The sequence below is a fragment of the Bos mutus genome, chromosome 9 (genome assembly GCF_027580195.1).
Source record: "Bos mutus isolate GX-2022 chromosome 9, NWIPB_WYAK_1.1, whole genome shotgun sequence".
NCBI lineage: Eukaryota > Metazoa > Chordata > Mammalia > Artiodactyla > Bovidae > Bos > Bos mutus.
The window spans coordinates 70776591-71064948 of NC_091625.1; the positions used below are offsets into that span (position 1 = coordinate 70776591).

At 39.2% G+C, this 288358-nt stretch overlaps 6 protein-coding genes, 1 long non-coding RNA gene, 3 other non-coding genes and 1 pseudogene across 19 annotated transcripts; 5 read left to right on the forward strand and 6 right to left on the reverse strand.

Annotated features, from left to right (window-relative positions):
* Positions 1 to 17026: 17026 nt before the first annotated feature.
* On the reverse strand, positions 17027 to 24344 carry TAAR1 (trace amine associated receptor 1). Its single transcript, XM_070377146.1, has one exon. The coding sequence runs from the start codon at positions 19910 to 19912 to the stop codon at positions 18902 to 18904; it is 1011 nt and encodes a 336-aa protein (XP_070233247.1). The 5' UTR covers positions 19913 to 24344; the 3' UTR covers positions 17027 to 18901.
* Positions 24345 to 46370: 22026 nt separating this feature from the next.
* On the reverse strand, positions 46371 to 67574 carry VNN1 (vanin 1). Of its 3 annotated transcripts, XM_070376682.1 has the most exons (9): positions 67404 to 67574; positions 65752 to 65908; positions 64360 to 64490; positions 57741 to 57933; positions 56481 to 56772; positions 55702 to 56063; positions 50642 to 50812; positions 49302 to 49436; positions 46371 to 47589 (listed from the first exon to the last, which is right to left on the reverse strand). In XM_070376682.1, exons 1-9 carry the CDS (start codon positions 67439 to 67441, stop codon positions 47554 to 47556), a joined length of 1515 nt encoding a protein of 504 aa, XP_070232783.1. In that variant the 5' UTR covers positions 67442 to 67574; the 3' UTR covers positions 46371 to 47553. The 3 variants fall into 3 exon arrangements, with proteins under 3 accessions (XP_070232783.1, XP_005887798.1, XP_070232782.1); XM_005887736.3 differs by lacking the exon at positions 67404 to 67574 and having other exon boundaries at positions 46373 to 47589; positions 65752 to 67378; XM_070376681.1 differs by lacking the exons at positions 46371 to 47589; positions 67404 to 67574 and having other exon boundaries at positions 49038 to 49436; positions 65752 to 67380.
* LOC138989288 (U6 spliceosomal RNA) lies at positions 58689 to 58786 on the reverse strand (annotated as a pseudogene).
* Positions 67575 to 68076: 502 nt separating the features above from the next.
* LOC102269690 (pantetheine hydrolase VNN2-like) lies at positions 68077 to 92662 on the reverse strand. Of its 2 annotated transcripts, XM_070376683.1 has the most exons (5): positions 92151 to 92662; positions 77632 to 77802; positions 69519 to 69571; positions 68560 to 68634; positions 68077 to 68274 (listed from the first exon to the last, which is right to left on the reverse strand). In XM_070376683.1, the coding sequence occupies exons 1-5, from the start codon at positions 92250 to 92252 to the stop codon at positions 68229 to 68231; spliced, it is 447 nt and encodes a 148-aa protein (XP_070232784.1). In that variant the 5' UTR covers positions 92253 to 92662; the 3' UTR covers positions 68077 to 68228. The 2 variants fall into 2 exon arrangements, with proteins under 2 accessions (XP_070232784.1, XP_070232786.1); XM_070376685.1 differs by lacking the exons at positions 68077 to 68274; positions 68560 to 68634 and adding an exon at positions 68684 to 68741 and having other exon boundaries at positions 92151 to 92661.
* Positions 92663 to 100444: 7782 nt separating this feature from the next.
* LOC102269960 (pantetheine hydrolase VNN2) lies at positions 100445 to 129583 on the reverse strand. 3 transcript variants are annotated; one of them, XM_070376686.1, is made up of 7 exons: positions 129361 to 129583; positions 129110 to 129240; positions 114672 to 114864; positions 110744 to 111032; positions 108641 to 109047; positions 106991 to 107161; positions 100445 to 101061 (listed from the first exon to the last, which is right to left on the reverse strand). In XM_070376686.1, the coding sequence occupies exons 1-7, from the start codon at positions 129571 to 129573 to the stop codon at positions 100870 to 100872; spliced, it is 1596 nt and encodes a 531-aa protein (XP_070232787.1). In that variant the 5' UTR covers positions 129574 to 129583; the 3' UTR covers positions 100445 to 100869. The 3 variants fall into 3 exon arrangements, with proteins under 3 accessions (XP_070232787.1, XP_014334386.2, XP_005887799.3); XM_005887737.3 differs by having other exon boundaries at positions 100446 to 101061; positions 108674 to 109047; XM_014478900.2 differs by lacking the exons at positions 108641 to 109047; positions 110744 to 111032.
* An 8458-nt stretch (positions 129584 to 138041) lies between these two features.
* LOC138989174 (uncharacterized) lies at positions 138042 to 143482 on the forward strand. Its single transcript, XR_011465386.1, has 3 exons — positions 138042 to 138456; positions 139299 to 139489; positions 141154 to 143482. It is a non-coding gene; the product is annotated as an uncharacterized lncRNA (long non-coding RNA).
* Positions 143186 to 190311, reverse strand: SLC18B1 (solute carrier family 18 member B1). 4 transcript variants are annotated; one of them, XM_070376688.1, is made up of 16 exons: positions 189766 to 190203; positions 178825 to 179163; positions 177645 to 177987; positions 177107 to 177246; positions 165764 to 165859; positions 165375 to 165448; positions 164495 to 164642; positions 162055 to 162211; positions 155338 to 155474; positions 151220 to 151321; positions 149820 to 149911; positions 148248 to 148343; positions 146098 to 146172; positions 143927 to 144020; positions 143779 to 143831; positions 143186 to 143556 (listed from the first exon to the last, which is right to left on the reverse strand). In XM_070376688.1, exons 3-16 carry the CDS (start codon positions 177703 to 177705, stop codon positions 143490 to 143492), a joined length of 1392 nt encoding a protein of 463 aa, XP_070232789.1. In that variant the 5' UTR covers positions 177706 to 177987; positions 178825 to 179163; positions 189766 to 190203; the 3' UTR covers positions 143186 to 143489. The 4 variants fall into 4 exon arrangements, with proteins under 4 accessions (XP_070232789.1, XP_014334404.2, XP_070232788.1 ...); XM_014478918.2 differs by lacking the exon at positions 177645 to 177987 and having other exon boundaries at positions 189766 to 190311; XM_070376687.1 differs by having other exon boundaries at positions 177645 to 179163.
* A 32-nt stretch (positions 190312 to 190343) lies between these two features.
* RPS12 (ribosomal protein S12) lies at positions 190344 to 193876 on the forward strand. 2 transcript variants are annotated; one of them, XM_005887738.3, is made up of 6 exons: positions 190344 to 190411; positions 190533 to 190583; positions 190768 to 190884; positions 192117 to 192219; positions 192663 to 192764; positions 193787 to 193876. In XM_005887738.3, exons 2-6 carry the CDS (start codon positions 190570 to 190572, stop codon positions 193847 to 193849), a joined length of 399 nt encoding a protein of 132 aa, XP_005887800.1. In that variant the 5' UTR covers positions 190344 to 190411; positions 190533 to 190569; the 3' UTR covers positions 193850 to 193876. The 2 variants fall into 2 exon arrangements, with proteins under 2 accessions (XP_005887800.1, XP_014334395.1); XM_014478909.2 differs by having other exon boundaries at positions 190391 to 190425.
* LOC138989255 (small nucleolar RNA SNORD101) lies at positions 191105 to 191177 on the forward strand. The gene has a single exon (XR_011465499.1). It is a non-coding gene; the product is annotated as a small nucleolar RNA SNORD101 (small nucleolar RNA).
* Positions 192500 to 192581, forward strand: LOC138989263 (small nucleolar RNA SNORD100). The gene has a single exon (XR_011465507.1). It is a non-coding gene; the product is annotated as a small nucleolar RNA SNORD100 (small nucleolar RNA).
* LOC138989262 (small nucleolar RNA SNORA33) lies at positions 193534 to 193663 on the forward strand. Its single transcript, XR_011465506.1, has one exon. It is a non-coding gene; the product is annotated as a small nucleolar RNA SNORA33 (small nucleolar RNA).
* Positions 193877 to 288358: the final 94482 nt, after the last annotated feature.

The window sequence follows — 288358 nt, forward strand, 5'->3', positions numbered from 1 at the left end:
GTCTCCCAAGAAAGCAAAAGAATGGGACTGTATGTAAAAACCCAGGTAACAGCCTTAACCCTCTGCCTCACACAGGTGAACACTTACGGTAAATGATTTTCTCAGCAGCTTATAAACAAATAACCCTTTCCCTAATTCTAAATCTTCTTCCTAGGAAACATGCTGCCCGGCCGAAAGGCAGCACATTTTCCTGTTAGCATATTTAAAAACCTCTGCCTTTTATTACAAATTTATATTAAGTCCTGCATCTATAATCTTCTGCATTCCTACCTGTCTCTTTGTACTGGACCAAAATGCATAAAAAAAAAAAAAGAATCAATCTACCGGTAATACCACTGTATTACTAGAGTAACAGTTTGCTTCCTGAGAAAACCCAAGGAAAAGAAAGTGCAGATCCATCCTTCTCAATCTCCTCTCCACATACCTGTTGTACTGCAGAAGATGACATTGCTAATTAAACTCCTTACTAGAGGAACTGTTCTTCTTTGTTTCTCTTCCATCTAAGTGAATGCTTTTATGGAGCTGAACAACCTGAACTATGTACATTACGCTGTTCTGCAACTTAACAACTAGTCTCAAGGGAATTGGGTCTGAAAATCAAAAAAAAAAAAAAAAAGCAAAGCGAAACCTTGCCTTTCTAAAGTTTAACAGCTAAATGAGCCTAAACCATTCCTTCATCCTCTCAGGACTCTGCTTTCCGAAGTTTTCATCACCTCCAGCACTGACAGCTTTAAATCCACTATTATACAACAACTGTAAAAGTAACTCTAAACCCTCCAGTTACGGGTGACCCTAAGGACCCTGATTCGATTACGCATGAATGAGATTGGTAGTTCGAGAGAAGAATGGCATTATGTCCTCCATCTCTTTAGGAAAATCTGTCACAGTCCATGTGTGTCTCACATTTCAGTCACTAAGGGCTCTTAGCTCCTAACCATTTTTGTCTTTTTCCTTTGTTTAAATGTGACTAAAAGAGCAAGTCTCATCAACCCTCTTAGATCTGGAGGAATGGAGCATAATTATTACCTCTTTAAGGAACTCAAGTAATGATGCCAAAATCTCAGATGTTACCAGCTTAAATCTATTCACACGTTGAAGAACTTACCTTTTTGTTTTGTTCTTGTAAAATGTGAAAACTCCTTTTGCATTGTTGGGGACAACTTTGGGAGGCAACACACTTCAGATGTAGAGAAACTATAATACTGGTCACTAAAAAGCATCAGGGTCTGTCAACAAGGACTTACTGTCCTTGTTGGAAGTCTGCTCAATGTTATGTGGCAGCCTGGATGAGAGCGGAGTTTGAGGGAGAATGGATACATATATTAATGTATGTATGGCTGAGTCCCTTTACTGTTCACCTGAAACTATCATGATATTGTTAATTGGCTATACCTCAATACAAAATAAAAACTTCAAAAGAAAACACACACAAAAAATCAGGGTCTGCTTGCCTGAATTAAAATTATAGATATTCAGAAAATGAAGATCATGGCATCCGGTCCCACCACTTCATGGGAAATAGATGGGGAAACAGTGGAAACAGTGTCAGACTTTATTTTTCTGGGCTCCAAAATCACTACAGATGGTGACTGCAGCCATGAAATTAGAAGACGCTTACTCCTTGGAAGGAAAGTTATGACCAACCTACATAGCATATTCAAAAGCAGAGACATTACTTTGCCAACAAAGGTTCATCTAGTCAAGGCTATGGTTTTTCCTGTGGTCATGTATGGATGTGAGAGTTGGACTGTGAAGAAGGCTGAGTGCTGAAGAACTGATGCTTTTGAACTGTGGTGTTGGAGAAGACTCTTGAGAGTCCCTTGGACTGCAAGGAGATCCAACCAGTCCATTCTGAAGGAGACCAGCCCTGGGATTTCTTTGGAAGGAATGATGCTAAAGCTGAAACTCCAGTACTTTGGCCACCTCATGCGAAGAGTTGACTCATTGGAAAAAGACTCTGATGCTGGGAGGGATTGGGGGCAGGAGGAGAAGGGGACGACAGAGGATGAGATGGCTGGATGGCATCACTGACTTGATGGACGTGAGTCTCAGTGAACTCCGGGAGTTGGTGATGGACAGGGAGGCCTGGCATGCTGCGATTCATGGGGTCGCAAAGAGTCAGACACGACTGAGCGACTGATCTGATCTGATCTGATCTGTGATTTGTCAGCTTGGCATACGGCTGTTGCTTGGATATGCCGCTTGTGCAGTCACATGGGGTCACATGAAGTCCTGAGCTTCAAAGGGTCCACTCTTGGCTCAATGGCTCCGCTAATGCCCTCTTGAAATGCTTAATACATTTTAGGAAAGAGACTGCAGGGCTTCCCTGGTGGTCCAGTGGGTCAAGAATCTGCTTGCCAATGCAGTATTCTTGCCTGGAGAATCCCATGGACTGAGGAGCCTGGTGGGCTACGATCCATAGGATTGCAGAGTTGGACACGACTGAAGAGACTTAGCACGGCACAACGCAGGGGAGATGAGTTCAATCCCAGGTCCGGGAAGATTCCACATGTCATGCGGCAACTACGCCTGCACAGCAGAACTACGGAGCCTGTGCTCTAGAGCGTGCGTGCCACAATGACTGAGCCCCGGTCCTGCACCTACAGAGCCCACACGTCCAGAGCACATGCTCCACAAGAGAAGCCACTGCAATGAGAGGCCCGCACATCACAACTAGAGAGTATCCCTCCCTCCCTGAAAGTAGAGAAAGCCCACGTGCAGCATCAAAGACCTAGCACAACTAAAAATAAAGGAACAAATAAAAATTTTTTTTAAAAATGGCATTTTCGGTTTGCTGTGAGTTCCCTAAATTACATAGCTGGTCCTGCTCAATCTCTCTTGGGAGCTCTTCTTGAAGAAGAGAAATAAGAAAAAAAAAAACCTCTTATTTCAGAGCCTATTCATATTTATGATAGATGAGAAAATGTATATGAAGGTATTTTGTTAAGAAAACTTTATAAATATTAGCACAGTTGCTTGTCAAGAAGGTAGCACTTATTTTAAAAGCAAAAGGCATTACCACTCCAAAGTTGCCAGCAGCTACTCTGTCTTCTGGGGGAAGTCAGTAAGTCATTTTAGATAGATCTTCTTGATTCTGTAAAGAATTAGTTAAACATTCTCTTTTAATTATGTAGATGGGAGACATGTAGCAGAGGCAGGTTAGAATATAAATTGTTGCTTTTAAAGAGCTAAGGAGCAAAAGGAATGAGTTTTGTTCTCTTATGAGATGAGTGCAATTGTGACTGAACTGAACTGTGATAGATAGAATATATCTAATAAACTAAAGTATATCATCTTAATATACACTAGCTTAATAAACAAGCCTAATATACCAGCTGGCAAGAAAGAACATTAGGGCTTTCTTGAGCAGGACTGACCATGACAGAGGGCAGATAGACAACTGACCCTTGAAAACTCCCCTGAACCAGCCTCTTTAATCCCAATGAAAAGATTTGAAAGAGAACTCTTTGGTGAATGTAAGTGTAGCGAGTGTCAACTCAGTCCTCTCCTTTCTAAGCCCCTGGAATCTATACTGTCCCCTGGCAGCCCCATTATCTACATCATTGCAAATGGAATGACACCACACTGGCTCCCTAGTGATACTTTCTACAGTGACACCTTGTGGCAACTTGGGAGAACTGAATCTTCGGATTCAGTCCTTACAGAATGCATCAGAAGATCAGAAAGGATATAAGAAAGATGGTTAATTTAAGTAAAACAAAGCGATATGATCTTATTTTGTACCTCAAGCTGGATAAAATGGATGTATCACTAATATGTTCACATTTTTAATGAAACTCAGAAGTACAGAATTAATTACAATGAGTCATGCCACAGGGCTTCCCAGGTGGCGCTAATGGTAAAGAACTCGTCTGCCAGTGCAGCTTAGGCATAGGCGACACCTGTTTGATCCCTGGGTCCGGAAGATCCCCTGGAGAAGGGAATGGCTACCCACTCCAGTATTCTTGCCTGGAGAATCCCATAGACAGAGGAGCCTGGCGGGCTACAGCCCATGGGGTCGCACAGAGTCAGACACGACTGAGGGAACTTAGCACGACCCGGGTCACAATCATGCCATACATCTGACTTGCTTTATTGCTTTGTTTGTAACATAATGAACACCCATGACTGTGAACTAGCTTGACAATAGTGTCCTTATTTCTGTATTCTGCTTTCTACCACCTCAGATAATTACTACACTGAATTTTGTGTTTATCAGTTTTTATATTCCTTTAATAGATTTATCATGTTATGGTTCATGATTAAATCAAAGTATTGATGGGTTTTGTTTTTGAATTTCTTATAAAATGGGTATCATGCAATTTGTTGTCTTTTAGAATTTGTTTCGCTCTTATTTTTTCACTTAATTTTATACTATATATAACTGTAGTTCATTCATTTTTATTGTTATATAATAATCTTTTCTCCTATCAAAAGATATTTGAATTATTTATAGTTCTTTTGCTATTATGAATGGTGCTATTTTGAATATTCTTGTGTAAGTTTCTTGATACTAATAGTCAAAAGATTTTCTTGTAAATGTACATGAGAAAATAATTAAGGAGTGAAAGAATGTGAATATTCAGTTTCACAACACTAAACAAATTTTATTCCAAAGTGGCTGTACTACATTCTCACAATAAATATGTAGAAATTCTATTGACTTATAATACAGGCAGCACATGATATTAACACACTTAAATGTTCAACAATTTAATGAGTGAAGAGTTGTATTTTATTGTAGATTTGATTTGCATTTTCCTGATTTCCAATGAAGGACAGCATTTATTTGTGTGTTTATTGTTGTTTCCCTTCTGTGAAATCCTATTATTTCTTTTTATTTACATTTTCCTTTTCTTCTTGATTTATACAAGCTATTTTTATATCCTTAATAATAACCTTTATCAGTTATTATATATGTAGCAAATATATTTTCCCCATGGATAACTTGCCCTTTCCTTTTAGGTAGTTTTTTGATAAATGAAAGTTCTTTCAAATAGCTAAATTTATCAATCATTTATGCTTTGTAACTTTATTTTAAAAAATCCTTCCCTAGTTCCAAGTCAGAAAAAATGCCATCTAAATTTTCTAGTGAAAATTTAAACATTTTGCTTTTAATATTCAAGTTTTTAATTCATCTGTAATTGTGTATGGTGTGAAGTAAGCAAAAACTTATTTTTTTTCACATCTTTTTCCAGCTCCAGTTATTGAGTAGAATTTCCTTTCCCCAATGCAGATGTTGTATATCAAAGTCCACACATATCTCTGAGCTCTGCATACAATGCCATCCACTCATTCATTTAATACTGCACAAACACCACATTGGCTTAGTTATCATGGCTTGTAATGACTCTTGATGTTTAATAGAATAAGCCCTTTCCCCCTCCTCCTCCCCCCCCCTTCTTCTTCCTTCCTTCAAAGATGTTAATTATCTTTCCAAGATCCATAAAAATTATGTTGGATTTTGAGGCAATAGCATTAATATCTCTTCACTATTATATCTCATCCATGAGATGGGCTAGATCCACATTTATTTGGTCTTCTGTAATGTTCTATTGAGTAAACTTTCCTAATACTCTACAAATGTGTCTTGCATACCTGCGGGGTCCAGCCCCGGTGGATCCAGGGAATTCGAAGTGGGGACGGCGTCAGCGAACTGGATACAATAGCTTTAATTAAATATTATTTAGAGATATAAAGATTAATTGAATAAGGATAGCTCAGCAGGAAAATTCAGTGGAGAAAAGTGGCGGAATAACTTGGTTTATGTGGAAAGCTAATAAAATTCAAAAATAAGGAATTTGCGTCACCTACGTAGGCCGCAGGTGTCCTCCCATTCTCCTGAAGGAGAGGAGACACTAAGGCCTCCCTGGTCAGATCTTAGAAGCCCAGGCATAATTCGTAGGCTTGACGAGCCTCCATGCTACAGATGGGAATTCAGCCAGAAGGTGAGAGAAAGAATGACATGGGGAGACCAAGTTTTGGTGAACAAAGCCTGCACTTTATTTTCCAAAGTAGTTTTTATACCTTAAGTTGTGCATAGAGGATAATGAGGGAAGGGGTAGAGTCAGCAGTAAGCCAGGCTTTCTTCCTGCAAACTTATCATATGCAAAAGTTTAGGTGATTTACATCATCTTCTGGCCCGGAGGCCTGTCAACATTTTAAGATCCTTTTTTCAGAAAACTTGTTTTTCTCTAAAGGTGATTATTCTAAAGTCAGGTGCCACCCTCAGAAAGCATTAGATAAAGTTGCATTCCTATAGGGCAAAGGTGTGGTGGGCTATAGCAAGAAAAGAATTAACTCAAGGGTCTAAGGTTACAAACATTAAAGCTACTACTTACATTCCTATACACCAATTATATTAATCAATACACTGCCAGGGACACAGTAGGCAAGGGATATGGAAACTTAGCCACAAACATTGGCCCAACAAGTGAAAAACCCTTCACCAATACAATTTCTAATCAATCTTTTAACTGCTCAAAGGAATCTGTATTTAGACAGTTTAGAACATCTCATGCCTCTCACAGTTGGGAGGCTCTGAACAGTCACGTGGCCGGAAGAACCTATTCAGGCAGGCTAGAGGACTTCCAAAGGAGTTTGTAGGTTGAAACACTCTTGTCACGCCCAGGAAGTTTATCAACTGGAGCTGTAAGTTAACTCTTTTTTAGAGAGAGGTAGTGGGGGACAGCCCCCCATAAAGTCAGAGGTGTAAGTGAGAGCACAAAGCAGTAAAGTAGGCAGACTCTGGTTTTGGGGGTAGGTGCTCGAGAATTTCCAGGGGGACTCCTGAGGCTCCATCCCGCCTTTGCGTTTGCCGAACCTCCTTCCTCATGACCTTTGCCACAGGCGGAGTTCCTCACACTGGTTCCTGGCACATACCTTCTGATAATTTTATTCCTGAGTAACTCAATTTTACATTAGTGTATTTTTAAATCCACAGTTTTTTTTGTTGCTTATTACTGGTGCACACATTTAACTGAATTTTGTATTCAGGCAACTTGCTCAATTTTCCTATTATTTGAAAAATTTCTTTGTAGACTCTTGAATTTTCTATGTGGTTAATAATACTACCTGCAAATTATTATGGTTCTATTTCCTCCTCTAATTCTTGAGGCCTTCAATTTCTTGTTCTTAATATACTGTACTAAGATCTTTAGGACAATATTGATTGAGGCTTTATTATAAAATGACTAAGTCACTTTAAAAATGAAACAGTTGCTTCTTATGACATTTAAAAAGTTTATTAGGGACTTCCTTGGAAGTCCAGCCATTAAAACTCCATGCTCCCATTACAGGGTGCTCGGGTTTGATTCATGGTAGGGGAGCTAAGATCCCATCTGCCTCACGGCCAAAAAAAAAAAAAAAAATGTCTTTTAAAGATGACATAGCTCAAAATCTTTGGGGGCTCTTTTCTGCCAATTTTCAATTCAGCACACAAAACTTATCTTTTTATTGTAAGCTTATGTCCATTTTCTAGAGAAATAAGAACCATAGCTTATCACCCAGTCAAAACACTAAGATTTTGCTTGAAATGTTTCTTATTGTTTAATCTGAAAAAAAAAATAGTACTGGTTCTACCTGAGTCTGATAATGACTGCTCATTCTTCTGAATCACTAAGGCTTCCACGGTGGTGGCCCTCATCACTCAGACGCTTCCCACTGAGATTTTCCATTTACACTGCACTGCTATTACTCTGTTTCTACTTTGTGTTGACCCTATCCTCCCCCATCCCATGAAAAACCTCTATTTTAAGCAAGTAATTTTTGCACTACAAGAAAGAGAGAAACTAAGGAAGGAAAGAAAGATGGGAGGGAGGAACACATGCATGATGATTTGCTGCATTGGCTAAACAGATAGAGTGATATAATGCTGTGATCTGAGCTTAAAATTGATAGTCTGGGATGTATTTTTAAATCTCATCTGTGCACCTATGAACCAGGTTGACAATGGCAATGTTAATTATAAGTAATAATAATTTGAATTTCTTGATCTTGTACTATCTCATTTTCAAAAACCTCATTTCGTTTCCATTAACATTTCAGAGAGGTTGAGAACATATTGATATTATTCAGGTCTCTATCCTTAGCATTTAGCTGACACAATGACAGGTATATATCAGGTGCTCAGTAAATTTGTTATGTGAATGAATAAATGACTTAATGAATGAGTAAGTCTTCACTACAACTCTGAAAGTTACATATTACCCATTTACAAATAAGGAAACTGAAATTTAAGATTTGGTTAATTGCTTTCTGCTGCCAAACATAGCTGAATAGCTACTAATAACCTGTTTGAGTATAAACTCAAGCCGATATATTTTCAGGATTCATCCCAGAAATTATTCTGGTTTCTTTTGTTTTTAGTTTTATCTGATGGTCGTTACAGGGGTAGGAAGAAGAAAATTTAGATGATTCAATTACCTGGGTAATGACTATCATTTTTCACTTCTTTGTTAATTAGAACAAACATTATTCTAGTTATACATATTCAAATTTAGCATTGTGATAATAGCCCCTCTAGTCTACTCATGTAAAGCAGATGTTAGTATGTTATTTTGTTGTGTTGTATTTTGTTTTATTGTTCTTGCAACATGAACCATGGAAGAAAAATCAATGGATTATCTGAGTGTTTTTCCTTATTTTGCCAACTTTTAATAATTTTATGCACTTGGGAGAATTATACAGACAAAATGTAAACGCTAGGCCATTTAAAAATAGTTATTAGCACATTTCAAACTTATGATATCACTGTTTTCAAACTCTTCTGTTTGTTAAAAGTAAAGTCTTATGAGAATCGCTAATAGCAGTGATTAAATGTGTTGATTGGATATTTACCAATGTCCACAGTACTTCATTTACAGTTTGACACTTGGAACCTGCAATTCAAGCTCATAGTCCAAAGAGACCAGTATAAGCAGCATTTCTCTCTTTACTCTCATTTGCTAAACTTTTGAGTAAATAGACACCGGAGGGCATCATTAACACATTAGCTGTTCTGCCTTGATTGTGATGGGAAATAATTTCACACTATTATTCATTGGGGAAGTAGTTTTACTTAGTGGAGACAGGAACACATTTATCACAGAACTGTGTTTGAAGAACCAAATGTTTGGGGACTTCTACAGATTATTAAGCAAAGTGCATATCTGAGAAAGAAAACTTTAGCTGATGCAAGAGAGGCAAAATAGTGACCTCTGTCTTAGTCTATCTTCTTATTTGATGTAAATGTGTTTACAGAGCTGGTATCATGAATGAAAAACAAAGAATCACTTATCTGGAAGATTTCAGAAATCTCAGAAAAACCATTCAGCTAACATTACATCTCAACTCTGGTTGGAGATACAAGAAAACTCTTAACTAAATATTCATTTTGTTTGTCCCTTAAGGAGTAATTTCAAATTTTAGAATTGTAATAAATTAAACACATTGAGTAAATTAAGATTCTGTGTCAAAAAAGGGTATAACACAAGAAAAAGACAATTTTTGTCTTCAGTTCAGTTCAGCCACTCAGTCATGTCCAACTCTTTGCGACCCCATGAACCACAGCATGCCAGGCCTCCCTATCCATCACCAACTCCCGGAGTCCACCCAAACCCATGTCCATTGAGTAGGTGATGACATCCAACCATCTCATCCTCTGTTGTCCCCTTCTCCTCCTGCCCTCAATCTTTCCCAGCATCAGCGTCTTTTCAAATCAGTCAGATCTTCGCATCAGGTGGCCAAAGTACTGGAGTTGCAGCTTCAACATCAGTCCTTTCAGTGAACATCCAGGACTGATTTCCTTTAGGATGGACTGGTTGAATCTCCAAAGGACTCTCAAGAGTCTTCTCTAACATCACAGTTCAAAAGCATCAGTTCTTTGGTGCTCAGCTTTCTTTATAGTCCAACTCTCATATCCATATATGACTACTGGAAAAACCATAGCCTTGACTAGATGGACCTTTGTTGACAAAGTAACGTCTGCTTTTTAATATGCTGTCTAGTTTGGTCATAACTTTCTTTCCAAGGAGTAAGTGTCTTTTAATTTCATGGCTTCAGTCACCATCTGCAGTGATTTTGGAGCCCCCAAAAATAAAGTCAGCCATTGTTTCCACCGTTTCCCTATCTATTTGCCATGAAGTGATGGGACCGGCTGCCATGATCTTATTCTGAATGTTGAGTTTTAAGCCAACTTCTTCACTCTCCTCTTTCACTTTAATCAAGAGGCTCTTTAGTTCTTCACTTTCTGCCATAAGGGTGGTGTCATCTGCATATCTGAGGTTATTGATATTTCTCCCAACAATCTTGATTCCAGCTTGTGCTTCCTCCAGCCCAGCGTTTCTCATGAGGTACTCTGCATACAAGTTAAATAAGCAAGGTGACAATATACAGCCTTGACGTACTCTTTTTCCTATATGGAACCAGTCTGTTGGTCCATGTCCAGTTCTAACTGTTGCTTCCTGCCTGCATAACGGTTTTTTCAAGAGGCAGGTAAAGTGGTCTGGTATTCCCATCTCTTTCAGAATTTTCCACAGTTTATTGTGATCCACACAGTCAAAGGCTTTGGTATAGTCAATAAAGCAGAAATAGATGTTTTACTAGAACTCTCTTGTTTTTTTGATGATTCGATGGATATTGGCAATTTGATCTCTGGTTCCTCTGCCTTTTCTAAATCCAGCTTGAACATCTGGAAGCTCACAGTTCACATGTTGCTGAATTCTGGCTTGGAGAATTTTGAGCATTACTTTACTAGTGTGTGAGATGAGTGCAATTGTGTGATAGTTTGAACATTCTTTGGCATTGCCTTTCTTTGGGTTTGGAATGAAAACTGACCTTTTCCAGTCCTGTGGCCGTTGCTGAGTTTTCCAAATTTGCTGGCATATTGAGTGCAACACTTTCACAGCATCATCTTTCAGGATTTGAAATAGCTCAACTGGAATTCCATCACCTCCACTAGCTTTGTTTGTAGTGATGCTTTCTAAGGCCCACTTGACTTCACATTCCAGAATGTCTGGCTCTAGATGAGTGTGAGTGATCACACCGTCGTGATTATCTGGGTCGTGAAGATCTTTTTTGTACAGTTCTTCTGGGTATTCTTGCCACCTCTTCTTAATATCTTCTGCTTCTGTTAGGTCCATACCATTTCTGTCCTTTATTGAGCCCACCTTTGCATGAAGTGTTCCCTTGGTATCTCTAATTTTCTTGAGATCTCTAGTCTTTCCCATTCTGTTGTTTACCTCTATTTCTTCGCATTGATCACGGAGGAAGGCTTTCTTATCTCTTCTTGCTATTCTTTGGAACTCTGCATTCAGATGCTTATATCTTTCCTTTGCTTTTCACTTCTCTTCTTTTCACAGCCATTTGTAAGGCCTCCTAGCAAGAATTCTTTTGCTTGCATTGGTCGTGGCCTTTGTCATCTATTTTCATTGAATTTTAAGCATAGGTTATAAGTCGTCCTTAAAACTTTAATTTCTTCAATGTTTGGAGCTATCCTGATGCCTCCATGGTATGCTGCAAGCTCACCATCAACTCTTACTGCCAAAACACCTTTCTTGCTTCAAGGGATATTAACAACGTAGAATAGTGGATTTGGGGATTTCACAAAAAGAAAGTTTTAAACATGGGCGCAAACGTGCCGATACGCTGTACTGTGCTGTCGCTTCTGTTGTGTCTGACTCTGTGCAACCCCATGGACTGTAGCTCGCCAGGCTCCTCTGTCCATAGGGATTCTCTAGGCAAGAATACTGGAGTGGGTTGCTGTGCCCTCCTCCAAGGGATCTTCCCAACCTTGGGATCAAACATAAGCTTGTCAAATAAGATCCTTGTCAAAATATTTTGTCTGTTATTACTATATTTTCTTTCATGAAAAGAACATCTTAATCCTGGAAATTTAGTAAGGAATGATCTTAGTCAAGAGACAGTCTATTAATTTGAATGCATATTCCATAATGAAAAACTCTTACACTGTGTTTATTTTCTCACTTCATAATGACTGGTAAAAAGTGTGTCATAGCCAATGCTAGTCTTCAAACTGGGAAAATTTGAGAATCCCTGAGTTAGATGATCAAGGCATTATTAGTTTGACAAAATAACATTAAAATGCTTAAATTTCAAAACATAACTTTAGAAATAGTTTTTCCCACAGGAACTCTACTTGGTGCACTGTGGTGACCTGAATAGGAGAGGAGGGGATACATGTATAAGTACAGTTGATTAACTTTGCTGTACAGTAGAAACTAACGCAACACTGAAGCAACTATAAAGTGAAGTCGCTCAGTCGTGTCTGACTCTTTGCGACCCCATGGACTGTAGCCTATCAGGCTCCTCAGTCCATGGGATTTTCCAGGCAAGAGTACTGGAGTGGGGTGCCATTAATTTAATAAATAAATAATTAATTAAAAATTTTAAAATGTTGCACTCAAATAGTTAGTTATCTTTCTTCTCTCCCTTCCTTGGACAAATGTTCTTGGAGCAACTATCTGGCCCAGGCCCTGTGGCAGATGCTGGGGAAAACTGAGTCCCTAACTCACAGGAGCTCATAGCCAGGGCTTCTGAGCTCATTTTTAAATACATTGTGCTATTCATTATTCCTCTGAATTTTCACTGTACAATATAAACTTAATTTTTTTTATTCCTTTTTTTTAACATCTAAGGAAATGGTGCTTAGGAGAAATGTGATCCAAGGAGCATGGGCTGCTGCTGTTTGAAACTGCAGATTTCTGAATCTCAGTCCAATCAACCCTAAATAATTCCAAACAGTTAGGAATTCAACATCAGCCTTGGTAGTAGCTCATATGCTAAATCTAGTTAGCAGTTTCAGAACCAGCTTTTTAAATAATTTAACCATTAAAATCTTTTCCTATCCATAAATAATACATATTTATTGCCAAAATTAAAGTCATACAGGCACATCTGCTTAAACTTGACTGGAGATAAAACTATGAGTCCTGATAGTTGCTTCATATTTGACCTGAAGTAGGAGAGAGGGTAGAGTTTGGGCCAGACAGACTTGGATTCCAATCTGTCTCTAACTTGCATTAACACTATACCCTTGGATTTCTTATTTCCCCTGATTCATCTATTCCCCTTAAAAATGTGCTTTGAGTGACTTCTCTGTCCCAGGTCTGGTGCTGAGTATGGAGTAGAAGAATGAATAAGAAACAGTCCTTAACTTCTGTAGTTCACACTCCAGTGGGGACAGAGGGCATTTGAAAAATAAGCGGGCAGTGTATTGATGAGAGACTTCCCCAGTGGCTCCTGGGTTAAAGAATCCACCTGCAATGCAGGCGATGCAGATTTGATCCCTGGGTTGGAAGATCCCCTGGAGGAGGGCATGGCAACTCACCCCACTACTCTTGCCTGGAGAATCCCATGGACAAAGGAGCCTGGTGACCTACAGTCCATGGGATCATACAGAGTCTGAAGTGACTGAGCGTGCACATATAGATAAGTGCAGGGCACAACATTGGGAGGTTTTTTGGTTTTGTTTTGCTGCTGCTGCTGCTGCTAAGTCGCTTCAGTCGTGTCCGACTCTGTGCAACCCCATAGACGGCAGCCCACAAGGCTCCCCAGTCCCTGGGATTCTCCAGGCAAGAACACTGGAATGGGTTGCCATTTCCTTCTTCAATGCATGAAAGTGAAAAGTGAAAGTGAAGTTGCTCAGTCTTTTCCAACTCTCAGCGACCCCATGGATTGTAGCCCACCAGGCTCCTCCATCCATGGGATTTTCCAGGCCAGAGTACTAAGTTGGTTTGTTTGTTTGTTTTTTGATGTGGACAATTTTTAAAGTCTTTATTGAATTTGTTACAATATTGCTTCTGTTTTATGTTTGGGTTTTTAGGTTGTGCAGCATGTGGGATCTTAGCTCCCTGATCAGGAATTGATTGCATTGGAAGTTGAAGTCTTAACCACTGGATCGCCCAAGGAAGTCTGCACACTGGGGGATTCAGAGAAGACCCCTACTTGATCTTAGAGAATTTAGATGGATTCCTGGAGAGGCAATCCTCAAGATGAGTCTTTTAAAATGAGTAAAAGTCATGGAGATGGAAGAGGGGAAGGAGGCGTTTCAGCCATGGGGGCTGCAGGAGCAAAGACATAAGCAGGGAAAGCACAGGAACCACGAGGAAATTGGACTTGACCTCACGCTTGTCTGGTTTCAAAGCCTGAGGCCATCCCTCTATGCGGGGAACTTCAGAAATCTGGCTCTAGACCAGCAAGCTTCAGAGCTTATACAAAGTGTTCATCCAAATTCATTAACTACTTGGACAATAAGTAGGTATTTTGCAGGTAAATATCAATACTATATATGTAGATAGAAATATATAGTTATGTTCATATATGCCTTCTATAGAAATTATTTTTAAAGAAATAAAAATTCCCAATATGCAAAACTGCCACAGACTAATGCAGAAATGTATCACCAGGTTAACTTTCTTCTTCATAGAACTTGGAATAAGTCTGATATTCTTTTCCATAATTTTAATTGTGGAATTTACTGGGAAATAGGATGATGTAATGTTGCTCTAGTCTTTTTTTTTTTTTTTTTAAAGATATGTAATATCTGCCAGGTACTCCATGTGTACTAAGCATATTCTGAATGAACACTAGCATAGCACATACCAATAAAATGACAGAGAATAATGCTAATAAAATGTATTTGCTGAGTATTTTTATGTGCAAGGCCGCATGCTAGGCAGTATCTCTCATGTAATGATTAATGGTCCAGTGAGACAATATTATTGTCCTTATTTTGCAGGTGAGTAATTCACTGGGAGCTTACAGACTTAATAAAAGGATTTTACGAGGAGAGGAATATGGAACAGAAGGTCAGGACCTGTCAAAGACAAATTTACCTTCTCTAAATGCTTGTTTACAGTTGGCCATGTACTCAATGACCTGTTTGAAACACTTTGGGAAATGAATATATACTTTATCTTTAAAAAAAAAAAATCTTCAATTTGATTCTTACATTACTTAGATTATTTGAGTGCAACACTCAAAATATCTCTCAATACTGTTTTTTTTTTTGTATACTTTATAGTCTACTAAATTTAAAAACATAAATCACTCTTCATGAATCTTTAAACATTTCAGTTAATATTCACACTCTGATTGACAGTGTACAGTTAAACAAACTGATTCACCAAAATCCACAATTTATGGGAGTTTATATAGTTTGCTTTACTTTTTTGACAAAAATTATGACTCTCCAAAAATTGGATTATTGACTTCAAGAACCAAGTTTAAAATCAGGCTGGAACTTCCATTGCACTGATCTCTTAAGATGGCAATATTATTATTACAAAAAAATCAGTTCCGACAAGTTCCTTGCTAAAACATTTTTATTTTTATCTCTTCTTCAATGGAAATTTATTTGAATATTTCTCTTTGAGAAGGGAGTGGAATATGATACTGTTTTGAATGGACATTGTTTGGACTAGGAAATAATGTTCTATTGTGTTGTAACAACTGCTTTCTTTATGTTTACCATAATATCGTATGTCAAGTTCAAGTTCTTCTCGTGCATGCAACCAAAAGCTATTCCTACTGTGAATTCATTAGAAGACTATCTGGGAGTCATGAAATCCATGAGAGAATGGAGAACTCAGTTTGGAAATGAATACTTGGGTATCTGTGGAATCTGGGAGGCATGAACTCCAACAACACCAAGAGCAGTCAGGTCACAGTCTCACCATATGAATAGAATGGAAACCCACATTTTTTTTTGTTTGTTTTCTGCTAATGATTCTGCTAAAAATAGTTGTCTTTTTCCCTTCTTTTAAGGTTCAGTTTCTAAAGAAAGACCTTCTGAAATTTTTAGTGTAGGTTTTCTACCCATCTGTTTAGTTAAGGGGAAAGGCAGAAGGCCACTCTCTTCCTTACAGTTCCAACAAATTATATCTAGTCTGGATGAGAAATTTCCCAAAGCTAATTGAATTCCAGTTGAGAAGCAGATTCTGGACAACCAAAAGACTAAAATACCTCTGCATGAAGGAATGGAAACTAGAATAAAGCTGCACATAGGGAAAGACAAGGTGAGCCTTTCTTCTTGTTTGCTGAAAGGATGGGTTACTGGTTGTTTTTTATTAAGAGTATTAAAAACAGAGGCTACAAAGAGAAATAGGCTATAGGGGATTTAGTACTAAGTCTAAAAGGTAGAATTATCTGAGTCATAAACTTGTTCCAAGAAAAATGTGGTCTCAATAGTCATTTAAAATAGATGGAAGACAAGGATGACTTATATCAACATTGTCAATGCTTAGTTGCTGAGTCGCTTAGTCATGTCCAACTCTTTGTGACCCACTGGACTACAGCATATTGCTCTAAAAATTCTGACTCATGAAGTACAGCAAAGACTGTAGATAAGAATAACTATTAGAAAAGAGATAAAGTTTAGCATTTTTTGAGGATACTATGACTGTATAATGAAAATCCAAGCAAGTCAACTGAAAAACTAGAATAAATTTTACTATACACAAGCAATAATAATTATATAGAAAATATGATGACTTTAAAAAGATATATTCATAACAGGCAAGACACACACACACGAAAGTATAAAACATCTAAGAATGTGTGGGAGCAAATGAAGAAAACCATAGAAACTTGCTATAAGGTATAGTCAGTCAGTCAGTTCAGTCACTCAGTTGTGTCTGACTCTTTGTGAGCCCATGAACCACAGTACACCAGGCCTCCCTGTCCATCACCAACTCCTGGAGTCCACCCAAACTCATGTCCATTGAGTCGGTGATGCCATCCAACCGTCTCATCCTCTGTCGTCCCCTTCTCCTCCTGCCCTCAATCTTTCCCAGCATCAGGGTCTTTTCCAATGAGTCAGCTCTTTGCATCAGGTGGCCAAAGTATTGGAGTTACAGCTTCAACATCAGTCCTTCCAGTGAACACCCAGGACTGATCTCCTTTAGGATGGACTGGTATAGAAAACTATCTAAATGCTTTTGTTCCCTTTTTAAAATTTAACAAAAATAGTTTCACAAGTAGAAGAGTCAAGATAGTTTCTGAAACCAGGAGTGATTAGGGACAACTTTCTTACCATATACTAAATGAAAAAGGTTTTCAAACTGCTTTTAAAATCTATGAGAACAAAATCTAGTCACATCAAGGAAACTAAATATACAGTCCTGAAAGAGATTGTAATAGATAGAAGGGTTTGTGAACAGAAATGCATATACAGGAACATGCATTTTTAAATTTTATTTAAAATTAACTGCCTCACCCTAACTTACCCATGAGCATAAGTCACAATTGGGAAACAAATAAATTCAAATCCGTGGTGCTGCTTAACACGATACAAATTACATGAAGTCTAGATTAGAAACAGTTCAAATGCAAATTGATATTTATGATTAAGAATGCTTGCTCACTTCTATTAGGGGATCTTACTTGAAATCACTATTTCTCCTTATTTTTCTTTTCTATATGCCATAGTAATAGACATGGGATACACTGTGTCCAATTATAGCTCTTCTTTGCCTCATGTTTAGCTGCTCTGATGAATAACTGCTTCTCTTTCAGTGTAGCTTGGCACCCAACAAGTGAATTTGCTTTATTTCCTACAGCTTGTATTTTGAGTCCTATCACACCAGGCATGACCTTGAAATGTGATGAAATCCTCCCAGACGTTTTTGTGGGCTTCAGTAACAGGTGCTGTGTGCTTAGTTGCTCAGTTATGTGTCCAACTCTTTGCAACCCCATGGTCCTTTAGCCCACCAGGCTCCTCTGTCCATGGGCAAGTGGGTTGCCATGTCCTCCTCCAGGGGATCTTCCCAACCCAGGGATCGAACCAAGGTCTCCTGCAGTGCAGGCAGATTCTTTACCATCTGAGCCACTAGGGAAGCACAGGTAACAGGCATTTAATTTAAGCTGTTCAAAAAAAAAAAAAAGGAATCAAAATGAACTAAGTGGTCAACAATGGGAAAATGGTTAAAAAAATTTTTGTGCATTCATACAATTTAACATTTTGCAGTCATTACAAAATGATGTTTTTAAGAACTTTGAATGATATGGTTCTTAAGTAAGCTATGAATTATATTTTTATTTTTATTTTGTTTCTATATATTATTTTATTTTCCTCTATTTTCCAAATTTCCTACAAGTATGAAAATCAGAAAAAAACATTTAAAAAATGTAAACATCAATAGATTTAAAAATCAGAATATGTATTAATAATTAGTAATAAATAGCAAATTATGTGTAAGCAATAGTAATATTCAATGTACACTTTTAGTTGACTTTAAAAAAAGGCATATATATCCAAGCAAATGAATGACAAAGTCCTTCTAATTGCCATCTCCAAATGTAGCCTCTTAATTTCCACCACGGAACAACTGAGTAAGGTACCACTGTCGGTTTCATGGCAGTTCATGTAAGAGTAGGAAGTGTTCTTTAAAATTTTAAGTTCTTAATTTCTGGACTTGTAAAGCTTCAATATACATAATACGAATGGCAAATAAAAAGCAAGATGTAAGCATCATATCTCACTGTACAATCTTTGAACCAAATATTTGATAAAAGTCCCTACAATTGGCACATGTGGTTGATATTATGCATGTTCATAATGATCACCAACTATTTTGTAAAACACTCGAAATCAGTCCTTAATATTCATTGGAATGACTGATGCTGAAGCTGAAACTCTGATAATTTGGCCATCTGATGCGAAGAACTGACTCACTAGAAAATACCCTGATGCTGGGAAAGATTGAAGGCAGGAGGAGAAGGGGACAACAGAGGATGAGATAGTTGGATGGCATCACTGACTTGATGGACATGAGTTTGAGTAAGCTCCAGGAGTTGGTGATGGACAGGGAAGCCTGGCGTGCTGCAGTCCATGGGGTCGCAAAGAGTCAGACATAACTGAATGACTGAACTGACTGACTGAAATCATAATAATTCTATGGATTTATTCTGAAAATAATTTGCTCCTAGATGAATCTTTTTGGAAAATTTTACCAACTAGAATTATCTTTAGTGCTTTTCTGAACCAGGGGTAGAAAAATGCATAAATCATTGGATTAAAAGTAGAGTTCAAATAGCCAAACCAAATCAATGCATCGTTCAAAGTAGGTGGGATAGTATAGTCCAGGAAAGGGTCCATGACCATGCAGACAAAGAAAGGACACCAGCATGTTAAGAAAACTCCCATCACAATCCCTAAAGTCTTCGCAGCTTTCCTTCCTCTGCTTCGTGAAATTCCATTTCTCTCTTCCAACCCAATTTGAACCTTCTGCTTTGCATCATGAATTGATCTTGCCTGGCCTTTTGCTATGAAATATATTCTACAATAGATGCACAGCATAATAGAGCCAGGTATATAGAAAGAAGTCATAAAGGCCAGAACCCCAGATGTTTTGCTGAAGAAGACAGAGCAACTCCCTATGCAGTGACTGTGTTTATAATACATCTCTTCAGCTCCTTTGAAGTTTAGCTCCAGAAAGATCATCCCAAATGCAAAAAGAGCAGGAATACTCCAACTAATGAAGATCATCAGAGAAATAACCAAGATGTTGATCTTGGTTTTGTATCTCAGTGGGTCACACACAGCATAGTAGCGGTCAATGGAAATGAAGGACAAGTGAAAAATGGATGCTGAACTCAGCATAATGTCAGTGCTGGTGTGAATTTTACAGAAGACTTCTCCAAAAGACCAGTGGTGCTCAATGGATCTCACCATGCTATAAGGCATGACCAGGCACCCCAGAAGAAAGTCCACAGTAGCCATGGACTGAATGAGCCAATTATTTAGGGTATGCAGTTGCTTGAAGTGTGATATGGAAATAATAACTAGCAGATTGCCAACCACTGTGGTCAGAATTATGAGCACCATTAAACTGTACAGGGAAGCCCGGATGTCATTTGACCAGCTGCTTTTCACACAGGAAATATTAATTTTATTGTGGCAAAGGGACATCATTTCTTAGGACAATGCACTGGTTGTTATCTTTTCCTTAGTGGTTTGAGGAGTCTCTCTTCGAAATCCATGATCAGGTTAGAGTTCCTTCTCTTACTTCCATATATATATATCCCAGAAACCTGTGGGGGGAAAAAAGGAAACTATCAACAGTTTGATTCTTCTCACTTTTAATGCATTTACCTGTTACTTCTTGCTGAAAAATGATTATTTTGAAAAGAGGTTTTATTTCCAAGTTCAGTTCAGTAAGTTCAGTTCCTATAAGTTTTTTTTAACATCTACTGCATGTTAGTCACTGTGTTGGAAATGTAAAGCTGAATTATTAGTTTGACATATATGATTCTGTAATTCTGTAATACTCAGCTAAATTGTGGGGAACTTGCAATATATTTTGCAGTATATGTTTAATGTATATTATGTGTAATATATAACATTATGTTATATACTTGCATATTACAAAGATAAAAAGAGGAGAGAGAGTTCAGAAGAACAAAGTAAATTCTGGTTATCAGTGAATAAGCTGTTATTATATTGGGAAAATGCTAGGAAATAGCAAGAAGTCTTAGAATTCCAGGAATCTACTCTCCTTTTCATCTCTTCTCACTCCCTCTGGGATGACAGTTTAAATCAAGACCACATAAGAATCTAAATTTATCCAAAACTGGAATTGGAGGAATAAAATAACTTTGCCATCAAAGGTCCGTCTAGTGAAGGCTGTGGTTTTCCCAGTGGTCATGTATGGATGTGAGAGTTGGACTGTGAAGAAAGCTGAGCGCCAAAGAATTGATGCTTTTGAACTGTGGTGTTGGAGAAGACTCTTGAGAGTCCCTTGGACTGCAAGGAGATCCAACCAGTGCATTCTAAAGGAGATCAGTCCTGGGTGTTCATTGGAAGGACTGATGCTGAAGCTGAAACTCCAATACTTTGGCCACCTGATGCGAAGATCTGACTGATTTGAAAAGACCCTGATGCTGGGAAAGATTGAGGGCAGGAGGAGAAGGGGATGACAGAGGATGAGATGGTTGGATGGCATCATCAACTCAATGGACATGGGTTTGGCTGGACTCTGGGAGTTGGTGATGGACAGGGAAGCCTTATGTGCTGCGGTTCATGGGGTCGCAAAGAGGGGGACACGACTGAGCAACTGAACTGAACTGAAAATGGATATTTTAATAAATTTGAAACATCTCTCCCCCTAGTCCCTTTCTGCCTTCTATTCCCAGGAGGAAACATATCAAATGCACCTGTAAGATTTATTTTAGTAGACACCCAGGCCCACTTTATGACAGAACAAACAGCAGACTAAATATATTTATATTACTTGAATTGTATAATGTTCAAATTATAATTGAAATTCACTAAATAAATGATGGATTTTTTTTGACTACAAAATTTATGTGCTCTCAACTAAACTAAAATTTAAAGTTTTTTTCTCACTATTGCCCCCTTTTCCTTCTTTATTTTACTTTTGTTGTTGATATATTAAAGGAATCAAACAATGTTTAGAATGTTTGCTAATAATTTCTACCAATTAAGAAAATATCCCTGCCTGGTATCACATTGAGCAGCTTCACTCAGCAGGAACTAGGGTCCAAATATAAGTAAGGGAAGGTGGGGGGAAAAAAACTGACTGCTCAGTTTTAGAAGATTATATTCATAGATGATGAAAGAGTCATCTGGCAAATTTGTATGCCTTGTTCTTCATTCCCAGATAAAAATCAAATGGCTTCCTCCTCATAACGATACATCTTGTTTTCAGAGAAATAAAGCCTGAAGCATTTTATCTGAGAAAGTATTGATAATATCAATGACACTTCAGAAGAATAATCTGTCTGGTCAACTTTAGAACTTTATGCATAAATTTTGTGCAAGTATTTTTAAATGTTATAATTTATTTTTAAATGCTGCTGCTGCTGCTAAGTCACTTTAGTCATGTCCAACTCTGTGCGACCCCATAGATGGCAGCCCACCAGTCTCCCATCCCTGGGATTCTCCAGGCAAGAACACTGGAGTGGGTTGCCATTTCCTTCTCCAATGCATGAAAGTGAAAAGTGAAAGTGAAGATATTCAGTCGTGTCCAACTCTTAGCGACCCCATGGACTGCAGCCTACCAGGCTCCTCCGTCCATGGGATTTTCCAGGCAAGAGTACTGGGGTGTATTTTTTAAATAGATTTATTTAAATAAATGTTCTATGATGATATTATGAGTTGAACACTTATCTAAGAACATGACGTAATAGTGGTTTTCTTTTCTTCCAGCTTTAAGAATTTAGCTGGCTAGAAATGATTACTCTCTGTATTTACAAATTACGAAGTTGAACATACTATAGCAATACAGAAAGTTAATCTCTATGATATCTAGCTAGGCTTCCCAAGTGGCGCTAGTGGTAAAGAACGTGCCTGCCAATTCAGGAGACATAAGAAACTCCAGCTGGATCCCTGGGTCAGGAAGATCCCCTGGAGGAGAGCGTGGCAACACACTCCAGTATTCTTGCCTGGAGAATTCCAGGGACAGAGGAGCATGGTGGGTTACAGTCTATGGGGTTGTAAAGAGTCAGACACTACTGAAGCGACTTAACATGCATGCTCTGATAACTAGTTAACTCAACAGTTCTGTTCAAATTATCTAATTACCTAATGTTTGAAAATGACACATAATTTTAAAATATATTGTTAGGCATTATAGTTTGAAGTAGAGTTGTCTAGCAAGACAGGATTTCACTGGTAGAGTGTCCCCAACTTCCCAGTAAAAGGCCATCAATGCTAATTTCACCATGCCATTTGTCCCTGGTTCCTTCAACTACCCATGTCTAATGGCTCAGACTTTCAATCCCATACTAGTCTGTACAATTACTAATGTGAACCTATCTCCTAATCGACTCATCCACTACCCACTCACAAACCCTTCCATGTATTCCCTCTGGAGCTCATGGTCATCACCCTATTTCCTCAGGCTCTTTTTAAAAAACTTCCCTCTCTTTGTTCTAACTGAAACTTTCTTTCCCCTGAGGATATCTCTTTCCCTACATCCTTATCAAAGGTAATTGTTTCCTCTCCTGCATCCTTGGCTATCTTTTCTATTACAGGACTTGGAGGAAAAACATGTCCTCTTGTACTCATTGACATTGCAAATCATTATCCCTCCTTCCTTCCTAACTTCCATCCCTTGCAAACTTTGAAGCTCTGTGTTCAGACTACACCTCCTCTTGCTGCAGACTTCAGACTTCAAGTCATTTTTCTATATCTTGAAGATGTTAGCTCCTGGCCTACTCTCACTTTCTCCAAAGCTACTCCTGCTAAAATTCTTCATAATTTTCTTGTCCACATAAATGATTCAGTAATGGACTTGTTTTTTTTAAACTTTACATAATTGTATTAGTTTTGCAGCTCCTTACTCCTCTGTCTTCCAACAAGCATGTCCTCCACACGTTTTCTCTGCATAGCTATCTCACTTTCTTATTTAACTAAAGACACCAGATATGTACTTATGTTCACATTAATACAATGCAGAGTTTAACTTTGCATTAGACATAATTTGTTCTCTTCCTATAAATCCAAAACCTCAAATTAACTTAAGAATCTCTTAATTTTGATGACCTAAATCTGATGCACTATTATATTCTGTGTAACATAGCAGAGACGCTCTCAGGTATAGTGTGTTTATATTATCATAATATTGCTGGAGATGATTTTCTCTCTTATCTATCAGTCTATGCTGATGTCTCCACAAACAGATGGATTTTGCCATTCTTCCTGTTACTTACAGATGGAAACAATTTACTTGCAGGGATGTCCCATCTGGACATTCCATGCTGCTTCTGCTTAGTCACTTCAGTCATGTCTGACTCTTTGTGACCCAATGGACTGTAGCCCACCAGGCTCCTCTGTCCATGGAATTCTCCAGGCAAGAATACTGGAGTGGGTGGCCATGCCCTTCTCCAGGGGATCGTCTCGACCCAGGGATCGAACCCAGGTCTCCTGCATTGCCAGTGGATTCTTTACTATCTGAGTCATCAGGGAAGCCCAATGAGTCATAATTTAAATATTTGGAAATCCTGTGCATGACTAAAAACTGAATCACTGAACTTGCGAATCAAGCAGAGGAATATTACATACTCTAAGCTAAAAGACAAACAGAAAGGCAGTCATTCTTTTTCAAGATATTATAATCAAATGCCTTCCTCCTGTCAGGCACTATGTGCTGAGGCAAGAATGGTGAACAGACACAATGAAATTCCCTGCTCTTCTGGAACTTACATTCCAGTTGAAGGATCAGTCAGTTCAGTTGCTCAGTCATGTCCGACTCTTTGTGACCCCATGAACTGCAGCATGCCAGGCCTCCCTGTCCATCACCAACTCCCGGAGTTTACCCAAACTCATGTGCATCGAGTCCGTGATCCCATCCAGCCATCTCATTCTCTGTAGTCCCCTTATCCTCTTGCCCCAAATCCCTCCCATATCAGGGTCTTTTGCAGTGAGTCAACTCTTCGCATGAGGTGGCCAAAGTATTGAAATTTCAGCTTCAACATCAATCCTTCCAATGAACACCCAGGACTGATCTCCTTTAGAATGGAATGGTTGGAGCTCCCTGCAGTCCAAGGGACTCTCAAGAGTCTTCTCCAACACCACAGTTCAAAAGCATCAATTCTTTGGCACTCAGCTTTCTTCACAATCCAACTCTCACATCCATACATGACCATTGGAAAAACCATAGCCTTGCCCAGATGAACCTTTGTTGGCAAAAGTAATGTCTCTGCTTTTCAATATGCTATCTAGGTTGGTCATAACTTGCCTTCCAAGGAGTAAGCGTCTTTTAATTTCATGACTGCAATCACCATCTGCAGTGATTTTGGCGTCCCCAAAAATAAAGTCTGATACTGTTTCCACTGTTTCCCCATCTATTTTCCATGAAGTGATGGGACCATATGCCATGATCTTAGTTTTCTGAATGTTGAGCTTGAAGCCAACTTTTTCACTCTCCTCTTTCACTTTCATCAAGAGGCTTTTTAGTTCCTCTTCACTTTCTGCCATAAGGGTGGTGTCATCTGCATATCTGAGGTTATTGATATTTCTCCCGGCAATCTTGATTCCAGTTTGTGCTTCTTCCAGCCCAGGGTTTCTCATGATGTACTCTGCAGAGAAGTTAAATAAGCAGGGTGACAATATACAGCTTTGACATACTCCTTTTCCTATTTGGAACCAGTCTGTTGTTCCATGTCCAGTTCTAACTATTGCTTCCTGACCTGCATACAAATTTCTCAAGAGGCAGATCAGGTGGTCTGGTATTCCCATCTCTTTCAGAATTTTCCACAGTTTGTTGTGATCCACAAAGTCAAAGGCTTTGGCATAGTCAAAAAAGCAGAAATAGATGTTTTTCTGGAACTCTCTCTTGCTTTTTCAATGACCCAGTGGATATTGGCAATTTGATCTCTGGTTCTTCTGCCTTTTCTAAAACCAGTTTGAACATCTGGAAGTTCATGGTTCATGTATTGCTGAAGCCTGGCTTGGAGAATTTTGAGCATTACTCTACTAGCGTGTGAGATGAGTGCAATTGTGCAGTAGTTTGAGCATTCTTTGCATTGCCTTTCTTTGGGATTGGAATGAAAACTGACCTTTTCCAGTCCTGTGGCCGCTGCTGAGTTTTCCAAATTTGCTGGCATATTGAGTGCAGCACATTCACAGCATCATCTTTCAGGATTTGAAATAGCTCAACTGGAATTCCATCACCTCCACTAGCTTTGTTCATAATGATGCTTTCTAAGGCCCACTTGACTTCACATTCCAGAATGTCTGGCTCTAGGTGAGTGATCACACCATCATGATTATCTGGGTCGTGAAGATCTTTTTTGTACAGTTCTTCTGTGTATTCTTGACATCTCTTCTTAATATCTTCTGCTTCTGTTATGTCCATACCATTTCTGTCCTTTATTGAGCCCATCTTTGCATGAAGTGTTCCCTTGGTATCTCTAATTTTCTTGAAGAGATCTCTAGTCTTTCCCATTCTGTTGTTTTCCTCTATTTCTTTGCATTGATCACTGAGGAAGGCTTTCTTATCTCTCCTACTATTCTTTGGAACTCTGCATTCAGATGCTTATATCTTTCCTTTTCTCCTTTTCACTTCTCTTCTTTTCACAGCTATTTGTAAGGCCTCCCCAGACAGCCATTTTGCTTTTTTCCATTTCTTTTCCATGGGGATGGTCTTGATCCCTGTCTCCTGTACAATGTCACAAACCTCCGTCCATAGTTCATCAGGCACTCTGTCTATCAGATCGAGTCCCTTAAATCTATTTCTCACGTCCACTGTATAACCATAAAGGATTTGATTTAGAAGAGTAGTGGTATGCAATGCTAAAATTTGGGCTTTCCTGGTGGCTCAGTTGGTAAAGAATCTACCTGCAGTGCAGGAAACTAGGGTTCAATCTCTGGGTCAGGAAGGTCCTCTAAAGAAGGAAAATTCCATGAACAGACTAGCCTGGCGCTGTCCAGTCCACGGGGTCACAAGAGTCAGACACAACTTTAGCAACCAAACTACCGTCACCAAGAATAAAAGCAAACATCGTGAATAATATTATCTAAATAAAGATTTAGTTTATGTCAAAAAGAGTTATGACAATATGACACAATATAATGCTTTCTAAAAAAATTTTTAAATAGAAAAAAGTAAATTTCAAGAAAACAATATTGAAATTTAAATTTTCAGCTATTTCAATAATCTCTAGTTGTAATCAAAGTTAGTGAGTAGCTGTCAAGACAGTTCTTGCTGGATCCTAAGATGCAAAATTAATGATTTAATTTTGGAAAATTTCTCCAACTTCGTGTTTTAAATTTTAAAATTCCAAGTTGCTTTACCCAGCAAACGTTCAGTGTGATGGTTTTCATAACAGTAACAAAAGTAAAAAGTAAAATCATCTAAACGTATATTAGACACATAAACCTCAGTAGATACATGTTCAAAAAGATGGCAAATTGGTGGAGTTGACTCTTTTTATAATAAGACATAGAGAGATGTCCATGAGATCTTGTCAAGTAAAGAAAAATATGCAGAGTGTTTTAAAGTAGCATGCACTTGAACACACACACTTGTATAAAAGCATGAAGCATAGGCATGGAATAATAGCTCCAACTGCTCAAAGATGGTAAGTTTGAAATTCATTAAATAAATAAATAAATAACAAAATGGGAAAAAATACCAATTTTAGCATTAATTTTTCCTAGGTGAAATAATGGATGAGTTTTACTTTCTTCTCTATAATTTTTACATTTTGCAAGTTTCCTACTATGAAATGCTTCATTTTCATTTTCAGAAAAAAATATTTAATAAAATTATGTAGGTTGTGCATTGTTTCAAATGAAACTTTAAATGAAACTTTCAAAAAGCTATTGATAAATGATTATTAATAAATTATATTATTTGTGCTTCATGTGTTTGTATAATTCTTCACCTGAGTAAAGAATTTATTATGAAAAATCACACTTTCGCTAAATTTCTTAACTGACCCATATGCTGTTTTTGTTCTGTTATACAAAATTTGGAATCAAAATTAGAAATGGACTTGATAACAGTGTTATTCACAAATATGTTTGCAGCTCTGTAATTTATCTAGTGTTTGTTAAAATAATGGAAGTATTTTTGAAAAATATTTATTTTAAAAGAAAGAAAGAGATAAAAGACAGGATTTCCAAATATTTAAGTCATAACTCATGGGGTCTCTAGGTGGAACATCCCTGGAAGCAAATTGTTTCCATCTTTAAGTAACAGGAAGCATGGCAAAATTCATTTGTTTGCTTAGGCATCAGCATAGACCAATAGATAAGACAGAAAACAATCTCCACGATATTATGATAAAATAAACACACTATACCTGAAAGCGTCTCTGCTGTGTTACACAAAAGATAATAGTACATCAGATTTAGGTCATCAAAACTAAGAGATTCTTAAGTTAATGGATCTAATACATGGCACATATAAACACACACGCAGAGGTACACATATTAAAGCACAACATCATTCAGAAATGCACCAGCATTTTCCCCACCAAACAGTATTTGCCACAAATAAGCTTTTAGTTCTGCAGTTTCATATATAATAACAATAAGATACAATTTAATTTGTAATCCTGAAAAATTTCCATGAATACTCCATTATTACATTAAAACTAGCCAAACACAACACGGAATTTCCTTCATTTTACAAGGAAAGAACATTTTTTAAAAATCCTTTTTCGAATTTTCTAGCCACCCACAGGTGAATTTTTAATCAAGGTGAAATATTTTGAAAAGCTCATATAAAGTAAGCTATTTAAAATATATGTAACTATTTTTATCCTCTCCTACTAAAATGACAGTAGAGAATCTTTCCATCAAATAACCCTAAATGTTAATATATTTGTAAGTACGAAACCATTGATAACTCTTACTCCCTTGAGCATTCTCCCTGTAAAAGATCACCTGGGCCTCCCGGCTAATCTCTGGTTTACAAGGCTGTTCATTGTGTTCAGACCTACCTTCTCAGGAAAGGGTCACAGAGCAAGTGGATAAGCAGAAACACTACCTTTGGGAAGAGGCCATCCTCACTCGTGTCCTGTACACCTGCTGCTGGCTTGAGCCACTGCTGATCAATGATAGACTGCAGTTAATGCAGACAGAATGACGCACATATTAACATCTGGAAAAGATAAGCTGATAATAAATCTTTCTGAAACAGGTAACAGTATACTATTGAGAAAAATAGGTGAGAGGTGTGTTTATTCTAAATGAGCACCAGGAAGCTAGCAGTGAGCAAATTAAATAGAGAAGGTAAATATCGCTGTTACTTTAAAAAGTATCTCAAGCATGAGCCACCAGGAACCACAGTCATGGATGTTAACGGCATATAAATGAAAACAAATGTGCATTAAGACTGCCTTAATTGTTGATTGATTTGAAAGAAAAAAATACTCCTGTATTAGGCATCTGTACAAAGGAGATAACTAGCACTAAAAAGCAAAAACAAAACCCCCCACTTTCAAAATAGATGACTTGTACTTGATAAAGGGCTGTTTTTAGAGATTAGACTGTTTTTAAACCTAATAACATAACTAGAAAATAATTTGAGTTTTAAATCATGGTAGGAAAAATGCATTTTAGCTCATGACTCAATACATATATAAATATGCATTCATAACAGAAGCAATGCTGTCATTAAAAATACCCTTACCTCATTCAATTCACTCTAATATTCTATTTTATTCAATTTCACTTTTTTAGCTGAGTGGGGTTTGTACCTCAATAATGTTACTAATCACAATTTTAAGAAAACCACTTTAGAGATGATACATATTTAGCCCACCAATTTTAAAATTGCTATTTATAGAACTTCCAAAATGACCTTCTTTCAAAACAAGGAGCCAGTGCCTTCAACATGGCAAAATAAATGGGTGAACAGTATAGTTTCTCATCTATTTCTATCAATCTGCTATTCTGCCATAGGAAATCATAGAATCATTATGACAGCTTGATTATTGGTTCCAATTCTCATTCTTCTAGTATCTCCACCTTTGTCTTTGCTTCACTTGGAATGGAAGGCCCCGCTTCCTTGTCCTTTGAATTTGAACTTTGCCGTTTAGCTTGTTTTGGCCAAAAGAATGTAGACAGAAATAAAAAGATGCCAGTTCCAAGCTTAGTCATTAAGGGGACTCACCTGTTTATGAATGTCCTGTGTCATCCCCATGAGGAGAACACACCCCAGAGAAGTCCACTTCTCCAAGGAGGTTGAGGGGCATGTAGAGCAAACTGGGGCATGTAGCTACCCAGCATTTGCAGAGCCATCCTTGCTGACCCTACTGATTCATGCACTGAAGTGGCTATTATTTTAAGCTACTGAGTTTGGGTTTTTTTTTTTTTTTACAGCATTTTCATAGGAATAACTAACTGAGTTAAGTTGTATTTCTGAAAGAAGCTACTGAGATCTATTACCCATTCTCTTCCTTGGAGAAACGCTGACACCAGAGAAGTACTGACACCACACGATGGGCCACCTATGATCTAAACAGCCATTAACAAAAGCTGCAACCATACAAAGAAAGAAAGTGTAAAATGAAAATTACCCTTTACTAGATGAAGATGACCTTTTACTAAGTAAATGTAACTCCATCTTCAGAAATTCCTGTATAAAAGGTTAAGAAGTAACACCCAAGTTTATTTCTTATTAACAGTACCTAGAAAATATTATTCGTAGTTCCAAAACTAAGGCCAATGTATGCCCAATTCACATATATACCTGTCATTTTGTGAATGAGTGAAAAAGCACAATGTCTCATGTACTGGAATTTATTAAGTTCCAGGAAATTAAAGATCTTATCTGCTTTGTTCATTTCTGTCTCTCCATCATCTAAAATAGTGCCTTCACATCATAAACATTCAATGCACATTTGGTCTGTGAACATCGGCTTCCTAATTATAAAATGAAGCATTGGTTGATTTCAGTTCCGCCACTGAATGGCTCACAGTGAAGTCAAGATCTGTGTCTCTGGCCACACAGGCTACCTGCTGATCGTTCAAGTGGGGCACTCTTATAGAATTCATGAGCTCCATGAAGACAGGGAACATATATGCTCTTTTCACTGCTTTATCCTTAGGACCCAGCACATAGTAGGTGCTCAATAACTACTGATCAGTTGACTGAGATTTCTAGCAGATTAGATGAATATTCACATTGATAGCACAAGAAAAGTCATAGCATGTGGTATTGATTTGGAAGGCAGCAACCTAGTGGTAATAGTTGAAGCTGAATCTGTGGTGGAGGATTAAAAGGAGAGACAGTGAGGAAGAGGGAGGAAATGAGCTGAAAATAAGGTGATACGTTAAAGAAGTTGCCATTAGGGATTTTGAAGCAATTATCAGTGGATTATTATGGACTAGAGGGAGGAGGTCAAAGGAAAGCTAGATTCATGAGACTAGAAAGATAGTGTGTGTTAGTTGCTCAGTCATGTCCACCTCTTTTGTGACCCCATGAACTGTACAGCCCGCCAGGCTCTTCTGTCCATGGGATTTTCCAGGCAAGGATACTGGATTGGGCTGCCATTTCCTTCTCCAGGGGATCTTCCCGACCCAGGGATCAAACCCAGGTCTCCTGCATTGCAGTCAGATGCTTTACCGTCTGAGCTACTAGGGAAGCCCAAGAAAGACAGTGTGCATGGTGAAAAAATAGAAGTAGCTGGATTAAATTTTTTTGAGACATATGACAGTGAAAATAAGATGAAATAGAATATTATTAATATTATTTTGAAGAGATGAAAAGTTCAGGGAAGTATAAGGGCAACTACAAATTCAAAATAAAAGACTTAATTTTCCTTTTTGAAAATCAGGGAAGAGGCTCCCTTCTCTCCCTTTTCTTAGAGCACTTACTTTAGAAAATGTTTAAGTTCTTTCTCTGTCTCTATGAAATATATGTAAATCTTTTTAAAAGCAAAATAAGCTAACTCTTGCCAGCTTTATGACACAGGAGTGTCTTGCCCAAGGACCTGGGAATCACTCTTTGAAACATAATTCTGGAAGATGATGCCACTAGCCCTTAGTTTCTGTGGACTGGTAGGAGCCTAACCTCAATGAACACTTCACTCCAAAGATGAAAGCTATCTTTTGTCATAAAGAAGAGTTTATATTTCCTCTGAATAAAGCCAATTAGTTAGCACAGATGGTCACCCCAACTACCAAGTGAATTTGAATAAACTGTGCGTGACAAATGATGCTTTCAGTCCTTTTTCTTGAGGGCTGTTATTGTTTATCTTGAGCACAGGTATGTATTAGTCAGGGTTCTCAGAAAAACTGAACTAGTAGGTTGTATATACATACATATACGGACAGATTTATTATACAGCATGTGTGTGCTTAGTCGCTCAGTGGTGTCCACCTCTTCGCGACCCCATGTACTGCAGCCCGCCAGGTTCCTCTGTCCATGGGGATTCTCCAGGCAAGAATACTGAAGTGGGTTGCCATTTCCTTCTCTGGGGGATTATACAGCATTCACTCCTATAATTACGGATGCTGACAAGTTTCCAGATCTGCAGGGTGAGTTGGAAATTTGGAGACCGAGGAGAGTCAGTAGTGTAGTTCTAGTCCGAAGGATGACAGGCTTGAGACACAAAAAGGGTCCATACTGCAGTTGGAATCCAAAGGCAGAAAAAAGCCACTGTCCTAGTTCAAAACCAGCCACGCAGGAGGAATTCTCTGTTACTTGATAAAGGTTCGCTTTTTGATTCTGCTTAGTCCCTCGACAGATTTGTGGTTACCAGAGTTGGGGGAGGGGAATTGGATGAAAGTGGTCAAAACTAAAAAACTTGCAGTTATAAAATAAGTAAGTTCTTGGGATATAAAGTACAACATGATACATGTAATTAACACTGCTGTATGTCATATGGACTTACCAGGTGGCTCAGATGTGAAATTTCCGCCTGCCAGTGCCCAAGACACAAGAGGTGCAGGTTCAGTCCCTGAATCGGGAAGATCCCCGGAGGAGGAACTGGCATCCCACTACAGTGTTCTTGACTAGGGGATCCCATTGACAGAGGAGTGGTGGGCTACAGTCCATGGGATTGCAAAGAGTTGGACATGACTGAGCACGCATGCATGTATGTTGTATATGAAAACTGAGAAAATCCTAAGAGTTCTTACCTCAAGAAAAAAAATTATTTCTATTTCTTTAATTTTGTATCTATATGAGATTATGAATATGTATGAAATTTATAGTGAAAAACACTTCATAATTTATGTAAGTCATATAACTATGTTGTACATCTTAAATTTGTACAGCACTGTGTGTCAATTATATCTCAACAAAACTGGAGTTAAAAAATAAAGTCAGTTCATCATACACACATACACAGATAGTGTGAAGGCTGAGAAACAAAGTGCTACTTCAAATATTGAGATCAGTTCAGAGCCTTAAGGATAGACCAAATGTTAGCAGGTTTCATATATCTCTTAAAACTCCATTCAGACAATAGACTGACTCATTAATAAAGTCATCCTGATGCAACTAGCTCTGAATATCTTCATAAATATTGTAGGAAGGATCTTTGGATGGGTTGTTTGTATATACATTGTTTGGCTACCACAAATAGAAGAATGAAAATGTAATGGGGCACATGGCTTATACACTTTAGAAAGGATAGTTTTTCTTTCTTAACTGATATTAAGACACCACACCTTGAGTGTTAATTTCTTGCTAAACATGAATCTCTGACCCAGATATTATGTTCACATGTATCTATTTTTGTGGGATATAGGTTTTTATCCTGAATCCTTCCTCTTGTGCCTGGGTCCAGCCCCAGCAGAATCCAGGGGTACCCTCAGGATGACGGCCTAGGCGAAAGTATAGCAAAGCAGAGAGAGAGAGGCTTGATCTTCCTTGATTAACACAGAAAGCCAATAAAGCTCCTGGCATGGAACTTGCTCTGTTCACAGAGGCCGCAGGTGCCCTCTTGGTGGGGTGAGGATGCAGGACGCCCCCTCCCTGGTGAAGATGCAGGGCGCCTTCCCAATCGGGTCTTAGAAACCCAGGCAAAGAAGTGAACTCAGAGAGCCCCTGTGCCCCAAGGAGTCATCTTGAAAGAACAGAGAGAGAAAAGGAGGGAAAAGGAAAAAAAGAACGACATGGGGAGACCAAGCTTTGGTGAGAGAGGCCCATAACTTTATTTTCAAAAGGAACTTTTATACCTTGACTTGTACATAGAAGGAAATGAAATATGCAAAGTCATACAGAGTCAGCCCAAACACTACATCTGTTTTGTCTTTATCAAAACCAGGATTTTTTCTGCATATCTTTCCCATAAACAATGTTGTGTACATTATCTTCTGGCCTTGGAGGCCTGTGGACATTTTATGATCCTTTTTTGATAAAGGCTGCTCAACCAGAAAACTTATTTTCCCTTAAAGTGTTTTTTCTTTATATTTCTAATCTATGTCAGCCTCAGAAAGTGCCAAACAGAGGTACATTCTCACAGAGCAAAGACGTAGTAAGTTACAACAAAGAAAGAACCAATTAGCTCAAAGGTCTGATGTGGTTAATTGCAAGGCTGCTACTTGTTTTTCTTACATTCCAACTATGTTAACCAATGCACTCCCAGGTGCAAAATGGGTAAGGGATATGGGCACTTGGCAGCAAGCATTGGCCCAATAATGAAATCCTACACCAGCACTACTCTAATAGTCTTTAACTCTTTGAAAGGCTCTATATTTTTAGAATGTTTTAGGCTTTCCATGTCTCTCACAGTGGGGAGGCTGTGAACAGTCACATGCTTAGCTGCAAGAGTCTAGATAAACCTGTCAGGCAAGCTAGAAAGCCATCAGAGGGGTTTGAATTGAAACACTTATCATGTCCATTAACTAAAGCCCTAAGTTGATTTTTTCCAGAGAAAGATGGTCGGGGATAGCCCCCTGTTAATGTCAGAAGAGCTGGTGAAAGGCACAAAATAGTAAGACAAACAGATTTTGGTTTTGGGGTGGATGCTCGAGCAGATTCAGGGGGTCCCTTGAGGCCTGATCCGCCTTTGCCTGTCAGGTCTCTTCCGCATGACCTTTGTCATGGGTGGGATCTCCCTTGGTGGCTCCCGGCACTCTTGCCTCCCAAGGACCCTAGAATAGAGTGACCCAGTATTAAACAACTTCAATCTTCTCATTTTTTTCCCCTCAGAGGAGAGGGGAGGAGGAATAAACTAGGACCCTGTGGATTTCCCACATAATAGTGGATTTCCCACACTGTGCTACTCTAGACTTTCCCTTGCATCTTAGGACCTATTGAAGGCAAACCATAAACATACTGCTCCTGGGGACACAGCCTAAGCTTGGTTACTCTCAATAATAATAATAATAAAAGGGAAATAATAAGGAAGAAGAGGAGGGGCAAGAAGAGAGATGAAGAAGGAAGAGGAGAAAATGTGAGTGGAAGAGGAGGAGGAAAAAAGAGTAACAGGAGGGATAGAAGAAAGAAAGTGGAGGAGAAACAACATTTCCTGAAACAGTACCAGTCAATGAGTGAAGAGCCTTATGAGAAAGCTCTAATTTATTTCCATAACAACTCTACAGTAATAGATACTATCTTGATAATTGCTTCACAAAGGAAGGTCATGAGAATTAGATACTTTAATTTATACTAAGGGGCAGCAGTGGATTTTGATTCCAGATTTGTCTGACTCCAGAGTTTCAGCTCCTAACCACAATGAAGAATTTGGGGGAAAAAAGTTTGAGTGAAGGGTTTTCTTTTCTATAGCTGATTTCTCCCTCAGCCCCTTCAAACAGCTAGATAGCAAAAACTGAGATAACCACCCTATTGAGAACTTTGCTTAACATTCATAAGTGTTATGAATAAGTGGACAAGTGAATCATATCATTTACAAGTTAGGACAGGTAATGTTGCAACAAGTTCAGTTAAGACTTTTAAAATGATCTTCATTAAAAAAAAAAAAGGCAGATGAGATAATAACATACTAACAGTAATTTGGGGGCTTCCCTGGTGGCTCAGATGGTAAAGAATCTGCCTGCAATGTGTGACACTGGAGTTTGAATCCCTGGGTTGGGAAGATCCCCTGGAGATCTTCAACCCACTCCAGTATTCTTGCCTGGAGAACCAGTCAATCCTACAGGAAATCAACCCTGAATATTCATTGGAAGGATTGATGTTGAAACTGAAGTTCCAGTACTTTGGCCAGCTGATGTTAAGAACAAGCTCATTGGAAAAGACCCTGATGCTGGAAAAGACTGAGGGCAGGAGGAGAAGGGGTGACAGAGGATGAGATGATTGGATGGCATCACCAACTCAGTGGACATGAGTTTGCACAAACTCCTGAAGATAGTGAAGTCCATGAGGTGACAAAGAGTCAGACATGACTGAGCAACTGAACAATAGTAATAGCATAGCAACAACAATAGTAATTTCAAAACATTTTCAAAATACTTTTTGTAATTGTTTTTGTCACTAAAATTATATTTTTCTCATCAGTTTCTATAGATAACTTTCACATATTTCATGTAAAATTAAATTATAAATATTTTTAGGCTAATAGTTTTATTTTCTTGCTATAATGCTTTTATAATTGATCTCTACAACAACTAGTTTCCTAGTACTAAGTACACACAATGTCAGGTGTTTCCTTTTTTTTTTTTTTTTCCACTCATACTGCTATGGCAAATAAATCCTTAGTTGTCTTTGACAGAGCAAGATGAAATTTTATCATAGACGGGAAAAAAGAAATCAGCTGGTTCATAATTTCAGCTAAATCAACATCATAATCCATTAAAACAGAATTTTTGATACTAATGTTTTCATAACTCAAAGTTCATCCTGTCTACAAAGCATATTGCCCAAATATTAACTATTTATCAGATAATCTACCACTATGCTAACAGGTGGCTTTTCTTTGCTTTGGCAGGAGTTCAAAGTTTCCAGAATATATTGATGGCTAAACAGCTATTAACACTGATAAAAGCACTTGCTATATTTCTGCAACCAGACAACCATATGGAACTGATTTCAAAACAGAAAGATTAAAAGAGCTCACTCTTAACACACATAAGGGAACACAATGAACACATTGTCACTGATCCTTCTAAATTTACCTCCCAAGTCCCAAAAATTTTCACTCTTAATGTTGACAGTCCTCTCTCAGTGTCTCAAGGAAAATGTGTATTTTCTATGCCATGTTAACTGATATCATCAACTGAGTTCAATCTTTCTTCAGGGTGTGTACATATATTTTATATTAATTGTGTACTTTCACCTTAGCCCTCTACCTATCACCCTACAATCTACCAAACTCTGTGGCTATTAAAGCTACAAGATTGACTATGAGGAATGTAGTGTGTTGCTCTTACAAAGGTAGTGAAAGTGTGAAAGTGTTAATTACTCAGTCATGTCCGAATCTTTGTTACCACATGGACTGTAGCCCACGAGGCTCCTCTGTCCATGGAATCCTCCAGGCAATAACACTGGAGTGGATTGCCATTCCCTTCTGTAGGGCATCTACAACCCAGGAGTCGAACCTGGGTCTCCTGCACTGCAGGTGGACTCTTAAAAATGCAATTAAAATCTAGCTTTAATAATCATTAAGCAAAACATCAGTACCCAGCACTTTAATCAAACAGGATTAACAGTGAGTCCCTCAGGAAGCTGCAGTCTAGCGTGGCTATCTAAGAAAACACTGATAACCTAGAAAGCTAAAGAATACACTGGACATGAAGCTCAAAGATTCATTTTTGAGAATCTGATACACCCACTTGTTGGCTCTTGGGTGGAGCTTGGTTTCAGTGTTGGTATGGAGGCTTTTAGATGAGTTCTTGTCGATTAATGTTCCTTGGAGTCAGGAGTTTTCTGGTGTTCTCAAGTTTTGGATTTAAGCCTCCTGCCTCTGGCTTTCAGTCTTATTCTTACAGTAGCCTCAAGACATCTGCATGTATACATCATGGATGATAAAACATCTACGTTAATGGTGAAAAGAGTCTCCACAGTGGGGAAAACCCAGAGAGGTTCACAGAGTTACATGGAGAAGAGAAGAGAGAGGAGGGAGATAGAGGTGACCAGGAGGAGAAGAGGGGGAATCAAAAAGGGAGACTGCAATCTAGCCAGTAATCAATTCTCTATTTGCTCTCCACAGTCTGGAGAGCACTCAGAGAGGTTCAGTGTTCTCCACAGACCAGAACACCTAGAGATTCACAGAGTTAAGTAGAGAAGAGAAGGGAGGGGAGGAGATAGAGGTGACCTGGGGAAGAAAAAGGAGAGTCAAAAGGGGAGAGAGCAGTCAAGCCAGTAATCACACTCCTAAGTAAAAGTGAGTACTGAAGATTGGATTCTTAAAGGTACAGAATTGATAACAAATACCAAAAAGCAAAGATTAAAAATCTAGAGTAGAGGTTAGACTCTTAAAAATACAATATTACAAAAACAAAACAGAATCACAAAAGTCATAAAAAATATATATATAATTTAAAAATAGCATCAATTTTTTGGCAAGGTAATAGTAGGTTTTAAAAATGAAAATTAAAGGAGTACTAAACAACTTAAAAATTAAAAAAATTTATTAAAAATGATAATAGTAAAATATATCTAGAAATTTCTCTGGAGCTGTTGAGGGCAGTGTGGGGTCAATTCAGTTTCAGATAGTTCCTTGTTCCAGCTTATACTTCTCAAGGTCCATAGGTCCCTTCTGAACTAGCCAATCCTAATGGCAAGGTTTTAATCTGTTGCACCTGTCACTTCCAAAGCGGTTCCTTCTTCTTTGTTTATTTTGGCTTCCTCTGTTTGCAAGCCTCTTGCTTCCCTGGTGGCTCAGAGGTTAAAGCGTCTGCCTGCAATGCTGGAGACCAGGGTTCGATCCCTGGGTCGGGAAGATCCCCTGGAGAAGGAAATGGCAACCCACTCCAGTATTCTTGCCTGGAGAATCCCATGGACAGAGGAGCCTGGTGGGCTACAGTCCACGGGTCGCAATGAGTCAGACACGACTGAGCAACTTCACTTCTCACTTCAGTATCTAACTTCCACCCTGACACAAGGGGGCGAAGGTGGTCATTTATTTAGGTTCACTTGTTAACTTGTGCTGCAGGAGGGAGGAACACTGCAAACATACATCACTGGCGTGTGCGGGGAGTGCTCGCAGTGTCTGGGCCACACTGGGCTTGCTCACAGCGTGTGTGTTTTCCCGTCCATACTGCTCAGGCTCCAGGTTGCTCTGCAGGGGAACTGTCTAAAGCGGGCCCTGGGTTGCGTGTACTTCCCAGATCTAAGCCGCTCAGGTGCAGGTTCTCGGGTACTCCACAAAGACACAGACTCAGTTGGGCCTGCGTTTTGTGCCCTTCCCAGGTCTGAGCAGCTCAGGTGACCAGGTGCTTGGCGAGTGCACTCTCCCCAGGTGGGCAGTGCGTCTTATCACCTCCCTCCCCCCACAACCCCTTCCCAGCCGCTCAGTTTCCTGGGTGTACAGCGGAAGCACCTTCTCAGGTGTGCTGTGTGTCTCATTTGGGGAGCTTACCTCTGGCTGCGACTCTCCTGGCGATGTCAACTGTCCAGGATCCTAGGAAGACTTGTTTAGCAACTGGGAGCCTGCTCGAAGTTTGGTAGAGGATGCACCTTGCCTTCTGGCTCTGGCTGGTGCCTGCCTGCCTCCCTGCCTCCAGCGGGGGATGGGCGGGTCTGCTGCCAGCTAGCTCTCCTCTGGTATTTGATCAGTCCTTTGTTCTGTGAGCAGGCCTGGCCGTTCCTTAGGTTAGAGCTTTTCACAGGAAAGTTCTCTCTCTCTCTCTCCTCTCTCTTTTTTTTTCTCTCTCTGGCTATCCCATGGTTTGGGTTGCTATATCATGTTAGCTCCCTCAGATTGCTCTCAGGGCATTCAGGCCCAGTCTTTACCTTAAGCAATGCAGCCCTGCCTCCCTGTTCAGCCCCCTGCTTGCTGATGTGAGTGTCTGGGCTGCTTCTCAGCTGGGAGTTGCAGTTAGACACATAATCTGTGGGTTTTATTAATTTATTTTTTTCTCCCAGTTATGTTGCCCTCTGAGATTCCAAAACTCCCCCACAGACCCACTGGTGAGAGGGTTTCCTGGTGTTTGGAATCTTCTCCTCTTTTATGACTCCCTCCCTGGGATGGGTCTCCATCCGTAACTCTTGTCTCTTTTTTATCTTATGTATTTTGTCTTACCTCCTTTTGAAGACAATGGGCTGCCTTTCTGGGTGCCTGGTGTCCTCTGCCAGTGTTCAGAAGTTGTTTTGTGGTATTTGCTCAGCGTTCAAATGATCTTTTGATGAATTTGTGGGGGAGACAGTGGTCCCCCTGTCCTATTCCTCTGCCATCTTGGATCGCCCCCAACACTTTGTGAAATAAAAGAAAATGTGCATTAAAATGTTTTTTAAACTACAAAATGCTGTACACAAAACATCAGTGATGCCTTTTACATACGCCTGGCAAGTACAGGTAAAAGTGCCTTTAGATCAATGAAAGATCAATGGAAAGTTTGAGCAACTATTGGTATTGGCTTGCAATTAACATATACATAGGATTGACAACAAAGTAATGGGGCAAGAGGCAAGAAGTATAGTGTAACTATAGATTAGAGAATAAAGGAAGGGTTAAAAACTTAACGTTCAAAAATGAAGATCATGGCATCCAGTCCCATCACTTCATGGCAAATAGATGGGGAAACAATGGAAACAGTGACAGACTTTATTTTCTTGGGCTCAAAATCACTGCAGATGTTGACTTCAGCCATGAAATTAAAAGACACTTGCTCCTTGGAAGAAAAGCTATGACCAACCTAGACAGCATATTAAAAAGCAGAGACACTACTTACTCTGCCAACAAAGGCCTATCTTAGTCAAAGCTGTGGTTTTTCCAGTAGTCATGTATGGAAGTGAGAGCTGGACTATAAAGAAAGCTGAGCACTGAAGAACTGATGCTTTTGAACTGTGGTATTGCAGAAGACTCTTGAGAGTCCCTTGGACTGCAAGGAGATGAAACCAGTCAATCCTAAAGGAAATCAGTCTTGAATATTCATTGGAAGGACTGATGCTGAAGCTGAAACTCTAATACTTTGGCCACCTGATGCAAAGAACTGACTCACTGGAAAACACCCTGATGTTGGGAAAGATTGAAGGCAGGAAGAGAAGGGGATGACAGAGAATAAGATGGTTGGATGGCCTCACCGACTTGATGGACATGAGTTAGAGAAAGTTCCAGGAGTTGGTTATGGACAGGGAAGCCTGGCATACTGCAATCCATGGGTTTCAAAGAGTCCCACAAGACTGAGTGACTGAATTGAACTGAACTAGCACTCTGGTGACTCACAGCAGACATTAATCATTTATTAAGTGATGTCTATATGGTAAAGTTGAAGATGAATGTAAGACACACATTTTTGAAGACTTTACATTCAGTGATAGACATAACTAGCATTAGCCACTATTTGTAAATCTCTTCCCTTTCCTGGACATGCAGGGGAATTACACTTCCTATTTATTTAAATTTTTCGTGGCCATATGACTTTCTCTGGCCAATAAAATATGAGTGGAAATGGCAGGTATCACTCTGAGTGAAAGCATTTATAAGACATTGTACAATTTTTTCATGTTCTTTTCATGCTCTAGAAATTATGGGAGCACAGTTGATAAGGAAATGATACAAGGTGAAAAAAGCCTAGAGTTCTGATCTATGACGTAAAGGCTAGCTTCCCTAGAATAGACTCTGAATGAAGTAGACATAAAATTTTGCTTTGATGAGCCAGAATGCTTTTTATATTATTTATTACTGTACCATTCCCTAGTCTTTCCTGACTAAAATACATTCTAAAGAGAGAGAAAGTATAACACCATGAAAGAGTAAACCCCTCCCTCAGTATCCAAGGGGGATTGATTTCAGGATCTCCAGTGGATACTAAACTTCTCAAATGTCCAAGCCCCTTACACAAAATGGTTATTTGAATATAACCTATGCATATCCTCTAGTGCACTTTAAATCATCTGTAAATTGCTTATAATACCGAATACAATGTAAGTGGGTTTCCCAGGTGGTGCTAGTGGTAAAGAACCCTCCTGCCAATGAGGGACATGCAGGAGACTCAAGTTCAACCCTGGATAGGGAAGATCCCCTGGAGAAGGGAATGAAAACCCACTCCAGTATTCTTGCTTAGAGAAGCAAGGACAGAAGAGCTTGGCGGACTACAATCCATAGGGTTGCAAAGAGTTGGACACAACTGAAGTAACTTAGTCACACACATAATGTAAATGTTATGTAAACAGTTGCCAGCACATAGAAAATTCTGAAATTCTGAACTTTCTGAAAATTTTTTTCCAAATAATTTCAACCTGCGGTTGGTAGAGTCTGTGGGTACACTAACCACAGATACGAAGGGCCAACTTTACATATATTTGAGGCAAAAGGAGCTAGATGTTTTAGATTATCTGAACTACTTATTTTTGATTGACTTTGAATATATTATCCTCTCCAAGACTCAATGACACCTTGTAGAATGAAGGCAATAATGCTTATTTAAAGGATTGTTTCATGTGAGAAAGTGCCTGTTTTTAGTAGTAAGTTAATTCAAACAGGAAACCATTAGATTTAGGTGGTTCTAATACCTTAGAAACCTATGTGAGCAAATCAGAACCTAAGCCTGTAAGTGCCTCAAAAGTTAAAAAATCAAAATCTCAGTACAGTTCAGTTCAGTTCAGTTCAGTCACTCAGTCGTGTCTGACTCTGTGACCCCATGAATCGCAGCAAGCCAGGCCTCCCTGTCCATCATCAACTCCTGGAGTTTACCCAAACTCATGTCCATCGAGTCGGTGATGCCATCCAGCCATCTCAACCTCTGTCGTCCCCTTCTCCCCCTGCTCCCAATCCCTCCCAGCATCAGGGTTTTTTCCAATGAGTCAACTCTTCGCATGAGGTGTCCAAAGTATTGGAGTTTCAGCTTCAGCATCAGTCCTTCAATGAACACCCAGGACTGATCTCCTTTAGGATGGACTGATTGGATTTCCTTGCAGTCCAACAGACTCTCAATAGTCTTCTCCAACAACACAGTTCAAAAGCATCAATTCTTCGGTGCTCAGCTTTCTTCACAGTTCAACTCTCACATCCATACATGACCACTGGAAAAACCATAGCCTTGACTAGATGGACCTTTGTTGGTAAAGTAATATCTCTGCTTTTCAGTATGCTATCTATGTGGTTATAACTTTCCTTCCAAGGAGTAAGTGCCTTTTAATTTCATGGCTGCAATCACCATCTGCAGTGATTTTGGAGCCCCAAAAACAAAGTCTGATATTGTTTCCACTGTTTCCCCAGATATTTCCCATGAAGTGATGGGACCAGATGCCATGATCTTAGTTTTCTGAATGTTGAGCTTTAAACCAACTTTTTAACTCTCCTCTTTCACTTTCTTTTTTTGTTGTTGTTTCTTTGAATGTATTTTTTATTTTTTTAATTTTATTATTATTATTATTTTTACTTTACAATATTGTATTGGTTTTGCCATACATCAACATGTATCCTCTTTCACTTTCATCAAGAGGCTTTTTAGTTCCTCTTCACTTTCTGCCATAAAGGTGGTGTCATCTGCATATCTGAGGTGATTGATATTTCTCCCGGCAATCTTGATTCCAGCTTGTTGCTCTTCCAGCCCAGCGTTTCTCATGATGTACTCTGCAGAGAAGTTAAATAAGCAGGGTGACAATATACAGCCTTGATGTACTCCTATTCCTATTTGGAACCAGTCTGTTGGTCCATATCCAGTTTTAGCTGTTGCTTCCTGACTTGCATATATGTTTCTCAAGAGGTAGGTCAGGTGGTCTGGTATTCCCATCTCTTGAAGAATTTCCCACAGTTTATTGTGATCCACACAGTCAAAGGCTTTGGCATAGTCAATAAAGCAGAAATAGATGTTTTTCTGGAACTCTCTTGCTTTTTCGATGATCCAGTGGATGTTGGCAATTTCATCTCTGGTTCCTCTGCCTTTTCTAAAACCAGCTGGAACATCTGGAAGTTCACGGTTCATGTACTGCTGAAGCCTGTCTTGGAGAATTTTGAGCATTACTTTACAAGCGTGTGAGATGAGTGCAAATGTACGGTAGTTTGAGCATTCTTCGGCATTGACTTTCTTTGGGATTGGAATGAAAACTGACCTTTTCCAGTCCTGTGGCCACTGCTGAGTTTCCCAAATTTGCTGACATATTGAGTGCAGCACTTTCAGACCATCATCTTTCAGGATTTGAAATCACTCAACTGGAATTCCATCACCTCCACTAGCTTTGTTCATAATGATGCTTTCTAAGGCCCACTTGACTTCACATTCCAGGATGTCTGGCTCTAGGTCAGTGATCACACCATCATCATTATCTGGGTCGTCAAGCTCTTTTTTGTACAGTTCTTCTGTGTATTCTTGCTACCTCTTCTTAATATCTTCTGCTTCTGTTAGGTCCATACCATTTCTGTCCTTTGTCGAGCCCATCTTTGCATGAAATGTTCCCTTGGTATCTCTAATTTTCTTGAAGAGATCTCTAGTCTTTCCCATTCTGTTGTTTTCCTCTATTTCTTAGCACTGATCGCTGAGGATGGCTTTCTTACATTTCCTTGCTATTCTTTGGAACTCTGCATTCAGATGCTTATATCTTTCCTTTTCTCCTTTGCTTTTTGCTTCTCTTCTCTTCACGGCTATTTGTAAGGCCTCCCCAGACAGCCATTTTGCTTTTTTGCATTTCTTTTCCATGGGGATGGTCTTGATCCCTGTCTGCTGTAAAATGTCACGAACCTCTGTCCATAGTTCATCAGGCACTCTATCTATCAGATCTAGGCCCTTAAACCTATTTCTCACTTCCACTGTATAATCATAAGGGATTTGATTTAGGTTATACCTGAATGGTCTAGTGGTTATCCCTATTCTCTTCAATTTAAGTCTGAATTTGGTAATAAGAAGTTCACGGTCTGAGCCACAGTCAGCTCCTGGTCTTGTTTTTGCTGACTGTATAGAGCTTCTCCATCTTTGGCTGCAAAGAATATAATCAATCTGATTTCGGTGTTGACCATCTGGTGATGTCCATGTGTAGAGTCTTCTCTTGTATTGTTGGAAGAGGGTGTTTGCCATGACCAGTGTGTTCTCTTGGCAAAACTCTATTAGTCTTTGCCCTGCTTTATTCTGTACTACAAGGCCAAATTTGCCTGTTACTCCAGGTGTGTCTTGACTTCCTACTTTTCATTCCAGTCCCCTATAGTGAAAAGGACATCATTTTGGGGTGTTAGTTCTAAAAGTTGTGTAGATCTTCATAGAACCATTCAACTTCAACTTCTTCAGCATTACTGATTGGGACATAGGCTTGGATTACTGTGATATTGAATGGTTTGCCTTAGAAATGAACAGAGATCATTCTGTTGTTTTTGAGATTGCATCCAATTACTGCATTTCGGACTCTTTTGTTGACCATGCTGGCTACTCCATTTCTTCTAAGGGGTTCCTGCCCACAGTAGTAGAGATAATGGTCATCTGAATTAAATTCAGCCATTCCAGTCCATTTGAGTTTGCTGAGCCCTAGAATGTTGATGTTCACTCTTGCCATCTCCTGTTTGACCACTTCCAATTTGCCTTGATTCATGGACCTGACATTCCAGGTTCCTATGCAATATTGCTCTTTACAGCATCGGACCTTGCTTCTATCGCCAGTCACATCCACAACTGGGTATTGTTTTTTGCTTTAGCTCCATCCCTTCATTCTTTCTGGAATTATTTCTCCAGTGATCTCCTGTAGCATATTGGGCACCTACAGACCCAGGGAGTTCCCCTTTCAGTATCCTATCATTTTGCCTTTTCATACTGTTCATGGGGTTCTCAAGGCAAGAATACTGAAGTGGTTTGCCATTCCCTTCTCCAGTGGACCACATTCTGTCAGACCTCTCCACCATGACCCGCCCGTCTTGGGTGGCCCCACATGACATGGCTTAGTTTCATTGTTAGACAAGTCTGTGGTCCATGTGATCAGATTGGCTACTTTTCTGTGATTATGGTTTCAGTGTGCTTGCCCTCTGATGCCCTCTAGCAACACCTACCATCTTACTTGAGTTTCTCTTACCTTGGACATGGGGTATCTCTTCACGGCTTCTCCAGTCAAGTGCAGCTGCTGTTCCTTACCTTGGGTGTGGAGCATCTCCACTCAGCCCTCCTGTGCCCACGCAGCTGCCACTCCTTGGATGTGGGGTTGGTCCTCTCGGCCGCCTCAGCCAATTACAAACAGCCCACTAGACTTTCCCAAATAAGCCAATTACTTAAGTTATTGCCAATTAAATAGTTTCTTGCTTTGGATCTCCATCTTTCCTGTAAAAGTCTTGTCCCTAACTCCCATCAGAGGACCTCTCCTAACCACTTTTGGTTTGGTGCTGCCCTATTCAAACTAATTTTTGCTCAAATTAACTCTTAGAATGTTTAACATGCCTCAGTTTATCTTTTAACAGTTCATGCTTGAAAATCTTCATTATTATTGTCATTATTGTTCAGTCCTCAGCAATAATAAAATACAGTTGAAATATTTTAAAAATAAACACAGCTCTTGTTGGTTCTACTACACATAGATGTCCTAATGCAATGGATGCTAAAGAGCTGTTATGGGCTGGAATATAGTAACTATCCTTTGAGAGTGTGAGGGGTGGGATATTCCCTGGCTCCAGAAAATAAGGGTGAGGGGCTATGCATTCCTGCTGGGGCATTTTTATTTTGCATTTGTTTATTTTTTCCCTTTTTGCAACTTTGAATTTTTTGGGAGATCAGAGATCAAGACAACATGGGAATATCCTTATCACAGTGAGCAGACCACATGCATTTTGAATCCTCTCCAAGGACTGACTACTCTTGGAATCTAGAAATTCTGTTTTATTTATGTTTTTATTTCTTTTAATTTTTATACAGATATATTCCTAGATCTAAGGAACTTTTCCCCTTCAGTTCTTCTTTGCCAACTTGAAAGTGAATACTTTTAGCAAAGGAAGAAAGAAAATACTATGGCAACATTTTGACAGTTTGGGGGATTTTTTTATGAAAAAATATGAATTGAGATGGAGAAAATGTCCCTACCTTAAGCCCACACTAATCACTCTCTCCCAACTCCACTGGCTTCATTAAGTCTCTATTAAATAAGCCATTGAAGCAGCTGTCCCATCATCACAAAGATGCATTTAGTAAGGAATAAAGAAAAAGAGAAAGAGTTGGATGAAGAGAGTGACAGTCCATTGGTTCCTCCAGTCAGTGTTCTATGGCAGTTAGAATGTGTCTTCATGATCATAGTCTTCACATTCCAGAGCTATAGCTAGCTGCTTAACTGGCCCAGATCTTGGTCCTGGTATCTGGGTTCTATTCACCCAGCATCCTGTCTCAAACCTGCATGAAGAATCCCATCAGTCCAGGTCAACTGTTGTCAGTACACCACCAGACATGGAGTCCCATTGACCCTAACACCATTCATGTCCCCACGGGGTATGAACCAGATCAAGGAGCCCTTGCTTTCTCCAGCATCCATGCCCAGGAAATATTTGACTGTAGGAAATCTAAGTTTTCTAAGATTAAGCCAAAACCACAGTCCATAGTTAGGAAAACTCACAAAGTCTTTAACCCTGGCCATTGAAATTTACCAAGTTCTGAACTATGACTAGAAAGAGAAGTACAGTAGCCAAGTGCTCCTGCCATGCCTGGAGGCTGAAGGAACATGAGACTGTGGAGCAGAAGAACTCAGACCTCCAAGTGCAAGTAGGCTTATTTTCCTGTAGGATAGCATTTTTGATTGTTGGCTTTTGAAGAGACACATAGTGTTTCCTGTTTGAGATCACCATACCCAAACAAACCTTTCTCCCATAAGCACTTTTCTAGAAGCACAAACAACACCGACTCACATTTTAATCTGTACCTGTGTCCAGCTAGGTGCCCCTTCATAAGTGCTAGGGCCTCTGTGTATGGTCATTGGGTATATCTGTGTGTGTGCATGCAAATGTAGGAATGAACACGCGTCTTTTGCATTATCATCCATTATAAGAGGCTTCATTTTTAGTTTTTAAGGAAAGTGCCATATTTTTATTAAATTATGAAGAATCCTCATGGTTTTCCTCTGCTGCTTTTTTCTTTCCGCCTTCCCATTCAGCACTGTTTCACGTTAGACCTTATTTACTTTTCCACGCGTCTGTCTTTGGATTGAGCTGTTGGTATCAAGTGAGCATCACAAATACTTTCAGCAGAAGAAATAAAAATTACAGTTAAAAAGCACATCAAAACTATCATTAAAAAATCTATATTCATTAAAGAAATCCAGAGTGAAAATAACCAGAGCTGGGTATGAATGTAGTAAATGGCATTTTTTTAGAGTAAATTCACTGCTGCAATGTTTAACTAAAAAAAAAAATCATTTAAAGACAATGTAGCAAATTTGTCACAGGAAAAAATATCAGACAGTATATTAATATGAGCAATTCTTAAATGATCTCCAGGAAAATTTAATAACTAGGAACTAAAAACTAATGCAACATTGTAAAGGAATTATACTTTCATTAAAATTGTTTAATTAAAAAATAAAATAAAAAATGTTATTTCTTTCAGAAATGTCAGTAAATACCAAATGCAACAAAAGACTATGATGTGGTATCTTATAATGATTGAATATTAATCATGTTTATAAAATTATATTCACTTGTTTGGGATATTAGCCTATTAGACATATTTGGTCATAAGTTAATCAAGGTAATCTTTTTTGTGATGTTAATGTAACAGAAAGCAAATGAAAATATTTTATTTCTCTTTGGGTGGAAGAATAAGAAAGACTCAAGGATAATTTGCCCTTATTGGTTTTCAATACTAAGATGCATTGTTCTTTAATACTTTAGAGCAGGAGATGGCAATGTTTCTCTGTAAAGGTAGTAAATATTTTCAGCTTCTTTGGCCGTGTAGTCTATACAGTCTCCATCACAAATACTCAGTTCCACACTGCATCATGAAAAACACCATCAACAGTACTGAACTAATGAACATGGCTTTCTTCAATAACACTTTAGGTATGGAGACAGAAATTTGAATTTCAAATGATTTTCATGTGTCACAAAATATTAGTCTTCTTTTAATTTTCTTTTTCAAATCTTCATAAACCTGAAAACCTTTCTTAGCTCACAGGCCATTATGAAGCCAGATTTGATAAACATCTACTTTATAGTCACCCTATTAATTTGCTTACAGGTTGACAAGACAGGCAAAGCTCTAAATAGGCAGTCAATCACCACTGAAAAGCATATAAAAAATCTTCAGGCTCTCGAGTAGGTTTCTAGATGTAAGCTCAGCTGCTCTCTGGGATACATTAGTGCTAGCTATTCAAGCCACACCCAATTGGCTTTTGAGTTTCTTGACTTTCTAATCAAAATATACAGAGTGGCTGAACTATTAGAAAACATATGCACTTTAACCAATCAGGGATGATAGGAGTTTAGCAATAAATACATCACAATTGGTTTTCCTGTGACAGTCCCATAACATTGTAAAAGTTAACATATATACAATACTTACCATGAGCTGGGAAGTTGTCTAAGCACTTTAACTGTAGTAACTTATTTAATACTCACTAAAAAAAAAAAAAAAAAAAAACACCTAACAGATGGGTATAACTGTTGTTCTTTTTCAAAATTTTATCACTTTATCTACTTTATATTGTCTGGTGTGTGTGTGTGTGTGTGTGTTTCTAAACAAGAGAAAAAAATGTATTAGCAATTCATTGATATGAATGATCATGAGCACTATTAGCAAAATCCCAGACACATTCTTCTTTTCATTTTTGTTATTTTTAAAATTATCCAAAATAAAAATAGAAAGTTTAAATATTCTACCAATATAATGAGTACACAATAAGTATTATAACTATGAACATTACCCTTAGCGCTTGTGTCGTGAGGTCTGATAAAGTATTTGGTGCACTATCCTTCTCATATAACCTTCCGAAGAGAGTCACTGTCAAAACAGGTCCAGATGTTGGCTTCAGGCTGAACAAGCGTCCATCACTCGATACCTAATTAAAACACAGGGAAGCTGACTGAGAATAACTTTCAGTTGTACAACCTCACAACACACTCTTAAAATTCAGTACAACTGGATGAAGAAACAATGAAAATAATGGCCATATTCTACTGCATCTGAAATACTTGGAAAGGTACAGAGAAAAATTGGAGCTATAGAATTGGTACTTACTGAAATGTCTGTATTCTACATCTTACAATTTACTCATCTGAGAAGGCATCCCATGAGTTAATAAACACAAAACAATGGATTTGAGAATGTATGAGAGAACTCTTGTTCGCTCAAGCAAGAAAGACTCCTCCAAAGGCTCAGGAGAGCTTGACTAAGGGGCGTTGAGCTGAGCTTCTGTCATCCCTCATACTCATCACAGCCTCCCTATCTGCCCACTGTCCTCAACTCCCCACAGTAACTGTTTGGACCAAGAAAGGGGAGGAAGAGTGGCACCTGCAGGTACAGTCAGTGGGAGAATGTGGCTGAACAGAACACTTGTGCAAGAAGAAATTACTTCTGGCGTATTCTTTTTAAAAGGGTTGCTTCTTGCCAGTTCAGCCACTATCCAATTCTTCAGCTTTTCTTTCTTTCCTTTTCTGGATGGTCACCCAGGGCCTTCGAACACACCATGAAAAGAATTCTTTTCAACTGTTCTAGGCCATCCCTCCCCTAAACAAGGAGGCTTCCTCTGGTAGGACTGGTCCTGCAACTCTTCTCTAGTCTTCTTTCTACTTGATAGACCTTAAACAGTCCAGCCCACTCCCTGAAGTCCCCACAGTAAAATATATTTCTTTACACTAGTTATTCTCTAAAATAGGGGTCCCCAACCTCCAGGATCTAATGGCTGATGATCTGAGGTGGAAATGATGTAATAATAATAGAAATAAAGTGCACAGTGTCATGTGCTTTTTTGTTGTTGTTCAGTAGCATCCCAAAACCATCCCCCCTACTACCCCAATGGTCCATGGAAAAGTTGCCTTCCATGAAACCAGTCCCTGGTACCAAAAAGTTTGGGGACTGCTGCTCTAAAGGACTTTTAGACAAGAGATTCCACATGCTCCATGTCCTTGATGAGCCCTAAGTCCAATTTTACTCTCTCTAAATTAAGATTTTCATGATATTTGGAAGCACTTGGGCAGGTTTTCTATTCAAAAGATGCTACTTCTTACATAAAATGATTTATCAATATTAAGCTAAGGTTTGTACCTGAAATTCTCCAGGTGCAAGCTGAATTTCACTCAGCAACACCTCAGGGAAGACATACTGGGTTCCGAACGTGCCACTGAGGGCGAACATTTCAAACCTGGTGGAAGCAGTCTCAACTGAGTCACCACAAGTGTGTAAGTCTGTTGTTTTACACTTCAGCAGAGTACAAATCTAGGAACAGAATAAGAGAACAGTAAGTTTAAAAACAGTTAAGTCTTAGGAAAGCCAATTGAAACACTCTCTTGATCAAGAAAAAAATGTCTGTGTCCTTTTGTTATATTGCTTCCTCATTAGACTAATCTGCTTCGTTGCTGAATATTACTGCAATTAGCAAAAAAGAAAAAAGGACTTCAAGCCCTAATGCTTTCTGTGTACATGGCAAGTCACTTCAGTTGTGTCTGACTCTTTGTGACCCTGTGGACCATAAGCCCACCAGGGTCCTCTGTCCATGGGATTTTCCAGGCAAGAATACTGGAGTGGATTGCTGTGCCCTCCTCCAGGGGATCTTCCTAACCCAGGGATCAAACTTTCATCTCTTACATCTATTTCTGCAATTCACTGTAAAAAGATTAAACCACATAAAGAAATCATAGGTCCTTGGTCTATAGCCATGAACAATTATACCTTACTGTTTTCAAGTTAGCCATGCTTTTAGAAATCAAGAGTGTTCAATTATTTTTAACAAGTTTAAACACTAGTTTAATTTCTATCTTATCACCTATTTCTAATAAAGAAGGAACTTTAAAGTTGTAGAGAACCCTAGAGTTAATCTAGAGACAATTCATGAACTGGCAGTCACATACCCTACACCTGAGCAAGGGCTGAAAGTGCTTTTGTTATCTGACTTAGTTATACTATACTACACTATATTACAAAGCTATCTGTGTGTAAATCTAAGTGTATGAATCATCTCACCATGTGGATGCAAAACCCCCAAAAGGAAGAACCTTCTTCACTTATCTCCATCTATACTGCATCTTCAAAATTTTACTCCAAGCTACCTTCGTTTATGGCCTGACTAAAGCAATGTCCCTTAACTGGTCTTCCTCCTTCCATATTTGAAGTTGGAGAGCAAGTGTTTTCTAGCAAGTGTGTCAAGATGAGATACAAATAACTTTCACGTAAAGGTACATGAATACATGCTTCTATTTTTTTCCCTTGCAATCCTACTAAAACAAACATTATTATTATTGTGGAAGATCTGGACCCACAAGATTAGGAGAACAGGAGGAAGACAGACTATAGCAAAAGTTTAGAAGTTTGGGTGTTGACACAAAAATGGTAACTGAGGAAGCAACTCACATACCTATAAATAGACCATTGGATAAAAATATGTGGTACATATATACAAAGGAATATTTGGAAGGTTTGTTGCTAAGTTGTGTCCAACTCTTCTGCAACCCCATGGACTGTAGCCTGCCAGTCTCTTCTGTGAATGGGATTTCCCAGGCAAGAATACTGGAGTGGATTGCCATACCCTTCTCTAGGGGGTCTTCCCAATCCAGGTATCGAAATGGAGTCTCCTGAATTAGCATGGGGAAAGCCTAGAATCAACCTGTCTACATTGCAGAATAGGCTTCCTCGTGGCTCAGATGGTAAAGAGTCTGCCTGCAGTGCAGTTGGATCCCTGGGTCAGGAAGATGTTTTGGAGAAGGGAATAGTTACCCACTCCAGTATTCTTGCCTGGATAATTCCATGGAGCCTGGTGGTACAACCTATGAGGTTACAAAGAGCTGGACATGACTGAGTGACTTTCATTTTTGCTTTCACACTGCAGAATACTCAAAAGATTCCATCCCCGGGAGTACTAGGTATCTCAGTAACTGAGAGTATGTTGGGGTGTTTAATGAAAGGAAAACTGGTAGGAAGTTGTTAAGGGTGCCTCAATGCTGAGTCTCCAGACATGGATGAGCAACGACCCTTCCCCAGTTCCATAAAAGATGGAACCTTTATTACCAGAGAGGGTAAAGCAGACAATGTTTAGATGGAGACTCTGAAAGACTTAGTAAGGGGATTTTTTGAATGAGTCATACTGAATAGTGATACCATGCCCTTCTACCCTGCATTTCCCCAACTTGATTCTCTTGTTGTTCAGTCACCCAGTCATTTCCAACTCTTTGTGACCCCATGGGCTGCACCATGCCAGATCTCTCTGTCCCTCCCCATCTTCTGAAGTTTGCCCAAGTTCAGGTCCATTGCACTGATGATGCCATCTAGCCATCTCATCCTCTGACACCTTCTTCTCCTTTTGCCCTCAATCTTTCCCAGCTTCAGGGACTTTTACAATGAGTCAGCTGCTGACTCTCTACATTCTGTTAAAAAGGCATTTTTTCCTTCAGGAACAGGGTTTCCTAATAAATTACAGGACAGGAGTCCCAGTTAAATCTGAAGTTTAGGTAAACTAAAAATACCAAAACCAGTTTTTAGTATAAATATGTCCCAACTATTACCTGGGCATTTTTTTTTTTTTAATCTGTGTTTATCTGAATTTTGAATTTACTGGGGCACCCTGTATTTTTATTTGCTAAATTAAGCAAACTTATTCAGTAAAGGAATTAGAAGAATTTTGAAATATGGGAAACTGAATCATCCCCAAAGGAAGTCTCTAAAGACATTTGCTTCAGGGATTCTTCTAGTAAAAAGCCCAGCTAGACTGTCCCCCCATGAAGCTTAAAGTTGGCAAGTATCAACCACATGTTCAGAGTTTTCAAACAGTTTCAGTTAAAAAGAAAGAAGAAAAAAAGGTCATCATACACGTGAAGAAATTTTCTAAATTTAGAATTTTAAATTTAAAAGCCTGTCTGGCACCAGTGGCTTAGCTGAAGGATCACTGTTCAGCAATAATAACAGAGAGCTTCTTGGTTTTACTTGGAGCACTAAGCAACCTCCCAACACTAAGAAGAGACCTATGGCTGATCTCCTCAAGTGGAGTCAAGACTCTGGGGCAGGCAGAGAGGCAGATAAGACTGAGAGGGAAGGAGGGAAAAGAGAGGAAGAGTCGAAAGAATGCTGTCTTGTTTTATAATCATTTCTTTAAACCTAAAATAGATCATAAATAATAAAAAAATAATATATCCCAATTTTTTTATTTTAAAAAGCAGTATGGCAATAAAATACCACACATATGTACCACAAATATAATGCAATATATGTCAATATGCCATGTAATATATAATATTCATGTGGCAATAGATGCTTTTCTACAACATAATTTTTTAAACTAGTTTCCAATCATTGGATTTTTTCTACCTGTGTTCTTGATAGCATTTTTTCCCCCTTTCTTCTAGCACCTCAGAGCTCTGAGAAGGAATATTGATTCCTCCCACATTTTCATCCTTTCCTTTTTTGTTGCTCTTTCTCTTAGGCCTATAAAGATAATCAAGTTTCTTTCATCTATTGGAAAAACAGAAACAGCATTATGAGTTCTCTGGCTAGCTCCTATCTTGTTTCCTTTCTTCCTGAATCAGATACACTTTTTGAAGTGCATTGATTGATTCACTCATCCTTTCAATATCCTCACTTACTTCTCACTTTTCAACCCACTGTAATCTGTCTTTCACTCTATCATTCTGAGCCCAGGAGATTCCAACAAAATTATATATTATTCATGCAATAATGGTAAACCTATTGCACAAATACACTTCAGTTTCCTCCTTCTGAGAGTCTCTACTTACCTTACCTTTGATAAGAGTTCTCTTTAAATGTTCCTTTATTTCTCAGTCATAATTGCAGGTTCCTATTCTTCTGTTTATTTCCTGCCCAAACACAGGAGCTTCAAAAGATTTCACCTTTAGCTCACTATTCTTTACCATTAGTCGATTTTTGCAATTCACTCTTTCTTGTGGGTTTATTACAACTTTTTTCCTGCTGATTCTCAAAACTGTATTTCTAAATCTAATATCTCCCTTAAGTGTCATATTACATTCAATAGCCTATTGGATACAACTGAATGTCCCCAAAGTAATGAAAAGCCCACACATCCAAAGCTGAATTTACCATCTCTCCCACTACCATCCAATCTGCTCCTCCTCTCGAATCCTGATCCATCAAAGCATCCCATTTATCCATCTTGCCAAAAAGCTGGTACATTCTAGACCCTTCATTCTGTTTTCCTGTTCCATCTCAAATCAGCTACTAAGATTGGTTTTCTAAATATTTCTTGACTCCATATCCTGATTTTATTCATATGAACATAATCTTGGTTGAAGCCCTAGTAGGACTATTTTAATAATACCACTAGTCATTTTGCCCTATGTTTCATGATCCACGGTGCAACCAAAACGGTGTACTCATAAACAGTTGTGACAGCATCATTCCCTTGCTGAACACCTTCTGGCAGAAACCATCATTGATAGAACAAAGTCCACATCTTAGGAATGACAGGTAAGGTCCTGCAGGGTGTGATCCTGGCTCTATGCTCATCTTCCATCCATCCTTGCTTCTTATGCTAACACTTTAGTGACTCAACTGTTTGCTCATTTCTGTACACCCTGCTTTTTGACACATCCACCCCCTTGCTCAGGCTCTTCACCTTATCTTGAATTCCCTCCCACTTTTTTTCACCTGGATAAAATAGCACAAACTCAAGCATCATGTCTTCAGAAACTTTCCTGGATCTCCAAATTAGACTAAATGTAGCTCTTTAGTATTATTACAGCAAAATGTGACTTCTTTGTTCAATCACATGCCAACCTATACTGAAACTATGGCCATCTGTCTTTCTCGGCTACTAAATTCCTCAAGAGGAGGGTCCATACTTACTCATCTTCATCTCATTAGTGCTGAATATATATCTGGTATGTGTTTGGCATTCAAGAAATGTTTGCCAAAATGAGCAAGCATTGGACTGACATTTAAGATCAAAAGTTTTAGCAAATAAAAATTTAGGATACCCAACTAAAAGGAAATTTCAAGTAAACAGCCATTTTTTTTAGTATACACATAAATACCAAAGCAGGACATACTCATAATAAAAGTAATCCATTGTTTTTGAAATTCACATTTAACTGGGTGTCCTGTGTTTTATCCAGTAATTCCTCTGCCACCAAAGCAATCATTACCTGTAAATAATAGCTCCCTTCAACAGTATGTAGTCCATCAAATGCCCCCAGGGCATAAACTTCATCTGATCTTTTCTCAGACATCTTGTAACTTAGATGACAGCAGAGATCTCTCTGACAAACTGTGTAATTTCCTCCAATTTCTTTGAGCTCCAAGAAGGTGAATTCATCAAAAAAGATGATGCCTGTAAATTCCTGGTTTCCCACTGAGTGGGCTTCTACACCACTGGCATAGGAAGTCCAATTCACCACCGGTGTGGGGTGTGGGTGGGAGTCCAGTTGTGCGAGGAGGAGTTTTCCTTCCTCTGTCTTCATATCATAATGAAATGCTCGTGGAGAATCAGGTGCATAGATTCCACTCCCTGGAAATGACATTTAAAACAGTAAAACAAAAAGGAGTTGCATGGGTGTTATATTCTAAACTCATATGAACATTTTACTTCTTCTAAGCTGTATCTTTCATTAATTTCAGTAAAATATACTGATAAAGTCAGACAGATGAGGTGAAATCCAGTAAAGTATGACACAAAGAATCCAAGAAGAAAATTTCATGTAAGAAGTGGTGAATTTTGAAAAAAAGAAAAAGAGTGTATATTCAAGTTAAATAAAACTAAACCAGTTTATGAAACAATTTGGGTTGAGATTGATTGTACAGCATGTCACCAGCTATATATGCAAACATTAACAGTTGGAGGAATTTTGTTAAGGAGTACATGTTAGCTAGAAAACATATTTTTTTCCTTTTTGATTACATCAAAATCTTAAAGACTACACATTACCTGTCATTTTCTTCAAGGGGTAATGTAGATTGGATGCTAGGAAGTTGACTCTCATGCCCATAGCCCAGGCTGAGTGGAATTCAATAGCTGACAAATGTGGCAAAACATTCATCCAAGCTGTTGGGAAGAGTATGGTGTCCACACGGGAATCTCTCACCAGAGTCACAGCAGGATCGTGGAAGAGAATATCAAAGCACGTGAAAATGCCAAACTTTCCAAAGGTGGTGTTGAAAGTCACGACCTCAGGTTCCTTGGGTGCATTGAATTGATCTTCATTCAAGAAAAGATTTTGCTGCGATAAACAGAAGATGATGGGGGGAAATCTCTTTAAAGAAGTTGGCCCAGATGTCATGGCATCTAAAAAAGTTCAAGCTCACATTTATTAAACTGTGCCAACCTCATCTATGACCACTGTCTCCACAGGGAAAGAACGTTAGAGAATTAGAGATGACTATGCTGATAGGAAACTTTGGCTCAGGTTCCACATTTGATAGATATGTATAAGGAAATCCTTATCTATTAACACCTTCTTGAATATTATTATATAAGACATAAAAGAGAAATGATAGATAGCTTCTATTTGCCAAGTGCACTTAACAATTTTCTGCAGACAAAGAACTTTGCTCCTTTTCTCTTTGAAAACAAGACTGGTAAGTTTTTCATTCTAGCTTTACCCTTTGCCAGGTCATGTCATGAAAAGTACAAAATGTAGGGCTTCTCTGTTGGTTCAGTCCCTGGTCCAGGAAGATTCCACATGCCACAGGGCAATCAAGTCTATGCACCACAGCCACGGAGCCAGTGCTCTAAAGCCCGTGCTCTGCAACAGAAGCCACTGCAGTGAGAAGCCTGCACACTGCAACAAGGAGTAACCTCCACTCACCATAACTAGAAAAAAACCCACATGCAGCAACAAAGACCCAGTGCAGTCAAAAATGAATGAATAAATGTTTTTTTTTTTTAAAGGAAAATGACCATCCATCATTAAAAAAAAAAAAGGATAAGTCCAAAAGGCAACATTTTATTTCAAGTCAGGTCACTCCTATTGACTCCCACACACTTCTAATGACACACTCCTGTGTTCCTAAATGTACAGGAAATATCCTTTTTCTAGGATCTTATCACAAATAATCATTACTTTCTGTGCTTTGTTTATACTGTTTTTAAAATGAGCTTATTATCAGCAATAATGATTGTTTCCCTTCTTGTTCACTTTATTTTGTTAAGCATTCAGTAATTGAATTATTTGCAAATAAATTCTACCTTATGGTAGCGTGCCACCAGTTTTCCCTTAGAATCAAACACCACATCAGTATTGTATTGGTAACGACCGTCAGGGGGACACTGAGGGTCGCTGGCGTTGCATGACTTCTTGTCCCCGATATTTGCCACAATGTAGATGGAGTTATCCTTGGCCAGACAGCTGAGTCTTTGTTGCACTGGGGTGTGACCAAATCTGTTATATATTCATTGGAAGAGGAAAAAAAAACATAAAGCTTAGCTTTTAATAAAATTCAGAATGATAGTTTCTTGAATATATATGTAAACACAAAAATAAATTCTAAATAGCATAGATAGAAGGGAAAGATTAACACAGAAACTTCAGAGGAAGTACATGTTTGTGGCAATTTGGTTGTAGAAAACTATTCTATGATGAGATTCTGGGCTATGCATTTTTTTCATAGCATTTATCATATCTATAATTAATATATTTATGTATATGCTCATCTTAGGCTTCCCTGGTCACACAGCTGGTAAAGAATGCACCTGCAATGCAGGGGAGCTGGGTTGGGAAGATCCCCTGAAGAAGTGAATGGCTACCCACTCCAGTGTTCTTGCCAGGAGAATTCAATGGACAGAGAAGCCTGTCAGACTACAGTCCATAGTGCCGCAAAGAGTCGGACACGACTGAATGACTTTCACTTCATAATGTATATCACATCTTATAGATATTCTGGGACAAAGACCCATATCTCCTGTTTGCTAAACCCATGCCTGAAAGAAAAATGGCATTAAAAAGTATTCTGAATGATAGAACAACGTCTTGGAAGTAAGATGATTATAGGAAGAAGGCACCGAGAATCCTATCTTTCTACCTAATTCTAGGACTTCATCCGTTTCTTCCAAGTTGTACAATTTGTTGCATATAATTGTTCTTATGATCCCTTGTATTTCTGTGGTATTGGTTATAAAGTCCCCCCTTTCATTTCCAAAAATATGGAATGCTTCAGGGATTTTCATGCCATCCATGGACAGGGGGCAATGCTAATCTTCTCTGTCTTGTTCCAGTTTTAGCGTATGTGCTGCACAAGAGGCGTGCCTGTTTAATGGGTATAGAGTTTGAGTTTTGCTTGATGAAAAGAGTTCTGGAGAAAGAGGACGTGATGGCTGCACAACAACGTGTTTGTACTTAATACCACTGACCACATTTAAGGATGGCTAAGACGGTAAATTTTATGTAATGTGTATTTTACCTCACTTTTTTTAAGTGGAGAAAAAAAAAGCCTTGGCAGTAGAAAAGGGAAATCTTGTTCAGGAAACTTGTTCAAGATGCAATAGCATCTTCAGGGGAAAAAAAGGGAATTTTAGAGATGCATTTTGGGTCATAGGAGAAGAACTCTGCATAAGAGGTTAAGAAATCTTTTCCAAGTGTTTTGAGAACAGAAGTCAAATGATATGAATATTCTTCAAGATTAATAGGGCATCGGAACATAGAATGTACTAGAATATCAGAGTATAAATGTGGGGAATCACTAGGAAGCTGTTATCATAGTTCAGTTTAGAAGCAATAAGGGTTGGACTAGAGCAGTAACAGCCTCTATGGAAAAACAGAAATACTGAAATATTTGTTAATGCTTGATTTCTTTATTCCTTATCATGTTACCAGTAGTTGTCCCAGTAAAGCAATTAAAACACAATTTTGAACAGTAAGACCTCAGAATATATAACATATAGCCATATTTATTCCTTATTGGCATTAACACTAAAATAATAAATGGCTAATAGAAGGTACTAAAGAATATGTGACAAAACTGTGATAACTGTTGGAAGAATGAAAATTTGGTGCCATCTGCTGGCAATATAATCAAAACCGTAGCAATGACCCACAAAACATATCCTTGAAAAAACCAACAAGGATAGAAAACATCTTTTAAAAATTATTATTTTAATGCATCTATATAAAATGACCATTTAATAATATTTACCTTCACTTGCTTAAATTAATATCTGAAATGCACAGATATAAATATGAGACATTAAACCATTTGAAACATATTTATCTCAAATCTTTTCAAATACTCTAAGTGGTAGAATAGGCACATGAAATAGAAGCCTACTGTTCTGGATTTATAAAACAGCTGTGATTGCATATTTTCCTCTTGTCTATATTAATTTTGAAAGGGTAGCATATATTCTAATCTATTTCCATCTAAACTAATTGTTCAGACTCTTTGTTATACCCAGAAAGGCTCCAAAATTCTTTGTTAGACCAAAAGTTTTGATTTGGAGTTTAAAAATGCATTTTGCTTATGTTAGCCTGAATCTGCTTCTCACCTAATCCATAATATTTTCCAAGCCCTTTATATACACATTTGAATGTAGAGTTCCAAAGAATAGCAAGGAGAGATAAGAAAGCCTTCCTCAGCGATCAATGCAAAGAAATAGAGGAAAATAACAGAATGGGAAAGACTAGAGATCTCGTCAAGAAAATTAGAGATACCAAGGGAACATTTCATGCAAAGATGGGCTCAATAAAGGACAGAAATAGTAGGGACCTAACAGAAGCAGAAGATATTAAGAAGAGGTCGCAGGAATGCACAGAAGAACTGTACAAAAAAGATCTTCATGACCCAGACAATGACGACGGTGTGATCACTCACCTAGAGCCAGACATCCTGGAATGTGAAGTCAAGTGGGCCTTAGAAAGCATCACTATGAACAAAGCTAGTGGAGTGACGGAATTCCAGTTGAGCTATTTCAAATCCTGAAAGATGATGCTGTGAAAGTGCTGCACTCAATATGCCAGCATATTTGGAAAACTCAGCAGTGGCCACAGGACTGGAAAAGGTCTGTTTTCATTCTAATCCCAAAGAAAGGCAATGCCAAAGAATGTTCAAACTACCACACAATTGCACTCATCTCACACGCTAGTAAAGTAATGCTCAAAATTCTCCAAGCCAGGCTTCAGCAATACATGAACCGTGAACTTCCAGATGTTCAAGCTGATTTTAGAAAAGGCAGAGGAACCAGAGATCATATTGCCAATATCCACTGGATCATGGAAAAAGCAAGAGAGTTCCAGAAAAACATCTATTTCTGCTTTATTGACTATGCCAAAGCCTTTGACTTTGTGGATCACAACAAACTGTGGAAAATTCTGAAAGAGATGGGAATACCAGACCACCTGACCTGCCTCTTGAGAAACCTATATGCAGGTCAGGAAGCAACAGTTAGAACTAGACATGGAACAACAGACTGGTTCCAAATAGGAAAAGGAGTACGTCAAGGCTGTATCTTGTCACCCTGCTTATTTAACTTCTATGAAGGGGTACATCATGAGAAACGCTGGGATAGAGGAAGCACAAGCTGGAATCAAGATTGCCGGGAGAAATATCAATCACCTCAGATATGCAGATGACACCACCGTTATGGCATAAAGTGCCTCTTGATGAAAGTGAAAGAGGAGAGTGAAAAAGCTGGCTTAAAGCTCAACTTTCAGAAATTTAACATCATAGCATCTGGTCCCATCACTTCATGGCAAATAGATGGGGAAACAGTGGAAACAGTGGCTGACTTTATTTTTCTGGGCTCCAAAATCACTGCATATGGTGATTGCAGCCATGAAATTAAAAGACGCTTACTCCTTTGAAGGAAAGTTATGACGAACCTAGATGGCATATTAAAAAGCATAGACATTACTTTGTCAACAAAGGTCCATCTAGTTAAGGCTATGGTTTTTCCAATGGTCACATATGAATGTGAGAGTTGGACTATAAAGAAAGCTGAGCACCGAAGAATTGATGCTTTTGAACTGTGGTGATGGAGAAGACTCTTGCGAGTCCCTTGGACTACAAGGAGGTCCAACCAGTCCATCCTAAAGGAGATCAGTCCTGGGTGTTCATTGGAAGGACTGATGTTGAAGCTGCAACTCCAATACTTTGGCCACCTGATGAGAAGATCTGACTGATTTGAAAAGACCCTGATGCTGGGAAAGATTGAGGGGAGGAGGAAAAGGGGACGACAGAGTGCGAGATGGTTGGATGGCATCACTGACTCAATGGACATGGGTTTGGGTGGACTCCGAGCATTGGTGATGGACAGGGAGGCCTGGCGTGCTGCGGTTCATGGAATCGCAGAGTCGGACACGACTGAGTGACTGAACTGAATCGAATAAATGCAGAGCTCTGTCTTCGGTCTACTGGGAATAGAAAAGGTAAAATGGAAGAATTAAAGTGTATTTCCTAAGACAAAGCATTCAATCTGAAAATATAATAAAAACTGTCAGTTATGGAAGACAACTTTTACTAACTTTTAAAAAGTGCACATGAAATATTCAGCAAATATTTGTTGGGTCCTACAACTACACAAAGGCTTCCCTGGTGGCTCAGTGGCAAAGATTCTGCCTGCAGTGTGGGAGCCGGAGAAGACATGGCTTTGATCCCTGGGTTGGGAAGATCCCCTGGAGGAGGGCATGGTAACCCACTCCAGTATTCTTGCCTGGAGAACCTCAAGGACAGAGGAGTTGGCAGACTATAGTCCATAGGGTCGCACAGAGCTGAACACGACTGAAGTGACTTAAGATGCACGCAGAGGCATGCACCACTACAGGGAACACCATGCTAGATATGTGGGCGTCTGGGGAAGAGGCATTCTATGCAGAGCTGTCCACGCGCAGGGTGGGAGATACAGGGTAAAGCAGGGCTGGTGCCCTTCAAAACCCTCTTCAAACTTCTACCATCTTCATCCAAATAGCAGCATTTCTTTGCCTAGCTTACCTTCATAGCTTTTAAATTATCTCCTGCATTTTTACTGATCTTTCTGAAGGCTTGTCTCCATGAGGACACAGGAATGATCCTTATAAAACTGAAGTCAGAGCATGTCACTTCTCTGCTCAAAACTCACCAATGGCTACTTTCTCACCTAAGTACCAAGGTCATTAGCATGGCCCATGAACCCTTATACTATCAGGGCCCTCCAATCTGTCTGCCTTTCTGCCTCCATCTCCTACTTTTCTCCTACTTCTTCACATCATTTCAACCACACTAACTTTGTTGCTGTTTCTAATATGCTAGATATGCACTCTGACCATGGAACCTTGGTATTTAGAATTCCCTTGGCCTGGAAGGTTCTTTTCTCAGAAACCCATATGATTTCCTCCCTCACTTCCTTTAAGTTTTGCTTAGATACCACCAAGAAGCCCTCTGGTGACATAAAAATTTAAACCTCATTCTTTCCACCATATTCATCTTTCCTGTTTTATTTTTTCCTATAATATTTATTTCTACCCCATATTGTAGATAGGTTGACAGGTGATAGATAACTAAACAATATCTTTTTTTTTTAATTTCAATTGGCTGTTTCCACACTTGAATATAAGCTCCAAAGGACAAAGATTTTTAATTCTTTTTGTTCACTCCACTGTCCATAACTGTGCTTGGACATAATAGGTATTCAAAAACTGTGTTAAATAAAAGCAAGAACAGAGATGTCATTGGTTGATGAGAAAAAAGAAAGACTACCAAACTTCTTGAAATGGAACAAATGCAACATCCTGGTGGGAATTCTCAGAAGGCCCTAGGAAATTTGGTTCTAGGGAAAAGTCATTCAGAAAGAAAGAAAGGCAATTCCTAATGGAAGTGAGAACAGAAGGCTTGTCATTTAGAACTGAACCTTGAGCATGGGACATGGTTAAATAAGAAATAATTATGATGCGATGCAATGCAATTAAAATAGTTTGTTAATATTAAGGTAAGTAATATTGAACTTTGTCAAAAATCAAGGTGTCCCTATATGTAGACATAGTTGTTAGTTTGTGTGGTTTTGAGAGCTTTTCCAAAAAAGGAATTCCTACAATTTTAGCAATAGTGCATTTGGAAATGTGAGTCAACTGACATGATTCTCTTAAATGTATAGTTCATATGTTTTCCTTTATATTGTAAGTAATAGTGTACTTTTATCAGACTTCATATTTCTTATTCTAGATTTGATTTAAACCACTTATATGGGACTTCCCTGGTGGTCCAGTGGTTAAGACTCCAGGTTCCCAATGCAAGGGGCCCAGGTTCAATCCCTGGTTAGGGAACTTGATCCTGCATGTAGCAACTAAGCTCCAGAACAGCCATATAATTAAAAAAATAAAATAACCACTGACACAATTCTGCTCTATCCACCTCCTAGGTCCTCATCTTAAGCTTTAAGAATTTCATATACATTCATGTTATCCAACTATCTTACTGATGAGAAAGGGAAAATTTTAATATTAAGCTGACATGTGACTCTGTTTCACTATTTTCTCACACTGTTTTAAAAGTACAGACCTACACAGGAAAGCAATTTTCTGCTCACTGGTAAGGAGTCAGAAGAGTAAAGTTTGGATATGGTTCTTCCTCTAACCAAACACCCTGTGACCTTAAGTAGGTTATACTATCATCTCTCCAGATTCATTCCCTCAGTGGAAATTCACATTGGAATTAGATTCTGATGTCATCTTATAGCACTAACTTCATATTCACTTTCTTAATACACATATTTGTAGGAGATGAAAAATTATAAAACTATCCTGAAACTTACAGATGATAGTGAAGCTTATACAATGATCTACAAAGTTTTCTCAGATTAAGTTCATGTTCATGGTTAAATTCTCCATAATACATTTCCTTACCTGTCAGGATTATTACAAGGGATCCAGTTCACTTGAGGGTCTGGGATATCCTCCAAGTATGGGTAGATAGATTCCCTGGTGAAGTTAAAACCATAAATGCCATCTTCTGGGGTCACAATGATATGTGCACCCTGTTACAAATGAAGCAGAATCAATATATTATTCAAATAAGCAAACAATAAAAGAGGAAGCCTGCAAGAGGACCTGAGTGGCTGAGAAAATTTGCTTTTTTTTTTTTTTCATCTTATTCTTCTGTTTTTTTATATATTTATAATTTATTTTCTTTGCCCAACCACTTTCATTTCCTAATCCCACAGTTATCATTTCTATGTCACTTTTTCATCATTTCATAGCTGTTAATATTTTTCCAGGCTACTCACAGGCTTGCCACCTGCTGCAGTTGTTAACTATAAACCTATCTCTTCCCTGAATAAAGCCCCTCCCTGACCTTTGGCCAGTTATCTTGCCTGAGTATGTAAGGATACTGATCACTCACTCTTCTGCTCCAGCCTTCCCCACCTCATACCCTACAAATGCAATCCCCATTTCTCAGAAAGGAGCTCTGATATGGTTATCTGAATGGTGCCAGGCCTAGAGGTACAACCTGAGCTCACCTGGGCAACTCTGGTGGAAGAATCACCCTGGAAGCTGCTGTGTATGTGACCTTTAAGGAAACAGTTGAACTAAAGGTGAAAAAACCTCAGAATTCTTAATAACCTTTTAAATCTTTGTATGTACAAGAATGTAGGTTGATAAATACATGCTATATGTATACATTCATGACTCTCACCAGACTTTATATATCCCTTATCTTTACCTGCTCTACGCATAATTTATTTCAACCACATTCATTCAAACCACACATGCAAACTTAACCCTTCATTCAATTCAAGAACTTACTAAGCACTAACATATGTACTTTTGTAATTAGTATGAAGTATATAATATACACTGGTAAGTAATTTGCAACTTAAGTTTGTTTTGGTGTTACAAACTAACCTACAAACTCTTAATAGCACAAAAGTATGCCAGTACTCTAAGAACAGCTATTGATTCCTGACCCATTTATCCTCCAACCCTCCACCTGTAAAAAAACAGAGCAACAAAATCAACAAAATAGTTGAATTCATAGCAAGTTCCTCTAAGATTTGTTGTCACTTAATAATAACCAAGTTGTGTTTTCCAAATGTTGCTCTCACTGTTAGGGAAGTATGTAATAATGTCTTTGCCCTAAAAACTAGGAGCAGGGAGGACTTTGATTGCAAAACAAGGTCTTGGCTACCCTGAGACATAGGTCATTCAAAGGTGTAATTGACCCTGACAGTGGTTCTATCTACTAGGATGCCACCCTTTCTCTACATAGGAGCCAGAAGCACACTTGAGAAATGGTACCTGCTTCGATGCTGACGTCACTGCTCCCTCCAGAAGATCCAAATTCCGGTTCATTACTGCCAAGGCCTCTTCAGGAGACACTGGCACGAGGGTGACATTAGGCAATATGACTGCATGCTCATAAACAGCTGCAATAAAGGTATCCAGGGAGCTGGCTCTGGAGACACAGAAAAACAAAACGGCCACATAGTTGAGCAACTGAGACATAATCATGCTGAAGTCCAGCAACTGCTGAAAAGCAGAGTAAGCGCTGTTATTTATAGAGAGAGAGAACACAGTGAATCACGTGGCTCCCAGAACTTAGTACTTTAAAAATAAGTGACAAAAGCTAGCTTCAAGAAAGCCTTGTGATTTTTACACCGCCAGACAAAGATGTAAACAGATCTTACATAACAAGTGACCTTCTCTTCTTACAGGGCTCTGTGAGGATCAAGTAAAAAAATGCATGTACTTTCCATCTGCCGGGGTTATCCTAACAAAGTGCCATACACTAGGTGGTTTAAACAATAGAAATGTATTGTCTTGCGGTTTTGGGGGATAGATGTTTCAGAGGACGGGATTAGCAAACTGGCTCCTCCTGAGGGCTGTGAGGGACAGATTTGTTCTGCCTCTTTCGTTGTCTTTAGCTGTCTCCTTCCTGTTTGTCTTCACCCAATATTCTCTCTGTGGGCACGTCTGAGTCCCCCAGACTTTTACTTTTTTTACAAGGCCACCAGTCAATGGCTTTAGTGCCCGTCCTACTCCAGTATGACATCATCTTAACTGATTACATCTGAAATGATCATATTTCCAAATAAACTCACATGCTGAGGTGCAGAGGGTTAGAACTTAACCATACGAATTTCTGGAGTTCATACATCTTAGAACTTCAAACCTAGTAGTTTATGTAAATAATTTGAAGAATAAACAGCTTTTCAATTGTGAATTATTATTACTATCACCTTGTGAATATTTGAATTTCATATTTTGTTCACTTTCGTTTCCTCAGAATGGTGAAGACTCAGGACAAAGAGGAATATTCATTGTCTATATGACAAATCACCCCCCAAAAATAATGGCTTCTAAGAGCAAGCTTGTATGATCTCACATTTTCTGTGGGTCAGGAAACCTAGGGCAGCTTGGCTGGGTGCCTCCGTCCCACAATTACCAAAGCTTGACTGGGAAAAGAGTCAGTTCTAGGTTCTAGGCTCACATGGCTCCAGGCAGGCCTCAGGTCCACATTGGCTGTAGCCCAACATGTTCCTTGCTGTGAAGGCCCCTGGTCGCACTAAAAGGAAACTCACATGCTGGCATCCAGCTTCCCTCAAACCCAGATAACAAGAGAACCACCATCCAAGATAGAAGCCGCAGTCTTTAGTAATGTCATCTAGAAAGTGACAGCGCATCAATTTTGTTATATTATATTCATTAGAAGTACGATGCAGGGAACCCAAAGCTGGTGCTCTGTGACAAGCTAGTGGGGTAGGATGCGGTAAGAGATGGGAAGGGGATTCAAGAGGGAGGGGACACATGTATACCTATGGTCAATTCATGTTGATATATGGCAAAAACCATCACAATATTGCAAAGCAATTATCCTCTAATTAAAAAGAAATGTAAAAAAGCAAAACAAAACACCCAGTCAGTACACTTGTTGGGAGGGGCTTACTTACCCAAGGGCATATATGAGGCACAGATTACTGTGGACCATCCTAGAGACTGCAAACCACACAAGTCATAGAGGATGAGTATAAAGAATGAGAGTGAGAATAAGAAGGTGATAGAGGGAGAGAGAAGAGGGGGGAAATAATATAAAATAGAAAAAAAGCTTAGAAATTTTGATATGGAGTTAGAAGGCAAATTTTAGTTGTAAATTAAGGAAAACTTTTTTTTAATGTTTACAGATTAGTGCTTATGATTGTTTTAGTTTTAGGTTTCACTTTGGATGGTGTTTTTATTTGTTCAGGTTGAAGAAGAGTGTATATTATTATTTTTTTAAACTTCAGGACTATCGTAACTTTATTCTGTGACTGCCAAAGCAGCCAAGAGGTTGTGTTGACCAGGTCCTCTTAAGTCTGTAGCAAATACCAGCTCCCTCTGCTTGCCAATCTCCTTTGGGTTTTCCCTTCTCAGGTGGTCAGAAACACATGTACTTTAGTACTTCACAAGAGTGTTGACCCAAAGCAGACTATGCGATATTTCTCCAGCAAAGACAGGTTTGCAGAGAATTGCAATTCGGGATCTACCACCATGGTGAGCAGGGCAAGAGAAAGAGAACGCTTTTATAGAGATAAAAAAGAAATTGAGAGGACTAGAGTTAACAAAGAGTCCCTAGTTTTTCCTTGGCTGAGTTCTTGCCACAAACAGTCCTTGCCAGGAAAGGAGAGAGTGGTCTTCTTCCTGGATGGCTCTGCTGTTGTCATGGAACATAAGAACTTCCCCTTCTGGTCTCCCAACTCTATTTAATAGAGGTTTCCATTTATCCATTTTTTTTTTTCTCACAAGGAGATTGTAATCATTCCATAAGAATTTATAAAGGAAGCTCTGAAAGAAAAGTTAAAACTGGAATGAGTCACCTAGAGATTTAAAAAATATATTTCTTTGATCTTACTCAAATTAAAATTTAAATAAGAATCTCCCATTGTGTTTCCAGTCTGATATAACTAGAACTTCAAAGTCCTCTCTCTCATTTTCTCAACCAAAAAAAAAAAAAAAAAAAAAAAAAAAAACCCACAGCTGAACAACTGAAAAGCAGCAACTTTTTTAGATACTCCAGAGAACTGAAGTCAGCACACATCATTACCCCCAAAGTTAGAGAGACAGGCTTACCTGGGGTAGAAGTCCACTGAGGCAGCTATTCCTGGTACCATCACTCCAGCTGTGTTTGCTAAATTACTGGACAGGCTTGCAAGATAAACACGGGGTCGGGGGGGAGGGTTTGGAGGAGGTTTCAGTATTAGGAGGGTCCTCACATTTTTATAACTTTTACTCCAGAAGCCCAACCAGGTTCTCTGAGGGAATAATGAGGAAGTAAAACATCCTGTGCTGCTTCTTATAGGAGGAGGAAAAATGTACCTACTTTGAAATACATCCAGAGCATTCTGTTCTTTTAACCAAACCTGTCTTCAATGGAAGGACTTCCCTGGTGGCTCAGACAGTAAAGAGTCTGCTTACAATGAGGGAGGCCCGGGTTCGATCTCTGGGTCAGGAAGATCCTCTAGAAAAGGAAATGGCAACCCACCCCAGTACTCTTGGCTGGAAAATTCCATGGATGGAGAAGCATGGTAGGTTACAGTCCATGGGGTCGCAAAGAGTCGGACACGACTGAGCGACTAAACTGAACTGAACTGAACCTTTCTGGGGGACAGTAAAACCCCATCTCTAATCCCCTTTAACCTGCCTGTCTCAACTAAAGGAGGAAAGAAAACAGCTGAGAAACACTTATGAAGGTCAGAGCCCAGGGACACAATCCTACTAAAAGACAGAGATTTAATAGGGCTATTAAATAGCCCTATTTAAGCTGATGGATGGAATTCTATTGCAAGAACAACAAAAAATAAACAGATTTAATAGACAGAGGGCTAGATAACTCCTCCCCTTTCCCACATTTACTACTACATCAAGCTGGCAATTCCAGCCTACCTGACACGTACCATTTGGGAGAAATCTTTACGTGGATGATTGTTGTTCTTGCAATAGAATTCCATCCATCAGCTTATACTGGGACTGGTGACACCAATAGCCTCTCTTAGGATGCCTCAGTTAAATCTTCTGATCCCTAACGTTACCTTAAAACTGGGTTTGCCTCTTGTTGTGTGTTGAGCCAGAAGATATAATCAACCTAAAGGGCAGAAGGAAGGAAGGATTTTTTTACTTGCAACAAATAAGAACACTGAGGATATTTCGAAATGGGGGAAGTTTTACACTAAGGGTACGTTGGTATTCATGAAGGGCCTTGAGCAAAGAATTCAGCATAGGCTTAGGGCCAAAGTTGGCAGACTCCAGGCTCTAGTTGGCTGGAGTTAGGAGTGCTAAGTCACTTCAGTCATGTCCGACTCTTTGCGACCCCTTGGACTGCAGCCCGCCAGGCTCCTCTGTCCATGGAATTCTCCAGGCAAGAATACTGGAGTGGGTTGCCATTTCCTTCTCCAGGGGATCGTCCCAAACTAGGGATCAAACCCGTGTCTCTTTTGTCTCCTGCACTGGCAGGTAGGTTCTTTACCACTAGCACCAGGAGGGTCATCATCTCTTCTTAGATTCTAGTCAGCCTGGTGGTTGAGTGAGTCCTCAGTAGGTGTTTGGATCCTATAAAACAGCTCAAGAATGTGCTTCAGACTGATCTTTACTTTTGGAATTGAACTGGGAGTCTTTACAACTGATATACTGTCTCCAATATAGTCAAGTCATATTTCTGGCCTCTATATAGCTATCCGTTTTTTAATTTTTTTTAATTGGAATATAATCGTTTTATAATGTTGTGTTAGTTTGTACTATACAATGAAGTAAATTGAAGTAGCTGTATGCATACATATATCCCCTCCCTCTTGGACCTTCCTTCCACCCCATCCCCATCCGACCCCTAGGTCATCACAGAGCTCTGAACTGAGCTTCCAGTGCTTTACAGCAGCACACACAGCAGTGCGTGTATGTCAATCCCAATCTCCTGGTTTGATCTCAGAGGTTCTTTAAAAAAAAAAATCTTCAATTTCCTTATTCCCTTAAAATCATTTTCTATGGAGACCTATTCTGCAAAGACAAGCATTGTGGCCAGGTTTAGATCACAAAATGGCTTAGGTCTAAACTGGCTTCTTTCGTGTTAAGAAAGCTATGTCTGATTCTTTTCCTCTGGGAAGCCTCCCTATCCTGTCTGTCTACAGGTACACAAAGGAAACAATGAACGTGGCAGTTTAAGGAATTAGATTAATTCTTGCCCCAGCACTGCCACTAGCTTGCTGTGGGACCTTGGAGAGTTCATTTCCCTTGTCAGCGATCTTCTCAGTTGATCCAGCTAATCTAGTTGATCTAGCTGATCCAGCTAATTTAGGTTCAGTTCAATTCAGTTCAGTTGCTCAGTCATGTCCAACTCTTTGTGACCCCATGAATCTCACCACACCAGGCCTCCCTGTCCATCACAAACTCCTGGAGTTCACTCAAACTCATGTCCATAGAGTTGGTAATGCCATCCAGCCATCTCATCTTCTGTCGTTCCCTTCTCCTCCTGCCTCTAATCCCTCCCAGCATCAGGATCTTTTCCAATGACTCAACTCTTTGCATCAGGTGGCCAAAATGAACACCCAGGACTGATCTCCTTTAGGATAGACTGGTTGGACCTCCTTGCAGTCCAAGGGACTCACAGAGTCTTCTTCAACACCACAGTTCAAAAGCATCAATTCTTTGGTGCTCAGCTTTCTTCACAATCCAACTCTCACATCCATACATGACCACTGGAAAAACCATAGCCTTGACGAGACGGACCTTTGTTGGCAAAGTAATGTCTCTGCTTTTGAATATGCTATCGAGGTAGGTTGGTCATAACTTTCCTTCCAAGGAGTAAGCGTCTTTTAATTTCATGGCTGCAATCACCATCTGCAGTGATTTTGGCACCCCCAAAAATAAAGTCTGACACTGTTTCCACTGTTTCCCCATCTATTTCCCATGAAGTGATGGGACCAGATGCCATGATCTTAGTTTTATGAATATTGAGCTTTAAGCCAACTTTTTCACTCTCCTCTTTCACTTTCATCAAGAGGCTTTTGAGTTCCTCTTCACTTTCTGCCATAAGGGTGGTGTCATTTGCGTATCTGAGGTTATTGATATTTCTCCCGGAAATCTTGATTCCAGCTTGTGCTTCTTCCAGCCCAGCGTTTCTCATGATGTACTCTGCAGAGAAGTTAAATAAGCAGGGTGACAATATACAGCCTTGACGTACTCCTTTTCCTATTTGGAACCAGTCTGTTGTTCCATGTCCAGTTCTAACTGTTGCTTCCTGACCTGCATATAGATTTCTCAAGAGGCAGGTCAGGTGGTCTGGTATTCCCATCTCTTGCAGAATTTTCCACAGTTTATTGTGATCCACAAAGTCAAAGGCTTTGGCATAGTCAATAAAGCAGAAATAGATGTTTTTCTGGCAGTCTCTTGCTTTTTTGATGATCCAGTGGATGTTGGCAATATGATCTCTGCTTCCTCTGCCTTTTCTAAAATCAGCTTGAACATCTGGAAGTTCATGGTTCATGTATTGCTGAAGCCTGGCTTGGAGAATTTTGAGCATTACTTTACTAGCGTGTGAGATGAGTGCAATTGTGTGGTAGTTTGAGCATTCTTTGGCATTGACTTTCTTTGGGATTGGAATGAAAACAGACCTTTTCCAGTCCTGTGGCCATTGCTGAGTTTTCCAAATTTGCTGGCATATTGAGTGCAGCACTTTCACAGCATCATCTTTCAGGATTTGAAATAGCTCAACTGGAATTCCATCACTCCACTAGCTTTGTTCATAGTGATGCTTTCTAAGGCCCACTTGACTTCACATTCCAGGATGTCTGGCTCTAGGTGAGTGATCACACCATCGTGATTATCTGGGTCATGAAGATCTTTTTTGTACAGTTCTTCTGTGTATTCTTGCCATCTCTTCTTAATATCTTCTGCTTCTATTAAGTCCATACCATTTCTGTCCTTTATTGAGCCCATCTTTGCATGATATGTTCCCTTGGTATCTCTAATTTTCTTGACGAGATCTCTAGTCTTTCCCATTCTGTTGTTTTCCTCTATTTCTTTGCATTGATTGCTGAGGAAGGCTTTCTTATCTCTCCTTGCCATTCTTTGGAACTCTGCATTCAGATGCTTATATCTTTCCTTTTCTCCTTTGCTTTTTGCTTCTCTTCTTTTCACAGCTATTTGTAAGGCCTCCTCAGACAGCCATTATGCTTTTTTGCATTTCTTTTCCATGGGGATGGTCTTGATCCCTGTCTCCTGTACAATGTCCATAGTTCATCAGGCACTCTATCTATCAGATCTAGGCCCTTAAATCTATTTCTCACTTCCACTGTATAATCATAAGGGATTTGATTTAGGTTATACCTGAATGGTCTAGTGGTTTTCCCTACTCTCTTCAATTTAAGTCTGAATTTGGAAATAAGGAGTTCATGATCTGAGCCACAGTCAGCTCCCGGTCTTGTTTTTGTTGACTGTATAGAGCTTCTCCATCTTTGGCTGCAAAGAATATAATCAATCTAATTTTGGTGTTGACCGTCTGGTGATATCCATGTGTAGAGTCTTCTCTTGTGTTGTTGGAAGAGGGTGTTTGCTATGACCAGTGCGTTCTCTTGTCAAAACTCTATTAGCCGTAGCCCTGCTTCATTCCGTATTCCAAGGCCAAATTTGCCTGTTACTCCAGGTGTGTCTTGACTTCCTACTTTGCATTCCAGTCCCCTATAATGAAAAGGACATCTTTTTGGGGTGTTAGTTCTAAAAGGTCTTGTAGGTCTTCATAGAACCGTTCAACTTCAGCTTCTTCAGTGTTACTTGTTGGGCCATAGGCTTGGATTACCGTGCTATTGAATGGTTTGCCTTGGAAATGAACAGAGATCATTCTGTCATTTTTGAGATTGCATCCAAGTACTGCATTTCGAACTCTTTTGTTGACCATGATGGCTACTCCATTTCTTCTAAAGGATCCCTGTCCACAGTAGTAGATATAATGGTCGTCTGAGTTAAATTCACCCATTCCAGTCCATTTTAGTTCGCTGATTCCTAGAATGTTGACATTCACTCTTGCCATCTCCTGTTTGACCACTTCCAGTTTGCCTTGATTCATGGACCTGACATTCCAGGTTCCTATGCAATATTGCTCTTTATAGCATCAGATCTTGCTTCCTTCACCAGTCACATCCACAACTGGGTATTGTTTTTGCTTTGGCTTCATCCTTCATTCTTTCTGGAGTTATTTCTCTACTGATCACCAGTAGCATATTGGGCACCTACTGACCCGGGGAGTTCCTCTTTCAGTGTCCTATCTTTTTGCCTTTTCATACTGTTCATGGCGTTCTCAAGGCAAGAATACTGAAGTGGTTTGCCATTCCCTTCTCCGGGGACCATATTCTGTCAGACCTCTCCACCATGACCCGCCCATCTTGGGTGGCCCCACAGGGCATGGCTTAGTTTCATTGAGTTAGACAAGGCTATGGTCCATGTGATCAGATTGGCTAATTTAAGGGAGGTCAACAAAATGCTGATTTCACAGGGCGACCTTGAGGATGAGATAAGATGAGCATCTGAGGACACCTGGGTGTATACCTATGCACACGTGTTTTATGTGCAATATCGTGACTTATAATAAGAAATATATATTTGAACTTTATCCTCATAGACAGAGGAGCGTCTCAGGCTACAGGTCATGGGATTGCAAAGCGACTAAGCGACAGAGCGAATAATACTTGACACTTTTTCCTCCACAGAGTGTTTGAAATCCTTGGAATTTTTTGTGATTAAAAAAAAATAAAGGTGTCTTTTGTTTTTTTAATAAAGTGACTTTTGGAAAATACCTAAGGTTGAGAGCTGCTTGATAGGAGAACCAACCAAGTGTTTAGAAGCTTGGAACTTTCAGTCCCAACCCCCTGAACTCCAGAGAGGGAAGAAGAGCTAAGAATTGTGGTTTAGTCACCTATGGTCAATAGTTTAATCAGTCATACCTATGCCATGATAAGGTTCAGAGAGCTCTCTGGTTTGTAAATGGGAAGACATATGGGAAGACTCTCATGCTCCAGAGGACAGAGAAGCTCAGAGCCCCTCTCCCATACCTCACCCTTTGCACCTCTTCCATCTGGCTGTTCTTGAGTAACATCCTTTTGTCATAAACTGGTAATCAAGTAAGTAAACTGCTGCTCTGAGTTCTGTGAGCACTCTGGGAAACACATCAAACCTAAGGAGAAGGTCCATGAAACTTCTAATCTATAGCCAGCTGGTCAGAAGGACAGGAGACGACTGGGTCCACAGCCAGATCTGACATGGGTAAAAGGGGACGACTAGGTCCACAGCCAGATCTGACATGGGTAGAAGGCAGTCTTGTGGCATCTAATGCCACCTGCACTTAGATGAGGTCAGAATTGCATCTGACTGTTGGACTCCCGGCTGGTGTTGGAAAATTTCTTGGTGGTGTGGGGGGAAAATTGACACATCAAAATCAGATGTCAGAATCATAGCTGGTAATCAGAAGTGGTATTAGAGTCAGAATTCTAGTGTGTGTGATAAAAGATTAGATCTCTGTTTCTCCACAGTTTCTAAGTCTACTATGGGTCTCAATCACTCAGTTGCGGGGACTCTGTAAGCCTATGGACTGTAGCCTGCCAGGCTCCTCTGTCCATGGAATTGTACAAGCAAGAATACTGGAGTAAGTTGTCATTCCCTTCTCCAGGGGATCTTCCTGGCCCAGGGATTGAACCCACATCTCTTGTGTCTCTTGCATTGGCAAGCAGATTCTTTACCACTTAGCCTCACCTAGGAAGTCCTCTAAGTATATGCACCTTCATATTAATATTTAATGGCTAGAACACTGTCAATCTCCTATTGACATTAATCTAATTGATAAAGTTGTTTATATTATAAGACTATATATGTTTACCATAGGACTTAATAAGCCTTTTTTTTTTAAAGATCGTCTCTAATCATTATTATATGACTTGAACGGACTTTGATGAAAAAAATTTTTTTTTCCTTCCAATGAATTATGTACTTTGCTGCCTCAGAAACACTAGCTGAAGCCATACGAGTGGCTTCACTTTCCAAAGTAAGAGTTTCAATGAGGAAGACACAACTGTGAGGGCTGAGTCTAGCAAGGTCCTTATTAATAAGTCATGGTAAATAAAATGAGAATTAGGGAGGAGAAGGGGGAGAGACAAAAATAGAGCTCAAAGAAATAAAAGACATGAGATGTTAAAAGATAAGGGCCAAAACAACATGGGATATAATAAGAGGGACAGTAGGTTGTTTAGTCACGGTAAGAGCTGAGAACACCCATGGGATGCAGTGATTCTGTAGTTCCTGGGACTAGAGAAGGGGCAGAGGTTGGCTATATAAGATGCAAGGGGTGAGGGGTGGTGAGGAAGCTGGGGCCACTAGATACTAATGCAACCTCCAAACAAGGTTTGGAGGTTTGTCTAGAAGAGAGAGAAGAAGCCTGGAAAGAACCAACACAAGACCCTTATGGGGAAGAAGCCCACATCCTGCACAAACAGAGGAGTCCAGAGTACAGGTTCCATCCGAGCCCCTGGAAAGAGATTCCAGGCATGAGGGAAACAGAGAGACCAAAGGCATTTTCTGCTGCCTAGAATGTCTCCAGCTTCCTGGAACTAGATTGAATTAAATCAAGTGAAAATAAACACTTGGGAAAAATCTAGAAAAGCGGTTGTCATATCTTTTAGGGGAGGGGAAATGTGTCCCCAAACTCGGAGTGATCCTCAGCCTCTCCCACACATCCTAGAGAGCTCCTCTTCTCTCAGATACGTGTATCTCTTCCTAGAGTTAATAAGTAACCAACCAGGAAAAGACTCAGGATGTCAGGGTCAAAGGGGCGAAGGTAACTGGGAAAAAGATGACAGGGTGGCCTTTTCTAGGGAAGATCCTGTCTAGCACAGGCTGCAACAAATTCCAGAGGATGAGAGGGTTTAATCAGGATTGGGTACATTCTAAGAGAATAATTTCAGAAGGAAACAGTGCATGTTCTGAAGTAGATCATTTATTCATTTATCTCTTTCTAACTTTCCATTCCTAAGTATCTAATTTCCATACAAATATTCCATAAAAGTAGAATAAGGAGATAATGGAGCAATTTCAATTTGTTAAAAAGTTATTTAAAAGATACCTTTGTTTTTAACTTTCTGTATCCTAACTGACTAGGACCAAATACCCTCCACATTCTCCACACTAACCCTGTGCATTTACAAATGAGAGATACAGTGTTTGCATACGTTAGAGCAGTTGCCACACAAGGACTCTTCCTGGCTCTCCTCCCATAGATACATGTTGCACCACACATGGACATAGTGACACACACTTAAGTGCACCCACACGGAAGACGACTGCAGCTCCCAGAGTGAGTAGGTAAAGTGTGCGCACTCATCCATTTCTTTTTAAATCTGCTTAAGTTGGCTGTTTCAGCAAAGTCAGGACACATCTTCTAAACAGATACGATGGGCTGAGCTGTCTCTTTTTACCTCCCCTCTTTGCCAGGCTAGTCCTCAAAGGATGGCCGTGAATGGGGATCACTGCAGTTACCCGGGGCCCTGCCCTAAACATGGAGGATCCCTCTCAAACACTCTTCCATAAAGGGCTAAAGCCTAGATAGGCAAAGGGGCTTCGCCTTGGCTCTGCAGACATCCGTCTCTTGAAACCTAATCAAAGAAAGCAAAACATTAACTTCAGTGCAGATTTGGTTTCCAGTCCAGAGGCCTTCTCTGACAATGTCACTCTAAAAGCAGCATGAAGTAGTCAAAAGCCCACAGACTTTGGAATCAGAAGCTCCCTGTTTCAGATCTACATATGTAGTAATATCAGAAGGACTTTGGATGAACATGCAGTAAATAAATCTACTGCCCTGGTGATCTATGCAAATAAAGAAAACATTAGTTGTTGGCTGTCATTGGCAATCAATATTTTTATTTTAATCCCTCAATAATCTGTTCCTTTGATTCTCAAAATCACATTTATGTAAGAAAATAAAACCCCAAATTCTCCATCACAGCCTAAAAACAGTCTAGAACTACAACTTGTCTTCATATCATAGTGTCTTTGTATAAGTTGTTTATATTAGGTGAACCTCAGTGTTACAATGCTGTCTCATTATTTCAAATTTTCATTATGCCAATCTTCTCCATCTGTTCAAAGGAATTTATCCTCCTGGAAATCCTCTACCTCACAATGTCCTTCAGGGGCAAGCTGACTCCCACTGAGAATGATCTGTGGGAAAACGTAACTCGTTCCAAATGTGCCACTGAGGGAATCTTCAAACTTGGTAAAAGCTGACCCCACAGGCTCACCACAAGTTTCCAGGTCAGGGGTTTGACATTTCAGTAACATGCATACCTAGGTAGGAAAAGAAAAGAGAGGTGGTTGGAAATCTTGGAAATGTTTTCACAGCTAAAAATACCATTTCAAGGAATAGAAGAATACTCTTTAGCTTGCCTCTTAAGTGCTTTCTTCCCCAGTTGCAGCTCATAATCTGTTAGTCAACCCTAACATTAATTTAGTGGGTCAAAATTAGCCCTTTTCTTTCAATGCAGCAAAATGGAGTAGACTGCAGCGAAGTTGATTCAGTCGTGTCCTACTCTGTGTGACCCCATAGACGGCAGCCCACCAGGCTCCTCTGTCACTGGGATTCTCCAGGCAAGAACACTGGAGTGGGTTACCATTTCCTTCTCCAATGCATGAAAGTGAAAAGTGAAAGTGAAGTTGCTCAGTCCTATCCGACTCTTCACGATCCCATGGACTGTAGCCTAGCAGGCTCCTCCATCCATGGCATTTTCCAGGCAAGAGTACTGGAGTGGGTTGCCATTTCCTTCTCCAATGGAGTAGACTAGAATTTTCAAAATTAGACTGTGTTGTATATAATCATCAGTTCAGTTCAGTTCAGTCACTGAGTCGTGTCCGACTCTTTGCGACCCCATGAATCGCAGCACGCCAGGCCTCCCTGTCCATCACCAAATCCCGGAGTTCACCCAGACTCATGTCCATCGAGTCAGTGATGCCATCCAGCCATCTCATCTTCTGTTGTCCCCTTCTCCTCCTGCCCCCAATCCCTCCCAGCATCAGAGTCTTTTCCAATGAGTCAACTCTTTGCATGAGGTGGTCAAAGTACTGGAGTTTCAGCTTTAGCATCATTCCTTCCAAAGAAATCCCAGGGCTGATCTCCTTCAGAATGGACTGGTTGGATCTCCTTGCACTCCAAGGGACTCTCAAGAGTCTTCTCCAACACCACAGTTCAAAAGCATCAATTCTTTGGTGCTCAGCCTTCTTCACAGTCCAACTCTCACATCCATACATGACCACTGGAAAAACCATAGCCTTGACTAGACAGACCTTTGTTGGCAAAGTAATGTCTCTGCTTTTGAATATGCTATCTAGGTTGGACATAACTTTCCTTCCAAGGAGTAAGCGTTTTTCAATTTCACGGCTGCAGTCACCATCTGCCGTGATTTTGGAGCCCAGAAAAATAAAGTCTGACACTGTTTCCACTGTTTCCCCATCTATTTCCCATGAAGTGATGGGACTGAATGCCATGATCTTCGTTTTCTGAATGTTGAGCTTTAAGCCAACTTTTTCACTCTCCTCTTTCACTTTCATCAAGAGGCTTTTTAGTTCCTCTTCACTTTCTGCCATAAGGATGGTGTCATCTGCATATCTGAGGTTATTGATATTTCTCCCGGCAATCTTGATTCCAGCCTGTGCTTCTTCCAGCCCAGGGTTTCTCATGATGTTCTCTGCATATAAGTTCAATAAGCAGGGTGACAATATACAGCCTTGACATACTCCTTTTCCTATTTGGAACCAATCTGTCGTTCCATGTCCAGTTCTAACTGTTGCTTCCTGACCTGCATATAGATTTCTCAAGAGGCAGGTCAGGTGGTCTGGTATTCCCATCTCTTGCAGAATTTTCCACAGTTTGTTGTGATCCACACAGTCAAAGGCTTTGGCATAGTCAATAAAGCAGAAATAGATGTTTTTCTGGAACTCTCTTGCTTTTTCCATGATCCAGCGGATGTTGGCAATTTGATCTCTGGTTCCTCTGCCTTTTCTAAAATCAGCTTGAACATCAGGAAGTTCACGGTTCACATATTGCTGAAGCCTGGCTTGGAGAATTTTAAGCATTACTTTACTAGCGTGTGAGATGAGTGCAATTGTGTGGTAGTTTGAGCATTCTTTGGCATTGCCTTTCTTTGGGATTGGAATGAAAATGGACCTTTTCCAGTCCTGTGGCCACTGCTGAGTTTTCCAAATTTGCTGGCATATTGAGTGCAACACTTTCACAGCATCATCTTTCAGGATTTGAAATAGCTCAACTGGAATTCCATCACCTCCACTAGCTTTGTTCGTAGTGATGCTTTCTAAGGCCCACTTGACTTCACATTCCAGGATGTCTGGCTCTAGGTGAGTGATCACACCATCGTGATTATCTGGGTCGTGAAGATCTTTTTTTGTATAGTTCTTCTGTGTATTCTTGCCACCTCTTCTTGATATCTATATAATCATAGCCATGTATAATTTTTGTTTTAATTATTTTATAAAATGTTTGTTTCACTGAGTATCTTTTTGAGATATGTCTTGATGGCACTGGGTTATGATGTGCAATGGACTTCTTGCTCTGGACTCTAGTTGAAAACAGTTTGCAAAACACAGCCCTAAAGTAACCTAACAGAAAAAGAAAATACATGGGGATTGTAGCTTTTAAAACTTGACAATCCCTATGTATTTTTCAACCCTGTTTTCTGAGAACTAATCAATCTGTTTCATGTTTTTACCTTGCAGCTCTAATTCTGTTCTTGCCAAGACTAAACAAAGTATTCTAGGGAGAAAAGTTCAATGACAAATGTAACACTATTCCAATTAACTGAATCCAGCACAATTTTTAAAGAAATGCAGTGATGACCTAGAAGACAAACTAGTAACAAAGCCATTCTTACATACTTGAGTGTTTCTACCTGTAAGTAATATTGGCTTTCTATTGCATACTGTCCGTCAAAGGACCAAGTGCATACACTTCATCAGTTCGTTTCTCAGACATCTAGTAAGTTAAGTGACAGCACAGGTCTTTCTGACAAAGTGTGTAATTTCCTGTGTTTCTCTTAAGCTTGGTGAAGATGAACCCATCAAAATAAATCATCCCTGGAAAATTCAACTGCTCAAATGAGAATGGCTTGACACCTCTAGCATAATCACTCCAGTCAGCAGCTGCACAGTAACTGGGTTCTCGTCGAGGTCAAGACTTCGATTCTGAGAGCATCAGCTGGCCACTCTCTGTCTCTGTTTCCATGTTCTAGTGATACACTTTGACAGCCTCCGGTGCATAGATTTCACTGCCTATGGGTTACATGAAGAAACATGAATACTGGTTTCAAATTTTGCATGGCCACAAACTAATAGAATCATTTCATAAGAAATGAAATATAAAGTTATGAAAGCATAAGCATTTTCAAGATAAGGAAGGAAATACCTATTACACTGACCTGAGTTCAATTTGAATCTGTGTCCTCCATAAGAATCTGCTTACACTGAAACTATCATTTGACTTGGATCACTTTTTAAATTTTTTTAACTTAAGCTCCCCTTTCTTTAGCCAACTTGACCACAAACCAAAAAGTTTCTCAGACATGAAGAACAATTTTACGTATCCACCAACCTATCTAATTTGTTTGTGTTTGAGATTCTTCACCTGGATCAACAAATGACAAAACAATCGAGAGAGGAGCCTTCCCTGAAACATGGATTTTTAAAGGATAAACTCTAAAAAGCTGATTAAGTCTAAAGTGATTTTATCACCCCAATAGAAAGATTTATTTCAATATTACTAATAGATGGTAGCTGCAACTTTCTTTAACTCTGCCTTTGCTTTTTTTATGTGACTTAAATTCTGTCTAACTCCAATTTCCCCTCATGTGAAATTGACAATACACTCTTTGCTTCCTTCTTTATTCCCAGGAATAATGTTCTTTAAATAATGTTGGTATAGAAACCCGTAGTCTTATTAATTTTGTGACATTAAAGTTAATAAAAGAATCATTAAAGAACTTTTCTGGTGGTACAGTGGGTAAGAATCCACCTGCCAAAGCAGGGGACACAGGTTTGATCCCTGGTCTGGGAAGATTACACATGCCTCAGAGCAACCAAACACTTGCACCACAACTACGGAAGCCCACACGCCCCACAAGAGAAGCCACTGCAGTGAGGAGCTTGTGCACCCCAAGGAAGAGTAACCCCTGCCTGCGGCAACTACAGAAAGCCTGCTCACAGCAAGGAAGACCCAGACCAATGAGAAATGAATAAATTTAATCAATTAAGTAATTTAATAATTAATAACTTTATTAATTAAAATTAAAAATCTATTTTAATAATTAATAATTAATAAGTATATTGATTTAATTTAAATTTAAATAATTGATAAATTTAATAATTAATTTCATTAATTAATTAATTTGGGGGGAAGAATCATTAAAGAAATGCATGGCTTGAAAATGAAGGTGTTCCAAGACTGTGGTTGCCCTTTGGGGCAGCACTGGAGGGGGAGGTACCAGTCATGTGCACCTGATGTTGTGGCTATTGGTAGCAAGCAGGTTGACTCTCAGGGCTTGGGCCCATGCTGAATGGAAGGGAGAATGGAAGGGCCCACACTGAGAGGAGGGGCAGTGTACTGTACAGGCCTTAGGGTAGAGGATACTGTCAAGCTGAAACTCTTCTACCACCACCACAGCCAGGTCATGAGAGAAAATGTCAAAACAAGTGAAAATGCCCAATGTCCCAATGGGAGTGTTGAGAATCACATGTTCTGAATCCTTGGGAAAGTCAAACTGAACTTCAGGTGCAAAAAAGATTGAACTGTTAATGAAAAGCAAAGAAGGGGAAGATTCGTAAGAAAACTGGCAAATAAAAGTGATTAATATTTGCAAAATCTTTTCTTGCATGTATTTTAGTGTGCATATTTAAAAACATTACATATAAATTAGTGTAGATTATATCTAGTATACCACTGTCTTGTGAGTTTTCTTACAGGCCCTTCAGCTTGTCCCCTGGACTCGATTGATATCCCGGCTTCATAGACCACACTCTCAGGCATCATTCTGAGAGCCTCCCATGACCTTGGAGGCCACGACCCCAATCTACCTTGCTAATGAAGGTCTCGCTCCTCCCACAGCCCCGCTCCTGGGAGATCTCATACCCTCTCAACCCCACCTCCATCAGCCCCGCCCCTATCTTACCCCACCCCTCACTGGTCCGACCACCAAAAAACCCCCAAAACACTTTATTTTTCTCACAATCAATGAATCATTCAATGAGATCATATCTACAAATGATATTTAAAAGATGAATATTTGTCTTAAAGTCATTTGAAATTTCAAACCTCACAAATTTCTGATGGTTTTCCACTCAATTCTTTAAGTACTAATATCATGGCGTGAAGTTTCAGTTCAGTTCAGTTCAGTCACTTCGGTCATATCCGACTCTTTGTGACCCCATGAATCGCAGCATGCCAGGCCTCCCTGTCCATCACCATCTCCAGGAATTCACTCAAACTCACATCCATCGAATCAGTGATGCCATCCAGCCATCTCATCCTCTGTCGTCCCCTTTTCCTTCTGCCCCTAATCCCTCCCAGCATCAGAGTCTTTTCCAATGAGTCAACTCTTCGCATGAGGTGGCCAAAGTACTGGAGTTTCAGCTTTAGCATCATTCCTTCCAAAGAACTCCCAGGGCTGATCTCCTTCAGAATGGATTGGTTGGATCTCCTTGCAGTCCAAGGGACTCTCAAGAGTCTTCTCCAACATCACAGTTCAAAAGCATCAATTCTTCGGCGCTCAGCTTTCTTCACAGTCCAACTCTCACATCCATACATGACCACAGGAAAAACCATAGCCTTGACTAGACGGACCTTTGTTGGCAAAGTAATGTCTCTGCTTTTGAATATGCTATCTAAGTTGGTCATAATTTTTCTTCCAAGGAGTAAGGGTCTTTTAATTTCAAGGCTGCAATCACCATCTGCAGTGATTTTGGAGCCCAAAAAAATAAAGTCTGACACTGTTTCTACTGTTTCCCTATCTATTTTCCGTGAAGTGATGGGACCAGATGACATGATCTTCATTTTCTGAATGTTGAGCTTGTGAAGTTTAACATGTGTTAATAAACTAAACTTTGTCATGTCTTCCCATGGTATGGCTAGGTTTATATAAGTGAGGTGAAGTAAACTGGAACTTAGACAATGTAATAGCTGCTGCTGCTGCTGCTGCTAAGTCGCTTCAGTCGTGTCCAACTCTGTGCGACCCCATAGACGGCAGCCCATCAGGCTCCCCGGTCCCTGGGATTCTCCAGGCAAGAACACTGGAGTGGGTTGCCATTTCCTTCTCCTATGCATGAAAGTGAAAAGTGAAAGGGAAGTAAACCTTGTTAATTAGTAAGTCATTAGAAAATTTTCTCCAGCTTGATTTTCGCTCCCAAACTCCATCTACCCTGGACTCAAGAGTGCAGCCTTATGTTCTGCTCAGGTTTTTATTTGGCCTGATGTGTGCATATATGCTCAGGCCACACCCCATCCCACCCCCACCACTGAGGTTCCCAAACTCTTCTGTCCTCTGCTCAGGTGGCAGCCCATCCTTCATTCCCAGGAGATCGACTCAAGCGAGGCATGTGGTCGCTAGGCGGACTGAAGGAATAATAAGGTTTTTGTGGGGTTTCTAGGAAAGAGAAATTCAGTCTTCCTCTGGATTTTGTCCCATTAGGATATGCGCTTTGTAACCAGCAGCCATGTGGCGTCTGAAAGGATAGTCAGCTGAGAAAAAGTTGGAACTTTTACAAGGATCTAAGAACTAGAGGGTGACTTCTCCTGGTGATCCTGTGGTCCACACTCCCAATGCAAGGGACATAGGTTCGATCCTAGTCAGAGAACTAAGATCCTGCATGCACTTTGGCATGGCCTGAGAGGATAAAAACACACCGTAAAAAAAAAAAGAGAGAGAGAGAGCTGTGGGATGGCTGACATCTTCCAGGCCTTAAGATACAGACCATGTCAGAAACTAGACCTATCCTTTCTATGATTTATATTTTCTCAGGTACCTGAGCAAGGGCATTCCATTGCCTTTGTTGTTACTGTTTCAAATCAATTTCAGTTGGGGGTTTTTCTATCACTTCAAACAAAAAAAGATCTTAATGGAATGAATGACTAAAGCTTAATACCAAACACTAACAAATTGGGTCCAAAAACTAACAAATTGGGTCCAAAAACTTACTCTAGTATTAAATCATGTGATGAAACAGAATTTCTCCTTTCTCAGAGAATATTAAAATCCTGTGAGGCTATTAGCACATCTGCTTTAATATTCTGCCAGATTCTATTTTATGACTAATTCAAATTCAGAACCCTTATATAAAAGTCAAAGTAAGTTAAGTCCCCTTTTCAACTAAATGTAATAATTAAGGAATGTGTTTATAATGGTCCCCTTACCAACATTCAACAAACAAGTCTACATAGATATCACAAACAAAAATAAGTCAAGATCAGCTAAGGCACAAGTAATTCTCACCTTATGATAGTGAGCCATAAGCCTGCCCTCAGAATTAAACACCACATCAGTGTTGTATTGGTAATGACCATCAGGGGGACACTGAGGGTCACTGGCATTACACAGATTCTTGTCCCCGATATTTGCCACAATGTAGATGGAATTTTCCTTGGCCAGACAGCTGAGTCTTTTTTGTACAGGGGTACAGCCAAGCCTAATTCAATAGATATTGCCTTAAACTTACAGTGTATTAGTGATTTTTGAACATCCAAACTGATGCTTTATTTGCCTGTCATTATAACATACAACTGTTTCTACTGTTTCCCTATCTATTTTCCGTGAAGTGATGGGACCAGATGACATGATCTTCATTTTCTGAATGTTGAGCTTGTGAAGTTTAACATGTGTTAATAAACTAAACTTTGTCATGTCTTCCCATGGTATGGCTAGGTTTATATAAGTGAGGTGAAGTAAACTGGAACTTAGACAATGTAATAGCTGCTGCTGCTGCTGCTGCTAAGTCGCTTCAGTCGTGTCCAACTCTGTGCGACCCCATAGACGGCAGCCCATCAGGCTCCCCGGTCCCTGGGATTCTCCAGGCAAGAACACTGGAGTGGGTTGCCATTTCCTTCTCCTATGCATGAAAGTGAAAAGTGAAAGGGAAGTAAACCTTGTTAATTAGTAAGTCATTAGAAAATTTTCTCCAGCTTGATTTTCGCTCCCAAACTCCATCTACCCTGGACTCAAGAGTGCAGCCTTATGTTCTGCTCAGGTTTTTATTTGGCCTGATGTGTGCATATATGCTCAGGCCACACCCCATCCCACCCCCACCACTGAGGTTCCCAAACTCTTCTGTCCTCTGCTCAGGTGGCAGCCCATCCTTCATTCCCAGGAGATCGACTCAAGCGAGGCATGTGGTCGCTAGGCGGACTGAAGGAATAATAAGGTTTTTGTGGGGTTTCTAGGAAAGAGAAATTCAGTCTTCCTCTGGATTTTGTCCCATTAGGATATGCGCTTTGTAACCAGCAGCCATGTGGCGTCTGAAAGGATAGTCAGCTGAGAAAAAGTTGGAACTTTTTACAAGGATCTAAGAACTAGAGGGTGACTTCTCCTGGTGATCCCGTGGTCCACACTCCCAATGCAAGGGACATAGGTTCGATCCCTAGTCAGAGAACTAAGATCCTGCATGCACTTTGGCATGGCCTGAGAGGATAAAAAAACACACCGTAAAAAAGAAAGAGAGAGAGAGAGAGCTGTGGGGATGGCTGACATCTTCCAGGCCTTAAGATACAGACCATGTCAGAAACTAGACCTATCCTTTCTATGATTTATATTTTCTCAGGTACCTGAGCAAGGGCATTCCATTGCCTTTGTTGTTACTGTTTCAAATCAATTTCAGTTGGGGGTTTTTCTATCACTTCAAACAAAAAAAGATCTTAATGGAATGAATGACTAAAGCTTAATACCAAACACTAACAAATTGGGTCCAAAAACTAACAAATTGGGTCCAAAAACTTACTCTAGTATTAAATCATGTGATGAAACAGAATTTCTCCTTTCTCAGAGAATATTAAAATCCTGTGAGGCTATTAGCACATCTGCTTTAATATTCTGCCAGATTCTATTTTATGACTAATTCAAATTCAGAACCCTTATATAAAAGTCAAAGTAAGTTAAGTCCCCTTTTCAACTAAATGTAATAATTAAGGAATGTGTTTATAATGGTCCCTTACCAACATTCAACAAACAAGTCTACATAGATATCACAAACAAAAATAAGTCAAGATCAGCTAAGGCACAAGTAATTCTCACCTTATGATAGTGAGCCATAAGCCTGCCCTCAGAATTAAACACCACATCAGTGTTGTATTGGTAATGACCATCAGGGGGACACTGAGGGTCACTGGCATTACACAGATTCTTGTCCCCGATATTTGCCACAATGTAGATGGAATTTTCCTTGGCCAGACAGCTGAGTCTTTTTTGTACAGGGGTACAGCCAAGCCTAATTCAATAGATATTGCCTTAAACTTACAGTGTATTAGTGATTTTTGAACATCCAAACTGATGCTTTATTTGCCTGTCATTATAACATACAACAGCTCTAGGTTAAGAATCAACAGCAAAGATTTAAAAGCTCATATGCAATCCAATAGCTTCCCAGGTGGTGAAGTGATAAAGCATCTGCCTGCAATGCAGGAGACACAGGTTGTATCTCTAGATCCGGAATATCCCCTGGAGTTCAGTTCAGTTCAGTCGCTCAGTTGTGTCCGACTCTTTGCGACTCCATGAATCGCAGCACGCCAGGCCTCCCTGTCCATCACCAACTCCCGGAGTTCACTCAGACTCATGTCCATCGAGTCAATGATGCCATCCAGCCATCTCATCCTCTGTCATCCCCTTCTCCTCCTGCCCCCAATCCCTCCCAGCATTAGAGTCTTTTCCAATGAGTCAACTCTTCGCATGAGGTGGCCAAAGTATTGGAGTTTCAGCTTTAGCATCAGTCCTTCCAAAGAACACCCAGAACTAATCTCCTTCAGAATGGACTGGTTGGATGTCCTTGCAGTCCAAGGGACTCTCAAGAGTCTTCTCCAACATCACAGTTCAAAAGCATCAATTCTTCAGCACTCAGCTTTCTTCACAGTCCAACTCTCACATCCATACATGACTACTGGAAAAACCATAGCCTTGACTAGACAGACTTTTGTTGGCAAAGTAATGTCTCTGCTTTTGAATATGCCATTTAGGTTGGTCATAACTTTCCTTCCAAGGAGTAAGCGTCTTTTAATTTCATGGTTGCAATCACCATCTGCAGTGATTTTGGAACCCAAAAAAAATAAAGTCTGACACTGTTTCCACTGTTTCCCCATCTATTTCCCATGAAGTGATGGGACCACATGCCATGATCTTCGTTTTCTGAATGTTGAGCTTTAAGCCAACTTTTTCACTCTCCTCTTTCACTTTCATCAGGAAACTTTTTAGGTCCTCTTCACTTTCTGTCATAAGGGTGGTGTCATCTGCATATCTGAGGTTATTGATATTTCTCCTGGCAATCTTGATTCTAGCTTGTGCTTCATCCAGCCCAGCGTTTCTCATGATATACTCTGCATAGAAGTTAAATAAGCAGTGTGACAATATACAGCCATGACATACTCCTTTTCCTATTTGGAACCAGTCCCCTGGAGTAGGAAATAACAATCCACTCCAGTATTTTTGCCTGGAGAATCCCATGGACCGAGGAGGCTGGCAGGCTACAGTCCGTGGGGTTGCAAAGAGTCAGAAAGGACTGATAGACTGGGCACACACATGCAATACAGTCTTCTTCTTTATGAAAACTAACCTATTCTAGTTGCCAGATTCACAACAGCAGTGCAAGACCGAAACACAGAATGGGTAAAAGAGGAAGAGGAGAAAGAAGAGAAGCAACATATTTTCTTATGAAGTTCTCCCAGGAAGACAAATAAAGGGCTTTTCTAATGGAGAGAATCTTTTCCATAATGCAAGCCACGTTCATACTAGGAGGCAGTAAATAGTTGGTCCCAGGCCGATCATCCTCCAGAAATGCAGCTTTAGGTACTAGAAATATTTTTTAAAAGGAAGGAAAAGAAAAGGAAAAAAGGATTTCACCCTTTTGTCTGTGTCCTTACATGTCAAGGTAGCATAATAGCTTCCCTTCTACCTTAGAGGGCACTTGTGTGAAACCCTGGGGTAAATGCACACTATGAAATTGCTTTTCAAAGTAATGCCCAGACCTTCCAAATTGGGACTGTTTATCTTAGAAGTAAAAAGGGGTTGAGGTGAGTAAATAAGTAAGACTACAGCTGGCTTCAGATACTTAAAAGACTCTAATTTGAAGATGAGTCACATATTTGAGCATGCTATAGAAGCAGTATGGACACCAAAGGAAGTTATGAAAGATTTCAGTGGAAAATAAGATCCAAATTTCTGCAATTACAATGTGCTCAGAAGTGGATTTACTAGTCATGGAGATTTCAAGTAGAAGACGATGCTTCTAGGCACTCAGAGTCCGTTCTGTTAGCATGACTCAGTGGAAATGGCCATGTTTGAATTCCAGCGAGGCTATTTACCAATTGTAAGACCTTAAGCCCCCTTCTTTTCTTCATATTTATTTATTTTATTTTATATATTTTATTTTTAATTTTATTATTATTATTATTATTTTACTTTACAATATTGTATTGGTTTTGCCATACATCAACATGCATCTGCCACAGGTGTACACGTGTTCCCCATCCTGAACCCCCCTCCCACCTCCCTCCCCATACCATCCCTCTGGGTCATCCCAGTGCACCAGCCCCAAGCTTCCTGTATCCTGCATCGAACCTGGACTGGCAATTCATTTCTTATATATTATACATGTTTTAATGCCATTCTCCCAAATCATCCCACGCCCCACCCCCACAGAGTCCAAAAGACTGTTCTATACATCTGTGTCTTTTTTGCAGTCTCGCATACAGGGTTATTGTTACCATCTTTCTAAATTCCATATATATGCGTTAGTATACTATATTGGTGTTTTTCTTTCTGGCTTACTTCACTCTGTATAATAGGTTCCAGTTTCATCCACCTCATTAGAACTGATTCAAATGTATTCTTTTTAATGGCTGAGTAATACTCTATTGTGTATATGTACCACAGCTTTCTTATCCATTCATCTGCTGATGGACATCTAGGTTGCTTCCATGTCCTAGCTATTATAAACAGTGCTGTGATGAACATTGGGGTACACGTGTCTCTTTCTTTTATTTATTTATTTATTTTTTTTTACGTGTCTCTTTCAATTCTGGTTTCCTCGGTGTGTATGCCCAGCAGTGGGATTTAAAGTGGGAGATACTTCCCTGGTGGTGTAGTGGCTAAGATTATGTGCTGCTGATGCAGGCGCCCAGGGATTCAATCCCTAGTCAGGGGACTAGATCCTACATGCCCGAACTGAAGATCCCGCATGCTGCAATGAAGATTACAGATCATGTGTGCTGCAGGTAAGACCTGGCACAGCCAAATAAATAAAAATAATAAAAATAAATGTATATTTTTAAAATATGAATAAGTAAATAAAAGGGGAATAGTTATACCTGTTACTTAAACTGAATGAGACAATGTGCTTAGTGTACCAAGTGCAGATTCAGGAACCAAGTAGGTGCTCAATATTGGCCATTATGGACTTTGTAACAACAAGACCACCCAGGGACACTGATGACTTGATTGCTTGTAGAGGCCATTCAGACTCTCCATGGTTTCTCAGTCCCCCTACAATTGATGTTGAACTGATCTTTGAATAAAAAGAACAGATTTATGATTATTATTTCAGACCATTTCTTTTGTCTTGCCTTCAGGAAAAACAGTAATACTGTCAACGTGCATATTCATTAAGGAAGGCCTTAATAAAACTATTATATATTTTATTTTGTTTTTTTTTTTTTGACTAGATAATTAGGGCACTTTAATGTTTCCTATTAGTTCCCCATGGGGAAAGCTCCAGGAAGCAAGAGATGTGTCAGTATTCTAAATGATAGTATTTAAATACACAAGGATGACTATATGGACTTGAATTATCCCTTTTAGAGATGAGTGTGACTAGGGAAGAAATGGTGGCTTTCTTTACCAATATTAGCATTTTCTTAAATACTGGATTTTTTCTTTCTACAACACAGAGCTGAAAGCTTGCCATTTGAATGTCTGAAAGACTCAATAATATTAAAGTTTCATCTGTCACCTACTTTCCTTACTTAAAATACTTCAGAGACTAATTAATCAGGCTTTAAGACATCTTTCCCCTAGGAAAGTCAGTTTTGCCAGCCCAGGCAAATAGAGTGTATTTCAGTATAAGCCTTTTGAGTTATTGCAAATAATGAGTCTTTCCTGCTCTGGGAAAACCCCATAAGCAAGCAAACATTGAGTCATAATTACGTGGTTACTGTAAACACAGACTGTGTAACATTTTGAGAATATTTTTCCAAAGGTGAAAATCACAGGGTGAGACCTGACTCACATATAAGAGCTCTTATGTTGCAACATTGGACTTGACTTTCCAATTAATTTCAAATGGTCAGAATTATTAAAGAAGTTTCTCTTTTTGTGCACTTGATAATAGCTTTAAGCAGATGCCTGTAAATTTAAAAATTAGCACATTAAATAACTTTTTAATGCATTGATTTTGTCATCATGTATGATCTATTTTAAAAAGTAAGTACACCTAAAATGATTTATTTTCATAATCTTTCTTATATTTTATGTGATTTTCTTTCAGACAGTTATGCTTAAACTACAGCTATAAACAATTGCTACACTTTCTTGAAGGACAAGAAAGCAAAATTTCAGATCCAGCTCCTGTTTTAAAAAAAAAGGAATAGTTGTTTTTTTTAAAGTAATAATTAGCACTCAAGAGGGCACCATACTGTATAGATTCTATGTATTATTTCACTTTACATTCATTTTGTGGGGGTGGGGTGAGGTCAGAGGAGGGATTTGGCCATGCTGCATGGCTTATGGAATCTTAGTTCCCCAATCAGTGATTGGGGAGGGCCCCAGGGAGCCAATCAGGCCCTTGGTAGTGAAAGCTCAGAGTCCTAATCATTGGACCACCAGGAAATTCCCTACACATACATCTACTCTGTAAAGTGAAGTAGGAAAGGAAATCATATTATCTCTATTTTACTTTAAGAGTTTAGGTTTTCTGTCCCACATCACTCAGCCAAGAGGTGGTAGGATGTAGTCTCAGAAAAAATATCTCATTTTCAAGCCCTGTGCAATTTCCACTCACCATACAGATGACATTGCATGCCGATATCAAAGCCCTTTGGAACATAAATACACTCATCTTTTTACCATTCCTGCAAAGGAGGCTGAAACCCTTACTTACAAATATAAGTCCTAGATTTCACAACTTTCTCACTTTGTTGAAAGCCAGTTAATTACATCTATTATAAAACTTGTGTGTACACATATTATTCATCCATAAATAACCAACCAGACATCATCACAAATCATTTCCCAAACAGGAGACACGCCAGATGGTGCACAATACGAAGAATTAGAGAAGTCAAAGTCGGGTGCCACAGACTGTCAGCAACAACACTAGTCAAGCTTAAATATTTGCTATGTTACAATATCACAACTTTTTGTTTAAAGATCAAAAGGTAATGACTTTACCTCTGGGGTCTCTGCATGGAATCCAGTTTGCTTCAGGGTCTGGGATATCCTCCAGATAGGGATAAATGGTCTCCCTTGTGAAGACCCAGCCATAAATTCCATCTTCTGGGGTCACAATGATATGTGCACCCTGCTCAAAACAAGTAAAGGAGCAAAAAAATTTTTACTGAAGTCGAAACATTCACATTCTTATGAAGTTTCAGATTTTCTTTCCAATGTCCCAGCCAGTGTGCCTGGCTGCCAGTTTAAGTGCTTTCTCTAAAACATCTATATTCTTGTTCATCAGGAGCAAAGCTTCTTCTTTTAGCACAGGTGTTTCTGTTCTGTTTGGTAATATAAGAGCATGCTCAAACACTGAAGCAAGAAAAGTGTCCAGTGCACCAACTCTCAGGACAAAGAGCACCAGAATGGCCACATATTTTGGAAAATATGATATAATCATAGATAAAATTTAGTGCGCTTTATTAAACTCAGATTCTTGTACTTTGTATCACTGGAAGAGCTTTTATGTTAAAGACCTGCCTATCTGCTACCGCTATTTATACTATCTCTGGAATAGATTATACAACACAGTGTTGAGAAAGGATATTGTGCAAGAAGTACATAATTGGATTGACTCTAGTGCGTGATGCTACTGTTGGCACTATTAAGAGGTCCACACAAATATAGAATTGGAAGCAGTGAGCCAAGCAGATGAGTCCACCCCATTCCAAAACACACTTGGGGTTGAACTCTTTTCTTTTAATAAAATATTTTATTAAACTATTTCAATGCTTTCAACCAAAATATTTTATTAAATGGCTCAATATTTCCATTAATAGGACCAATGTGGAATCATTGTAGTAGGAACTATCATAGCAACAATTCGTGAAAACTTGCATAGTTAGCTGTGACAGACAAAACAGAATCTAAGGCAAGCCTCAGTTTTAATAGAGCTCCCAAAATAACAGGAGAGAACATTTGTATACATGCTAATGACTGAACTCAATGTTTATGACCAGTGGCCCTGAAGTGTTTGCACTATAAGAAGCTATCAGCAGAAACCGCAGTTGACAGTTTCTCTTGGAAAGCCTGCCTAATAGTCTGAAATATTGGAACTTTACCTGAACACTGTGTAAAATATATATAGATGACAATATGGTCAGTGATGGTGAGTGCCCACCTGGCTGAGTCTCTGGGCCTCTCTGGGACCCAGCCAATGCTGTGAAGTTTATGTGCAGAAACCAAAGAGCTGGGCTTTGGTGGCATACAATTTATTCCTCTTTATAGGATCTGCTCACTGTTCAAGGGAAGCCTTCTTCCCTAAATATTTATACATGACTCAAAATCTAATCTTCAGGAGGTTTTTTCCTTATGCTTCATCTGATGTAGGGAAACTGGCAAGTTTTGGATATTTGTGTCTTTTTTGTTTCTTTGGTTGCTTCAGTTCTATAATTGTAAACCCTTTAATTCAAATAACCTTTTTTCATTATCAGAATATGCTTTCATTTTCCCAGGTCCTCTACTGAGTTTCCATGTAACTTTATGTCCTGAAATAATAATATCAATCAGGTACAAATTCATTACAGAAAAAAATAATCGAGGACAGTATTAGAATTACATAAGACAGATGGATTGCTTTACAATGAGAAGGAACTTATTTTCATGTCAAGTTGAAATTCTACCTGTTGCTTCAGTTGACCTGACTTTCTGAATAGAATCAAAAAGAAACAAAGGAATTTCCCTTCACACTCCCTAATTCCAGGAAGTATACCAACTTTTTATTATTTTGAAATCAATAGAAACATGTTTCAAATATTTTGTTACCAAGTATGGTTAGTAATGTCTTGCCTCATATATATATGAGGAGTAGGAAGTGATTATGGATACAAGTTGTTTAAACAAGGTTTGAACTTAAATATTCAAGTACCTAACTTGAATGCCAGTTCAAAATTATTATGGCATTAGGATATTTAGAATCTAAAGTTCCATATTAAATAAATATAATTATGTTTTTATTAATAAATATTTAAGTCACAAAATTTTAAAGTAGAGAAGGACCCATGGAATAATGTCTCTGAGAGTTCATTGGCTCTCCCCAGGTCTTTAGTTCCGATATCCATTACAAAACTTGCTCTCCATTTTTATTGTCAAAATCCTGATTCTGTGGCCAACCGTTATTCTACCAGGCTCACCATCAGCCCTTCTGATTTAACTCCTAGTAACCTAAACTTCCATCAATCCTGCAAACCATAAACTTTCCTTAACCCTTGTTTTCATTAAGTAAAATGCTTCCCCATGTGTATATCAAATCAAGGCAGACAGTCAGAGCCTTCTCCCACTCTGATCCATTTTATCTTTCCTAGTCTTAGCCAAGACCACTCTTCTTTTTATATTTTAATACATATACTACCACTCTGATCCTGGATTGATTCCTCACTAACCCCTGCCCTTCCAACTCAAATTTCTCACTTCTTGCCTTTGTTGTTGCTCACTTCTCTGAACTCGAATGCACTCATGGTCAATAGCCACAGTGTTAATTAGTTTCCATTCCTTATTCTATCATTTAGCCCCTACAGCAGATCCTTTTCTACTTCATACCTTTAACTTCCCTCTATGAACTGATAACTACTGCCTCTATCTTTAGCTCAACTTCTTTCCTGAACTCCAGGATTGTTTATCCAACTAAATAGACTTCCACAAGCTCCTACAAAGCATCAGTCCACTTGCCAGCATCCATACCTATCAATTCCGTCTCCTATCCTCTCACTATCAATGACTGCTCATGCTCCTCTCTAAGTCCATTCCCTGTCTTTGTCCACCAGATCCCAAAGACAGTGCTTTGGAAATTCTCTCTTCGTTCCCACCATCAATTTTTCTTTGTCTATTGGGTTAATTATCCTGTTGTATCCCCTACCCTAAAAAAAAAAAAAAAAAACTACCCTCTCTTGATCTGACATCACCTTCCAGTTCCTGCCTCATTTTCTGGCTCCATTGTACAACAAAATTACAACAGACTGGTTCCAAATAGGAAAAGGATTTTGTCAAGGCTATATATTGTCACCCTGTTTATTTAACTTACATGCAGAGTACATCATGAGAAATGCTGGACTGGAAGAAATACAGGCTGGAATCAAGATTGCCAGGAGAAATATCAATAATGTCAGATATGCAGATGACACCACCCTTATGGCAGAAAGTGAAGAGGAACTCAAAAGCCTCTTGATGAAAGTGAAAGTGGAGAGTGAAAAAGTTGGCTTAAAGCTCAACATTCAGAAAACGAAGATCATGGCATCTGGTCCCACCACTACATGGGAAATAGATGGGGAAACAGTGGAAACAGTGTCAGACTTTATTTTTCTGGGCTCCAAAATCACTACAGATGGTGATTGCAGCCATGAAATTAAAAGACGCTTACTCCTTGGAAGAAAAGTTATGACCAACCTAGATAGCATATTGAAAAGCAGAGACATTACTTTGCCAACAAAGGTCCGTCTAGTCAAGGCTATGGTTTTTCCTGTGGTCATGTATGGATGTGAGAGTTGGACTGTGAAGAAGGCTGAGTGCTGAAGAATTGATGCTTTTGAACTGTGATGTTGGAGAAGACTCTTGAGAGTCCCTTGGACTGCAAGGAGATCCAACCAGTCCATTCTGAAGGAGATCAGCCCTGGGATTTCTTTGGAAGGAATGATGCTAAAGCTGAAACTCCAGTACTTTGGCCACCTCATTCGAAGAGTTGACTCATTGGAAAAGACTCTGATGCTGAGAAGGATTGGGGGCAGGAGGAGAAGGGGACAACAGAGGATGAGATGGCTGGATGGCATCACTGACTCGATGGGCGTGAGTCTGGGTGAACTCCGGGAGTTGGTGATGGACAGGGAGGCCTGGCGTGCTGCAATTCATGGGGTCGCAAAGAGTCGGACATGACTGAGTGACTGATCTGATCTGATTCTCTGTCTTAATTCCTTCCCTCCCATCAGGATTTTGCCTCTGACTTAATCACCTTGTCAAGGTCATCATTGACCTCTCCTTTACTAAATCAGTTGCTCAGTTCTCATTCCCAGCTTCATTGCCATGTTGGCTACCTCATTCTTAGAACACTTTCTTCCCCCACAATCTCCTGGTTTTCCCTTCTTCTCCATCCTCCAAACCACTAGCAAAGTAATTTTTAATTGAAGCCTAGTTGATTTACAATGTTGTGTTAATTACTGCTGTACTGCAAAGTGATTCAGTTACATACATATATACATTCTTTTCCATATTCTTTTCCATTATGCTTTATTGTAGGATACTGAATATAGTTCTCCATGCTTTACAGTAGGACTTTGTTGCTTATCCATTCTATATATAAAAGTGCAAAGTAATTTTTAAAACTATTTAGTTCGTCATGATACTCTAAAATCCCTTGATGGGTCTTTTAGCTTCAGAATAAAGTTCAGACTTAATTTGTTCTTCAATGATTTGATCCTTGCCTATCTTCCTGGCCTCATATGTTTTCATTATCTCTCCTTCTTCTTCTTTTTTTACCCTCCCCTGCGTCAATATACAGAGAAGGCAATGGCACCCCACTCTAATATTCTTGCCTGGAGAATCCCAGGGACAGGGGAGCCTGGTGGGCTGTCGTCTATGGGGTTGCACAGAGTCAGACACGACTGAAGCGACTTAGCAGCAGCAGCAGCAGCCTCAATATATTGGTCTTTGCTTACAGCATGCCATTCTTCCTCGTCTTTGCTGGCATGACTAACTCTGCCTAGAATGTCATGATTGACTTATCCAGATGGTAGCTGACAACTCTCTTGTCTCCCAAGGAAAAATTAATCCATCATTACATTCTATACTTTTCATCATATGTGTTAAATAAGATGCTTGAATGCATGACACAGTGTGAGGTGTGAGGCATATTCCACTTGCTCAATATTTGATTATTATGATGAGTGATAAAGATGATGCTCTGTCTCCTATTCTAGACTGATTCTTGGAAAAGTAGCTTTTGTTTTATTCCTCATTACCACCCAGCACAGGATCTTCCCAGTCAGCTGTAGGAATCTAAAAAAACATTGTTGGACTTCTTAAAGGGCACAGAGAGACATCCCCAAGAATGATCAGAGAACCTTTATTTATAATGTGAAATAATATTAATGATAAGTATCGTGAAGTCGTGAAGTCACTCAGTCGTGTCTACCTCTTTGTGACCCCATGGACTGTAGCCCACCAGGCTCCTCTGTCCATGAAATTTTCTAGGCAAGAGTACTGGAGTGGGTGCCATTTTCTTCTCCAATAAGTCTATATCCCCAAAATAAAAAACCTAAGCAGAACCACAAAAACAAATGTAGGGACAAAGACTGTTGAAACTGATGATTCAGAGTCAGCTGACTTTACCTTTTGATTCAGTTTGTCACTGAAAAATCATGTAAATCCCAAAAAGTATATACTCAAAGTCAAAGATATGTGGCCACAAAGCCTGTGTTCTCACACAGGAGCACCCAAAGTTTATAGTTTCAGCAACCCTCCTGTAAGTGAAGAACATGGCAGCTCAGAAGAAGCCAGAGGATGGGCCTGTTACTTTTTTTTACCGAGGTCTGGGTGAGGGGGCATGAGAACATGCCTGGGACAACCACTGTATCACCACTGACCGCTTCCACATTTTGTTCTTTACTACATTATCCCAGGTGGAGTTAGTAGTTAAGAACCTACCTACCTGCCAGTGCAGGAGACTTAAAGAGACTCGGATTCAATTCCTGGGTTGGGAAGATCCCCTGGAGGAGGGTATGGCAACCTTCTCCAGTATTCTTGCCTGAAGAATCCCATGAACAGAGGAGCCTGGTGGCTACAGTCTATGGGGTCGCAAAGAGTCGGACACGACTAAAGCGACTTAGCATATACGCACATTATCAAACTTACCCAAGATTTCAGGGCAGCAGGTTTGCCATGCCCACCATATTCATCAGTAGGAAAGAAAACAAATGAATATTGTCTTATCTGTTGTATCAGACAAGATACAACCAAGAAAACAGAATCTGCACCAGCTATTTTAAGAGAATTTAATGTAGGGATTTGGTTAAACAGGTATTTAGTGACTGAAGGACAAAAAGGAACACTGGGGTAACACAGGCAATAACTACCATTCCTGGCACTCATGAACAAAAGGAAAAGGAGAGTGTAGGAGCTAGAAGCTTTCCAGAGAACCCTGTGGAGCTGAGGCTCAGAGCCCTAGGGTGGGGTGCTCTGCAGCTGGTGTAATAAGCCAGCTCCTCAGGGGAAGGCCCCAACAAAGCTGGGACTCATCTCTTAAGGGGATAATGGTTGCTGCTGTTATTTTTGAAGGAGGGCAATGACATCAGTTCTGGGTATGGGAAAAAAGCAGAACTAAAAACTAGAACCAACTGGCACTGGAACAAATGACTGCTGTCAGGCGCAGGTACACTGTACTGTCATGTGGGCAAACAGAAGTTCCTCCACTCCTTGTCCAGTCTCTGGTGTCCCTCTAGTGCCGCCTATTGGCAGAACCTAACAGGGAGCCAGGGGGCAAAGGAGAAATGTGTTTGCCTACCCTCAACCTCATCATCACAAAGAAGAATACGGCGGTGGGTTTGGAGCCGAGACAATAGCTAACTAGCACACTAATGTAACTGGACAACAGACACTGTGAAAATGCATGAAGTAAACTGATGCTCACTTGCATAGATTAAATTCATAATTCCTTATGCAAAAATAAGAAATACACAGAATATGTGTAATTTGATGCCATATATACAAAGTTTAAAAAGATGAAAAATAGTACTCAGATATTTTTATGCACATGTAATCAACTACCAAGAAGTCATAAGAATGATAGAAAATAATCTTAGGATAATGACTTCCTCTAATAAAAACAGACAACGCAAGGAGAAGAATGCATTTGGAAGGAAATACAAAAAGTATCCACTCTGTTCGTAGCATCTTATTCCATAAACTGGGCAGAAGGTACATATCTTTCACTTAATGTCTTGTACTATCCCTTTATTATTTTTTCTAGTATATTTGGATTTCTTTTACATTAATAAGATATTCAATTTACGAATAGGTTCCTAGTCATGAGGCATGAGTTAGGACTGACTGATAAGGCACACATCTACTCTCCATCTACACACTTCCTATTTTTATTTTCATGGGTCAAGAGCATATTTATACTAGATGTCTCCGAGCAAGAGTAAATTATAAGCAATTTCTTTTACATCATGTCCCAGTGACACTGCTCTCACTAATTCACTGATATGTTCTATACATCCCTAAGACACGTAAATCTGAATTCATATATGGTCATATTGGGAGTATGGTCTGGCCAATGAAAGATTTATATCTCCTACAGTAGGATCTACAGAACTGTCATGTCCCAAATACAGACAGACATCCATCTGGGGCATCCATTCTTAGTAATTTAATTTTTTTAATTAAATTTAATCCATTCTTAGTACTTTAATTTTTTTTCACATGCACATTTTATTTAAAATATTTAAATTGATTATTAAAAAATTGTTTAAAATGATTCAGGTACATTTCCCTGAATCAAGGCCAAATGAAACTACACTTGAGTTGTTTGGTAAATAAAATGTGCATGTGAAAACCACTGATGAGATATGGATTAAAACATTGTAATGCAAACAATTTTACAGTTAAGTGCTCTTAGTTTTCCTTGGGACTGGTGCTATTTGTTTTTCATTTTTGCTTTTGCTTTTAATGAATTCTACTATAGCTGACAACTCTAAATGTGAATCAGGGGAAGAACTGTCCCTTAGAATCTGTGAGGAAATCCTTGTTTATATCTTTCTCCAACCAGTGAGTTTAACTTCAGAGGCTGACTACCAGTCAACACTGAAACTTCTGAAAGTGAAATATGATTGTGCATGCATCATAAAGCACACCACAAAACCATTGCATAATGTCTAACTTCCTCAAGCAAAATTGACAAATCTGAAATGGTCTATATTTTATGAAGAGATAAAAGAGCATACAGTTTTGATGATTTTGGAATATTTACATACATGTACATTCCCCATCACTAAAAACAGACTACTCAATGTTGAAAATAGTGTTGCTATTAACTGTCATGGTCTTTGTTTTATGGTATTTGTGACTTTAAATTAAACCATAGCCGTTAAGTAGGACTATTTGGAGCTATGACTACCCAAGAAACTGGACTGGGTATTAGTTTTTCTAGAACATCTCAAAACAACTTTTTTGTTAAGATAAACTTAAACATTGGAGTTTATGTTTCCAGTGGAATTCCAATGGGTTTGTTTCCATCTGATTAGAAAGCAAATCACCCCCACAATCATTAGCACAGAAAACTGAATAAATTCAAATTGTCTTTAATGTCAAATGGAATTCAGTCATAAATCTCTCAGTTCCCCTCATTCCCATCAGTACTGCTCTCTTCCAAGGCCATCATTACATTTAAAATGTCCCTGAATCTCTTCTGCTCCTGCTAACAGACACACAAGTAGACACAGGTTATATGGCAAACAAGGCTGGAGCCAGGATTTGATCCACATCCATCTGGCCCAAACATCAATCATACCATTATACCATACTGTGACATTTCAGCATAGCCAAAAAAAAAAGGCAAAATTACTGTAGCCCTTAAAAATAATCCTTGATGAAGAAAAAATATTTGGAAATCATTGGTCTATACTAGTGAGCTAGTCATTCAATATTTCTTAGTAAATCTGAGATGAATCAATGAATATGATAAAGCAATGTTCTACACCATCACAGCATCCCGCAAGGTTATGATCATTAATAATGTGGGTATCATCAGGTACGCTGTTGCTGAGTTGCTGGTCCCGCCTGAGATGGAATGTGCGTCCTTGGTGTACCATCTCCCAAAGAGCGACACTGTTAGGACAGGCTCAGATAATCCATTCTTGTTTACCAAACGCCCATCTTCTAGTACCTAAAGAAAAAGTGGGAAGAGTATAGCCAACTTAATTAAAATATACATTACAAGCAGACTCATGATTCTGAAACCATCCTAGATATCACAGTTGATCAAGTAGGTTACTAGGAAAAGGGCCTGGGGCCAGGGCTTGGGGAGCAGGTGGGAAGGGTAGGGGACAGCTATTTTATATGTAAGGAAGACTAGAGCCTTTCTATAAGGTTCAATAATTGAGTTTACACAATCAAATGTAACACAACCTTTAACAGAGTCAGAAATCATCAGTAGCAAAAATTTATCGAGTCCAATTATATTCAGGATAACCAGGAGCCAGAAGAGTACAGATAGCACTCTTCCCTCAAGAAGCTTAAAAGTTAATGGTAAAACTGAGCAGATTCCAAATATAAAGAGAGAAATCAGTATAATAGTATCTTGGCAAGAGAAGCAGGTATGTGCTTAGGAAGTCTGAGAAGGAATAGCTGAACTGGTCAGCTTCCCAAATTGGGAAACAACTTGCTACAAGGAGGAGCAGTTGGGAATTTCTCCCTGGGGTTGTATTATGGAAGACTGTGCCAAGTGGAAATCAAGCAGCAAAGGCTCATTCTAAAACAAATATGTTTTTCCTTCTGGCTTACTTCACTCTGTATAATAGGCCAATACAGTATACTAACGCATATATATAGAATTTAGAAAGATGGTAACAATAACCCTGTGTACGAGACAGCAAAAGAGACACTGATGTATAGAACAGTCTTATGGACTCTATGGGAGAGGGAGAGGGTGGGGAGATTTGGGAGAATGGCATTGAAACATGTAAAATATCATGTATGAAACGAGATGCCAGTCCAGGTTCGATGCACGATACTGGATGCTTGGGGCTAGTGCACTGGGACGACCCAGAGGGATGGTATGGGGAGGGAGGAGGGAGGAGGGTTCAGGATGGGGAACACATGTATACCTGTGGTGGATTCATTTTGATATTTGGCAAAACTAATACAATTATGTAAAGTTTAAAAATAAAATTAAATTTAAAAAATTAAAATAAATAAATAAAACAAATATGTGTGTGTGGCAGGGGCTGGGAGGGGTGAGGTGGGTGGCCTTCCCCAGACTCACAGTGTGCTAGACAACGTGCATGCTTTCTCATTGCCATTTGGTTAGAAGCAGTGAGATATTCTCCCCGTTTTATAGGTAGGAAATTCAGAGGTTAACTGACTTGCACAAACTTGCATAGTTAGTTTCAGAGACCAGTGCAGTGGTATGTAAGCTCACAACAACAGACTGTTAAATCTCCAGGAACTTTGACAGCTGGTTGTTAAGCATGGCTGTTCTTGAAATTGATCATGGTAAGAGTATTTATACCATGATAATTGGCAAATCCCACAAATCAGAGCTTTGTTTCTCCCTTAGAGAGTGGCTTGTTACAATTTATAGTGCATCACTAGTTGAAGATTAGTGAAGAGAAGACTAAACCATATGATCAAAAAGAAGAGCAAGGATTAGATATGCAAAAATTGTGAAGTCACAGAGGCTTCTCTGTAAGGGAGTAATGTATGGAAAATAATGGAACAAGAAGAAACACAAATAGACAACAGAACAAGAATAAAGAAAATGAATTTATAGAAAGAAACACAAATAGACAGACAACAGAACAAGAAATAAAGAAAATGAATTTATCAGTTGTGGAAAGGACAATTTGGATGGGGGAAGAACTTAGAGGGTAAGAAATTAGATGCTTCATAACTAGAAGTAGAAAATAGCTAAATATCCTCAAAGATAATTACTGTGGTGACACATAAACATAAAAACACAGCTCACTAACAAGCTGTCAAATGCACAACCTGTTGGTAGTTAGTTTTCATTGTTTCTAAATTGTTCCTTGTTTACTAAATTGTTCATTAAAGGAACAAAAATGAAATACCAAAGGTATATTTCAAATTATAGTTGGGTGAAAGTTTGAAACAAGTTAAACACAAATATTTAGTTTTCTTGTGACTTTTCATTAATATAGTAAAATCGTGTCTATGTTAATTTCCTTGGGATTAACTTTTCCATATCAGTGATTGTCTCTTAGGTTCTAGCTAGAACTTAGCATTTTTACTAGTTTCCTGTTACAAATTTTCCTAAAATATACTGTGTAATTAATTGACCTCCTATGTAGTATATACTCAATATAATTTGATCTTTTTGATTATTCTCTTACACTGGTAGTTCTTACCCACCAAAATCAAATCAATCAAGCAACCCACCAAAATGTGGGACTATGGAAAAATACAGGTCTCACCCCCAGAGACTCTGATTTACAATGGGACCTGGTCTCTTACTCCTCCAGTCTGTCTGCACATTAACCTATACTTACACGATGTTCAGTACATGTGGCCTAATTCTGGCAACATTTTCCTCTAGTTGTTGATAAACAGTTAACTAGGGAAACCTTCTGAGGTAACTAACTAAAAATACATCCTGATACTTGTACAATGCTTCACTGTACAAGTGCTTTCACATGCATTCCCAAATCAGTGAGGAAGATATTCCCCCACTTTTATAGGTAGCAAATTCAGAGGTTAACTGACTTGCACAAACCTACATAATTAGTTTCAGAGACCAGATTTCTGATAATACACCAGTGAAAAAGTGAAAGTGAAGTCGCTCAGTCGTGTCTGACTCTTTGCAACCCCATGGACTGTAGCCTACCAGGCTCCTCTGTCCATGAGATTTTCCAGGCATCAGTACTGGAGTGGATTGCCATTTCCTTCTCCAGGGGATCTTCCCAACCCAGGACTCGAACCCAGTTCTCCCGCATTGTAGACAGACGCTTTACCATCTGAGCCAAATAGTAAAGAAATGTTTCCCAGAGTTGTGGTTAGTAACACTTCATTCTCTTAGCTAGGACTAGGGGTGGGGAAAAGATAAAAAGTAAATGTGTTGAAATCTCTGCAGAAGTGATCTTCAAGATAATGTGTAAAATGTATGTTAATGGAGAGTCCATAACCAGGGAAACTGGGGAAACACTCAGGAAAACACGGTTGGTGTGACTCTTATAAAACTCTTGTCATCTATGGTATTAGAACTGATATCTCTAGAAACAGCAAGTTAACAGATCAGCAAGTTAACATGATCTGCAAAGTTTCCAGCGAAAGAATAACTAAAAAATAAAATTCTTGATCATTGATTTTTTTTTTACTGTTCATTTGGTTAGTTGGTTCTTCCTTTTGTCTATCTTATGTGTTTACTTAGTGTCTGTTCCTTAGAACCTGGTGAACTTCAGGGAAAGTCATGCCACCGAGAATCTACACTTTTGAAACGAAAACCAGTACCCTAACTAGGAAACATCCTCCAAGGAACTGTTATACCAAAACCCCTGCTTGCCAGCGGACAAATGCCTCTTTTATAGCTCTGAGGAGTCAACACACAGTGTATCTCATTTCTTCCTTTTGCAAATGAGCTGGAGTAGATGAGATATGCCCCAAATGATAAATATAATGTAAGTGCCTAGTTTATTTATTATCATTTTTGGCCATACCATGGAGCATGCAAGATCTTACTTCCCTGATCAGGGATCAAACCCATGTCCCCTTCATTCGAAGTGCAAAGTCTTAACCACTGGACTGCCAGGGGAGTCTCTGTAAGTGCTAAATTTAAAGAGTGAAGTCAGTCATGTCCGACTCTTTGCGACCCCATGGACTGTAGCCTATCAGGCTCCTCCATCCATGGGATTTTCCAGGCAAGAGTGCTGGAGTGGATTGCCATTTCCTTCTCCAGGTGATCTTCCCGACCCAGGGATCGAACCTCGGTCTCCCACATTGCAGGCAGATGCTTTACCGTCTGAGCCAGGGTAGATACAATCCCTCCCTCTCCTTCCTCCTTCTATCCAAAAATAAAGGGCCAGTGTCCAAGGATGGGAGGTAGCATGACTAATTCTGAGAATTTTAAGTTGACATCAACAAACACTATCGAGTTAAGTGCTTAACCAGTTACTATTTTGTTTTATTCTCTCATTGTTTCCTACTGCCTGAAACCATTTGTGATGAAAAGTTTAAAATTCTCATGAACTAGCACCACCTGCTTCTTCAAGTATATTGATGTGGTTCAGAGTGATAGTCACATGGCATCTCAGACTTTGGAACTTTAACGTGATCCGAAAAAGCCAACAGTTTTTTGTCTTTCTCCCATGGATGAGACTCTTCTGTGAGATAAATGTTCTGTCCTCTTTTGGAGTAATTCCTCAAAGAGATACAAGTCTAAGAGTACATGGCATGGGGAAAATTTTTCAAAATAGTACCCAGAAAATTAGATTGTGTGCTCAGTTGAAATGGCAAGGCTTAGCTAGGTGGGATGAGTGGTGACAAGGGAGATCCAAGAGGGAGGGGATATATGTATACATATAGCTGATTCACTTCATTGTACAGCAGCAACTAACACACCATTGTAAAATAATTATACTGTAATTAAAAAATGAAATGAATGGCAAGTCTTGCAAGATACAGTGCACACATACCACTAGATCTCATGTCTTCCTAAGCTTACCTGAGTGAACCCTACCCTCCCTCCTTTCACTTCCTTGAATTTGCAGATAATTTCAACTTATCGACACATGTTTGTGCCAGGCTATCAACTTTCAACAATTGGATTTCAGTTCCAGATCTCTTACATCAGATCTGATCATGGTTTTCTACAGGTGGCACCAAAGTTTTTGTTCCAGCCTCAATGTGCTCCTGAGATTCTCTGCCTTACTGGGTTCTATGGCAGCCAAGGATTCTAGTTCCCTGAGTTTCCCAGCCTTAAGGCTGCACTGTATGTTAAACTGTTGGTGTCACAGAATTAAACATTTTTACAAAATATGACATATTCCAATCTGATAATACAAGCAGACACAAATATATTATCATAAGCAGTCTGCAGTTTTAAAGATTCCCTTGCTTGATGCTTTGGACTAATTAGCGTAGATCCTATTTTTCTTTTGTAAAAACAAAAAATGCAGTTATTCCATTTTAGTTTCTAAAACTCCGCCACCATTTGTCACAGTTCGATGAAGACATTAAATTCCAAACTTGTGGAGTGTGTGTATGCACACGTGTGTATATGCACCATGTACTAAGTAGCAGGTATCAACCTGCAGAATCTTAATTTTAATTTGAGACCAGCTTAATTTGTGGATGAACTAGCTATGACCACTATGGTTTATGAAATAAATATTTGATTTTCTGTTTGTCTTCACATGTTAGAAAAAAGAAACTAAAACTCTGTAGGTAAATATTCTGCAATGAATGGTTTCTCAGACTCATAGGCCTTAGGTATCTTATTGTGTTATTCCAACAAAGTGTCATCACATAAGAATTAGTTGCTATAAGTTACAAATATGGTCACAAACCGCCCCGGCCCTTTATCCATACCCTTTGCAATATGATTTCATAGCTCTTCCCATTGAGAATTCTGCATCATTTATTTCTTCACCCTTTGAATCTGCATTGGTCATGTGACTTGCTTATGGTGGATGAAATACTTGCAAACATGGTCCAAGCAGAGACTTGAAAATAACTTGCCTATTGTGTCTTTCTCTATTCATGCTCTTGGACTTTTTCATTTAACATGTGGACAAGCCCAGGCTTTCTGGAAGATAAGGGACCACAGAATGTGCCTCCAGTCATTTCAAGACATGGCCATCACAAACCAACCAACTCCAGCCAACTCACTTGCTAGCAGCAGATGCATGAATGAGCCCAGCCAAGATCAACTGAGCCCCTTCTAGTCCAGTAGAACAGCTTAGTTACACCCAGTTCACAGCACCAACCACACTATCAGGGCTAAAGAAATGGTTATTGCGTAAAGCCATGAAATTTTGAGGAAGTTTGTTACACAGCAAAGGTTAACAGAAACTGTTTTCTTAGCCTGTTTTGTTTGACTTCAAAAAACAGATAAAATGAAAAAACTCTTAAAATTCTCCTACCTCAAATTTTTCAGGTGCCAGCTTGATTTTAGTAAGTAGCACTTCAGGAAAAACATACTCTGTTCCAAATGTGCCGCTTAGAGAGAACATTTCAAATCTCATCAAAGCAGTTTCTACTGGCTGTCCACAAGTTGTCAAATCAGTAGATCTGCATTTCAGCATTGTGCATACCTGTGTAGAAGAGATGCAGATAAAATCCAACACCTTGAATCTAAGTTACTTGTACTAGAACTGTTGACTCAGTTTACAGCAAAGAAAATATTTTCTCCATTTGCTAAAGGGATTTAGATCACACAATTACTTGATTTATTGGAAATGGCAAATGATTAAGAGCCAACCCACACATCCTGGTCAACCAGTGGATTGAAAGAAAGAAGCCAGTTTTCATAATAGGAAAGAACAAATCCAACTCCATATTGGATCTGGTTCTTTTACTTTAACCTTTGTATTCTATTGTTTTTGCTATAAGTCCATCACTAAATGGAGATTGGTGCACTCAGTTATTCAGTCATGTCCAACTCTTTGCAACTCCTTGGACTGTAGCCTGCCAGGCTTCTCTGTCCATGGAATTTTCCAGGCAATATTACTGGAGTGGGTTGTCAATTCCTCCTCCAGGGGATCTTCCTAAGTCTCAGACATCTCCTGCATTGCCAGGTGGATACTTTACCACTGTGTCACCTGGAAGCTTAAATGGAGGTTGTCTATAAGCTTAAATTATACATAATGAACTGTCTCTGAGAATAGTGCCTTTCATGCAATAAGCTAAAATACTTTTGTTTAGCTTATAGGGAATATCTAGACTAGGTCCACTTATGAATGGCCACAAGAAGAAAAAAATGTACATTTCCCTTCCAGAGTCTGACTGGAACCAGGACTTTACCTTTTTCCCTTTCAATATAAAAGAAGCCTGACTTCTACCTCCGGAAAGATGGTTCTTTGGGACACTAGTCCACCACCTCAGTCTGCTGGCTTTCCAAATAAGGTCACTGTTCCTTGCCACAACAACTCATATCTCAATTTATTGGCCTGTCCCACAGTGAGCAGTACAAGCTTGAACTGGTATCAGATATAAACCATTCATCTAGCATGTCAGATAATGGCATTTGGTCCAAGAAAGTGGAACTCTTTGGGCAACAGAAATACTAAAGTCAAAAGGATGGTTAGAATTTTGACCTTTTTTTTTTTCATATCTGTTTCCTTAGAAGAAAGCAATGAGGCACAGAGTATAATAATAAAATACAAATGCATAGCCATCATGATACAAAAAATGTGCACTTTAAAATTTGTCATTGGAAGGGCAGGCAATGACTAGGAATATGGTTACAAGAGCAGTTAAAATAAAAATGATATCCCTACTTATTGTTAGTTTTAAAAGTTAAAATAAGACTTTATATTTAGATATGTCAGCAAAATTACTTAAGGAAGCCACTTAAATATGCAAGCTAGTTCATTAGTCAATTAGAAAATCAGGTTAATATTTTAATGTGTTCAAAGCAAGCAATCAGATGATACTTAGCTCCCCTGCAAATATCATATGATTAATCCCAAAGCGTATGTGTGTGATGCTGGCAATGCATGGAGTCAAGCCAAGAAAAAGCACTTGATTCCCTGGGACAAATATGAAAAGTTAACCCGGGAATTTACTCACACCCAAACACTCGTTTTCACTTGAGTTGAGATTACCTGCCAATATTCTCTTCTCCTTCTCCCATGAAGTCCTGCAAAAGCTCCTAGAACATACACTTCATCCCCCTCCTTTGCTAACATTCTGTAGCTTAAATGACAGCAGAGCTCTTTTTGACAGACTGTAAGGTTTCCTGCACTTTCAGAGAGTTTTGTAAAGTTGAACTCATCACGGGAAATAAATCCCCTGAAGGAATTTTTAGGTCCTGGAAAGGGTGTGATGGAGGTGGCGTAGGCACTCCAATTCATGGCTGGTGGGTAGGTCGAGGAGTTTCGGGGATGGGAATCCACCTCTGCAAAGAGGATCTTTCCTGACTCTGTTTCCATATCATGATGGTAGACTTTGGGAGAGTGTGGTGCATAGATACCACTGCCTGTGAATGGAAGACAAGTCTTTATAAAAAACAAAAAACAAACCCAACACCCCCAGTTTCCCCATCAAAACTGAGCATATGGTCATGTCACAAGATTAGTTACGAGATAACACAAGGCACTGAACACCTAAGTACTTCTCCTATTCTCCACTGGAGGAGATTAAATTGAATGATCAATGGTCTCATTCAATAAACTTTGAACATAATTTATTACCATAACAGAAAATTAAGCCAAATATTAAAACCACTGAATCACTGAAGTGTCTGAGATGTGCATGCTAAGTCTTTACAATAGTGTCTGATCCTCTGAGATCTTACAGGCTATAGGCCACCAGGCTCCTCTGTCCATGGGATTCTCCAGGCAACAATATTGCAATGGGTTGCCATTTCCTCCTCCAGGGGATCTTCCCAACCCAGGGATAGAACTGGCATCTCCTACGTCTCCTGCGTTGGCAGGCAGGTTCTTTACCACTAGCCCTTTGAGAGGTAAGGAAGGTAATATAAAAGAACAGTCCCTCCTGTTCTCCATTGTGGTGGTTTTCAGATATGTCCAAAATTTCTTCATCATTCCTCTCTCCAATGGGTGGATCTAATTTGTTTTACCTTGAGTGTGGGCTTGGCTTAGTGACATACTCCTAATGAATATAACGTGGTAGAAATGATGGTAGAAACGTCATAAAAAGCTGTGTAGCTTTCCCCTGTCTCTCTCCATCTTTCTCTCATTACTAGCTCTGGAGAAAGTCAACTGCTATATCATGAGGATACATCACATAGCCCTATGGAGAGGCCCACATGACAAGAAATGAAAGTCTCCTGTCAACAGCCACTGAAAAAGAGAGGAACCCTACCAAGAGCCATATGAGTGAGCCATCCTGAAAGCAGACCTGCCAGCCCCAGTCAAGTCTTCAAGTGACTTTTAGCCCAGGCAAAACCTTGATGTAACCTGAAGAGATGGCCTGAGCCATGACCACCCAAGCTACTCCCAAGTTCCTGACCAACACAAACTGTGAGATAACAAACGTTTGTGGTTTTAAGCCACTTCCACTTTTTACTTTTTGAGTAATTTATTGTACAGCAACATGTCAATAATACACTGCTCTGCCTTCACCAGTTTTAGAGCACATCTTGTTTAGTTTCCTACTTTGCTACATACTGCTGCTGAGTAGTCACTTCAGGCACGTCTGACTCTGTGAGATGCCATGGACTGTAGCCCACCAGGCTCCTCTGTCCATGGAATTCTCCAGGCAAGAGTACTGGAGTGGGTTTTTATGCCCTCCTCCAGGGGATCTTCCCAACCCAGGTGTCAAACCCAGGTCTCTGCATTGCAGGCATATTACCACTGAGCTACCAAGGAAGCTCTTGCTACCTACTAGCTGATGCCTTTAGTAGGTTACTTGCGTTTTTGTGTGTATCAGTTTTCTAATCCATAAAACCAGATTGATAATACTCAGCCCACACATAGAGTTGTGAGGATAAATGAAATAATACACATAAAAGTCTTAACACAGACATAGCTATTATGACCAACAGTAGCTGTTCTTTTCTTCTTCTTTTTTTTTTTTTTTGGTGAATGAATACAAGCTTAGTGAGAAGTCCCAACAAAGGACTAAAAAAAATTACAACTGGTCGTATCCAAAGCATGAGTTTCTCCCCATATAGAAATATAATCTGCAAACCTCATCTGGTCAGGGATTACCTGTCATTTTTAGGCTGACATTATGTGTGTTTGCTGCAAGAAGATTAACTCTCATTCCCATTGCCCAAGCCGAATGAAATTCAATAGCTGTCATAAAGGGCAAAACGTTCATCCAAGCTGTGGGAAACAATATGGTGTCCACGTGGGAATCTTTCACCAGGGTCACAGCAGGATCATGGAAGAGAATATCAAAGCACGTGAAAATGCCAAACTTTCCAAAGGTGGTGTTGAAAGTCACCAACTCTGGCTTTTCGGGGACATCAAACTGAATCTCACGGTAGAGGTGGTACTGTAACAAACACACAGGATAAAACCAGAAAAGCCTTATTTATTGAAGAGATGACACATGAAGACCCTCCAAGTTAGTAATTACCTGCTCAACAGTGGGAAATATATAGAAGGTGAATGCCACTGTGATTGGAAGCTAATTTTCAAAGAAAAATATGGAGAAATATAGTTTCTCTCTGTCTCTGTCTCTCTTGCTCTCCTTTTCTTTCTCTCTCCCCACTCCTATCCCTCCTTACCTCCCTCCCTCTCTCAATTAGGGGCCAAATAGCTCCCCATGAATTGCAAACAATATGTGCTTCTTGAAAGCTGAAGATATACATCACTATTCTTTGAGTCCCTGATACCTAAAAATAAAATTGTTGTTGTTGTTTAGTCGCTGAGTTGTGTCCAATTCTCTGCAACCCCATGGACTGTAGCCCACCAGGCTCCTCTGTCCATGGGATTTCCCAGAAAAGAATACTGGAGTTGGTTGTCTTTTCCTTCTCCAGGGGATCTTCCTGACCCAGGGATTGAACCCAAGTCTCCTGCATTGGTGGGTGGATTCTTTACCACTGAGTCACCAGAGAAGCAGAAATGTAATAGATACACAATAAATATCTATTAAGCAGGTGAGGGAGGCCCCATCCCTCTTCACCATGTCCCTTCCAAAGTAATCTCAGGGACTGTTACCCAGTTTTGAAAAGTGTTGTTAAACATAGATGTTTTATTTCATTCTGATTTCTTCCAAGTCAGCTTGAGAAACAAACCTAGTCTAATTTGATAATCAGGATCAATAGCTTAATAAAATCATTTGCAAAGCAGGAAAAGCTGAGAGTTGGAAGCAAGATTATTAAAACTCCTCTCAAAGTTTATTTTTGATCTAAAAAATTTGTAATTGAAATTTACTAGCATTTTAAGAATCAGTTGACAAAGTTCTCTTGTCAGATCCATATGTCAGAGGATATGGGTCACGAACTGTTCTGAGGTACCCTGATGGAAGAGTGAGAGCTTCTCACTTTAGGATGACTCAGGTCCTCACTAGCTGCCCACATCCTGTACACTGTGCCATCCTGCCATTTACTGGGTCTGGTTAAGTGGATTGATCAACTATGTTATCAGTTTAACTAGGTAAACACTTACAGAATAGAAGAGTTGCTGCAAAATTAGCCTTTAAAATGGTACTAACAATGTAAACACAGTCTCCAAAATAACAAAAATGACATTCCTATTCCCAATTTGAGACACATTTGGGAGAACATAAAAGTTTAATTACAATTGAAAACAAGTTGTCAGACCCACAAGATTACATAGAAAACTCTTTGAAAGTTTTGGGTCTTATTTATAAACACACAAATAAATGCATAAATAAATATAAACATATTTTTAAGGACTCGTGTTAATTTTTTTTCCATATAGGTATGTGATCAAAAACATTTGAAAATCATTGATGCCATATCTTTCTTCTTGACTAAAATTTATTTTTTACCTATGACTTCCAGGAGATAATTTCTCCACTCAGAAGATTCTGTGGTTCAAATATAAGATGATTAGAAAAAAGAATATGGGACAGGAAAAGGGACATTCACACTGACCTGCACACCCCATATTCATGTAAAAGGTCAATCTCTCTCCCTGCCCAACTTGGTACAAAATTATGACATTAAGTTATTTTATTCCTTCAGGTTATTTTACTCAGATTTTAAAGTAAAAATTTTATAATTTGACCTTAAATCAATAAAAGGATAATTAAATCAACTGGTATAGAATCTAAAAAAGAAAGATCATTTTTGTAACTTGATAGAAAGCAAAGAAATTAGCTTCTGTGAAACTAATTCATACAATATGAAAACATCTTTTATCATTTTAGTGTTAAATGGTATCCAGGTCAGGAAGCAACAGTTAGAACTGGACATGGAACAACAGACTGGTTCCAAATAGGAAAAGGAGTACGTCAAGGCTGTATATTGTCACCCTGCTTATTTAACTTATATGCAGAGTACATCATGAGAAATGCTGGGCTGGATGAAGCACAAGCTGGAATCAAGATTGCCAGGAGAAATGTCAATAACTTCAGATATGCAGATGACACCACCCTTATGGCAGAAAGCGAAGAGGAACTAAAGAGCCTCTTGATGAAAGTGAAAGAGGAAAGTGAAAAAGTTGGCTTAAAGCTCAACATTTAGAAATTTAAGATCTTGGCATCTGGTCCCATCGCTTCATTGTAAATAGACTGGGAAACAGTGGTTGACTTTATTTTTTGGGGCTCCAAAATCACTGCAGATGGAGACTGCAGCCATGAAATTAAAAGACGCTTACTCCTTGGAAGAAAAGTTGTAACCAACCTAGACAGCATATTAAAAAGCAGAGACATTACTTTGCCAACAAAGGTCCATCTAGTCAAGGCTATGGTTCTTCGAGTAGTCATGTATTGATGTGAGAGTTGGACTATCAAGAAAGCTGAGTGCCAAAGAGTTGATGATTTTGAACTGTGGTGTCAGAGAAGACTCTTGAGAGTCCCTTGGACTGCAAGGAGATTCAACCAGTCCATCTTAAAGGAAATCAGTCCTGACTATTCATTGGAAGGACTGGTGTTGAAGCTGAAACTCTAATACTTCAGCCACCTGATGTAAAGAACTGACTCATTTGAAAACACCCTGATGCTGGGAAAGACTGAGGGCAGGAGGAGAAGGGGATGACAGAGGATGAGATGGTTGGATGACATCACTGACTCAATGGACTTGAGTTTGAGTAAACTCCAAGAGTTGGTGATAGACAGGAATGCCTGGCTGCTGCAGTCCATGGGGTCGCAAAGAGTCGGACATGACTGAGCAACTGAACTGAACTGACTGGTATCCAGATGGCAGTCATCTCAGTATCCTTTGTATCAATATTAAAATTATTTGTTTTATATATGCAAAAACTTTATCTTGATTCTGGACTTACAAAACCTTTCTTACAGATCTCAGTCTACAATTTAATCCACACTTCTAAAATGTCATTTTTTTTATTGCTCTTTTTAAAAAAATATTGGTAACATTGTATTGACAAACCTAGATGACAAACTTAGACTGTGTATTAAAAAGCAGAGACATTACTTTGCTGACAAAGGTCCATCTAGTCAAAGCTATGGTTTTTCCAGTAGTCATGTATGGATTTGAGAGTTGGACCATAAAGAAGGCTAAGAGCCAAAGAATTGATGGTTTTGAACTGTGGTGTTGGAGAAGACTTTGAGAGTCCCTTGGACTGCAAGGAGATCCAACCAGTCCATTCTAAAGGAAATCAACCCTGAATACGCATTGGAAGTACTGATGTTGAAACTGAAGCTCCAATACTTTGCCATCTGATGTAAAGAGATGAATCATTGGAAAAGGCCCTGATGCTGGAAAAGATTGAAAGGAAAAGGAGAAGAGGGTGGCAGAGGATGAGATGGTTAGATAGCACCACAGACTCAATGGACATGAGTCTGAGCAAATTCCAAGTGATAGTGAAGGACAGAGAAGCCTGTCAAGCTGCAGTCTGTGGGGTTGCAAAGAGTCGGACATGACTTAGCGACTGAACAACAATAAAACATCGTATTATAAGGAAATGAAGCTCTATCTCTTAAACATAGAATATACCCTTCTCAAAGGAGGCTCCATTTTACACAGTCACCCCCTCTTACCTTATGGTAACGCGCCACCAGCTTTCCCTTTGCATCATACACCACGTTGGTGTTGTATTGATAATGGCCATTAGAAGGACAAGTGGTATTATGGGAATTACATGGCTTTTTGTCACCCATATTTGCCACGACATAGATAGAGTTGTTCTTGGCCAGGCAGCTGAGTCTTGCTTGTACTGGTGTATGACCAAATCTAAATGAAATTTTAATTAAAACATTTCAGTGTCAAAGAGAGAAAGGCCAATACTGTATGATATCACTTATACATGGAACTTTTTAAAGTCAAACTTGTAGATACAGAAAATAGAATGGTGGATATTGGAGGTTAGACTGTGGGAAATTGGGGAAATGTAGTTTAAGGGTACAAACTTGTTACTAATAAATAGATAAATCCCAGAGACTGAATGCATAACATAGTGCTTATATTCATATATATGCATGTATGATAAACTTTAAAGTTGCTATGAAGCTAAGTCTGAATTTTCTCACATACACACAAAAAATACTAATTATGTGACATGATAGAGATCATATTTAGAAGTCACAAGTTAAACCTGAATTTTTTTCCAAATTCTATCTATTACTCCAGCAATTCATTATTCACTCTCCTGTAGCAACAGTTTTCATCTCTTCAAGAGATCATTTCATCAACACACACATATACACTGGTACCTCTCATCTGTGGAAAATAAATAAAATAAAAACCTCTCTTGACCCCCACATGCCCTTCTAATTTATTTTTTTCTTAGGTCCCTAGGTTCTTAGGTCCCTCTTACAACAAAACTCCCTGAAAGAGCTGGCCCTCTTGCTGGATCAGCCCATATTCTCGCATTCCCTTTGGAAGTGCTCAGATCAGGCTTCGTTGCTATCATCCCTCGTGAAAACCCCTACTAGTGAAGTGATGACAGCCACATCTTACCTTATCTTGTACTACTTCTGCATCAGCTGATGGAGTTACACTCTCCTCCTGGCAACACTTCACCCCACTTATTGGACCCCACTCTCTCATTCTCCTACTCACTGGGTGCTTTTCTCCATCTCCTTTTCTGGTTCCTCCTCTTCTGCCCTGAGTCTAAACACTGAAGTTTCCTGTGGCTCAAGCATTAGATTTCTTCTCTTCTAACTCATTCCATAGGTGAAGCCATTTTGGTGTTAAATATTGTCTCTCTATTAGAGGTAAGTTTCTCTTCTTTTTCTAAGGAAACTTTATTCTTTTATTATTTCCAACAATAATCCAGCTCCTAAAGTCTTGAATTTAAGATGTATTGGGGAGTTTGGTTCTTGGCAGTTTGGGAATAGGCAAATGAGCTCTCATTCTGGGTCGTGGAGGCGAGGGTGTCTCAGTTTGTTAGTGGTGCAATCCAAAGCTACATTTACTATCTGGGTGGTGGAACGCCACTGGAACCCCCTGGAAATGGTAGCAGCAGAGCTGCACCACAGCTCTGAGGGCCGTGACCTTTGGACTCTGGAGATTCCAAGACAATGAAGTGACAAACAGCAGAATAAAAAAGAAGGGACATGATTTTTCCATTTGTGCCTTTCTTTCTAGCTGTGACTCTGTGGCCTCATGTAGCAGTTATGCAAAATAGTCTATAATTCTTATCTTTGGATTTGAAATGAGTGTAAAAAGGAATGCTTGCATGGCTTATTGAAAAATCTGACTACTGTGTCTTTACAATGAACAGAATAACTTTATATGATGAAACTAATGTTTCTGTTCTTACTATAGAAATACATTTTTTTCCAAAGTTTGTAGATGATTAAGGACATAAAAAAATGTACTTGACAGGTCTCTTGTTTTACCCAGAATAAAGAATATGCAGACGTGCGGTTACATCTGTGAACAGATCATTCTTTGAGACAGTTCTTCCTCCTCTGAGGACCAAGAGTTTTGCTCTTTAACATTACTGACCAGTGTGGAGTTGGCACACCTTTGTGTGTGCTCAGATGGTCAGTTGTGTCTGACTCTTAGCGACCCCATAGACTGTAGCCTGACAGGCTCCTCTATCTATGGGGCTCTTCAGGCACGAATACTGGATGGGGAGCCATTTCCTCCTCCAGGGGATCTTCCCAGTTCAGGAATAGAACCCACGACTTTTACATCTCCTGCATTGGCCAGCAGATTCTTTACCACTAGCACCACCGGGGAAGCCCAGCATAGCTTTATTGATAAGTAATTAATATTACTTGAGAATAGTCACACTAAATGTGAAAGGAATAGAGTGAGCGCCATGCTAGGATATCTTTTTTAAACTAAGTATGATTATCAATATTTAAAAATGCAACCACTATTCTTTTATAGATGATAGATATTTTATTTTATTTCCTAAAGCTTTGTAGGTTTGAATATGAACTTTATTTGTAGAAAGCAAATAAGAGGAAATCTATAAAAGCATGTCTCAAAATAATTACCTATTTATCCATCCTATAAACTACATTATGACATGTGTTTCATTGAGCACAATGTGATTTGAAAAAAAACTGAGATTATGGGGGACCCAGATTTACTTAGATATTTATAGACGGTTCCTGATTTGAACTGCCACTGGCAAAGTACATTCATGACCTCACCAATGAGAATCTGATAAGATTCACTTTTGATTTTTAAAACATAATTAAGTGTTCTGGCACTCCACTCCGGTACTCTTGCCTGGAAAATCCCATGGATGGTGGAGCCTGGTAGGCTGCAGTCCATGGGGTCGCTAAGAGTCGGACACGACTGAGCGACTTAACTTTCACTTTTCACTTGCATGCACTGAAGAAGGAAATGGCAACCCACTCCAGTATTCTTGCCTGGGGAATCCCAGGGACGGGGGAGCCTGGTGGGCTGCCGTCTATGGGGTCACACAGAGTCAGACACGACTGAAGTGACTTAGCAGCAGCAAGTATTCTGGAGCTTGCATTTAACAGGCAGTTTAAATTCAAACACCAGATGACTCTTTCTCATGACTGCATTTCTGCTTCCTTACTGTAGATCTCTAGACATTTGCTGGTTACACAGGTGAATGAGTGAATGAATAAATGAAAAATGGATTGATAAGTACTCTTATCCATGTTAATAAAACTAATTTGAAAATGTTTTTCTCCCTGATTTTCTACCTCCAACCCTGACCTTGTATTTCATGCCAGACTCAAATATATATCTGCCAGGGTTACATTTCCACTTGGATGTCTATTAAATTAAAGCTCAAACTTCAGATGCACAAAATTGATTTCCATAGTTCCATCCCAGACTTGCTATTCCTTCAGTGCTCCTGTAACCGACCAGGACCCTAGGCCACCTAACCAGGACAGACTCCCCACCCCACCCCCACCCTGCCATATCCTCTACCTGCCTCTTTTTTGTAGAAAAACTTTAGTCTCCTAGGCCTCCCCTGCGTCACAAAAATTTAACTCAAGAATAAATGATTGTAAGAATGTAAAGACATAGTAACAAAAAAATAGCAGTTGGGCCAGGAGGACTGGTAACAATTTAAACAATGGATCAGGCATACAGGAGCACAGAATGTTAGGCCTTCCCCTGAGGACATAAAAACCAGTGTCTGACACACATTCCTAGTTGTTTTGCAGACACTAAAACCCTCACCAGATGGAAAAAGCTAAGTGCATGAAGGCCATGAGCATGTAGCGGCCAGACTGGCTGGAATCTGAGGACTGATGATGTTAACCCCTGTGACATCATCCTGTTACCTCTCCATTAACTAACCAGAGAATTGTGCATAAGCTGATCACATGCCCTGCAACTCTCTCCCTTACCTTGCCTTTAAAAACCCTTCCCTAAAATCCATCGGGAGTTTGGTTCTTTTGAGCATTAGCCACTGGTATTCCTGGCTGGACACTGAGCTTTCCTTCACCACAACCTTGTATCAGTAGATTGGCTTTCCAGTGCCTGGACAAGAGGAACCAATTGGTTCACCAACACTCCCTATGTCCATAAATGGCAAGTTTGTGTCTCCAACTGCTTAGGCCAAACATTTGGGAGTCACTCTTTTGTTTGTTTGGAGAATTTTGTTTTGGCTATGAAGCATGGTTTGTAGGATCTTAGTTCCTTGACCCGGGATTGAAGCTAGCCCCCTAAAGTAGAAGTTCTTAGTCCTAACCATTAGCAGTAACCTTTGGTGTGGGACTACTTTGTTTACTTTTATTTGTTTGGTTTTTTCTTGGAGGTGGGGGGTGTTGCAAAAACCCCTATATATCTTGGCTCCTCCCTTACCTCTTTGGAACAGTCCAAAGAAGTATCTGAGCCACTGGATCCCAGGCTTAAGGCCTTGGTAAAGTCCCAAATAAAATATGATTTTAGATTGTACTTGTTTTCTTCCATCAACACCCCATTATTATCTCCAAATGACATTCTACATAATAAATGATTTGTTTACATCTATCTTCCCCCACAAGAATATTCATAAGCCATGGGAAGGGCAAAGACTTTGCTTTAATAAGTGCTATATCTCCTATTCTTAAAATAGTATCTGGTATATAGCAGGTGCTCAATAAGTGGCATTGCTGCTGCTGCTAAGTCGCTTCAGTCACGTCCAACTCTGTGCGAGATCACGTCCCAACTCTCCAGGCAAGAGTACTGGAGTGGGTTGCCATTTTCTTCTCAATGCATGAAAATGAAAAGTGAAGTTAGCCTCAACCCCAGACTCCTCCGTCCATGGGATTCTCCAGACAAGAGTACTGGAGTGGGTTGCCATTGAATTAAAGTGACTACACTGGATGACCTCATGTGAAGAGTTGACTCTGATGCTGGGAGGGATTGGGGGCAGGAGGAAAAGGGGACGACAGAGGATGAGATGGCTGGATGGCATCACAGACTCAATGGACGTGAGTTTGAGTGAACTCTGGGAGTTGGTGATGGACAGGGAGGCCTGGCATGCTGCAATTCATGGGGTTGCAAAGAGTCGGACACGACTGAGCGATTGAACTGAACTGAACACTGGATGACAGTGCAAACCCATTTTCTTTCAAAATTTCTTTTTTTGTAGCATAGAGCTATGAAAGAGATATTTCAATGCTTTATTTCATAGAGCTATGAACGAGGAATAGAGGTAAATACCTCTATTCCACCTGGAATAGACCTTTCCTCCAACCTTCATCATGTGGCTCTAGTGGTAAAGAATAAGCCTGCCAATGTAAGAGACATAAGAGATGTGGGTTCGATCAGGAAGATCCCCTGGAGGAGGGCATGGCAAACCACTCCAGTATTCTTGCCTGGAGAATCCCATGGACAGAGGAGGTGGGCTAATGTCCATGGGGTCAGAAAGAGTTGGATACAACTGAGGCAACTTAGCATGCCAACCTTCACCAGTTTTCATAGCTACTGTGATATTTGACTAGCCCATACATTGGCAAAATATGTTGTTGTTTTTTTTTAACTAAGAAATCCATCTCAGAATCCTACTGTGAGATGAAAAATAAATGGATTGTCCCCTTCTCAAAACTTCTAGTCAGAAAGACTGTCCAGCTGTCGCCCCTTTTCTTCCACAACAAACACCATGGGGAGCATCAGCTCAGAACAAGAAGAACAGGAAAGTGGAGCTGCTGACTGTCATGGAACCCAATATTCTCCTCATTGTGGTTAAGCTCTTTAGAGCTGAGAAAAGCCATTTTCTGATAACCCTTACTTAAGCTTCAGACTTCTCAGTAATGCCTCAAAAAGCATGGTCTCCATAATCGCCAGCAAAAGCACGGCAGAGGAATATTTAATAAACTTAATTTGAGGTACCAGAGTGAAAAAAAAGTATAAAAGGGTAAGAGATGGTGAGAGGATCTGAGAGTTGAGAAAGAATGAGTATGAAGTATAGAAGTGTGCAACCTGTACCTCAATAATTCAAGCCTTAGTAGATAGTAGAAGTTATATATTAATACACATATATATTAAATATTTTATGTTGGAAAGTTTCTAAATTAATTTACCCCAGGAAATTTAGCTTTATGAGCCTAGGAAACGGCAAAATGTCAAAGCATAAAAGTCTTATGATTCAGGTCTTTCTGCAAAGGGAAACAGATTCTAGAGCAGAGAGACTATGAAACTGAAGTCTGGTACCATCAATAGAGACTGTCAGGGAGGTGTTTAACAGGAGGATTCCTACGTGCTGTTTCTCACAAGTCCTTTGTTTCTTTTTAAGCGGAACTTAAACCTCCCAGGAGCTGAGGTCATTATGTGAGACAGGCTTGAATCTCCTTTAGTAAACATTCTTTTTATGACAGAATTGCTTAGTCTCGATCCCCTTTCTTGAGATATGGATTGTCTCCTGACCTTGTGACCATTATTAATTCCTTGTTCCCTTGGTAACAGTTGCTGTACATTTGGTTTTCTGATCTTTATCATAGTCGAAAGAAACTTTTTGTACCCCAGCCTATATATACTCACAGAAAAATTATTAAAGCACCTTTGCTCCATCAGAGCTTAGGTCCCCATGTCGTTTTTGTTTCTCTCTCTCTCTTTCTCTCTCTCTCTCTCTCTCTCTCTCTCTCTCTCTCTCCCCAGCTAATTCTCTGGAGCGTAGAAACCTGTCATGCTCACTCTCCTGCCTGGGCTTCTAAGACCCTCTCGAGAAGGCGCCCTGTGCCTTTACCCCCTTGAGAGTGCACCTATACAAAAAATCTCTTGCCAAACTGCAGAAATTTCTCAAACCAAAGCACAAGAAGTTTATCAAAATGTTCAAATCTACCCATACAAAGGACCGAAAGGCCAGCCTGCAACATTAAGACCTTATGTGATAGATGCACCCCTTAATCTAACAGGAAGGGACTTACTTATGCTATGGCAAACTCAGACATACATTCCACGTTTTCTCTTAGGGCCACTGCTCATTTAACAAACAAAGCAATTATTAAAATAACTTGGAAAAATGACGAGCCTATTTGGACAGAGCAATGGCCCCTTATGAAAGAAAAATTACAGGCTACTAAGGACTTCCCTGGTGGCTCAGACAGTAAAGCATCTGTCTACAATGCAGGAGAACTGGGTTCAAGCCCTGGGTTGGGAAGATCCCCTGGAGAAAGAAATGGCAATCCACTACAGTACTATTGCCTGGAAAATCCCATGGACAGAGGAGCCTGGTAGGCTACAGTCTATGGAGTCACAAAGAGTCAGACACGACTGAGCGACTTCTTTTACTTTCAAAGAACTTATAGACACACAATTAGAATTAAACATATTGAGGAATCTTACTCTCCTTAGAACCCTCCTATTCCTATTATAAAAAAGAAATCTAACAAATGGCGTCTCTTAACAGACCTTAGAAAAGTTAATGCATCTATGAAACCTATGGGTGCTTTACAACCAGGGATCCCATCACCTATTACTATTCCTCAAAATTGGCACATTATTATTACTGATTTACAAGATTGCTTTTTTAATGTACCTTTACATCCTTTAGACCAGGAGAGATTCACTTTCTCTCTCCCTTATCCTAATCATATTGGGCCTCATAAAAGATTTCAGTAGATTATGTGACCTCAAGGTATGCTTAACAGTCCTACTATTTCTCAAAATTTTATAGCCAAAATTTTACATCCAATGTGACAGGATTTGGAGTCCTAGATAGAGTGGGCTGTGTATCCCAAGGACATGATAAGAGTTAACTTTAGGTTTTTTCTTAGGCCTGTTTTTGTTTCCCAGGCAGAATTGGAACTCCAAAAAAGTATTTTAACAAGTTAACCTTTTCCTAACTGCATGTGTAAGAAGAACCAATTTTGCAAATTCAAAAAAGATTTTATTTTAATCAGTTTTCTCTGGAGTCTAAAGAATATCATGGCCATTCAGTGTCAAAAATATAATTTCTCCTTTTTGTAGTTACAGTATATTATTAATTGTATATACTGGTTGAGGCAATCAACCCAATAATTCAAAACCACAGCCATATCAGATCAGATCAGATCAGTCGCTCAGTCATGTCCGACTCTTTGCGACTCCATGAATTGCAGCATGCCAGTCCTCTCTGTCCATCACCAACTCCCAGAGTTCACTTAGACTCACGTCCATCGAGTCAGTGATGCCATCCAGCCATCTCATCCTCTGTTGTCCCCTTTTCCTCTTGCCCCCAATCCCTCCCAGCATCAGAGTCTTTTCCAATGAGTCAACTCTTCACATGAGGTGGCCAAAGTACTGGAGTTTCAGCTTTAGCATCATTCCCTCCAAAGAAATCCCAGGGCTGATCTCCTTCAGAATGGACTAGTTGGATCTCCTTGCACTCCAATGGACTCTCAAGAGTCTTCTCCAATACCACAGTTCAAGAGCATCAATTCTTCAATGCTCAGCCTTCTTCACAGTCCAACTCTCACATCCATACATGACCACAGGAAAAACCACAGCCTTGACTAGACGGACCTTTGTTGGCAGAGTAATGTCTCTGCTTTTGAATATGCTATCTAGGTTGGACATAACTTTCCTTCCAAGGAGGAAGCGTCTCTTAATTTCATGGCTGCAGTCACCATCTGCAGTGATTTTGGAGCCCAGAAAAATAAAGTCTGACACTGTTTCCACTGTTTCCCCATCTATTTCCCATGAAGTGATGGGACCAGATGCCATGATCTTTGTTTTCTGAATGTTGAGCTTTAAGACAACTTTTTCACTCTCCTCTTTCACTTTCATCAAGAGGCTTTTTAGTTCCTCTTCACTTTCTGCCATAAGGGTGGTGTCATCTGCATATCTGAGGTTATTGATATTTCTCCCAGCAATCTTGATTCCAGCTTGTGCTTCTTCCAGCCCAGTGTTTCTCATGATGTACTCTGCATATAAGTTAAATAAACAGGGTGACAATATACAGCCTTGACATACTCCTTTTCCTATTTGGAACCAGTCTGTTGTTCCATGTCCAGTTCTAACTGTTGCTTCCTGACCTGCATACAAATTTCTCAAGAGGCAGATCAGGTGGTCTGGTATTCCCATTTCTTTTGGAATTTTCCACAGTTTATTGTGATCCACACAGTCAGAGGCCTTGGCATAATCAATAAAGCAGAAATAGATGTTTTTCTGGAACTCTCTTGCTTTTTCCATGATCCAGCGGATGTTGGCAATTTGATCTCTGGTTCCTCTGCCTTTTCTAAAACCAGCTTGAACATCAGGAAGTTCACGGTTCACATATTGCTGAAGCCTGGCTTGGAGAATTTTGAGCATTACTTTACTAGTGTGTGAGATGAGTGCAATTGTGTGGTAGTTTGAGCATTCTTTGGCATTGTCTTTCTTTGGGATTGGAATGAAAGCAGACCTTTTCCAGTCCTGTGGCCACTGCTGAGTTTTCCAAATTTGCTGGCATATTGAGTGCAGCACTTTCACAGCATCATCTTTCAGGATTTGGAATAGCTCAACTGGAATTCTATCACCTCCACTAGCTTTGTTCGTAGTGATGTTTTCTAAGGTCCACTTGACTTCACATTCCAGGATGTCTGGCTCTAAGTCAGTGATCACACGATCGTGATTATCTGGGTCGTGAAGATCTTTTTTGTACAGTTCTTCTGTGTATTCTTGCCATCTCTTCTTAATATCTTCTGCTTCTGTTAGGTCCATACCATTTCTGTCCTTTATCGAGCCCATCTTTGCATGAAATGTTGAGGCAATCAACCCAATAATTCAAAACCACAGCCAAATACCAGTCCCCAAACAGATTGCTAGATGATTTTTTTTCTTTTGGACAGAAATATTTCCTAGGAATATTTTCATCATTATCGCTTTCCTTTCTTTCTATAACTATTGTTAATATAGCTTTATTTGTTTTAAATTTTTTAAACTTACCACAAGGAAATATTTTAACAAAAGCAGAAAAACATTTCAAGACATTGAAGGACACCTCCATTCCTTTGCCTGTTTGGTATCAAGATGGGTTAACTAATCAATGGAAATCTAAGAAACTAATCTTACAGGGAAAAGGGTATGCTTCTATTTCTCCAGATGGATCCAACGAACTCAGATGGCTTCCTCTTCGGAAGATTCAACCAAAGGGGGCCCCCAACATTCAAACTAGAGACAAAACAACAAAAACCCTAGGAAGAAGAAATTCCAATACAAGCCATGGCAGCTTTAAAAATTTCCAAAAAACACCGCACTCGACGTCATTGACCTTATGATCTCCCTACTTGGGGACAGATAAAAACCCTTACTAATCAAGCTGAAAATCTGGTTTCTCAACAGGGAATGCCTTGGAATTACATATATATATATATATATTCCCCCCCACACACACACACTATGCTTGCTTTGCTTGCTTTTGCTTCCCCTGTTCAGGCTGACTTGATTCATCACATTTATTGGGCTTATACACCTAACCCCCCTTTTTTATTGAATGGACAGATATAGGACCAATCGTATCCACTAATGATACGTGCCCCCTCCTTGGAGCTTGGAGGAGCTGTCTCATCCTGAGAAAGAAGGAAGACTAATTAACATTTCTCTTGCCATGATATCCTTCCTTTATGCATGGGCCCAACACAATTATGTATTAATGTTAATCAACAAACTTGGGCTTTCGTCCTGCCTCCAAAAAAGAACTTCCACTCATTGCTTGGATTATTTACTGCCCTTTCTTTGTCCATGAACCATGTTTATACTACTGAAACTTTAGGGAAAGAATTAAAGAAAGAACAAAGAACACTATGCAAAGGGTTTACCAATAAGAACTTTAAATATATTCCTGTTCATTGGGACAAATGTCAGGCCAAATTAGGAAAATTAATGTTTATGGCTAATCATACAATTGACTATTGGGGACCCGATGGTATGTGGTTATCTAACTGCTCAGATGATATTAACAGCCTGTGTGTGATTATGTTACTCAAGTAGCATAGAAGGTTACTAAGACTACAATGGAGCATTACCATGACAGAGGACTTCTTGGGTGGCTTGACGGTGGAGTGCCCCCCCCCTCGTCCTTGGATTGTCCTTGATAAACAGATTGGGCCTGAACAATGGGACATCTGGAAACTTGCTGCAAGCACCGAGGAACTTGGGACTTGGACGGGACATTTCACAGGGACCAGTCGTAGCCATAGCAATTATTTCTTTCGCTATAATCAATCATATTGTATACAAACCTGTGTTCCACTTACTTTTGTTGTAGCTATACAAAATTGTAAATTGAAATTTACAATTCAATAAGACTTTACGTTCTGAAACTTGCATAAATTGTAAGTTATATACTTGTCTTAACTCCTCTATTTCCTTGCGAAATGACTCCGTTTTGATTCTTCGATCTCGACATAGTCTGTGGTTACCAATAAATCTCCAGCGTCCCTGGAAAGAAGGTCCCATGGCTGGACTTGCTTCCAGGTTATTTACTAAATTGCTCCGACGATCTAAACGATTCATTGGATGGCTGATTTTTGGCATTTTGGGATTAACAGCTATTTGCACCACTGCTGCTGTCACTGATGTTGCTTTACAAACCTCAATTCAAACACATGATTTTATTCAAAATTGGACTAAAGATGGTGGGCCACTCAGGCTTAGATAGATGAGGATATTCAAGAGGAAATACAGGAACTAAAAACAGCCATCAAATTGGTTGGAGATCAATTAACAGATGTACAAAAACAGGTGATGCTAAAATGTGATTGGAATTCTACTCAATTTTGTGTTACTCCTGTTCATTTCAATAATAGTGCCTACAACTGGGAACAAATCAAATTTCATTTACAAAGCATACATGATAATGCCTCTCTGAATGTACAATTATTACAAAAAGAAATATTTGAAACCTTTTCCAATAATCTGCTGTCGGGAGCCAGCGTGAGGAGCTCCACCTGTGGCAAAGGTCATGAAAAAGGAGGCTTGGCATATGCAAAGGCAGGATCGAGCCTCAGGAGTCCCCCTGGATATTCTCAAGCATCTACCCCCCAAAACCAGAGTCTGCCTACTTTACTGCTTTGTGCTCTCACCTCTGACTTTACTGGGGGCTGTCTCCCACCACCATCTCGCTCTCTCTGATACAGAGTTAACTTACAGCTCCAGTTAATGAGTTCCTGGGCATTAGGTGTGTTTAAATCCAAACCCCTCAGATAGCTCTCTAACTCGCCTGACAAGTTTACCCGGACTCTTACAGCTATGCATACGATTGTTTACAGTCTCTCAGCCTCGAGAGGCATGGGAAGCTTAAGATATTCAAATAGCTTAGAGCCTCTCAGAGAGTTAGAAACTGTCAGAATAAAACTAGTAAAAGATTTCATTGATGAGCCAATGCTTGCTGCCAAGTTTCCACATACTCTGTATTGTATCCTTGAATGTGTATTAATTAATATAGTTGGAATGTAGAAAAAATAAGTAGTGGCCTTGGTGTTAGCAACTTTAGACCCTTAAGGTAATAAATTCTTTCCTTTGTTGTAAACCCACTGCACCTCTGCCCTGTAGGAATGCAACTTTATCTAATACCTTCGGAGGATGGCACCAAACCTTAAAATAATTACTCTTAGAGAAAATAAGTCTTATGGATTGACAAACCTTTGTCAAGAGTCATAAAATGTTAATAGGCCTTCTGGCCAGAAGATGATGTAGATCACCTAAACCATTTGTACACAATAAATTTGCAGGAAAGAAACCCTGGTTTTGATAAGGATCAAAGATTGCTGACTTTGCGTGATTTCACATCCTCTATTATCCTCTATGTGCAACTTAGGGTATAAAAGCCCCTGTTGAAAATAAAGCTATGGGCCTTGCTCACCGAAGCTTGGTCTCCCCGTGTCATTCTTTCTTGTTTCCTTTTCCTCTTTTTCTCTTCTATTCTTCCTTCATGCCAAAATAATTTGGAGCGCAGGGGGTCCTCTGCGACCACTTATTTGCCTGGGCTTCTAAGACCCACTCGAGAAGGTGCCTAAAGTGAGACACCTTCCGCTATTCAAGAGGGCGCCTGCGGCCTCCGTGGTCAGGGCAAGTTCAGTGTCAAGAACTTTATTTTTTTCCCGTGTAAACCAGTTATTATTGAGCATCTAATAAATCTCTCAGCCTTTGCTATCCCTCAATCGCGATGCCGTCATCCTGAGGGAATTCCTGGATCCAACCGGGGCTAGACTCCAGCAATCTGCCCTCTTCCACTAATTTTAAAACTTTAGCTGAACAACTAGCTGATCAATTATCTGGGCTAGACCCACGCGGATGGTTTCAAAGCATTACTCACAGCATTGGGTCTGGAACTGTAATTTTGGTGACTGTCTTGACAATTATATTTGTCATCTACCTTTGCCTTCACACAAAAATTGTTAAAACTAAACAAACTCTAATGGTCAGAACTCTTTTTACAAATATTATAAATAAATAAGGGGGAATTATCAGGGAATGTTTAACAGGAGGATTCCTACGTGCTGTTTCTCACAAGTCCTTTGTTTCTTTTTAAGCAGAACAGCACGCTGCTCCCAGGAACTGAGGTCATTGTGTGAGACAGGCTTGAATCTCCTTTAGTAAACATTCTCTTTATGACAGAATTGCTTAGTCTCGATCCCCTTTCTTGACATATGGATTGTCTCCTGACCTTGTGACCATTATTAATCCCTTGTTCCCTTGGTAACGGTTACTGTACTTTTGGTTTTCTGATCTTTATCATAGTCGAAAGAAACTTCTTGTATCCCAGCCTATATATACTCACAGAAAAATTATTAAAGCACCTTTGCTCCATCAGAGCTTAGGTCCTCGTGTTGTTTGTTTCTCTCTCTTTCTGGCTAATTCTCTGGAGCATAGAAACCCGTCATGCTCACTCTCCAGGCTTCTAAGACCCTCTCAAGAAGGCACCCTGTGCCTTCACCCCCTCAAGAGGGTGCCCAGTGCCTTCGTGAGCAATGCAAACCCTGTGTCAAGGGCTTTATTGGTTCTCTGCATAAACCAGGGAATATCAGCCTCTTTCTCTCTTTCACTTTCTTATCATCGACTCTGGACCACCAGGTTCTGGTCCGTTAAAGGACCCCAACAAGAGACCTTGGAATATTTTCTGAACACAACCCACTGTCTACTTCAGAAATTAATTTACTATTTATATTCATGAGATTGTCTTCCCCTTAGTTTCTAATCCCAATGATAAATATTTATATATTTCTCCAAATTTAATAAGCATATTAGATTATAAATAATTGTTAAATGGTATCTAAGTACAATTTTAAAAAATCAAATGAATGTCTATATATATATATATATATAAAACTTATACCACATACATGAACAGTTAGGATTCATCATTTTCTGTAGTAAGCATATGCATTTTAGAGAATCACAGTACTTTGTACAAACAACTATGACTGGGACTTCCCTCGTGGTCCAGTGATTAAGAATTCACCTTCCAGTATAGGGGGTGCAGGTTCTATCACTGGTTTGGGATCTAAGGAACTAAGACTCCACATGCTGTGGGGCAATGAAGCCCAGGCATCACAACTGGAGAAGTCTGCATGCTGCAACAAAGACCCAGCATAGCCTAAATAAATAAGCAAATATTTTTTTAAAAATAGGATGTTTCAAATACCTGTGGGGTTCTTGACATGGAATCCAGTTCACCTGAGGATCTGGGATATTCTCCAGATAAGGGAAAATGGTTTCCCTGGTAAATTTCCATCCATAAAGTGCATCTTCTGGGGTCACGATAATCTGAGCACCCTGCTCAAAACAAGTTAAATCAAAATTATTTATCTGTGTATACAGACAATTCAACACTCCAGTCTTCATCAGCTCTCATGCCTGTCTTATGAATTACGATTAGCAGAAATAAAAGAATACCTGCTCAGCTGCCTGCTTAATTGCCTTCTCCAGAATATCTATGTTCTTGTTCATGAGGAACAAGGCCTCATCTGGAGAAACAGGTGTTTCTGTGTCATTTGGCAGTATGACAGCATGTTCATACACTGCAGCTTTAAAAGTATCCAGAGTGCTGACATGTAGAATTATTAGGGCAAAAACTGCCACAGAGGTTTGTAAAGAGGAAGTGATCATGGCCAGGGTATCCTGAGTTCTGCAAGTGAAAGTAACATTCATGTAGTATTTATAGAGGAAGGAACATTTATGTAACATGTGACTGCCAGCTCTTATCTTATAATCTCATGAATATTATGTCTCATCATTTTGGAGGAAAAAAATTTCAGTTCCATGAATACAATCAAAAAGTATTACAAGGACTGTACAACATGTACTATTGATAAAGTGTAATGACACATTTCAAAAGAAGAATTCAAATATAACACAATTGTACCCTTTTATTAATAGAAAGAAAATAGTTAACTAAATTAACTCTCATGTGAAAACCATGATACAATAAATATCAGTTTTAAAAATTACAAAAACCAGATAATAATTTTTTTTCTGTTCTGTTGAAGGATCTACATTGTGTTTATTTTCAGAAGATGAGAAAATTTAAAAAATATTTACTACTAGGAGAATGCAGTACAGGGTGATATTGGGGGCAAAATTCACCCAGATCAACACTCTGACTTACTTATTAAAGACTCTGAATGTGCACTCCATAAAAACAAGATTTTGTGTCTGGTTTGCTCATTGTTGCAACCTTAGTGCCCAAAGCACTGATCCTCCCGGAGCTGGTCCCTGGTGTTTGGCCAGAAGAGAAATCAAGAACCTCTCCTTAGGGAGCCTCTGTCCTTAGGGAGAAAAGCCTCCTTCCTCCCCCACTCATTTCCTTCCTTCCTTTCTCTTTGGAAATAGATGCAAGGGAAGGGGAAGTATCTCACTTGGGCTAGTCATTACAAAGATCACCTCTGTTGTAAACTCAGATAAAATGGAATTTTCATTTTTTTAGGGGCAAATGACCACAAAAATGAGCTTTAAAACACACATACACATACATTATGTGACCACTGATAACCTTCTGAAAGAGGTGGAAGTGTTAGTCGCTCAGTCATGTCCAACTCTTCACGACCCCATGGACTGTAGCCCACTAGGCTCCTCTGTCCATGGGATTCTCCAGGCAAGAATACTGGAGTGGGTTCCCATTTCCTTCTCCAGGGGTCTTCCTGACCCAGAGATTGAATCCAGGTCTCCTGCATTGCAGGCAGAGTCTTTACCATCTGAGCCACCAGGGAAGCTGGCCCTTCCTAGGACATCCATATTCTCCCTTCTCCAGTCCAATTCTATCACACAAGGATTTAGTGCATTTTGTTTATTTGTCTGTTTGATTTTGGTTTTTAATCTGTCTTTCTTTCAAATACTTTTAAACAGCATAAAACAGTAGAAACAAATAAATAAAATTCTTGATATAGGTGAGGTCTAAAGGTTATAAACCAGGTCTGCCCAAATGTTCTGCATTGAATAGAAATGTTTAGTAAAGAAATAACTTATTACCTATATAGAATAGAATACTGAAAATAATTTTTTTAGAAAAATGTTCAAGTCTTTTAATGGATAATGTGAAGAGATTTTTTATCATCTATTTTCATACAGTAAATCATGAGTGCCTTTAGAGTCTAGAGAGTGTGTAACACAAACACTTTATAGGACAGGAATTGGAGGCATAGAGAGACAGTGGTTTAAAAAAGGGTGGAGAACTTCTCACTCTTTATTCCAGAATCTTTTCCTGATAACTAAGACATCAGGCATACATCCATACTCTAGTTTGACGTCTGTATCCAGGTGTCTGAACATTCAGTTGCATCTTTTAAGGAGTCCTATTCAAAATGACCATCTTAGGAAGATCACAGGTAAATCTAAATATTGCACAAATACTTGATGTAGCTGTTGGAAATAGCATGTACAGTCATTGATGGTATTTCCTCATAGGTTGCAAGGATGACACATCAAAAATAAGGAAGCAAAACAGAAAAACCAGGCCCTTCTTTTAAAATTGTTTTCTCTTGATACTATATACTGAAAAAAAAAAAAAAAAACACAATGTAGTTGAGGCCTTTAAGCCCTTGCATTTTTATCAGTATAATTTGGGTCATGATCTACTTCCTCGTCATTTAATCTAATTGATTAATTTCATTTCATTTCATCCAATTGGTAATACTTCATTATCTTTTTTGCTTAGTAGTATTTAGGTAAGCTGGTGAAAATACACAAACAATCCTTACTTTTGGAGGGTAGGAACAGAAACAGTCTTATCTGTCTTTCGAATCTCAGTGTCTCCAAATTTCCTGGATGTTTTTCTCTTTGTCGCTATACAGAAGAGATATAGTGTTTTGTTTATTAGAGGTTTTTGGCTGGAGGGTGAAAGGGGAAATGGTCTCTGATGCAAAGTCAGGGTGATGAAGTTCCCTTTTTTCTCTGTAGCATTTCAAAATTGTCTCATAAAAATTGAGAATTTGAATAACAAAATATTGGAAGAGTCAGAAACTAGTAAATGAAACAGCAATTTAAATATGGAAAGATCTATAATATATAAGAGAAAGAGAATGAGTTTTACAAACATTTGCCATACAGTAGGTGATACACTTTTAAATCTTCACTAAATTCAGGACCGAGAACTTTAAGAGTTTACATTTTCATCTTCATAAACCTGATTGCTTAAGTAAGGCTGAATTAACTTCTTTAGTTTAACTCAGCTATAAAATAATGTTACCTGGCCATGGGGAACAGTGATCAATTATAATTTATTGCTAATAAGATCTATTCCCTAATTTACCAGTTTGTGATTAATGTAATTCATTACAAGGGTGAAAAGTTCCAATCAATTCAAAGTTCTGAATGAAGAGTCACTATAAAAACTAGACAAGAGGTCAAATATTTGTTTCTAACTGGGATCTGATCGTCTCAAAATAGTACTCAACTGAGCCTGGTTTTCTGGCTCTAATAAGTAAGAAGAGTAGAAATGTAGCTTCTTTTCTTTTCTTTTTCCTTTTTTCTCATTTTTGACAGTACAACACAGCTTGTGAGATCTTAGTTCCCCAACCAGAGATTGAACCCAGACTCACTGCAGTGAAAGCACCAATTCTTAACCACTTGATCACCAGGGAATTCCCTAGAAATGTAGTTTCTGCTTTGTATTCCACTTCTCTGAACCTCTATTTCTCACCTAAAAGTTCAGGTAATCATACATGCTGTATCATTTTCACAAAGTTGTCCTGAGAGTCAAAGACACGTGAAGATCTCTGCAAGATTATGATGGGATGACAGTAATTAACAAAAAGGGGAGACAATTTATGTTAGGGCCACAGAACCACTGTTTTTCAATTGAAGATCTAGTCCATTTGGGGCACTGTGCTGAGGATGAAATTAGGAACACAGCACCTGGGCACCAATTCCTGGAGCATGCACAGCTGGACCTGGCAGACGCACATCCATGGGCCAGTGAGAGCACAATAAGAATACCAAGGCCCAGAAAGGCAAGGAGTAGCTCCTGGCTCTGACTCAAGCCTCAGCACTTCCTGGTTTCCAAGGTTGAAATAACATTAACAAAGACTTGTAAATATCATGTACAGTCATTGATGGCATTTCCTCATAGGTAGCAAGGATAGCATCAAAAATAAGTAAACAAAACAGAAAAACCAGACCCTTCTTTTAAAATTGCTTTCTTTTGATACTATATACCAAAAGGAAATAAAAAAAGATAATACTGTACCCCCAAAAAAGTATTTAGTGGTAAAGGACAACGTTTTGTCCTCACTGGGGTTGTGCTTTGGTCTTCAGCATGCCTCTCTGACTCAGTCTCTGAGAAAGAAAATGCTGCTTGAGCCAAATCAGCCTGAACTTGAGCAGAACCAGCCTGAATTTTAACTATGTTTTGGAGTTATACCCCACCCAAATGAGGTGCTCCTCCAGCTCTGGACTTGAAAGGGTGTTCAACTGTTCAGACAGTTCAAGCAACTCAAACCAAGAGAGAATCTTAAAGAGTAAGGATTCCATCCTGGTTCTCCTAGAATGGATGGAAGGGTTGGGCATAGGAAGTTGCTAATCGCCACCTGTTTTTGACCTCTGGCAACAGCGATTTCACATGGTTCAAACTACCCTTCTGCTTTCTTGCTCTCAAAAGTTTAGGACCACGGTATGACAAGCTATAGAAGTCTCTTTGATCTGGCTTCTATCAGTATGCTCCCACGCTGTCCTCAAAAGAAAAAGAGTTACAAGCTCTATTTTTAATGGTTTCACTTGCAAATCCTTTATTTTGTTCTAATTCAACTCTGCCAGAAGTTCATTGACTTCACCAACAGGAACTTCTGAAATGTCTCTTCGTTGGTGCTATAGACTAAATGTTTGTGTTCCCCCCACAAACAGATTCACAAATTCATAAGTTGAAATTTAAACGCCAGTGTGATTGCATTAGGAGGTGAAACCCTTGAGAGGTGATTAGGCAATGAGGGTGAAGCTCTCATGAATGTGATCCCTGCCTTTATAATGGAAACCCCAGAGAGCCACTTCACCCCTTCTACCACATGAGGACACAGGGATCATTATCTGTGAACCAGCAAATGGGTCCTGCCAGACTGGAATCTGCCAGCACCTTGTTCTTGAACTTAGCCTTCAGAACTGTGAGAAAGAAATTTCTGTTGTTTTAAACTACCCAGTTGATGGTATTCTCTTGAACTAAGACAGATGGATTCAATGCTTTGGGTAAGGTCAGGATGATTGCCACAAATGACACGAATCCATAGCACCTTAATCAAAGTCACTTGTTTATTTAGATAGGCAGATGTAGAAGCCTGCATTTGAAGGGGTTGTTGTTTTGTTGCTAAGTTATGTCTAACTCTTTGCAACCCCATGGACTGCAGTATGCCAAGCTCAAACTCAGGTCCAGTGAGTTGGTGATGCCATCCAACCACCTCATTCTTGGTCACCCTTTTCTCCTGTTGCCCTCAATCTTCCCAGCACCAGGGTCTTTTCCAATGAGTTAGTTCTTTGCATTGGGTGGCCAGGGTATTGGAGCTTCAGCTTCAGCATCAGTCCTTCCAATGAATATTCAGGATTGAGTTCCTTTAGGATTGACTGGTTTGATCTTCTTGATGTCCAAGGGACTCTTAAGAGTCTTCAGCACTACAATTCAAAAGCATCAGTTCATCCATTTTTTTTATGGTCAAACTCTCACATATGTACATGAAAAATCAAAACTACTGGAAAAACCATAGCTTTGACTATACAGACTTTGGTCGGCAAGGTAATGTGTCTGCTTTCTAATATGCTATCTAGGTTTGTGCTGTCTAGCTTTTCTTCCAAGGAGCAAACGTCTTTTAATTCCATGGCTGCAGTCACCATCCGCAATGATTTTGGAGCCCAAGAAAATAAAATCTGTCATTGTTTCCACTTTTTATCCTTCTATTTGTCATGAAGTGATGGTACCGGATGCTATGATATTAGTTTTCTGAATGTTGAGTTTTAAGCAGATTTTCACTCTCATCTTTCACCCTCATCAAGAGGCTGTCTAGTTCCTCTTCACTTTCTGCCATTAGAGTGGTATCATCTACATATCTGAGGTTGGTATTTTTCCTGGCAATCTTCACTTCAGCTTGTGATTCATACAGCCCAGCATGTTGCATGATGTACTCTGCATGTAAGTTAAATAAGCCGGCTGACAATATACAGCCTTTTGTATTCCTTTCCCAATTTTGACCAGTCCGCTGTTCCATGTCTGGGTTTAACTGTTGTTTCTTGGAGCGCATACAGGTTTCTCAGGAGATCGGCATGGTGGTCTGGTATTTCCACGTCTTGAAGAATTTTCCACAATTTGTGATCCACACAGTCTTGGAAACCCACTCCAGGATTCTTGCCTGGAGAATTCCACAGACAGAGGAGACTGGTGGGTTACAGTTCATAGCGTTGCAAAGAGTCGCACACAACTGAAGCAAATGAATACACACACACAATCAAAGGCTTTAGCATAGTCAATGAAGCAGAAGTAGATTTGTTTTCTGGAATTCCCTTGCTTTTTTTATGATCCAATGGATGTTGAAAATTTGATCTCTGGATCCTTTGGCTTTCTAAATCCAGCTTGTACATCTGGAAGTTCTACGTTCATGTACTGTTGAAGCCAAGCTAGATGGATTTTGAAAACTACCTTACTGGCATGTGAAATGAGTCCAATTGTATGCTAATTTGAATATTCTTTGTCATTGCCTTTCTTTAGGATTGGAATGCACACTGACCTTTTGCAGATCTGTAGCCACTGCTGAGTTTTCCAACTTTGCTGGCATATTGGGTGCAACATTTTAACAGCATCATCTTTTAGGAATTGAAATAGCTCAGCTGGAATACCATCACCTCCACTAGCTTTGTTCATGGTAATGCTTCCTAAGGCCCACTTAAGTTTACACTCCAGGATGTCTGGGTCTAGGTGAGTGACCATGCCATTGTGGCTATCTGGGTCATTAAGACCTTTTTTTTGTATTTGAAAGGGTTCGTCTAGTCAAGGCTATGGTTTTTCCTGTGGTCATGTATGGATGTGAGAGTTGGACTGTGAAGAAGGCTGAGCACCGAAGAATTGATGCTTTTGAACTGTGGTGTTGGAGAAGACTCTTGAGAGTCCCTTGGACTGCAAGGACATCCAACCAGTCCATTCTGAAGGAGATCAGCCCTGGGATTTCTTTGGAAGGAATGATGCTAAAGCTGAAACTCCAGTACTTTGGCCACCTCACGCGAAGAGTTGACTCACTGGAAAAGACTCTGATGCTGGGAGGGATTGGGGGCAGGAGGAGAAGGGGACTACAGAGGATGAGATGGCTGGATGGCATCACTGACTCGATGGACATGAGTCTGAGTGAACTCCGGGAGTTGGTGATGGACAGGGAGGCCTGGCGTGCTGCGATTCATGGGGTCACAAAGAGTCGGACACGACTGAGCGACTGATCTGATCTGATAGGATATAAAAATAAAACTGAAATCTCAGGTACTTACACGGGAAAAAAAAATGAAAAGATAGGTTAAAAATAGAAAAGCATCAACCAGTGGTACATTTACTGTTTTGTTGAGCAATATGAGGGCACCACAATAATTCACCAATAATTTACCTTGTTCTTCATGGGCAAGGATGTGAAAAAGCATGTTTGTTGCCTGAGGTAACTACTTACAAGTTTGGTCTACGTGAAATCCCCCACCCACGCCTGGCTGGATCCCATCTGCTTTCTTCTTTCCATGACCTGTAGCTCCTTCAGTCACCTCTGAGTTTCTGTTTTGGTTTACTTTCTGTATAGAGAGCAGGTGACCAGGGGAGGCTGACACCTTAGGCACCAGGAAAAGGAGGTGGTATATTATTCTAGTGTGGCAACTCTGATTACTGGGTTTTTCTTTCAAGCAGTCATAGAGGCCAGATGGAACTATAGGGTTGGCCAAAAAGTTCATTTGAGTTTTTTCCATAAGATGTTACTGAAAACCCAAATGAATTTTTTGGTCACCTCAATACATGATTTATACTGAACAATGACAAAATAGCCAGGAGAGGTAATAGAACAATAGAAGCTGGGCACTTCCTAGCCTTCAAGGCCTAACTAAAGTTGACTCCTACATTTATTCCATATTCTTTCTCTTTAGCATATTTTTCTTCTATTGTAAAACATATCCAGTCTTGGACTTCCTCCAGGTAGAGATAACTAAATTCTGCATGGTCTTGCATCTAATTACTATTTGCTTACATGGCATGAATTTTTTCCCACTGTATTGAGTGTCACGATCATATCAGATAATAGCTAAAGTATGGACCCTGAAGACAGAATTCCTGGGTTTGAACCACTCCCTGTGTGTACGGCCATGAGCCAGTTACACGTCCTCTCCTTACATTTCTCTCAGCTGCAAAGTGTTGATAAGTGGGCTGAATAGCTTTTGCTGTTATTATTATCTCACACTCAAAAGGTGGAGGCCCTTTGGTGAGGGTAATGTCCAGTACAGCTTTGACATGGGTCTTTAAATCTCTCAGGTCAGATGCCTACCTGTTCTTGGCAACTAATTTGCTAAAAGAATGTCAATTAGTTCACTTCTCTATTTTCTCATTTTCTCAAAATCGTTCATGTTTCCTGTCTTCTAAAGTCAGCCTGACCTGAATGGCTTCTTTTGGAATTATTAACTTAAAGTCCATTTCTATGAGCTCATCTGGATGGTTTTTCCTCTAGCAGTCCCACAGATTTGCTCTCTTATCAATAAACTCTCCCTATTTCATGCATCACTCTATTATTTTATTTTATATTATTTAAACCTATTTATTTAAACATACACACAAAAAAAACTTACTGAGAAACTGGGTTAGTCATACGTTACTGTTGGGAAGATTGTGAAATGGTACAACTGCTCTGGAAAACCACTTGGGGGTTGCTTTAAAAACTAGTCACAGCCCCACCCCTCCTGAGTGACAGTCATACTTGGAAGGAGGGCAGGGTCACAGTACCTCCCACAGCCTCTTGTTCCCTGTTCTAGAAGAGGTGAGACAAATGTTTGTGGAGAATTTAAAGGTCTCAGTGAGGAAGGAATTTCCTTATGAGCAGCAGCTTCCATTTCTTGTAAGCTGGGCCATTCACCAGACTATATTCAAAGATAGAGAAGAAAAGCTGAAGTCTGTGTTTGTCTGCTTTGACCCACCCAGAATCCAAATCTTAGGCTTTGCTAAGTGAAATTTATTTATATGGAAGATCAATTAATATACTGTATCTGTTTGGGAGTTCTTGCTCCTCTGAGTCCTGAGAACAAATCAAGATAAATTCACCAGGCACAGGAATGAAAAAGTGTGAGGAGATCTTTCTTGTGCAGTTATTTTTTTCCAATTAACAACGTGTTTGACCTCAAGTATATTTTTTCTTTCAGAGAGTTTGCAGTGGCATGCATGCAATTAAATCTTGCAACTTCCTTACTACCAGATGGCACTGGTACATAATGAACATCCTTGTCCTCATACTATTCGTGTTCAAGATCTGCAGGTTGGACCTAGCTCTTAGGAATGGACACACCGACAACCAGGTAACTCTGATGGTCATCAGATACATAAATAAAAGAGGCAACAGCAAACCAGTAATAGCAATAGAAAACAACAGAGGAAATGAATATAACCATTTCACTTTCATTCTGAAAATGTTTGAATGAAAAGTATTAATATGATGTTTGCAAAAATTTAGTAAACAGAAATCTCAATTAAATAGAGTTGGGAGATCAGAGGGGAAGCTCTCATATCCTGCAAGGATAGCAGCGACCAATGGGGAAAAGAAAAATTCATCTTCTTTCCTGGCAAGGACTCTCCCAATGAAATCCTAAGGCCTGTTTGTTTACCAGTGGCCTTCCAACTTCCTTTTTCCCTTTATAAAAGTGTTCTCCTTCCCTTGCTGTGTGGGGACTTGTACATGGCTCACCATGGCTACGAACCCTGAATTGCAGTTCTCTGTTGATTCCAAATAAACCCATCTTTGTTGAAGAAATATCTGGCCATCTATTTGTTTCAGGTCAACGTATTCAAACAAAATATTTACCTACAATGGCTTTAATTCTCTTAAAAGAAAAAAAGAAGCTCTTTTCAAATTCTGATTTGAAACTGATTTCATGCCAACAAGAAACTGAAATCAGCCAACAACTGATTTCATGGCTGTAATTTTTGAAACATATAACAATGGGACTTAACTGATTTGGTGTTCAAACTTATCTTGAATGACAAAAACTTAAAAATGATAATCATGTACTGCTTTTTGTATTTGTTGTGCTACTGTTGACCATGATCAGTAAGAAATAACATTCCAGATTATTTTTGTACTGCTGATGCAATGGCACTAAACTATAAACCACAAGCTATTTTTGAACAACATGTTTCTTAGATTGTCACCTACAAATAAACTGGGATTCAAAGTGGATCTGTCGATTTTCTGAAAGAAAGGTCAACTTAAGAAAACACACAACATGGAAGTTGCCAGTTAAGTTTTATTTTGGGCAAAATGAGGACTGCAGCCTGGAAGACTGCACTTCAGATAGCTCTGAGAAACTGCTTCAAAGAGACAGATGGAGGAAGGTCAGTATATCTATGATTTTGGTGAAGGGGGAAATACATGCAATCAAGCACATATTTTTCCAGAAGTTGCTGCTAGTCAGGAGGAACAGTTTCCACCATGAAGGATTTTAGTGCTTTTCTAGATATGAGGAGATACAAGAGTTGGCCTCATAAAATAGGCTCCTGAAAATGTCTAACAATGTGAAGACCTGTCCTGCTAGTTTTTCCCCCTGAGCACAGAGTGCCTCACTTTTGCTCTCCACACTGAACTCCTTCCAGAGGGTGTTGAAACTCAGTAGAGGTGGCAGCAAATAATTTAATCTTCGTAGAGATAGAGGGTAAGTGCCCATGGCAAGTGCCAATTTGTAGTTGACAGAAAATAGTGCAAATATTTTAAGAGTTGCAGGTTGCTCTTAATGGAAAACTGAATATGTAAAGTTTTGTTTCATTTGTTAATACTTTAGATAACATTTTACTTTTTCTAAGTATGCTGTTTCAGAGTCTTACTCTCCTGCATGTTTATTTCATAAATTGAAGACATATGATACTGATACCAAAGGAAAAAAAACCATCATAACTAGTCTTTAAATCATTCCCTTTTGCAATGATTGTTTATAAATAAAAGATACCAGCTCTTTACTTCTCACTTACTAATTGTATTTAGTGAAAATCATTTGGCAGTTCAGTATTTGTTACCCACCTCTCTTGCCGGCTAGATATGAGAAGGTATGTTTAACATATTTAAATCTGGATAACTTAATAAGCAAGTAAATAGAATATTTCATTGATGTGTAATATTTAATATTTATTGTCCAAATCTAATTTCCTATGTAAAATATATGGGTTATTTGGGGGAAAAACTAATCATGCAATTACCTTACAACTCAACAGCTGTATTGCTGGGCATTTATCCCAGAGAAGACATTTTCACACAAAAACCTGTACATGAATGTTAATAGCAGCTTTGTTTTACCTAAAAACTGAAAACAACCCAAATGCCCTTCAGTGGGTGAACCCAGCTGTATGCCCATATCATATACTACTACTCAGTGAGAAATGACCTACTGAAACATGCAACAATGTGGATGGGTTTCAAGAGTCTTATGCTGAGTGAAATAAGGCAATCCCAGAAGATAACATACTATATGATTTTATTTATGCAGCATTCTTGAAATGACAAAATTACAGAAATGGAGAACAGATTAGTGATTGCCAGAGATTAAGGAAGGAGTAGATGTGAAAGAAAAGTGGCAGTCTGGGCAATCTGAAGACTGGGAATCTTTCTTTATCTTGAATCTACCAGTATAACCTGGTTATAATATTGTACTATATGTATTACAAGCTGTTGCCTTTGGGGGAACCTGGATAAAGAATAAGATGATCTCTGGGTATTATTTCTTATAACTACATGTGAATCAACAATTATCACAAATTTTTTTAAGTTTAATTTCTAAAAATCTGTGATTTTTATTTATCTGTCCTGTTTATTCTTTGGATTACTCTATGTCATATATGTATATAGGGTGCAATATGATCTTAACATAAAAATATTTTTTACTTATATTCTACATTCAGCCTCATTAAAAAAAAAAAAAAAGGAGTTCTTTTAAACTGGGTACTTTTGTTACATTTTGTTACATTTAGAAGACCACAACTCAATCGATAAATTATCTGCCTCAACGCAGGAGACCTGGGTTGGGAAGATCCCCTGGAGAAGGAAATGGCAACTCACTCCAGTATTCTTGCCTGGAGAATTCCATGGACAGAGGAGCCCGGCGTATTACAATCCATGGGGTCGCAAGAGTCGGACATGATTTAGCCACTAAACCAACCAACCATAAACACAAAGATTCCCCTTGATAGTTTTGACCTACTTCTTGGTTTCATTGTTCAAAGTTCTGCTATCATTTCTCATACTTCTAACCTTTCTGTCATTTACTTTAATATTTCAAAATCATAACATAAGGAAAGTGCAAAGTTGGTTTGGTACAAAGTGGCTTTAAATACACCAGTACCCACAGCACGTATGGACAGCGGTGTTTGGGGAGTCGGAACAAAAACTTCTCTCGCCAGACAGCCTGGAATCTTTGCGTTGACTTTGAACTTCTCTCCAACAGTCAGCAGCGCACTAACGGTAATAGGCCGACAGTCCTGAGTGACGTCTGGACGCCAGATCGGGGCGTTTCAAGCTGCGGCGCCACTGCCCTGCTTTGAGCCGCTGACGGATCCCGGGGGTGCTTTAATAGCGGCCCTACGTGGCAGAATTGGGAACTGCAGGCACTCGGCGGCATCCTTGACCGCTGCGCGGAGGAGCAGCAGCTCCGTATTTTCCTCTAGCCTTCGCCCCTGGAAGAAAAGCACTGGAATGGAGCCAGGATGCTCCGGGCCTGGCCCTTTCCGCACTGCACACGAGTGCAGCGGGCTGGGGTCACAGTGGTCCTAGAGCCGCTCCAGCAAGCGGGGGAGGAGTGATAGGCCATTTGTGCTTGGCTTGGCACTCCCTGGACCACATCCTTTTCTCTCTACATCATCACCTTCTTGCTTGGTACTATTAATGACTTTCTCAAAGCTTCCAAGATTTCCCTCTACCCCTAGTATGCAAACACAATGAGCTTCCTGAAATATGAATCAAATTCTGGCATCCTCCATTCATAAGCCACTCCCTCCCCACCTCTCCAAAGTCCTCTGTTTACTGGTCTCCAGCCTTGTGGACCACGGCCGCCTTCTCTCTGACCATGTCAAGCCTTTTTGTGCAAACTGAGGAGGGCTCTTCCCTGTCAATGGCTGCCTCATTGTCATCCTTCAGATCTCAGTTCAAAAGCCCCTCCACAGACAGGCCTTATCTAAAGGAGGATCCTCACACCTAATCAACTCCAGCCAATTACTCTTTCATATCACCAGGTTTTTCTGTCATAGATAGAGATTCTGGTATTTATTTATTGTTTATCCCTTCCACTGAAATATTAGTTCCATAAAGGCTAGACTGTTTATCTTGATCACGGCTAACTTTGTAATACCAAGCACAATGTCTGCTTAGAGAAGGCATTCAATATGTTTGAATTACTAAATAGATGAAAAACCATTTAGTCTACTAAAAAATTGGGGGGGGTGGTAAATGTGGCTACTACACTATGAAAATGGGTCAGGAGGTATGAGAGTTGCTCAGCAGAGATTCACTCAAAACAACGACATGGATTTTACATGAAGTCAGAGGACCCCCTTCCCTAACACAGAATAGGTATTCCTGTGGACTCACTTGCTCTGTAAATGGGATACATCTATTGGAAATATTTAATTTTTTAAAGGATAGAACTAAAACAGAGACATTAAGAGAAATGAATAATATTAAACCAAGCATTATTTATAAGTCAAGATCCTAATTCACAGTATGTTACAAAATTGGAAGTGCTAAGTAATATTATTCTTGTATCTTTCACACAAACAAAATTTTTAGAAGAGCTGATGGCCATGATATACAATAGAGTTTTTATACCATAGGCTGGAAATTGCTTTTTGAACAAAAACAAACAAACAAACAAAAACTCAGGACACAGGGAAAGCAACTACTTTAAAAACTGATTTCACAGTAATTATTCTGTATATTTTGAGTTATCTTTACATTACTTATAGGCATGTCAAATAAATTCATTTCTTTTCCTGTTAATAAAAAAGGTACATTCACAGAATCAGTGCACTCAATAAAGTAAACAGATGAAACAGGACACCTAGAGTCAACACATCTTCAAGGCCAAGTCTAGCCACTCAAAACCACAAACTTCTGTTCATTTTCAACGACTCCTCTCATCTTTAAGATTTCAAATATGACTGTTCAGTAGGCCAGTTCTTCAGGACGACAGGATGTGTAGCCCAACACAGGATCACCCAAAACTATGTTAACATTTCCAGGATGCTCGTGTGGCGTCCACGGAGTTTTGTGCATAAAAATTAAGAAAGTCCAACACTAATGTTCAAGGCCAGGAGCATCCATCTTCCAGTCCTGTACTGGTTGAAATTCCTAAGGCTACCTTTCATCAGACAAGAGAGCAGTCCGTTCCTCCTCTGTGCCAAGGATATTTTGAAGTTCAGATCTATATTGAAAGAAAAAAGAAGCCAATCTCAATATTTCTCACCTTAAAAAAAAACTCAGTACCTACGTCACTACCCAACTATTTCCATATATGTGTCTATCAAGTAATGAGACACAGAGTGCCCAGAGATCTTCAGACTGGAAGAATGGGTATAAAATGTTGTTTTGATCTCCCACAAGCCAAATTTTAAAGGGAGGAAAAAAGGTCCAGAGTTGACCATACCTCCTCCTTCTCCTCAAGTGCTCCAACAGATAAAACAAGCCCATCGCTAGTCCCTTTAACAAAATGAAAGATATGGTTAACGTCAATTATCCAAGTCATGTTTCTCCATAAACATAAGAAAAATGAAAGGAAAAGACTAATTACTCACGCTTGTCAGAGCCCAGAGACCCTGTAGAGCAGCTGCCCACTCGAAACCAATTTTCTCATAGAGAAATCCCCCCAGCGTTGGTCCTACAAAAGCACTAACAGTGGAAAAAAGAAAGAGAATTAAATAGAGCCAAAAAAAGTTACTTCTTACGGACTACATGACCTCTTCAATTCATTATATTGAAACTACGTGTGCATGCATGCTAAGTCGCTTCAGTCCTGTCTGACTATTTGTGACCCCATGGACTGTAGCCCGTTAGGCTCCTCTGTCCATGGGAGTCTCCAGGCAAGAATACTGGAGTGGGTCACCATGCCCTCCTCCAGGGGATCTTCCCGACCCAGGGATCAAACCCTCATCTTGTCTCCTGCTTTGTAGGCGGATCCTTTACCACTAGAGCCACCTGGAAAGCCCTGAACAGGGCACTGCTGCTGCTGCTAAGTCGCTTCAGTCATGTCCGACTCTGTGCGACTTCATAGACGGCAGCCCACCAGGCTCCCCTGTCCCTGGGATTCTCCAGGCAAGAACATTGGATTGGGTTGCCATTTCCTTCTCGAATGCATGAAAGTGAAAGGTGAAAGTGAAGTCGCTCAGTTGTATCCAACTCCTAGTGACCCCATGGACTGCAGCGTACCAGGCTCCTCTGTCCATGGGATTTTCCAGGCAAGAGTACTGGAGTGGGTTGCCATTGCCTTCTCCAGAACAAGGCATTAGGTGTAAGAAAATAGAAAGTGAAAGTCGCTCAGACGTGTCCAACTCTTTTTGACCCCGTGGACTGTATAGTTCATGGAATTCTCTAGGCCAGAATACTGGAGTGGGTAGCCTTTCCCTTCTCCAGGGTATCTTCCCAACACAGGGATTGAACCCAGGTCTCCCACATTGCAGGCAGATTCTTTACCAGCTGAGCCACAAGGGAAGTAAGAAAATAATTCTACCTGAAAAGGATGATGTTTTAAATGTTTAAACAATCCTAAAATTATGACTGCTTCTGAAAAGTTGGTGCCTTATATGAGAATTTTAAAAAGATGGCATGCATTCAAAAGAGTTTTTATTATATTCTCTCCAGGTATTTGTATTTAAAATAACTCAGTACATACTGATTGATGCTAGCTACGCAGCTAGCATATAATTATCTCTCTGGTATAGTACAGAGTGGGCTCCCCTGGTGACTCAAAGGAAAAGAATCCGCCTGCCAATGCAGAAGACACAGTAGATGTGGGTTTGATCCCTGGGTCAGGAAGATGCCCTGGAGGAGGGCATAGCAACCCACTCGGTATTCTTGCCTGGGAAATCCCATGGACAGAGGAGCCTGACAGGCTATAGTCCATGGGGTTGCAAAGAGTCAGACACGACTTAGCAAATGAACAACAACACAGTACAGAGTAAAAAACAGATACAAAAATGAATGAACACTCAGCCATTAAAAAGAATACATTTGAATCAGTTCTAATGAGGTGGATGAAACTGGAGCCTATTATACAGAGTGAAGTAAGCCAGAAGGAAAAACACCAATACAGTATACTAACGCATATATATGGAATTTAGAAAGATGGGTAACAATAACTCTGTGTATGAGACAGCAAAAGAGACACTGATGTATAGAACAGTCTTATGGACTCTATGGGAGAGGGAGAGGGTGGGAAGATTTGGGAGAATGGCATTGAAACATGTAAAATATCATGTATGAAACGAGATGCCAGTCCAGGTTCGATGCACGATACTGGATGCTTGGAGCTAGAGCACTGGGACGACCCAGAGGGATGGTATGAGGAGGGAGGAGGGAGGAGGATTCAGGATGGGGAACACATGTATACTGGTGGTGGATTCATTTTGATATTTGGCAAAACTAATACAATTATGTAAAGTTTAAAAATAAAATAAAATTAAAAAAAAAATGAATGAATAAATGAATACATTTTTAAACCTGAGACATGCTCCTGTTAAAAGAACTTTAAAATATCACTTAAATAAGACAAAGTATATGAGAAAACTGTTGGTATAACCACTTATCTTGAAGTCAGATAGCATGGGTCAAAACTGCAGCAATTGCCCTAAGAGAATTATGCACCTTCCTGCAGCTCATCTGACCTCTCAGTGTCTGAATTTCTCCATCTGTAAAGTGGGAGTAGTGGTCTCCAACTGACAAGCGTGAAGTAAATTCCAAAGCTACTCACCCAACTGACCACATTGCACCAAAGAGACCTGACACAAGTCCCAGGGTACTTAATCCTTCTTCAAATCCATTTTCACTGCAAAAAGAAACAAGAGTGTATTCATGATTAAAAGGGAAACTTTCATGAAACAAAGGAATAGCGTATGGTAGATAAATTAAACCAAACCAGGGATAATCTGGACAAACCCAACAGCAAGAGCACTCCATTTCTAAAATAAAAAGTTAACCTAATTTGAAGATATTCTCCTAGTTATGGTTACTCCAGGGTTTTCTAGAAATGCTTCTACTGTATATATAGGATATAATATTAAGAATCATGACCCGCATACATTACATGTTTATGAAAGTTTACAATTAAGAAACCTTAAAATGAAATGAACATGTAAAGAGAGCAATGGGCAACTTTCAGAAAGTACAGAAGCAGCTCCTTATTCCTATGAGGATTGTTGAATTGGCACATCAGAACCAACAGTTATTTTCCTGCTCAAGTTCACTTTGTGTTCTTCATCATCACATCTACTAAAGACTGACGGCCAAGTCACAAATGCCTGATGTGGTATTCAGTTCAGTTCAGTTCAGTCGCTCAGTCGTGTCTGACTCTTTGCAACCCCATGAATTGCAGCACGCCAGGCCTCCCTGTCCATCACGAACTCCCAGAGTTCACTCAAACTCATAGTACTTCATAATAAAAAGATATATTTGGTCTTCTTCCCCATTCCTGGCACAGAGCTCCTAAAATTTGTGGACTTTCCTAAAAGATGAAAGCCATTTAAAAAAAAAAAAGTGTCTTATGTTGTATCAATGAAATGATTTTGGGACCAGCACCCAGGTTGCGTGGAGAATCAATATGGATTAGAGGGTTGGAACTTTCAGCCCCCACAAACCCCTTCCTCATAGGGATGGGAATGGGGCTGGAGATTAAATCAATTGCCAATTGGCCAATGATTTAATCAGCCATGCCCACGTAATGAAGCTTTCATAAACATCCAAAGGGACTGAGTTCAGAATGCTCCAGCTTGGGTAACCAGAATGCTTCCACGTGCCACAGTGCTGGGCCCAGATAGAGGCTCCATTGCTTGGGACCTCACTGCCCTTTGTGTCTTGTCATCTGACTGGTTTCCTGAGATCTATGAGCTAGTCTAGTAAGTTAATCAAATCCAAATCATGGGAACTGCTGATTTACAGCCAGTGGGTCAGAAGCACAGGTAACAACTTGTACTTGAAATTGGCTTCTGAAGCAGAGAGCAGTCTTGTGGGACTGAGCCCTTAACCTGTGGGATCTGCTGCTATCTCCAGATAAGTGGTTTCAGAATTAATTGAACTGCAGGACACCCACCTGGTTTCAGAGACGTGCTTGGTGGTGTGAGGGAGGAAAACACACACACTGGAATTGGTACTAAAATCATTTTACTGGTCACTCTGTGTCCTTGTATGGACCTCCATTGTGAGAAGGAAATGATGCTGAGGTCTTTCCACTGTGCTTTGGCTTTATTTTAAAATTTATTGAAGTATGATTTACAATGTTGTATTCATTCCTAACTGGAGAAGGCAATGGCACCCCACTCCAGTACTCTTGCCTGGAAAATCCCATGGACAGAGGAACCTGGTAGGCTCCAGTCCATGGGGTCGCTAAGAGTTGGACATGACTGGGCGACTTCACTTTCACTTTTCACTTTCATGCATTGGAAAAGGAAATGGCAACCCACTCCAGTGCTCTTGCCTGGAGAATCCCAGGGACAGAGGAGCCTGGTGGGCTGCCGTCTATGGGGTCACACAGAGTCTGACACGACTGAAGCGACTTAGCAGCAGCAGCAGCAGCATTCATTCCTATTGTACAGCAAAGGGCTTCAGTTATGCATATACATATATATATGCTTTAACTTTTTAAAAGTAAATCTGTACCAAGGTGTAAACCAAGCCAAGCTTCTATTCACAACCCATTTTACCTATCACTGTATTAATACTACTCTATATCATCATTTATATTATTGTATAGTTGCTTATAATATTTATAACAATATTGTGTGACATGAAATCATGAAGATTTAATAATGTAAAAAAATATCCAACATCCTACAAAATTGAGAAATTCAAGAAAGCTTGTGATGTTTACTGCTAATTACAACAGTTCAAGCAACAGAATTAACTTACTGTGCGCAACTGAGAATCTCTGGGAAAGTTGGAATCAAGCCAATTCCAGCAGAGATACCATTTATGACTAATATCAGCACCAACAACCAGAGCTGACTGCAAAAAAGTTTTAGAGAAAAAAAAAAATTAACATTGAAAGAGACAACGAAGCTTCATACCAAAAAGGGCAGGCAGGATCTTGGGAGAAGTTTCTTTCACAGATTACAAGACTAGTCTGATTCTTATTCCCATCTGATCTTTACATTTTGATGGGGAAAAAAATCAATTCATTCTGCTATCCCAAGGTCTTTGGCCACACATGTCACATGCCTGGAGTCAACTTGCCTTATCACCATATAAAATCCTTTCAAAGTTGATTAAAATGTCAATATTAACATCCCTCCTTCAAGCACTTAGTTTTAAAATTCCATTGACTGAAAAAGGGCACAAAAGGGATGTGGTAAAGGAAGTGACAGGAACCTGCTATTCCTTCCGTGCCAGGCCCTATGTCAGTTACTTCATATCCACTGCTCTTTTGAATCCTTGCAGCGACCCTGCCATGTGAGTCTGTTAAAACAATTAAAGAAGACAATCTAGGTGATAGAAGCAAACTTTACTTAACACTTCATGAGGTGTATGGTCTCCTTTCAGAGGACTGCAAAATGGGATGGAAGGCAGGAAGCTTTTACAGGTAAAGCGTAAAGAACAAGGAAGAGAAAATCAGAAAATATTTGATTGGCCAGGGCCACACAGTCTATCTTGTCTAGGGTGAGACAGCCAGAGCAGGGTTGGCGACTGGGGGGTGACTGGCTGACTGGATATACTGCTTTCTGGTCAGGAGGGACATTTACAGGGACATGAAAGGTTTCTAAGCTTTGGTTTGCTGATATGGCACCCTGGGCTGGAGTCACTCCATCCTGAGCCTAGAAAGTTATTCCAGTGGCACAATTATCACCTGTTGTGTGTGTGTGTGTGGATAAGAAGACCTAGGCTCTTGGAAGTTAAATGAGTTACCCAAGTTCACACACCAAAGAAGGCAGAAAGTCCGAATACAAACCCAAACATGAAGGACTCTGAAATCCTTGCTTTTTTCCATGTCATGTTTTGTCCCAGAGGTACCTAAAAGTCTCTAAGTAGCTCACTTTATTTTAGCAAAGAAATTATAATAAACAAGCTTTAGTAAGCAGCTACCACATACTAACGATGACACAGAAACAAAAAAATTTAGTTCCTACCTCAAGGAGCAAGAAGTAGTGAAAATAAAAAAAGAAAAGGCATATTCTAAGAACAATCAGCTAAAGGTAGATAACAAATGCTATTTTTAAAATAAAGTACAAATTGCAACTGAAACACAAAGGAAAAATAAGCATTTTTCTCATTTGATATAGATTTTATGCACTGATGTTTGCTTAGACCATTGCTAGCATCCAGTAATACTGTCAGTAAAACAAATATTTCAGTATAGTCCTAAATCTGATAATTATTTAAATAATAAGATTCAAAGATACTAAGCATATCAGTGTTACACCAAAATTTTAAAAAATAATTCTTAATAATATTTGGCCAAAAATTTCAAAGAAGAAAAAAGATTACCTCTTAATGTGCAAGAATGGGGCAGGTCCTAAGAGCATGTAGCAACCTGCTAAGGTTAAGTTTCCAAAAACCAGAAGCCATTTCCTCAGGTGCTGAGAAAGAAAGTCCAAAGAGACTTAGAGGTAAAAACCTCCCATAATCCAAGAATATAAAGAAATCATCAAGGAATATAAGTCATGATATTAAAAAAGAATACATTGAAGAAAACAAAATTTTACATGTAAGAGAAAACAGGGTAGATGGTAAACACAAAAGCAAGTGCAATCAGTATACCACAAGACAGGGTGTGAGCAAAGGACAAGATCCCTTGGAATGGGAGTATATTCTGAATTTTGCAAATGATGAGCTGTTTCAAATATAACAATTTTAAAGAAGCAGTCACCACAAGAAACAGCCAAGTAGATGCATTATCTAGAAAAATTCACCTTTTAAAAAGTATCAAATAAAATGTTTTCTTATAAACTACTGAAATGCAGGCTAAACATTACAAGGGTATGATATCCGTTCAGTTATATATATGGCTACATCTTAAAACTAAGCTCCAAACACTGTAAGACACTTGCTTTTTGTCACCTGGATTACCAAGTAATCTCCACATAATCAGTCTTCATAAATATATACCCACGTGCAACAAAGAGCGGAAACATGAAAATAAGCACCAGTATCACAGAAGCTTGAGACTTGGTGAATAGTACTAAGCCTCTATATTAGTCATCTAGACTGAATCATTTAAACCTAGTTAAAGGAGAATAGAAGAAATTTTCTTTCAGGATGGCTCTGGGATAATGATGCATATTGACATGACCAGTCCTTTCATTCTCATAGAAAAACTACATTTTATCTTTTCAAGTTGGTCAAGTCGTAAGTACCTTTGAGCTCTGTCCTGATTATTAACGTCAATCCATTTTTTTTTCATCAAGGGAATTTTTTCCTTTAGAAAATCTAATCCAGGAGTTTTTCAACAGTTTTGGCATAAGCTTCCCCTTTTCCCAGCTGAAGCAATTAAAAAGTGAATCTGCTCAGGGTGATGACAAGTTGGAAGATACTGAGAACTCACACTGAAATGTCTCCATCAGCTCAAAAAAAAATGAATATTTAAGAGTTTAAATGTTCTCACTGCCCCCCCTCCCCCACAAAGATAAACTGTGGGGATGGATATATTAATTAACTAGATGGAGTGAATCCTTTCACAATGTATAGATATACCAAATCCCCATGATGTATACTTCAAATATCTTAAAGTTTTATTTGTCAACTATACTTCAATAAAGATAACATTTAAAAAAATTTGAATATGTTCATTCTGATCAGTAGCCCTGCAGAACTCCAGAAGTACAGTTGGACAACCACCAGTCTAGACATACACAAGTCATTCTTAAATATCAATGAAGTGTACATACTGGCATTTTATCACTGAGTAGGCCCACCAGTGGTGAAGAAATGGCATAGGATAATGCCAAACCCAGGAATACCAGTCCCACATATCCAGCTGGTAAATTAAACTGTAAAAGAAATCCCGTGTTAAAGTTACATGGTTAAGTCATTTAAAAAAAATAAACATCTATCTTTTCCTTCTACATCTCTTCAGCTCTTATCACCTGCCATGAGGCTACGACTAACACTTAGCATCCTTCATGATTTTTGTCTTACGCTTGTAAATGGATTATTTTTTCATTATGGGAGAAGAAACCTAACCAGAGGTCAGAAATACAGGATGTTTTTGCTTTGTTAGCATTTGATAGTAAATATTGTATAATTACCCTTCTATGAAACACAGCATTTTTACATGTCAACCTGTGCTTTGCAAACATTAGTATACACAAAAAATTACCTGAAGAACTTGTTATAAGAGGTTCGTGAACCCCAGCCCAAGAATTTCTAATTCAAAAAGTCTGGGAGAAGGCCTGAGAATCTGCATGTCAAACAACAATCCCAGGTATGCTGTCTGTCCACAGACTAAAGTGCATTGCTGTAAAAAGCACTGACGATAATATCTATTCTATCCATCTCAAAGGGATATTAATATCTAATTAAAGAATTAGATGGTATGACACTTTTAAAAAGACTTTTATAATAGTAAGCTACCTCATAACTCTGTTACTGTTACCAACATGATATAAATGCCTTTATTGGTTATCTGAGTCATTCTCATTTTCCTTAATCTCCCTCAGTTCAGTTCAGTTCAGTTGAGTTGCTCAATCATGTCCAACTCTTTGCAACCCCATGAATTGCAGCATGCCAGGCCTCCCTGTCCACTAGCAACTCCCGGACTTCATTCAAACTCACGTCCATTAAGTCGGTGATGCCATCCAGCCATCTCATCCTCTGTTGTCCCCTTCTCCTCCTGCCCCCAATCCCTCCCAGCATCAGAGTCTTTTCCAATGAGTCAACACTTCGCATGGGGTGGCCAAAGTACTGGAGTTTCAGCTTTAGCATCATTCCTTCCAAAGAACACCCAGGATCGATCTCCTTTAGAATGGACTGGTTGGATCTTCTTGCAGTCCAAGGGACCCTCAAGAGTCTTCTTCAACACCACAGTTCAAAAGCATCAATTCTTCGGCACTCAGAAAATGGGAACCCACTCCAGTGTTCTTGTCTGGAGAATCCCAGGGACGGGGGAGCCTGGTGGGCAGCCGTCTATGAGGTCACACAGAGTCAGACACGACTGAAGCGACTAAGCAGCAGCAGCAGCAGCAGCAGCTTTCTTCACAGTCCAACTCTCACATCCATACATGACCACTGGAAAAACCATAGCCTTGACCTTTGTTGGCAAAGTAATGTCTCTGCTTTTGAATATGTTATCTAGGTTAGTCATAACTTTCCTTCCAAGGAGTAAGCGTCTTTTAATTTCATGGCTGCAATCACCATCTGCAGTGATTTTGGAGCCCCAAAAAATAAAGTTTGACACTGTTTCCACTGTTTCTCCATCTATTTCCCAGGAAGTGATGGGACCAGATGCCATGATCTTCGTTTTCTGAATGTTGAGCTTTAAGACAACTTTTTCACTCTCCTCTTTCACTTTCATCAAGAGGCTTTTTAGTTCCTCTTCACTTTCTGCCATAAGAATGGTGTCATCTGCGTATCTGAGGTTATTGATATTTCTCCCAGCAATCATGATTCCAGCTTGTGCTTCTTCCAGCCCAGCATTTCTCATGATGTACTCTGTATATAAGTTAAATAAGCAGGATGACAATATACAGCCTTGACATACTCCTTTTCCTATTTGGAACCAGTCTGTTGTTCCATGTCCAGTTCTAACTGTTGCTTCCTGACCTGCATATAGGTTTCTCAAGAGGCAGGTCAGGTGGTCTGGTATTCCCATCTCTTTCAGAATTTTCCACAGTTTACTGTGATCCACACAGTCAAAGGCTTTGGCGTAGTCAATAAAGCAGAAATAGATGTCTTTCTGGAACTCTCTTGCTTTTTCCATGATCCAGTGGACGTTGGCAATTTGATCTCTGGTTCCTCTGCCTTTTCTAAAACCAGCTTGAACATCAGGAAGTTCAAGGTTCACATATTGCTGAAGCCTGGCTTGGAGAATTTTGAGCATTACTTTACTAGCGTGTGAGATGAGTGCAATTGTGCGGTAGTTTGAGCATTCTTTGGCATTGCCTTTCTTTGGGATTGGAATGAAAACTGACCTTTTCCAGTCCTGTGGCCACTGCTGAGTTGTCCAAATTTGCTGGCATATTGAATGCAGCGCTTTCACAGCATCATCTTTCAGGATTTGAAATAGCTCCCCTGAAATTCCATCACTTCCACTAGCTTTGTTCATAGTGATGCTTTCTAAAGCCCACTTGACTTCACATTCCAGATGTCTGGCTCTAGGTCAGTGATCACACCATTGTGATTATCTGGGTCGTGAAGATCTTTTTTTGTACAGTTCTTCTGTGTATTCTTGCCACCTCTTCTTACTATCTTCTGCTTCTGTTAGGTCCATACCATTTCTGTCCTTTATCGAGCCCATCTTCGCATGAAATGTCCCCTTGGTATCTCTAATTTTCTTGAAGAGATCTCTAGTCATTCCCATTCTGTTGCTTTCCTCTATTTCTTTGCACTGATGGCTGAGGAAGGCTTTCTTATCTCTCCTTGCTATTCTTTGGAACTCTGCATTCAGATGTTTATATCTTTCCTTTTCTCCTTTGCTTTTCACTTCTCTTCTTTTCACAGCTATTTGTAAGGCCTCCCCAGACAGCCATTTTGCTTTTTTGCATTTCTTTTCCATGGGGATGGTCTTGATCCCTCTCTCGTGTACAATACTACTCTTTAATTAAGCACATGGGATCTACTTAGGTCAGTATATGTTTTAACAATTTTTATCACATAATTCAAGCTAAAAATTAGCCTTTTAAAGACAGTAGTGAGATATAAAAGTCAGAAATATCCTCTTCTGATTTTAAAACAGGGTGGACCCCTTCCTTCCCTAAAAGACTGGTCGACCAATAATGGGACAGTAAAAAGCCAATTCAAACAACAGATAAGGCAGAAGAAGGGCAACAGGAAAAAAAAATGTGATAGAAAAACAGGGAAGTACATTTCTAAAGATTTTTATAAGTTAGACATTAGCAACCTGGGTTTAGGAAAGATTGTTAAAATTTTTTTCAAGGTTTGGACAGAGTTCTTAAAAGGAAGAAAAATGACTCTTAAGCAGACTTGTTGTTGATAATATGAATGGAATGTGTCATTGAAAACACAAGATATTTCTCTTATGCATTACCTCATAGATGCTCACTGCTTAATTGTAATATTATATTATTTTCCAAAACTTGGGCCTGACAGTAAAATTACAGTCCCCAAGTTTACCCATAGAATACCCTAAACTGTCGAGTGACTTGAAGGGGTTGTGTTTCTGATAATGGTACTTTCTTCATTCTAGGGCCTCAAAGTGAACACGGGCTGCAGCTAGTAGATTTCTGTCTTTATAAACACAGCTTAACTCTCTAGTATAATTAACTATCAGGCCCAGTAATATACTCTATTGCATTATTTCTTAATAATCTTTTTTCAAAAATATCAAAGAACAAATTGGTATGACATCAAACTTTAAAATTCAGTCATTTTTAGCATTAAAAAAATAGAGACTCCTGGTTCCTTTCTCCCATTTCAGATCAGTATAGTTCATAGTCTTTCACATATATGCAATAGACTAAAAGTAAATGGACCCAGAGGGGATCTGTTAGAAAAGAAGGACACCTCACATTAAATGAGCCACTCAGAACCTCAAATGCCTCAATGGAATTTAAAACAGAGGAAAGTATCCTTGTTAAGCAGTCAGGATGCTGTCCAAGCCAGATCTATGATGACTAGAGCAAGGCCTAGGAGAAAGAGATCATTTACACAAATCAGACCCCTAGTTATAGGGACATCACAGAGGGAAGGTACAGGCTATCTTGATGTATAGATTTCATTCTGCCTCCTCCTTGCAGCCACACCCGGGACTTTCTAGCAAGCAGGGCCTAAGAACAAGCAATTATGTGCATCTACCACAAAGGGGAGTTTTCATCACCAGGCTACTCACCTTCTCCAAAACAAAGAGGGACAGTGTAGGATCAAGGAAGCCAAAACAGGAGCTGAATGAGGTGATGACAATGGATAAAAAGGCAACCTTGGGTAAAGTGATGAGTTTCCAGAATGAGTGTTTCCCTTTATCAGACTCTTTGGGGTAAAAATTTAAAAAGAAATTAGACTAATTAACATTGCTGAACTTAATCTTTCAGTCTACTTTCAAAAGTAAAATTGGTAAGGCCATCTTTATCCAGTAATCAAAACAACCATACCTCTGAGTTTGCCTAAAATTGCACATTATCAACATCTGCATATAAGTTATTCAAACCTAGAGGCCATTTTCAGGTACTTAAAAAATAATTTCTCAGATTCAAAAAAAAATCAACTGGAATCAGAGTATGAGGAGAAGTGGTCTTGATTATAGGTCATCATCTAGAAGGCTTTCCCCAGATGGGAGAGAGAACATATAAAGTTGCCCTTGGTGGTAGGAAAAACCAGACGCTCTATCAGGCAACAATGTGTGTGTGCTGAGGAGGAATCTGAGTCAATCAAAGAACACAAGACAATTTTTTTCTGCTTATGGAAAAACACTGGATTGAAAGGGATGCTAGTGAATCACGAGTACATTCAATTTGGCATCAAGGTCAGCTGACAGCCAACCTCGTGTCAGTCGCTCAGTCGTGTCTGACTCTTTGCAACGCCACAGCCTTTAGTCCGCCAGGCTCCTGTATCCATGGGATTCTCCAGGCAAGAATACTGGAGTGGCTTGCCATTCCCTTCTCCAGAGGATCTTCTCAACCCAAGGATCAAATCCTGGTCTTTTGCATTGCAAGCAGATTCTTTACTGTTTGAGCTACAGGAAATCCTTTGAGCTATAGGGAAGCACCAACCTCAGGTGCTGTCATTTCCCCAACAGCAACACAACTTCTGCACTGTCCCAAGCACCAGGCATGGTTGTTCCCAAGCCTCCAATCATATCCTATAACTCCCTTCTTCTTTCCCTGCTAATTTTTCAATCTCTAGCCACTCTGTAAAGCCTCATTCTGGTCCTAAGCATCCTGCAAATTTTACCTCCATTATCATGTAATTGAGCAGCCTAAACTGCGTTTCATCTTCCATGGTTTATTGTTTGATCACTTTCCTATCTTCCACCTAATGTGCTCAACAAAATCTTTGCTGAGTCAGATATCATGCCAAATCACTGGGCACACAAAGCCAAAGAAGACAAACTCAGATCCTGATCTCACAGAGAACTTACAAAAAGGTGTGGTTGAGAGCCAGGATGGAGGGTAGCATTTGTAGCATATGAGAGGGTTGCCTAATAAAGAGGGAAAGCTGTTTAAGAGAGAATTTATGAAAGTTGTAATATCTAAATTACTGTCTAAAGGATGAGCTTGAGATGAGCAAGGAAAGAAGGAGGAAAGAATAACCCAGGCATATTATCCAGGAATGGCTCATTGTGAGACTCGAAAGTGAGGGGAAAGTATTCTGTTTGAGGAAATGGAAGAGCAAAAGTAAAGAAGGAGGGTGGAGCTTGGAGTGTCAGGAGGAGAGATCATACTGCAGAAGGATGTAGTGATAAGATGATGCAGGACTTTGTAAAGTAGGCTAAGAAGCCCAGGAAATCACTAGAGGTTTCAAACAAGAAGTGAGAATCAGATTTGCAGTTCAAAGAGCTACACCTGTGGTCTCCTGGGAAATAGAGACAGGAGGCGAGTTAGGAGACTGTGCCGTGAGCTAGGCCAGGAAGCTCTGAGGGCCAGAGCAGCACTGACATATCCTCATTTCAACAGAACTCATTATGTAATAAATTCTTGGTGAATAATGATTTGGTAGGAAGCAAAGTACAAAAGAAGCATCAAGTGTGGTCCAGCTATATTTGTCAGGATAAGAGGGATACAGTTAAACTGTGGTGTTGGTTTCTTAATTATTGCCAAATAGTCAATGATGAACCAAACGCGAACCCAACCTGTTTCACTACAGATTTGACTTAGAAAAGGGCTAAGCCCACCATGTGGCTCAGTGAGGCAGGCCAGTAGGGAGACTTCACTGATTATGGATTTTGGATTGTGTATTACCAATGTTTAAAATAACAATGATAAAGGATCAACTTTAATCAATTACATTTATTGTGTATATAGAAGTATTACGGGTCTATGGCATAAGACAAACTATTATGAAATAAATAGTCCCTTTCTCTGAATGCAAGGTGGGAAAGGGGATTATCACCATAAGAACATACAGGAATGTCCATGAAAATGAACACATCATGAGTTTAGCCAAGCTGTTGAAGAAGCCCAAGTAATGAAAACTTAGGGTGATACCTGTTTCCAGAGACACATAGCAGAATCACCCAGGGAGCTTTTCCAACCTCCTTAAAAATCTCTCTGCTTCCTCCAATTCTGATACATTCTTCTTGGAGGACATGACTCCATAGTTGACAGTGCCTGCCACAGGAAGCTGCTCTGAGAGGTAAGGAAGCTGAGAGGCCTTCAGGTGTGAAGGGACAGGAAAAACGCAGAGCACTGCGGCACTACTGACTCAGCATTTAGATCAACGATTGAGAGGGTTCAGGGAAACTTTCCAGAAGAGGTCATACAATTAAGTTTTGAAGGGTGAGTTGGAGTTTGGTAGAGTGGAAGTGGGAGACAGTCCAGCTCATGTGACTTGCCTGAGAAACCTCTAACAATAGCTTTTAGTGGCTTTCAAGGTAAAGCTCACAATTCATGGATTCAGGCATTTTTATTAAGAGGATTGTCATCCCTACAGGGGGCTTCCCCAGTGGCTCAGTGGTTGAAAAAAAAAAAAATCCACTGGCAACGCAGGAGACGCAGGAGATGTGGGTTCAGTCCCTGGGTAGGGCAGATCCCCTGGAGGAGACCGTGACAACACACTCCAGTATTCCTGCCTGGAGTATCCCATGGACAGGGGAGCCTGGCAGGCTACTATCCACAGGGTCTCAAAGAGTGAGACATGATCGAAGGGACTGAGCGCCACACACAGGCATCCCTAGATGGGTGGGAGGAGGGAGTGGTGGTGGTAGGGAGACTCTAGAGGGAGGAGATATGTGTATACTAATGACTAATTCACGTTTTGTATGGCAGAAATCAGTACAACATTCTAAAGCAATTATCCGCCAGTTAAAAACATAAATTTTAAAAAACTAAATTAAAAAAAGAGGATTGTCATGTACATGACTGTGTTTTAAAAATATTTCTTTAGGGACTTCCCCGGCAGTCCAATGGTTAAGATTCTGCATTGCCACTGCAGGGCGCATGGGTTCATCCCTGGTCCCCTGGTCAGGGAACTAAGATCCCACATGCCAAATAGCATGGCTGGCAGGGGCAGGGGGGGTGGTGTTTGGGGGCGGGGGGAGCTGTGCAGGATTTTTCTTTAGCACAATACAGAAGAGGAGACTTGGCAAGCAAATATTAAGGATGAGAGACAGCGAGGGACTGAAATCGACTCTTCGTAACCCAAATCCACAGTGTTTATGGGTTTAAAAGGAAGTAAACAAGTGGAGTAGAACTTATAGAACACAAAATTCTGCCAATATCATCAAAATAAAAGGAAATTTAACTTTCCAGCCTTACCTATAAGCTTTCCTAAAACAATAATTTTTAAAGGTACTCCTTAATGGGAACACCTAAATCTATATTTATAGCTTTAACATTATAAATTGTGATATTTAAAAATATATATATCAGTTTCTCCCATTCAATCTAAATACAAGATCCTTACTTGGATAAACAGAAAGTTTGCCAAACCATTTTGTTCATAAAAATATAGTGGGCCTTAGGAAGCAAAACAAAGCATAGTGGGCCAAACAAAAGCTAGTGGAGGTGATGCAATTCCAGCTAAGCTATTTTAAACCCTAAAAGATGATGCTGTGAAAATGTTGCACTCAATATGCCAGCAGATATGGAAAACTCATCAGTGGCCACAAGACTGGAAAAGGTCAGTTTTCATTCCAATCCCAAAGAAAGGCAATGCCAAAGAATGTTCAAACTACTGCACAATTGCACTCATCTCACATCCTAGCAAAGTATTGCTCAAAATTCTCCAAGCCAGGCTTCAATAGTTCGTGAACTGAGAAATTCCAGATGTTCAAGCTGAACTTAGAAAAGGCAGAGGAACCAGAGATCAAATGGTCAACATCTGTTGGATCATAGAAAAAGCAAGAGAATTCCAGAAAAACATCTGCTGCTGCTTCATTGACTACACTAAAGCATTTAACTGTGTGGATCACAACAAACTGTGGGAAATTCTTAAAAAGAAGGGAATACCAGACCACCTTACCTGCCTCCTGAGAAATCTGTATGCAGGTCAAGAAGCAACAGTTAGAACCAGACATGGAGAAACTGACTGGTTCCAAACTGGGAAAGAAGTACATCAAGGTTGTATATTGTCACCCTGCTTATTTAACTTACATGCAGAGTACATTATGTGAAATGCCAGGCTGGATGAAGCACAAGCTAGAATCAAGGTTATGTGAGAAATATCAATAACCTCAGGTACACAGATGACACCACCCTAATGGCAGAAACTGAAGAGGAACTAAAGAGCCTCTTGATGAAAGTGAAAGAGGAGAGTTGAGAAAGCTGGCTTAAAATTCAACATTCAAAAAATGAAGATCATGGCATCTTGTCCTATCACTTCATGGCAAATAGATGGGCAAACAATGGAAACAGTGACAGACTTTATTTTTTTAGGCTCCAAAACCACTGCAGATGGTGACTGTGGCCATGAAATAAAAAGATGCTTGCTCCTTGAAAGAAAAGCTATGACCAACCTAAATAGTGTATTAAAAAGCAGAGGCATTATTTTACTGACAAAGCTCCATATAGTCAAAGCTATGGTTTTTCCAGTAGTCATGTATGGATGTGAGAGCTAGACCATAAAGAAGGCTGAACAATGAAAAATTGATGCTTTTGAGCTGTAGTGTTGGAGAAGACTCTTGAGAGTCCCCTGGACTGCAAGGAGATTAAACCAGTCAATCTTAAGGGAAATCTATCCTGAATATTCATTCAAAGGACTGTTGTTGAAGCTGAAGCTCCAATTCTTTGGCCACTTGATTCAAAGAGCTGACTCATTAGAAAAAACTCTTATGCTGGGAAAGACTGAAGGCAGGAGGAGAAGGGGACGACAGAGGATGAGATGATTAGATGGCCTTGCTGACTCAATAGACATGAGTTTGAGCAAGCTCTGGGAGATAGCCTGACATGCTGCACTCCATGGCGTTGCAAAGAGTCAGATACGACTGAGCAAATGAACAACTGGAGCTTTACGTTAATTAAAGATGCAGGAAATTTTTAATTGAGGAATAACAGGAACAAAGAGAAATAAGTACCAAGTAACTAGGCTGACAGTGATTAGAGGGGCTTCAAAAGATACCATGTTGTGGGAGGGAGGGGAAGAGATGAGGAGAGCAGGCCAGGACTCAAAGAATTACTGATGCTGGGGCCAGTCCAGCACCTAATCACAGAAGTTCTAAATACCACATCTCACAATTAACTAGTAAGCCATCTTTTCTCCCTATATGATGTTATTGATAAAGAGTAAACAGAACTCTTTCCCCTATTGCAAGAGAATCTGACCTGGTGTCAGTTTCTTAGTTGACAGCCAAGTGTTCACCTGTGAACCCAATAGGAGGCCAGTCCGGGATGCCTGACTAGAGAAACAACTATCACTATGCACAGAAAGACGACAGGCTCTCCTCCAGCTCTCGAGCTAACTCGGTGGCTGTGTCACAGTAGGAATCTGATAATGGTAAAATACCGATTCCATTACTAGGCAATCTGGCTTATAATGAAAATAATCCTTGACTCGTAAATTTCATCTGTACAGAAAGAACTATAAACCAGCCATCAGTACTCGACGCTTTGTGCCTCCCTGAGCTTGGGGACTCCTGTACCCAGAACGTGCCTTGTGGAGACCCAGGCAGCTGTGCCTATGGAGTTGTTATGGGATAGGTTGACTCCTACAGGGCATGAAGCTTCGGAGCCAAGACGATTTCCATTACTGCCTGATGTGGCCCTGAGTCCTCACACTTGAGCTATGCTGCACACACAGCTACAAGAAACCTTCGGAAGGAAGGTCTAACTTTGTCCTCCTGTCACAGTGCCTTTGGAGAAGGCAATGGCACCCCACTCCAGTATTCTTGCCTGGAAAATCCCATGGATGGAGGAGCCTGGTGGGCTGCAGTCCATGGGGTTGCTAAGAGTCAGATACGGCTGAGCGACTTCACTTTCACTTTTCACTTTCATGCATTGGAGAAGGAAATGGCAACCCACTCCAGTGTTCTTGCCTGGAGAATCCCAGGGACGAGGGAGCCTGGTGGGCTGCCGTCTATGGGGTTGCACAGAGTTGGACACGATTGAAGTGACATAGCAGCATAGTGCCTTGTAATGGAAAGATTCTTTACATTAAAAGATGTAAAGAATCTTTAATTTAGAATTCAGGAAGACATCTGGTGGGCATTGCATATGTTTTATGATAAGAAATTTAATATTTGCTAATTCTATAGGTCAGAAAGAGTTTATGACAATTTATATAAACTAATTGCCCACTGCAACATTTCTGAAAAGAGAATTGATTCTTTCAGCATGCACTACAAATCTATTAGTGATTATATAAAATGAAAGTGAGTATATGTTAAATTGGTCTCCTACAAAGGCATAAAAATACTTAAATTTAAGATTCTTAAAATGAGCAATAAATTAGGTCTTACCATAATTGGGTAAAATACACATGTTGAGGGGAACCATCAGCAGAACTATGCATCCCAGAAAAATGAAAGGCACCTCATAGCCAAAGGACTGATACAAAAAGCCACCCAAAGGAGGCCCCAGCACTAGTCCCAGTCCAGAGAAAGTCTCAAGACTTCCCTAAAAATGGGAAAACAAAAGAAAATTGAGTTAATATGTTTCATTTGAAAAATGAACAAAGCATTAATAGAAAGTTCTGAAAAAAATTCTATCCACTTTACAATTTATACACACACCACCCACCAAGATAGACCAAAAATTTAAACATGCACATTGAAATTATTAAAGTACTAGAAAAATAAAATATGAGAGTTTTTTCCTAATCCTTACAGTGAACCAAATTTTCTAATTATGACATAAAAACTCAGAAGACACAAAAGAAGACTGATAACTCTGATTACATGAATATATGAAAAACTATGGACAGCAAAAAAAAAAAGACAAACAAAGAATGGCGAAAAAGTACTGATAAAAGACTAATTTCCCAAAAGCACCATGACAGCAACTGTTAATGAATGAGGCAAATCAGCAGTACTGTGGGAAAATGGGCAAATGTTATAGTCTATGCTATGCTATGCTAAGTCACTCCAGTCGTGTCCGACTCTGTGCGACCCCATAGACGGCAGCCCACCAGGCTCCCTCGTCCCTGGGATTCTCCAAGCAAGAACACTGGAGTGGGTTGCCATTTCCTTCTCCAATGCATGAAAGTGAAAAGTGAAAGTAAAGTCGCTCAGTTGTGTCCGACTCCTAGCAACCCCATGGACCGCAGCCTACCAGGCTCCTCCGTCCATGGGATTTTCCAGGCAAGAGTACTGGAGTGGGGTGCCATTGCTTTCTCCGATGTTATAGTCTGTTCACACATAAAATGAAAACAACTCACGCTAATGTGAACTGACCACCTCTAACTTGCAGGACAGCAAAGCCCTACTCCAAATATGTTCAGCCACAAAACCTTGTTTTACAGAGCATGTCAACTGACTAGCATCTTTCTGAACCCCTCTGAAAAATATACTTTATGGAAATGGAAATAGTGTATCTGTTACAGTGGCCACCATGGCATGACAAATTGCCATAGAACCTAAAGCGAATTTATCCAGTTATACAATACATATACAGATATATGTACTTACATTAATTGTATAAATACATATGGGTATATACTTAATAAAAGTGTGGATATTTATATTTATACAGCAAATAGTTTACCTGATGGTCAAAACTTTCAAACTGTAGTATTAATACAGGTAAATGAGGGAACATGGTACTGAGCTGATTAGATCTGAGGTCTCTGAAAGTGAAAGAAAGAAAGAAAAGGAAGTGAAGTCGCTCAGTCGTGTCTGACTCTTTGCGACCCCATGGACTGTTGCCTACCAGGCTTCTCCGTCCATGGGATTCTCCAGGCAAGAATGTTGGAGTGGGTTACCATTTCCTTCTCCAGGGGATCTTCCTGACCCAGGGATTGAACCTGGGTCTCCCGCATTGGAGGAAGAGGCATTAACCTCTGAGCCACCAGGAAAGGTGAGGGTGGTGCCTATTCTCATATACAAACCAGGAGTCCTTCAGGAATGCCTGGTTCCAGAGGAGAGAAGGCAGCAGATAAAAGCTGGGACAAGAATCTGCTATGTCACTAATACTCTGTGTCAAGGCATCTGGGCAATATATGAAAATGTATGTCAATATGATGCTACCAGGCTCTGGATTTTTATGGTAAAGTAAGTTGGAGAAGACTCTTGAGAGTCCCTTGGACTGCAAGGAGATCCAACCAGTCCATCGTAAAGGAGACCAGTCCTGAGTGTTCATTGGAAGGACTGATGCTGAGGCTGAAACTCCAATACTTTTGGCCACCTCATTCGAAGAGTTGACTCATTGGAAAAGACTCTGATGCTGGGAGGGATTGGGGGCAGGAGGAGAAGGGGACGACAGAGGATGAGATGGCTGGATGGCATCACCGACTCGATACACATGAGTTTGGGTGAACTCTGGGAGTTGGTGATGGACAGAGAGGCCTGGCATGCTGCGATTCATGGGGTCATCCTTTCCATGACTCTGGGAAAAGTGGAAACAGGACTCTAGTATAAATCTGCTTCAGGCAGCCCAGCCACAATCTAGGCTACAGAGAGATAGCAAATATTACTATGGAGGCTTTTTTTTTAAGAGGTAAAAAGGAGTATTTGGTTTTGCCATTTAAGGGCTTGTAAGGCCAGGAAAAGCACCTAAGTAAGACTAAGGGTACATTTATTGACAGCCTGCTGCTGAAAGTAGAAACTGGGGTAAAAGGTAACAAACATAGAGAGTAGAAAAAAAGCAGGTCTAGAAGAATGGGCCCCAGCTTTGGCTTGAAAGGTCAAGCAAACATTTTAGCTACACTAAAAGGAAAACAGGAACAGTGTATAAAATACTTACCAATACTGTAGCCACATTGTTTGGAAAAGCCTTTGCAACGATAGAAGAAGAGGCAGTTATTGCTGCCTCGAAACTTATTGCATCAGTTATTCTCAGTAGAAAGCACATAGCAATAAACACTGGTCCTTCTGGAACTTGGTCCAAGAGACTAAAAGAGAATAAAACAATCCTCAAATGCCAAATTGATTTTATTTTTTTTTCAACTGTACTCACTGAAAACAGTAACACCTCAATCATAGTTATTAAAGTAAGTCACTTTAGAATATGAATTTTTAAGAGTTTCTTTGTTATATTTTTAGTTGGAGGAATTTGAGTCATAATAACAGCCTTATTGTCCTTTTCTTTGACATATTTTATGGCTTAAATAATAATACTAAATAGGTCTTTTGAAAAATGTAGAGTCAATCTAACAAGAACCTATGCAGAAAGACTTAGATTTAGGTCTTCCCCAAACAACAACAACAAAAAAAGCAAAATCAGGAACCTGAGAAAGACTTCTGATACATTAGCTTAACATCTATATTCTGATCTTCTTTAGCTGATTGTTTAGACAAGAAACTCACCTTTTTGCTTGAGCCAAAAAAATTTGTGACTCAGAAAAGTGAGTTAAGTTTCTGTCACTCAAGTCACAGAAGTCCTAAAGAACAGATTCAGCAGCCAAATTAATGGTGATCCCCTAGAGGATTTTTTTTCTTAAGATCAATGTCATTCATTTCATTCTCCACACCATCCAACTCCCTTCACCATTAGTCATATGCCAGGCATTTGATAATCAATGGTAATGATTGATTTAAAGAAACCATTAACCATTAACCATTTTAAACTGAAGATAAATTAGGAAATCTGTTCAGGCTCCCAAACATATCAGAACATGACTTACCCAAAGAGAACTGTAACTGCTCCTGAGACAAACATTCCTGCTACAAACATAAATTTTGCTCCAATATGTACAAGCTATAATAAACGTAAAAGAAAATGGTAAATTGATGACTGCTACAAGTCTATACTGACATAAACAAATCCACTGTATCAGGAAACAGAAGATTTGGGGAAGATATATACAGTTAACAAAAGGTAATTCTTTAGTGGAATGACAACACACATTCTTACAAACACGGAAGAAGTTAAAAATCAGTCAGCCATAAGAGGGGAATTGTCAACTGAAGCACAGTTCATAACATACGATGCTGGTTATTTCTGCATCAGTGGAAATTTTAGACTTGTAAATTAGAATAACTCATTACACCATTTAAAAAAAATAATACTTACATATTTTCCAAATACCAAAGATGCCAGAAAGTCAAACAAAGCATAACATCCAAAGATTGTACCAATAACTGTATTGCTGGCTCCTTTCTTTTCAGCCTTTAAAAAAAAAAAACAGAAAAGAAAAAGTTTGAAAGATAAACTAGCAACAGTATGGGGAAAAAATGGAGCTACTAGATCAGAGGATCATCCTCCTGTAATCTTATCTGTAAAGCAGTTTCAAAGATTATTATTTCAGAATAAACAGGCTAAGAAAGGAAAGGAAACTGTAGTAAAACTTAGTTCTCTGACATGAAAATAATTCACTCACCAAGCCTTAAACAAATTGTTAACTTTATGATCTTGAGAGAAAAAGAGCAAAACTGGAGGTATCACACCTCTTGATTTTGAAAATAGATTACAAAGGTGTAATAATTAAAACAGTACAATACTGGCCTAAAGACAGACATATGTCTCAATGGAACAGAACAGAGAGCTCAGAAATAAACCTAAACAAACATGGTCAATTCGTCTTCCATGAGGGTGCCAAGGACACAGAATGGGGAAGAGATATTCTCTTCAACAAATGATGTCAGAACAACTGGACATCCACATGCTAAAGAATGAAACTGGATCCCTATCTTATACCACCCACAAACTAAACTCAAAGCAAACTAGACTTAAACATAAAATCTGAAACTGTTAAACTTTTTGAAGAAAATGGCAGATGCGGGACTTTTTAAAAATTATTTTTATTGGAGTATAGTTGGTTTACAGTGTTGTGTTAGTTCACTGTACTGCAAAGTAAATCAGTTATACATATACACATGTCTACTCTTATTTATTTTTCCATATAGGTCATGACATTGGTCTTGGCAATGATTTCTTATATGTGACACCAAAAATCTAAGCAACAAGACAAATCAAACAAATGGAATTACACTGAACTAAAAAGCTTCACAGCAAAGAAAATGATCAAAAGAGTGAAAGGGCAATCTACAGAATGGGAGAAAGCTATCTGTAAACCATCTCCATATAAGTAGCTAATATCCAAAATATGTAAGACTCTCCTACAATTCAATAATCTATTAATAAAAAACCACCACAAAGAACATGACTTAAAATGAGAAAAGGATTTCAACAGACATTTCTCTAAAAAAGAGACATACAAACGGCCACCAGGTATAAGAAAAGCTGCTCAAGATCACTAACCATCAGGGAAATGCAAATTAAAATCATAATGAGATATCATCTCACAGCAGTTAGGATAGACAGCAATAATTGAAAGCACAGAAGATAACAAGTGTTGGTGAGGAGGTGAAGAAATCAGAACCTTTATACACTGTTGGCAGGAATGCAGAATGGTGCAGCCTCTATGGAAAACAATATGGAGGATCCCCAAAACATTAAAAACAGAACTACCATATAATCCAACAATCCCTCTACTGTGTATATACCCAAAAGAATTGAGAGCAGCGTCTCAGAGATATTTGCAATCCCATGCTCACTGTGGCACTAGCTGAGATAATACAGAAACAACTAAGAAATAGCTAAGATAATATAGAAATAACCCAAATGTCCATTGACAGATGAATGGACAAAGAAAATGTGGTATATACATAACACAGGATATTATTCACTTCAAAAATAAGGACATCTTGGCATCTGCAACAATATGGATGAAACTTGAGGAAATTATGCTAAACGAAGTAAGCCTCACAGAAGAACAAACACTGCATGATTCCGCTTGTATCAAGTATCTACAATAGCCAAATTCATAAAAGCAGAGCTTAAAATGGTGGTTGTCAGGGACTTTGGGAAGGAGGAAGTGGGGAATTATAGCTCTTTGGATATAAATTTTCTGTTAAGTAAGATAAACTCATGTTATGTTCTCACCACAAAAAGAAGAAGAAGAAAGAAAAAGTCCACAAGAAAACCCAAGGGATTTTTTGGAGGTGCTGAATAAGTTTAGTATTTTGATTGCAGTGATGAGTGAAGAGGAACTAAAAAGCCTCTTGATGAAGGTGAAAGAGGAGAGTGAAAAAGTTGGCTTAAAACTCAACATTCAAAAAACGAAGATCATGGCATCTGGTCCCATCACTTCATGGGAAATGGATGGGGAAACAGTGGAAACAGTGTCAGACTTTATTTTTTGGGGCTCCAAAATCACTGCAGATGGTGACTGCAGCCATGAAATTAAAAGACGCTTACTCCTTGGAAGGAAAGTTATGACCAACCTAGATAGCATATTCAAAAGCAGAGACATTACTTTGCCAACAAAGGTCCATCTAGTCAAGACTATGGTTTTTCCAGTGGTCATGTATGGATGTGAGAGTTGGACTGTGAAGAAAGCGGAGCACCGAAGAATTGATGATGCTTTTGAACTGTGGTGTTGGAGAAGACTCTTGAGAGTCCCTTGGACTGCAAGGAGATCCAACTAGTCCATTCTGAAGGAGATCAGCCCTGGGATTTCTTTGGAAGGAATGATGCTAAAGCTGAAACTCCAGTACTTTGGCCACCTCATGCGAAGAGTTGACTCATTGGAAAAGACTCTGATGCTGGGAGGGATTGGGGGCAGGAGGAGAAGGGGATGACAGAGGATGAGATGGCTGGATGGCATCACTGACTCAATGGACATGAGTCTGAGTGAACTCCGGGAGTTGCGGATGGACAGGGAGGCTGGTGTGCTGCGATTCATGGGGTCTCAAGGAGTCGGACACGACTGAGCAACTGAACTGAACTGAACTGAACTGATGACATCATAGATGGTGTGCATGTGTCTAAACTCATCAAGATAGATATATTAAATAAGTGTAAATTTTTGTATAACAATTATACCTCAATAAAGTCTGCCCCCAACCAAAATAAGAATTGTTAGCTTTAGCAGGCCAAAATCAGAATTAGAGTATAAACAAAACAAAAAGCCTTGGTTGAGGAAAGGTAAGCTCTGCTTCTCCTGTAGAACTAAGCCAACAGTTGATCTTGAAATGCTTTCTTTTTGGTATATTTGAGTTCATAGAATATATACTTATTCATCTCTGCCCCCAGTTTTTGGCACAGAACTCTGACTATCCTTGTAACTTCCTTAGTGATAAGAGCCCTAGGAGTAATAATGTTCTAATATTTGGTCTTTGACCCTGGTTCCTGACACCAAGCTCCTAGTCCCTTGGCATCTCTGGGTGACTCTTGGTGATTCCTGCTTGGGGATTAGTCACCAGAAAGACCAAGCCATGATTAGTTTAGAACTTTTGGTTCCACACCCCATTCTCCAGAGAAGGGCTGGAAACTGAGTTAATGATTGATCATGCCTATGTGATTAAGTCCCCATAAAAATCCCTAAGGTGTGGGACTTGGGGACCTCTGGGGTCAGTGAACACATGGAGGATCTGGGAATGTGGCTCACCTGCAGGGGACATGGGAGCTGCATGCCCCTGCCACATACCTCCCGCTCTGTATCTCTTCCATCTACATGCCCAGCTATATACTTTATTACATCCTTTTATAATAGTGTTAAGCAAGTGTTTCCCTGAGTTGTGGAAGCCATTCCAGCAAGTAACTGAATCCTAGGTGGAGAGGTGGGAGGGTCATTGTGTCTTGCCTAAAGTTTTACCTGTAAGTTCAAAGGATTTGCTAACAAAAGAAACCATTTATTACACACAAATAATTTCAATTTTTTAGATTTGGCTTAATTTCAACATGCAGTCATTAAAAAAAAAACAAAAGAAATAGAAACAAGAGAGAGAACTAACAGACAATACACCACCAAACTGAGCCAACAACCTACATCCAGACTTAAACAGTGCTGGGAAGTCCCTTGTTAATAGCAATCTGGAGTCACAATGGGAAAGGGTCCTGAGTGGTGTGTCCACCCCATGGGTGAGACTTCAAATTGTGGTTAGGGGTCTCCCACTTATAATCCCAGGCCTCAAACTGATATCATCATCAGTTTGCATGCAAAGCTGCAGCTCTGGCTTTGGGGTTCTTTGTTAACTTTTACACTGCAGTTTGCTTCACTTTGTGAGTCATAGGATTTTGTTAGACCCCAGGGATTGGCCAGATTTTCAGAGGCTCGAGAATTCCAAGACCCACTCCTTTTCTTATCTAAGCACTACCTGTGCTTGGAGGCAGGATCCGCGGTGTCCAGGCAGGTCAGAAGTAGGTCAGAGGCCCACTCTCCTGCTTCTGAAGCCTGAACAAGGTTTCCTCCATTTTAATTTCCCTAACACATGGGAGGGAGACAAGAGGCACAGGTTCAATCCCTGGGTTGGGAAGACCCCCTAGAGAAGGGTATGGCAACCTACACCAGTATTCTTGCCTGGAGAATCCCATGGACAGAGGAGCCTGGCGGGCTACAGTTCATAGGGTCGCAAAGAGTTGGACATGACTGAAGAAGCTTCACACACACACACACACACACACACACACATGGGAACCTGTAACTTGTAGCCAAGTTGGATGGAGGCTGGGGGTAACATGGAGACCTACTACTTGCAATTGGCATCTGAAGTGGAGGGCAGTCTTGTGGGACTGAGCTCTTAATTTGTGGGGTCTGGCCTAATACAGATCAGCATTAGAACTGAATTGAATGGCAGGACATCCAACTGGTGTCACAGAGAATTGCTTGGTGTGGGGAAAAGATCTACACTGCTGCTGCTAAGTCGCTTCAGTTGTGTCTGACTCTGCGACCCCATAGATGGCAGCCCACCAGGCTCCCCTGTCCCTGGGATTCTCCAGACAAGAACACTGGAGTGGGTTGCCATTCCCTTCTCCAATGCATGAAAGTGAAAAGTGAAAGTGAAGTCGCTCAGTCATGTCCGACCCTCAGCGACCCCATGGACTGCATGCAGCCTTCCAAGCTCTTCTGTCCATGGGATTTGCCAGGCAAGAGTACTGGAGTGGGGTGCCATTGCCTTCTCCAAGACCTACACATCTGGTGTCAAATGTGTTGTGAGTGTGGTAGCAGTGTGAGCATAAAGGTGAAACACACGGGAGGAAGGTTTTCCAACTCAATATCACATTTAGTTACAGGATCAAATGCCACTAAAAAAACCCAAAACCCCCAAACAACCACTTTACTTTGCTGGTCAAAAAAATCTAACAGAAAGTTCCTTAAGCTAGTACATGAGTCATCCCAAGGACCGTTCAGACCATTCAGTTCTCTATTTCTAATACCAACTACCTAACAGTTCATAGAAGATAAAGTTTCCTTTCCTGACATCAATGACACAGATGAAAGAAGCTCCCTCTCCTCCCAACATGCTGCTGAAACATTTGGAGTAATTTATCACCCATCAATGATTCCTATGATTGTTTATAGACTACTCTATCATGGCTCCTAAATTTGCTACACGTGGTGGTGCTGCTGCTGCTGGTGCTTTAGTCACTAAGTTGTGTCCGACTCTTATGACCCCAGGGACTGTAGCCTGCCAGGCTCCTCTATCTATGGGATTCTCCAGGCAAGAATACTGGAGTGGGTTGCCATTACATTCTCTAATTGCTATAGATGATATAGTGTTTATTCTAAAACTGCTTCTTTTGAACTTCAAATGCTACTATTAGTTGTGTTGTACAACTGAACAGACAGAGGTTTGAAAACCTTTCTAAAACCTTGGAATTATGGTGGATCCTTAGACCAGGTTCTAGCTATAACCATTTAAGAGGTTAAAATATGAGTTTAATTTTTTGAGATAAGATTGGCAACTTGGCAAACCATGAAGCACTAAGTCTGAAACACACATCTGTCCTCTCGGGCAGTCAGTGGTCATTTATCCAGCACCTTCTATGCATCACATAGGAGCCAGCAGTGAATATTTATAATTAGAAGATGTGACTTAGATTCATCCTTTGCCAGGGCTTCAGCTCTTCCACAAATCACTCTACTCTGAATACAGAAATGTGTGTGTACACACATACTCCCTTTAAAATCTGTCATCCACAACAGCCTTAATTCTATTTATTTATCTTTTCACTCTAACTACATTTTTTAAGATAAAAAATAAGTTTATCACTTCCTATAGTAAGTTATGATAACCATTCAATCCTTGTCTTTAAAAATATATATTCTTACATTGTGTTTCTAAATAAAGCCTACATTTCTCAAAGCATCATACCACAGGAAACCAGATGGGTGAACTCTATCTTTTTCTAATTTTGGCCCTATCACATGGCTTGTGAAACTTCCAGACTAGGGATTGAATCTGTATCCCCTGCAGTGGAAGCACAGTCTTAACTCTTAGACCACCAGGGAAGTCCAGGTGAACTCTACTTTTCATTGCTAAACTATAGGAAGGAAAGGCCCTCTCACTCTGGGAAGCACTACCTACCCCTGAAGTGCAGTCCCTAAGTGCCTGGTTGTGGGAGAGAGTGGAGAAGTTGAACCTAGAGCATTCTAGAAACTGCTTGGGTGGCATTTTGGCCCATAATTTGATGAGACTCAGGATTAACCATTTCTTTGACTTAAAGCTCAACATTCAGAAAATGAAGATCATGGCATCCGGTCCCATCACTTCATGGGAAATGGATGGGGAAACAGTGGAAACAATGTCAGACTTTATTTTTCTGGGCTCCAAAATCACTGCAGATGGTGATTGCAGCCATGAAATTAAAACACGTTTACTCCTTGGAAGGAAAGTTATGACCAACCTAGATAGCATATTCAAAAGCAGAAACATTACTTTGCCAACAAAGGTTCGTCTAGTCAAGGCTATGGTTTTTCCTGTGGTCATGTATGGATGTGAGAGTTGGACTGTGAAGAAGGCTGAGTGCCAAAGAATTGATGCTTTTGAACTGTGGTGTTGGAGAAGACTCTTGAGAGTCCCTTGGACTGCAAGGAGATCCAACTAGTCCATTCTGAAGGAGATCAGCCCTGGGAATTCTTTGGAAGGAATGATGCTAAAGCTTAAACTCCAGTACTTTGGCCACCTCATGTGAAGAGTTAACTCATTGGAGAAGACTCTGATGCTGGGAGGGATTGGGGGCAAGAGGAGACGGGGACGACAGAGGATGAGATGGCTGGATGGCATCAGGGACTCGATGGACGTGAGTCTGAGTGAACTCTGGGAGTTGGTGATGGACAGGGAGGCCTGGTCTGCTGCGATTCATGGGGTCACAAAGAGTCGGACACGACCGAGCGATTGACCTGATCTGATCTTCCATCACTAATCATCATATGAGATAACGGTATAGAGAAAAGAGAGCTCTCACTATTAAAAATGTCTTCACTGGCATCCTAGCCAAAGGTTATTCTGTATGTAGACAGGAACATGGAGTCCATGTTTCTACCACACCAAGCATCAGGGGGTGCCAGGGGGCTCACTGTGTCCCTCAAACTTCTTATGCCGATGTCCTAACTCTCAGTACTTCAGCTGTTGTTGTTGTTGAGTCACTAAGTCATGTCTGACTCTTTGTGACGCCATGGACTGCAACATGTCAGGCTTCTCTGTCCTTCACTATTTTCTGGAGTTTGCTCAAACTCATGTCCATTGAGACAGTGATGCCATCCAACCATCTCATCCTCTGTCACCCTCTTCTCTTCCTGCCTTCAATCTTTCCCAGCATCAGGGTCTTTTTCGATGAGTCAGTTCTTTGCATCAGGTGGCCAAAGTATTGGAGCTTCAGCTTCAGCATCAGTTCTTCCAATGAATATTCAGGATTGATCTCCTTTAGGACTGGCTGGTTTGATCTCCTCACTGTCCAAGGGATTCTCAAGAGTCTTCTCCAGCACCACAGTTCAAAAGTATCAATTCTTTGGCACTCAGCCTTCTTTATGGTCTAAATTTCACATCTTCACATGACTACTGGAAAAGCCATAGCTTTTGACTATATGGATCTTTGCTGGCAAAGTGGTATCTCTGCTTTAAATACACTGTCTAGGTTTCTCATAGCAACTTAGAAGGTGACCTTATTTGGAGAGAGTCTTTGCGGGAGTAACCAGTTGAAAGACGTCACGAAGGGTGGAGTCTAACCCAGTATTACTCGTATCTTTGTAAAAAGGGGAAGTGCCTTCAGAGAGACACGTGTAGAGGGAAGATAATGTGAGAAGACACAGGGAGAAGTTGCCCACCTACAAGCCAAAGAGAGAGGCCTGGGACAGATCCTCTCCTTATAACCCTCAGAAGGAACTGACCCTACCAATGACAATGATTTTGGACTTCAGAGCTGTGAGACAATACATTTCTGTTGTCCCCAGTCTGTGGTACTTTGTCATAGCAGCCCTAGTCACATAGAACAGGTAACTCCAAGGGAAGGTGTTATCAAAGGGGTCGATTGAGATGTGGAAACAATAACTTCCCTGGTGGTCCAGTGGTTAAGACTCCATGTTCCCAATGCAGGAGGCACAGGTTTGATCCTGATTAGGGAACTAAGATCCCAATGGCCAAGATGTGGCCAAAAAATAGATGAGGAAAGAACATTCATTGGTCAAGTTATATCCATGTTGTTTGCTTAATAGATCTGAAAGTTATTAGTTCTCAAGTCTGGCTGAAAATGTATAGAAGTTACAGCAACTAACATTTATTGGCCCCTCATTATGAGCCATGCTGATCTATATGGTTTCAAACAAGTAAGGGATGTACTTTTAGCTGGCCCCTTTTTATAGATGAGGACACAGACTTGCAAAAGTTACTTGTGTCATGGTCATAGTAGTCCTGTCCGTTTCCATCTTGCACAGGTTCCCACATTCTCTGTGAAAGTGGGATGGGGACTTAGCATGTTCGAGAATCACACACCACAGCAGCAACTGAATACTGCTTTTGACATGCGGATCCTGCTGCATGTTAGGATGGCAAGAACGGTTGTCAAAAGCAAAATTCATTATCCTCTGCCAAAGGAGGAGGGGGCCAGGAAAAGGATGAGTAGAAACATTAATTCTACACCACAAATTAAGAAGAAGGACCTTGTTTTTCCTTGACCTAATTAGCTCGTTAATAAGAAGCATGATGGGGCTTCCCCGGTGGCCCAGTGGTAAAGAAATGGTCTGCCAATGCAGGAGATGAGGGTTCAATCCCCGGGTCAGGAAGATTCCCTGGAGGAGGAAATGGCAACCCACTCCAGTATTCTTGCTTAGGAAAGCCCATAGACAGAGGAGCCTGACAGGCTACAATCCATGGGATTGCACTGAGTCAGGCACAACTTAGCAACTAAACACAAACAAAACAGGAAAGAAAAACAGAATACACAGGGGGAAGAGCAAGTTTTGCCAGTGTGTTTGTCAACCCTAATGCTTTTATTAAAAATGAAAAAGAGCCCACTCTTCATGTCTATACCTTTTAAAGTTAGAACGCTCTCTCTCCTGCATCTTGCAAGCAAAAAACTAAATCAAATGCTTAAAAAAAAAGAAAGAAAGCACACATCCACAGCCTGCTTTTCCTCTGTCTGTATTTCACTGCTGCTAAGTTGCTTCAGTCGTGTCTGGTCCGACTCTGTGCAACCCCATAGACGGCAGCCCACCAGTCTCCCCCATCCCTGGGATTCTCCAGGCAAGAATACTGGAGTGGGTTGCCATTTCCTTTTCCAATGCATGAAAGTGAAAAGTGAAAGTCAAGTCTCTCAGTTGTGTCCAACTTCTAGCAACCCCATGGACTGTAGCCTACCAGGCTCCTCTGTCCATGGGATTTTCCAGACAAGAATACTGGAGTGGGTTCTCATTGCCTTCTCCACTGTATTTCACTAAGAAGAATCTAACACTAGTTACTCTCACTGAGTTCCAGCTGAATCAGACATGCCTTTCTATCTAGTTGGCCACTACTCCTGTTCTTCTCTGTCTTAATTCCACAGCTTCCATTCCTCATTTTCTTCCCCCCAAATCCATATCTGTCCAGTCTAATCTGTCTTGCCCAAACATTTCTGATGACTTCTCACTGACGACATCTTTGACCTGCATAGAAGGACCCTTGCCTTTGAGCACCAACCTGCCTTTTCAGATCCTCAGCTCCCATGGACCTTACTGCGCCCAGACACAAGCCCCACCATTGTCCATGGTTCCCTAAGAACATGCTATTTACTTTGCTAATTTCGTGACTGTCTCCTGTGAGTTTCTCACCTAGAGGACCCTTGCCTCTCTTGTTCACCTTGGGAACTAACATTTCTCAAGACTCACCTTGGGCTTACCCTGCCAAGTCCCTTTCAGTATTACTCCTTCTCTCCTTCCCTCCCACATCTGCCAGTCTCACTCATCACAAAATTAACCATTCCCGTCCCTAGAGTCTCCTTACACTTTGGACATCCTCTTCAAGGAGATTCAAATACTCTGCAACTTTCTTTTCATACTTTTTCCCTCCCAATGGACCGATGAGAGAGGGACATTTTCCTAATTTTTTTCCAACCCCAATACATCCAATACCTAGCATACTCTAAGGTGGGAAATGGTTGAACCTCCCACTCCCATTCAGTAAACAGAACTGAACTGGGCCAGTCACTTAACTTTGAGGTCTGTTTCTTCATTTGCAATAGGATGAGATTCTGACTATTCTGCCTATCTTACAGAGTTGCTCCAGAAACCAAATGGGATAAACATGTTGGGAAGTACACTGAAAACTAAAAAGAACTTAATGGGTACAGGGTTGTACTACTGTTCTTTTAGCAGAGAAGCCATGTTTATCGTCTTTTGTAGCACACAGAAGGAAGGACCATATGTTATCAAAGAAGTCAGAGGACTGGGAAGGACCCCTGCATCATGAGCTGAGGCTTTCCAAGACGGCATGAAGCAGAACACACAGGCATATTGTCCACACCCAGCCAAGACAGTGTCATTTCCTCCATACTGCACCTCACCAACCTCCAGATTTCAGGTGGATCCTCTAGGGGTTACTCCTTCATGTCTGTGCCATTATCCATAGACCCGAACATCACATAAAATGCTATGATTAGAAGGACCTGATCAATATTAATCAGAATTCCTCCTTGGCACAAATATTGCAACTAGATTCCATACAAAATTCAACTCAGAAAAGGGAGTGGACCATGCCTTCCTAATTCCAAAATATTCATAAACCCAAAATCCAGGAAGCTGTCACTGTCTTAATATAGATCTTTCGCAATAACATTGAAATCTCAGTTATTCAGTGCACTTCCTTTTTTTTTTTTTTATCGGTTGCAGAAGCCAAACAGATGAATCAAACTTCATGATGAGCAAAGCAATCTTCAGAAGGTCAATTATATTTAGGTGAATTACTTCTCAAGATGATGTTATTATGACTGATTTTTTTTCCTTCTAGTATCAAATATTCTATAAGAATTCTTCTGTTGGCTTAAGTTCTATACATTATCTTTGCTATATGCAGGTTTTCACATTCTCCATACTGTCAAGTGAAATTTGTCAAAGGCTTTTAAAAAACATTAATAGTTCATATGAATATCAAAATGTCTTACCTCCTTGGGGAAAAAGGGTCCAAGGATAGAATAGCACATCATGGAACCTAAGTTAATGGAAGCTGCTGATATCAGTACAAAAATCTGTTCTCTTGAAAGCCGCCTGGATGTCTCCACTGCACCTCCTGGAGGGCCATCACCTTGAAAGCAAATAGGCTGCAATTAAATACGGTAATTGGGGCTACTGATCAAAGTACAGAAATGTCATTTCTGTGTACAGACAATGTACTCTGAAGGTAATATCTGCTGAGCTAAAGGCTATTTTGAATATAGCATATTTGGTCTAATGTAACACAATCCTTGTATATCACTGCAATTTTCAAAACATATCACTTTCATTTGCATTACTATTCCCTATTAGAATTTCAGTGCAGAATTTATCAAACCATCTGCTTTGTTTTGCCTTCACCTTAAGGCTTATTTGTTTCACCTTTAATAGATTCTTTCAAGAATGATGAGGTCACAGGATGCTCTCCAAATGGTACTATCCTCTGAAGTAATGTACTTTCTCAGGTTGAAAAGTGAAAGTGTTACTCACCCAGTTGTATCCAATTCTTTGGGACCCCTTGGATTGTAGCCCGCCAGGTTCCTCTGTCCATGGAATTCTCCAGGCAAGAATCCTGGAGTGGACAGCCATTCTCTTCTCCAAGGGGATCTTCCCGACCCAGGGATCAAACCCGGGTCTACTTCATTGCAGGTGGATCCTTTACTGTCAGAGCCGCCAGGGAAGTCCACATTCACAGGTTACTAGCTTCATATGCTACATGGACTCAATCATGTTTTAATCACTTCCTGTTAGTGGTTTATTAAGGTGGCTCAGTGGCAAAGAAGCTGCCTGCCAAGCAGGAGATGTGGTTCGATCCCTGGCTCAGGAAGATCACCTGGAGAAGGAAATGGCAACCACTCCAGTATTCCTGCCTGGAGAATCCCATGGACAGAGGAGCCTGGCCGGCTATAGTCCATGGAATCTGAAACAGTCAGACATGACTTACTGACTGAACAGCAGAAAAATTATTGAAGTGTAAGTAGGAAAAAACAAACTAAATCATTCAATTGGAGAAGTAATACTTACAGTGGCAGCTCCTGGAAAAACAAGTGTCATAAATCTATAAATCAGTAGTGTTTTACAGTAATTACTGGTCTTCTGCATCAATTAACTTAATATTTATTCCCAGGGCTAAATTACCATTTAATTTAAAGACATCAGGTCAATTACTCAGTTCCAAACACCCAGTAAATCTATTTGCAATTTTTAAATTATACATGGTTTTGAAAGAAAAGAAGTTTAAGAAAATATATTTTGTATTTTCTGTATTTTCAGAGGTTGCCATTAAATCTGTGAGACAGAAGCAAGTCTTAAGAAGTTTTAAAAATTTTGGTAGTGGACGAGGAAAGGAACTGAAAGAGTTAAAAGGGTTAGGGGGATAACAGTGGGGCTGGAACTGTCACCATTTGCACTTTCCTAAAGGGCATTCTTATTTGAATGCATTCTTAAACACAAACTACTTAAAAGTAGAGCCACAGAAAGTCATCAGAGACCACATCCTGTCACGCCAGTATCCAAACTTTAACCCTTTCCAGGGAGAAAAAATACCCACTGCCAGGACCCTGCCTTTTCCAATCTCTCTAAAACAAACCAAGCTAAAAGCAATTCAATCGCTGTTAAAGACACAGAACCCAAGCCACAGAGGTGCAACTGGCCTCCGGCTCTCCGTCACCTCCTGGGGGGCGTGGGCCTTCGGGGTCTCCCGGTGAGTCCATATGCGGTGCGCGGTCTCGGCGGCTCCCGGGTCCAAGCCCCTGGGACTCGACCTCGAACGAGCAGAAGCGCAGACGGCCACCGCTCAGCGAGGCCTAGACATCCCTGATTGCCTAAGGACAGCGCGCCTCAGAATTCCACGCAGACCTGGACAACAGCGAGTAGCTCCCGGAGGCGGGGCGGAGAGGGGGCGGAGCAATGACTTTTTTTTTTTTTTTTTTTTAAGGCTCAGCCTGTTATCCACCAACAGCCAGGACCTGTTCTGTCCACAAATACTCATGTCTTGTCCATTTTCTTTCTGTATGGGAAAGAAAAATAAAAATGAGTCTGTATTTCATATAACTGAACCCCATATCTTAAAATGAGTAAAATTTAGGAATACCAAGAGTAAGAAAGGAAGCTTATGTAGACACAGAAAAGATAGGTAGTACATAAAATTAAAAACTGGCTTCCCTGGTGGTTCAGTGATTAAGAATGCACCTGCAATGCAGGAGAGTGTGATCCATCCCTGGGTGGGGAAGGCCCCCTGGAGAAGGAAATGGCAACCAACTCCAGAATTCTTGCCTAAGAAATCCCATGGACAGAAGAGCCTGGTGGGCTACAGTCCACGGTCGCAAACAGTCGGACACGACTGTGAAATTTAAAAATGCAAATGTGAATTAGAAAATTAGGTTTATAACGACTCTTTTTTTTTTTTTTTAAGTAAAATCAAGTTTATTTAGAGAGATGCATATTCCATAGGCAGAATGCAGCCCATCTCAGAAGGGGAGAGTAGCCAGGACATTTTATTGAGTGAGTTATTCTTTAGAATGGGTGAATGGCGTAGTGTTTGTAACCACTGAAGCCAGACATTAGTAACCTGGAAATGAATTAACTGATGTGAAGTACTCTGAGTTTAAAAAAAAAATTGCAAGAATTATAATGAATGTTGAAGACACATGGTGGAGTTGCTGGGAGAACCACTTCTGGAAGGAGAGGCTCGAGGTTCAGTTCAGGCACTTGTCCTCAGCGGGACATACCCTCCTTCTGCATTCCTGGGATTGAAATAAGGAGGAAGGAAATTGAAAATATTTTTTAAATTTTTTTCTAGAAATTTCCAAAAAGTGAAACTTGAATTTGCCAAGCAGAAGCAACTATTTGTAAATTATTTAAATTTCATTTATAACATTTACATTGCATTGGGTATTATAAATCATCCAGAAATGATTTAAAGCACATAGAAGGATGTGCTATAGGTTATATGCAAAGGCTATGCCATTTTATATAGGGGACTTCAGCATCTGTGTTGGGGTGTTGGGGGTCCCAGAACAGATACCCTTGGATATCCAGGGATGACTGTACTAGCTGATTGTGACTGCGTCACAGGTCAGTTTCTCCATCTGTGTGACTGGGATTGTAACGCCTGTCATGGAGAGTGGTTGTGAGCACTGGTGATAAAGTATGTGAAGGGCTTGGCTCTGGAAAGTGAAGCCTGCTATGTTATTCTCACCCTTACAATTTTCTGGCACAAAAAAATAGAGGCTTCACTTATCTTCAACTGATTTACTGTTTGGGAAGGGTTAAAGTTTAAGGAATGGAAAATTCTTAATTTGGGGCCAAGATAAAATACAATAACTTAGGACTATTGAGCTACTCTCCTGTGCCAGGCATTGTGAATTCAAAAATAAGTGAGCCCCATCCAGTCTCTGCCCTTAGGTAACATATATACTCCCTTCTAGCAGATAAAACAGACACCGATTAACAATTTATTATAATGCAATGCGTTCTGTAAGAGAAACATATTGGAAGAACTGTTTACTTGTATTACAGTGTGTGTCGAAGATTATGTAAACATTTCTGGGAAAGCAAGTAGGTAAGGAGAGCCTGTAGAAACACTAAACAGGATTAGCTCTAGCAAAGTTTTCTTAAAGTGGACTCCAAAATCTTTTTGATCTAACCCCTGCCAGTTTCTCCAATCTTATTTTACTCTACATTCTTGCTCCAATCTAACATCAAACCATAGAAGATAATGTTCTTGAATTACTTATTTGATGACTGCCTTCTCCCTCTCTTTTTTTTTTTTCTTTCTTTCCAGACTGTTCTTTAAGCAGCTATTGGATTGCTAGACTGGTCCTCTTACTTATTACTCTACTAAGAAGTTTCCTTAACTTCATCTTCCAATCAATCCTTCAACTGAATTTTTAATTTGTTGTAGGCCTGGCGTGCTGCAATTCATGCGGTCGCAAGGAGTCGGACACAACTGAGCTACTGAACTGAACTGAATTTGTTGTCATCTCTTTCTCTGTATCCCTAGTCCCATTCTCTCCCTATCAACAATAATTCTTGCATGTTTAATACAAAATTTGTTTGTATATATTTTCATAAAATGTACATTTTTGTTTTGCAACTATCTTTTAATTTACATAAAGATTTTGTGGTACATATATTCATACTCCTGTCTTCCTCTCACATCTAACCTCTCCTTCCAATCCTCCTTCCAGATCCTTAGTGTTATCATGGAAAATATTATCATGTTCTTATTTTTCTGCACCCACTGTAACAAATAACATGAATTTGGCAGCTTAAAATAACACAGCCCTGCAAGCCAATAGTTCAAGATCAATTTCACTGAGACAAAATCCAAAATAATCTCTTAATCTCAAGATATTTAACTTAATCACACCTGGCCCCCCCTTTTTTTTTTACAAAAGGTAACATTTATAACTTGCAGGGATTTAGAATTTGGACATATCTTTAGGATCCATTATCAGCCTACCACAACTATCTATTCATGTTTTTATATGTTCATCTAGACATATATACACATATGAAACATTTTTTTTTCTTTACAAACTAAAATGGAATAATAATATGGTCTTTGTTTAAATGTTACCTCGAGTTCAGTCTTACCCCTCTATCCAAAATACAGCCCCTTAACTCTTTGTCTCTTCATCCTTCTTTATTTTTCTTCCTAGTATCTGTATCAATCCAGGTTGCCTGTTTCTATTAAAATAACTGACTTCTGTTCATTTGAGCAGAAAATGAATTTACCCTAAGTTATTTGGTAACACATCAGGAGGGTTGTACACACCACTCAGGGACTACATGCCTAAAACCATACCCAGTGTTTATTGGTTGCGTGGTATAGATCTTTTTCCATCCTCTTACTCTTAACCTATCCATATCTTGGATATTAAAAATGCATCTCTAATAGACAGAATATATGATTTTTTAAAAATCCATTCTAATGATCTCTATTTTTTTAATTTGAGCAAATAGCTTATTTACATTTAAGGTGAGTATTGACATGGTGGGATGGGATTTAAGTCTACTATTTTAAAAAATTTTATTTACTTATTTGTTTTTGGCTGTGCTGGGTCTTCATTGATGCTTCTGCTTTCCTCTAGTTGTGGCAAGTGGGGCTACTCTTCGTTGCGGAGCACAGGCTCTAGGCGTGGGGGCTTCGGTGGTCGTGGCGCGTGGGTTCAGCGGTTGCGGCTTGAGTACAGGCTCAGTAGTTGTGGCACACAGGTTTAGCTGCTCTGCGGCATGTGGGATCCTCCCGGACCAGGGATCAAACCCATATCTCTCCTGCATTGGCAGGCGAATTCTTTACCACTGAGCCACCAGGGAAGTCCCCTAAGTCTACTATTTTATTATTTGTTTTATATCTTCCCATCTGTTTTTTTTTAAATTAGTTTCTTTTTTATTATGGTCTTTTTGTCTAATTGAAAACAAATTTTGGAATTACATTGGAATTTATCTGTTGTGTTTCTAGCTATGTCATTTTGTGTTATTTTTTAGTGGTTGCTTAGTGTTTTCAAAACACATTCCTAACATTTCTGGTCTATTTTGAGTTAATATTGTAGCACTTTATGCAAAGCATGAGAACCTTACCACCATATAGGTCCAGTTATCCAGTGTCAGCTTCCAATTATTTATGTTCTAGTTTTTGTAAGTATTACAATTTTTTGCTTTAAATAGTTGTATGTATTTTTAATTAATAGGTGTATGTATTTTTAATTAATAAGAGAAAAATAATGTATCATGAATAATACTTTGTAGAAACTCTGGATTCTCTTGTGTTCTTTCAAAGAGTTTTGATTGCTTTTTCTTTTCTAATTTCAGCAGAGTTAAGCTACCTTGACTCAAACTTTATGATTAGATAGCATCACAAACTCAAGGGACATGAATCTGAGCAAATTCTGGGAGATAGTGAAGACCAGGGGAGCTTGGTGTGCTGCAGTCCAGAGTGTCAGAGATTTGGACAGGACGTTGTGACTGAACAACAACAATGAACAATACGCGTGTGTACAGGGGCCAGTCAGAGATTTAGCTGAGTCTCTACACAGAATCACTACACAGAATACTGGTCTTCACTTTCTGGCTCTCTCCTTTCTGGGACTACCCCTCCCCTCCATTTTCGGCAGCTGTGTTTGCTCTAAAGTCTGTCCTCTGGTTTTCAAGGCAGTAAAATTGAGGCCCTCTGACTATTAGCTGTTCCACGTGGTGCTGACTGCAGGCTCCCCTCATACTGAAATCCATAAACATGGGAATGCAGCCAGTGCCATTCCTTTTCACAGCTGTCAGTCTCCAACCCCACTGTCCACTTCTTCTGCTTTGGGCCATCCTCCAGGATCTGCAGGTAGTTGTTTCCAAACTTTTTAGACTTACATTTGTTATCTGCAAGAGGGTTAGTCTTGCAAAACCACTAGTAATGAATATTTATTGTATTTTATTAAATTATTTAACTGTGATGGATAGGGTGAAAGATCTTCATTTAGTCATATAGTAAGCCAGACAGTTTGAGAAGCACTAAAACTCAGCAGTGGCCACAGGACTGGAAAAGGTCAGTTTTCATTCCAATCCCAAAGAAAGACAATGCCAAAGAATGCTCAAACTACCACACAATTGCAATCATCTCACACGCTAGTAAAGTAATACTGAAAATTCTCCAAGCCAAGCATCAGCAATACGTGAACCGTGAACTTCTAGATGTTCAAGCTGGTTTTAGAAAAGGCAGAGGAACCAGAAATCAAATTGCCAACAGCCACTGGATCATCGAAAAAGCAAGAGAGTTCCAGAAAAACATCTGTTTCTGCTTTATTGACTATGCCAAAGCCTTTGACTGTGTGGATCACACTAAACTGTGGAAAATTCTGAAAGAGATGTGAATACCAGACCACCTGATCTGCCTCTTGAGAAACCTATATGCAGGTCAGGAAGCAACAGTTAGAACTGGACATGGAACAACAGACTGGTTCCAAATAGGAAAAGAAGTACGCCAAGGCTGTATACTGTCACCCTGCTTATTTAACTTATATACAGAGTACGTCATGAGAAACGCTGGGCTGGAAGAAGCACAAGCTGGAATCAAGATTGCTGGGAGAAATATCAATCACCTCAGATATGCAAATGACACCACCCATATGGCAGAAAGTGAAGAGGAACTAAAAAGCCTCTTGATGAAAGTGAAAGAGGAGAGTGAAAAAGTTGTCTTAAAGCTCAACATTCAGAAAACAAAGATCATGGCATCTGGTCCCATCACTTCATGGGAAATAGATGGGGAAACAGTGGAAACAGTGGCAGACTTTATTTTTCTGGGCTCCAAAATCACTGCAGATGGTGACTGCAGCCATGAAATTAAAAGACGCTTACTCCTTGGAAGGAAAGTTATGACCAACCTAGATAGCATATTGAAAAGCAGAGACATTACTTTGCCAACAAAGGTCCGTCTAGTCAAGCCTATGGTTTTTCCAGTAGTCATGTATGGATGTGAGAGTTGGACTGTGAAGAAAGCTGAGCACCAAAGAATTGATGCTTTTGAACTGTGGTGTTGGAGAAGACTCTTGAGAGTCCCTTGGACTGCAAGGAGATCCAACCAGTCCATTCTGAAGGAGATCAGCCCTGGGAGTTCTTTGCAAGGAATGATGCTAAAGCTTAAACTCCAGTACTTTGGCTACCTCATGCGAAGAGTTGACTCATTGGAAAAGACTGATGCAGGGAGGGATTGGGGGCAGGAGGAGAAGGGGACGACAGAGGATGAGATGTCTGGATGGCATCATGGACTCGATGGACATGAGTTTGAGTGAACTCCGGGAATTTGTGATGGACAGGGAGGCCTGGAGTGCTGATTCATGGGGTCGCAAAGAGTCAGACACCACTGAGTGACTGAACTGAACTGAACTGAACTGAACTTAAAATAATTTGTAAAAGTTCCTGTAACCAAAATCTCTGGAGTTACCTTGTTTCTATCATTCCCTAAACCTGATTGCTCAGCAAACCCTTTTATTCTCAGAGCCAACTCATTGCTACAAAGTATATTCATTTTGTAGTGGGAGGGGGTGGGGGTGTGGGAGGGTTATGTAGACCATAGGTTACTCTGTTGCATGCAGTGAACTATAATTGATACAATATTATCCAAATTTTCTATTACTTGTCCTAATATAAAAAAGGAACAGCTGTCATTTACAAATAAAGAAACCATTTGTAATCAGAGACGAGGGAAGCTGACAGCAACTACAGCTAAGTGTCATGTGGCTGAAGTCATACAATATCTCAAAATGACTATGGCAGACCACATAGATGCTCAACATTTACTAAAAGTTAAAATTAGTGTTTAAATGATGCCATAGAATGTCCAAACCATGTGCTAAAGAGCATCTCATCAATTCTCTGCTTCATTTTACAGCCGAAGCACTTTTGAGACCCGGAGATTAGAAGTACTTTGACCAAGACTACAGAGTCAGAAAATAGTATAGAGTGGAATCTATATGAAGAATTCTTAACTACCAGTCTGCCTTTTAACTTCTTTGTTGGGGTTAAAACTGGTTGTGTAAGAAGGACTTTTTTTTCCCCTTTAATGTATGTGCTTAGTTGCTCAGTCGTGTTAGAGCCTTTGCAACCCCAGGGATTGTAGCCCACCAGGCTCCTCTGTCCACAGGGATTCTCCAGGCAAGAATACTGGAGTGGGTTGCCATGCTCTCCTCCAGGGGGTCTTCCCAACCCAGAAATCGAATTGCAGGCAGATTCTTTACTGTCTGAGTCACCAGGGAAGCAGTCCCCACCCCCCCACCCCACCCCTTTAATATTTTAAGTTTTAAGCACAGCAGCAGACCTGCCTTCATTCCAATGATTCTTCAATAAAAACTGCAGTTGTCGAGTACATGTTAGTGCATCAGGACCCATTTTTCAAAAAAAAAAAAAAAAAAAAGTTACACAGATAACAGCAGAGCTGGTCTATAGGAAGCAGTATTGGGAGCTGAAATTTTGCACACCCAGGTTCTCCTTGTTGGCCAAGTGAATAAATTGCCCATGTTGCTGGTTTACAATTAATTTATTCATGAATATTAAGTATTGCCTCTAATTGTTTCGTTCCTACCAATCCTGAACCAGGCCTGTGGTGAGCTGCCACAGCACCCAGACAGCTCTGGGTAGCATCTGGTAGCAAGGAAAACAAGGGCTGAGGAAACATTTTTAGTAATACTTCAGAAAACTTACACATTATTTTTACAAACTGCTACTTAGAGACTTCATTAATCTATTCCACTCCACTCTCATTCATCTATTTTATTCTTTTTTATGCTGTTTCCTCTCACCAACTGCTTTCTCCTTTGATTTGTCCTTTGATATAATTGGATTCTGCCAGAGCTATTTTTCAGCTACAATTATTTTTCTTCAATATGTTTAAAATCATATGCTACATAAGCCAAGGCTAGACCTATGTTCTGGAGCTTCAGCAGGATAATAGTTTTGAGTTGTTTTCATGTTTTTAGCTTCCATTTCCATCCATTATATTTATTTCTACTCCCCAAAGTGGAAACATTTAAAAGTTTTCAAATTAAAAGTGGTTTTCTGGGATTCCCAAAGCCTCCAACTAGCTCACAACAGGCATAAATTTGTCACAGAAGATGTCAACATGGCTTTCTTTTTGGTGTGCTGACTATCCAGATGCTTCTTTAATCTTATTTCATTTCATGAATTCATTTAGTACACACTGGTTTAGTGACTCCAATATGTAAGTCACGGTACTGAATGCCAGATGCTTTAGGACAGGAGAAAGGTTATATTAAGAACCTTTCCATGTATTCTCCTGTGAAGTTATTTATAAGGTAAGTAACTATGTCACTGGAGAAGACTCTTGACAGTCCCTTGGACAGCAAGATGATCAAGCCAGTCAATCCTGAGGGAAACCAACCCTGAATACTCACTGAAGGACTGATGCTGAAACTGAAGCTCCAATACTTCAGCCACCTCATGTGAAGAGCTGACCCATTGGAAAAGACTCTGATGCTGGGAAAGATTGAAGGCAGGAGGAGAAGGGGCCGACAAAGGATGAGATGGTTGGAGGGCATCACCGACTCGATGGACATGACTTTGAGCAAGCTTTGGGGGTTGGTCATGGACAGGGAAGCCTGGCGTGCTGCAGTCCATGGGGTCACTAAGAGTCGAACGTGACTGAGACTGAACAACAGCTACTACTTCACAGGCAGTGGTGAACACTTTTAACAATTATCTCTTTTTACTCCTCATAATATTCTAGTATTATCACTTTACTGGCTCAGAAAAATAAGCCATTTGCCAAAGGCCACAGAGTTAGCCAGAATTTGAACTCAGCTCAGCTACGCCCCACCACTCCCTGATATAAAATCTTTCCTGTGCACTGGTTTAGCTTCTGTTCCCACTTTTGGTCTTTTAAGTAAAGCTTTTTTCAGTTCAACACAAACATCTTTCCTAGTATTTAAACTGTTCTTCATCCCCTTCTTTTTTGACATCTGTCGTGGGTTGAATTGTGTCCCCACAAAATATATAGGTCAAAGTCCCAATCCCAGCACCCCATATCAAGACCTTATTTGGAAATAGAATTATTCTATATATAATTAATTTGGACACAGAGACAGATATGCACACAGGGAGAACATCCTGTGAAGACTGGAGTTATGCTGTCACAAACGAAGGAACATCAAAATTGCTGGCAAACCTCAGAAGTTAAGAGAAAGGCATGGAACAGATTCCCCACCTTAGCGGTAACCAGTCCTGCAAATACCTTGATTTCAAACTTCCTGTCTTCAAAATTATGAGAAAATAACTTTGCTGTTTAAGCTACCAGTTTGCCATACTTTGTTATGGCAGCCTTAGCAAACTAGTACATCTACACTTAAACGATTCAGAAACTCAGATTTCTACTGTTGTGTCTTTTTCTGCTTGACACTGCAATATTCCCCTTCTCTGTTTATGTGATTTTTTACATGATGAAGGTAGAACCAGTGGTATCATTGCCAAATGTGAGATGTCAAGAGTTATCTTTGAAATCTTGATCTCCCTCCCACATTTGGGCAATCATCCAAATGGCTGAAGGCTTAGAAGCATCAGCTTTGAAGTCAATGGGGCTCAAATACCAGTTTCCACATTTACTAGCTGTGTAGCTTGGGCAACTCCTTAAGCCTAAGTTTCTTTCCCCATTAAAAGGGCTAACACCACCACTACCACATGAAGTTTCGATGATACTTAAGGGAGAAAATATAATAATTAGTACATAAACTGACATCTAAACAAAATTACCTATTATCATTAACGTTTCTAAAACACACAAACTTTAGAATTTATTTTTCATAGGTATTTCAGACACATATTTGTATACATTATTTAAGCGTTATAATCTGCCAGTATGAGAGTGACTCTAGCTATTAACTCCCCTGAGGCCTTCAGGTGTTATCAACTTTGGCTCAAATCTTAATCTCACCACAAACATGAGAGCAGCAGGAATAAATATACTCATCTTTATAAACTGTTCCCCACCTCCCAAAAGCTCAATAGTTAAGTGAATAAGTGAACAACTTTTTAGGATGAGCTATGGATGGAAATAAGTAGGTTCAACATGTATACAACAAAAGCTTGAAAGTTAATATTGAACAACATGGATTAAAATTCCATTACATCATTACTCTGGCTAATTCTACCTCACACTCTGAACACGTTACTCATTGTTTTTTGTTTTTGTTTTTGTTTTCCACAGTACTCAAAAATTTAACATTATCTTTGTTTGTTTGTTTGTTCTTCGTTGTTCGCTGGATTCATGGGTGCTAGAATCCCAGGGACGGGGGAGCCTGGTGGGCTGCCGTCAATGGGGTCGCACAGAGTCGGATACGACTGAAGCGACTTAGCAGCAGCAGCAGCAGCACCTATCAAACGCTTAATAATTGCTGTCTTGGCTACTTGTCAGAAGAGGAAGTTAGAACACAAGAAATGACATCAGGCTGTATTTCATTACCATGTATTTCATTAGCGTTCGAAATGCTGGTGGGGGAATGGTCAGTCAATGCAAAATTCAGAATATTGCTTTCTGAGAAAGTCAAAGTTAAAACTGACTTCTCAGAGAAGATTCCACTAACTCCGCCAGTCCTGGAAGGCGAAATTAACGCCGGATTTCTCAAAGACTACGTTTTCTTCTCTGTATTCCCAGACCTTGTCCCTATGTTTGGTACACTGTGTTTCAAATGCACCTGCTGAATCCCGATTTGGGCGGGATTACGAATCCACGGGGCAATTTAGCGTTAAAAACAAAACAAAACCCTAAAAACAAAAACCCCCAAACCAAAACTTCTTTTAGAACCAACTACATTAGGGAACCGTAACCAATCATTAGGCTGGCCAGGGGTTTCACTTAACAGTGGTCAGCAAAGTGGAATTTGAGATGCGCTTCAGAAGTAGCGAAAACGTGTTGGCTGTCGTTTCAGGAAAACACAGACACACAAGTACGCGCGCAATCACCCACAGACTGACAAATCACGAACATTCAGAGTGACTTAGAAACGAAGCGAGAGTGTGCCGCTCAGGGAGGCCCAGTTAGCGGGGTCGACAGGAAATTACAAGTACGGCGTAGTAAGGGTTAAAATTTGGCACCCTACTCCAGTACTCTTGCCTGGAAAATCCCATGGACGGAGGAGCCTGGTAGGCTGCAGACCATGGGGTCACGAAGAGTCGGACACGACTGAGCAACTTCACTTTCACTTTTCCCTTTCATGCATTGGAGAAGGAAATGGCAACCCACTCCAGTGTTCTTGCCTGGAGAATCCCAGGGACGGGGGAGCCTGGTGGGCCGCCGTCTATGGGGTCGCACAGAGTCGGACACGACTGAAGCGACTTAGCAGCAGCAAGGGTTAAAATTAGTTTTCCACCTCAGCCTGGGGTGCCTGGGCTCCCAGAGCTTTAAAAGATCGCGCGGACAGCAGCCGGGCCCTTCTCGCGCTCCGTAGAAGAAGCTCTCTGGGCCTCCGCAGGCCGCGCCTCCAGCGGGAAATGACGTTAAGAAGCTGCCCGCGCTAGTGCCTGCTTCGTGAGCCAATGACCGGCCGAGCAGAGTCAGAAAGTTAGTAAGAGTCCTGTCTCAGGACCGCCTCAATCCGGAAACAGAAATTCTCCAGGCCCGGCATTGCCAGAGCCAGCTCTTCCATAGAAGAGAGTGCGCACGCGCCCAGGGGTCCTGGGAAACCCTTAAATACCGTCATGCGGGCGCAGTCGTTCTCTTTCCCTGCCGCCGCGGAGCCGCGCGGAGGCGGAGGCTCGGGGTGAGTGAGGCAAAGTAAGGGTGTTGGTTATGCAGCGTGGCTGCATTTTACTTGGAGTTGGCGTTGAGTATGGGGGGCTAATCGGGATCATTTCTTTAACTTATTGCTGTTTGTTTTGCAGTGCATTCAAGATTCGGCTCCACCCGTAACCCACCGCCATGGCCGAGGAAGGGTGAGCCCAGGGCTGGGTGGTGGGGCGGGCAAAGCGTGGGCCTGGACCCAGTCGCGTGGTTTCTAGATGTGCCCTGGAGCCGTAAGCGCATCTGGCCTACCTTGCTGATGACTGCCGAGTCCAAGGCGTTAGATTGTGGGCGAGAATTTACCACATTAAAAAACTTCAAATTTTTGTTTTTTAGCATTGCTGCTGGAGGTGTAATGGACGTTAATACTGCTCTGCAAGAGGTACTGAAGACCGCCCTCATCCACGATGGCTTAGCACGTGGAATTCGCGAAGCTGCGAAAGCTTTAGACAAGTACGTGTATCAGTCTCAATACTGTGGGTTGTTGGAACCGGAGCAAAACTGCAGCCGAGGGAAGAAAGCGTGAAGTTCATGGTGTTAGCACAAAAGTTCTGAATGACATCCGTTCTACAGGAAACATAGGAAAAGGTATCAGCTCAGAACTCTAATGGCCCGCTGAGTGTGTGGGTTTTGAATGGGGATGAACGTTTGATTCTTGAAGTAAAACTACAGTGTTTGAATGATGACTTAAGTTGTCGGATACCCCTTCACTCCTTCTATGAGTGAAATCTCATAGTCTGACAAACCTGTAGATTTGGGGACTAATTTCATTGTTAGTTCGGGAATAGATGGGAACCTTCATTTTGAACTTCGGAGACTTAAACCACTAAATTACTGTGGCAGAAACATTTGGATTTAGCATGAAGTCTCCACTGTTCTTGCCTGGAGAATCCCAGGGATGGTGGGGCCTGATGGGCTGCTGTCTATGGGGTCGCACAGAGTCAGACACGACTGAAGCGACTTAGCAGCAGCAGCAGCAGTTAGTAGTAGCTGTAGGGGTCAATGTGGATGAGAAATACTTGTAAATTTACTCAGGTCTTTGGGCTGGTTATCTTGGCAAAACAACTTTTTAAGATTTAAAGCCAAAATTAAGGACCACTAAGCTGCAGTCCATGGGATCGGAGGAGTCGGACCGACTGAGCGACTTCACTTTCACTTTTTATTTTCATGCATTGGAGAAGGAAATGGCAACCCACTCCAGTGTTATTGCCTGAAGATCCCAGGGACGGGGGAGCCTGATGGGCTGCTGTCTATGGGGTTGCACAGAGTCGGACACGAGTGAAGCGACTTAGTAGCAGCAGCAGCAAGCTGAGTGAATTTAAATCTATGAATTTGGGGTGAATTTGCCAGTGGAACCAGCCTTTCTTGGAAAGCTGGTAGAATCTACTTTACTATTCTGCAGGAAAATACTGTGCAATATTAGATTGGGCCCAGTAACAGGTAACAGTTAAACAGTTGCTATATGTGAAATTTAGAGTTTTACAAGTTTTTGAAGATTAGGTGGTTCTATAGACAGATCGAAGTAAAGAAATAATATGCTTTCTGGCAGCTACTTCAAACTGAAGTTGTGTTCTCCAATGCCTGGTTAGGTTTTTGCCAGTGTATCCAGTGCAAAGATAATTCTCTTACAGACTGCAGGTGGATTTAGACCCAAATTTTAGTTTCTGTTGGATTTTGCATTTCAGGCGCCAAGCCCATCTGTGTGTGCTCGCATCCAACTGTGATGAGCCTATGTATGTCAAGTTGGTGGAGGCCCTTTGTGCTGAGCATCAAATCAACCTGATTAAGGTAAGTTACTCTTTGGATTTTGTTTTTGTGAAAGAGAAATCAGCTTATTGTAAATTAGGCCAGTTACAGACGTGTGTCCACATAAAGGTTATCCATAATTTTTGTCATACCAGAGAAAGTTTGTAAAGAACTCTTCTGCAGGTCTGAAAAGCATCACAAACTTGGCATTTGTTGGCTATGCTAAAGCTAGTTAGGGAAGCATTTTTATTCCTGAAGATTTAAATGCTAGTTTTACGTTGATACAGAATAACCTGCGTAGGGTATTGATAGGTTTCTTTGGGCTGTACATGATGACATGATGACTGGCTCCCTCTACTGAACCGTGGTGAGGAAACTGCCATGTCACCCTATCTGACTACAGCCACCTTTCATCTAATGTATTGTCAGTAGTATTAGTGCCTACTTGTGTGGTGATTTATTTTTGTTCTTATTTCCTCTAATAGGTTGATGACAACAAGAAACTAGGGGAATGGGTAGGCCTCTGTAAAATTGACAGAGAGGGGAAACCTCGTAAAGTGGTTGGTTGCAGTTGTGTGGTGGTTAAGGTAAGCTGATATTTATGTCTGGCATAAATGTTGTACTGGGTAACCATGTCTGTTTGGAGAAGTGATACTAGTTACATTACCATGCAAAACTTAAAAGCTTAAAAGTGATCTAGGGTTCATTATACAAAGTATGACTGTTAAATTTTGTGGTTAGATTTTTGTCCCATCCTTGTGTATATTACAAACACAAACAAGTTACGGTAAAATTGTCAGAAATGACACAACGTGGAATTTTGTGTGAATATTTGAATGAGTTTTATGTAGATACCTTCTGTCCAAGTGACGTTAGTGTGTCAGATGATTGTTTTTCAGTGTGTTAGTCATGCAGTCATATCTGACTCTTTGTGACCCCACGGACTGCAGCCCACCAAGAGCCTCTGTCCGAGGAATTCTCCAGGCAAGGATACTGGAGTGGCTAGCCATTCTCTTTCAGGGGTAATCCTGACCCAGGGATCAAACCCGGGTCTCCCACATTACAGGCAGATTCAAAACAAGCAAAAACATCTTAGTGATTGATTCTGATATAGAAAGTGAAAATGAAACTCATGGTGCTGGATAATACAGTTGTATCAGATATAAATATTGAATGTAATAGTTCTCAAAGTGTAAATGAAATAACAATTTTTGGCCAGGCCACAGGTGTTAGTTTCAGCAAAAATCTCCTGGTCAATAATTACAGAGTTAACCCTGTAATAAGTCTTAAAAGCAAATGTGTAATTCTCAACAGACATAAAGTCTTTCTTACAGAAAAAGGAAATAAGCCATAATTAAGCCAGCCAAAGAATCTGCTAACCTGAATGTGTTTCTGCAGAAATTTAGAAAATGCTGGCAATAGGAAAGCCATGTTACGAGCCTTAAAGACATTGAAGTCATTAAGGTCCCTGAAAATGGCTACAAGGCATTTTAATGGTGGGAAATACTTAATAAGGTGTGCTTTTTTTTTTTTCTTGGTAAAGCTTCACTAACTGGTGCTAACAACTTGGGAGTTTGTAAATTTTAGTAAAATCACATTTGTTTTTTAGGACTATGGCAAAGAATCTCAGGCCAAGGATGTCATCGAGGAGTACTTCAAATGCAAGAAATGATGAAATAAACTGATTTCTTGTTTTCCATCTCTGGCTTTTTATTTGGGGCAGGAAAATTAAAGTGTGTTAATGAAGGACAAAAGATTCATTGTAAAATAACTGGATGCATGCTGTTTGTCCTGCTTTCTAAGTGAAAGCATTTTTCCCAACCAGTAAGTAATTTCATTTGGCAAGTAGAGCCCAAGTGAAGATAGGCTTGGTGATGGTCAGGGTTTTATTGGGTGGGTGTTTATGACTGACAGACTAATCTATAGCCTAGAAAAGTAAACTGGACAAATCAGCAACATGCAAAGGGAACTGGATTGGATTTAGGCTGTGGGGCACTAGAAGGTATGTGAAGTGCAGGTGTGCTTTTGTACAGCCCATTAGGGTAGGTCAGGGTTTCTTGTTTAAATATCAGTCACAGAAACATGTGCTTTCATGTACTCAAGTCCCCAAAATTCTCACGGAAAGGCAATGGTGATCTGTGTACTTGAAGCCTCAGTCAAGTTGAGATTGTAGGAATATGAAATTCCCGTATAGATAACCAAGTGGGGTACTTTGAGTTTCTCTTAGTTTACCAGTCTAAGTATGCAGTGACAGGGCACATGGGAAAAGGAATTAGTTTTAATTGCAGTTTCTTTATATGTCTTAATAGATTCTCTGTATATTTGGTGCTGTTTGAGTGTGTTTATGCAGTGGGAAAACCATATGTTTGATCTTTTATGGGAAATAGTGTAATTCAGGCTAGGAAAAATAGAATTACTGCAATGTGCATTTTCATACTGATTTCGCTGGCCTCTCTCAAAATTAGTGCTAGGAAGGCTTGCTTTGGCCTTTGTTATTCTCAGTTCATGAAGTTGTGTCTGACTGCAACCCCATGGACCTGTCCATCATGGGGCAGTATAATGGCACAAAGCCCTTGATTAAGGGACATGAGTTTGAGCAAACACCAAGAAATGATGGACAGAGAAGCCTGGCAAACTGCAGTAAATGGGGTTGCAGAGTTGGGCAGGACTCAATGAACAACTGAATTTTTTCCCTTTTTTGTGTAAGAGTAAGGGGTTTCCCTGGTGGCGTAGCTGTAAAGAATCCACCTGCATTGTGGGAGACCTGGGATCAATCCCTGTATTGGGAAGATTCCCTGGAGAAAGGAATGGCTACCCACTCCAGTATCCTGGCCTGGAGAATTCCATAGATTGAGCAAGGCAGGCCAGTCTATGGGGTTGCAGAGTTGGACATTGAGTGACTTTCAGAGCAAGAGGAAGAGCTATTGATCTAGACAGTGGGTTTACTAGGCTCTTCATTAAGTAATTAGCTAGCTTGTGTTCCCCAAGCTAGATCTCTAGAGTGTCCTCTGCTCCTACCTTGTTTCACAGTCCATAGACACCAGGTTTCAATGGCCCCAGTGTTGGATCTGCACTGCTCAGTTGCAGTCATGTTCTTCATAATCTGTTCTACCTCTCCTGAGGTGCATCCTTCAAGACCCAGCTCTAAGAATTTTAGTTGTGATTTCTGGTTGTGACTTGTCTGTAGTTTATATGAAACTGAAGTTGCTCAGTTGGGTCGGACTCTCTGACTGTGACCCCATGGACTAGCCCACCAGGCTCCTCTGTCCATGGAGTTTTCCAGGCAAGAGTACTGGAGTGGGCTGCCATTTCCTTTTCCAGGGGATCTTCCCGACCTAGGGATCGAACCTTGGTCTCCTGCACTGAAGACTGACACTTTTACCATCTGAACCAACAGGGAAGCCCAGGTTTATCTGAGGGAGCTCATCCAAAATGTCAGGGCAGATGCAGGTATCTTTAGTGGGGAAAATAGCATTACCAAAGGAATTCTGGCCAGTCCATTACATGATACTGTTTTTTTCTCCCAGGGAGAGTGAGACTTCAGTTCACTTGAGCTACAAGAAAACCTCCATGGCAGTTTTTTTCCTGTTCCTAATTTTTTGTCTGGTTCTGACTTTATTAAAATTTCTAGTATGTGTATTTTTGGTAAGCCACTTCAAATTCTTAACAAAGAACAACCAGGACATCCATAGAAAAACTGTAAAAACGCTGTATCAGGCTGAGACCTGGAGGCAGTGAAACCACTGAGGGTAACAGGCAAGAAGGCCAGGGGTCTCCAAACGGAGGAAATAGCCTGCAAGTGTCAAACGTTTTTACCTCTCTTATGTGGCAGGAGGAAAGAAACGAGCGATATTTTTTCCCTTCTCTATACAAATTTAAAAGGTTTCTCTTAAAATACTGTGTTGCCATAATGACACTTGGTTTCACCTGAAGTTAACTATTCTCAAACCTGGTGATAACCAATGCATTTTTATTGTAGAAATGTTTGTCTTAAACTATGCTAATGTGCTATGCATTTACCCCAAACTCTGTCTTCAAGTCAGTTCTGCCTCGTGGCTTAGAACCTACTTGACAAACCAGTATGTTATATTCAGATATTGTTCCCCTAATCTATGTAAACGAAACTATTTGTATGGTAATCTGTCCTTCTACAAGATTCAAGTTAATCATTTTATGGCCCAGATGAACCATTTGGTGCCAAGATATCCCAAAATGCATCTTATAGGTGAAGGGCCTGGTGCCATTATGAGTTTTAAGACATTGCTTTCTTTCAATTAACAGACTGCTAGTGACTATAACATCCAGCTGAAGACTAGCAGGGGGGTACTCTTTCTGCTCCCTTCTGATGCCTATGTCAGAAGCTTTCTCTATCTCCATTATACTTAAATAAAACTTCATTACACAAAGCTCTGAGCGACCAAGCATGTCTCTGGCCCCAGACTGAATTTTTCTCTGGAGGCCAAGAATCCTGGCCATCTTTTCATTCATCAACAACTTTTCACCACTATATAGGTAGAGGTGTTACAAAGCCTGGAAACATGGAAATACCTGTTAGTATTACTGAAGACCAACCTAACCCTTAATATGGTGCTTGAATTTGCTTTTTTAATTGTCTATATAGATGAGTGTACAAAGAGCTGGGCTCAAGGAAAATGTTAGCCACAAGCAAAATTTGAATGCACCCTACACTTGATCCATGGTGGGAAGAGAGGGTATTTAACCAAGGAGGGGAAATAAGATCTTGGCCTTCATTCCAGGCTGAGGATGGGGCAGGTTGATGGCACAGAAGGATGGGCTTTGTCCCAGCTGGGGTCCTCATGAAGCTCAAGCTGCAAGGCAGAATTTGAAGCAGTAATATCTAAGAGCAGCGGAGGTGTCATGGCTGGGCTGTAGAGGTGCCCAAAAGGCCATCACACCTTCCCAACCTCCCAGTGAGAACCTGTTGGGTGAAGTCTGAATCGTTGCAGGTGCTCAAGTGCTGGGGGAAGAGGAGTAGTTGGGGATCAAAGTCGAAGATGAATTTCCCAGAGGGTGATCAGTTTGGGCTATATAAATAATACATCAGTGTTTAGAAGGACTGGTGGTGATGTTGCTCTCGGCAAAAACTTCAACCCTTTTTAAAAAGCACTGCTTACACTTCGGATGGCATCAGTTCAGTTCAGTCACTCAGTCGTGTCCGACTCTTTGCGACCCCATGAATCGCAGCACGCCAGGCCTCACACCTAAATTAATGCTTTATCACGTGTAAGATACTTTAGCTTTTTATCCAAAACCTACAAGGCCAAGTCACAGCTGATGAGAATTGCATTGCAACCTGGGTTTTGTTTGAAAAGACTTAGAAATGAGGGAGGTGGGTTGCCCTGAGTTTTTTAAGACCTGCACTAAAATGGACAGTTTTCTAAGCTCTCTCCTAATTTATATGAAGCGTACCTTCCTTAAGAGTGTTGACTTATGTTCAATGACTACCTTCACCACATACATTCCTAATTTGTTTTCAGTGGCACATTGGCTTTGGGAAGGGAGTGAACAGGAGAAGAAACCGAAGTGTTTTTGTAGGTAGAAGCTGAGCCTCAAATTTACTGTTAAGGAGCTAAACTGGGTTGTGAAACAAAGACTGGTGGTTATTCCATGGCTCCGCCAACCTGGAGGATTCCGTTAACCTTGCGTTTTCTGATGATAAAGGGTACATCTTAGTGGGATTTTTCGGTGCTATAAGGACAGAATGGAAGGGCATTTTCTTAAAAATATTGCTTATTTTTTAAGAAAATGTACAGTAAGACCACATTTTGTAAAAATTAAAGGAATATAAGGGCACATCCCTGCAGAAGAAAGAGTTACACATCAAGGTTTTAATGGTTGTTTCTGGAAAGGTGGGTGTTTTGCTGCTTTTGCTTTTTTTTTTTTTTTTTTTAATGTGCATTGCATTTTTAGTAAAAAATTCTTGAAGAAATGAAAGAATGGTACAAGATATTCTTAGGGTTAATTTTAAGTAGCATTAACATAAAGCTTTAACAATTTTTTATGTTTTGCAAACACGTGGTTTGTCTAATAAAAATGGCATTTGGATGCATCAGGACAGGTTTAAAAGACTGAATTTAGACCTGGCCAGCAGAGGGCGGTAAGAAGCTAGTGTCAGAGCGACCTATCCGTGTGAAGACAAGCATAGACTATACTGCAAACTCCCAGTAGAAAAAGATTCTCCCACCCCCTGGAAAATTGTTGGGCTTTAGTGTACTATTTCTGGTTGCGCTTGCTTTTTTGTCGTGATATTGCAGAATCCACACTCCCTAGCTGGGGAAGTCAATAGTGGTGACTGACTACAACTAAGAAATTGAAACTCCACATGTTCCTAGAGGAAGAGGTTTTGCTCTGTGATAGTCGATTGTGTATTCTTATTAAGCCTCTTTCTCTGCCACTATACCAAGAATTTATCTGATGCCATCTGAAAGCCAAAAGGTTTCAGAGCAGGCCTATTCTGAAAAATGGGCATAATTTCAAAAGCAGCAAAGCCACAGCTGTACTCTGGATTATAACCCACTGTACAGCTCCATGGAAGCACTGACTTTGTTCTGAGCTGTATCTCTGGTGCCTAGAATAGTGCTTGGTGTGGTAGGTATTCAAATATTTTCTGTCGGATGAGTAGATATGAACTGCCAATTTATGTTTAGTTAATATGAGAGTTCTCTTCATAGGCTTAAATTCCTCAACCATTTTTGACACTTTAATTTCTTCTTCTTATTTTTTTCTGGCAACAGGATGACTCCAAGTTGGGCCCCTTCTAGACTAGGATGGTGCCAAATTGTCTGAACTTCCCCTGTCTCCAACTCTCCTCTAGGGAGCAGGGCAGAGAAACATATCCTATCACAATATGGGGTACATGGCTCTAAGAGTCTGAAAAAATAATTTTAAAAGCTATTATGAGACCCGGGAACAGTAAAAAGCACATGAGTTCAGGGAAACTTTTTACACTGCAGTGATTTCTTTTTGAAGCCTATTTATTGAGACACATTCCAACAGCACAGTATTGTACAACTGATGTGAATTAAACTTTACACAAATGTAGTATTTGTCTTTATTTTTCCATCTCTCAACTGCCCCCAACTAAAATTTACAAACAGATGTAAAAATCCCATTTGAACCTGGTTGGCTTGTTAGAGAAATACGGGGTCAAAGGCTTGTGACATTTTGTAGGGCTGACACCGGGTTAAAAGGAGCAAAATGCACATAAAAAAATAAATATGAGATCCATAAGGGGAAAATAAAGTATTAACATACAAAACGCTGCAAATTAAAAATCCTGTCTTCTCTTTTAGATTTGATGCTTGGATATACTTTAGTGAGTTCCAGGGGTCAGCAGATGTGTGGCTAAATGGGTGTGTGTTGTGTCTTGCTGGGAGGTACCTACCCGCATGTGGATCATAAAGTGATACAGTTATGCCATTATTTAGTAGGGAGTATACATGTATAATTTTAAAGAAGAAATAAAACCTTTTCCATCTCCATCCACAAGCTGCATTTTGAAATAAAATAATCCAGTTCAAAATTTGATTCCAGATTTCTGTCATGTGAAGAGTCTAGAAATTTTATTTTCAAGAAAATACGAAAATGATAATGTGGATGATGTTAACGTGCAGAAGCAAAGTTCAAAGCCCTATGTGGAGAGGAACCTGTGAGGTTTTTTTAGATTTTTAAATAACTGGTCAAGGCATAACACTTGTTATTACCTTTATTATTGCCTGCCTAGTGTTGCTGTGTAAAGTGAGGCTCATTCAAAGGGTCCCAGGTTGCATTGCTGCCCTGTGGAGTCTTGCTAATAGACTACAGGGTGGATGGAGGTTTAGCTAACATTCAGTTACAGTTTGAAACTATCCTTTGGGTGGTAGTAAAAATAAGACAGGTTAAGAAATGAGCTTCTCTTCAAAGAAATTTCTGTGTTTTGGTAAATCTTCTAAGGACCTTTCTCCTATCAGGCTAGTAGAACAGTGGACAACAACAGTGTCTTTAATGAAGCAGTAACCTGCCTGTTGGATGAATCTCAGGACTCTCCATTTTCAGGTAAGATTACAGATTATTTGTGGCAAGTGAAGGTAACATTTTTAAAGCAAGCTGTATTTCTGAGGGATGCAGGAGAGAAGAAGGCAGAGAAAGACAAGACTGGAGAGGAGTGATGGGCGGGTGGAGAAGGAGACAGAAAGGAAGAGAGATGGAAGGAGGGAGATGTGGGGAGGGGAGAAAGAGAAGGAGAGAGGGAAATGATGCATATCAGGTTATTATGAAACAGTTTAAAAGATTTATTTATTCTACACATTATTTTCTTCAGTTAAAAAAGAATGTCAACATTCACCTTTGATTTTAGAAGGTCAGCATTCACTTAACATTAGAAATCATTTGTTGAAAATAAATATAATTTAGTTGCATATAGCTGACCAGTCACACTTCTATTGCATTGAGTACTGCCCCAGTAGTTATTTTCCCTGGTGGGTCTCAACTGAAATGGTATCTGTATGCTTTAATCATTGCCAGTCCCCAGACTTGTGCTTATGTGTTGAAATTTTTTCTCAGCAGCAAAGTAAAATATTTTGCTCTACCTATACAGTTCAACTCTGCCTTCCTAGTAAGGCATTCACATTTGGCAGTTACCAACCAGTTTGGATAAGAGATGCAAAGTATTATTTATTGCTTTATCTAAACTGGAAAATAACCAAAGAAAAATTTCCCCAACACATAAACAACATGTAACAAAAACAAAACCCCTATGTAGCATTGAGTGGAACAGCATGTAAACTGTTCCTTTACTCCTATAATTCTATGATTCCTTCATTTCTGCTTTGGTACTGTGATAATGAAAGTTAAACAACTGTGAAAAGAAATACAGACATTTCCTTTATCTTGACATTTGGCTGTCCTAGGCAGTTCCCAAACTGCTTCCTGTTTGATTTTAGTCCTTTGAAGGGGTTCTTACGTAATTCTGGGTTCTGGATTCTATTTAAGATGAATCATTTAGTGTAAAAAAATTATATTTCTATAATATCTATCATGATTACCTCTCAGCTTATTTCTAAATGATACACAGTTTAGGGAATTAGACAAAGTCTTCTATTTAATGGCACAAGTGATATTCTTTAATACGATCATCTAAAATAATCATTAATGGTGACTGTGGTAAATTATTCTCTAGAGTTAGTAGAATCATTACTGGCTGTGTTATTTTCTAGAAGTAACTGTGTATGCCGACCAAAACGTGGCCTTGCTACTTTCTTCCTGTATTTCTGGAGAAGATGCTCTGTCTTGACCAGAGAGGACTGAGCTGGGAATGTAGGCCTGAAGTCTCCCATTGCAGACTCTACTTGCAGTTAGAACCTGAATTTTTTCAGTTGGAAAGACCTGAAAAATGATCTCATTTGGTTCTCTTATTTTCCATCTGAGATGACAGAGCCCCATATCCCAGGATATGCTCCAAGAAGCCTCTGGACATGAGGCTAAACTGATGATAGGAACTGTCATTTTGTTGAAGATTAAAATATTCTCTGTTTAATATATGTGGAAGGAATATACTTTGTAAATTGATACGGGTATATTGGTGAAGAATATCAGGGATGAGCATCATAAACATACAATGAGTCCAGAAATGCTTTTTAGTGCCTGAAAAATAAGCTAACAAGGGCAATTTGTTAGCTTCCATGGAGGTGTGTACAGATGTGGAAGAATTTCTTTTACAAAGCCAGTATGTATAAGCATCATCTCCCTCAGGCCATCATTTGCACTGTACACTTTGAGTTTGTGCAGTATTTTCCTGATCTGCACTTGTTCCCTTTAATTTAGGCCACCAGCAGTGATGTAGGACAATGGAGTCTCCTGAATTAGGGACTTAACAACAGAATCCTTGCTGGGCCCTTAATACACAGGTGAACTAGCAGATTCAAGGATGTGCCTTTAAAGAGAAGGAAAGACGAGGGGAGCCATTTGTCCGGAAATGAGTGATGTGAAGAAAACCTGCCTGAAGGTGAAATCATGAAAGAGTATTTTACAAAAGATTACAGCTAGTTCTTTGCCTTGCCATCAAATAAAGTAAAAATTAATGTAATTTTTGGAAGCAGTTATAAATAAAGGAATATTGCTATCTATAATTGGTTGTTAGGGGAATTGGACTTTTAAAAAATAATCCAGGATTAGGTATCCATTCCATAGTGTTGACAGAATGTTGCTAATATTTGCAGAGAACAACCTGCTTTTTAAAGATCTCTTTAAGATGAATGAACCTAAGACATAGATTCTCATGCTAGACTAACATGCAGTTCCTGTCCACAAAAATCTGGAGAGACAATTGCATTAACATGCCAGTTATTGATTTGTAGTAATAACAAGAGCAGAAGAAAAACTATTTTTTTGAGATATGGAATTCTAGTGGATATGTTTTCAGATTCTGAAAATTAGAGACAAAAAGAATCTTTTGAAAAGTGCCTGTATTTTCTTGTATTTGTGCTTTGGTGAAATTCCAGTGTAATTTCTGTTGTTGTTAGCTTTTGTCTTCCACTTCCTTGCTTCCCTTTGAGTGTTTCTAAATTTGGATTCACTGGAGAGAAATAGAATGCCTTAGCCAATATTACAGTTTACCATACATGATTGTTATTTTTAATATTTTTAAATGTTTTATTTATGTTCACATTGTACAAAATAGATCATTAAAATTTAGGTAATATGAAAACCATATTCAAAAACATCAGAGCTATCAATTTAATGTTTAGATAAAGACTTCAAAACTTCTCAGGAATAGCTTCTATCTAAAACATACCAAATTTAAAATTATTATAGCATTGCCATCTTGAATAAAATTGGTTTTAATTTACTGGCTGAAAAACACTTTATAAACGAGACAACAATCTCTAGTTCTCCACTTTGCATTCCTTTCGAGGGTCATTTCAGGACATTCTGTGCAGTGACCAGAAGAGGGCAGCATGACCTCAGCTGTGGGAAAAGCTGCTCAAACCAGTGCTTTCTGAATTGAGAAGGCTGGAAGCTGACGAAGAGCAGACTTACAGCAGCAGGTGCTGCAGTGTGTCTATCAAGCAGGATACACAGGAAACAAATGTGAAATAAAACTGTTTAATGCCTCTGAATGCTGCGGATTTTTACGCATATTTTCCAGAGCAATCGCCCCTTCCCTTGTAAAAATGAAATGGGTCAGATGTTGAGATTTTTATGGGATTTAGAAAGCTGTACATGCCTAACTAAGACCTTGACTCCCCAGCTGGGGGATTTCTAATCTCTATTTTTATTTTTCCTATGGAGTCGTGATTTTCTAAGAACAGTAGACTCATCTTCCTTATTTCTTCTCAAATTTCTAAAGTGATCTTAATGATAAGGAATAAGGAACCCAGATCTCAGGCTGAAAAAATTACGTGTATGCATCTGAACTATTACCATCTGTTTTGTTGCAATATTAGTGCAGGAGAGAAAAGATTAGATTGGTAAATCTATGGACCTCAAGATCTTAAGACCTCAACTTCTATTTAGTATCCAGTTTGCTTTCCTTGAGGGGGCAGCTTCCAGGGAATCCAAGCCTGCAGTGTGCAACTGGGATATATTTTGGTGAAATACACATATATCAATATCTATATCTCTCTATCTCTATCTCTATCTATCTATATACATAAATTTGCATGTGTGTAAAGAACTTGTATGCTTTCTTAGCTTCTTTCAGGAAATTTAACCATGGCGAATTACCATGTATTGGTTTTAAGAAAAAGAGGAGAAAATGAGGGCCGAAATTGAGAAATTTTCTTGCTACCTATGTTAGGTCTTCACTCTGGTTAGAAAAGAAAAGATTCAAAGGATTATTTTACATTGGTGAGTTGCATTCCAGCCTCAACTTTCATTTAAAAATTCTGTATTCTTTAAAGTTTCATTTAGGAGATATTAAAAACCTTACTTCTGAAATATGGATTTCTGTTGCTCATTTTCATTTACTTTTCATTTTTAATTTCCTCATGTCTGCATATAATCTGCTTTGGGTAGTGCTTGCCTTTCCCCGACCCTGGCCCCATTTTGAGAAAACAACCCTTCCTTAATGGCATAAATTTGACTTGTGTATTCTAAATAGAACATTTTATTAATATGTTCATTTTTTTCCATTAAAATCTTGGGTTAACAAATGCATAAATATAGCATTTATGGATTCAGCAGGTGAACTTGAAATCTAGTTTACCACTTGGCAGCTAATATCATTGGCAGGATTACTTTATCAGAAATAATGACTTAAGTGTGAATTTGAATAAATGAAAACCATAGACATTTAATCATAATGTGGTCAGAGGTTTATCCTGGCTTCCATACTTAGTGTGTGTGCACTCAATTGTGTCTGACTTTTTGCAACCCCATGGACTGTAGCCCACCAGACTCCTCTGTCCTTGAGATTTCTCAGTCCGGAATACTGGAACGGGTTGCCATTTCTTCCTTCAGGGGATCTTTCTGACAGGGATCGAACCTTCGTCTCCTGCATTGGCAGACGGATTCTTTACCACTGAGCCTATACTTAGTAGGGAGGGAATATCTGATTTTAAAACCCATTCCGCATTTCTTTTTCAATATGCTGGGTCTCCCCATTAAATAATTGTAAACAAAGACACTGGTACTAATTTTCATCCCTTTTGACAGATGAAGAATTTAAAAATTGGATTTGACAGGTTTTTGGTTTTTGTAAGGCTGATGTCTGGGCAACAGATTGGTTAGTATAGGTTGTTATAGTGTCCATACCAATCTGCTTGATAAGGGTATTGCAGTGCGCGCACACACACACACACACACACATAATGATTGCTCAGCCCACACTGGCTTTATGGTCAGTAATTGGGGTGGAGGCTTGGGTGTGAATCCTGGTTTTCCTGGTTAGTTATCATAAGATGCTAAAAAGTCATTTAGTTTATTTACATCCCCATTCTTTTTCTCTAAAATAGAAATACTATTACTGTTTCATAGTTTTGTGTGTATGTGTGTGTGTGAAGATTAACTGAGAAAATATATGTAAAGTGCTTAGTTTAGTGTCTAGAAGATAAATGATGGTGGTTATTATGATGATAAAGAATTATCACAGCAGATTTGAATACATATAAAAAGTATAATCAGACTACTTTTTCTTTGCAAATCCCTAACCTACATAAAGATAGCTTTAAGATCTGTTAAAAACTTGGATATCCTCTAAGGAATAGGTTATAACTTTTCGTTACACAGTGCTTGAGACAATATATTTGTGTAACCTTCTCAGAAAAGTTTTATAAATAGCTTTCATAGGCCATGGACTTTATTAGGGTCCTGTTCCTAAGGGATTCATAGAAGCTGGTCTGAAGATTATTTAAAAAGATTATAGAAAACTGTTCTGCCCAGTGGGAGTTTATGTCTGTTCAGACTTCTATTCTTGGCTTCAGCTCTCAACTGGCTTTGCACCTCCATAGATAACATGTGTGTTGAGTTAAGAGCATTGGTTGTGGTCATTTGGAACTTTTATTCTGAACAGTATTTCCCAAACAAGAAAATTTTGCTCTGTACTAGCATACTGGATGTTTAACACAAAGTGTTCAGTTTATTTCTGTAGAATTACTCTGTTGTTTTTGCCTAAGAAACAAAATAAGTATTTTGAAAATCTTGGTCTTTTCCTTGAAAACCCTTTGACTTTGGGTCCTTTGTTTGCTTGTTTGAACTTTAAAGCTACTGTAAGCTGCTGCCATCTTGACAGTTCCACCAAGATTCAGTTCAGTTCAGTTCAGTTGCTCAGTCATGTCCAACTCTTTGCGACCCCATGGACTGCAGCACGCCAGGCTTCCTTGTCCATCACCAACTCCCATAGCTTACTCAAACTCATGTCCATTGAGTCCATGATGCCTTCTAACCATATCTTTCTCTGTCATCCCCTTATCCCACCTTCAATCTTTCCCACCATCAGGGTCTTATTCAGTGGGTCAGTTCTTTGCATCAGGTGGCCAAAGTATTGAAGCTTCAGCTTCAGCATCAGTCCTTCTAGTGAATATTCAGAACTGATTTCTTTTAGGATGGACTGGTTGGATCTCCTTGCAGGCCAAGGGACTCTCAAGAGTCTTCTCCAACACTACAGTCAAAAGCATCAGTTCTTCAGCACTCAGCTTTCTTTATAGTCCAGCTCTCACATCCATACATCACCAATGGAAAAACCATAGCTTTGACTAGATGGACCTTTGTTGGCAAAGTAGTGTCTCTGCTTTTTAATACGCTGTAAGGTTGGTCGTAGCTTTTCTTCCAAGGAACAAGTGTCTTTTAATTTCATGGCTGCAGTCACCATCTGCAGTGATTTTGGAGCCCCCCTACATAAAGTCTCTCACTGTTTCCATTGTTTACCCATCCATTTGCCATGAAGTGATGGGACTGGATGCATGATCTTAGTTTTCTGAATGTTGAGTTTTAAGCCAAAATTTTCACTCTCCTCTTTCACTTTCATCAAGAGGCTCTTTAGTTCTTCTTCACTTTCTGCCATAAGGGTGTTGTCATCTGTGTATCTGAATTATTGATATTTCTCCTGGCAATCTTGATTCTAGTTTGTGCTTCATCCAGCCTGGCATTTCACATGATGTACTCTGCATAGCAGTTACATAAGTGGGTGACAATATACAGCTTCAAGGTACTCCTTTCCCGATTTGGAACCAGTCTGTTGTTCCATGTCCAGTTCTAATTGTTGCTTCTTGACCTGCATACAGGTTTCTCAGGAGGCAGGTCAGATGGTATTCCCATCTCTTTAAGATTTCCACAGTTTGCTGTGATCCACACAGTCAAAGGCTTTGTTGTAGTCAGTAAAGTAGAAGTAGATGTTCTGGAACTCTCTTACTTTTTTGATGATCCAACAGATGTTGACAATTTGATCTCTGGTTCCTCTGCCTTTTCAAAATCCAGCCCGAACATCTGGAAGTTCACTGTTCATGTACCTTTGAACCTGTCTTGGAGAATTTTGAGCATTACTTTGCTAGCATGTGAGATGAGTGCAATTGTGCAGAGGTTTGAATATTCTTTGGCGTTGCCATTCTTTGGCATTGCCTTTCTTTAGGATTAGAATGAAAACTGACCTTTTCCAGTCCTGTGGCCACTGCTGAGTTTTCCAAATTTGCTGGCATATTGAGTGCAGCACTTTCACAGCATCATCTCTTAGGATTTGAAATAGCTCAACTGGAATTCCATCACCTCCACTAGCTTTGTTCGTAGTGATGCTTCCTAAGGTCCACTTGACTTCACATTTCAGGATGTCTGGCTCTAGGTGAGTGATCACACCATTGTGGTTATCTGGGTCATGAAGATCTTTTTTGTATAATTCTTCTGTGTATTCTTGCTACCTCTTCTTAATATCTTCTGCTTCTGTTAGGTCCATACCATTTATGTCCTTTATTGTGTCCATCTTCGCATGAAATGTTCCCTTGGTATCTCTAATTTTCTTGAAGAGACCTCTAGTCTTTCCTATTCTGTTGTTTTCCTCTATTTCTTTGCATTTAATGCTAAGGAAAACTGTCTTATCTCTCCTTGCTGTTCTTTGGCACTCTGCATTCAAATGGTATATCTTTCCTTTTTCTTTTGCCTTTAGCTTCTCTTCTTTTCTCAGCTATTTGTAAGGCCTCCTCAGACAACCATTTTGCCTTTTTCCATTTCTTTTTCTTGGGGCTGGCCTTGATCACTGCCTCTTGTACAATGTCACGAACCCCCCCGTCCATAGTTCTTCAGGCACTCTGTCTCGCAGATCTAATGCCTTCAATCTATTTGTTACTTCCACTGTATAATCACAAGGGATTTGATTTAGGTCATACCTGAATGGTCTAGTGGTTTTCCCTACTTTAATTTAAGAGCAAGAATCCCTCAGAAGAAATGGAGTAGCCATCATAGTCAACAAAAGAGCCCAAAATGCAGTACTTGGATGTGATCTCAAAAATGACAGAATGATCTCTATTCATTTCCAAAGCAAACCATTCAATATCACAGTAATCCAAGTCTATGCCACAACCAGTAATGCTGAACTTAATGGTTTATAAGACCTACAAGACCTTCTAGAACTAACACCCAAAAAAGATGTCCTTTTAATTATAGGGGACAGGAATGCAAAAGTAGGAAGTCAAGAGATACCTGGAGTAACAGGCAAATTTGGCCTTGGAGTACAAACTGAAGCAGGTCAAAGGCTAACAGAGTTTTGCCAAGAGAACACACTGGTTATAGCAAACACCCTCTTTCAAAAACACAAGAGAAGACTCTACACACGGACATCACCAGATGATCAATATCAAAATCAAATCGATTATACCAGCCAAAAATGGGGTAGCTCTATACAGTGAGCAAAAACAAGACCGGGAGCTGACTGTGGCTCAGATCATGAACTCCTTATTGCCAAATTCTACCAAGACTGAGTCATTCTATTAGACTGGCAGGTCCCTGACTTTGAGAATGGTGTCATTTGGTTGCTAAATCACGTCCAACTCTTTTGAGACCCCATGGACTCTAGCCCTCCAGGCTCCTCTGTCACTGGGATTTCCCAGGGAAGAATTCTACAGTGGGTTGCTATTTCTTCTCCAGAGGATCTTCCCAACCCAGGGATCGAACCCACATATCTTGTGTCTCCTGCATTGGCAGGCGGATGCTTTCCTATTGAGCCACCAGGGAAGCCTGACTTTGACAATCAGGCTGTCTTGTTTTTTAGGAGTCAAAAAGAATGGAATGTATAAGTTATAAGTATTTTATTCTTGTCCCTACACCCTTCATCATCCTCACCTAGCAATCCCCTAACCCTGGTTAATACAGTACTTCTCCTGCTCCATCCATGAACCACATAGGCATACACCACTGCAGAAAAGCATACAGCCAAACCAACAGGTTTCATGTTGAATATATAAGAATGCAGGTAGGAGGTTAAAATTGTGGTGGCAACTTGATGTTTCTTCCTGACTGTTTCTATTTTTTTCTTACTGAAATAAACAAGGTCACCAACCAGAATCAGCATGTGGGGTGAGGTGAAGATTTGAGGTGAGAGGAGAGTGACAAAGTCCACGAGCAAAGCATATGATCCCAAATCCCCTTCAGATATTGTCCCTGTTACTCAGTTCTTATTTAGAGCAGAACTACCCACAAGAGTTGCTTATACTCCCCGTCTTTGGTTCTGCTTCCAGTTCATCTTAAAATCACTCCAGTCATATATTCACTCAGAATTTCTCTGAAACTTCTCAGGGTCACTGGTGAGTTCAGTTCAGTTACTCAGTCATGTCCAACTCTTTGGGACGCCATGGACTGCAGCACGCCAGGCTTCCCAGTCCATCACTAAGTCCCAGAACTTGCTCAAACTCATGTCCTTGTTGTTAAACTTAATGGTCACTTCTCAGCCCTTATCTTTTTTTTACTTCTCTGTAGCATTTGACAGTTGACCACTCCCTCCTCTCTGAAATACTTTCTAGTCTTCTGTTTTTTCCTATTTCATTGGCTCCTTCTTCTTGGTCTGAAGAATCACCAATTCTTCATCCTGTCTCTGACCCAATGTTGGAGAATGCAAGTTTCATCCCTCGAATCTCCTCTCTGTCCACGCACACTCTTAGTGGTCTCATCCACACAGATGTGGAGGGCTTCCAATGTATGTCTGTTGCAGACCTTTTCCCTGAACTTTGGAAGCATACTCACACTGCTTACTTGACATCTGTGGTTGAATATGTAACAGGCTTCTCAAACATCTGGTATTTCCTCGAAAAACCTCCTTCCTTCCTGATTCTTCCCCATTGCAAATAATTACAACTTTAGCCTCTTAATTGCTCAGGCTAAAAAGTTGGGAGTCAAACTTGCCTCCTTTCTTTCCTATATACTCCACATTCAGTCTGTTAGAATATCCTGTTGCTTTCAAGATACAGACAACATGTGGTCACCTCTTAGTCCCTATAGAGAATAGAACAATCTGATGTCACATGGTTCAAGTCCATGGTGAGCATCACAAAAGTAGCAACATGAGTAAGGATACATTTTGGACAAGTTTATAGACTGATGTTGCTTTTTCTTCACTACCAAACTCCAGCCAGTCAAATATTCATGGAGAGGTGATGATAATAAATCATTTTTTCATTTTCTTGGCATCTACACCCTCCAACCTTAATACCGCCTTCACTGTTAAATTTATTTAGCATGTCCTGTGATACTTACATGATACTTATTTGCAAAATAGGATTAACAAACAGACTATCACAAGTACACCTGTGTCACAAGAGCTCTAAAGGAGAAGCCATCTATGGAGGGTAAATAAGAGGCACTTACATGGTCAGAGGAACTTAAACAGAAGGGAAAAAAAACCAGATGCTGCAGAACCTGGGGGCAGGTTTTTATATCAGTTCTACAAGGGTAGAGAGAAATTCAGGAGAAAATCTCATATTCACCTGTGATGCGGAAAGCAGGAGGCTGGGCACTCAGGGGATCACAGGCATAGTTTTTCAACCGTGTGTGTATTGGCCTTGTGTTTGTATTTGCAAGTATGCACAGAGCTCATAGACTGAACATAAAGAACAAATTGTTCTTTATTATGGGACTTTCCTGGGGTCCAGCGGTTAGGATTCTGTGCTTCCATTGCAGGGGGCATGGGTTCAGTTCCTGGTCAGGGAACTAAGATCCTGCATGCCACAAATAAAACAATTTTTAGAAATTATAAAAGAACAAAGTGTTCTTTATTATAATTTTAACTTAGTGCAGCACCTAACAAAGGGCTTTGCATGTTAAAAATACAAGCACTGGTTGAATGAGTAAATAAAAATCTGAAAAATGAGCACTAACTATAGTATATTAATGTTGGGTTGGCCAAAATATTCATATGGGTTTTCCTGTTACTTCAAATGGAAAATCCTGAAAGAACTTTCAGACCAACCCAGTAAGTTAACACTTGGTCTCAGTGTAATGTTTTGCTTATTTAATGCTGTCTTGATTAGAATTTGTTAATTGAAAACAGCCAGTTATTAAATCTACCCAAGAGATACATTGAGATACATATCTGTTTACTTTGCTAAAAGTTAATTGCTGTGATTTTATACACCTTTTGAATCTACCGCTAAAGGAGTTACAGAAAAATCTATATTAATCTGTCAATCATTAATATACAGCCATTGTGACTTACATGTATAAATTTATAAACTAGATGCTCATGTTGTCAAGTTACTGCTTATTTATAATTTGCATCCTGTATTTCCTTGGCCACTTCTAACCTGATCAAAAGTACAGACCAGTGAAAATCCTGTGCCTCTACTGGGTGAACAAATAAAAGATGTGTCTGCAAATGGAGGATCAGTAGCATCATTTTATGCATTTATGAATGAAAGAGTTCAGCTTTAAATCAAATTACTAGAATTTTATCAATGCCTCTATAGTTACTTCAAAAGCTGATTTTGTGCCATTGAATGTCACTAGGTAAGAGGAAAATGAAAAAATGCAGTTCATATGTTAGATTCATATATACATTGAGGTGCAGTGTTAGGCTTCAGATGAAACACGGGGCTCCTATAGAATTTTTTACACACTGTAAAATAAGCGTCTGCAATCCGATACTTCACACATTTCTATTAACCTTTGACATTGAATTTGTTCTATTCTGATTGTTTTTTCATTGATACAAGTGTTTGGTGAGGAATTAAGGAGCTTTCCTTCACAAATGTTTTGTTTGATTTATAGCATTTTTCGCTGTGATATTCCTGGTTAGAATACTTTACTGTTGAAATCTTTAAAAAAATTAGTTAAATTCCCAAAGGATAATGTGCATCAGTTCTATGTTAAGCTCTTTGTTCAGACTTATTATTTCTGCCTCCAAAATGTGTTTTCACTAACATCATAGCATGATAAATGAAAAAAGTGTGTGCACAGCTTAAAACATTTGGAAAAGCTTCTATAAGTTGCTTTTATACTGGGAAGTTTACTTTTTCCGTAGAGATATTTCTTTTTTAAAAACGTATTTATTCATTATTTTTGGCAGTGTTGAGTCTTCATTGCTGTACAGGCTTTTATCTAGTTGTGGTGAGCAGGGACTACTCGCCAGTTTTGGTGTGCAAGCTTCTCATCATGGAGGCTTCTCTTGTTGCCGAGTACCGACTCTAGGGAACACAGGCTTCAGTAGTTGCAGCGTGTGGGCTCGGCAGTTTTGGTTCCCGGGTTCCAGAGCACAGGCTCAGTAGTTGTGACTCACAACTACTAGTTGCTCCCAGCCTGTGGGGTTTTCCTGGGTGGGGGATTGAATTCATGTCTCCTGCATTGGCAGGTGGATTCTTATTCACTGAGCTACCAGGGAAACTCCCATAAAGATATTTCTATTCCATACTCTACTGTCCCACATGTTTCTGAAGCATGAGCATGAACTCTGTAGGAATTTTATTTTTGGACTCAAAAACTAGAGTTGTATGGTAGACAGTTTTTGTTTAATAGAATTCTCCAACCTTCCCCTTCTTCCTTACATAGACATTAGTTTTATTTCATTTTTCTGAATATTTATGTTCTCTTCCTTAACTTACAGTACAAAAACCTTCCAGTTAACAAAGAGCTAAGTATCATATTCATCCTTCATTTTCCATACTATTTCATTCTCCTTTTTGACCTTTCTAATCACTTTCTTGCCTCAAGCACTTAATAGTTGTGAAACATCAAAATAAAGTACCATCACTTAGATAGTCCACGTCGCTGAGATGATTTACCCTGTTACACTTCAGATCTGCTCTTCCCCATATGGCAACCGTATTGGGCTATGGGTGGTTGTTGAGTACTTGCAGTGTGGCTGGTCCAAATTGAGATGTGCTGTGACACTCGATTTCAAAGACTTGGTACAAGTAAAAAGGATGTAAAATATCTAATTAATAATTTTTATGTTGATTACATGTTGAAATGGCAGTATTCTGAGTTTACTGATTCAAAGAAAATGTCTTAGTAAGAAATTTTTTTTTTCAAATGAGGCCACTAGAAAATCCTTTTGAAATGTAGCTACCAGAAAATGTGGCTTGCATTGTATTTAGATTAGACAGTGCTGCTCAACACTAGCCTTCCTCAAACCTGGTTACCCATGAGAAGCATTTAGGAAACTTTAAAAAAAACCTCACAGTTTCCTAGGTCTTACCAATTATTGTATCCAAATAATGGACATGGGTCTTAGGAATCTGTACTTTTAGAAATCTCTCCTGATAATTTTGAGGATGTCAGTTAGTAGAGCAATGCTTGAGAACTTCTGCTCCAAATGCCCCTCTTTTGCTACCTCATGGCAACACTTTTTGGCCTGAATCTCATGTATTAAAGGAAATAGTATTTTATGTGACTGACTATGGTTGTGGGAAAAACACAAGAACAAGTCCCTATCTACTTGCTAAAGTAGTTCCCTTTCCTTAACCTATTTAAGTTTAGAACTTTAAAAACCAGCTTAGTGAGTTAAGTATTTGAATAATGCTATATCTGATTTGGGCTTTCCAGGTAATGCTAGTGGTAAAGAACCCACCTGCCAATGCAGGAGACATAAGAGACTCAGGTTGGGTTGGGAAGATCCTCTGGAGGAGGCATGGCAATCCACTCCAGTATTCTTGCCTGGATAATCCCATGGACAGAGGAGCCTGGCAAGCTACAGTCCAAAGGGCCACAAAGAATGGACACGACTGAAGTGACTTAGCACACATATATATCAAATTCAGTTGGGACCAGCAATGATCATTTACCTAACCTTTTCTTAAAGACATTTTACTTACTCTTTTAGGAACAGTTTTAGACACACAGCAAAACTGAGAGGGAGGTACATAAATTTCCCATATACTCTATGCCCTCACACATGCATTCAGTTCAGTTCAGTCACTCAGTCGTGTCCAACTCTTTGCAACCCCATGAATCGCATCACGCCAGGCCTCCCTGTCCATCACCAACTCCCGGAGTTCATCCAAACTCACGTCCATTGAGTCGGTGATGCCATCCAGCCATCTCATCCTCTGTAGTCCCCTTCTCCTCCTGCCCCCAATCCCTCCCAGCATCAGAGTCTTTTCCAATGAGTCAACTCTTCGCATGAGGTGGCCAAAGTACTGGAGTTTCAGCTTCAGTATCATTCCTTCCAAAGAACACCCAGGACCGATCTTTAGAATGGACTGGTTGGATCTCCTTGCAGTCCAAGGGACTCTCAAGAGTCTTCTCCAACACCACAATTCAAAAGCATCAATTCTTCGGTGCTCAGTCTTCTTCACAGTCCAACTCTCACATCCACACATGACCACTGGAAAAACCATAGCCTTGACTAGACGGACCTTTGTTGGCAAAGTAATGTCTCTGCTTTTCAATATACTATCTAGGTTGGTCATAACTTTCCTTCCAAGGAGTAAGCATCTTTTAATTTCATGGCTACAATCACCATCTGCAGTGATTTTGGAGCCCCAAAAAATAAAGTCTGACATGCATAGCTTCCCCAATATCAACATCCCTCATCAGAGTGATGCATTTGTTACAATTAATTGATGAACCTAGTATGAGACATCATCATCACCGAAAGTCTATAGTTTACATTAGAGTTCACTCTTGGTGTTGTATTGTTTGCTTTCAAATATACCAATGGAGTCAGGGGGAACAATGTATTCATTTACCAAATATTTGATTTTAACTTAAAAAATATGTATAGACATTCCATTGTCAATCTTTTGATTTAGGGCCAGAAGGTTTTCTTGACATACTTATCTGCTGATCAGAGATCTCTAGTATCTTTCTTTCAATAAGCAACATCCAAAATGCCTTCTTTACAATTTCCACTTCTGTTTCTTTAAAATGCAGAATGATCTTAAATAAACATATGAGGCAATTTACATACATAACTTTCTAGATTATTGTGATCTTTCTCCCTAACCTTCTGTAGTTTTGTCACTTAATTTGGCAGAAATCATTTTTCTCCTTATCTTTCCAAAGCATTTCACTTAGCTTCCACAGTGATAATAACTCTTTGTTTTTGCTTTATAAGTTTATAAAATATTTATTAAGTTACAAAATTTCGATAAGAATTAAAGTGGTCACAGTCAAGTTTGAGAATAAATTTATTTGGCTTTTATTAAGCATAAAACTCAATGTACAGGCTTCTCAGATGTAGATTGCTGTTGAGAGCATTCAGAATTTCCTGGGCATCAGTCTATATGCTTAACAGTAGGAAAGGATAATTAATTAATGGGATAGATAATTAATTAAAATAATTAATGGATAATTAATATGGTGAATTAATCTGACAAATGAGTTAATGGACAGTCATTGATAGAAGCTAGACTATAAAAAATAAGGATATAAATAAGAGTAATGTAACTGATATTTATTGAACACTTACTATGTGCCAGACATGAACACTTTATATATATATCATACCTCATTTTCACTCACAAACATCCTTTGAGGCATGATTTATAGTTAGTCTCCTTTTACGCTGGAGAGAATTGAGACTTCCAGAGGTTAAGTCACTTAAGGTCATACAATTTTAAGTCTGGAGATAAAATTCAAACCCAAGTCCGTTTGATCCCGGAATCAGGGACCAACTTTTAGCTTCAAAAGCCTAACCTTGGCGAGAGGGTTCATGCTATCCCTTGCTGGAGATCTCACTTGGCCTGACATTGATCTATAGGATCAGGTCAAGGGCAGAGACCCTGCAAAGCAAGCAATCACCATAACAAATAACTTGCATGTGTGTCTTAGATCAGAGGACAACTCTATAAAGCTTTTTAGAATATGATGGAGCATCATGTAATGAATGTATCTAATGTCTTAAACCAATGAATAGATGGGGCATTTTAAAGCAAATTTTGCTGAGACTATTATTTGAGCTAGAGCCCAGGCTTGAAGGAAATAAATAAATTCTTATCCTCATTTCTGGACACTCTATCCTGGGATCCCCAAACCAGGTATTTATCATGCTGTCTCCTTTGTGATGCTATTCTTTGGTGTGATAAATGTGGCTTCTTGGAAAGGCTGCTTTACTCCAGCCTTGAGGCAGAATCCTTTTAGCTCAAAGAAAAATAAATTGGCTTCAGAAAAAAAGGATCATTGTCAACTTTTTAATCCTTCCTTTTCCATCTTCTTTTTCCTGCTATGGCACCATGCATAGTTCAGTCTTCAGGGATCCATTGTTCATTTCCGGAAGAGCATCAGGTGACCCAGATGTGCACTTTGAGTGCCTTTTAAATGCTTTGTCACACCCATATTTGTATGCAGTAATTAATCACCCATGGATCAATCACCTGTAACATTGCCCCAGGCTATCTCTGCCCCCACCACAATTTTCCTCCCACAGGAAAGTGGGGTGGCTTAGCTTTGCCAAGGTGTCATTTGGTAATAAAATATTTTTCCAAGACATTTTCCAGTGAGCTATGGAGCACTTACAGTGATTTGCACCTATTTTCTTGTCTTTTCAAGTGAATAATAGCATTTACTTTCTTTGAAGTATAATTATGCCCAAAGAAGTCATTCTATTTATTTGGTGGTTCTAGATTTTCTGAAACTTTACTTTTGAGTCTGCCACATTGAAAATGTTTTTTTCTAGTGATAATTTTGATCTGAGTGTTAAAAAATCAAGCTGTGTAGCTTCTTTTTTTGCACTGTTAAGAGCAATCAAAATTATTCTGTAAAGTTTTGAGTTCATAAAAACTTGCCAGGGAAGTGAGCAACTTTGTGAGTGTCTTAAACTCAGTTGGACATAGATTGGCGATGCTGTGTCATTTGAAGTTAAAAATTTCTGAATGCTGGAAAATAAGCAGCTGCCACAAGTAGGTCCAAAGGGAATAAAAATACTGAAATTTCTCTTCTGTCAAGGCTGTCTCTGGGTTTCTGTGAGACAATATTGAACATGAGTTTCATCTAATTTCAAAAACATTAGCTTTATGGCTAAAGAGGCATCACATTGAAAAGAAATTCTGTCATTGTTTTTCGCATTTCAGGGTTGGAAATTAAATTGAATATCAAAAGTAGATGGGAAGCTTGCAGATGTCTTTATAGATGGACAAACACCAAAGGGCACTGGAATTTGGATAATGGCTCACATGTGTTTTGTAGAATAGATACTGCTTATGTAGTAGATCAGCAGTCTACTAGCATCACCTTCATCTTCAGAAGACAAATTTTCCATCATTACCCAAATCTTCTTAAATCAAAAACTCTGGGGAATTCCCTGGTGGTCCAGTAGTTAGGACTCGGCTCTTTTACTTCCAGGGCTGAGTTTGATCCAGCTGTGTGGCGCCACCAAAAACAAAACCAAACGAAACAAAACAAAAACACTCTGAGAAGTGGAGTCCAGTATCTGAGTTTAAACATCCCTTCAAGTGACTCTGTATACAAATGTTTGAGAAATTGTTTTATTTAGAAGGAAATTTTGCCATCTTCTCTCCAAACTCACATTTCATAAGTGAAGGTTGGAGGCTCAGTGAAGTTGTGTAGTTCATCTAAGATATTATCAAGTTGCAAGGAACAATATCAAACAACAATGATTTAGTTAATGGACTTTTTGTATGGTATCACTAATCACAAGTCTTAGAGTCTATTGTGTGGACTCCGGCATCTTTCTCACTGTCTCTGTTATTTCTAACATTTCTGACCAAAGAATGACCTTCTCTCCTCTGTTCTACCTCATGGCTTCTGCTTATGTCTTTTATTGCCTAACTGTTTTTGCTTAATGCCTTCCATTGATAGTTTTGTGTTGATTTGTTTTGTCTTGTTTTTCAGGTTCTTTATAGTCCATCACCTGTATTCCACTCTGTATTACTCTTTAAATAATAATAAACTCTGTATTATTATTTAAAATCTTTAAGAGAGAGAATCTGGTATAAATTATGGAGTTCTTCTATGAGACAGAACTCTAGTGCCAGACCATCTCATTCATTCATTCATTCACTCAACAGCTGTTTATTGAGGTTGTGTGTCTTTATTCTGGACTTTGGAGATAAAATGAAAAAGATAAACAAAATATTCAGGTCTCCAAAGCTCTTAAATCTTAGTTGGGAGGCTGGATAGAAAATAGACCAAGAATAAATATTTACAATTCCACAATCTTTTATCTGTGATTCTGAAATTCAAAAAGCTCTTCAAACTGAAAGGTATTTCCTAACTCAGTTGGCAGCAAAACCTGACCTGACTTGAACTTCTCTGGCAGCAGAACGTGACCTGGGGAAAGGTGAAGCTATTTGTAGTCTTTGTTTATCCCTCTTGGTATGAATGCCCATGCACTGCATTGAAGGAATGTTGGTGTTTGATTATAAGGATTCATCACAAAACCTGATGGGAGTATGCCCATAAGGCCTTCATAAAAAGTCTAAAAATATAAATTTGGAAGTTCAAGTGCTACCAAGGATTTTGGATAAAGGTTACAACTCTGTAATCAGGGTTGTGAAAGTGCTATGAAGAAAAATTATCAAGGAAAAAGGATAGAGACAAACAGGCAATGCTCTGTTGATCCTAAACATTAATGATTTTTATTGTTCTCAGTATTCATCCAACTCTGGGAGCAGTCACTAAAGTGTGGAGATGAAGAAATGTAATGACCAGACAGAGGAGCTGTTGCAGATAAGTCATGCAAAAGGAACGTGCTAATTTCAAAACTTCTAATCCATTCCCACCAAGTAATTCCTTAAATGTAATGGAAAATATTATTAAAATTATAGCCTGTTCTGGTTGAACATTAAGGCTTTTAAAGCATTTAGAGTCCAAGGAGATGGATTTAAATGATGCCCTTCTATAAGGAGGGCAAACATATGTTTAGAGAAATGATGAGTAAGTGGATTAATTATTGACATGGACAAGAGAATATGAAGAGCAAGAGGATTTGAATGATCCCTCTGTGTGTGTGGTCCAACCTAAGCAAACAAGTGACCCTGTTTTTTACATGCAGAAACAGCATATGGAAATCTAGGCAATGTTAGTGATAGCATCAGTCATGCCAACTTCAAATTCTGTGCCACTGTTTATATTTAAATTGTTTCTCCTTTTATACTGCATGCAATATAGTCTTCACCTGCTAGAAGTATTATTACTAAGCTGTTATCAACATGTTTCAAAATATAAGTGCTGTCTGACTCTATTGCCTTTCCCTATTATTTTAGTGTATAATTTGTAACAGTATTTAATGTACACTGAAACTTTTAAGTGACTTCTGGCTTTTTGATCTCTAAAAATTTTAAATAAAAAGTTATGTTTGGCAAAGGATCATGCATTGAGATCCACAAAATCATAGTGCTGGGTGAAAAGTTAAGAATTTCTTCATCGTCCCCCTTGGCACGTGATCACAGGATCTCTGCTTGGATGCTCAAAGTAATAATACTCAGCCACCTCTATTTCTTTTTATCACTTTATTTCTGCATTATGTGGAGTAAAATACTGTATTTGCAAAAGTGCCTGGTTGTGTTTTTTGAAGTTGCAGAGACTGGTCTATTCTTCTAGTTTTTGACATATATCACCATAGTCTATCCTCCTCTTTCTTTTGCCAAGTTGTCAGAAAAATTAATCTGTGCAACTTTTCCTCATAGCTCATGATTTCTAAACCAATCGTTCTCCAGTAGACATTTATTTTGTATTGTTCATCTAAAGTTGTAATGCCCAGATCCAAGCATTTAGTATTGTTTTGATCCATACAGAGTAGAATGACGCTAAAAGTTTCCTAAATCCAGAACCATACTGTTATTTCACATTCCTGTCATATATTTTCTTATTTATGTTCTTACTTAGAGCTGTCATCTTTGGCACTTTCCTGGCACCTCACTTGGGCTGCTCTGTATCTTGGATCATGGTTGATGGTAGAACTGCTTCACAGTTTACTAGTAAGCTGGTAGGGTGATGTGATCCTACACATAAGAACAGTTCCAGATAACTGGAAAAAATGATTACATTCACTGAAACTTTAAAACCAAGATTTTCATTCTGTTTTAAATTTTGAGGAGTAGTACAATCGTTAACCCTGTGGTTCACAGTATTCTCATTGCTTTGTGCCCTACATTTATTGATTTTAGAAAGCTGAAATAGTAATGGCTTCAAGCAGTGTTGATGTATAAAAAGTGTTTTTGAGAAAGAAAAAAGCTATCTTATTTTTGTACTTGTTTTCTAGAATTGACCATCAGGATTATGGTTAGAGGATTTCTTAATTTTTTTAACTTCTGTGCTTAGAAGAATGAGTTACAGTGTTGATTACAGATCTTCATTGCAGACCCGCAGCTTACGAGGTTAGGGAGTGATTTATAATGTTGACTATAGGTCAAATTGTCTTTGAGAAAGCTGTGCTTTCAACACCACAGGATTAAACGGAAAAACCAAAGGGAAAAACAGTATATTAAAAACAACCGTCCTCCCAGCTCCTATTCTCAGCCCCCCTCTCCCCAATATCCTGGTTTATAAACCAGTGTAAAATTGATGCTGGTGACTGAAGGTCTTTGCCTCCAAGCATGGACTTCCTCCCCTACTGTTTCATTTTTCCCAGACTTCTCTGTCTGTGCTCATTACTTTCACTCACTCTGGTTCTATCAGGATTATTAAAGTGGTTGGGTCCTGCTTTGTGGTCTCTTCGAAAGGAAACTCATAGCTGCAGCCAAAGATAATGGAGGAAATGTCACTTTCTTGGTTTTAGTACCACATTGCTAAGGGAGTTACATTGTGTCATGAAAAATTCGTTGGTTACCAGATTTCCAAGACCTCACTCATGGATGTAACCCTTATGCAATATCAATAAAGGCAAGAATCCAAGAAAGCCATATTAAACTCCCCGATGGGAGTTATATTTTCAAGATAGTAAACTTTGAAATGTATTACGTATGATCCTTTTACAGAGAAGGCAATGGCACCCCACTCCAGTACTCTTGCCTGGAAAATCCCATGGATGGAGGAGCCTGTTAGGCTACAATCCATGGGGTCGCTAAGAGTTGGCCACGACTGAGCGACTTCACTTTCACTTTTATGCATTGGAGAAGGAAATGGCAACCCACTCCAGTGTTCTTGCCTGGAGAATCCCAGGGACGGGGGAGCCTGGTGGGCTGCCGTCTATGGGGTCGCGCAGAGTCGGACACGACTGAAGTGACTTAGCATGATCCTTTTAAATGTTATAACTGATGTCCTGGTTATAGAGAGTGAAGTGGCCAAAAACACAAGTAAAAATATAGAAAATAATAGTTTAGAAAAACTTCCATTTAAATATTCAAACAAACTGGTTGTGGCAATAATGTATACTGCATATTTGTCTCACAAATGCATTAGGCATTTACTTAAGATTTTAAATGGTCTTACATTTTATGTTTTATTCCAACCTCTTCCCTCATTCTGGAATTTTCAAATTGACAAAACTTTCTTAATTGTACCTCTATTTAACGTGGATAATTTAGAAATTAGAAATTCTAATTTATCTGGTATAGAGCCAAGTTAAGGTTTCTCTGGTGGCTCAGATGGTAAAGAATCTGCCTGCAATGCAGGACACCGGGGTTCGATTGCTGGGTCGGGAAGATCTCCTGGAGAAAGGAATGGCAACCCACTCCAGTATTCTTGCCTAGAGAATTCCATGGACAGAGGACCTGGTCTGCTACAGTCCTCAGGACTGGAAAGAGTCGGACACGACTGAATGACTAACAAACACACACACACCTAGCTAAGTTACCAAAAATAGATGTGTGATATTATTTTTCATAAAGATTATTCTCTTGGGAAAAAACTATTGACAATGATAAAGTGCCCAGATTTTATTCTTATAGCAGGTAATACAATCAGAAGACTTTGGGGAGCAAGTCCTTAACAAATGTAAAATATTTCTTTGGAGGAGTCTAATTATTGACAAATTATAAGAGTCTTCAAATGTGCACTACTGTACAAATAGACTGTATTTCCACTGAACTTGTTTAATGACCTTGTAAGCTAAAAGCAAACCAAAGCCGAGTGGTTTATCAATGTCAACAACACTAGCTAGATGAAACTTGAGTCACATAAGAACTCCTTAAGTGTATATATGTTTTTCATTATCAGTTCAGTTCAGTTGCTCAGTCCTGTCCAACTCTTTGCAACCGTGGACTGCAGCACGCCGGGCTTCCCTGTCCATCACCAACTTCCAGAGCTTGCTCAAACACATGTCCATCAAGTCGGTGATGCCATCCAACCATCTCATCATAATAATTTGCTTTTAAAAAGGCATGTCTATATTAAAGGTGTATGGGAAACAGAATTGCTTTCTGGAAAGAAATAACCAAACACTGAAGTGTAGGCCACAGATGATCTTCAGGTATGAACTCTGGATGGTAGAGGACATGTGCTACTTACAAGTCTTCCCTAGTCTCTTCATCCAGTTAGAATGATTCATTTAAAACTTGACATTTCCTCTCTTCCTAGTTCTAAAAGCAATGCAACCTATTTTTAAAAACAAGCCCCCAAAATCTTCTATAGTTTTTTCCTTATAATTTTATTGAAGTATAATATAAAAGAAAATTGAAGCAGAAAAAAATTTTTTTAAATTCTAAAGATAATTGATAGCATTACCTCCAAGTAATCTTTTGACTCCAATAATCTCTTCCAGGTTTACATTGCCACTGTAGTCTGACCAGGTTGTTCTATCTCAGCTTTCCTGTTGTGGCTGTTCAGTTGCTTTTGGCTGAAATTTTTGTGACCCCATGGACTGCAACACACCAGGCTTTCCTGTCTTTCACTATCTCCCTGAGTTTGCTCAAACTCATGTCCACTCTGTCGTGATGCCATCCAACCATCTCATCCTCTGTCGTCCCCTTCTCCTCCTGCCCTCAGTATTTCCCAGCCTCAGAGTCTTTTCCAATGAGTTGGCTCTTTGCAGCAAGTGGCCAAAACACTGGAGCTTCAGGTTCAGCATCAGTCCTTCCAATTACAATTCAAGGCTCATTTCCTTTAAGATTGACTAGTTTAATCTCCTTGCTGTCCAAGGGACTCTCAAGAGTCTTCTACAGCACCACAATTTGAAAGCATCAATTTGGTGTTCACCCTTCATAGTCCAACTCTCATATCCATATGTGACCACTGGCAAAACCATAGCTTTGACTACATGGACCTTTGTCAGCAAAGTAATGTCTCTTCCATCTAGGTTTGTCATAGTTTTTCTCCCAAGGAGCAAGTGCCTTTCAATTTTGTGATTGCAGTCACTGTGAACAGTGATTTTGGAACCCAAGGAAATAAAATCTGCCACTTTTTCCCCATCCATTTGTCATGAAGTGATGGGAATGGTTGCCATGATCTTAGTTTTATGAATGTTGAGTTTTAAGCCAGCTTTTTCACTCTCTTCTTTCACCTTCATCAAGAGGTTCTTTAGTTCCTCTTCACTTTCTGCCGTAAGGGTGGTGTCATCTGCATATCTGAGGTTATCAATATTTCTCCCAGCAATCTTGACTCCAGCTTGTGCTTCTTTCAGCCTGGCATTTTTCATGATGTACTCTGCATATAAGTTAAATAAGCAGGGTGACAATATACAGCCTTGATGTACTCCTTTCCCAATTTGGAACCAGTCTGTTGTCCCATGTCCAGTTCTAACTGTTGCTTCTTGACTTGAATAAAGGTTTCTCAGGAGGCAGGTCAGGTAGTCTGGTACTCTTATCTCTCTAAGAATTTTCCACACTTTATTGTGATCCACATAGTCAAAGGTATTAGTATAGTCAGTGAAGCAGAAGTAGATGTTTTTCTGGAGTTCTCTTGCTTTTTCTATGATCCAGCAGATGTTGGCAATTTGATCTCTGGTTCCTTTGCCTTTTCTAAATCCTGCCTGTACATCTGGAAGTTCTTGGTTCACATACTGTTGAAGCCTGGCTTGAAGGATTTTAAGCATTACCTTGCTAGCATGTGAAATGAGTGCAACTGTACCACAGTTTGAACATTCTTTAGCATTGCCTTTCTTTGGGATTGAAATGATAACTTATCTTTTCCAGTCCTGTGGTCACTGCCGAGTTTTCCAAATTTGCTGGCATATCAAGTGTAGCACTTTAATAGCATCATAAATTAAATTGTATTATTACTGCTTTTTAACAACCAATATTTACTTAGAATTACCAACATCTGGAGAAAAGGGAATCCTCCTAAACTGTTGGTGGGAATGTAAATTAATGCAGCCCCTATGGAAAACAATATGGAGGTTCTTCAAAAAAATGAAAAATTCTACAATTTTGGTACTTGCTGATGACAGTTTAATGTACTAATTTAAGTTATTCCTAATATTCATGGTCTCTATTTAGATCAGCTGTGCTTCTTTCCATCATTTTCTTAGATCCCAGTTCTGGGTGGCACAGGCACCAAAGTTTGGTGTGAGCGAATGGTGGGGGCTGGGGATAGGGAGTGGTGGTGGGCAAGGGAGGTTCAGAAATCAGCTAGCCAGGAGTTAATAGACTCTCAGATCAAAGTGACATTAAGAAATTGGATCCTCTAACTCCTATGTCCTCAAATCTCTCTTGCTAGTTGTTTCTCCACCCGGGAGAGGCCGGTTATGAGACTGACTCCAAGTAGGGACAATACACTGTAGTCCAGGTCCCGTCCAGCCATGGAAAACAGTGAGAACTCTCAGAGGACTAGAATGGAAGCTGTCCAGGATTAAGGTTAGGAGCACTCAGTGCAGAGGCAGAGCTGGATCCTTCAAGCATTTCTTTTGGAAACTGAGCTTGGAAAAAAAAGAGAATAGGGCCTAATCCCAAAGATTTGCAACGCAAGAACCATGAGGATGTTTGGATGGGTTAGGAAAGAATGTGGCTTCCCTGGGTATCTGGAAGAATGTGCAATAACTTCTGAACACTATCAAAACTTCTCACTCTGTTCATGGTTAATTCCTCTCCTTCCATGTCTTACTGCAGCCCTAGAGGTCTACCTAAGAATTGACGCTTTTGAACTGTGGTGTTGGAGAAGACTCTTGAAAGCCCCTTAGGCTGCAAGGAGATCCAACCAGTCCATCTTAAAGGAAATCAGTCCTGAACATTCATAGGAAGGACTGATATTGAAGCTGAAACTCCAGTTCTTTGGCCACCTGATGTAAAGAACTGACTCATTTGAAAAGACGTTGATGCTGGGAAAGATTGAAGGCAGGAGGAGAAGGGGACGACAAAGGATGAGATGGTTGGAGGACATCACCAACTCAGTGGACATGAATTTGAGTAAACTACAGGAATTGGTAATGGACAGGGAAGCCTGGCGTGCTGCAGTCCATGGGGTCACAAAGAGTCGGACATGACTGAGCAACTGAACTGAACTGAGGGGTCTACCAGATATTCTTCTGGGCACTGATTTCTGGACTTCTTCTTTGACATGGATACTGAGATGCTGATTTTTTATTAAAAGAATTACAGTAAAGAAATACTGTCAGATTTCCCCCAAATATCTGAATAATTTTAAGGTAGCAAGAAGTCACTAAGAGAATGCTTTTAGACCATTACAAGTTGAATTACACCCACCAAGTATTGTAGTCCTTGAGCCCCACTGAATCGAGTGCTGTGGGCTGAATGGAGCAGTTCAACTGCAAATCAGCGCAGACTATGATCAGTGTCAAAATGGATTGTTTCAAAGGATGAGTGTGATGGAAGTTCAGAAAAAAGAATGGACTCCATGGACTTGAGTGACCAAGGGCCCTGAATGGAAGAAGTGTCACTAGTTAGACCTTAGGGTATTCAGAGAGAAGATCAGGGGTACTTATCATATACATTCTCTGATGACAGAGAAGTTATGTTAACGGAGATGGTGAGGAACTTTGGCTAAAACAGGGGTAAAATTATATTTGGGTTTGAAAGTTAGTCTGAGGAGTATAAACTTTATACTGACGGTAATGATGAACTATTGATTTATGGACCAAATCTTAAACCAGAGCATCCTGATAAATTAAGGGTTTTAGGAAAGTTATTTGTCTAGCAGAAATGCAGTTTGGCTTGGAGAGTGAAGAACTGGAGTCAGGGAAGTCATTAAGCGGAAATCTCACCGAGGGTGGCAAAGGCCTAGAAAAGGTAAGAAGGAGAAGAGGATGAAGTGAAGTAGCACTTTCTTTGTGCTGCAGAAATTATGAAGAGTGAACACGGGACCTCAATTAAGAATGAGCAGAACTTTGGGAAGTGACAATCACGGTGTTCCACCCCGGGAGAAGAAACCTACATTCTACATGGAGAAAATGACTCAGTGCCTTGATTTTGTGTGACAAATCTTCATGACACAACTAGCTTAATTACCGAGGCTTTGAGCTCTGATTGGCTCCACTAACAGGCGTTCTGGAAAGGTTTTTCTAAGAAATTAACTCCATGGTGTATTGAGGCCTGTCGCATCTATATTGGTTCTAATCTTTCTGACATGGTTGTACTTGCCAAACTAAGCATGTCAGTTTTATATTCATCACTTTGGCTGAGAATATTTGGAGCAGGAAAGTCAATTCCATGGCTGGAATTTTCTGGGTACATGGATTTCAGTGCCCTCAGATGGTTGCCACAACTTAATTCCTGCAAGCTGCCAAGCTCCTTGTCCTTGAAGTTCTTTAAAAGCAAGTTTCAGAACCCTAGGAGATAATGCAAGCAATTGGTCAGCCTTCTACTGTCCACTCTTCTTGATCCTAAACTAAATTATTATGATTTTATTATTCTCCCAACACTTATTGACAGCCTATTATGTATCAGGTTTGCCCCCATGGAGATCATAAGGTAGTGAGAAAGTCAAATAACCAGACTGGGAGTAAAATGAAGCCTCAGACATACTATGAAAGGTGCAGTGTAAGATAGGACTCTGGAGCCAGACTGCATTCGAACTCCAGCTCTACTACTTACTAGCTGTGTGACATTGGCCAGGTGACTTCACATTTCTGTGTCTCAATTTTGCTATCTGTAAATGAAAATAATAATAGCATCTAGTTTATAGAATTATCTTGAAAATTAATTGAAGTGATGTAAGAAAAGTGCTTAGAACAACATTTGGCACAAAGGAAGTGTTCAGTAAATATCAACCAATATATTTCAGTCCAGAGGAAAGATGGGTGCAGTGAAACAGAGCATGGGGCAGCTGGTTCTTGTTGGTACAGGCTAGTACATACGAGAGCTTGATAGCCGGAGTGTACTTTTACTGTCATGGCATCTGTCTTGATCGGTCAATTTTGATTGATGGGGAATTGTGTTATATGGGTTGTTTATTTTTACTTATATCATCTCAGAGTCAACATCATTTGTCCTAAAACATGAATAAGTAAAATGCTTGCCAAAAATGTAGTTTCCTGGATCCCAGCCCAGTGAAGTTTGATTCAGTTAACATGGTATGGACCTAGAAATATTTTAAATAAGCACTGCTGCCCTCTGAGAAGCTCTAAATTGGAGGGTCAGGGAAGGTCATCTAGAGGAAGTACCATTTAAACCAAGATCTAAAATTCTAATATCTGTAGGCAAGGAGGTGGTGAGAGCAGGATGGAGTAGGAGATCATTCTTCTCTGAGGGAACTTCCTGGGCAAAGGCTCAGAAGTTGACGGAGAGAAGTTCAGAATGGCTGTAGTACTGAGTACAGGGTGGAAGCAGCAAGAAAGGCTCTGATCACAAGAGCATCATAAGCCATGGAGCTTTATTTTATCCTGGATGAGGAATAGAAAATTTCTCACAGAGTTTAAGGAGCGGTGACAGGACTGTATTCACACACTTGAAGAGCTCTGGTTTTGTGCATAGGGAAGAATGATGGGCAAGTCAGAGGTGAGAGGCCAGCCAGTGGGTTCTCTAGCAAGAACTGTCTCCTTGGTGGCCTGTCTCTGTGCTCACTCTTGCACACGGCTCTCTCCCTGACTCCTCTTTCCTTGACCTTTGGACCGCTCTTGGCTCACCCAACCACTCAAGTCTTATTGGCTTTCTTCATATCAGTGTGGCCTCCCTGCTTCAGTCCCTGGCGAGACAGACACTCTGGCCTCAGTGCTTGGTCACATAGGTGCCTGAAGAAGAGGAGAAAGAGGAGGGAGAGGCTGGAGGTGACTCAATGTGCGATGTAGGAAGGCACTTCATGTCCATATCTCTCTGGCCACAGAAGTGGTAACGAGTAGCAGTCGTGCCTAGGAGAGTACGGTGCAATATGTGTGTGAGTGGCTCAGTCATGTCTGACTCTTTGCAACCCTATGGACTGTAGCCTGCCAGGTTCCTCTGTTCATGGAATTCTCCAGGCAAGAATACTGGAGTGGATTGCCATTCCTTCTCCAGAGGATCTTCCCGACCCAGGGATCAAACCCGGGGTCTCCCTAATTGCAGGCAGATTCTTTACCTTCTGGGCCACCAAGGAATCCCAGTGTTCAGTAAGTGCTCATTAAATACTTGCTTGAAAGAAGAAGAGCTCTGTCTCAGACAGGAGACACATCCATAGATACCCAAGGGCAATTCTAACTGCTACAACCTTGTCACTGTCAATTAGCAGTCATTTTAATTCATCCGTTTGATCATACTTTCTTCTCTTTTTTTCCTCCTTATTCTCTGTGTATTCCCTAACACGTAAAGACAATTGGACATCATTTTTTTCATTCCGGAGTCGATCTCAGAATGTTGTATTTTAGAGATGCTTGTTATCCTGCTGCTGTATCTTTGGCTTTTTGGAATTATTTTGCCAAAGCAGAGAAAGTCCAAATCCTAGAAACCTGTTCCTCTCTAAACTCACTTCATAAACCAGTCCCGAGTCATTTTCCACAATACAACTGAAAAAGCAAGAGGAACAGTTGGTAATAACATGTAACACTTACTAGCTTACCCTTTAGATCCTGTCCTTCAGCCAGCACTTTGGTGCGGGGTCCCAGAAGAGCAAGTAGTGCAGAATGGGGGTTAAATAAACTGCTAAATTTTCCGAGGGCCATGTTTTAAAACCCTGGGATTAGTCCCTGGAAAACCATTTATTTAAATAATTATTAAAACAAAGTTATAGATGATGCTTTTCCCTCCACCTGACTGGATGTTTGCTAGAGCTGGGCTGTACCTATGGACAATAGGGATTAGGAAGGCTTTGCTATTAAGGGCCAATTGTGTGTTTAATCGTTACTGCAAGAAAAATGAAATTTACTGGTAAACTGTGCAGAATTTGAAAAAAAGTACCCTTTTTCCTTTTGTAGGAATGTGGATGCTAACCAAATGTGTCCGCATGGTTTCAATTAAGCAGAGGAATGTTAAATGTAAAGCTAAATTGATGAAAATAACCAAACTTTCTGACAAACCAATAAATTGGAGTCTAGAACTCATTGCCCATACTGTATGGCAGCCAGAGAAACATTGCTAGATCATCAATTTTTACTTAATTTTTTTAGTTAGTTTATACTTGAAAAGAAGAAAGGAATGCTAGGCAAGTAATTTAAATTCTTCCCAGCTATAAACAGAGAATGTGCACACTGGATGTGGACCTTACCCTTCACCGTATGCAATTGAATGGATTGTTTATTCTTTTAGCAATTTCCTCAGTGAAATTTTTGGAAACCTAAGACAAAGTTTTCAGGGAACTCTTATGTCAACATTTTGGCAAATGATCTGGCAAAATGCTAGTCATTGGACTATTTTTCTAAACTCCTCAGACTGCTCCATAGCAGTCCTTAATCTTTTAAAATGATGTTTTAATTTTCCTGCCCTCAAATTTTTTTACTCCTTCAAGCTGCCATTGTGTTGAGATGACAATATTTTAAAAGAAAGTATGAGTTTGGAGAAAATTCTAAATTTCTTGCTGAAGACAGAGGATAAAATTACATAGTCAGAATCTAACTCTTTTCACATTTCTGCATATGTCAGAAATTTCTAGGGCATAAATTTACCTCTGAATAGGTCTTTTTATTTTGTGGGAAATGGCAGGAAATAAACTGTTTAAATAAAAAATAAATTGTGGAAGCTGGGGCCATCATCTTTACTACTGTGATAATTGTGTGATGTGAAATGGGTACCCTTTGCTGAATCATGGCCAGGGAACCCAGATGCCACATCTTGGTCCCCACCACCCTACAGATTCAAAAGTCTCCTGAGATCCTCGTGCTTACAAAGTAGAACTGCTGCCAAGTGTAAGGTGGAGTCTCCTGGTTTTCATGGCCCTGACTAAGGTTCAGAAATTGCCAGTGTTCTAATTTGGAACATTCCTAGCCAAAGGCCTATCAAAATCTATTTTTTGCTATAATTTTAACAACATAGGAGAACAATCAATTTTTTAAAATTAGATGATCATCCAGCACATTTTGTTTGGTGATTGCTCAGTAAGTGTTGTTTCTGCCAAATTATTTTTTTTGCGCTGTCGTGAAATAGTCTCTTTATGTGCTTTAAGATCAAGTTTTCAAACCCCTTTTCAACGTTTTTCTAATTCACCTAAAATTTAAAATCAGATATAATTAAATATATTATATCTTTACTTAGACTCCACCTAAATTTCACTATCTATTTAATTTCACTGCCTATTAAAATGGTATATAGAAGGGGGAAACAAGCTCGTTTGAGAGGAGGTAACTCAATTTTTCCTAAATTTACCTTTGGATAATTGTTTTGAATGGTTCTGACTTCACTCACTTAATATTGCTGCTACTGTATCCTGTTAACTGCTGTATTTAATACATATTAAGATGCTCTACTGATTATAAAGTATTCATAGCATTTTATTATTAACCATTCAAATGTATCATTTGCACATTAAAACTTTATACCTTAAACCTCTAAAGTGCAGTGAAGTGAAGTCGCTCAGTTGTGTCCGACTCTTTGCAACCCAATGGACTGTAGCCCACCAGGCTCCTTGGTCCATGGGATTTTCCAGGCATGAATACTGGAGTGGGTTGCCATTTCTTTCTCCAGGGGATCTTCCCGACCCAGGGATCGAACCCAGGTCTCCCATACTGTAGGCAGACGCTTTACTGTCTGAGCTACCAGGGAAGGCCTTAAACCTCTAAGGTATAGATAAAAATGTTGAAAATCTGAGTTTTATGATAAGTCACTAAATATCTCCTTCCAAGTTCAGTAGATCTGAAAATATTTATTGTGCTCAGCCTTGGGATTCAAAGATAAAGATTATTAAATGATCTTTGCCCTATTTAGAATTCAATAGAGGTTATAGTGGCTCAGTGGCAAAGAATCCACTTGCCAATGCAAGAGTGGCAGGTTTGATCCCTGGGTTGAGAAGATCTCCCAGAGGAGGGCAACCCACTCCAGTATTATTGCCTGGAGAATCCCATGGACAGAGGAACTTGGTGGGCTAAGGTTCATGGGGCCGCCAAGAGGCATGTACAACTGAAGCAACTTAGAGTGCAAATATGCAGAAAATTCTTTGTATTTATTTTCCAAAATAATAGTGTGAAAATTTCCCATATGCCAGAATCTTAGACACAATCTCAGAACAACAAGAAAGCAAAATGAGAAACTTTTATGATTGGAATATTGTTATTTTTATTTGATTTTCTCAACAGAATGCAGAACAAAGTAAAGATCTTGTTTTGGGGAAATATATACATTTTCCCTTTTTTTTTCCTGCTTGAAATTCACAACAATGTACAGAGGATATAAACATACAACATATTTAATAAATTTGTATTTTATATGAATTTTGATGTAAATATTCAAATTCAAACAATTGTTTGGATAAATCCAATTCATATATGAACAACATAATTTTGGTCACCAGGAAACTTGTGTAACCTACTTGCTAGTGGATTCCTTTATATTCTCTTTTCAAAAATGCTGAGTTGTCAGTGTTAATTACATTGTAAAAAGAGATTAGCATGGAACTCAGAATAGGCTCAGAATTCAGATAGAACACCTTGTTCCTAGTTCTTATTTAGGCTGTGGCATTAGCTGTATTCTTTTGCTTCTCCATATTTGGAATTGGTAAATTTCTATTAAATAACAATCTATAGGAATTCACTAAAAATAATTTTAATTTTAAGAAGTTTAAAATAATAATGATAAAACAACAGCAACATAAATAACAGTAGTTAACATTTATAAGGCTGTTTTAAATATACATTTTTTAAATCCTTATAATACGTTATGGTTGCAGGTTATCAAAATTATGTCATCTGAAAAACTGAAGTTTTGAGAAGTTAAATGTCTGCTATGTTCTTAAAGTATATTTTTTTGAACCTCCTTTGGATTTTTTCTCAGCATTTTGTTTGTCTTATATAAATATTTATGGTGATAATAGGTATATCTGAAAACCCAAAGCCAATTCTCATCACCACTCTTTGACAGATTGTGTGTAAATATGTGTGTGTGTGTTCATATAAATGCTTCTCTAAATAGTGTATACAATCTGGTATAATATATAAAATTACTAAAGAAATGCTAAATTTGAAATTTTAGACTAAAAATAGGATGTTCAATTATTAGTAGCAATGAAGAAATATTTGAAAATAATATAGATGTTTAAACAAATGGGAGAGGGGTTACATTCTCAGGCAGTCCTTGAGATTTAGTGAGAAACCAATGGGGTCCTTACAACAGTCTTTAGAAAATGCTTTTGCACTGGATGACCTTTCTTTCCCCTTCGGGCTATAACAAAGGGCATTTTGTTAAAAGAGTAATTTATATCAAATTCTTTTCTGAGCCTAAGAAGACCAGATTTTTGCTCCTAGGTTAGATTTCTCTCATCCTTCCAAGGCCAAGTTTTGCGGGGGGGGGGGGGGGGGGGTGGGGGGTGGAATCTCTAAAAGCAAGATGCAATAAATACATGAACTTGCTAGTAATATTTAGTCACTTAGTCTTGTGACTGTGGCAAATCATTCATTTGAGCAGAACCCAAAGGGTTTTTATTTCCCTTTATGGGAAATACAATCTGGGTGAGATGGAGAAGGTTCTTTAAGAGGAGAGGTTTGTGGGTCACTTCAAAGTTACATGTGCTTACCCAGGGCTCTCTCCTTGAGGAAAGTCTGTTAGCATCAGCATCCACATTTCTGGTTTTAGTTTTGAATGCATTTTTTCTCCTCCACACTCAGCCCTCCCTTTCTGGTTTTTTTTTTTTTTTTTCCTGGTAGTTTTGCAGTCCCCAAACACCTCTCTCAAGACACAGTGTAGATAGAGGCTTGGGATGTGATGCTGAACCATCAGCCATGATTTAGAGCAATCAAGGCCCCCTGGATGTATTTTTCTACTTTACTAGCAGTTTGATAACTAAGGACTATAAATTTTGAATAGTGATTCCAAATCCCTGTAGACCATCTGGATTACAATTCACATTCCATGCTATTTTATAGAGAATGACATTAGCTTCTCCTTTTTTTTTTTTACTTTACAATATTGTATTGGTTTTGCCATACATCAACATGAATCTGCCACGAGTGTACACGTGTTCCCCATCCTGAACCCCCCTCCCACCTCCCTCCCCGTACCATCCCTCTGGGTTATCCCAGTGTACCAGCCCCGAGCATCCTGTATCATGCATCGAACCTGGACTGGTGATTCGTTTCACATATGATACTATACGTGCTTCAGTGCCATTCTCCCAAATCATCCCACCCTTGCCCTCTCCCACAGAGTCCAAAAGACTGTTCTATACATCTGTGTCTCTTTTGCTGTCTCGCATACAGGGTTATCGTTACCATCTTTCTAAATTCCATATATATGCGTTAGTATACTGTATTGGTGTTTTTCTTTCTGGCTTATTGCACTCTGTATAATAGGCTCCAGTTTCATCCACTTCATTAGAACTGATTCAAATGTATTGTTTCTAATGGCTGAGTAATACTGCATTGTGTATATGTACCACAGCTTTCTTATCCATTTGTCTGCTGATGGACATCTAGGTTGCTTCCGTGTCCTGACTATTATAAACAGTGCTGCGATGAACATTGGGGTACATGTGTCTCTTTCAATTCTGGTTTCCTCTGTGTGTATGCCCAGCAGTGGGATTGCTGGGTCATATGGCAGTTCTATTTCCAGTTTTTAAAGAATCTCCACACTGTTCTCCATAGTGGCTGTATTAGTTTGCATTCCCACCAACAGTGTAAGAGGGTTCCCTTTTCTCCACACCCTCTCCAGCATTTATTGCTTGTAGACTTTTTTTAAAAAAAATTTCTGGTTCTTTAGAAATATTGAAACATGGTATTTTATAAATGCTGAGAAACTATGATGGTTGATGGTATTCTTGTATACATTTCTTGTTTTGGATGATGTTTCCTTATTTTTTTACTTATAGAAGTAGCAAATCATCAACCCAAATAGGTTATTTGAATGTACAGACTCATCACATAAAGCCCATTATAAATACTCATCACATCCTTGATGATACAGTGAGAATATCTTTTCTCATGTAAAAAATGGATTCTATTTTGAATTTTTAAAATTTAGCAAACATTCACTGAGAACTGTTTCAATATCTTTGCTGTTCTAAGTGTTGGAGAGTGAAAAACAATGGATCCTGTACTCAAGTAGCTTATAGGTTAGAATATTTAATTTCCACAAAAGTAGTTCTATGCTATGGTTTACTGTGCTTATTAAGAATACATTAAATATTATAACCAAAAAAAGGCAGTGATTTTTAAGATATGTTCTTAGCGGAACTACTGTTTAAACTGTGGTGTATTAGTAGACAATATTGCTAGGAAGTGTTCTGCAGTCAAGTAAATTTTGAAAATGCTGATTAGGCAAAGTTCAACAGGATTCTTTTTATGCTCTGCTCCAGGAGATGTGATGGTGTGTGAGGTGTGTGTCTATGTGTGTGTGTGTGTGTGTCTGTGTGCTCAGTCGTGTCTGACTTGTTGGGACCTTGTGGATTTAGCCTGCCAGTCTCCTCTATGCATGGAATTTTCCAGGCAAGAATACTGGAGTGGGTTGCTGTTTCCTACTCCAGGGGATCTTCTCAACCCAGGGATCAAACCTGAGTCTCCTGCATCTTCTGCATTAGCAGGCAGATTCTTTACCACTGTGCCAGCCACCTGGGAAACCCAGGGTGGTATGCAACATTCCCAATTTACCTGAGCTCAGAATCCTTTTTTCCTAAACATCTCCAGGATCAGGGTCTTGTGGAACACAATTTTTAGTAATGGAATGTTCATTTTTAATGACTTTAAGGTTTTCATTAAAGGAGGCTTGCGGCTAGAAACACCTAAGTGACAGTTCTCAGGGGACTGAAGGATTGGCTGTGTGACAGTCTGCTTTCACTGTTGGAGAGCACTCCAAGCCTGTTAGCCTTTTACCTGACAAGGTACTGCTCAGAAAAGCCTACCTTCTGCCTTGCCTTGTTCCCTCAGCCATCCCACAGTCTTCTGCTGATAAAAGATGGGAAGCACGGAAAGGAAGTAACCAGGAATGTCACAGAGCAGTGGCAGGTGCACTGACATGATGGCAAATTCCTTGGCTTGATCTGGAGAGCAGCTGGGTCAGATAGCACTCCATGAATCTCCTGGGATAACTCAGATCCATGACATATTCATAGACCTGAGTATTTGTTTTACCAAGTGGGATGTTTCCTGAGCTTTTGTTTATACACAGGGCTCGTGAAGGCAGCTGTGAGGGATGTGGCCAAGACATTCCAGACACCAGCCCTGGCCCCTTGGATTTTCCTTGTATGCAAACGCCTATTTTAGGTGAGACTTCTAATGACACTCTATAGATTTTAAAGTACTTTCACATAATTCATTGCCTTTGATCCTTTAATCAGTCCTCTGAATTAGTGTAGCAGGGACCCTTTCCACTTTAGAGATGAGCAATTTAGATTTAGAGATTAAGAGATTTGCCTAGAGTTACATGCTAAGGAAATAACCAAATCAGCATTAGGACGCAGGCATAAGTGCTTCCTAAGAATCACCTTGAGATTTAGGAGGCCTGTGATATGGCCAAAGGTTCTGCCGTTCTAATAATCTTGCAGGTGATTTTGATATGGCTGATTCCTATGAGATTATACTTTGAAAAACAAGATTCTAGACTAATTGCCTTACATAAATAAAAAATTAATTGAAAAGATATGGGCAATTTAATTCATTCCTTTGTTCAAAAATTTCCAGTGACTTCCTGTTTCACTCAGAGTGAAAAAGCCAATCCCTTTGTAATGGCCTATGTGCTGTGCTGTGCTAAGATGCTCAGTCGTGTCTGACTCTTTGCGACCCCATGGAATGTAGATCACCAGGCTCCTCTGTCCATGGGATTCTCCTACTGGAGTGGGTTGCCATACTCTCCTGCAGGGAATCTTCCTGACCCCGGGATTGAGCCCATGTACCTTGAGTCTCCTGCCAGTGCAGGTGGGTTCTTTACCACTAGCGCTGCCTGGGAAGCCCATGATGGCCATGAAAGTGAAAGTGAAAGTCGCTCAGTCTTGTGCGACTCTTTGTGATCCCATGGACTATACAGTCCATGAAATTCTCCAAGCCAGAATCCTGGAGTGGGTAGCCTTTCCCGTCTCCAGGGGATCTTCCACCCCAGGGATTGAACCTAGGTCTCCCACATTGCAGGCAGATTCTTTACTAACTGAGCTATCAGGGAATCCCATATAGTCTGGTGCCTGATACTTCTCTCATCCTCATACTCCTGAGAGCTTTGATGCAGCTGTGTCAGGGATATTGAACTTGTTGTATACTTTGCTTGAATCTCCTTATGGCTCACCCTCTCAGTTTCTTTAAAATTTTTTCACATTTCATCTTTTCAATGAAGCCTTCCTTGATTTGCCTATTTAAAACTGTAAGTCCTAGTCCTTTATACGCCCAACCTTCTTCCATGCTTTATCTTTATTTACTGAACTTGCTACCTTATGACAAAGTATATATTTTATGTGGATGCCATCAGAGTAGGATTTTTTTTCCAATTGCTGCTGTATCCCAGCACCGAGAACATGTTCTTGCACACTATATATTCTGTACATTCTGTATACTATATACACTGTACATTCATATACAAATGAATCAAATTAATAGTGGTATACTATGTATATATATACGAATGAATCAAATTAAAAATAAATTTGGTTTAATAAAATTATGTGCATTCATCATATATTGAACATCTGGGATGCTATTTATATTGATGGTAGAGTATTTCAGATTCCAATCCAGTGATAATCCAATGATAAATTTCAAAGTTTGTTAAAGTATTTTAGGAAACATTGGTTTCAGTGGGGGCATTACTTTATGGGAAGTAATCTACATTTGTAGTAAACGCATCAAGGAACTAGTATATGTGAGAAGGTCTTGGCATGGATTATCAGTGATTATCAGCTTCTCAACAATGTTCCCCTAGCTATAAATATGGCTCACTTTCATAGTCAATGATTTAATGAGAGACTGTAGTCAAATGGAGTCTGAGATTTTGAGAAGCCTAGGCTATACTTCATCTGTTGTGTGACCTTGGGAAAATTATTTAACCTCATTGGGTCTAAAAAAATGGTAACAACAGTGGGTTAATTGTGATGATTAAATGAAGCCTAAATTTTTTTTGAGAGCAGGGACTTTCTCTTCAGTAAGTATCACATATGAACAGTGTGTTAACTACAGTATATTCAATAAAACAAATACTTGTTGAATGAATGAATAATGTGTGTAAAATACCTAGACTAGTACAGGCAACCAATAAATGGTATCTAAATAATAATTATTAGCAAATTAGCTATATATCTTTAGTTATATAGAACACATAGAAATTTGAGAGCATATAGTAGATCCTAGCTGACTTTAACTGTTTATTTTTTCATTGGACAGGATTGAAGATGTTTGATTGAGTTTACTGATCAGAATTTTTTTTTCTCTTTTTACCATTTGTTTTTTCTTTCTGTTTTTGGCCATGCCTCTTGGCATGTGGGATCTTAGTTCCCTGACCAGAGATGGAACCGTCACCTCCAGCATTGGAAGTGCGTAGTCCTAATCACTGGACTGCCAGGGAAGTCTGAGATCAGAATTTTAAATGCTAGAGTTAGAAAGTGTTTTTATTTGCTTTTCTTTTGATGACAAAAATCATTTAATACTGAAACTGTAGGTGGGGTTAAAATAGAAGCCTAATACATTTTGGTTAACAGTAATATCAAAGTAAAATTTCCTTGTTTTTTTCTATGAATTTGATGGTAGACCTATAAGTTAATAGTCCTGATGCTTTTAACTGAGTTGATCACCCATGGTCTCCCCACACGGTGCTACTACAGCAGAACCTAGATGTAGCACTTATTCAGTTATACCACCTTGTAGGCAGATTTCTGCTGATGTGTTCATTGGCTGCCAGCACAGCATTGGCCATCTTTACTTCGAAACACAGAAGAGTTAATAGCAGAGGAACTGAGATTGAAATATTAGGGTTACAGTAAGTAATCACATACTGTTAAATTATTTGACTCAGTTCCTAATCTGTTAGTGAAGTCACTCAGTCATGTCCGACTCTGCAACCCCATGGAGCCTACTAGGCTCCTCCATCCATGGGATTTTCCAGGCAAGAACAATGGAGTGGGTTGCCATTTCCTTCTCCAGGAGATCTTCCTGACCCAGGGATTGAATCCGGGTCTCCAGCATTGTAGGCAGACGCTTTATCGTCTGAGCCACCAGGGAAGTCAATCTGTTAAAGGTGGATAAAAAGCACCTGCCTTATTCATTTTTAACGTAATTTAGAAAGGACAAGTACTTATTTACCCAGGGATGCTTTGATTGCAAGCAACAAAATAACATCTGAAGTTTGTTTAAATACAGGGAGACTTTTAATAAGATATCCAGTCATATCTCATGAAACCAAAGATGCGATGTGTCACTAGACATGAGTGAGGTTTTGGAACAGAGAACTGGAAAGCCCTCAGAAGCCACTGCTCCTTAATCAACTGTCTCTCCTGTGTAACACTTATGTTCATTATGTGTTTCTGATTCATTTTGTAGGTTTCCCCCATAGATTGGCTTTGTTGTTTGGCTCATTAACAGACCAAGTCTTCAGTTGATAGTCTCTAATCTAGTAACTGGACAGGTAGAGTATGCTCAGAAAACCAATTCAATCTCTCTGTGTTTCAACTATAAATTCCCAGAAAAGGGAATCTTAGAGACCTTGCTTGGGTTAGGTGTCCCCCTGGTCCGATCAGCTATGGATCATTCATTTCTTGCTGCTCATTCAGTGGGTTCTGAGGGAACACTCTCTTTGAGATGGGGTATAGACCGACACTTTAAGAGTGTTATGTGCAAACAAAATGATTGGCTTTCCCAGTTCATGTCTTTAAACTTAATTGGAGATTAAAATGTAATATATGAAAAATTTAAATTGATCATCTGTTTTTACCAGCAAACTGGTTTTTGATGTAAGACATTTCTATTGTGAAGATAATTGACTTGATTATCTATGACTTGAAAAGGTTAACTTACTCAGAGAAGTATGAAGTGATGCAGTGAGGGAGTGTGTGTTCATAGTGCTTCACTTGAGGTTTTACTATCACAACTTCCTTCTCCCAACACTTCAGTGACACCTGTTCACTTAACTTTCAGCTTCTTTTATCTGAAGTTAAACAGAAAATTAAACAGAAAAAACAAGGAAACAAAATTCTAGGAAATATTTAGACCATTATAAAAACACAGAAAGAAAAAGCTTGCCTGAAAAGTTTTCAAAAAGTTATATCTCTGAGGTATATGGTCTATTTCAAATGATCTGTTTCTTTTTCATTTTATGTAAACACCTATAAAAATGTTAACCATATTAGTATTGACTGGACTTCAGTATGTTTTTTTGGTTACCTGAATACTCTGGAGACTCTCTTCTTTCTCTTTATTAATGTCTTTTCAAAGATTTCTAAATAAATTTTACTCATATTGCACTCACAGCATATGTGGATATAGAGAAAAGTTTGGGTCATATGAACTACTATAAAAAATAGAAAAAACATAGATGAAACACTACTTAAAGGTACCAGTTGTTCATATTTTATCATATTTCAGTATTTTTCATTAGTTTTTATGAATTTTTTTCAGACTGTATATGTGGCTTGACACTCTTTTTTTCCACTCACTATTTTATTATATGACAATTCTGTGTCATTAAAATCTTCATAAACATCTTTAATAGTGTCATAATGTTTTGCCAAATGAATGTGCCATATAGTAAAAAGTTGTGTTTCCTTTTACCCTGACAGTGGGTGTTGAGATTGTTTTATATTTTCCTTTATTAGAACTGCCATATGTGACATATTTTTTTAGGACATAATTTCCTAATTTTTTTATTACCATGAGGAAAAGTGCCCCGAAATAATTACTTGATCAAAGTTTGTCTTTTTTCATGCTTCTGAAACCATTCCCAAATTTCTTCCAGACTGTCTATACTATTTCACAGATCCATCAACAATGAGACGTCTCTCCTTGCACCCTTGTGATATTATGTATAATCATTAAAAATAAAACAGATAAAAAACCAAAACCCTCTGTTACTTTTATAGGGAAAAATAGTATTCCATTTTCTTGGACAACTAGGGAGGTTGACCTTTTTTTTTCCATATTTAGTCACTTGGATTTCTTCTGAGGAGCATCTGTTTGCATCTTTTGCTCATTTTTTTTTTCTTTCAGAGTCCTAGTGTTTTCCTTAACAACTTTCATGAACCTTCTTTTTATTAAGTGTGTAACATTTACCATATAATTTAGAAATATCATATTTTACATACAGATGCTTGACATTTTTAATTCATTAAGTCTATTGTTCTTGCTATAAAATTTTCCTCCTGACCTTTATTTTAAAAATTTAAACTTACAGAAAAAATGAAGGAATAATCCAGTGAGCCCTATATACTCTTCAGTTAGATTCACTAGCTAGCGGTGTTTTGTCAGTTTTTATCCCCTATTCTTTCTACCTCATATAAATGACACGTACATATATATGTATTTGTGTGCATGTACATTTTGGGGTGTGTATGTGTACCTCATGGCGCAGACAGTAAAGAATCCACCTGCAATGCGGGAGACCTGGGTTTGATTCCTGGGTTCGGAAGATCCCCTGGAGGAGGGCATGGCAACCCACTCCAGTCCAGCAGTCTTGCCTGGAGAATCCCCATGGACAGAGGGATTCTACAGTCCATGGGGTCACAAAGAGTCGGACCAGACTGAATGACTAAGCACGCACACGTGCATCTACACATACGATGAAAGAGATTTACTTATTATTGTTGAACTATTTGAATGGAAGCTTCAGACACTTGGTTGACAAATTTTTTATTGTATATATTTTAAGAGTAATAATTCTGATGAATAAGGATATTCTCCAACATAACTACAATACTATTAGTACAATTAATAACAATTCCATGATATCCAATATCCAGTTCATATTTGAATTTTCTCTGTCTCCCAAATAAACCTCTTATATTCTTTTATTTTTGTGCAAAATCCAATCAAATTTCATACATTGCGTCTATTGTATGTCTCTTTCATTTACTAAATATTTTTTAAAGAAACCGTTCTCCTAAAGTGATTAAACAGGTTTCACCTATATATTCTAATAATTTTTAATTTTTTCTACAACAAATTTTCATATCCAATTGCAATTTATTTGGGCTATGGTGACTGTTGAATATCTAAGATTATTTTTTCTTTCTAAATAGCTTATTTTCTTCCAGCAAAATTTATAGATATTTCTTGAAATTCTCACTTATTTCTGAAATCTTATTTCTAAGACCTTATTCAGCATTTATTAAGTTCATATTCATATTGAGTAGAATCTGTTTCAGATCATTTCTCTGCTCCATTTATCTTGCACCAGCACAATATAAATTTAATAATTATAGATTGGTAATAGATTTTAATACATGGTTACTCTAATCATCAGTAATATCATTTTCCAATGACTTTAAAATTATTACGTAAGTTTTGTTCCTTAAATGTTAAGTATTTTAAAAATTTCTCCCTCCATTATATTAAGAATATCACATTGATATTTTTATTTTGAATCCAATACTCCTCTAGAATTATCTTTCATTAAAGTTGCATATTTCTTTTACTTGGTAACTCTTGGTACTTACAGGAATGTTAGTCTTTATATTAGTATCACTCAATAGCCCTTAAAGCTTAGGTGATTATATATGGAATATTGCTTGAAATATATGCTATTTACCCAGTCATAGATGTTCTAAATTCTATCCCAAGATGAAACCACAGAGCACTGCAATTCTGTACAACATGTATTACTACCTCTTTCTTCTGCCTAGATTCACCCTTACTGTGCTTATGAAATTGTACATCAGGTGAAGCCTTTAACACAGACTATTAAAAAGATGCCTGTATTAAATTTGTTGATATATCAACATTAAGGATGCTATTTGTGACATTATGCAGGGTCTTACTTGTAAGAACCTGTGGGAAAGTCTTCTTTCTAGTCTCACTATCAAGAGTATTTTTCCCAAATAGATGTAATGTTTTAATCTTATAGATAGTAAATCTTTTACTTTACTGTTTGAATTTGTACTTTTGCTGTTTGAAATCATAGAGCAAAATTTGTGAACCCCATTCTTTTATTTATCCCTTCAGGTCTCTGACCATTAATGAATAATTTTTTAAAATTCCTAATTTTTCTACTTTTCTTCTAGGAGTACATACTTGGATTTAAAGGGTGTTTGTGCTACCTGCTCAAATTGCTGCTTTAACTGGTTTATTTGTGATTTTTTTGCCTTTCGTTTTAAAATATTGCACACTTACTTATAAACCCAAGGAATGATTTCAGGGAGCAGTAAAAGAATGGAGAGAATACCCACTATGGTAATAATGAGCTAAAGTCTCATGTTTTAAAGACACTGTAAGTTTCAGCTTAGCTCTGTCACTGGAGCAGGAGTGTTGTAAACATTTGAAAATCTCTACATCCAGGCCTAGACTGCCTTTGCTCCATTCATCCCATAAACCTTCACTCACGCCCTTCAAAATATGAGAGTATTGACCTCATTAGTATTTATGGAGATTTTACTTCCACACACCCTCAAGGCTCTTCAGGGGCTCTTAATATTAGAGCACCGATTGCAACAATTTAAATCAGTACAGTTATATATTCCAAAATGTTCTTGTAAATACGGAGTGCACAACAGTCCCTCTTCCCCAATTCATGGAGGGAAAAGAATTCTGATCCCATATTTAAACAGCTTCCCTTGTGGCTCAACTGGTTAAGAATCTGCCTGCAACGCAGGAGACCTGGGTTCAATCCCAAGGTTGGGAAGATCCCCTGGAGAAGGGACCCACTCCAGTATTCTGGCCTGGAGAATTCCATGGACTGTATACTCCATGGGGTTGCAAAGAGTCAGATATGACTGAGCAACTTTCACATCACTTCTTGAAAGGAAAGGATATTTTAATCACAGTGGGGCAAAATCTCATGACATGTCCCAGAATATTCTGCCATCAGACAGAATAAGGTGATGAGAGATTATTTACACATATGTATCAGAGAAAAGGACTGTATATTCTTGTCCCCTTCCTGCAGCTTTCTCTTTTGATGAATGGTTTTCTTAAAAAGTTAATATCTTCATTGTAATATAAGGTACTAAAGTATATGTATGTGAACACATGTATGTATACCTCTATTTTCTCTCGGTTTTTTGTAACAAGCCCAAAGTTATATTTATCATGACATCTCTTCATGTAGAACAAAGAATCTAGAAAAAGATTTTACACCATTGTCTTGTGCTTGGCCACATGGCTCATGAGGTTTTAGTTCCCTGACTGGGGACTGAACGTGGGCTCGAGGCAATGAGGATGCTGAGTCCTAATCACTGGATGGCCAGGAAATTGCCTAGAATTTTTGTTGTTGTTGTTATGGTTAATAAATAGTATTGCTACAGGGGCTTCCCAGATAGCTCAGACAGTAAAGAATCTGCCTGCAATGCAAGAGACCTGGGTTGGATCCCTAGTTCAGGGAAGATCCCCTGGAGAAGGGAATGGCAACCCACTCCAGTATTCTTGCCTGGAGAATTCCACAGACAGAGGAGTCTGGCAGGCTGCAGTATATGGGGTCACAAAGAGTCAGACAGGACTGAGTGACTAACACTGTCACTTTTTTTTTCAGTATTGGTATAAGAAATAAAAAGATTCAGTTCAGTTCAGTCGCTCAGTCATGTCCGACTCTTTGCGACCCCATGAATAGCAGCACGCCAGGCCTCCCTGTCCATCACCAACTCCTGGAGTTCACTCAGACTCACGTCCATCGAGTCGGTGATGCCATCCAGCCATCTCATCCTCTGTCGTCCCCTTCTCCTCCTGCCCCCAATCCCTCCCAGCATCAGAGTCTTTTCCAATGAGTCAACTCTTCGCATGAGGTGGCCAAAGTACTGGAGTTTCAGCTTTAGCATCATTCCTTCCAAAGAAATCCCAGGGCTGATCTCCTTCAGAATGGACTGGTTGGATCTCCTTGCAGTCCAAGGGACTCTCAAGAGTCTTCTCCAACACCACAGTTCAAAAGCATCAATTCTTTGGCGCTCAGCCTTCTTCATAGTCCAACTCTCACATCCATACATGACCACAGGAAAAACCATAGCGTTGACTAGATGGACCCTTGTTGGCAAAGTAATATTTCTGCTTTTGAATATGCTATCTAGGTTGGTCATAACTTTCCTTCCAAGGAGTAAGCATCTTTTAATTTCATGGCTGCAGTCACCATCTGCAGTGATTTTAGAGCCCCAAAAAATTAAGTCTGACACTGTTTCCACTCTTTCCCCATCTATTTCCCATGAAGTGATGGGACTGGATGCCATGATCTTCATTTTCTGAATGTTGAGCTTTAAGCCAACTTTTCCACTCTCCACTTTCACTTTCATCAAGAGGCTTTTGAGTTCTTCTTCACTTTTTGCCATAAGGGTGGTGTCATCTGCATATCTGAGGTTATTGATATTTCTCCTGGCAATCTTGATTCCAGCTTGTGCTTCTTCCAGTCCAGCATTTCTCATGATGTACTCTGCATATAATTTAAATAAGCAGGGTGACAATATACAGCCTTAACGTACTCCTTTTCCTATTTGGAACCAGTCTGTTGTTCCATGTCCAGTTCTAAAAAGATTACCTTTTCACAAACTGAAATAATAGGCAGATAAAATCAGGACCAGAAGTCATGGAAACAAATAATTGGTTTTGTTCCTAAAAGGACAGATAAGGTTATCCAACCTTGTTCCATTGCATAAGAGGTTAACCAGTCCTTCTGAAGAGCTGGAAAACATTTTACTGGGGGTTAGGCCTCCATCCGGAGAAGGCAATGGCACCCCACTCCAGTACTCTTGCCTGGAAAATCCCATGGATGGAGGAGCCTGGTGGGCTGCAGTCCAGGGGGTCACGAAGAGTCGGACATGACTGAGCGACTTCACTTTCACTTTTCACTTTCATGCATTGGAGAAGGAAATGGCAACTCATTCCAGTGTTCTTGCCTGGAGAATCCCAGGGACAGCGGAGCCTGGTGGGCTGCCGTCTATGGGGTCGCACAGAGTCGGACACGACTGAAGTGACTTAGTAGCAGCAGCAGGCCTCCATCTGAAGAATTTGTTCCTTGTGTGCATTAGATTTTACATGGTACATAGCCAAGCTTTGAAGAAGTTCATTCAAGGTAATTATGTCTCTGAAATTATAGAATATTTTGGATTAAAGTCATAATTATTCTGTTGCCTAGCTTTTCTTTCAATAAAAATGGCAACTACCAAACTGATAAGATGCAATAGTTTCTGAAAAGCATGTGGCTGATTGACATACTATTTTCAGCTTTTAAATAAGTAAACTGTTCATAGAAACATAAGAGAAGTCTTTTTAGCAGACCAACTTTAGATATAAATGGTATTTTACTATTTTGCTGTCAATCTTGGTTCCACACTGAGGTTCTTGCTTTATTCTGCTTAAGGATCTATTATTGTTTTAAAGTGATACTGTGTAGAAATTATGGATTCATTTCCTTGAAGAGACACCAAAGCTGAAGGGGTCAGGGTAGAATTTTCTTTAGACTTTATGATCAAAGAGCTGTATTTTATACTATTCAACAAAATTAAACTTTAACTTCATCATAGATTTTTCACACTAACAGCCAAGTGTCGTTGCTTTTGATTATCTCTGTAATGCCCTTGTCTGTCTTCTGATGGTCACCGTTGCTAGTAGGAATTCTCCTTTAACAACCTGGGGTACTTTATTGGATACTACTATGCTGTGCTGTGCTGTGCTCAGTTATGTCCAACTCTTTGTGACTCCATGGACTGTAGCCCACCAGGCTCCTCTGTCCATAGACTTTTCTGGGCAAGAATACTGGAGCAGTTTGGCGTTTCCTACTCCAGGGAATCTTCCAGTCCCAGGGACTGAACCCACCTCTCTTACATCTCCAGTACTGCAAGCAGATTCTTGACCACTGCACCACCTGGGAAGCACCTTATTGGATGACAGTGCCAAATCTGGAAGTGCCTGCTCTAGCTCCAAAAAATGCATTTGTATTTATTGAATATTCTTGTAGCCCATATTTTTGAAAATGGTTGATACAAAAATAGTGTGTGAATCACTGATAGCTTTTTTTAACCTAAATGTTTGATGATCACATGTACATTTCCCCAAATCATCTGGGTAGGCATTTGCTGTAATTTTCTGGGAGTCATTTCCACATACATGTCCAGCCTTGACAAAGCAAAAGAAGAACAGTGGCCAGACTTATTCTGAGCCAGCATCTGACCTGGTTGCTTTCTCTCAAGGAATTACCTATCAATCAGGCATGATTTCTAAGAACTGCTTTGTTATGTTTGAAGCATAGCTATTTATTACTTTTAATAGAAAAACACAGGAGCTGAAGAATAGTTTTTTAAATAGAGCCAGCGCATGTAACTTCTTTTTATAAAATATTACAAAAATCCTTCCTTCCAACTTTTGCATTCCAATTGAGCCTAATCACTTTGCAGGTTTTGATGATCCAGCAGGTATGAAGCTCTATACATTAAATGCAGTGTTGACAAAGGAAATTCACAAGCAAGGGTTTCATTAACTGAGGATTAAGCTAAAACCCTTTCCCAGAATTGCCAATAAATGAGACGCTAATCTAAAATTTCACATTAAGTTTAGTACAACTAAAATGTGTGTGTTCGCACATGTGTGTGTATATGAGTAAGGGCAAATCCTAAAATGAGGTTTGTTTTTTTTTTTTTTAGTTGGACTGGAAAAGTACAAATTTTTCTGGTTATTTGTAAGTACAACGTACTAAGCAAGAAAAAATTCTACAGCCTAAAGCAAGCTCTGTAGATCTGTCTAAGTAGATGCAGAAATACATAATTGAGAGATTCAAAAGCTGAGCTCTTTACTACCTTATATGGGTGGATTTAGGTCTGATTTGAAAGAATATTTTTAATATTCATTTTAACAGAATTCATTTTGTAAAACAGGCTGCTTGTAAAGTTGATCCTGAAAATGCCATTCTGAAAGAATACTTTGCATATTTTATTTTATTTTCTATTATATTTGGATTTGGTTATAATTATTAAACTGACCTAAAATTAGAATGAAAATATCTCAGATCTTATTGGCTTTTTTCAATACTGATTTAGGTAAAGATTTTAGAAACAATAATTGATTGTAATTGCACATATCAGAGGAAACCTAATTTTATGATTAAATTACAAAGATTGGCTATTTATTAGCTGTGTTTTTCAGTTAACAGTATGAGTTTTACCAATGTTAGGTTTGAATAATTTGAACTGACACTGAACCCAATGGAGAATTGGCTTGTTAAACTTCAGTGTGTTCTGTTGTGATATAATTTCAATCACGGAGGTTGTGACAAGTTTGAAGATGTTTATCAAATAATTGTCCTGAGGGCTTCAAATCAAATCCATAGAAGATTTGGTTTAGTTTTCTTTTTGTGAGGCTAATATGTTTTATCTGACCTCTACAAATGAGTCAACAAATCTTTGAGAAGTTAAATGACTTGTCTTTGACACTGCATCTTGTTTGTATATTGTAAATGGGGGACTAGAATGCAGGTAGGTTTCCCGTCATCCTGTTTAGCATTTCCTTCATTGCATCACACTACATTTTAATTAATTTATTAATTTTCACTTTAAAAATGTAGACTAATTCCAAATATATAGAAAGTTCAGATTATACTCATACTCAACCTACAGATTAAACAAGTAATTGTCAACTCCTAATCAGTCTTTTTTTCATCTCTACCCCAATTTGGAAGTCCTAGAAGAGCCTGCCTGCCAATGCAAGAGACCTAAGAGATGCAGGTTTGATCCCTCGGTTGGAAACATCCCCTGGAGAAGGAAATGGCAACCCCCTCCAGCCTTCTTGCCTGGGAAATCCCAGGAACAGAGATTGGCAGCTATAGTCCATAGTGTAGCATAGAGTCAGACGTGACTGAAGTGACTTAGCACACAAACCAGTCTTTTTCCCATCTATATCCCAATGTACTTTCTTTCTCCCAATTATTTTGAAGTAAATCCTAGATATTACCTACAATACACACATACGCAAAAGAAAGTTTGTTTATAATAGAATTATACTGGTGTTTCTGCGGGATGACAGGATTTTAGCCTTTCTGATAAATGTGTACCTGTTTTCTCACAGGTGGAAATTCCTAGTCTCAAGAGTTTGTTAGAATTAGAATATGAAGAAAAAAAAAAGAATTAGAATATGATCTAATTTGCTAATTACTAATTTGCTTTTATATAATGCCAACCTAATAGCTTCTGAATAACAATACCAACCATATCACTAGCAATATTATTGCTGAGAATTGTTTAATTTATGTATGTGTATATGTGTGGTATGTGTGATTCTTTTTATTCTCGGGCTATATACTATTTAGTTTAATTCCTCTTCAGTTACTTGGAGATGACAATAAACTACTACAAAATAAAATTAGGGAATTTTCAAGCAGAGGAGAAAATTCTCTAGAAAGCTACAGAAGAGTATATATGGTTACATAGTTAGGCACAATGTGATGAATTGGGTAGGTAATGAAAAGCAATTCCTCTATATTTTGCACTGGTCCATTGTGGTGAAATTATAACCAGAATGCCATGCATACTCTCCAGTTCTTTTCCAATGAGACAAGTGAAGCCATTATCAGAATTTAAAAAAAATATTCTTAGAGACTAGGATAATACAAGTAGGAAGGACACTGGTGGGAGTGGGAGGAGAAACATCAGAATTACTCAAAACGGAGAAGCAAATGTTAAGGGAATAATTAAGCCACAATCCTCAAATATGAAATATTTCCTTTGCTGATGAATATTAAAATCAACCAACCAGATTTGAGTATTTTTATAACCCCCAAACAGCTATGTCTTCTAAGAGAAGCAAGAATATATGAGACCTAGATTCTATTTTTAGAGTTAATGCTGTAATAGACATTCTTAGATTATCCTTCAGGGTCCTCTTCTCTGGCACTGGTCTCAAAGCAGGTGTCCCAGAGCAGAGCTTATTTGTGTAGGGGTGGTTATACGGACTTAAGCTGGGGTCATAATATTGTGTCTCTGAGGAAGTATCGAGACTAAAAGAGTTAGTGTACATCTGAGTTAGCCTCTTGAACATAGGAGATGTATAAGTCTGGATGTATGGTGTGGTCATTTCTTGTTAGGTGGATGGAACTGCAACGAAAAAGAAGAAAATAGAAGAAAGTAGATCTACTCAGAGAAACAGTGAGAAGAGCTGGAAAGAACAGTCCCTTAACTCCGAAGAGTCTCCCAGTTTCCACTTTGATTCTTTCTGGAGGCTTAGCTATTAATATATTTCTGTCATTGGATTCTGTGAGATACTTCTGCACACTTTATTTGCTGTTATCTGTTTATTTTATTCTTTCATTAGTCACTACTGTATATGAAGAACATGTTAAGCTAATATTGTAAGATTCACATGGAGTTATGTCCAGATTGATTATATAACACTTGGCAATTACACAGTAGCTGGGGGGACTTCTTGAATTCCCTGTGTTGATGTTTCACACTTTTCACCGAACAAAAGATGAGAATGGATGCTAAGTGAAAAGGACGTATTGTGCTGGATATCTTCTTTTTGCTCCTCCAAATCTACCACCTACTCTTCCTTCTTGTTTGATGTCTGCTTAGACATCAACATCCTCATTGTACAGCTTTTCTTCCTTTCAGATTTCATTATTTTATTAACTTTTCCTCCCCTCATTCCTTTGGCCCAGGATGTTTAACTGTGTTATTGGACAGTCTTTGTTGGTTCCCCTGTAGCAACATGTTTGTCACAGTATCTTTATAATCAACTCTCCTTAAATTATCTTATGTCAAGTGCATCAGCAATTTCCTTGGTGACCCTAACTGCTGAAGACGTAATAGTTTGTGATGTGTTGAATCTGAGGTCTTGGAGATTCACATTGAGGAAAGTTTCAAAGAGAAGAGATGAGGAAAGGCTGAACTGGTGACTTACATTTGGGAATCAGTAGCAGATAACTATTAACAGAAAATGAGATCACCCCTGTGGAGCACTATGAGGAAGGTAGATTACTGGGAATACAGACATTTATGGGGCAGGCATAGGCTGGAGATCTCATAAAGGAGGATAAAATGCACGCGTGTCAAATTATGAGAAGAACCCAGAATGTGCAGCATAAGGGTAATAAATGGGGTGGAGGGTTTTAAAAAGGACTGTCGTTCTCAATGTGTGTACAGCAGAGAGAGCTAGTAAAATAATAATTTAAAAAAGAAAACTCTCTTATATGTGGCAATTGGAAAATGTCCAATTGGAAAATCGATACAGATCCAGTAATGTCATAGGGGACAGAAGCTAGATTGAAGCAATGGGTTGAAAAATTAGAAGTAGAGCCACTTTCAAAAAAATATTTGTTAAGAAAGGAAGATGAGTGACTGGACCCAGTGACATGGCAAAAAGTCTCCAAAGAGACTATGCTTTCTGGGGAAAGGAGTCCTTCAGTACTCCGGAACTTTCTTGTAATACGCTTTTCCCTTCTCCTTCCCTCTCTTTTTGTCGTTATCATGTTAAATTGGTCTCTGTTGTTTGAAAACAAAAGAACTCTAATTAAAACAAACATTCTCTTTGGAAATAATAAAACTAATTACTACTTCCTACTAGATTCAAAGGAGCTTAAGAAAAATTTCAGAATCACGGATAAAGCAACCAATGTGAAACAATAATAGCAATTTGGATTTATTGAGAGTTTATCACATTGCTGTCACTGAACTCTTAAAAACATCCCATATAATCCTCACACAGCCCTGTGAAGGGACACTATGACAAGTGGCCCCTAGAAACTGAGTAACGTAGAGCTTAAGAAGGTTAACTTTTATGCCCAAGATTACACAGTTAATATGGGACCTCAGAGCCTGAGCACTTAGCCACCATGCATTGATTTTGGAGCTAAATATGAATACTGAGTATAGAATTGGCTAATTTGAAAACCCCAAAGAGACATTTAAACAATGACCTGTAGATGGGGGAAGATACAGTCAAACTTGAATCATGTTACCTAGTTAACAAATTGTTAATATGCAATAACCTGGACTGTACCAGATTAAACTTTTGAAAGTCATTATTGATTAAATGAAAGAAAGTGAGAATACATTTGAAGAACATATTACCTAGTGACACAAATACTGCTTTTGTACAAATCTTTGGAAATAAAATGACATTTAAACTAAGAAGAGGGAAATTTCCAAAATGTTTGAGTAGCAGATCCAGTCTACTACTGTATACAATTTGAAAAATCACAAGCTTTATTGTTTTTTCCTAGTTCTCAGTACAAGTATGTCTTTTTAATGTTTGGTGGGAAACAGAAGTATCTGAATTTTTATTTTGACTTTTTTTTCAAGGTAGTCAGTGGAATCAAAACTCCTTGGGACTAAAAATATGTAAAACAAGTGTACATGAACAGTACTTTAAAATGCATTCAAGTTCATTAGAGTCATATCCACCACTCTTATGTGTGTCAAATAGAAATATGATATGGCTTAAAAAAACAAACATTTTTTTTCCCTCTTAACAAAAGGCTCTATTTTCTACCTCAGATAAGGATGGTCTCAAGTCATCAATGGCTGAACTGACAGAGTAAATCTGAAACAAATTGCTGCCACAGTAATCCGTCTTTGGTGTGACATGCTGATCGGGGAAGAAATCACAAGTATCTCAGAAATGAGTAGATTTCATTAGTGAACAATACATTCATTGTCATCCAAAGAGATGAATGTGATCTTTTTTATCTTTACACATTAAAATAAAGTACTTTTTAAGGAACAGACATGTTTATCTGGATAAAAGAAAGGATCACCTAGTTATCTTTAATAATTTTGAATCTGATATGGATAATTTAAAACAAATACATTTTATTTAATCTTTTATTTATTTAAGTTGCTATGGTCTGTATGGAAATATTATTAAATATTATTAAATAATAGTCATGTGAAAAACAACAGTAAGGCTTAATTAATGTATTAGTCTACCAAACAAAGAAGCATCATTGTTCAAAGGTTTCTTGGGGTGAAAATGGAAAACAGTAAATTTTTCATGCCCAAGTTTGGTTCTCATTTTATATTTTGTACCTAATGACCACCCTCCTTGCCCTCTAGAATCATATTTTATATAACATTTCAGGGCTCCCATAAAAAATACCATAATTATTGACCAAACTACAGGTCTAGTTGTTGAGATGGGTCAAAAGGCTTGATCTGGAGAATAGAACTGAGGCCTCTTTTTTTTTTTCATCTATACAAAGAGAGTTACAGAAGGGCTGTTTTAGGTAGATTAAAATATGATACTTGTAATATATGTTAAATAACTTATAAAACTATTTGATGTGATAATCAATTTTTTAAAAAATATGTGAGAAATGTTTTAAATATGAATCAGATTTGAAAAGTACTATGTTAAAACCTCAGAAACATTTTTTTTTTAATTCTAGGATTTAGAAAGCTCTTCAATAGCAAACAATTAGAAAATATAACTTCTTCTGAGTAATTTTTACAGGTAAAAATCCAAATGTACCAAAAAATGGTACTTAGTTTTCCTTGCAGACCAATTCATGTAAGGTTTCAGATCTAGCAAGGAAGACCCAAGTGTGTTTTTTATTAAAGCTTAAACAACCAGCTAGTGTAATGTTCCTGAAGTTTCATCCATCATGCTACCAATTTCTTCATGCTAGGGAAACATTATATTCTCTTGTTATATCTCAAAGACAAGAAATACATTCAAGAAGTTTTGCTAGTGACAGATGAATAATTGAGAGAATGAAAGTCATAGGCAGCATTGTGCTTGCTAGAAGGTGTTTAGAAAGGAGGGCAAAGAGATTTCCAAAGCATTTTACTGTAGTATGAACCATGCCCAGTTGATCCTTAAGTGGTGAAATCTGGAGACTTTTGCATTTTTGCTGATTCCACAGAATTCAGAGCTCATTCAACAGTTAGCAGTGGAAAAAGTCTCAGAAATCACCATGTTTTTGGGTAAGGAGAACATGTCATTATGCAGAACGTGTAACACAATTAGGACAAAGTTTCTGATAGAAATGATAACATGATGCAAGTTTTGTAAGAGAGCTCATTGCTCTCATATTGTTGGTAGATTAACAGAATTTGGAAGTTCTTTAAAATGAGGAAATATTTATAAAATTAAAAATCAGACAAATGAGTTTTGCTGCTGAAGAAATTACTCACGGTTAGTAGAGCAAAGCAGGCTGCTATTCCAGATACGTTCAAGAAAACTCACATGTTTCCCACTGGTGCTGACCCTGCTCTGGATGTCTCATGTGAAGCAGAAAGTTGTGATCTCAACATTTTAAGACTGTTCTACTCTACCATTTGGACTTGGAAGATGTCTCAATAAGAAATTAATAAGAATAAAATGAAGATCTAATCTGCACACAATTCTTTTCCTAATCCAAATTTAGATGTACAAAATGGGATGAAAGGGCATTTTTCTTGGACAAAGGACACAACATAATATAAAACCAAAAAACCCACAGTGGCTTTGGTAAAAATTGATATGAATAAAACAAAGTAGCTAAATCTTCATTTATAATTTATATTGTAAAATTATTTTGAAAATAAGTTCAGTAAATGAAAAACAATTAAAAGTGGAAATGGTTAACTGTACCACTTTGAAAATTATCAAAAGATTAAACTGACAATGAATTTTCTGAAAAAAAAAATCAGTGTATATAAAGGTTGATCACTAAAGGTAAAATCCTGATTAGAAAGTTTATTTTCATAAATGTGGATCCAGATTGCACTCAGATGCAATATAGTAGATCCAAAGGTCCATAAGTTGTAACATTTTATATTCAATTTTATGAATTATTCACTTGCTGACAATTGTTTCACTTAATACCAGTTTAATGATTCCTGAATGAGGATAAGACTGACTAGTTATTTCAGTGTTTCACCCAAAAGAGTTACATTCCGTAAATACACTGAAATTTTTGTGGCACAATAAATATTTAATGCTTTCTGATATGGTCACTCTCATCCAATTTTGATTCAGTAAAGCATCACAATGGTTTCATAGTCATGACATTCTGCCACTGTTTGGTTTTAAAAACAAGAATAATTTGTGCCAAACCAATAGTCTATTTTGCTAGAATTCATAATAAATCCAAAGATTTTTCTGCATTTATTTGAGCATTTAATACTGAAAACATGAAACTAGAAAATTTAATTCCAGAAGTCCAGGACAAGTCTCATGTTTAATGACTAAATTCTTACCAATAAGTCCATTTACTGTATAATATTTTTAAAATATTTAGGACTCAGTTTTTTTTTTCAGCTGGCTTTTCATGATTTTCATGGTTATCCAGGCTTGAAAATTTAGTCATCTTTCTCTCCCTTATTTTTAATATCCTATCTGTTATCAGTCTCTTTATGCATCATGAATAACTATTTTCCTTATTTCACAGCCATAATCAGCCTGTACAGAGAGCATTTCCTGCCTGGACCACAATGGTTTGCCTGCCTTTCCATTTCTCACTCCTCACTATTGTTTATACTGATTCCTTACAGCCTGGATTTCCTTCAAATATCTAAAATGACTTCTTTTATATCAGACTCAAATTTCTGATTCTAATATTCAAGCTGTCCAAAGTCTGTCTCATTTTACCATCCAACGTTCTCTTCCCCACATAAGCAGTCTTCTTTAATCAGATCATTGCTCTCAGAATCTGCATGCAGGTGTCATATCCTCACTTTGTTCACACACTGTCTGCCTCTCTCCAACTAGAATTCCTCAGTCTTGTTATTAGCACTCTGTTGTTCCTCACCAAGCCACCTTTGAACATACATTTCAGTTTCTATCTCCCCCTTCAAGTTTTTTCTGGACAGCCCCAGCTTATGAAGGAACTCTGCATGTAACTGTCTCTCCCGTATAGCAGCAGTCCCCCACTTATTTGGTACAGGGATCAGTTTTGTGGAAAACAATTTTTCCATAGACTGGGTGAGGGGGCCGATCATTTCAGGATGTTTCAAGCATATTATATTTACTGAGCTCACTGAGCAGGAGGCAGTGCTCAGGCTGTGTGTTTGTAGCTGGGCAGGCTTTTACCTGGTTGCAGAGTGAGGGCTACTCTAGTTGCGGTGCTCAGGCTGCTCACTGCAGTGGCTTCTCCTGTTGTAGAGCACAGGCTCTAGCCCTAGAGCACAGGCTCAGTAGTTGTGGCGCACTGGCTTAGTCGCTCCGTGGCATATGGGGTCTTCCAAGATCAGGGATGGAACCCGAGTAATGAGTCACCAGTGAAGCCCCCAGATTGTTATTATTCTTTCCTCAGTGGCATATCAAAGCCAAGGTGCTGGCAGCAGTCTGCCTTGAGAGAAAGCAGAAAAAGATGTGCTGCCCATAAAGAATTTAAAAACAATACAACCAACTTTTAATCAATCTGTTTTTAAAATAATCGAATTGCTATGATTCTTTGTCACACTTAGCCTTATGGTTAAGAATTTTCCTATTTGTATATTTGTTTGAAATCATAAAGATTCCATTTCACAATACACTTCCAAAACTGTAATCTGCATTTATTTCTTTGGAATCAGGTCTAATCAAATATCTCCACAGTTTGAAAAGTTTGAAATATAAATACAAACTCTAAGTGAATACACATAATGACAGAATTAAAATAATTCAAGTTCTGTTTCTTCCTCTTTAGTGATCATCAGCCTCTCATCATTTATTTCTAAGCCAGTACTTGACAAACAAGACTGCCATAGTATCATAGGAATTGTGAACACAAACTGTGCCCAAAGTGAGCTAGAAGGATCTAGAACTGTTAAGGACTTGCTCTAAAAATGAATATGTGTAGCTGAGTCTCTGTGTCTTGTGATCAGACTATAAAACTGGACATTTTCTCCAGGAGCTTTTACATATAAAATAATATTTATTAAATAATAAGTAATTAAAATGTGCTAATTTGAAGCTCACACGCATATGTAATTACAGCTCAACAGTAACCATACCAACTTGTAAGGGCTTCCCTGGCGGCTCAGATGGTAAAGCGTCTGCCTGCAATGCAGGAGACTGAGGTTCGATCCCTGGGTCAGGAAGATCCCCTGGAAAAGGAAATGGCAGCCCACTCCAGTACTCTTGCCTGGAAAATTCCATGGACGGAGGAGCCTGGTGGGCTACAGTCCTTGGGATCATAAAGAGTCGGACACGACTGAGCAACTTCACTTTTCTTTATGTGAAAGACACTTTTTAAAGTTAAAATGAATAAAAATATTCTTTAATCAACTACAAATAAGGATAGATAAAAAGAATCTAACTACATTGCCTATGATTACACAAAGGTTGATTTTGATAAAATTATTTACAAGTTTACGGAAGTTAAGCTTCCAAAACAGAAAATGTCTTGTTGTCTATTATTCACTATTGTAATTGACTATATGTGGGTGTAAATTTTTTCTTTTTCAAAAAATACATTTAAATGTTTAAGTATATATTTAATGTGTAAAATATTAATTCATTACATTTTCCCACATTTTAAATTTAACATTTATTTTATTTTATTTTATTTTTTTACTAACATGAATATATATATAAAAGTTCAGTAAAAGAAAAATTCACTGCTTACATTTTTTTCTCTGGTCATATTATTATTTGTTTCATTACATGGTTTCATTATATGATTACAACTGGGGATAATTTTGTTGATGAAGAGGTGTTAAAAATAATTTGCTCCAAGTAAGTTGCTGGTTCTTCATTAGTAGTTTAGATACCTAAAAAAAATTGAAAAAAATAAATAAAAATTTTCAACATCACTCCAGCAAATGCTAAGGAACTAAGGAAGAAGCCCTACTCTTAAAAAAAAAAAGTTTAAACAAAATACGTAGACAAAGGTAGACATTGTTATTTTAAAAATTATTTTCTTACTGAAAGACAAGAAAGAACTAAGCATAGAGTTCCTTGTGGAGATAGCCACTGACATTGGAATGGCTAATTGTCATTAAAATAATTCCAGGACTTGTTAGGTAGCATAATTGCTTATGTGTGCCTGTGTCGGCCTGCGTGTACTCAGTCATGTCTGACTCTTTGGGACCCCATGGACTGCTGTAGCCTGCCAGGCTCCTCTGTCCATGGGATTTCCCAGGCGAGAATACTGGAGTGGTTTTCCACTTCCTTCTCCAGGGGATATTTCTGACCCAGGGATCGAAGCTGCATCTCATGCATCTCCTTCATTGGCAAGCAGATTCTTTACCCCTGAACCACCTGGGAAGCCAAGCATCACTGGTGCCACAAAACTTCCCCCCATATTTAGGAGATGCCAGGAAAATGATCGGCTCTGGAAATTTCTAAAGAATATTTTAAAGTTGTTTTTAAAAATTTGTGTTTAACCCAGGTTAAAAAGTCCAAATAGTAGTGTTAGTCACTCAGTTGTGTCTGACTCTTGTGACCCCCAAACCCACCAGGCTCCTCTGTCCATGGGATTCTCCAGGCAAGAATACTGGAGTGGGTTGCCTTTCCTTTCTCCAGAGGAGCTTCCCAACCCAGGGATCGAACCCAGGTTTCCTGGCTTGCAGGCAGATTCTTTACTGTCTGAGCTACAGGGAAGTCCCTAAAAAGTCCAAAGCAGACACTAATAACATTTATCTCCCTTTAGTAGATTTTATGATCAAAACAAATCAGAAAACTTTATTTTTATTGAACTATAGTTGATTTACAACTTTTTTTTTGTAAAAAAATTGTAATTTTTAAAAATTTCTGCTGTACAGCAAAGTGATATTTATATATGTAATATATTATATATATATATATAAAGAATGTGTGTGTATATATACATATAGATTTTTCTTAAATGTTTGAATATCCCAGATAACAAAACCTGCGCCACCAAGGGCATGAGGAAGACTTCCAGGTAAAAACAAGCCTAACTCCTTCCAAAATGCTTGGAACTTCTTTAATGAGAAATAAAACTTTTACTCTAGAATTAAAATAAGGCTTAAAAACAAAGGGATAAGTGTTTGTATCAGATCCTCTCAGATGCCTTTTCTGAGTATAATTTTTGCTAAGGGAAAATTTACTAACTGCACATTAGCTACAGTTAGTAAATGTAGCTAATTTACTACATTCCCCATGTAGGGGAATGGCATGAAGGGAGGCAAAAAGTGAAGGAAGACTTAGCCTTCGTAAACTAGGCTGGTTTATGGTCTCTTCAGCACATCTGTTCACATCTCTCTGAGATACCTGATCTCAAGCTACTCACTGGGTTTTGACTACCTTTAATTTCCTTACGTCACATGATCTGTTTTGCTGGAACATTTCAAGCCTTAGAATGTTCATGACCTCCTCCTAACATCAAATTGACTTCCACATCTGGTTACTTAAAGAAAACCTTGAGAAGTAAGAAATGGCTAATATGAAAAATGAATCTCTGCCAAGATAATGATTTAGGGGCATTATCCCTTCCCAGCCAAATGAGTCCATGTATCTGAAAGTTCTTAATCCAGGGTGGTTCCAATGGCCAAGTAGGAAGGTAATTTGGTTGGAGTAGAGGCAATTCCTCAAACAATTCTGAACAAGCAGTTTCTTACTCTGCCTATGATGGGGCTCATCCTGTGTCTAGATATTCTGTAGTAGTATGGAGAAATCTATACCAGACTTGAATTTTGCAGCCAAGATGAATCCTTTCCCAAAAAGCAAGACTCTTTGGTATGCATCTAGTAGTCTAGTGTCTCAGCAGAGACTTAGAGCATTATTAGATCCACATATGTTTTCATGGACAAGTGACTAGGGCTCTTCAGTAAATAAAACAAAGGGAAAAATAGAACTAAAAGGAGAATTTATAGATTTTAAAATGACACAAGTGATGAGTCAAACAAAATATTTTGTATGGATCCTTACAAACAAGCTGAAACCATACCAAACCAAACACTTAAGAAACAATTGGGGACGTTTGAATAGTAATAGGACATTCAGTAATATTAAGGAAACGTTAAGGACTATGGTGAATTTTTTTTAGAGTGAAAATGGTATTGTCATGTTTTAAAAAGAATTACTGTCTTTTAAAGACACACTCTGAGGTATTTAAAAATGAAATGATATGACATCTTGAATTTGCTTTAAAATTCATGGTGGATTTACTGTGAGTTGATAATTATTCAAGCTAGGTCTTGGATACATGCATGGTGGATAGACTCATGTCACTATTTTTTGTATGGTTGAAACTTTTCTAGAATAAAAGGTTAAAACTACACTTTTAAAGCAAAATAGCTTCCAAGTTTAGTATGATTTCTTATATGAAAGCTTGGTTTGGAATTGAACACTTGTCATTCATTAGTCAATTACCTGTTCTATCAGTCACAGGTGCTGTTTCCCAAACCACTCCCAAATTTAGATGCTTAAAATAAAAACAGTCATTTGTTTTTATCCTGAATTTGTAATATGGGCTAGGTTAGCAAGCACAACTCATCTTTGTTCCATGTAGCATCTGATGATGAAGTTACCTGAGGAGGTCTGGAGGATTTACTTTGAAGATGACATTCACTAATGATGGTAAGGCAAAGTTGGCTTTGTTAAAAATATTCAATGACATTCATTAATGATGGTAAGGCAAAGTTTTTTCAGGAGCATCACCATAAGAATAGGGACCACTGAAGTGAACTTTTACAGAGAGGGAGAAAGATTGGGTTCAACTCTGATTGCAGCATCAGTTCAGTTCAGTTCAGTCCTGGGATTTCTTTGGAAGGAATGAGTACAGCATAGGCAAGTGGAAATTTGTTGCCAAGGGATACGGTTGAGGGGAGTGGATGGAAATTTACTAAGAGGAAACATCAGCAGAAAGGGAGATTCTGGCTACACTCACCTAACAGGATTCTTACTGAAGACAGGCCAGGATGGCCAGACATCATCTGGTGGATGATGGCAGATGAGAAACCTGATCAGATATCAAGGGTGATCAGATACCAAGGATAGGAAGACTCTGGTTAAACTGACTTAGCAGGGTTCTTGCTAAAACTAGATCTTACAAGGAAGTGTACAGACAGGCCTAGGAAAAATTTCAGGAGCCTGACCAAACTTCGTTCAAGAAAAGAACCTTTGTCGGTTGGCAAGATGGTGCTGGCTGTCAGCTTGAGGGTTCAGTCAAGGCTGTGAACTGGGGGCCTTGCTTCCTCTCTACTTGAACTACTTAGCCTACTTAGGGTCATGGTGCCTATGGTCCTACAGCAAGAGTCCCAAGAGACAGGAAGTAGGACTCCAGTTTCTTGAGATCTGAACACAAAAGCACAGTATCAGTTCATCTGGCTGTAGGTCAAGCAATCAGAGGGCCTAGATTCAAGAGGAAGGAACATAGACCCACTTCTTAACAGGAAAGTGTGAATAATTTTGGGGCCATGTTTCTTTTTCTTTTTTAATTAAAAAAAAAATGTTTTTAAGCTGCACCCCATGGCATGTGGGACCTTAATTCCCTGACCAGGGATTGAACACATGCCCTGTGCATTGGAAGGTGGAGTCTTAACCACTGGACTGCTGGGGAAGTTCTAAAGTAGAGTTTTAAAACTGACTTACTGGCCTTCTTTACAATCAATCACAGAGCCTCAGGATGGGTGTCAAACTACAGAACTGCCTTATGAAAATGACTAGAGTAAAAGTTACTGATGTTTGGGGCTTGAGATAGAATTAGCTGGTAGGGCTGGCCTCTGAGTACAGATGAGTATGTTCTTCACATAGCACGCAGGCTAAGGTAAGAAAGGGTGAAACAAGTTAGAGGAATCGACATGGCTGGGTGTTAAATGTGGTAGCAAGGAAGGTAAACAAACTATTGCCAAAGTCCTGAATGTGCCTGCCTCTCAGTATCCCAGCTGGGTCATCAGAATGTTCTCGGCTGGCTGGGCTCTCAGGAGCTCGTCTCGAATTCTTTTGTTTCTACTCCAGTTTTGTGATAGTGCCAAACAGTTACTGCCACCCAGTTTTGCCCACGAATGTTGATAGAAACAAGGGATTCAGAAGTAGGGTAGAAAGGTGGACACATTTTGTGAATAAGACTGAAGACTAGGTAAGGGGTAGTTGGCACACTACTTGGTTTATAACAGACAATGAAAAACTTAGATTTCCCCCCCAAAGTCTGAAGACAGTCATTCAGCTAAAAACGTTCTCAGGGTTAGAGTCAAAAGTAAGTAATGGTTTGAAATAAAAATTTTTCTTCTGAGCCTTTTTAAAGCTCATTTTTTAACCTGTGTTTCGTGCCAATCATATCTTCTGGGAGCCTTTTTCCACTTAACTGATTTTCATCTGTCTTTAAGGAATTATTTTAATTGATACATTTGCTTTGTTACCTGTCTCTGATGGAGCTGTCATGTTGGACACCTCTGGATTCAGTTGTCCGTGAGACATTTATTAAGTATATCCTGTGAATTGTGCTTGGCCCTGGAGATCCTGGCTATTGAGATTTTAAATGAAAAATATATTTCATGAGAGAAGTACGAAAATGCTATGGGAATGCAGTGAAGAGAAATAAACTTTGCCTTGGGCAGTTGGGGAAAGCTTCATGGAGCAGGTGATATTTGAGCTGAATCTTGATGGATGGGTGGGAGCCTGCTAGTTGGAGAGAGAGGAAATAACATGTTCAAATGTCCAGAGTTGTGAAAAATTCATGATATGTCATGTGATAGAGAGGTTTGAAGAGCTGACTCAGGGGGAATAATGTGATTGGTGAGGTGCTCTGGTCATTTTTTTTTTTTTAATCTAGAGTGAGGAGAAAAAATTCCAAAGAACTAAAGCACTCTGCATCACAGACTAGCAAAACATCAGCTCCAGTAAGTAACCCCCATGCCCATCTTGGGTACTGTAAAGAACCACATAGGCTGCACTAGGGAATTTGACTTTCCACTTACAGGCAAAGGAGAGCCAATGGGTGACTTAAAACAGGTGAAAGAAATGATCATGTGTCTTAGACAAGGTGGTGGTTAAGAGGGTGTATCCATGTGAGAGGAATGGAAGAGGCAGAGTCAACAGGATTTACTGTTTTATTGGCCAAAGACATGAATGAAAATGATAAAGGGAGGCATTGAGTTTGGGTACCTGGTACTATGGTGATGTCATTTATGGACAAAGAGGAGCTTTTTGGAGGAGGGGACAGTGAAAGAGATGAGTTCACCGCTTGGCTAGTGATATCTGAGGAGCCTAAAGTACATCCGGATGTTGTTAAATGTCAGATGCCCAGGAGAGGTCACAATGATGTTTGTGTGCAGTAGGGAAGTAGCTGTGGAAGTCGTGGAAATAGATATCCTTTAACATTATTTTCCTTCCAAAACAGTTTGGACTTAACTCCTTCATTCTATAGAATGTAATTCTTATGTACTTCATATATATTTCTGGACTTAAAATTGAGCTTTAAAAGGATTCTGTACAGTTTGATTAATTTGGCACTACACCAGTATTTTTTAGAACCTTACTTCCTAACAACTCTATTAATATTTAAGGTGGTTTGGGGAAGTCACATCCTTTTAAAGCTTATATTCTCTCATCTTAATCCCCAGGTTCAATGGTTCTTCACTCATTCTTACCTCATTCCCTTGACAAACTATTTTCCTCCAATTTTCTCTTTCTCTTCATTCTCTTGACTCTTGTGAATGATTATCTTTAGTCTAAAGCTCTTCTCATGCTGCTGTGTGCCTCAGAAACTCGTCATTCTTAGTCATCTTAAGATTTCTGTCTAAGAAATACTTGTTTTCTTTTCCCATATTGGTAAGCTGTCCACATTCCTCTGGTTATTACTACTTGTTTTGGAATTAAATGAGTTTATGTTGTTAAATAATTCTATAACTATTGCCATTATTCAGCTCCTTCCAGAAATGATAGTGGAAGTTATAAGAAAGTTGTAGCTATTATGTACTGTGCTCCACTGTGCATATAACACCAGTAAGCAGACTTTTATGTATGGCTAAGAGTCCATCCTAAAGGAGACCAGTCCTGGGTGTTCACTGGAAGGACTGATGCTGAGGCTGAAACTCCAATACTTTGGCCCCCTCATGCGAAGAGTTGACTCATTGGAAAAGACCCTGATGCTGGCAGGGATTGAGGTCAGGAGGAGAAGGGGATGACAGAGGATGAGATGGCTGGATGGCATCACCGACTCGATGGACGTGAGTCTGAGTGAACTCTGGCAGTTGGTGATGGGCAGGGAGGCCTGGCGTGCTGCGATTCATGGGGTTGCGAAGAGTCGGACACGACTGAGCGACTGAACTGAACTGAACTGAAGCACAAATTTAAGGGTGTTTTATATGTATGTGTTTTATGTGTGTGTGTGTGTATATATATGTGTGTGTGTGTGTGTATATATATATATATGTGTGTGTATATATATATATATATATATATATATATATAAGCCTGGAGTAGGAAATGGCAACCTATTCCAGTATTCTTGCCTGAAAAATTCCATGGACAGAGGAGTCTGGTGGGTTACAGTCCATGGGGTTGCAGAGTTGAACATGACTGAACACCCACACACACATATGAAGTCACTTGACACTGTGGTACCATCAGGTGTGTGTGTGCTCAGTCATTTCAGTCTTGTCTGACTCTGTGTGACCCCATGGACTGTAGTCCCCCAGGCTCCTCTGTCCATGTGATGCTCTAGGCAAGTGTGCTGGAGTGGGTTGCCATTCCCTCCTCCAGGGGATCTTCTGGACCCAGGGATCGAACCCACATCTCTTTTGTCTCCTGCATTGGCAAGCAAGTTCTTTAACACTAGCCCTACTTTGGAAGCCCATAGATGCAGTAGACAGTCTCGTTTACTAAGGTCAAAATCACAAATCCTATGGCTGACTTGTCACAGGAAACAGGTCTGGAATTTGAGCTCTGTATGGGCTCCCCAGATGGCTCAGCAGGTAAAGAATCCACCTACAATGTACGAGACCCAGGAGACATGGGTTCAGTCCTTGGGTCGGGATGATCCCCTGGAGTAGGAAATGGCACTCCACGTCAGTTTTCTAGCCAGGAAAAATCCTATGGGTAGAGGAGCCTTGGTGGGTTACAGTCTACGAGGCTGCAAACTGAGCGACTGAGCATGAGTTCAGTGTATTCTTATCACCTGTGTGTTTTCTCCTAAAATGCCAAGATGGCTGAGGAACTCTAACTGGAACCCCATTCAGTGACAATGGAGTCAGTGAGCACTTCTGGTCAAACTCTGCCCTCCCAGTGTCAAAAATAATCTAGATTACACTTCTTTTTGTTAGGAGGCCGCAGCCTGTTTTTAAGCACTGGATTCATTTATAAGCATTATTTCCACCCTCTAAGTTTTGAGACTAGCCAATATCAGTACACATAAAGTTGTGCTTCCTGGTATCCCCAGAAGATACCAGGTTGGCCAGCTGTTTCATGTGAAGAGTGGCAGTGAGACAGCCTATTGGATGAGCTACATTAGTAAGGACAATCTGTTTGAAATATATTCCCCGATGAATATTCATATTCAATCACTGTGCAGCCAAATGACATTTCTGTGTGAAAATTTGAAAATAGTAAATTTACTGTTTTTTTGGACAGTCATGGTAATTAATGGACATGACTTATTTTTTTTTTTTTGCAATAAGTCTATTATACTTAGCTCAATATGCCAGCAAATTTGGAAAACTCAGCAGTGGCCACAGGACTGGAAAAGGTCAGTTTTCATTCCAATCCCAAAGAAAGGCAATGCCAAAGAATGCTCAAACTACCACACAATTGCACTCATCTCACACGCTAGTAGAGTAATGCTCAAAATTCTCCAAGCCAGGCTTCAGCAATATGTGAACCATGAACTTCCTGATGTTCAAGCTGGTTTCAGAAAAGGCAGAGGAACCAGAGATCAAATTGCCAACATTCGCTGGATCATGGAAAAAGCAAGAGAGTTCCAGAAAAACATCTATTTCTGCTTTATTGACTATGCCAAAGCCTTTGACTGTGTGGATCACAATAAACTGTGGAAAATTCTGAAAGAGATGGGAATACCAGACCACCTGATCTGCCTCTTGAGAAATTTGTATGCAGGTCAGGAAGCAACAGTTAGAACTGGACATGAAACAACAGACTAGTTCCAAATAGGAAAAGGAGTTCGTCAAGGCTGTATATTGTCATCCTGTTTATTTAACTTATATGCAGAGTACATCATGAGAAACACTGGGCTGGAAGAAACACAAGCTGGAATTAAGATTTCCAGGAGAACTATCAATAACCTCAGATATGCAGATGACACCACCCTTATGGCAGAAAGTGAAGAGGAACTCAAAAGCCTCTTGATGAAAGTGAAAGTGGAGAGTGAAAAAGTTGGCTTAAAGCTCAACATTCAGAAAACAAAGATCATGGCATCCGGTCCCATCACTTCATGGGAAATAGTTGGGGAAACAGTGGAAACAGTGTCAGACTTTATTTTTTGGGGCTCCAAAATCACTGCAGATGGTGACTGCAGCCATGAAATTCAAAGACGCTTACTCCTTGGAAGGAAAGTTATGACCAACCTAGATAGCATATTCAAAAGCAGAGACATTACTTTGCCAACAAAGGTTCGTCTAGTCAAGGCTATGGTTTTTCCTGTGGTCATGTATGGATGTGAGAGTTGGACTGTGAAGAAGGCTGAGTGCTGAAGAATTGATGCTTTTGAACTGTGGTGTTGGAGAGGACTCTTGAGAGTCCCTTGGACTGCAAGGAGATCCAACCAGTCCATTCTGAAGGAGATCAGCCTTGGGATTTCTTTGGAAGGAATGATGCTAAAGCTGAAACTCCAGTACTTTGGCCACCTCATGCGAAGAGTTGACTCATTGGAAAAGACTCTGATGCTGGGAGGGATTGGGGGCAGGAGGAGAAGGGGACGACAGAGGATGAGATGGCTGGATGGCATCACCGACTCAATGGACGTGAGTTTGAATGAACTCCAGGAGTTGGTGATGGACAGGAAGGCCTGGCGTGCTGCAATTCATAGAGTCGCAAAGAGATGGACATGACTGAGTGACTGACTTGATCTGATCTCTGATTTAAGAAAAATCTTTGCTTTTTAATGTCTTTTTTTTTTTTAATATCCATATAGAAAAATAAGCTTACTGTGGCAATATATTGCACTTGACCAATTTTAGTTACTGGTTATGACAGAAACCCTTTCAAGAGCAGTATCAAAATTGTATACATTCTAAGGATTGTATTTTTGATGGCAAGGGTTTAAAGGTACATGGTCAGTAAAGATTTCTTCTATTTTTTGACTCTATTAGCTCCTTTAAAGGCAAAAATCATGTTGTCTATTTTCTTATTATTATGGGAAACAAGATCATTTAGAATATTTCACTTTCTCTTTTTAAATCTTGTGATTCTCCAAAGTCTATTAAATCTTATTTTTCATTAAAAAAATTGCTGGGGGTTCTCTTTCAATCTTGGTTAAACAATTCTTTGCTTGATTGCTTTATGTCAAATCCACATAGAATTTCTGAAGTGGGCTCCACTCTGTCTCCATACCTGAGAGAATACTAGATTTCCTATTTCCTCATTTAAATGAGTTCTCAAAGTCAGCATTTTGATAATGACTTATAATGAAAACGATCCTTTTAGAAGGAATGCCTTGCTATTGCTACAGGCAGGAGGCATTTTGGGTGACTGAACAGCTTAAGCCATCTTTCTATTTGAGAATAAATGATGAAGGGGAATTTGAATGGGTTACCAAGTTATAAATTAATCTTGAGGTACTCAACTGATTGTAAACCACCTGAGCTTTCCTCTCAGCTTTTAAATCATATGATATCAATCTTTGCTCATTTTCCTCTGGGTAATTTGTTATTATGCTTATAGTAACCAACTCCATGAGACATTAACTGGCAATCCACGTTACCAGTGAGTATACATTACAGCACTAAAATAAAAATAAACTCATTGAAGAAATAGCTGGAGACCTCAACCATGCTTTTCTGTTGGTGAAATGGCATGACAGTTTGGGGATTTGTAACTGAGAATAAATTTAATTATGTCACTACCTTGCTGCTGCTAATTAGTGCCTGAGATGTATATCAGGAGGGCAGCACAGACCAGGCTGGGAAAAGAGGGATCATTACAAAGCTGGGTGAAGAACTGGGCTGCCTCTCTCACTCTTAAACCATCTGAAGGGAGACTTAAATTCGATCCTGGGAATTCCTGTTTTTGTTTATATTAGCAAGTTATTTTTCTCTTTTCTTTAGTGGAATAGGGAAGCAGCTTTATAACATTTTGCATCGCCGGCATGACGTGTTTTGCATACCTGTAACCTTTCAATTAATGTTATTTATGTTTCAATAAACCACCATGCTACTTTTCCAGATGTTCTAATCCTTCATGTAAATGAATTTATTAGATCCAGCCACCAGACTCAATGAAATCTGCCAAATTCACTGTCTGGGCCACATACCATGGCGTTTAAGCTATATTTGCATAAGCTTGTTCTGTAAGTGTAATCTTATGTATCATCTGCAGAGTTAAAATTTCACTAATGTAAATCCCTGACAAATCAAATACAGATGTAGCTTTTTGCCCTCAGGGTTGAGCCTGTCAATTCTCTGCTCTCATATCTACCTCCTCTTGGCTGCTGGGCCCCTCCTTCTTGAATTTTTTTTTCCAAGAAGACTAATCTTTTAAAATTGTTTATGTAAATACACTGCAGATATTAAACATGGTGGTGAACAGTGGTTACCTTGGTCTTCTTTTAATCATTCTGCCAGAGTGAAATGATGTTGGCAAGGTAGAGGGAAGGTGGTTGTATTATCTAAAAAAATTTGTCCTGCCAATCAGTGGATGCCAGACAGATTGTTTCAGTTTGCCTAGAGATGTTTTAGATAAGGAGGAGTCAAGCTCAATAAATGGATTAATGTCAGCCGGCAAATTCCATAACGTGGCCAAGGTAAATTCAATAATGGACCAATAGGGAAAGAGAAAGGGGGGCTTGGCTTGAACAGCTGGGGTGGGGTTGGGGGAAGGGGCTATCTATTCATGCCCAGTCTTTTTGGCTATTGTCACAACCTCAGTGAAAGGCAGGATTCTACTTGAGTTTCAGTGATTAGTTTCAAAAACTCATGACAGGTTTAAGCCCTGTATAAAAAGAGGGAAAATATGACTGCTGAATGTGGAGGGTGTTAGTGTTCTTTGGGTTTGTTTTTGATTATTTTAAAGTCTAAATATGTTTCCTCTGCTGGTGCCCAGTTGCTATTTATTTGGCTTTAGCCTTTGATCCCCTTTATGCTGGCACATCATAAAAAACATATTCCTGCTCAAGTCTTATATTATGTAGTTTGTTTCTGCTCAGGGTGTTCACCAGGCAGGGCTGTACCCACTGAATAAACCTCTCTTTGTTTTTGATAGACTCCAGGTGTTTATCGCTATAAGGTAGTAATGGAGTTAACCGCAAGAAGCAAACTGGAAAAAGAAGGAATTGAGGAAAATTCTGAGTTTGATAACTTAGGAGTCTGCCTTCTGGCAAAACCCCCAAGGGAATAAATACTCTAAGAAAAAGGGGCCTTGCTTCTGCTTTCTAATCTAATGGGAAGAAATTGGGGTTTTAGTAGGCATAGGTGTTCATTCATTTTATTTCTTCTGTGAGTTTCTTTGAAAGGGGCCCACAGCCTTTCCCTCCCCCTTGCATTTTCATCATGGTATTGAAATGAATAACAGGGGTGATTCCAGAGGAGATTACTGATATCCATATTCTTGATCTCAGCTAGAGGGATTAATGCCAGAAGCAATTCTCTACCTTTGTTAACTTTTTCTTTCCTCTTTTGACGCAGAGGGAGGGCAGGGGACGGCAATAATATTGGTATGAGTATCTAACAACTAATGAAAGTAATCAGAGTTCCTCTCTTTCCCTTTCACATTTCAATTGGAATTCTTATTTTTGCATTCCTTTTCTATTCAAGCAGACATGATTTTAGGGAGTCAGAGACCAATTTAAGGTCATTTTGTGATTGTGTACAAGATTATTGAAAAGTTTGCCTACTTGGAAATGTCTACTTTCTCTATTTATATAAATGTATGTAGGTTCTCTCTGTATTGAGTATCAAAGCCAAATTTTAGACTCCTTCAGGACCCAAGAACTAAGGGAAGGTCTTCTGGAAAATGAAGTTTTGCTATCAGTAAACTAAGAGTCCTGATTTTTTATAAATTATTTTTATCTGCTCTAACAAATTTTTTTATTATTTAATTTATTTTTTATCTACTCTATTTTTTTATCTGCTCTATTTTTAGCCAAGTAACAAAATTGTGGGATTAAAAAGTATTCACACAAATATATTACAAAAAGATACAGTGTCTAAGGAATATACACATAATAAAATACTATTATGAAATAAGAATTTACTATTTTAAGAAATTTTTGAGCAAGTGCTAGACATTGCTCTAATATATTATATGCTTGAGTTAAAATGTTTAATTCTCCCACTGACTGGTCTGTGAGGTAGTCACTAATATTATCTTTATCTATTGAGGAGGAAACTGAAGCATAAAGAATTTAGCTTGTTTGCCCCACTAGCAAGAGAATGGCATAGCTAGGGAAAAATTGCAGGCAGTTTGGCTCTAAAGTTTTTGTCTTGTGTCAGGTTTGTGTGAAATACAAATAAGGGTGGGTTAAATTTCCTAACTTTCAGAAATGTATGCTGCTAAAACAAAATTTCTAGTTAACAATATTTTATTTGAAATGTTTAAGAGAAATAAGTTCCATAAAAAGGAGAACTTAAAAATAAATGTTCTATTATCTTGCTTAACATTTTTCTCACACAATATATAGTGGCCCTGACGTGATACGTCAATTCAAAAGCTAACATATTCACTGTCTCTGCATAGAATTTTATAATATCATTTAAAAGCTTAATTTGGTATCCACTTTCCATGTCTAAATAGTGTGAACAATAAATGTGTATATATCATCTCAACCAAAAATGGTACTCAAAAGACTACAACTTAAAGAGACAAAAATCTAATTTTTGGTCTTTCCAGAGCAGTAAGTTGTTTGTCTTTCCTTCCTTTCTCCTTCCTTCCCTCCCTCCTTTCTTTCTTCCCCTCCCTCTCTTTTTATTCCTGGGATACAGTGTTAATCCAATCAAAAGTTGTCAAACTCAAATTATATTAATTCCCTAAATAAAAAATTAAGAAATTCCTATTTGTTATCTTAGAAAGTAAGTAGCTATTAAATGCAAATTAGAAAGAAAATAATACCCTAAAGAAACTCTCCTATTAGCTTTTTCAAAGGAGAAGGAATATTTAAGACACCAGCAATTGGGTTGGGCATTTGATCCCTCTGTTTATGTACCAATAAAAGGACTAGGTTGGCATTCATGATAATTGCACTTTCCTATTTATTTAAATTCCATTTCCCTGTTTGGAGCCATATGGCTGAGAGGGAAAGATTGAGAAGGGCCTGCAGTGGTGGTGGTGGTGCTGGTGCTGGTGGTGGTGGTGGCGGTGGCGTAAAAAAAAAAAAGATTGAGAAGGTAGTAAAAAGTTTTGTTTTTAGGATGCACTATTTGGTAGCACCTTGTTCTTGGGCCCTCTTCACAGACATTTCTGGATCCATTTGTATTCTCTTTACAAAGACACATAGTCCTTTTTGGACACACTCTCACCTCTCTATGCTCCAACACACACAACATTTAAGGGTGTATATAAACAATGGCAGAATATAGCATTTCTTCCTTTCCTCTTTATGTTTCTCAGGATATATATAGTGGTATTCAAATGTGTGTAGAGCAGGTCTTCAGGCATCTCTGCAAAACTCAATACATGGGAGTGGAATTGCCTCTGGAGAGTCATACAAGATGCCCTTTTAGGTACCTTGCAGTTTCTGTGGTTTACATGGCAAAAATTCTTCCCAGGGAGTGGATTTGGGCTAAGCATGTAGGTGAACAGAAAATCTGCCATTTAATCAGCTGGAAAAAAAGATGTTCTTTCATTATAGGGGACTGGAATGCAAAAGTAGGAAGTCAAGAGACACCTGGAGTAACAGGCAAATCTGGCCTTGGAGTACAAAATGAAGCATGGCAAAGACTAACAGAGTTTTGCCAAGAGAACGCACTGGTCATAGTAAACCCCCTCTTCCAACAATACAAGAGACGACTCTACACATGGATATCACCAGATGGTCAATACTGAAATCAGATCGATTATATTCTTTGCAGCCAAAGATGAGGAAGCTCTATACAGTCAACAAAAATAAGACTGGGAGCTGACTGTGGCTCACATCATGAGCTCCTTATTGCCAAATTCAGACTTAAATTGAAGAAAGTATGGGAAACCACTAGCCCATTCAGGTATGACTTAAATCAAACCCCTTACGATTATACAGTGGAAGTGAGAAATAGATTCAGGGAATTAGATCTGATAGACAGAGTGCCTGAAGAACTATGGACATGACATTGTACAGGAGACAGTGATCAAGACCATCTGGAAGAAAAAGACATGCAAAGAGGCAAATGGTTGTCTGAGGAGGGCTTACAAGTAACTGAGAAAAGAAAAGAAGCTAAAGGCAAAGGAGAAAAGGAAGATATACCCATATGAATGCAGAGTGCCAAAGAATAGCAAGGAGAGACAGAAAGCCTTCCTCAGTGATCAGTGCAAAGAAATAGGAATAGGAAAGACTAGAGATCTCTTTAAGAAAATTAGAGATACCAAGGGAACATTTTACACAAAGATGGGCACAATAAAGGACAGAAATGGTACGGACCTAACAGAAGCAGAAGATATTAAGAAGAGGTGGCAAGAATACACAGAAGAACTATACAAAAAAGATCTGAATGAGCCAGATAACTACGACGGTGTGATCACTCATCTAGAGCTAGACATCCTGGAATGCGAAGTCAAGTGGGCCTTAAGAAGCATCACAATGAACAAAACTAGTGGAGCTGATGGAATTCCAGTTGAGCTATTTCAAATCCTAAAAGATGATGCTGTGAAAGTGCTGCACTCAATATGCCAGCAAATTTGGAAAACTCAGCAGTGGCCACAGGACTGGAAAAAGTCAGTTTTCATTCCAATCTCAAAGAAAGGCAATGCCAAAGAATGTTCTAACCTCCACACAATTGCACTCATCTCACACGCTAGTAAAGTAATGCTCAAAATCTTCAAGCCAGGCTTCAAATATACATGAATTGTGAACTTCCAGATGTTCAAGCTGGATTTAGAAAAGGCAGAGGAACCAGAGATCAAATTGTCAACATCGGTTGGATCATTGAAAAAGCAAGAGAGTTCCAGAAAAACATCTACTTCTGCTTTATTGACTACACCAAAGCCTTTGTGTGGATCACAGCAAACTGTGGAAATTCTTATAGAGATGGGAATACCAGACCACCTGACCTGCCTCCTGAGAAATCTGTATGCAGGTCAAGAAGTAACAGTTAGAACTGGACATGGAACAACAGACTGGTTCCAAATAGGAAAAGGAGTTTCGTCAAGGCTGTATATTGTCACCATGATTATGTAACTTCTATGCAGAATACATCATGTAAAATGCCGGGCTGGATGAAGCACAAGCTGGAATCAAGATTGCTGGGAGAAATAGCAATAACCTCAGATATGCAGATGACACTACTCTTATGGAAGAAAACAAAGAGGAACTGAAGAGCCTCTTGATGAATGTGAAAGATGGTTTAAAACTCAACATTCAAAAAAACTAAGATCATGGCATCCAGTTCCATCACCATGGCAAATAGATGGGGAGACAATGGAAACTGTGACAGACTTTATTTTTTGGGGCTCCAAAATCACTGCAGATGGTGGTTGCAGCCGTAAAATTAAAAGATTTCTCCTTGGAAGAAAAGCTATGACCAACCTAGACAGCATATTAAAAAGCAGAGACATTACTTTGATGACAAAGGTCAAAAGCTAGTTAAAGCTATGGCTTTTCCAGTAGTCATGTGTGGATATGAGAGTTGGACCATAAAGAAAGCTGAGCACTGAGAATTGATGCTTTTGAACTGTGTTGTTGGAGAAGACTCTTGAGAGTCCCTTGGACAGCAAGGAGATACAACCAGTCAATCCTAAAGGAAATCGGTACTGAATATTCATTGGAAGGACTGATGTTGAAGCTGAAACTCCAATACTTTTTGGCCACCTGATGAGAAGAACTGACTCAATTGAAAAGACCCTGATGCTGGGAAAGATTGAAGGCAGGAGGAGAAGGGGATGACAGAGGATGAGATGTTTGGATTGCATCACTGACTCAATGGATATGAATTTGAACAAGCTCCTGGAGTTGGTGATGGACAGGGAAGCCTGGTGTGCTTCTGTCCATGGTGTTGCAAAGAGTTAGACATGACTGGGCTACTGAATTGAACTGAATCAGCTCGAGCCTTTTCATGCAGGCTTGAAACTAAACCCTTCTCCCATGGCAAATACACACTGCTGGCGCTAAAGACTCCAAACAAGGCCAGATTTGCCTGCACATTTGCAAAATGATGACAAGTAGAGGAATAAATCATTTCTCCTTTCACTCCAAGTTGCTAACTATTGCAACACCTCCAGCAACAATGATGACAACACCCACATGCGGGAAGACATACACCCTTACTCTCTCGCTGCATTTATCACTGCCTCCCCTCTTTCTTTCCAGCTGCCCAAATCTTAGCATGGCCTTTTGTCACAGGAAATAACATTTGGAGAGCAGAGCCAAAAGGATGCGCTTCCCAGGTGGCTCAGTGGGTGAAGAACATGCCTGCAATGCAGGAGGCGGGTTCAATCTCTGGGTAGGGAAGATACTTTGGAGGAGGACACGGCAACCCACTCTAGTATTCTTGCCTGGAAAATCCCATAAACAGAGGAGCCTGGTGTGATCTGTGTCCATGGGGCCGCAGAGTCAGACATGACTAAAGCGACTGAGCATGAGAGCCGAAAGGATATGCATTTTATCTCTGTCTCCAATTATTCTGATAGTCTCCAGCCTACCACACAGTTAACACTGTGACCAAATTGCTTTGTCCCCGTGTTTAATTTACTGAACTGCATTTGGCATCCTGTCCTCAGTAAGCATTGAGGCAGGCAAGAAGAAGCAGTCTTAGGAAATGATTGTAGTCTTTCTTGAAATGATGTTCTTAAGTGCGCTGTTTATCGGTGTCTTCTTTATGAGTCCTCAGAGCGATATTTCTGTTAAGCCTAGGCCAGGAAAAGCTGTTCTCCTGAGAAACTGGTATATTTCTACCTTACAGACACAAGGCATCTTGTAACTGCTAACTGAACAAATATTTAAGAAAATAAAACATTAAGATTGTTGCCAGAATATGCAATTTTCATGTTGCTGCCAATAATTCTGTTAAACAAATGAGGGCTATTTCATTTCAAATACAATTGTTCTATCACTAGTCATGAAATCTGCCAGAGTCTTTAAATGCTTTTAGGGAAATTGTTTGAGTTTCAGCATTTCCATTCACGAGAGATATCTACGCTTTCAGGTAAGTGAGAACGGTGATGAGGATAATTTGTTTTCAGGAGTTTTAATTTCTTTGTTTTCTTTTTTAAAAAATTTAACCTACTCACATGATTCTGAGAATTTTTAAGTTGAGAAATTCTGTTGTGGTAAGGCAGAGAAATTTATTGAAGTCAAGAAAAAAAAAAAAATCCCAGGTCTACAAGGCTCCGGGCTTCCCCAGTGGCTCAGATAGTAAAGAATCTGCCTGCCATGCAGGAGACCTGGATTGGGAAGATCCCCTGGAGAAGGGCATGGCAACCCACTCCAGTATTGTTGCCTGAAGAATCCCATGGATAGAGGAGCCTGGTGGGCTGCAGTCCATGGGGTCGAGAAGAGTCAGACACGATTGAGCATCTTCACTTTCACTTTTCACTTTCATGCATTGGGGAAGGAAATGGCAACCCACTCCAATGTTCTTTCCTGGAGAATCCCAGGGACGGGGAGCCTGGTGGGCTGCCATCTATGGGGTCGCACAGAGTCGGACATGACTGAAGCGACTTAGCAGCAGCAACAGCAGAGCAGCTAAAACCCTAAAGTCTCCAGAGATTTTACTCGACATATTAAAATGTTAATTGGAGGCCTTTTATCAATTTCAGCTACCCACTCCAGTATTCTGACCTGGAGAATTCCATGGACTGTATAGTCCATGGGGTTGCAAAGAGTCGGACATGACTGAGTGACTTTCACTTCGCTATATCAATTTCATTTGAATAAAAAAGGTATAGGCTTTAAATTGGAAAAGACTTGACTTTGAAAAATGAACAAAAGTCTTGAAAAATTAAGGACAAAATTAATCTAGTACCCATAGGATAGTGGTCTTGAACCCACAGCCTCAGCATCACCATCACCTGAAATGCAAATTCATCTGCTACAACAGAAGCTCTGGGGATGGGGCCAATTATCTGTTTTAACAAAACCTGCCAGTTATTGCGATGCTCAATAAAAAGTTGGAGAACCCCTCCCCTAGAACGAGTCTCAAATTACTCTCTGGTGATGGGACTGAGTCAAAAATTTTCTCACACCCAGACTGATTGTTCATAGGCTTGATCTCTTAGAAGGAGTTGTTCCGGGCTATAGGATACCATATTGTCACCCTGCTTATTTAACTTATATGCAGAGTACATCATGAGAAACGCTGGGCTGGAGGAAGCACAAGCTGGAATCAAGATTGCTGGGAGAAATATCAATAACCTCAGATATGCAGATGACACCACCCTTATGGCAGAAAGTGAAGAGGAACTAAAAAGCCTGTTGATGAAAATGAAAGAGGAGAGGTAAAAAGTTGGCTTAAAGCTCAACATTCAGAAAATTAAGATCATGGCATCTGGTCCCATCACTTCATGGGAATTAGATGGGGAAACAGTGGAAACAGTGTTAGACTTTATTTTTTGGGGCTCCAAAACCACTGCAGATGGTGACTGCAGCCATGAAATTAAAACACGCTTACTCCTTGGAAGGAAAGTTATGACATACCTATATATCATATTAAAAAGCAGAGACATTACTTTGCCAACAAAGGTCCATCTAGTCAAGGCTATGGTTTTTCCAGCGGTCATGTATGGATGTGAGAGTTGGACTGTGAAGAAAGCTGAGTGCCAAAGAATTGACACTTTTGAACTGTGGTGTTGGAGAAGACTCTTGAAAGTCCCTTGGACTGCAAGGAGATCCAACCAGTCCATTGTAAAGGAGATCAGTCCTGGGTGTTCTTTTGAAGGAATGATGCTAACGCTGAAACTCCAATACTTTGGCCACCTCACGTGAAGAGTTGATTCATTGGAAAAGACCCTGATGCTGGGAGGGATTGGGTATAGGAGGACAAAGAGCCGACAGAGGATAAGATGGCTGGATGGCATCACCGACTTGGTGGACATGAGTTTGAGTAAACTCCAGGAGTTGGTGATGGACAGGGAGGCCTGGCGTGCTTCGATTCTTGGGGTCACAAAGAGTTGGACACGACTGAGCGACTGAACTGAACTGAACTGAACTGATAGGATACCAGATTTAGGAAGTATCACTGATCAATTTTATATTTCCTCCTGCATTCCAAGGTATTGATTCAAACAAATAAACAGAAGTTATTCAAGTTTTAGGGCTTCCCAGCTGGCTCAGAGGTAAAGAATCTACCCACCAATGAAGGAGATGCAAGAGATAAGTGTTTAATGCCTGTGTCAGGAAGATCCCTTGAAGGAGGAAATGGCAACCCACTTCAGTATTCTTGCCTGGAGAATTCCATGGACAGAGAAGCCTCGTGGAGTACAGTCCGTGGGGTACAGTCCATGGGGTCGCAGAGTTGGACATGATTGAATTACTGAGCATGCACACATTCAAGTTTTATGAATCATCAATACATTTTTCTCCATATGGTACTTTTTCTTCAGAGAGGGAACAATTTTCTCTGATCTGGTGAGATTTTTACTGCAGATGTATTAGCTATAGCAGAATAGGCTGAGTATTTATAAAAATAGAAGCAAATCCACAATATCTATTAATTCTGTCCTTTCTGCAAGTTTTTGAAATTATAAAAATAATAATTCTCATTCTATAAAATGAAAACAAACATTATAATTTTTTTTCCAAAGGACAACTAAAGTCTCTTATAGACCCCATTACTTCTTGCTGTCTTGTCAAAGTCCTGCTTGCTTATTTATTCTTCAGAGGTAGTTACTGTGAAGTTTGGGGTCTAGCATCTTTCTAGAACTTTTCTAGCTGATGGAAACAAAAATGTCCCTTTAAAAAAATGCAGATTAAAATATACATTCTATTCTGCTACTTGATCTTTTCCATTGAAGTATATTGTGGGACAAGTTTCTGTAGCTAAAATTTACAGAAAATATAATCATGAAAAAATCTTAAGTTTTTATAGCTTAAGTTGCTATACTATAAAAGGATCAAATTATTTGCTTTCTGTAGGTCTTATAGTGTGGTTAGGAAAAAAAGCACTAATTTAGTGAATCAAAACAATAAAGAGCTAAATTACCAGGGATGATTTTATGTGTGGTTTGGTAATGAAGACATGTGAGAGATTTCAGTAAGGCTCAATTGCCAAAAAGTTGTTTATATAATAAGAGGCAGTTAAAATGCAAAGAATCAGGATAAGTAAAACAGAAGCAGTGGTGGTGGTAGAGTCACACTGAATGTTTCAGCTTTTCTCAAATAGGAACAAAGTCATAATAATGGCAGATTTGAACAAGGCATCTGCAAGGATAAATTAAAAGACTGGTCTGCAGGGAAGAGGATTGTTTGGTATTAGTAGGAAATCCACTGGACTTGTGGGAGAGGGATAGTACATTTGACATGCAGGCAGATAGAGTTAGACTTGAATTGAAAAATTTAAATGAAAGTAAAAGTTAAGACATTATGTAAGATGGCCAAGAAGAAACATCTTTCCTTTTCACGTTTATCTAATAGATGCCTCATCCTTTTCAAACACACACACACACACACACACACACACAGAGCTCTTCCTTTTCAAGCAGTTTCATAAAAAGAGTAGTGTTTAATAGTACCTAATTTTGTAGGATGCATGTTTCAATAATTAAGATTGAAATTTGAATTAGCATGATTTTGTTATGTGATAATTGAGAAACTCAAGAATTGATTTGCATAAACGTTGAATCCAGGGGAAGAGAAGTATGGATTTAGAAACTGTTGCGTGTATATGTTGAAGTATAGTTTGTATCTATATGTTTTCCAATCAGAGGGTTCATTCTGAACCACAGTCAACTCACCACTTGTCACTCACTCATTAATTACTACTCACGGTAGTAGTTTTATTTTAAAAATACAAAAATGGAATAAAGCATATGCTTGGTAGTTTTCCAAGAAGAAACTTTTTCTGACAAAATTAATATATGTGTAATATATATATATATTTCCCCCCACCCTTTGGCCTACAAGATTCACTGACCATTATGGCATCAAAGTATAATCATCATTGCCTAAGGCTCCAGCACTGAATAAGTAGAGAGTAAGCTGGTTTTGAACCAGACTGAACAGTTAGCAAGATTTGTTTACTTCTACTTCTTAGAACAAGATCAAATGAACAAATTCCAAGCAAATGGTATAATAGAAGGAGACAAGGGAAAATGAGTAACAATATACCCTCGCTGACCTTTTCCCCTATATTAAGATGTGATGTTCAAGATTTCACAGTTTGTCTCATGCTCCTGATTCATACATAGGATACATAAGATTTTCCCAAAGAAAGCAGCAGAGTGTCACAATGTTACAAATTTATTTTTAAGCCCTTAAGTCTTCTATAATGTGCTTGATTATCTTCATAATAAAGACAGCACCACACTAAAGAACTTCTCCAGGCTTTAAATAATAATAAAAGATGTTGAGTGGGTTTTGTTCATGCCCTTTCTATGTGCTACACAAATTTAAATACGCAGTTTGTTTAAAACAATGCTAAAAGGATAAATTAAATAATCTCCAATAAGATGGAAACACCTTAAAGGCAGAAATTTGGAAAGAACCAAAGTCTCAATCTATGCACATTTCCCAATCTCCCTCTGCCTTGTTTTTCAAAATCCAGCTCTATTTTAGGATTTAAGAGTATTATATCTAAAATGTTCCTTTTTCCCATGTTTCTTTCCATTTTTTTTTTCAAGCTTCACACTGTTGAGAGTTTGGTCTAAAGTCTGGGGTGGTTTATGGGCACCATTTGTTTTAGTCTGCTAATCTTTCCCAGGCTCTCCCTACTTTTAAGACACATTCTAATTTGGGGTCACATGGATCATTTATAAGGAAATGCCTTTTTGTAATTCACTTGCCCCTACATATATTTTTATCTGTAATATTTACACAGCTAATTTGACCAGAGGATAAACTGCTCTTGGAACATGAGTGATTTCTGTACAGAGAACAAATATAGTTGCAATCAAGATCTGCATGATTAGGAACGGGTGTGCAGAGTAATTTGGAATTCAGGGCAGTTACCAGTGCAGCACACGAGTAGATTTTTAGATGTGGTGGTGAACTGTTGAAAAGAAATTGGCTGAGATTTGAGCGTCATTTGAAGTGGAAAAAGAAAAATAGCTTGTTTTGGAGCTTCATGCCCTTTTCTTCCTTTGGTACCTGAAAAAAAATTTTTTTTTTCTGGTTTGGAGAAAACTGAGGCACCAAAGACTCTAATCATTAATAAAAAATGGTTCTTCTCTGTGCAAAGATTATCTGTCCAATATACCTCAGAAAAACCAGATCTACGAAATTATAGATGGATTCTTATTGCCAGGATTAGAATGAGAAGAATAGATTACAGTGTTCTGTACTCCAAAATGTTTGATATTGGGTTATTTAGAAATGTTTTGGTTGCAAATAATACAAACCTGGCATAAACTAGTTTCAGATGAAAGCAAATTATAATATTACATCCTAGAAATCCCAGAAGTAACTAAAGACTTCAGGTTGGCTAGTAACTGGTAACTGGCCAGTAACTCTGGTTAGTAGCTTGGAGACGGCTCTGGAGTCAGGGTTCTTTGTCTCTCTCACACTCTGCCTGGGACCATCCAGGCTGTTTCCTCTCCTGGTGTGAGAGAAAACCAAGAGTGGTCAGGGACGATCCCTTCCTGGGTCACTTCCAGTGGGAGAGAGACAAAAATGTCCTCTCCTTCAAATAAGGAAGGGTCTTTCCCTTCAGTCTGGCTACAACTTTGACTCCATAGGAAGAGTCAGGAGAATGCCACATGCTCAGGACTGAGTAGTGGAGATCTACCCTGGGAGCTGGGCCAAGCCTCAGCTCCTGTTTTGTTGACTGTAGTACTGAAATAGTATTTGTTTGCTACCATTTGTGAAATACATTTTTGTGTGCCACAGTTTACATTTTTATTCTTATTGGAGAGGTTGAAGTTAGTAATGGGGAATTAGTATTTGCAAAATAGGATTGGGAAGTAGAAACAAAGACTGAGTTCCACTGAACTATATCATATAAAAGTTGATTTATGGGTATCATCTGGGAAACTAACCTCCTTTAAAAGCACCACATCTATGGAATAATGCACTCTAAATTAAAAAAAAAAATCAACTTCCAGTTAAATAGGTTGTGTTTATTCCCCACATTTAACACAGAGTCTGGCATAGATAGGTATCAATCAATACATGTTGAAAACACGTATGACTTAGGAATACAACCTGTTGTAAGTTAAGAAGGTCTGTCTGCACGTCAACCCCTCTTTCAAGGAAATTTCACTGGGAGATATGACATACATAAGAAAGTGTTAGTGATCAATAGAAGAAAGAGTGTAATAAAATACTAAATTGAATACCACCAAGAATTCCAAGTATAAACTGTACCCATTAGGATTAAAGAGCAACAAAGAAAAAGATAGCAATTGTTGCCAGAATATGTACTTTTAAGGACTTAAAGGAATGTTGAACCTGGAAAAAAAATAAAAGGGGGAATCAATATATTACAGTATTTTTTAAACTATAACTTAACAAACTGTGAAATTTAGAAGAGTTCTCATCATGTGTTTGGTATTTAGATTCTATAACCATAAATATATGTTAAAATATCAATAATATCTTAAATCAAACTATTACTGTTAACATGTGGTCAAATTTTTTTTCAGTCATGAGATTGCATCATGTGTTAGAGTTTCATCAGCCATAATTTTAAGAAAAATATTTTTCAGTTTGAAGAACTCACACTGTCAGTGACAATTGTCCTAGATGTGTTTTCCTTCTGTAGAGCAGAGCAGGACCTAGTCATGTGGGAGCAGGTCATTGCCTTTGAGTAATGCATTGAGGAACCTAGGAAGCCTCTCTTGCCTCAAAATATCTCTCCTTTTCTACTGTCTGCCTAGCAAAGTCTCATCTCCAGATAGTCATTCCTTTGGGTCAGCATGACTGCTCTTTTCAAAAGCTAGTCATTTACTTCTTAATATAAAAAGTAGCCGTAATATGTTCTTTCCTCTCTGTAGTTAAGCCTGGCCACTGGGCAAATTCATTAGCACATTGATTGACACCTGGCATGAGGTGGACGTGATGTAAATCTCTGGGTGACAAAGACAGATGATAGTCTCTTTCTTAAGAAGCCCATCACTGAGTTGACAGTCAAGCTTAAACACTGAGATGTGATAGGAAGTGTCACAGGGATAGCAAGACTGATTCACATACTAAAGAGGAAGGAGGGACTATTTTGTGAGAATACAGAAGTCCAGCACAGGGAAGATGGCAAAAAGAGGGCTCTGAATTTGGTGGGATGAAATTTCTAGGGTAATGAATAGGGAAAGATGTAGCAAGATGAAGTAAAGATAGCACAGGTCGTATCTTAATTATTTAAAAATAATTTTATAAGTGAAAGCTTTTATAAAATAATCTCTTAAATTGAAATTTTCATGTAACATTTGTTTCAAATTTATAATCAAGATTGTGGTCAATTCATAACCTTTTACAACAGAATGTGTAAGACAAATGTTACAAGATATTTCTGAATATTGTGGTGATGTCACTCTTCTCCTTCATCTCTGAAATACATACCAGATGAAGGTAAAGTGACAGACACGTACACAAATGATGGTAATAACTGTAGGATTTGAAGTTACTCACGACTGACAAACCGTCGCAACATTCCTTGCTTTTTTCCCGAATACTCCTCCTCATGTCAACAACAATTTCCTGTGCAAAATACCAGAACAATTTCTCCCACAATTCAGCCTCACAGTCATCACCTAGACATCATTTCTAAGTTATTGTAAATATTCATTTAGACCATAAGTTCTGATGGTGAGAAACATGAATGTGTGTGTTGATTGGTCAATAAACTTGGTTCACAGCACTATCTTCAATCATACATTACATTTATGTGGTTGTCAACTCAAAAGAAACCACCATCCATGTCTGAAGGCTGAGCTTTAGGACTTACACATCAAAGAACTTGCTAGGTTCCCGGTCCTTCTTTTTAGTGTGAACCATGGGGTCGCACAGAGTCGGACACGACTGAAGCGACTTAGCAGCATAGGACCACAAAGTTTCTCAAGGTTTGTATTTATTAACATTTTGAACCAGATACTTTATTTTTGAGTGGGGAGGGAGTTCCCTTAGCAGCACCCCTGTCCTTTATCCACTAGATATCAGAAGACCACCCTCCCCCTTCCCCCATCAAGTTGTGGCAGCCAAAAAATGTCTTCAGACATTGCCAAATATCTTCTGAGGGGCAGAACTGTTCCTGGCTGAGAGCCACTAGGTTATATACCATACCAGTAGTCACTCTTCAGTAGTAGCTGATACTGTATGTAGATCTATTTTCTAGGGCCCCGATGTGTTGAAAGGAAGTCTACATATGACTCATTGAGAATAAATGGCAGACCAACCAGATCAACACCCATAGTCAACGATACATCAGAATTCACTTGACCACAGAGAATAACTCAATCAGGAGGAAGTTAAGTGGATGGTGAACCATGTGGTATTATACCATGGATTTCTTTCTGTGTGTGATTTTTTTTTTCTGCTTTTAAAAGTAACACATCCATTATTGGGGGGAAAAAAAAACCCAAACTAACATATATAGGAGTATGAAGAAGAAAACAAAAATTAGCCCTAATTTCACCACCATGAGACAATGATTCCTATGGTAAATTATATTATTTTTTCCAGTGTTCACTGCTTTCCCCTGTGATGTGTGGAAATTTCTTTCTCTGAAAGAGATTATTCCTCTAGCCCCAGTGAAGCCAGTGTTATCCACAGGACTTGTTTTGGTCAATGAATATGAATGGAAAGGATGTGCTACTTCTCCTTGGCTCTTTTCTGTTTGTTATGAAAAAGACAAAGTACCAAAGAAGGGTTGTCATTTAAGAATAAATAGTAGGACAAAGAGATCACATGAAGGAGAGTTACAGCTAATTCTCAGTTGACATGAAATGAGCAAAAATTTAACTTTCATTGTTATGCCACTAAGTTTTAGGATTATTTTTACTATAGCATAATCTCATAAAATCTTATATTTTATTCTAGTCTTATTTACATATATATAATATTAAAATATAAACATATTATGTAAAATGTATACATTTTTATACAAATATAGATTTATAATTATCTCACTTCATTTTCACTTAACATTTCTTCATGATTTTTTTTCCATTATTACACTTTTACTTTATTTTCAACCAACAGTCTTACATATAATATTCCCACACAGAAATCTTTAAGTGCCTCTTGAAATATTTTCTTAGAATAAGTCAAGAAAGCAACATTCCTGAGTAAAGAGGGTGAGTGAACATTGGTAAGGCTTTTAGTAGAAACTATAGAGATGTTCACCATAATTATCACACTCATAGACTCCATTCAGGGTGGATTTCTTTACACTCTCAACAATACTGGAGATTGACATTAAGCTCAAAAAGAAAAAACTTTGAAAATGTCCCAGAGCAAAATGCTATCTTTTTTCAATTTCTTTTCCTAACCTGGTAATGAAATGATTTTTTTTTTTTTTTGCATGTTATTTTAAATGCTCTGCTCCTGATTTTCAAAGTCAACAACTTGATTTTCCTACTCAAGTAGAATGGCTCACATGGATAGGTCCAAGTGTCCAAACCAATACCTCAATAATGAACCCCAAATAGTTTTGAACAATAATAAAAAATACAGTGGTCATGTCAGTATAGAAAAAATTCATGTAAAGATGGTTTCAAGTGGGCTTTGAAAGGAACGAAAAGGCTGAGAAGCAATGCTAATATGTCACTCATTCATCTTATTAATTCATTCAACAAATAAGTGGCTATTAAGAGCCAGGGATCATGCAGGGTTGAGGATATGATGTGGCACATGATGGACAGGCTTCTTGCTCACACAGAGCTTGCAGCCTAATGGCCAGAGATAAACAATTCTAATATTTAACTTGATAGCACCCTGATAGGATAAAGTCAGAGCCAAATGATGGAGTGGCAGGAGTTCCAAGAATGCCAGACACCGTCTTCAAAACATTCCTGTGAGGGAGCATGCCATTTAGCAAGTGCCAGGTTTAAGATCTGAATCCAAGTCTTCTTCATGCTCCAAGTCTGTATTCAACCAAAGATTTATACAGTTTAAGTAAGGAGAGCAGTATAGAAGGTCTGTAGAAAGAGACAGTATGCTGACAATATCACCTTGTATTTCATGTCCATATATGTATATCTCTAGTCTAGAAATTAGATGGTGTCTTAGTTCCTTACTGATACTGCTTTGTTAACATTTCTCTGTGATGATTCTCTGTCACTTCATCACTTCCTCTAAAGATTTCCCACATCAGGCATTGGAAATTCTTTGGCAAAAATTTTAATTACCATATATTTATATGCAAAAATGCATTTCTTTTGTTTTTATGGTTAAACATTAGTTATCAAAACAGAAATGGGTTTTTTGAAGTTGGATGACTGTTTGGGTTTGTAAAACAAGTTAAACCTGACAATAAGCCGTGTGCTTTAAATTTCCTTGGTTTTCGGCACTGCTTACGTTGGCGGCAGGGCTGTGCGTAAGTCAAGATTTCTTGCTCTCTCCCATAACTGTTACATAGTGGACTAATATCAGCCAACCCTGAAGGACCTATCTGAAAACAGCACATTTATTTTTGATCAAATATTGGCAAGTCATGCCTCCAAGTTTCTCATTAGACTGTGTGAAAAAGATTTCAAAGTCTGGGAAAACATCATAACCTGGGTGGCCCAAATCTAAGCATTTTTCTAGAAGGGAGGCCATCGTAGTTTAAGTGTTGCTCTAGAAAGTTGCCTGTTGTTTATCTAGCTCAGGGTCTCAATGTCTTCATTAACTTATTTTAACTGTCTCCTAAAGCAATGGTTCTCCAATGATTAAAAAAATATATTTTATTGTTTGTCACATTTCACATTTTAACCGATTGTGTTGATCAGTCTTGAAGTTTGAGTCTTGAGTAAGCACAACAGGCATGTCTTATATGTATATATTTGTTTTCTTTATGTGTGTGTGGCTGTATGAGATAGCTGGAGAAGGAAACGGCAACCCACTCCAGTGTTCTTGCCTGGAGAATCCCAGGGACAGGGGAGCCTGGTGGGCTGTCGTCTATGGGGTCGCACAGAGTCGGACATGACTGAAGCGACTTAGCAGCAGCAGCAGTATGAGATAGCTCCTCAGTTTAACAGAAACTTAAACAAGGAGGGTCCTTTGAAAGCTCAGATAACTTTTTAAAAAATCTTTTTATTTTATATTGAAGTGTAGCCTACTAACAATGATAAGAATAAGCCAATAACAAGAAGAGGATTGATGGTGCAGGATAAAAAAAGGAGAAAATTTTAAGAAAAAAGTCCCTGAAGAAGGTGGACCAGAAAAATCTGGAGTAAAAAAATTGTCTTAGAAGAAAAAATGAGGAGTTAACTCAGTTTAATAGGAGGGAAGACAAAGACTACAGGTGTAAGTAAGTAGGTTGGTAAATTTGGTGGCTATAAATTACAGTTTTCTTCTAACTGGTTCTATTTTCTCAGTGAAATAAGAGACTAACTAACTAAGATTTATTAGCAACTCCTTATAAGATTGGGGTTTTCTTAAGCTTGGATTCCTCAGCTGTGATACAGACTCACTATGCATGCAGCAGCCACCTACATCATTCCCATGGGACTTGGGCACAAGGTGATCCAAAATAAACACAAAGTCCATGCTACCTGCTATGCTGTGAGTCATGAAGTCTTTTGTCTCCGATTCAGGCATCTCATGTCTTCTCGTAGCATTTTGAAACTGGGGCCAGCTAACACATCAACTTACAAGTAAATATCTCAGACATTTCATAGTTTCTAGTTCAAAAGGTAACATCAGCTTAACCATTTAAGATCATTTAAGATACAAAGCACATTTCCTTTATTTTTTGGAATTCTACTTTTGCCCCCAATCTTTTCCCTTTCTCTCTTTTCTTTTATTGTTTTTAATTGTCAAGATTGGGTTTAAGCACTTAATTATCTCATTCAACATTTAAGACGCATATGTTTTAAAGTCTTTCAGTAATTTTTAAATGCTTGACTTTTAAAAATGACAATTTTTCCTATTTTTTTTTATTAAAGGACGGTTATTTCAGAAGTTTTCTTTTGGGTGGGAATAGTAATTGCTTCTGAGTCATAGTAAGCAATTGAATTTTAGACCTTGAAGACCACCTTCCAGCCAAGATATTTCCCAAAGAATAGAAGCTTGTGTACCTCCCTAAATATTAAGTAAATAACAGCAATAATTAGTAGGGGACTGCTTTGAACTGATGATGCAGGGCACCTCACTGGGGTTTACCAAATTTCAGCTTGGTAAAATGAAACCTAGTAGGTGCAGGCACAGCGGACACCAGGGTCTGTCAACGTGGCAGGTCAGGGAGGGCCCAGCTGGCTTCTTTCAAAGGATGCAACCAAACAGAGGGTCTTGGAAGCTGTCAAAGAGTGAGAGACATGAGCAGAATAAAATGCTCTGGAGCTGGCAAGGGATAATTACATCCTGTGCTTTTAGGACTGTGGGATGTGGGTTGACAGAATCAAGCATGGGAACTTTCCTACTCAAAATGAGTCAGGGGATAAGAGTGGTGATCAAAGGCAGGAAGTAAGTAGGTCCCAATGCAACTTGGACCTGTGATGCACAGTGAAACCCCAATGAACTATTTTCCAACTTGTAAAGACACATGATGAAACAAGTGAGCATTTGTTTAATTTTGGAAAACTTGGTGGGTCTTATTTGGGACCCTTGAATTGCCCAAGTTAAAACTTTATTAAGTGTAATTAACTAATTATTTGGATATTCAAATATCTATCTATTTTAAGGAATTTAATATAAATTTATGGAGTTATAGACCATTAAAGCATTCTTATTGTAAGAGGTGTGAATTCAGTATTCAGTGTGTTACATTTCTTCCTAAACTCATTTAAGTGAAAAAAAAAAAATAGAAATAATAAACCTTCATAAATATTATTTGGGTGGGTAAAGAAAATGTTGTCAAATAAAGCTATTCTGCTGTGCTATTTCTACCTGTTTATAAAAACATTTGGCCTTTGACATTTATTTTGCATAATTCTAGACACTAAGCCTCTTTTATTGAAAAAGAAATTAGAATGAATCAGTGGTGTTTAAGTGACTTTCCTTCATGCCAATTGAAATAAGTTACCAGGAGAGTCTATTAAAATTTTAATCCTCATCTTTAAAGCATGTTGGCTACTCCACCAAAAGAAGTTGCCCCCAAGAGAAGAGACAACCGAGTAAATGCATGAGTCTAAAAGTGAAAAGTCGTATGAAGTTTTCTCCATCTGCTACTTATTTAATGAATGTTTAAGGCAAGACAAGAACTTACCTACCTTCCTTTTTATGGAACTTGCATTATGGCAAGGGGGACTGAAAGAAAGGAAAAGTGAAAGTGTTAGTTGCTCAGTGTCTGACTCTTTGTGACCCCGTGGATTGTGGTTCGTCAGGTCCTCTGACCATGGGATTCTCCAGGCAAGAATATGCAGTGGAGAGCCATTGCCCTCTCCAGGGGATCTTCCTGACCCAGGGATCAAACCTGGGTCTCTTGCATTGCAGGCAGATTCTTTACCATCTGAGCCACCAGGGAAGCCCACAACCCACAAATCACATAATATATCACATGGTGACAAGCATTATGGAGGAGA

What these genes read in the sequence shown, in the direction of transcription:
- TAAR1 (XM_070377146.1), bottom strand. Translation starts at nt 19,912, where the DNA reads ATGATGTCCCTTTGCCACAATAAAATTAATATTTCCTGTGTGAAAAGC.
- VNN1 (XM_070376681.1), bottom strand. Translation starts at nt 65,964, where the DNA reads ATGATTATGTCTCAGTTGCTCAACTATGTGGCCGTTTTGTTTTTCTGT. An exon ending in CCTTGTAATAATCCTGACAG is followed by an intron (nt 57,934 to 64,359) that starts GTAAGGAAATGT and finishes AATATATAACAG; the next exon opens with ATTTGGTCACACCCCAGTGC. An exon ending in AAGGGAGCTATTATTTACAG is followed by an intron (nt 50,813 to 55,701) that starts GTAATGATTGCT and finishes TTCTGTTCCTAG; the next exon opens with ATTTGTACTCTGCTGAAGTG.
- LOC102269690 (XM_070376683.1), bottom strand. Translation starts at nt 92,252, where the DNA reads ATGGAATTTATGGCTGGGTCTTCACAAGGGAGACCATTTATCCCTATC. An exon ending in GAGGCAAACCCAGTTTTAAG is followed by an intron (nt 68,635 to 69,518) that starts GTAACGTTAGGG and finishes TTATCTTGCAAG; the next exon opens with CCTGTCCAGTAATTTAGCAA. An exon ending in TCAGTGGACTTCTACCCCAG is followed by an intron (nt 68,275 to 68,559) that starts GTAAGCCTGTCT and finishes CTTTTCTTTCAG; the next exon opens with AGCTTCCTTTATAAATTCTT.
- LOC102269960 (XM_070376686.1), bottom strand. Translation starts at nt 129,573, where the DNA reads ATGATCACTTCCTCTTTACAAACCTCTGTGGCAGTTTTTGCCCTAATA. An exon ending in TTAAGCAGGCAGCTGAGCAG is followed by an intron (nt 129,241 to 129,360) that starts GTATTCTTTTAT and finishes TGTTTTGAGCAG; the next exon opens with GGTGCTCAGATTATCGTGAC. An exon ending in TGGTGGCGCGTTACCATAAG is followed by an intron (nt 111,033 to 114,671) that starts GTAAGAGGGGGT and finishes TGTTTGTTACAG; the next exon opens with TACCACCTCTACCGTGAGAT.
- SLC18B1 (XM_070376688.1), bottom strand. Translation starts at nt 177,705, where the DNA reads ATGGACAGAGGAACCTGGCGGGCTACAATCCAAGGGGTCCCAAAGAAT. An exon ending in GTGTATTTTACCCAATTATG is followed by an intron (nt 155,475 to 162,054) that starts GTAAGACCTAAT and finishes TTTACCCCAAAG; the next exon opens with AGTCTGATAAAGGGAAACAC. An exon ending in GAGATTCTCAGTTGCGCACA is followed by an intron (nt 146,173 to 148,247) that starts GTAAGTTAATTC and finishes TTCTTTTTGCAG; the next exon opens with TGAAAATGGATTTGAAGAAG.
- RPS12 (XM_005887738.3), top strand. An exon ending in GCTGCGAAAGCTTTAGACAA is followed by an intron (nt 190,885 to 192,116) that starts GTACGTGTATCA and finishes TTTGCATTTCAG; the next exon opens with GCGCCAAGCCCATCTGTGTG. An exon ending in GCAGTTGTGTGGTGGTTAAG is followed by an intron (nt 192,765 to 193,786) that starts GTAAGCTGATAT and finishes TTTGTTTTTTAG; the next exon opens with GACTATGGCAAAGAATCTCA.